Genomic DNA, 226,717 nt, shown 5'->3' on the forward strand with positions numbered 1-226,717 from the left:
TGCCAGAGACATTTCAGGTCCTTATATGAGGACCAGGTAAGGACGTGTTACCTACTCCTTTAAAAGTATTGAAAGTTTTAAAATTAAAATACATATATATATATATATTATTTGAAAGCATTTCAATCCACACTTTCATCAGCTTTGGAAGGTGTCATGTTTTCTTCTAGATGGCAGTGATGGACAACAAATATGTTGTTTCCAGTAGGTGTGAAGGTGAGTTCAGGGTTAACAAGAGTGAGATCTGACAATTGCATGGGAAGTGGAAATAGTGGGCTGGCTCCTTGGCATCACAGGCATTTACATTTATGCAAGTGAGGGCACAGCAGAGGTAGAAAATGTTTTCAACTCAGAAGAGCACATAGTATGTTCCATCTGCCCAAATGTAAACCATGCACCATGTGCACAGTATGAAAAAGTGAAGTTTTTCAAGGAATATATCCTACCCACATAGGCAGTATTTCAAAGGAACCCATATCAGCAAGAAAGTTTGATGATTGGAGGAATCTACTTGTTTATTTTTTTTCTCTTGTTTTTATTTAAGATTATTTCCTTTGCCAGTCTTTTGTCTGTTTGTTTTAAGACGAATTAAAACGCCTTTTCAGTTCAGCCCAGAGTCAGTGAGGATTCTGGAAGGTGCGTCTTCCTCTGCTGGATTTCTAATTCTGACCTGTAGCATCATTACAGGCGCCAACATACAGTATAATAGTTTGTCATTAAAATGAACATTTTCTTCAGATGCTTTCTTCAAATGGTGTTCATGTGTCTGTCAACATCAGCTAGAGCGGTGTGTACGAGCACATCTGAGATCCTAAGTCTCATTCTGAGTGCACCAGGAAAATAGGATGTGACACCCAGCGCTATGGGATATTCAATCATTTCTGACCTGCTTGCACATTTGCCTCATCAAGATCACATGACTCGGTTCTCAACCAGCTTCTAACATCTCTGCAAACAGTACTTGGAGAGGGAGTTTGTTTTTTCCCCTTAGACTTTAGAGTGTAGGTTTAAGATGAAGCTGAGGAAAATGCTCCATAAGCACATGCATTAGAGCTGGCCAAATAGGTTCAGTAAGCTTGCTTGTGTACATACACACACGCACGCACGCACATGCAAACATACATAAATGCACACAGAAAAATATTCTGAAGGCCTAATTCCCATCCTGCTCTTGTCCGTCTTTCTTGTAACGTTGCTATGCTCGTCTCATTTTCCTGCGGGAATAACGGGTGAGTTGTGTGCATAGGTATTTGAAATAGCTACAGGAGTGGTATCAAAAAAATCACTGTTCATGAAAATAAATAATAGTAGCACTTCCACTCTCCCCATGAATGTACAAGGGGACACATTGTGAAACATGTCAAACCGTTTACTAGTTCTTGTCTCAGTTCTCGCTGTAAGTCCCCACTACTTCCTACTGAATACTAGTCCTTTTGAACAGTTAAACATTTTTTGGTACAGTGGCATTCCAGAAAGCACAAGCCATGCTCAGACCCCTCTTCTAGTGCAGTTAACATCTTTCTTCATCTCTCTGAGCAATGGTGTTTTACTGCAGGCTCATAGAAAAGAGAAGCCCAGCACCTCCAGCAGGGCGACAAGTAGACCTTCAGAGACTTAGGCCCACCCCTTCCTACCACTGCTGTGGGTGGCCTTTGAGCTTAAAAATGCTTTTCTTTCACTGCATTTGTTTTAAGGCGGATATTTAAGCTACATATTTGCAAAGAAGAATGTTCTAATATTGTCCTAGCACCCAGCATGAGGAAATTTTAGTGTGCACAATGCTATGGAAATAGTCTCTGCTCTGTTTCAGCCACTTGCTGACACTGTGCACAGAGCTGCAGGGGACAGCTCAACAGCTGGCTAGTTACAGCCACAAGGAAACCAGGGAAGCACCTCAAGGGGAAGAAATATGGACTTTCCTCTTTTTCCATTGTTAAAAAAAAAAAAAAAAAAAAAAAAAAAAAAAAAAAAAAAAAAAAACTTTAAAAAGGCAAAGACTTGTATTTCACTTTCTCTCAGTCACATATACGGTCAAAGTCCTTTCAGCAGCAGTAACTCAATTTTAAGTTTACAAATGCCCCCTCCCCTTACCTGTGCATACAGGCATGCCGTAAGGTATTTTCCAAGTCCCTCCTGCTCCATTTGGTTTAAAATCAATGCAGAGACAAGCAGCAGAACGCAAGCTACGGTCACTGTCCACATTAGCAGCTTAGCAGCTTCTGCTTGAAGACAGAATTAGCAGAAAGGCACTGGCAAACTCAAGGGAGGTAAAAAAAATCACAGTTGTTATCTTCCCTGAGATAGAGAAGTGCCTGTTCATATCACCTTTATTTCAATTGATTTATTTGAAAGATCTCTCACTTCAGCCAATACAGATCCCCAGAAGAAATCAAATTCAGTCTATAGTAACATAGAATCAGTGAGTCCACTTGTATCACAGCTTAGTCTTGCCCAGCGTTCTCTTTTTTCTTTTTCTTTTTCATTCTCCTTTATGGGCACTTATGGATTATTTCCCATATTTCTAGTTAGATAAACTTGTCCTGTAAATATTTTCAGAGGTGTGTCTTCTGCCATGACAATAATATAAGAAAAAAGAAATGCAGGACTGTCATGCTAGAAACATTAAGTCTCACAAGAACTTGTTTTGCTGTGGTTAATTTGTGTCAACATTCAGGGTCCATGTTATGCAAGGAGTGAATAGAAATTTGCCTAACAGCAGACTGCCTTTGTCAACAACATATGATCTGGCAAATTTTAAATTTAACCGTTGCAAAGCAAAAGTAAACATCTGAAAGACCACGTTAGGAAATGAAGCTCTTACTGGAGGCTGCCTAGCAGGTTCATTGTGCTGCTAACTCTCATCCTTCTCAGAAGATTTTAACTTGACTCTTCGTAATTATTTGTCATTCTTCATCCAACAATTCACTCACAAACCTGAATTTAGAAATTTGTAAAAATCTTGGGCTTTATTTTGTAGTGTTTTGGGTTTGGATTCTTTTTTTGCTTTTTATGATAAAAACCTTTGTGACTAGAGACCCTTGTGACAGACAGCAGTGAACAGCCTAGAAATAAATGTCAACTATAAACAAAAGTGCAGGTATTGAGTAAGTCCCAAAAGCCATTGGCCTTTGTAATAATGTATTTCCTGCAGAAGCTGTGTAACAGAAAGTAAACTAACCCACCAGTGGCTGTCCCAACCACAGCCATAACCCCACGGCTGCCTCTGTCATTCAGGCCCATTCTACTCATTGCACTAAGTCTCTTCTCGATACACTTTGGCTAAAATAATGCAATTAAGAAGGAGGTGAATGGGGTACAAAAAGTCTTTTGTATTTACCCGCTCTTTTATATTAGAGCTATTCAACGTTGTTGCAGAGCACAAGGCAGAAGGAGAAGCCCAAAGTTCAGACTAAATATTTCCTTTTAAACTCTTTGTGAAACAAGTCATGAAAGGAGCACAAGAGAGAAAAACATACTCATCACTCAGGTTAGCTTAAAAATGAAAGGATACATTCAGTGTCCCTTTCCTACAGTTTCCTACATCACCTCTTCCCTTGAGGTGATGCTTACTTCTAATGCAGTCAGAGAAAAGGGACCTCATTCACTACCTCCTCCCATCTCATGCAGGTACCACTGTCTGTGAAAAGCCCATCAGGCCAGGACGACAACATGCAGTGCAGATAACCACCCAAGGCGCCAGGCACTACAGTACTAGAGCAGAGGGAGAGATTCTCAGATGAGCTACATTCGAGTAATTAGTAAATTCTATTTCTTGCAAGTTGTTCTTGCAAACCTTGGCCAGCACCTGCCAAGGATTTGTGGACAATGCTTTTGCCCTCCAAGGTAAAAGGATTTAGGATATATATTAAAAAAAAAAAAAAAAAAAAAAAGTAAAACAAACCATTTTACTGTTGCCTGAAGGCCAGTGGGCTCTGACTGGATTCCGGCAAAATAAGTCCAACAAGCTAGCGCAGAGAACAAGTTCAGGATTATAATATATTGAAATGCTGATTTAGGTACTGTATCAGTAGATTATACTGTCATCTAGTGGCAACTACATAACTTGCATGACAAAATGCTTGGAGCCAGTCTACACGCTGCAGAAATGTACCAAGGAATTTTCTCTTGACCAGTTTTTAAACTAACAGGATGGTCAAGGATACTTTCAAGGGATATCACTACATTAATGGAAGAGACAAACATGCATTATGGATTTGATCCCCTTGAATACCTTAAAAATAAATTTAAAAAAAAGGACTAACTGGTGATATTTTATTCTTTTTTGTAGGTGTGTTTACTGGGACGTCACTGCCCAGACTGCATAAAGCTAAATCTTAAGCTAGGAACAGACTTAGCAATAAAGTCAAATGTTTGACTCTCCAAATGTTCAGAAACTAGAAATTAATGTAAGGGAAAGGACAAATTAATCACTAGATGAATATGAAAAGTAGTTTAACAGTAATTAAGAACCCACAGGCCTATTTAAGAGTCACAGCCTTACAAGTTCATCTCTTTCTAACAGAAAAATACCCATAAGATATTTAGTTAAGGGACTGTTAGAGTCCAACCATTACTGATACAGTCAGCCAGATTGGAGCTCAACAGTCCAGAAAAGTTTATCAAGCTAAAGTACTGATCAGACTGCTAAAGAAAAGACCAAATTTAAACATCAAAGCATGCAATTCTTACCCCACCTCTCAAAAGAAAATCTGGATTGGATTTAAGATCACTGTAAGAAAATGCTGAATTCCTTTAAAGAAGCAGGTAGAAGAAACAGTGGCTTTCAGCCTTCTCATATCACCAATCAAAGCACACAGGCTGAAGGATTTTGCTGTCTCCTATTTTTCTGAAGGTCTGCGTAGGAATGAAGGAGAGCCAGGAAAGAAATCCAAGAATACTGAGAAGGAAAGCAGCAAAAAAGCAGTAGGTTTAGCCTGAAAAAACACCAAACGATGGACCCAAGAAAAATACAGACAAGACCTACTGGGCCAGTTGCAGATTGAGAGAGGAGGTGTCTTGCTCTTCAGTTCCTTACAGTGTCCAGCAAAATGGATGGGTATGATTTGGGGCAAGGGAGGATTCACAGCCCTGTGGCTGTGATCATGTCCTGCAGCAGAGACCCCTGCCTCATTCTACTGTGGATATAGCTCTGCCTACCCAGGAAAACAGGCCTTGTACCTGCAGATTTGCACCCAAAAAGCAGCTGTTCCTAGGACCACCCTAAATGGAACCACAGATTTAACCAGCCTTTTTGGATCAAAAAAAGACCTTGAGCCTTACAGCCAAATTCTGCCTGCAGTAGTTTGTGAGTATAACTTACCTGTAAGGAGTCTGTGTAAGAGAATGTAGGAACAAAAAAGTTCTTTCAAACCTCCTGCAAGAAGGCAGTCTTTCAGAACATTGCTGTTAATTTTTAATAAAGCACATAGATAATTACACTATTTTCTCTGAATTATTTTATATTCCATTTCTTATACATCTTGATATTTTGTTTGCTTTAAGGGTTCCTGTGAGAAAGATACCAACATTTGTTCATTTGCTGGCTCATGTTGGACCTGTGTAGATGTCCTGATTGTGAAATCCTGCATAGTCCATTATGCATTATCCATCTCCCAAGCCATCTAGTTCTCCAGTGAATTCCCTTTCTAAGGCTGTACCAAGTAAATTTTTTGGCTTTTACTACTCATGAGGAAACACCCTGTTCTCTAATTTATTTATACTTATATTTTTGTAATTTGCACAAATGAAATGATCTACAGGAAAGAACTCTCTGTAGTATAAATGTGTTATCACAAGAACACATTTGTAACAGCGTTAAAGAAACTTCAAAACTAAAAAGCATTTTGATTGCAGCAGGCCATTTAATATGCATACTCCTCACTAAAATTAAGCTACATTAGCTAATCATTGAAGAAATAAGAGAAGCATTGCCTCGGTGTGAATTAACAATACTGTGAATTACAAGAAAGAGACCAAAATACTTGGAATTAGCACATGTTCTGAAGTCTGACAGTACTTCCATTTAAAGAAATCACCTGGTCTTTTATGGAGAAAGTCATCACCAAAAATAAACACCAAGGGATAAAAATATATTTATTTAACTGCAGTAATAGTTTAGGTTTAAAGAAAAGGATGAAGGCAAAAGAAGAGACGATTGTTTTGCCCTGTTGTTTTTGTATCTGTATTACCGTATGACTATTCTTATGAGTACTTACTGCCACAAGGTGCTGCAGCCTTGAACTAGAGACCCTTGTCCTAGGCACTGCCCAGAAAGAGACAGGTCTTCCTTAGCTGCTGTTCATGAGACAACAGATGGATGGAGACAAACCATAAGGACGTAATGAGCAGGCATGAGAGACTGCAGTCCCACAATTGGCAGCTCACTGCAGACAATTATTTTATACTTTCTAGGTATTTCTCCACGCTTTGAAAATATTCCTTAATTGAGGATCCTAAAATCCTTCACATCATGATAATTAGATGGATTGTCTCCACTCTACAGGTGGTAAGAAAATCTCAGCCAAAATATTGTCATGGATGACATTTTGGATTACAAACGATGGTGACAACACTACTTAAGGGGACCTGGGCTGGGGAAGCCCATGGTGTCTCACTGTCCAGAAGCAATGCTCAGAAACCAAAACCTCTTCAACGTGAGCAGTCACTCGTGTACACAAGGCTCTCTTCCACGTACTGCACTCTGTCAAGCTTGCGACAGAGGAGAGGATTAACACAGGTCTGCTCATTCGGTCCCTTGCTTTAACTGGTAAACACACTAGCTCTGCAACATATTACTGTGGTATAAGCTTATAACATAAGACCCACCACTAGATAGATTCCAATTTTAACTATTGTAACAGTATGAGCACTATATTTCTATGGACTAACCTGATATTCATTTTATACAAATAATCTTGTATTGATTACACATTGCAGTTTTTCATTATTTTTCATATAATGAAGTCTTGATTATCAAGGGCAATAGGGGAGGCTGGAGAGAGAATAACCCAGATAAAGCAAAAACACAGGTAATACAAAGCAGATGTAAATTAGGCTATAAGTAAATATATTTAACTTTGAAAAACAAAGTTAAAATGAAAAATGAGGTAGTAAACATAATGAAAATAAGGTGGAAGTGGTTAATCCACAACTCAAATAATCTTCACACAGCTAATCAAAAGTCGACTGTCCATGTTTACACCTGCAGTAAGCCCAGCTGTTCTGGCCAAAATTCCAGACTCAGGGTTATATAGGCCAGGGATTGTAGAAGCTAGGAGGAAAAAAAAGAAAGAAAGAAAGAAAGAAAGAAAGAAATCTGATCTGTCTCAGTCAGGGAAATCCAGTCTCTCATGGATATAGAGGTTCTCAAATTGTAATTAGTGAAGGTGGAAATCGTAAGACTGGTACCTAATGCTTTGCAGACCATAGACTTTAGCAGACCACAGATCTCTCTCTGGAGGTAGAAACTAATGGAAAGCAGCTCCTGTGCTCCACACACACGCTGCACTTTCTTCAAAACATCCTCACTGATTGCTGAACTGAGTCAAATACCAGCCTGGCTAAGCAGCCATTTCTGATGAACTTGTACAAAAATTAAGATGTGTTTCAATCCCTCAGAATTAAAAAAAAAATACTTAAAAAAAACTTTAGTTCTCCTGTTGTGAATCTCAACATTAGTGACTTGCCATCATTCAATGACTTGGCTGTTTTCAAGTCAAATTAAGTTAGAAAGCCCATTTAGAGACATGTGCTTGTAAGGGTCACAATGACGACAACCTAACCCCTTCAGGATTATATCTTCTGCTAGTTTTCTCCCTGCTCTCCTCCTGCCTTTTTAGTGCTTTTTTGCACCTGACACGAGATTCTTTCTCTCCTTCTGTTCTGTTTGGATTAGAGCTTCCCTTTTCCTGCCTTGTGCAAAAGATGCTTGCAGTCATCTGTTTTTCAGCCTCTGCTCTCCTGGGTCTTTACAATACTTATGCAACAAAATAAGCTTTTTCAGATTGTTTGTATCATGGTGGCAGTGATGATCCATAGCTGAAAAGTCAGGAGTCATGCTCTAGTGTCAGTGTTCAGTGTTTGATACACACACTGAACAACTAGACTTGACACAGACAACTGAGAAGTGAGACCAGGGCAAGCGAACGCCATCCACATGCCACACCAAGCAAGAACTTTGCCCCACCTCTTCACACTGCATATATCAGTTCCTTTGTCTTACTGATGCACTCACAGATAAGTTTGTGTGGCTTGTTTGCTTTAATTATGAAGTAAGAGCAAGAAAATCAGAAAAGATGTCATTTTAAAAGCTGCTTTGAAAATCTCACATGCTAAAAAGACACCATCTCCCATCCATATGCTGGTCCCCAGCGCCCTCCCCAGAAAACAAGACCAAAGAACAAACAACTGAAGAATACAGAGCTTGTTTTCAGTACTGATTGAGAAGGGCAGGGAAAATGTGCCATGGGACCAGTGAATTGGGGAGATGTTAGACTGGGAGGCTCTTGGCCTTCCCTGCTATAAGACAAGAACTTATTTCAAGAGCTCCTTCTGGTTTCTAACAAAACACCTTGCTTACTTCAAGAGGTTTTGATCTTTTATGAAGAAACAGATTTATTTATTTGTACTGCTTCAAAGAGCTTAACAGGGAAACTGGAAATGTAGCTTCATTGTGCCAGGTGCTGGATAAAGTGAATACTGAGTGACAAACACTGTCTCAAAGAATTTTACAGTCAAGAGGAATAGAATAAATGCAGTCCAGCTTCAGAAATGTGGAACTGAACAAATGTGAACTCAAACTACACTGAAAGCCTATCTGTAGCATTTACATTCCTGAACTTTATTTAATGCCTGAGTGGCAAATCTCTTTCTCTTTTAATTGTGCCAGTTTACTTTAAAAGTTATTTCTCATTTACAAAGGTTATGAAAATTGAAAACCAAACATAAAAATCAATGGAGTTTAAAGCATAAAACATGAGAATAAGCAAGGCAATCTTGCACCCAGTCCAGATTCATATAGCCTAACCTTTGTCTAATTCTCCAGCATCAGGATACCTCTCGACTAGTGACATCCTACAGCCAGCCAAAAGAGAGTAAATAGTACTTAGCTGGCTGAATCTGACACAAAGCAGCACAAAACTAATGTGACTGCAACCATGTGCTGATACATCAAGATCTGCCTTTATTTAGACAACCCACTACAAGAATGAATGACCTTGAGCAGAAATCCCTTAGTTACGTGGAAATTACTAATGGCCCAGCTGAAACAGAACCACAATGACATTATTGAAAATATCAGCCATATGTATTTAAAAGAGGCTTCCTCAGTTTATGTGAATACATCATTTGTATCAGAAGTCTCAAAGTGAAGTGTGATCAAGTCTTTTCAAGTTCCAGCACTTTTAGGAAATGCAGAAACAAAAGCCAGTTCACCTAGCAAATTATGCACATCAAACTATTTCTTGGCTTCTCCTCCTCTTTTCACCTGAGTCTACACTAGCATTAATTGCATCTAGATCAGAAGGCTATATCTAAAAAGAACTGTCATCATTTCAGTGCCAAATGTTACACAGCCAGTTCAGGAATCATCTGAGCTACAAGCTGCTGGAATCTGGGAGATGAAATATCCCAGTACACTCATGCCACTCTTAAGCTTCTCCGTAAGGATCTGCTACTGTCAGAGATAGCATACAGACTAACATACAGCACAAACCGTATAGGTTCAGGCCAAGGGATTGACTGAGCTGCCTTTTTTCAACAGTGACCAGCAAACCCTCAGAGGAGGGTAAGAGCAGGTCAGATACATGCAATACTTCCTCTCAAATTCTTCTAAGTGTTTTCAGTTCAGGGACCTCTTCAGCTTGATGCCATTTGTCAGTTTAGTAATCCCCAACAGATTTCTCTTCTGAGTACTTATCCAGGCTCCTCTGGAACTCATGCAGATTTTTTGTCTCCACTAGGTCTACTGACCATTGTATGAAAAAAAACTCTTCTGTTTCTTTTGAACTTGGCTTTGGAGTTAGATGGACCTGCAATCTGACCCGGTGTAGCTGTTCTTATATTCTTACACAGACACTTGGTTTGTGAGATAAAATTTCCAGCTCATACCTAATTTTACCATGGAATGCATGGAAAACAGCTAGTGGCTTCCAAAAGGATTCTCAGCAGCCATCTGTCCCACAGTGTTACCTAAGCTAATGGAAAGGAAATGATAGAAGAAAGGGTGTTGAATAAAAACCTTGGCTTTTCAGGCTAAGGTAGCTCCAGGGAAATACTAGTGTCAGATAAGGTCTTCTAGCCCTTACACTTCTGCTTTCTCACCACCTCTGTCATTCCTCTCCAAGCTTGAATGAATACTTTTGTCTATTACAGTATAGAGGAAGAGCAATTCTGGGACTAGGATTTAGGATACTAGTCCGGGAAGAAGAAACATTCAAATTCTTCTTTAATCTTTCACATTTCTTGACTTCAGGATAGTGCTCTAGCCTCCTGGCAGTAGATAATTTTGATGGGGAAGCCCTCTCAGGCACCATGCTGAAAGGAAATCTCAAAAACTATTGCCTGATAACTTAATTTCTCTCCTGAGGGAAGGGGAATCAGCAGTGTAGTCCCCTTTCCAAATGCTGCTTCTGTACTTCATACGGAGCAACCTGGGTGAATGCTCTTATCGGTAGCTATTGTGATGGCTGCACCCTTATCACTTATTAATAAAAGCGGCTGTAGACTTCGTGGATTGTGAGGGCTTGCATCTATCACATGTGGTTTTGGTCCTTGGCATTCACAGGAGGAGAAGTTCAGGTGTTCACTTGCACACCCATAAATATCTGGTGCCCCTTGAGATGTCCCAGGGCATCTGGCTTAGCCTCCAGCTCCCCCTCCAGAGACTGCAGATCTTCCACAGGACCTGAGATACATTGCCACCCTTAGGCAGATCTTTCAGTTATCCGCAGGTGTTTCAACTGGTACTAGATGCCTAAGTGTTGGCAACTGAACTGAGTCCTCCAATCCCTGAGCCTTCCTACATGTCAGGGGAACATCACAGTGAATACTGAACACCTGTAGAATTAGGAAGAGAATTTGAGGCCTGCAGATTACTTAAGGATATGAATTCTCCTTAGAACTCTCTTTAGGAAGACCTTGTTGGCTGTCACATCTCACACTGACAGTTTAAGGTAAGTGTCTTGCATTGTTGCTGGACTTCCCCTTTCTCTGCTGTGTATTGTCACTGTACTAGTGAAAAGAAATACAGTAAGCATTTTCTCCCTGAGGTGGCATATTATATTTAGGAATCAAACTAGTATGGCCAGGAATCTCATCATATTACTTGCATTTTTTTTCATTACTCGGATTGCAAGAAACTTCCTATTATTCTAATAAGCTCTATATCTTTAAAGTGAAAGCTTGGAGTACATTTAGCTCATATCTTCTAATAGCTGGTGCTCAGCAGAAGATCACTGTTTTTCTCTAGTGGACAGATCCACCACATGGAGATAAAAGTGATTTCCTCCTTGAAGTTATGTTCTAATAAATTTTAGGACTTTAGCTAACCTTATATTAAAGGCTGGGTCTCAACAGTTTGTTACTAACTAGAGGTGGATTCTGCCTGTAAAGTTTCTTATCTTTGCTGCGGTCCTGGTGCATTATGAATTTTAATTTGCTGTTCAAGATCTTTAAAGGGATTTGCCCGTATTTCAGAGCTTACCACTTGACCTTGTATTTCTGAGCAAGGGGAAGGTTTTGAGCCAGGCACATCAAGTCAGCTAACGTGTTCCACAGCTCTATTCTTCTAAAAGCCACAAAAAAGTTGTTTTCTCCTGCAGAATAGATGACTTGAGATTTTCATTATATGTAAAGCATCTGAAACATTAAGCATATTTCCTTGATTATGAACCAGTCCTGACTCTTACTGATGTTATCATTCTTTACAAGCATGTTATAAAGAGCTTGGACACATAGGAGGTGGTTTGCTTTGATCATTTACTTTGAATATCTGACATTTGTAATTTTGATAAAATTTAAAGAGAGAAAAAATCCTACAGATAGAAAATACAGAATAACAACTGTTTTTCTTTATATTAATATTACACACTAGCCAACCCTATGCCACTGACAAACAACCAACAATATAAAAAAGGCAATCAGACATTGTCAACTGGAAGCTGAGTACACATCTTTACACTGCAGCATCCAGGCAGCTCTAGTCTATGCTACCATGGTGTCTTAAAAAAAAAAAAAAAAAAAAAAAAAAAAAAAAAAAAAATTGTACACACAACTGAGATATTAATAAGCCAAACAGGGCCACAAAATGCTGACTAAGAGCTACTTTTTTTTCTTATTTTCTTACTATTTTCCTCCAACCTAAAAAATACATTAATCTAGTATATTTCTGCAGAAACTTTACTTAAGATTTTCTGTCAGTGCCTTTTTGAATAAGGGCCAAAGACCATAAAGTTAAGCACTCAGGAATACAGAAATCAAAGTAATAAGCTGTTTTGCCTAGGGAGCACATAAGAAACCATCGTATGATCACAATAATAATACATACATATGCATATACGTATATAAGAATACATGTGTGTGCATGTGTGTATATATATTTACAACCTCACTTGCAAAATTGTATTACTCAGTACCTGTTAGTAAAGTATTCATGACAATTATTTCTAGAAGAACATATGACAGAGATCGTACAGAACTTACCAATATAAGTAACTGCCAGTAAAAGTTCCGTGGATCAGTTGTATTCTCTCTCAATTCATGTGCCTCTGACAGCAACTGTTTGCAGGACTGGACACCTAGGGAGGGACAGGTTTTTGGGAGATACCTGTAGGTAAAAAAGCACCATACAAAAGGACCTTCACATTCTTGTAGAGCCAGTAAAAAACCTCCTACAGGGTCAGTCAAAAACCTCCTACAGAACAAGGCATTAGGACTCCCTTTCATTCATAAATGTAAACTTATACATAAAAACTTTTAGGATGCAGGTCTAAGCACCCTGATCCAGGGTCTACTGAAGATAGTGAAACTGTTCTTTGTTTTTAATGACTGTTGCACTGGCTCTAATTTTTTGGCTAAATTCATGCCTTAATCCAAGCCCAGCTCAGCCATTCAATTCTATTATTGCCAATCCTAGCTACAGGAAACTCATGATTCATCTTCTTCCAGAATTTAATTTGACAGTTAAAAATGTGATTCAAATACGTTGACTCTTCAATGATCTTCAGATCTTCAAATAGCCATGATAATCCTAAAACTTAAACAATCATTTTTCTTTTGTTAATGAAAACAGAGACTCTTGCATAGATACTTGCTCCAAGGATGCTGGGCTTTAAGAAAAACACACTTAACGAAAGCAGAAGGGTTAAATTGTGTTGACTTGTGGTTAACTTCTGTTAACTATGCTAAATAAAGCTGAGCCATAAATCTAGGGGAAACAGTATTGCTGAATAGTAAATTTGACAAATAATGATTTTCTAAAGAGTATTTGCCAAGTCAAATCATCTCTTATGGACTGTTTGGCCAAAAAAAAAAAAAGAAGAAGAAATGTCAAAACATTTATTTTCAACATTTTTAAGTGAAATGTTTTACCTCAGAAACATCAACATCTCGTATCCTCATTTACCAAACAAAAACACTAAAGTTTTCTTTTTGTAATGGCACTTTTTGTTTACAAATTGAACCAAGCTTCTGAATGAGGCTTTAGAAAGAATGAAATAACCTGACAATTTAACAAAATGAGTTGCCTCACTTTGTAATTTTGTAAGTTGTCTTAGTAATTTTTTTTTAATAAAATACTTCAAATTTATTGTAAAGTTTTTTGAAGAAACCAATAGCTTCCTAGCTGTGTGGAGTTAGTTTAGTAGTTTGAAATGATTCAGAAGAATTTGTCTTCCTAAATTTGACTGCGAGTTTTGACAATATTTCCTCAATGACAGTGAGTACATCATTCAACTCTTTGCATTTCAGTTTCCTCATCTATCTACTTGATTTTACTAGCATTGTATCGAAATCATCTTGTGTCAAGAATATTCATTTACCACTATGGACTGTCATTTATTTATGAGTTTATCTGTGACAAGGCTGTCCTGTAATGTCATTGCCATCTTATTAACTGGGAAAGTAGAGCTTTAGGTGTATTTTTTATCCTACTATGGATTATAGGAGTTGTTGGTGTGATTACTTCCATCCCACTAAGTAATCAAGTGAATTTTCTTGTCTGTTTGTACGCATTTCTAAACTATTCCAGCTCACATTTGACCCTCAGTAGCATTTCCTCCAAAAATAATTGTATTGAACTGTGGAAAAAAAAACATAAAGAAATTTCTTTGTATTCATGGTGTGGGACATGATTTCTTTCTAATGGGAGAGGTTTTCTTTTGCGACCTACTCCATGTTAATTCTTTTTGTTTTCCTCACAAGAAAATTGGATGAGTTCCACAACCAAGCTTTCAACTACCAGTAAAATATGAGCCCACTAGCAACATAAAACAACTTACGTAGGAGTAGGTATTTGTGCCTAATTTGTGCTATGGGATCTCTTAGAAGATTTGCAATATCAATTGTTCAGACTAAACCATCAGAAAGATGTCTGTGCACAGCAAGTTTCTAACTTTTATTTTGTCTTTCTAGCCCACTAGGTGGCATCTATTACTACATGTGTTATTAGGTGACATGTCATCCCTTCGCTTAGGGCAAACAAATCTCTCTCAGTAACAGGCTGTACAATACTGTACTCTGTGCTCAGCATTACTGTATGGCAGTAGTGGTAACACCATGTAGTATAGTTTCTCAAACTGTGGTGGCACTTGCTAACCAAAACTATCCAGTCTTTCACTAAAAAGCAAGCTTTGAAAATACTGGACTGTTACCGGCTCCCACAAGTTCCTTTTTCTAAAAATGGAAGTGTTCTGCCCCTTAACTATAATAATCCAGACACCTATATTTACCTATATTACACATGCATTGTTTCCACAAGGAAAACTACTTGTAGCCACACTTCTCACATTGTTAAGATAATGAAAACCCTCCAATTTTCCCCTTCCAGATTAAGCCTAAATTCCTAAATAAATCAGAGCAAGGACTGTTCTTTCTCAAATCCCCACCCTTAAACTCTCTTTCTCCCTAAACAGGGTGGCCAAGTCCAAATTGCCTGCTGGGAACAACCCCAGCCACATGCTGTGCTGCTTGGGGGAGCCTGGCTGCCCTGGCCCAAGCCCATGCCCGGCTGTTGGCTACCAGTGTAACAGTGAGAACACCCTCCTATGGCTGTGTTGTCTTGGAAACACTGACGAATTCATCGTAGAAGGAAAGGTAGAATAATGCTGCTACCGCATCAAGGATGGGATGCTGATTTTAGCAAAACAACTAAATTATTTGCCCAAGATTGCAAAGTTGACCGCAAGAGAGCGAGGTAGAGAGCCAGCTCGCTGGCTTCCCACCCAAGTGCTTTTATCTCCCAACTGTCTTCTGAAAATACAGGAGTCTCAGTATGTATCTTACTGTCTCTCTTAGAGCACAAATCATCACAGAAACATGTCAAAAGCAGGAGGGAGTAGATTTCGGCTGGTAGGAATTCAGTTAAGTTGTGGCAATGAGTATCAGAAAAGGGGTTGCCTCCAAGGCTATGACCACACACAGAAGCACATACACTCCAGGAAGAAACCAAGGAAAAATTCTGTCTGTAGAAAGCAGTGTGGCTACTACAGAGTTTTAGTCACCAATTTCGTAGTTCAAGGACAGTTTATTTCACAGTTCTCCAGTTCCTGACAGCTAGCAACAAACAAAAATAACTTCTTCCAAACTTCTTCATAGAAACACTATGACACATATGCCTTTGGGACATTACTTGTTAAATAATATGCAGCTGTGTTTTCCAACAAAACTGCAAGGTCGTGAGTCAAGGTAAAAATCTGAATTTTCTCAGTATCATATATAGGCCTGAGCTCCCAGAATCCAGCATATTCCATTTTGGACTCAGGAACTGTACACTTTGTTTATAAATTTTCTGCAGTTTGGCTGAGGATAATATTATATTTAGCTTCATGTTTCTTATTCAAGTCCAGCAAAGATACCTTACAATCTCTTAACTTTAACAGGACTTCAGTATAGGCTTAACTGTTTTGCTGAACAGGAATGATCATACACACAAAGATAATCAAATGCTTCTTTCCTTGAATTCTCTCTGGGAAAGATGTCAGAAGCAGCATGAATTTCCTTCTCAATCCTAATCTATATTTCTATTTTATTCATTTTGCTATTACTACTAGTTCCAGATTTTTTTGTTCCTTACTGAAATGTGCAGACTACATCTTCTGCTATACCATTGTCTTACAGAAATAAAACATATATTTAACTCCATAACAGATGTGCTTAGTATAAAAATCCAAATGTTTGGCTAATAGTAGTTACATTTGTTAACATACTTTTAACGCAGTGACCTGTTTCTGGAACAGGGAGCACACTCAGGTTTCCAAACTAGTAATAAATATTTTTAATAGAGAATTGTATTTTTTATAAGAGCTTTGTTTTCTGAGATTATACCCTCTGCAATAGTCATACAAGCTTAGTTTTTAAGCTTTGAATTCTTTCCAGCTAAAATCTACAGGAAAGTTCCAGCTGAATTTTCTGCTAAATGCTCAGAACCATCTTCCTTTCACTATATACCAACATGGCCAACTTTTCATTAAAATATTTAAACTGTGGTAGTTTGTGTTTTTTTGAAGATACTACAGAAGACCAAGAATTTATTTGATGTAACTTTTTTGTATCCCTGTAGCTGCGTATTGGGTATTTGCATATTTCAATTTTGTCCCTACCAGATACTAGGAAGTCTATCAAGTTCATGTGTATGCTTGCTGGTTTCCCTCTGTTATGGCAATTTCCATGTGTTTTTTCAACATAAGAAAGACTTCAACTAGATTACAAGAAAGCATTTTGATCAAAAGGTAGTTTTGTATAGTACTTCCAAAGAAGTAGATACAGACAGAGTTTGCTCATTTGAAATGTGGAGTAGCCCTTATCCTCAGATCCATTTCTTATCAAGGCACATCTCCCCGAATCAAATCTTTCATCATTATTTATGGTCTGTGCTAGGTCAAACCCCCTCCCCCAAATCAACAGAAGCTTATTTTCATTGATTCTAAGGTTTGTCCTCTACTGACTTGATGATGCAGATGACTGAACTATCAGAGATGTCTAAGGAACAACCCCTTACAGCTGCTGCTGCGAAATGTCAAAAGCAAGAGATATTAACACCTACACTGCTGCTATCATACACTATACAATTCAACAGAGAAAATTTTTAAGCAAAAGAGGGTTTTTTATGTTTTATTTGCCTCAGGCTGGATTATAGAACATTGTACATACATATTTTTTTAAAAAAAAAATGCTCAAATGGTCATTATCAGAGCACTCTCTCTCAAAAAAAAAAAAAAGCGGTAAGAAAAAAAGGACATTTGAAAATCTTTTATTTAGAAGTTCTGTGTTCTGCACTAGCGTGTTCATTTCCTTATTGGCCTTGAGGAAGCATTGCTACATCCATACTGGCTGGTTAGCAAAACCAAGCAAAAAATGACTGTCAGGTATTTGAAATGCTTGTGCACCTTTTCCATTACACTAAAATGAACAGAGCTCTCTACCATAAATGCAGGGTCTGATCCTATGCCCATTAAAGTTAAAGGCAAAATTCCAATTGAATTTAACAGTGCAACACAGGATCTTTACAAAACAGAGAGGGCACCTTTGTATTTCTTACTGAATATAAAAAAGAAAAAGCTGAGTCTTTGATCAAAAAGAAAACATCTCTTAAGGGAGTTTAATAACTTTTTTTCCAATAAGAAGAGTAAGGTTGGTCTGAAATTATTATACCTGTTTGAACCAAAAGCGTATTTTCTTCCTAGCTAGGCATTATATCATTCAATCTCTGAACACAGAGATGTAATATAAAGTAATAAAGAGGAAATACAACCTAAGTGAGATTTGGACAGATTAAATTGCTTAATGAAAACACAAGAGAAAAAGAATGCGTAGGAAATACGGTTTGCCTTATTGAGAAAATTTTCTTTTCAAATGCTTAATCAATAATAAAGTTCATATTTCCTGACTTGAAACATTTTACACATTTTTTGAGAAAATTATTAAATATCTTTAATGAATATAGATTGTCATTTTTCTGCAACATGGCCTGACAGCATCCTGGATAGATTATTCTCTGCTTAATCTGTTTCCCTTCTGCAATTGACTGTTCCAAGCAGTATGTCTGATAATTTCATTTCATGATCAATCTTGTCACTGAATTATACCCATTAAATGTAAATATACATTTACAAATGTACCTGGGAAAAAGGAAATTCTATAGGATCATGCTGCCAGTAATTTGGAGATGAGTTAAACTAATATGGAACATTTCTTACCATTTAACAAAGTATTTAATATCCTTGTACTATGTGAGTAGATTCAGGCATACAAGGATTGAAGTCAAATCGCCATTATTCTTCCAGTTTTCGTATTCCTTGAGCTTAATTCACTTCCTACAGATTATTAAATATCCATAGTCCAGTGACCGGGACATAAGAATGTGGGACCTCCACTAGTGTAATAGACTTTACATTTATCTGCTCCACTAACTTTTGCCTCAGTATCAAAAGTACAAAAAGCTTCTGAACCTTCTTAAACCGTGGGATTTTATACTTTCTTCTCATCAACAGGTTGCCCAGAGAGGTTGTGGAGCCTCCTTCTCTGGAGATCTTCAAGGCCCGCCTGGCTGCAACCCTGTCTAACACGTTCTAGGTGACCCTGCTTGAGCAGGGGTCAAGCATGATCTCCAGAGGTCCCTTCCAACCTTACTGATTCTATGATTCTATGATCTTTCTCCCAGCATGGGGCTGCCATCACCCAGTACCAGCAAAGCATGTAACTGGCAAGACCCACACCACTGCATGCAGTTCTCAAAGCGGGGTTGAAAGTGGGGGCAAGGCCCAGCAAATCTGTGAGATGGTTTGGAGCCTTCCCAGTGCTTCAAGGTGCTGGTAATCTTCTAGGATACATATTCTGCAGCACAGGGACCTACACACGTCATGGACAGGGAGCAGAAAATTCCCATTGCCTAGGGAAGCTGGGATGGGAGTGGAGAGAGAAGGGCGTCTGCAGGGGGCCTTCAGTCCAGATGGTGCAGGGCAAAAGGAAGGCTTCAGGAGTTCTAAGCGATAGGTATGTAAACAGGAATGGGCAGTTGCAGGACATCCTACAGACAGAGCAGCAGAGATAAGAATTAGGCCATGCAAGCAAAAAAAAAAAAAAAAAAGAGAAAAATACAGGACTCATGGGGTGCAGGGTGGCAAGTGCAGGCAGGGAACAGGGACAGGGGTGTCCGTTATGGGGTGCAATGCAAAGCAGCAGTCAAGTGTGCTGGGAGATAAGTACCAGCAGAAGCACCCTCTGGGGCAAAAATAGTGGGGACAGAGGGGGAAAAGATGCAGGGGGCTCTCAGCCATATTAAGATTTTAGTGTATGGCTTTTAATATCAAGAAGTCTGATCACTCCTGGGTTAGATCATTTCTTCTCTATTTGCTCTGCGATCTGACAGCAAGAAAGCAACTCAGAACCTACACATATGTGAGCAATGATGTTCTGGACAACAAAATATCCAAAATAAGTGCCTAGAGCTGGCAGACATAACAGAGAACCTATGGATACCTAAGTCCTCCTGCAGCAGCGCTTGGTTGCCAGCTGAGAGGCTGCTAGGCTTCCAGTATGGAACCAGTGTTCAAGTTATACTTACTCTTTGGTAACTGGTCCCCCCTACAACTGCTCTTTGACTTTCTGGAGATGCTTTGGATGGTCTGTACAGGGAAGAGGGAAGCCACAGAAGGTCAGGTAGATAGAAAGTAAGAAAGAGGTGACAAATTAGGCAGAGTGGTTGTCCTTGCAAAAGATGACAAGTTGCTTACATATTATTAAGCTTCATAGTGAATATTGTAGTGCATTCAGACAACCTTATTTACATATCTGAGTTAAATTTGGCTCATTTCTAAGGAGTATCACTATAGGCAGTACACATATATGAACTGGAACACTGTCTTCTCTATTACAAACCCATAATAAAGGTTTATAAATAAAAGCATGGTCAAGCTAGAAATACGCTGTCACACAAAATGTTGGCATCGCTCAAAACCAAGTCTGACATATTTTTTTCTCTTATTAAAAATATTGTATTTATTTTTCAGAGGAAGCAGAAGTCATAAGAAAAATCAACATTATGTGACCTAATCTTTCTCATTTTAATTTTTAATTTCCCCAGCAAGGGGTTGGAATAGCTCTCAATTCCTTTACACAGAGTGTCATGACAACCAACAGATCCATCAGGTATCTGCATAGCCATTCTGCTAGCTACCTGAGGAAAAATGTAAATATCAAATACTCAAATTTCTTTTTAAACCTATTAAATATAAATAACTAATAGGATTTGACCTAGATAACTGAACGTATCATAACATGCCAATATAAAAAAAAATAAGTGCACAAGCATTTATATGTTTTATGGAGACTATAAAAAGCCAATACAGCAAGGTTTATCAGTTGTATTATCTTTTAAGAGAATCACTCCTTAAACAAAATGCTTTCAAAAGTGAGAAATGTGAGTCAGGTATTCAAGACTTCAGGTACCACTTGTAGGCTGTAAATATAAATCTACATGAACGGTGCAGTTAAAGCATCTGGGACATATGTATTTTTATAAATAAGACACATCTCAAATCTACATAATTACTATCCCCAAAGATAAATTTATTTTAAATTGCCCTTACAGCTCTGGCTTTTGCATATTATTGAAACCTAGACTGCACGGACAAAATACCGTATCTCTAAACATTACTAATTACTGTATGAAACAAACTGTAGTTATGCACATTCAACCCTGCCCAGTTTGCCTCTTGCATTTGATGTAAAAACACCAACAATATATCCAGCTTTACTCCTTGTCTTTATAAATTATGCTATCAGTTTCATATAATGTATTTACATGTTCTAATGTTTTCCCTAAGAAGCACCATCTTTCTGGCAGATGGCTTTTGTGGAAGAACATAAGATTTTCATTTAAAAATGACAAAGAGATGGAAATCCAAGCATCACACTGTTAGAGTGGCTCAAGGCTTTCATTTAATTAGCACATCTTTATCTCAACCAAATTTAAATGAATATATTTTTTGGTAATACAGACAACAAAAAGGTCTAGTATTTGGACCTTATGACCTAGGTAAAGATATTGCTTTAAGGATGAAGGGTTTGGATTTCTCTGATTGATTTCAGCTTTATTCAGTTTAATTCTCCAATCCTCTAATCAGTATTACCCCTTCTATTCTCTTCCAATGTATCTGCAACTTCCTCTTTAAATACCTCTCCATTCTTCTCTCCTCATACTGCTGAATTCCCAAAGCTTTTATTCTGTTTCATTTTATTTTCTTCCTTTAAATGTCTCTCCAAACACTTAACTGCTTTTCCAGTTTCCCAGATAGCATCAAGAGATGTTTAAACATTAATGACTTTGCTTCCAGCTACTGATCAGCCATATAAATCTGTTCACACACCACAGCTCTTTTTCTGAAAATTGGGTTCAACTCTGTCCTAAACTTCAATACAAAATCTGTTTGAAATCAATTGACTTAAACCAGTGTGCCACTGAAAACACAGTTGCTGATGCAAAACCAGCACCTGCATGACCCTAATGTTCTGAGGCATTTGAATCTGGTCAGGAAGTCCAAAACAAATGAATTTCATTTGCAGCTGTGAGACAAATAAAATTCATTTGGGTGGAGGTTTCACTGTAAACTAATCACATTAGATTCACCACTGCCTTTCATCTTGTACCACATTCATTCATGTCTTGCTCAGGAACAGGAAGAGGAAGCTTCTTCCTCCTAACACAGCAGTCTCTGCAATCCCTGATTCAGACCATATGGACTCCAGTGAAGATGCATAAGTTTGCCTTGAGGCAAAAATTTGGCCCATGGAAGCTGGTGAAATCACTTTTTTCTCTGCTTGGAAGATGAGACCAAGGTATACTCACAGAAATGCAGCAGTAAAGACCGTTCAAAGACATAACTAAACTGCATGTACATTTTGTCCTCTGAGGAATGTTTTATAATCTATTAAATTTTTATTTCTTTGCTTCATGACAGTCTAAGTGAAGAAAAAAAAAAGAAAGAAAGGAACATTTAACCAACATTTGAGAATACATCTCAACGATCCTACTTCTCAAGGTTGCCCCCATTATTTATTATTGGGACTTTTTTTTTTTGTTTGTTTTGCAGCTGTTGCAAGGGAATCCCTTTCACTGAAAGGCTGCAATTTTCAACAGAAAGTCCATTAACTGGAACTGAGTATCAATACTATCAGGTATGCATAGCTGCACTGTAGAAGTGTACATTACCTGGTCACGTCTTCTATGATATTCCATTTCTTTAAAGTTCAAATAAGTGCTTGAGAGAGGAACCTAGGTGTATAAGATTAAGAGGAAAAATATGTAAAGAAGTATCAAAAAATGCCCTGCTAGAGACTTTTCTCAAAAGAAGGAACTAAGAAAATGAAACGCCCAAATATGACCCAATATGGCCAAATATGAAATACATGTACAATTCTGTTAGGAGAAACAACTCGGAAATGTGTTTTCAGCAAATTGGGAAGATGGACTAAACAATGCACAAGCATTTCCCTTGGAGAACAGACCACTGTTCATAATAGAATAAGTAGATAAACAGGATAGAAAATGTAAATGCCAAATGAATAACACGATTACAGCCTGAAATTGTGGGAATAAGCTGGGAATAATGAACAAAAGCAAACAAGTGACTGCTGCTTTGGGGGACTACCTAGGCACTATTTTTGCTGAACATATCAGAAGCCTGATATCTGAGTGTATCAGCTCCAGAATGGTGTTCTCCTTAGAGACTGGTTATATTGCTGAAAATGCAGTGCTGGCAACATCAATGGAAAAACTGACATCTTGGTGATGTAGGCAGTGCCCTTTCTGCCAGTCAGCTACCTGCAGCCAAATTATTTCCCGTCCATATAGTTTCAGCCCTACATATAATAGCAATTGTGGTATCTCTATAACAAATCACTTTGGTTCTTAGGTACCCAGATCTTGTTAAAATATTTGCTTCCCATTCATGCACACGATGCTAAAATTACAAACAAAAGTTATTTCATTTGTTCAATAGATTATCCACTTTCCTACAGGATTGCACTGGATTGTCCTAAGCTTGAGGTCAGCTCTGCATTTCCCAACTTCTGAGCCATTAGAGTTACACCAGTATCTGAATGCTGTTTTACACTTGCTCCTTTAGATCAGACAAACATGTAGGGATCACCTGAAAAGAATCACATGAGAAGCTCTTGACTCTCCCTCAGATATATCATGTGGTGTTCACGGCCAGAATCTTGCTCACACAAAATTGTACTTTTGATCAGAATGGTTCTAATCAACAGGACAACTCATGGACCACTTTGATCAGAGTAAGGCTCTTGGGAGCATGAAACTGGATAGAAGTGCCAGGCAAACCTTCTTCAGCTTTCAGTTCAGGGTAGTCATCATAACAATCCAGTGCAGTGTTGTATCATGTTTGCACTTTAGACACTGATCAGAGGGCTGGAGCACCTGCCCTATGAGGGCCAGCTGCAAGAACTGGGCCTATTTAGCCTGGAGAAGAGAAGATTGAGGGGGGATCTGATCAATGTGTATAAGTACCTGAAGGGAGGGTGTCAAGGGGACGGTACAAACTCCTTTCAATTGCCCCGTGTGACAGGACAAGAGGCAATGGGCAGAAATTGAAGCATGGGAAGTTCTGCCTGAACGTGAGGGGGAATTTTTTCACTGTGAGAGTGACAGAGCACTGGACCAGGTTGCCCAGAGAGGTTGTGGAGTCGCCTTCCCTGGAGATATTCAAGGCCCACCTGGATGCAACCCTGTCTAACATGCTCTAGGTGACCCTGCTGAGCAAGGAGGTTGGACTAGATGATCTCCAGAGGTCCCTTCCAACCTTACTGATTCTATGACATATATCACAGTCCCTTTGCCAGCAAATGCAGCCTACAAGAAACCAAGACATTCAATGAGTTGTTTTCTTACATCACTGCATGCCAATGCCTTCACCTCTCTGTCTCTTACCTTCAGCAGAACCCTTAGTCTACTAGTGTAACCATGTAGCCCTGTAATATAATATTGTCATTGCTAGTACCTGGGCCTAAGTTTTGCACTGAGTTCAAAAGTTCACTGCTCTGTCTGAAATTTTCTTGACCTGTATGTAGCTTTTTTTTCACTTGGTTTAACTGTGGTTTCTAATTGACAAGGTGTCTGTGGCTTTTTTTTTTCTTTTTTTACTTTTGTTTATTTTTGTGGGGCACAACCATTTTTATAGATAGCAGTAACAAGTAGTTATTCTAGGTACAGTGAGATACCTATAACTGTAACACAATGACATAATGTAGAGAAATACAGGCCTGGTACAATAGCAGAGGCCTTGAGAAGCAGAGACGCAGGGTGAGTACAGGTGAGCAGAGACACGGGGAGAAAAGAGAAGGGGCTCAGGCTGTCACTGGAGACCCCATAGCTACAAAAAGCTTACTAATGGTCAGTTTTAAAAATAGACCTGGAGCTGAACAAAACTGACTTAGGAGTAATAAAGAGAACAAAGAAATAGTATTTGACATACATAAAGGGCACCATATATAGTAAATTTTGCTGGAACTGCAGATCAAGAAAGAGAAAGGCATAAATACGTGCCACCAAACATATAAAAATGACCCAGGTGGGGTAATTCCTAGGGAGGAAGAAGAAAACATCAAAATAAACACTGTATTCCTCCCAGTGAAGACTCCTGATGCTGACAACTTGCCATAACATCCCTGCCCACCACCAACACTATAGTGAAACTACCAACTATAAGGCATAAAGATTCAGCGAAGGATGAGTACAATACCAGGAAAAGGAGTCAAAAGAAGTGGTGTTACAATTTCAGCTGTATTATTACTTTTCCTGTGACCTTTTCTTATATAAAGTACTCTAACTGCATTATTATTCTTTCTTTTTCTGTAATAATTAGATCTAGACTAATGCTGGTTCTTGAATTAGACTGTTCAGATTTCCATTATACTAACAATAAACTCCAGGATTTACTTACATGTGTATATAGAGTGTTTCCTCTTTGGCCACAAACAAGATTTTGAGTGCAAACTAGTCAGAATCTTCATTTGGGCTTCAAATGAGGAAAAGAAGGAGGCTTGACAAAATATTTCCCTTGTACAAAGTGTGTGTGGGGAAAAAAAAAACAAAAAAACAAAAAAACACAAGTATAAATTTCTGCTACCTATAAGGATACAGACTTTGGCATCAAAATTTTACTCCTCCCTCTATCAGTCCAGTGCTGTTTTAAAACAAATTATGTTCTAGCTCTCTTCATTTTCAGTGAACTATTTCTCTGTCTTTTTTTATTGTAAAAGAATCAATAGACAGTGATAGCATTATATAGGTGGGGCTGTTAGGTTTGCAATAACTTCTGGAGACGCAGGCATATGGTTTATTAATAAAACTCTGACTGGTTCTTTTCCCCTTTGCCCTTTAATGTACCTCCCAGGGACTCATGCTAAGATTGCACAGCTCTGAGATGCTATAATGCACATCCTTGTTTTGCTTAGATTGAATGGTCAGGAAATAGTAGTCTTCTTTTCCTGCAAATACAGAATTACCGTTGCTAAATATTACACTAACTTGTACAAGGTCTAGGAATGACAAGAGTTGATCCCTGGCTTGTGAATTGTTGTATATGTAATAAGATACCTGCTCAAAAATTCAACATCTGAAAACCCATTGGCAATAGAGTTTTGCAACAGTGAAAATGGAAGATTTCTGTTTTTCCAGTGAGTAACAGTTCTTTCTCCTAGCCCTCAAAGAACCCAATACAAATGCTGAGAAACTATATGGGGTCACATTTACAGTTTTTGATTCTGTCTTACAGCACAGTACAGTGAAGCAAAGTGGATGGCTGTATTACCTTCTTCCATGATGAAACACATCGACTGAGAAGGCAAAAACCAAACATACATTACTTACATTTCACATATTACTATTTCACTAGGAACAGTTTTAGGAATGGCAGTTCAGAAGTACGGATGTGCTTCTGTTCCTACCACAAATGCCAGTATAGGTGAAGCCAACTTACGTTAGGCCCTTTCAACCACTGTCCAAGAACACCCACTACTCATAACAACTGCCTGTTGTACACATTGTTCACAGACTTATTTCATAAACTGTATTTATTTTTGTTTGTCATGAAACTCATTAACAGTATCAAGATCATTTTTCCCAGATGTGCACTAACACCCAGACAACTGAAACATCATTTTTAAGATGTATTAAATAAAACACTCTTTCAGCTTCAGCTGCCTTCATTTGGCCAAAGCAAAGATACATTTTCTAGATATGCATTGACTCTAAAGGTAGAGGATCAGTCAGACTCATCAGTATTGCTGAACAGTGAGAACAGATGCAGTATACTTCCAAGCTGCCACCAGCAACAATAAACTACAGAGAATGACAATGATCCTTCCATACAAATATTGATTTTATTTTTGCTGAAATCTAGGCTTCTTGTGTCTTGGTATTTTTATAGACTACACTTTGTGTGGATTATATTATGGAAAGCAGTCATGATGCAAGAGTATTTTTACACTCTCTTTTATAGTTCTATTATGAAATGGTACAAAATGAAAGGAAAACTGCACATCAGGAGACAAAAAGTAGTACAGACTCTACTTGAGTTTGTAACATTCAAAGATCTTTCCTCTGTACAGTCTTGGTTTTCATTGAGATATTCAGGAGAAGGTATATTCCACTGTAAATGACATAGATATCCTTTTGGAAAAAAAAAAGGTCTTTTATGAGTGCTTGTACAAGACAGCTTTATGTCACTCTGACACATCATTTAGCTGATTTACCATAAATACATTGCTTCTTCAGCTACCTCCAAAACAACAGTAAAAACTAAAGGCATTGTCAGCCATAAGAGCACATGTATGTTATGACCTCATGAGGAGCTGAATGGCTGAAGTTTCTATTATTAGAAGAAATGAAGAACGCAATAGATTGAAATAGCTAATTTTATCTTTGCTCAACTCCTCTGAAATGATAGAAAATCATCTCATGATTTGGAAATTACGAGAGATTATGATAAAGTGACAAAGCATTACAGGGAGACAGAGAAGTACATGACTTCTTATATGATAGATTAGGAGAGTATTTATGTCATGTTTGTTTTTGAGAGAGAAATAAAAATCCATCCAATTTATTGCTTTTGATAGCAAAGCAATGATAGCAATGATTCTTCCTTCATTGAATAGCTAACATGGATTTACACACAACCCAACAGGAGGATTCTGAAGACACTTTAGCTGCAGTAATAATGAGATTCTTTACATTTTTCTTTACTTAGACAAACATTTCAGAAGAGTTCTTTTGCAAAAGAGCTCAGGGTGGTCAGCGAGGTTAATACAGGTTTCTACCTGCATTAAGAAGCCAAGGGTGACAAGAAAGTTTCTTCTGAAATAAAATTCATCAAGAAGGTTTGTATCTAGATAAGGGTTAGTGTTTTACTCTCTTATTATGGCTAGAAGTATCCTATCTTGTTTCTACAGCCCTAAGAGGAATGGGTATAATGTAACATCCTTTATATCCTTTTTATCTTACTTATCTAGAACAGATTAATTAGAAGCTTACTCATTCATCCTCAGAGGAGTTGCCTAAAGAGTTCCATATTCACAGTTATGTATTTTTAGCAAAATACTTAAGATGATATAAGTAGTATACTGATAAGCTGGTACTTATGGGTGTTTTATGCCCTGTATATAACAGCCCACTCAGCTAACTTTGTTTCAGCCTTTGGGGGCTGTAGGAAGTGAGGCTTTAGTCGATGAACTGTATAAAGTTACCACTAAGGAATCCCTGCATACATACTCTAAGCAATACAATTTTCATGTTCTTTCTTCAGCAGACAATGCCAGTGGGCAGCATGGCCTCCAGAGACTATAATAGAAAGTTTCCAAGAGGCTTAATACGCTTCTCTTTTCTACTGCTGTCAATAACTTGTCCACAGTAAGACTTTGTACTTGACTGTGGACCCACCTGTATTGGTTTGGTCTACTTAGTTTAGGCTTTTTACTTTTTCAGATTGGCTGTACTGAGAGTCCTGAGAGGATGCTATAAATGTCCTATCTATCTTGTACAATATCATCAGGAGTTCAAAACTCAGAGTTTTCAACCGGTACTTTATTTTTTGCCTTCACTCTCTCCAACGAAAAATCTCCCTTCCAGTTAGGCAAAGCTGGCAAGGCTATCATCACGCAAGTTGTACAGATTTTCAGTTGAATTGTGTCTCTGGAAATTACACTGGCAATACATAAATATATAAATAAAATTGTGTGTGTGCATATATATATGTATATATATATAGGTAAATAAAGGGTATAGTATAACGAAGGGTTCTTCTTGGTTCTGATCTGTCTGTGAGGCAAAGAAGAAGGAAGGGTATCTTCTCTTCGTTAGACCCAGGTACCAAAAGAAATAATTAAACAAAAAAATTCTGTATCTACTAATTTATCTTTTTTCCTAAGGAAAAATATTCTGGAATAAACTCACATAATCCTATTAAAACTCATGTAAACCAATTATATAATTGCATTTATCCTTTTACATGCACTTTAGTCTTCCAGATTGCAAGCTATCCTTTGCCCTCTGTAACGCATGCAAATCAACCTTTTGGACAAATCTTGCTTGAGAAACAGCTGGAGAATATTACCAAATACTTATTAAAACATAAATGACTGAGTGTTTTAGTAAGTGCATTATCCAATAGATAATGAAGAAAACAGGAAAAGCTTAGCTGGATCTAGGCTCTCTCTGGGCTTGTCAGCTGTCTGTTTCTGTATGTAAAGTGATTAACACATTTGTAAAGGGGAATATATGTATACATGGAGAAAAACAAGTTCAAGATTTAACTATCAATATATGCATTCTGCATTAGGCCATTTGTTGCTAATAAAACAGCTAATAAACATGGCTTTGTGAGTTTACTTTTCATTAGAAAAGTTCAATAAATACAAATGTTTACTATTCCTAATCTGCTCTCACCAAACAATCTCAACATTAACTTATTCTACCCCTGAAAATTGACACTGGTTATTGGTTTAAAATTGATTGCTCATTTCTTGTTTACTGTTGTAATAAGGGACTCTGCTGTTGAAAGGGAAAAAAATGGCTTTATCCTTATAAGTAGGAACATAATCATATTAATGTTGTTCCCCTCTTAGTTTATTATAGAGTTATAAAAATGGAGAAGGAAATTGTTGGGGGAGGGGGCTGCCGCTCTGCAAATTTCTATGAAATGGAAGAAAAAAAATCCATGGACTATGGTTACACAGTTCTGGTTGTTTCCATCTGCTTTTATTCCATTTGCATTTTACTGAATAAAACTGTCTTTACTACACCTGCATCTCTGTCTGTTCTATTAGAGCAGCATGCTGCTAGACACAACATTAAGTCTTGCGGAGTTTTCTGAAAGCTCTAGGTATTCAACATCTTACTTAGATTTTGATTCAAAATACGCTGAGATAATAGAGCTATTTCTTCCTACTAAAGTAGGTTTTACATCTGAGTTCACTGGGCAGGCCCTTTTTCACTAAATAGTCTGTTAAACATGACAACATTTGCACAATGTTCTGTTCAGAAATCATGTCGTTGACATGTTGGAGGAAAGTCCCTTATACCTAAGGTGTACACAATTGCACTGTTAGCTTCAGTTTGTGTTCTCTTAAAATCAGAGAGGACTCCTCCAGCAGCAGCAATGGCAGTTGGAATGGATCCTCAGATCAGCATGAGTGTTTGTAAGTTGCAAAAGTTGAAAAATTCAGAGTTAGAAAAGATACGTACTGCTTGTGCTGGCACTGCCACAAACACTTGTCACCTCCTCAGACAAATTCCCTCCAGGTTTCTATCTCCAGAAATAACTCTTCTGCTCATGGACTTTTATAAATATTTTGGCAAAATGGCAGCAAATTTTAAAAAAGCATTCGAAAGACTAGGCCCATAATGTTAAAGATTTGATGCTCGTTTGCCATGAGTTCAGCAGGGGGTCACATAAGGAACAGTGACTCTTTTTTGGTGCTTTTTTTCCCCTTCTACTGCTTTAGGCACAGCACAACCACGCAGGAATAAAACGGGAGTTGGAACAGCTCTACGGAGCCTGGCTTATCCCCTCGGCTGCCATCCATGATGCAGAGTGGCAAAAAGTGCACTGTCCCTTCATCAGCTTAGTAGTCTAGTTGCAATTTGGCTCTAAAGTGCCATCCCAAGGGCTAGGACACATGCTATTCCACATGGCCAGTATGCTCTAGCAAAGCACGTTGTCTCCTGCTCCACCTGTGTAACATTTTCTCCACAGTGAAATACAGTAGGGTTGAGCTTACTACCTTACCTATTGGGAACTCCTGACTTCCAAATACTTGATCTCACAATCCTAATACTGTGTGGAAATGGGTTTTGATATTTTAACAGACTCTCCCAAAATAGTCAATTAAGTAGCTCAGTCTCTTACCTAGATATATTTCTTTTCCTTTACTACAGAACAGCCATTAGGCTGCACTTTCAAGCATTGCTTTATCATTAAAGTGATTTTCCTGCATTAAGCTAACATATCCATACGCCTTTCAATTGTTTACCTCTGGCCTTCTGTGTTGTTGGCTATGTCTTGGAAGTGCGAGCTCATACCTGGCCTCAGCTCCCATTGATCTCCTTTTAGCTGACAGTCTTCAGCATCTCAAGATGTCAAGAGACACACACAACAAATAATCTTTAGGCTTTTCATATTACACATTTTTTTGTTTGTTACATACACTTTCTAGCTTCTCTGTTCCTAAATGATACCTCTGCAGTGAATATTCCCTGTTAAATCTTGATATATTTCCAGTGTACATGTATTTCTACTTGATGCTTGCCTCTCCCCTGCACTAGCTATCCTCTACTATTGCTCTACTGCGCAACCAGTTCTGTTGCATTTTCCAGTAGTTAACAGCTCATCCATTCCTTTACAAAGTTAGATAAGAAACTGAAGTTCCTCCCTACAATGCAAGTAGTCTACATTTTTTTTAATTCCCTTTCCCAGGTCTTAGGATTTAATGACCAAATTTTTACAGAAGAGCTGCTCCATAGAACTTTACTTCCAAACACTGAGGCTTAGTTTGCTATGAAACATGAAATACATTTATTTTACATTTATTTTGTTATTTTGTTTTGGTATTACTTATTTTAATAATCATTTGGTTTTATTTTTCTGCACTGTATATATTTTCTTTTTTCCCATCACCGAAGCAGTTGTTCAATGGTTAGCTATAAATTTGCCTCTGTCTGATCTCAGGTGTCTTTCTGCCTAAAGAATTAATGGTGCTTTTGATAATATGTACTCCAAAGGTATATTGTTTTGAACAACTCTTTTGACCTACTCGTTTTGATAATGTTTGAGGTTTCTGTCAATGTGATTACTCCTTATCATTTTTATTCTGTTCCCTTTACCAGAGGATGATTTTCTTCTAAAACCTCTTTCTTTTCTATTTAGTAAAACTCCCTTTATTTTTTAATTTTCTTAGGTTACTAAAGTCCTCAGATTCCAAAAACATTAATTTTATATTCTGTTAAATTGAAGAAAGTTCAGTAGATTCAAATAGAACTAGACTGAATAATCTTACCTATGTAATGTCATTTTGCCTTCGCTTTGAAAAATTCAGCCACTGTGGATGAAATTCTTGTTCCTGTGATAGGTTAAAAAAAGAAAAATTGAAGTAAGTCTTACCTTATTAGATCTGGAATATAAAGCTCTTTTTCACTTTTTTGGGGAAAAAAAAAAGTTTTATTCGAATCTCTATGCAGGTAACATGCAGACACTCCTGATCTATCTAATAGGAATTTTATTTTACAAAGACCCTAACCTTGCAATTCAGTCTGAACAGAAGAGCTCTTTCACTTCAACTGCAAGCCAATGAATCTGTTAGGGATTAGGTATACAAAGGCATTTTGGCACTTAAAATATATGGACAAGTACATGGTAATGTCCTCAAAAATGCATACAGAGCAGATTTCCACTGAAATACTTCACTCTATCTCAGTTCAGTGTCTAGAACACAACACATTATAGTTCAAATGAAGTAAGTAAACAAAGTTGAAATATACGAAATATATGAAAAAAATCCAAGAAACGGAATCTTTGTTGCACAGAATAAGAAAAGGCTGCTTTGGGAAAGGCTCAGTCCATAAGTCCTAAAGGACCCGTGAATTTCTGGAAAAATTATTCATCTATACAAACGTTCCCTTTCCTCTGCCTTTCACTCACTCAGAAATCTCCTGACTCACCACATCATTTTGTTTCTCCTTCCTGATAATACAGAGTGCATTTTCTCATAAAGTGGCAAAAGATCTAATTTCACATCTGCACATCCAACACTTGCATCAAAGCCCCTTGGTCTAGAAAAATGAAGGTTCAGTTTTAGTGCTAGTTTCAGAGACTATTTTGATGACAGAAAGAATAATTTCAGATTCCATATAACACACATTTAATAATGATACAGTATCACAAATGTATAAATAAGGTAACGTTTAAATTCAAATTATTATACTAAGATAAAGAATAAAGATTTTTTTCCAGGTTATATTACAGACATGATTGTATTTGACTTCAATTGCAACAACATGTTCAAATTACTCTTTACAGAATATGAGAGAAGTTTCACCAAGGCCTAACTGATATCAGATCCAACCCAAACTCAGAACTGATATTTGAAATATGAATCCAGGCTCCTTAAGACTAAAATATATTTGAAAGCTTAATTTTATGTAGTACTACCTATCTTAACTAGACAGACTATAAACAATTATGAAATATTAAACTATTAAAAATTAAAATTTACCAAATACAGAAAGGTATCTGTGAATACCACAGTTATTTCATATTGGAAAGAATAAATGATTCATGAATGAACACAAATAAAATGAAAAGTATAGATGCAGAATAAGAAATCCTGAGCTATCCAAAGCCAGATTTGACGATCAATGTGTAACTTACATGGTAAGTTTAGGAAGTTGCTAAATTAGCATTCCAGGCTCTCATTTGGAAATCCATTTTCCTGTTTAAAAAAAAAAAAAAAAAAGAAAAAAGGGAAATTTAGGTACCCTGACAAGAATGGCATTATTAATATGATTAGAACTAAGCAAGTACAGAAACTCTTTGCTAAATCAGAGTCTGTATTTGTAAATGCTAACATTTCTCAGGTAGCCACAGTAGAAAAGGTCTATCTTACAAGTCCTTGGTATCTACATTAAAATAAATAAAAACATTCATTTTTATGGCATAACATTAACATGCTTCTATGATTATTTTTAACATTACTCATTTCACATTATAAGCTAGAGAGGGAAAGCTGCAGAAATTATTATTGTAAACTGTCTTAGAGGAGAAACTAATTACAAAACTTTTGAGTTTTTTCTAACGAGACAATTTTACATGTATAAATCATTAGCCTTTCCTAATCATAACCTCTCCTGCACCACTGACTAACCATCTAAAACTAAAACAGGTAAGGCTATGAAGAACTGGATTCTCTATGTTCACACGGACTTTTACGATCTCTTTATAACTGATTGAGAATATTTTCTGATTTGTGTTTTAAAAAAGTTTAAACTGCTTGACAAATATTTCATTGTCCTTATACAGCTCACTGCTGCCACTTGTTTGGAAAAATGAAAGTTAAGTTGAAAAATGCACCTTTTCCATTTTCATCTCTAATTGAATTCTCTCTTGACCCCCTTATTCCCCATGGCTGTATTTCAGGTTTTGATGATAAGAAAAAGAATTTTGTATTTGGATAATACAATTTTCTCACTTGCCTTCAGCGACCTTCAGCTCAATTTCCTCTCCCCAGAGACACTGTATATTATAGAATTGAATCAAATTCCTTATTCATAGAAAAAAAGTTCCAATTTAATCTGAATATTCAGCATTTTACACTGGTCAGGGTGATGGATGGCATATTGAAATGCTTTTGGTTCAGGTAATCAAATGGTAGAATTCAAACTTGTATAGAAAAAATAATGAAGTCTATTCAATATTCTCATAAGGTGCAAAAATGCACATTACACAGTAGAACTGGGGCTTTTTCTTATTACCTAACCAATAACATCTCCCCTGCAAAAAGTATAGTAAAACATTAAGAATTTATGTAGGTTAGATCATGTGAAAAGCAGCCTCTCTTGAAGGAAAAAGTAGGCATCTTCTTGAGAATGCTCAAATGAGCAAGTACCAGAACTGGGGAAAAAAAACAGATCTATGTAACTGAAATGTTCAAGACTCGCTTACTGAAGCTGTATAATATATACTTTAAATGCCTTTAGAAAAAGAAATATATCCTTTTGAAATGCTTCAAGTCATTCAAAAGCCTAAATTATTATAATGCTTTATTTACATCCCCAAAACTTTTGCCAAATAAAAGTATCGGGTATCTCATTATTCCTAAAGAGCTACTGGTCTCATTTAGAAAAACTGTCATGCTGCTTTTGAAATACAAACCCAAAAGACCAGTTAGTTAGAACAACCTCAGCCTGGCACCGCCCCACTGATGTAGGATGCTTGGCCCTGGACAAAAATGTTTCCAGGCAAACAACAGGATAATAGGGCTGGATAAATATGGTTTGATTTTAAAAACTGTATCAACAGTTCCTTTCATTCCTAGAGATGCATGGAATTTCTCTGTTTTATTTTTAAATACTGAATTAATGTTATTTATTTTGTATCTATTTGGAGTATTTAAATCACAAGGTTTAAATGCTTAACTATAGGCACTACTAGCATCTAATTTCAATTGTAATGAAATGACTTAAATGTTAAGGCTCTCCATTAAAATGAAGTACAAGGTTGTCTGTATTAGCAACTACATCGTAGCTTGTGCAAAACGGGAAGGCTCCACGTTCACTCTCACCTTAATGCAGTCCTGTTGTACAGTTGTTACCCAGAGAAGGAATAGGAGATGAACCTCCCCTTCAGAGCAACCCCCCTACACCTGAGAGATGTGAGGCAGCTTTCACAACTCGGTGGAGAACATCTTTCCTCCCTCCACATCATTAGCAGCTCACAGAGACAGGGCTCATGCTCAAGCCTCCTATGAATATAGAGCTCTGCCATGATGCTGGGCATTCTCATTTGGCATTTATTTTCCCTAAGTACCCTTTACATGGAATTTACCTTAAATGCTTGTGTAATTTCAAAGCCACAGGGTAAAAATGGAGTGTGAAGCACACGGACAAAGCGTGCGCATAAGCACTCTCAAGAACAGTGTTAGCGTTCGTACCATCAGTGATAACGGCCGTATCAGAAACGCTCACAAACAGAAGCCCTTAATGCTGAACTATCTCTTCAGAATTAGGAAACATTGGCAGCAAATGGCGAATGTTAAGAAGAACTCGTGATTCCACCAGCGCAGTAATGGGACAGGAGCAGAACCTGGAGAGATACACAAATATATTCATTTCAGTCAAGTCTCAGATAAAAAAGGATTGCGTTTTCCAGCTTCATCTTGCAAGATCAGTCTAGGAACCAAACTTTATATGGCATCCTGTAGTGGTATAAGGAAGGTTTTGCAATGAAAGCCACTAACAGTTCCACTCCTGAATGAGAGATCAGAATCTAACTACTGTTCCCAGTTATGTTACCTTTTTGGGACTAGCAGGAATAGAAGTCATTAAAATGCAAACTCTTATAAGCTAAAGTGAACAGATACCAGATACACACCTGAAGGAAGTAAGTGCTGGGTGTTTTATACAATCAGAAGCACAAAAATGAACTTAGGGAGTATCCTTGTCATAGATTAGGATTTAAGCATGTGATTATAAAGTAATTTAAGTACAAGTGGCACTGTGCCCTGAATAGAATGGGAAATAAGCACATACTATTTTCTGCCTAACCTATTAGTTACATTTCTGGGTTCAAAACATCAAAGTCTTTTGCTGCATGTCCTTACTTCTATAGACATTTATTGGGAATTGCTTTTTTTAATTCACATTTCAGTGTGACTATAAAAAGTACAAAAAGGATGCATGTGTGAAAGGTGCTTGTACAATACAGTACAAAAAAGGAATTAGAAAAATGTTTTAATTTTCTTTGAAAGTTGCATTCAAATTTTGACTGCTCTAGTAAAGTTCTCAGTACCCTCCCCCTGTAGTAGTGTTCAGCACCCAGTCAGGACAGTAAGGCTGTGTGAGAAGGACCTAAAAGTCAGGAAATGCCAGCATTAAAATAAAAATACATCTTGTGTTAATTCTGTTCTCCTGTGCATGTGTGTGTATATGTACACACTCAATATATTTATATACATACACACACACATATGTATGTAACAACATAATCCATTTTTATGTTACCGTATGGCGTATCCCCAAAGACCAATTTTAGCTTGAGGACTCTCCAAGGGAGAGCAACAAGCTCCTCTGGAGAGCAGCTTGGATGAGGAACCCAGCTCACGCCCAGGGAAGTCTGTGTCACCCAGCTGAATTTAGCCCCTGTGAATGCTCCCTATACATTCAAAGGATACTCTTCAGCCTAAATTATTTTCCCTAGCAGCACGTGGTACATTATAGCAGCTTTGTCTTCTTTTTGCTCGCACTTTTCCCATTTCCATAACATTCTAGTACTCTTCTAATGGCCCAGATCTTTTATCAGTTCACAGTATCAGCTCCATACTTTGGCTGTTCCTGTCTGCTGCGACATTAGCTTCTCTTTTTGGCTGATAATTGCTGATAATATTAAAAACTAAACATTAATGACAGGGAATATTTCTCTACGTCTCTGGGACAGAATATTTAGTTAGGGACAGCATGGTCAGTCACAGCTGCAGTCTGTTGGACAAGCGCTTCTTAAAAGCCAGACTTCTCGCTGGCAGAGTACTCTGCATCACTGATGACTGGAGGACTTGGGGGCGGGGGGCAGCGTGAGGCTCTCAAAAGGAATAATTTGGCTCAAGGTAGCCATTTGCTACTGTGCCTCAAGTGCCTTCTTCTGAAAGATGTACAAACAACTTGGTAACAGTGTACAAAATACTCTGGCCCAGAATTCAAAGAGCTTTTGTTCATCCCCTGTACGCTAACTCCGGTAAATGTGGATGGGAGCACAGGCTCCTACATTAGCTGGCACACCACATATTAGTTGCTGATATGCCCTGTCTTGTTCACTATGAATATAAGCCAGTTTGGGTAGCAATTTAATAAAGCAGCTGAAGTTAATGCCATTTTTTGGCACCACATAACAGAATTTGTTGTAGGGTCACATATATGCATATAAGGGGTCATGTACCAGCAAATTTTCAGGAAATAGTAGACATGCCCATTATTAGACTGAATTGCTGTCTGGCTCCAATATCTGAAATACGTAACCAGCTCTTAACCCTAAGTCTCAGTGCTCTGAAGCATTTAAATCACAAAAACATGTAGGTTTTTTTGTCTTAAACTAAGCTCCTACAGTAGGAAAAGAACTATAAAAAGCGTAGCAGCAGGTCCTATACAGAAATACTTGAAGAGCCATAGCGCTGATAACATTTAGCTTAATAAACACTTTTCAAAATCTGAGATTGCTTCAATAATCTTGATTTAAAAATGACTAATCTGGGGCTCTTATAATTTTTATAATTAGAATTTTTGAGCTATTAATTTTTTTGAGATTTTCTTTGCAATTACAAGGGCTCTTTTTAACATACACATTTAACAGCAGATAATATTATTTCATAATCATGGGACTCCTGAGCTGGAGCTTTGTAAGAAAAACACTAAATTTTATGAAACTTGTAATAAAATTATTGGTGTTGGCAACCTTGCAGACATATGCCTTGAGCTACAGAGTGCTTTCCTCCTCTAACTACTGTAACTAAAAAGACTTTAATGAGAGCAAAAGAATGTGGCTCTGTCTGCCCAGAATCTTTTGGAATTTTGACTTTTCCCTAATGAAAATGAAAACAAATACTTTTTTTTCCCCCCCTGTAAGCTTTTATGGACATCTGAACTGACTTTTGTAATGAAGAAGGATTAAGTAAACTCCCTTCTAAAATCAAGGAAATGATAAATGTGGTTTGTATTAGTGTACTAATTAGCTCATAAATTTAGAAATAGTTAATCTCTTAGTTTTGCTGGATGAAAATAGTGACTGAAGCACATATCAGATCTTGGAACTGCAGTAATGCAGTGGTGAATTAAAACCCTCTGAGCATAAGTGTCTGATCCCATAGCATTATGAAAACTAGAGATTTTGCTACTGGCTTTGAAGAGCAAAAGATGAAGTTAACAGAAGTTGTAAAATACTGCCAAGCAAACAGTTACCTAATAGATAGCAATAAAAAAGTGTGATTTATTAGCAGAGTGCTTTTCATTGTGTGGTAATCCAACAATTAACTACATTAATTATATTTAGTTCAATATGTGAATTAGAACACTGGTAGCCAGCATAATCCTATGCCTTACTGCAGTTTTCACTTAATGCACTTATATACAGAGGTTTTCAAAGACCATCCCCCAGAAATATGTTATTTCAGAAACAGTTCTGGGTGCTAAGTGATAAAAATGTACTTGCCTGTCACATGATACACATTTATTTAAAACTGACAAGGCAGAAAATGAGATGAAGACTATTCTGATGAAACACAGAGAAATGCATATTCTATTCCAAACCAGGAAGTTCAGTTCTCAGTTCTCTGAGCTGGGTCCTAGCCAGGTGGCGGAGATGCAAGGATCCAGCACCCTGACGTGGTTTACAGTGCAGTAGCAAATAAGTAGTTGGCTGACATCGCTGGCTGCTGAATACAATAGCTCGGAGTCTCCTTTCACCTCTAATGGTTGCATCAAGACGAGTTTAGAAGAGAAGTGGGCTCAGTAACACTCAACATGGAGAATGATCCCGTTCTCACACCCCATAAACATCCTCCTGTACACCTGGTTAAACACCACCCTAGAGACTGCATTTCAAGCAGTTTTCCATAAACTCCATGTAACCTTCATACGGTGTTGAATAAAACCATCAGATAAAGTACAGCATTAGAAATATGAGAACCCAAGGTTAGAAGATCAGGGTGACTTAATGAGGAACCTATCTTCACAACTGGACTGCTGTAAACATTATTCAAGCTAAGTCCTCTGAGGAAAAGCCAGCACTGATTCAGTAAAATGTACAAGGAATGCTCACTGCTAGCCCTATAGAGTGATATGCAGTGGAATTAATCTAAAGCCATGACAGCAAACAACTGCTGAATCAATTTTCCTCCTTGGCTTATAGTGCACCTGCTCCTACAGTATTTATTTTTTAAAACGTCTCTTTCCCTGCAGAACTGCAATCAGCTACTTATGTAAAGAGATAGGCAGTGATAAGGTGTTCTTCTGACTACACAGTGCTATAAAGAGGATATAAAATGTGTTTACAAATACAATAATGCCTGTACATACAATACAATCTGACAGGTTACAAAGTAATTTGCAATTATACTTCTGCCTTGCACTTAAGGAGTTGCTGATCAGCAAGCAATTAACCAGATTCTGTACTTCTGCTGTATTCTACCTCAAAGTGGAAGAAGAAAGGCCAAATTTAAGCCTTAAATCTCAGTGTCATGCTTTTCTCAGAGTCTATTTGGCTGCAGAACATGCACATCAAGTCAGCATTGCTGACATTTTTGTCTGCATATGATGCTACTTCTGGAGGCCATATGATCTGTAGCTCACCATCCTAGCTCTATTTTTGGTCAGCAGCTGCAAGAAAGGATGAAGTGGCATGGTTAGCTGGTATGGGTGGGTAGCTTAAGGGATTCCCAGTTATTAACATTTTCTTAGCCTTTCCCTTCAGCCTAAGTGAGGCTGCATAAAGCCCCCCAAATTCTCTCCATTCTCAACAAAAAATGGTACCAGAACTAGCAACTTCTGTCTGAATGACAGCATGCTAGATTTTACTTAGTGGAAGGCAACATTTATAATCTTCTGAAGTCTCTTGACTGCGTAACATGAGCAGGTTTTACAAGGAACATCACCTTGACAGCACAACCTCAAGGAGCACCTATGGCCAAAATTTTCAATTATGAGGATTTACATAAAAATGACCTCATCAGAGATGCTCAGCACACTCCCTTCGAACTAAGTTAACACTGGGAAATCAGGACACAGTTATTTTGGTGCTTATATATAGGTTAGAACCCAACTTCAGATGCCTAAATTTGAAAAATGTGAACTGTGTCAGCAAAAGCACTGTAAGAAGCCTGATCAAAATTCAATATTCTTTTTAAAGCAACATCCTAAGAAGGTGCTGTAGTTCTCTTCCCCATTTAGCATGCATATTGAAAGCTCTAGAATAAGGTCTCATAAAGATTCTGCAGAGTGAACTGCATTTTGATCTAGAGCATGGTTTTCATCTCACTCTTACCTGCTCTGTGGAATGATGACAACTACTGTCTGGACAGAATAAAAGTACTCCTAACAAAACCCAATGCAACCAGGTAAACTTACTACTGTGAACACATTTATCCTATTTATCTTTAGATTTCTGTAATGTAGTCATGTACACTTCAGATAATAATCTAGATTTCTATTAATTGGAAAAGTGGAGGAAAAACGAGCACTTTCACTCATGATTCAGCAGACCTAGGTTAGATGTCTATCTTAGGATAAAATTAGTAAGGCCTTAGAAATATCTCTTTACTTCCACCAAAATCAAAGAGACAACTCACATGCAGATGTCTATGCATTGTATATGCGAGGTTGTATGGGAAGAAACCCATGCTGTATATTTGAAATGCTGACAGATAATGGGAGTATTTCCAATGAATGCAGCTCTCTTGTGTCACCAAAAAAGCAACAAACAAGGGCATACAAGGATTTTGATATTCAACACTTAATGTCTATTGGCAGCACTGCTAAAACCAGTTTGTGCATCAAGACTGGAAAAGGGCAGCTTATAGTCAGAAATATTATACCGCAGAGCCCACCGGAGCTGGAAGCTGTGGTTTCTTGGTTTCTGTATCTGAGCTAGTACCTCCATGCACTACACGGAAGGAGGTACTGCATTACATGGACATACCAGTTAAGGTGTACTAAAACAGATTTCTGCTTGCCACATACTGTGACCACCACAGAAGGGCTTCTGTACTTATTGTGATAGCAAGAATGTGTTAACAGTGGTCAAAAGGGAATTTCAAGTGTCAACTATCAGTGGAAGATCTGAACAAACAGGTTTGTTTTAAGTATTTTTCTCCTTTTTGGCCAAGTTTAGTTTTCTGTATCTCTACAAAGACACCTCCCTAGTGGAAGACATACTGCTGAAGGGCCCTGATCCATCCAGTGGCACATTCAGAATATTCCCATCCACTGTAAGTATCTGTACTACTTGATGATCACTTTTCTGTTCACTCCCAAAGCACTTTCTGTTTAACAGAAGACATGTGGAACTGATTCCTCTCTCATAACAACGCTGATCATGACAAATTGTAATAAAGTCAGAATTAGAATAGCTTGGAATTTACATTAGCATACACAAAAGAAGACTGTGACTCTCTGTATATTTTTCAGAGTTTTTTTAATCTTTTCTTTTTCTTTTGGGAGATCTCACTGCCAGCTTCAACAAAGGGCATCATCTCTATGCAGACAATATCCAACTCTACAGCTCTTGTCAACTCGCTCTCTGATCCCCCTTCTTGCCAGCTGTCTTCAATATATCAATCAACAGATGGCTACACCACCACTAAGGAATGCTTCAAAGGCATTCATAATGTTTTAAAAGTCCTCTTTGTTCCATGTCTGTGGTTCTGCTATTACTCTTCTTAATTCAGACCCTCAGTTCTAGGCCAAAAGTCTTGCTGCTATCCATAATAACACACAGTTCTCATCTTTTCTCCTGCATTAAAACTACTTCTGCAGTATTTACAGATTTATTCTTACTTTGACATCTGCTTCCTCTGCTTTATGTTGAATGCTTTACTCCTGTTTAGAATAATGCAATTTTTTCCATTTTGGTCTTCTAAAAAACCTGCTCTCTGAACTTCATAAATCAATGGGAAGAATAAAGTACTACTACGCTTCAAAAAGTGGAGTCTTCCTCAACTACTTTGAAAGTAGTTTTAAGTTTAATCTCATTTTAAGACATCTATAAAAATATTCCGTGCCTACAGCAGTAGTAGGTCAAAGCCTTCCAATGTACCTACAATAGCACCATTGTTTTTGCCTGAAGACTGCAGTATTTTGAATATGCATAGTATTTTGAATTGCTGTGCTGGTATGCATGAGATCTCTCTCATGGACTACTTTACTACTCCTTAGTCCTTTCTTATATCTGTATCCTCTTTAAAGGTCACTTAACCTATTTTAATCTTGTCTGCATCCCTAAAGCTTCCTTTCACTGAAATACATCTCTTCTTAGCTGATGCTTCTTGTAAATGGTGTCCTCTCCGGTATAGCCTCAGTTGCACAATACTAGCATTCCAAGAACTCATTGATTTATCAAAAATCTTTGGAACATCTCTCACTGTAAAGGCACTGAAAGTATGTAAAAGGAAATAAACAAAAAGAAAGAATAGCCACATACAAAAAACAGAGAAGTGAAAGAATCTGGAGTTAAAACACTAGTGACTTGCTGAGGTACAAAATACCAGTAAGAAAACTGTATGGAGCAAGGATGTACTTCGTAAGGAACCATCGCCAAGCCTACCTAAAGAGCCTCACAGATGTTTCTGTAAAGGCTAGCACCAAGTTTCCCCTATATGTTTTCTAGTGCTGAAAGGGCCTCCAATAGATGCGCGTGTATTGTTCTCTTAATGAGGGATGTACCTGTCTGTTCATTTGCTACTACCCCTTTTCAACACCATCCTCTATCCTGTAACAGTAGTGGCAACTACAACAATTATTCACATAAAAGGTGATACTAGTCAGTAGGAGGTAGACCGTGAGCCAAAAGCTAGGCACTAGCTCAGTTGGTTAGAGCGTGGTGCTGCTAATGCCAAGGTTGCGGATTCAATCCCCGTATGGGCTACGCTGAGGGCTGGACTAGACGATCTCCAGAGGTCTCTTCCAACCTTACCATTCTATGATGGTTCTATGAACGTCTTAACATTGCGACCATGTAAACGCAGTACGTGTGAGTGCAATGGGAAGGTCCTGGGATCATGACAACATGGGTAGAGTGCCATGACCTTGCACTGTGACTAGACAGACACAACCCAACCAGCCATGTGCATCCTAACCATGGCAAGGAGCACCCTTGTAATACATCTCATTACAAAACCTGGCCCTTGTGAGGGGAGGTATCAATCACGAGCACGTCGCTCTCTCTCTCCCTCCCCAGCCGACGGGCGACTTTGCTCTTAGCGGCCTCTGGCGCCAGAGGGGCTCCTCAGCGGCAGGCCAGGCCGCGCAGGCCAGCCCAGCACCTGCCCGCAGCAGCGGGGCCAGGCGGCTCCCAAGCGGCGCGGGGAGCCGCTCTCCCGGTCCCCGCGCCAGCACCGAGACAGGGCATCCCACATCCGCCTCCAACGCCACTGCGGCTGCCGCCCGCCACGGGCACGGGCACGGGCACGGGCACCGGCACCGGCACCGGCACCGGCACGCCCGCGCTCCGCCCCCCTCCGCAAGGACTGCCGGGAAACTACGAAAGCCGCCAAGCTCTCCCGCGATGACGTCAGGACGCACGCAGAGAACGGCGCCGCTTGGCCCCGCCCCGCCCCCAGCGTCTCCTCCTCGCCCCGCCCCTCGTTACCACAGTAACTGCCCGACGCGTCTCGGAGGGGGCGGGGGCGGCTCTCGCGAGATCTCCGCGGGGCGGGAAGGGCGGGAGGTGTTTACATAGCCCGCGCGGCGCGCGGGGCGGGCCGGAAGCAGGTGCGGATTTGAAGGTAGCGGCGGGAGGAGCTGGCGTGTGCGCGGGCGCGACAGGTGAGCGTCGCCGCCGCCGCCGTCCCCTCAGGTCGCTGCCCTGCGCCCTCGCCCATTCCCCCTTGCGCCACTCGCGCGCCGCGGAGCCACGTCACCCCCAGCGGGCTGGGGCCGGCGGTGCCCGCGCGCCCGCCAACGGTCGCCGCGCGCGGGGCGGGGCGGCGGGGAGCAGGTGCCGGGCACTCCCCGCCCCGCCCCCAGGACAACGGCTGCCTCCTTCCTGCCTGGCGCCGCCGGCTTTGTCGCGCCGCTCGCCCGGGGCGCGGTGCTGCTGTGTCGGGCTTTCTCCCAGGGCTGTCCTCTGCCCTGGCGTCGGGGGTGGGGGGCGAGGGGGCTCTCGTGACTCGTTGCCTGTCACGGACCTTGCCGCAGGCGAGGTGGTGGCTCCTGTCCATCCCCCAGCCGCACTGCAGCTCGGTTTCCTGTACTTTTTAAATAATCGCCGGTATGTTTGTACCCAAAATGCAGCGTTTTTTGAAAGTTAAAGACTTTCGCCACAAGCAGCGTGACAAGATTTGGGTTTACTAGATCTGCTAGCTGGACTAGTCCAAGACTTAAGAAAGTGCCTGTTTCATGCTATACAGCATCACTTTCTTTCCAGCACAGATAAATGATACTTTCACTTTGCTGACAGAGCAATGAACACTAAAAAATATTGATTTAAAAACTAGCAAAATAACTGGACAGTAAATTTCAGTACTGCATGTCCTACTGAATCTGTGGGGGGAAAATGTACCTAATGAAACTGAATAACTTAACCTTTATTAGTTAAGCATGAAGGTATAAAAAATCCCAGATGATGCAGTGTCATAAAAAATTACAGGTTTGATGAAGACTCAGTTTTGATTTTAATATGATATTTAAGTGCTGTGTTACTTCATATAAGGCTTCTTCAGCAAAATATTTTGCACATCTTCACTGCCTCCTAAATAAGGATCAAATACTTATAAACGTGAAGGCTTCTGAGAAGCTTAAAAAAAGATGGGGGAAGCACAGGCTTTATTTAAGCTGTACCAAATCACTAAGTAATTTTACTGCAGAGCTGACAATAATAACTTGGATTCTGTCCTCTGTGCTTAGCTCTGGTCCTCTTACTTTAAAGGAAAAAAAATCCTCAGAAGTGAGCAATTGAACCTAAAATCATACTGTCCCAGTTCTTGAGTCAAGTTTTATTTCAATTGGCTTTAAAAGCTGTAAAAGTAAATATCAAAATAGGTTGGTCCTTAAAATATCAAATGACTTTGTGGTACCAAGTAAGCAGACAAATCAAATGCTGAAGAGGGAACTATGGGAATTTGACTAGACATAACAGTGCAAGCTTCAGAATGTAAATTGAACTTTCAACATTAGCTCTAAATCTCTTGACTGAAAGGCTTGCTAATTTGCTTTTTGCGTAGACTTTTTATTTATAGATATTTAGTCTTTAGCAGGTTCAGTTATAAGTCTTCTCAAGGCTATTTCTCATAATAAATGTGTATATTAATACATGTTCCTGGAAAACGATTGTTAGACATAGCTCTCTTTGAGGAAGCTTAAGTGCAACTTTTTTTCTCTCCAATTTCCATTCTTTACACAGTATGCTTTAAAGTCATGTTGACTTGACTTTGATTAATAGCTTATACTTACAAAATGGCCATATGTCAGTGTTGTTGCATGATACCATGTACTTCATCACGTCTGTTCACATCTTGTGGGAATAAATATTGACACTTTGTTCAAACTGTATGATAAAACATGACTATTTTTCTTAACAGGAACCGTGACTTCTGTGACAACTCAAAAGGCAAAAGGAATAATTAGATGATTTTCAAACCTTTATTTTGAATTCGATCTGACAAAAAGGTAAACTTTGGAAAATGCCAGCTGGGAAAGTTCTGCAACCTGTACTGAAAATGAAGGTGGATGAACTCTTTTTGTGTTGGCTAAGTCAACCTGCAACTCAGCTGGCACTAAAGGACTGCTTGAGAAGTGTCAAGAATGAGGAGAAAACTGAGATTGCTAATGGAGAGTCAGGAAACAGTAAAAATGAGAGATTCTCTACTAAAAATTCCAACCCCAAGCAAAGCATCTTAGGAGATACCAGGTTACCTTTGATGTCTTTCAATCCTCCTCATCTTTCTACAGCTCTTCCATTGGCAACTTCAACCAGTCCAAGGAATATCTCTCACATTAGAGGAATACGTAGATCTTCAGGGACTAGAGTTGTAAGTTTGTCTCTTACTTGTTAGACGTATCTGTTTTAAATAGAAATGAATTTGTAGCACTGGTGAGTTATGCAAGTAATTAGTCTCATCACAGGGGGAGGGGGATGAGTGGAATGGTTCTGTGGTATCTGAAATGTCAAATTTTGTATTGCTAGCACTTAGTGACAAAGTGGTCTGAACTTCCAAGAGACCGTCTTGGCCTATTTCAGCTTTGTTGCTCTTTGTTAGCCATCTGTGTCTGACACAAAATGAAGAATCAAGGTTCTTTTTTTCCAATAATTTTTCTGTCCAGAGCAGTTACCTTGATAGTGCTATGTCTCTCTAAAACTGCAGAAGGAAAAACATCTGAAATTCCTTATCTGGAATAGCTGATTAGCTTTGGTATAGCTACCCTACTTTTGAGGTATAATTTCAAACATCATGCTATAATATCTATGTTGCAGCACGGGATTTATGTTATGCCTCCTTCATTGGATGCTGCATAGATAAGGAAAGATCAAACAAGTGATACTACATTCTGAAGAGCTGTCTCTCCTGTCTGATAGGGTTAAGCCTAGTATCTGTATTCTGCATTTCTTAACAGGCATGAACAATGCAGAAGTAGTGGAGAAACTAGAATAGCCATATAATGGCTAAAAAAATGGTTTTCCATAATGTGCTTGTCTCCACCTAGTGTCCAGCGTGTGGGACTACCTATACTTAGAGGCTGAAAAAGAAATGATTTTAAAAGCTCAAAACTGGATGATTAAGTAATCATGGCTAACCAGGTTTCATTCATGTAATACAAAGAACATTGTATATTAAATAAAAATCTAGCTTTCCCTCAGTCATGGTAGCTTAAAATGGCTCTCGAGTTGAACAGTCCAGTTCCTGGCTATCTTTGGTCTAACTTACTTTTGCCAGAGGTAACCCACAGCAGTGCTGATGCTTCAAATGCCATCTGTGGCAATAACAAGCCCTTCCAATATTAAATGTAATCTAATTGTGGATAAAAGTAAGTCTCTATAGGCAGTATTTTTGTAAAATACTATCTTCACTGCAAATATTCCTTTGTTGAATGATACCAGGGGCTATTGTTAGTACAAAACTCAAACTTGGCTCTGTTGAAACTGCATATTAACAAAGTAATTGTTTTGGCATTGCATGGTATGCTCAATGCATCCTTTCAGAGATCTTGAGTTATAATAGACAATGCTCTCTATGCAAGACTATAAACAAAATGCATCCCTGCTCCCCTGCTGCTAGCTGAGACTCCTTTTTAAAAAAAACTTGAAGTTTACATCTAACTTCTACTCCTCTTAAACTGTAAAAGCAAAACCGGATGTAAAATTACATGGTCACTGATGAACTGATTTTTATATATTGGATCTGCTTTACTACAAAGGTGTGCTGTTTCTACTGCAGTACTAGAAATTCATATCACTTTTCATTACCGTTTAATGCTGGTAACTTAAGTGGTTACTTAATTCCCAATCACTCACGATGCTTTGGTGGCTAACTCAGTCCACTAACCAAACCACCTGGTATTCCAATTTTTCTCAGCTTTCTCAGTGGTACTTACACAAATTGCTATTGCAGAAAATGTGGAAAATGATGTTGTGGAACTGACTTGAAGCCAAAATCACTGTTTACATTTTTAAATGTGAGGTTTTTGTATGAAAATATAGACAAAAAATGGAATAGGAGTCTACTTAGGTTGATAACAGTAAAGTATTACAGCTGAAGATGATTAAGAAGAGTATCAGTTAATTCCTGTGTCTCATACACTTCGTGCAAATGGAGTATGTTCCTGTATTCTGACTCCCAGGAGTAACAACATGACTATTGTTTCACATTAAAGCATTTGATCTGAAGCATTGACTTGATTTTATGTAGATATAAACTGCTCAAACCTGGAGTCTTCAGCTCTTAGTTTTGAGACATCACATTTCCAATCTGAAGTTAAAGTTGCCTTTAAAACTATGCGGACTTGTATTTTATGCATAATTACTTAACAGCAAGTTGATTAGCAAAACACGATTGATTTGTTTCCTTTATGTTCATAGATACATTTCCTAACTTAATGAAATTTAGGAAACTTGCAGATGCTCAGTTTATTCTTACTTCAGGGAAAACCAAGCAAATGGAGAGTCTTCATTAGAAGCCTGTCTTACTTGGTTTACTTGATCACTAACTCGTGTATTATAATTTTATTAGTGAATCCTGGTTGTTTTAAGTAGATCACTTGGGGAAGAGCTAGAAAAGACTTATAAACAGTAATATCCTTCACGTAACTGGAACTGTTTGCATAGTGCTGAGAAATAACCTAGAGGCTTGAGTTATTTTTCCAATGAGCTGGGCGGGGGAGGGTTCCAAGTGAATAACTTATTCATGGCTTTATTCAGCTGAATTGAAGCTTCATCCAAAAGATTCTAAATCTTCAAGGAAGTGAAAATTGTATTTGTAGCCGGCATCAGCTCTTGAAATACTACCCAGAGTTGCATAATTGCATGTTCTGGCATGACGGTGAACTTTTTCTTAGATAGCAAAATGTGCCACTTTTCTTTCTTGTACATCTATAAACCACTTACTGCAGTGTCAAACATAATGTTTCTGCTTTTGTGCACTTAATCATGGTCACAAATTGAGCTACAATGGTTTTACCCACTTCATTTGAGTTTAAGTAAGTTTAAGGTCATGGTCATGTTTCTAGGAATGGACGAAAGTGTTTCAAACGGCTTTTTAAGAAGGTTTGTACTATAGCTCCAGTAATCCAGGTTTAAAGAGAAAAGATCTTAAAAATTAATATGCTTAGGACTGTGTGCCTGAGGGTGATATGAGGAAAGGACTTCTGCATCCAATCATAAACAGCTGGTGAATGAGCTCCTTTAGGATTATATAAGTCAACTTAGGTATCTTATTAAAGCTTTTCTTACTGTATACAGGAATTCTTGTAATGCAAAGTAAAGCAGTAAATTCATTTCAGCAGCATACCCCCCCCCAACATCATTGGGCTGAATCACTAAGTTTGATTACTAGTAAAGTTGCTGTACGCACTTTCCTGTCTGTTGAAATGCTTGGCCTGAAGCTTTTCTGAAGAGCATCAGACAGTAGATAAATATAGATACTAGATAGGTAAACACAAACATATAGGAAACGTAACTTTCATGCTATGATTTTCTGTACTCGATACAAAAGCAAGTCTTGCGGAATGGGAAGCATTCTTGGAACACGAGTCTCAAAACCAGTCAGATATTTAAGCTTTAACACCTTAATTAGTAGTGTGTGAGCAAACTAAAAACAAAGTTGATGGTTTACTGGCAACTGTTAATTAATATTAAAGTACAGTGTTTGGCAACTGTATTCAGGGAGATTTTCTTTTCTCTCTACTAGAGGTTAGCTTTCAACTGAAATTTGAGGGTTATCCTTTTAGCCAAATTCAGAAGTTTTCAGGTGTTTTTGTTGAAGCACCAATGCTTTAGCAGAGGAATTTGCTATCTTTCAAATCAGTTGAAGCCCTCTGCTGATTACCGACTCCCAAATACTTTCTTGGATAATGAAAGAGCCGATACTATCTTTATGTTGAAGATGAGCAAGAAGAGTAAAGTCCTTGAAATGGGATGTTTTCGGCTGGACTGGGCACTTAAAGCTATGTTCTGGAAAAAATATTAGTTCATAGTGGAGTATTGGTTTAATACATTTTGGATTCCTGACAGCACTGAACTAGGAAAATTCATCTTACAATGTATTTTGTTTAAGAGTTTCTTTTTTTGTTTTGTTTTTTTTCTTTAGGGGTAGTATTTTCCATTTGCTTGTATGGTGTTGCTCATGGGTGAGGTCAGTGTCTCACTCTATCCACTGCGCAAACACAGTAATTGCAAAGTTCTGGGGATCTTGGTTATGTAATATAAAGTGCTTGCTAGCACTAACAGTATTTTGTAAATACACTCATGACTTGTATATGCTAAATGTGTTAAAGCAAATTAGAGACAAATCTTAGAGTGACTTTTTATAAGACTACATTGTTGTAAAGAAAGGAAATTCTGGAGATTTAACTTTTTTCAAACTTGAGGAATAGTTGTGTCATAGCTTTCTTCTAACCCTTATCACTCCTTTATGTGGATTTAATGGCGTATCTGGCACTCTAGATTATCTTAAACACATGGAGAGTACACAATTGTACACTGTTCATCACACTGTCAAAAATGCCAAGCCTTCAAGCCTCAAAGATGCTGCAGGCAAAATGTTTAATCCTAACCAACTGTTGTGCAGGGTATCTAGGGAAACTATTCACAGAATTCCGTATGGGCATTTTGGGGAGGGTGTAGAGAATGTGATATGATCTGAAGAGGTTTGCAGAATTATTTTCCATTTTCTGCTGCGGCAACCTTTGGTATAAAGGTACTTCTTGGGTTGATTTCCATGTATCTTTTACCCGATAACTATACTAGTCCTGTCTGTTATCCTGTAGTGATTAGTAACGCTCACCAAAACACACTGCCCCGTTCTGGTACTTTTTACTGCTTTTTTTATCGCTATGTTTCTTGCCAAATTTCTGTTACAAGTCAGTTGATTCAAATTGAGTGGTATTACTAGAATCCCTCTTAGTTTAAAGTGAAACTGAAGTACAACCTTTTAACATTAAGACAAAGGTTTGGGTATAGTAGCACTAACAAATGAACTCTTCTCATGGCTTGAGGTAAAGGATAGCAAGGTTTAGATCTGCAGCCTTAGACCAGTGGTGGGTGGGCTGTCTCCATGGTCTGCAGGTGTGCTGTAAGGTTTAGGGGATGGGAGGGGGGGAAGGAAGGAAGAGAGAAACTCTTCTAGGGAGAGAAACTGCTCTCATAAAACATCAGGAAAGAACAAGAGGAATGACAGTGTTTAAATCCTGCAAGCTTTCACTTCAGTGGTCATTAAACTTTGATGTCAGTCTTGACACTCCAAGTGTGTAGTCTGTACATTGTCTCATCTGAATTGCTATCTATTGTACTTTTAATACTAGAAGCAATGTTAACTACAAAGTCTGGATTACATTACATTACATTACATTAGCTGTATTAGCATTGCACCACACACCAAATCATGCTGAACAGAATTGAGTGTGGTCTAGTACATATGCTCCCTAACTCAGTATTAAGCAAAGCTAGCGTTAATAGCGCTGTCTCCCATCACTAAGTAGGGAGAGGTGATGGACTTGGCTTGCAACTCAAGCCTGTGACTTAAAGGCAGACTGTAAATAACCTGGTATCAAACTGATGTACTTTTAGGATGATAAGAGGGAACGATGACAGATGTCAGTGCTAACATGTTCACAATAAAGGTCGTTCTATGGTGCCAACAAGGGAAGGACAGTCCGAAGTTCGTATTAAGGTCTGGAAGAATGCAACTATAAAGATATTCTTAAAGTGTTTGGTCTCGGCTGTGGTGAAATAATAGTCAACAGAAGCAGTACCAGTAGTGTGTTGTGTTATTTTTCTTAAGCTTTGCTGTGCTGAATAGCTTGGAACAGAAGAATCATTTTTCTGATTAGAAAAGCAACTATTCATTTTATATATAAATGAGAAACTGAAATTATTCACTGTTACAGCCTCTTGGTATGGTGTTTTTGATTCTTACTGCACATAAGGCCCTGGGACATAAATATTGCATTAGTTTTAGGAGTAATATTAATTCTGTTTGTATGTTGTGCTTTGTTAGATGTAATAATAATGTCTTGTAGTTCTCTTTCAAAGTGGCAATTGCACTTGAAAGAGATGATAACTTTATTCTATTGGAAATGCATAAATAGTTCTCATATGTTCCTTCCAGTCTTGGAGAATTTTTAAAATTTCTAGTGCTGGAAAAAAATGGAATTCAGAATTACACTTGACTTTCTTCAAATTTAAAATTCACCTAAATTGTGACATAGGACAAATTCAAAGGTTTGGATGAAATTGATTAACCGTGGGCACTCTTTCTTTTGAGTAACTATCATTTAAAAGTAAACAAAACAAAAAGCTCATAGTCTTTTGAGATTATTACATTCAAAAATACTTCCATTTACTCCTCAATGTGCAGTTCTTATTCAAAACTCTTGAGCTTATGTATAGTCTTACATCAATCATAGAAACAGTTAATTGTTCTAAGAGATGGTCAGTCCTGGAAGAAATTAGGTATTGAAATAAAGAATCTCCTTCCTCTTTTTTGTCTTCCCACCTCTCCCCCCATCTCCAAAAGATGTAACAGCAGCAGCAGCTCTTCACAGCAGGAAAATCCCTCATTGTCTTTGAGAGTATTTCCATGTGCCCAATGCTTAATCCATCTGTGAGAAATGAGTTTAAGGTTAAAAGAATGTATGGGCTTAGTTGAACATAAAACAATTAATGTAGTTCCTCTGGTGAACTAGTCTGTAGGTGGATGGATGTAGTCAATAATTGCACAGAATTTTTCAGTGAGCTGTCTTGTGACAAAATCTACAAAATACCATCCAGTCATATCACACAGTTCAGCCTTTCAAAATTAGAAACTTTGCACACACAGCTGTCTTGAACTCAATGAAGATTATGCAATTTAAGTAGTTGCACTGGTATTTTTCTTAAATCAGTTAAGCTCTTTCTGTTTTCTGCAGCCCACAAAAAATGGATAGAATTTATTCTAACTGTGGCATAATATGTAAATAACTTCTGTGCTGGGTTAGGTTGTTATGTTCCTTTTGTATTTAAGCTAATCAGAAGGTTTGAAGGTTAGGTTAGTTTGTATTCTGCTAACAGAGACAATGTACAATTACTCCATAGCAAGGTAACCAGCAATCACAAGATGTTTTTACAAGTGACTGCTGATACTTCATTGTATTAGACGTGCCTCTCTCCCTTGTCACTTGCTATTCGGTTTATAAAGTAGTTGGAAACTTTGGAGCCACATGTACACACCATTATTTGACTGCAGGTACTTGCAGTGATGTTGGGTTCTTAAGACTGTTGGGTGTGTGGTTAAATAACACCGTGCACACTGTTTAGTCTGATTTCACACAGAAACAAGCCTTACATATTTGTTTTAAGCATATCTTTCTAGAAATTTTGGCAGAAATCAACCAACGAATCAGACAAAAGTTGGAAGACTACAAAACAATTTTCACTACACTTACAGAAACAGATACCCAGGAAAAATGCAGGGAAGGACCATACTGGGTGACTGATGGAAATGTTACAAAACCATCAACAAAAGGAAGCCAAGCTGTAACTATGCCAATAATGAACAAGCTTCAACTAGACTTTCCTATGTTGATGCTAGCTTGACAAAAAAAGAAAAGGCTTGTGGAGTTTATCAGACTGCTTCACTCAATCTGTTTTAAAATTTTACAAAACTAGGATAATATTTTTTAAACAGTTTTATTCTTTTAGACGCTCAATCTGTATTGATAAACAGCTAATATTCTTGATATTGGTAAACATTGTTACCAAATATGATCATCACTAATATATACTGAATAACACTTTTGATATACTTTATTGTCTAAGAAATCAAGCAAACTACTTGAAATTGAATACTACTGAAGGCAGTTAATGGGCTAGATTTTTCTTACTTCGGTATGGTAATAGCCTCATTGAATTTACAGCAAATACTTTAAAGTCTTCTAATTATGACTTAAGTTTTTAAACAGATCCCTGACTTTATGGTCTGACTTGCTGTTTAATACTATATAATAGCACATAAAATACAAATTAGCTGCTTTTTTATCAAGCAACAACTGAAGTTTAAGCTTAGGATTTTAGAAAGATCTTCTGGAATATCTGGAAGATACTGAGACTTCATATCAAAACCTCCATTGATGAAGAATCAAGCAAGTTGCTAGTCAAGAATACTGTTGCTGTTCTGGCAGTGTTTTAGCATTGGTATACCTCTTTAAGTTGCCTTATTACTTAAGTCATCTTTTTTTAATCTGTATGTAATTTTTACCCTTGAGGTTGTTGTCGTGGATGCTAAAGTTCAGCTGGTTAAAACTGACCCCTTTTTTGGCTTGCCTTTTTTCTTTCCTGTGTCCATTTCCTGCTTGCAGTTTGTAAGTGACCTTTCACTTAGCTCTGTTTAGTTTTTTAAAAAACAAATCAAAAAAACAAAACAAAAAACATTACCTCTCCTGTAGGAGGAGTCCATATCGTATGCTATCTTGGCTTGTTTTTGGAGTCTGGAGCAAAAGCATATGCAGGAAGATGATGTGCAGCTGTAACTAACCCCAAATTATTGTCCTGTGATTTTAGGGACTAAATTACATGTGGTGTTAGTCTATGGTGCTTTAATTAAAGTATCATTTAACTAAACTTCTTTCATATACCAATCATCATAGTTCTGAAAAAGGTGAAATTCAAGGATAGAAATGTGTTCTTGAAAGGATTAGCTGAAAATTCAATTAATGTCAAAACGATGAAGTGCTGAACAGCTGGTGCTATGTTTAAAGTAGTTCTTGGTGGACAGTTAAAGTACATGAATGGCAACACTTTATACACTAGATTACTATGTCAGCTTCTAAATTAAGGTGATGCAAGGTAAATAATACCAAACTAGAAACAATTAAAAATCAAAAATGATCTCTGTAAAGTTGCATAATACTAGACTGATTATAAATATCCATATCTTCTGTAGGAAGAATCTCAGAATGGCATTCTGCATTAGGCTAGACTGACTTGTCATTTCATGCTATTCTATTATTCTGAGACTTATCTTGATAAAATTACAAATGCACCTTTTGTGGACTGTAACCTATTCTGTAGACAGTCTCTGTAGCATGACAGTTCATGTAACTTTTCTTATTTAAAAAAAGCATTCTAGTGGAGCAAGTGTAATTTTGTTTGAGCCATACTAGATACTTTGAATATCTGCTTAATAGCCACCTCAGTAGTGTCATTTCAGGTGTTCCTGATTTTCATATCAATTTTTCTGAAGATGTTAATGATCATCTGAAGATTGTGAATAGTTAAGTAGGTTCCAAGTGTAGAGCATCATTCCAACAACGTATTGCCATTAAAGCTCTGCTATGTACAAGTAAATAAAATGTAAACTGATAATGTTTTTCTAAGGTGGCAAAGAATGAGAATAGTTTTGAAAGAGATAAACTATCCATTAATAGTCAGGCTTCAGTTTTATAGTGGCTAGTGTTGACACTTGCTGAAGTTAGTCTGCCAGATGCAGTTAGCAATCTAAAAAGGCCCATACTGCTTCCTTGGAGTCCAGGCAGTGTAGTCATAGCAAGTTGACATATATCTTATCTTGCTTATAATCAGATAACAACCCATGGCGTGGTGTACATACCTGATGCTGTTTTGGTAATGCAGAGAACATGATCAGCCCATCCTTCCTGGGCTACCAGCATGACTATGTCTCATATCTAAATGGTGTTTTCTAACTCACCATCTTACCTCCTTAAAATTCTCCAGGCAACTGTGGGAAGAACTTCTATGTACAGCTCTGTCTGTAAGTATTGGAAAATTAAAATAGTGATTATTTTTTAAAAAAGGCATGCCTATGCAAGAATTCTGTATTCCTTAATTCTCTGCATGTCCTATAGGGAAGGCATTACATCTTCCAAGAAAAAAAATGCATCCAGATCCAGGTTCACATGGATGAACTTCCTTCTAAGGCCCAAACTGTTAGGATCAGTTTCTTCCTTGAATGTAGCTATCTTAACTACACAGTGACAACATCTTGCAGCTCAATGATATAGTACACTATACTAAAAATGCTATTAAAGCAATCAGCCTAGCTAGCTGGAAGCTATTTTCTTTGCATTGTTATGAGCATCATAACATGATTCCTTCTATGGTATAGACATGCTGGACTCTGACTCACTTGGGTTTTGTCAAGGGACTGCTGGGCAAACTGTTTGGGCTCTGAGCCATGAAGTAGTGATGCTTTTATCCAAAGTAGAATTAGTAAAAGTAATAACTTGCCATTCTATTCAGCTCCCAAGTATATTGTCCTCTTCACATGTAGAGCATCTTGAAATGGGAAGACATTACCAAAAGGAAGTTAGATAAGTATCTAAAGAACTGGGAAAATGGCTTATTTGGAATTCCATTAAATTCCTTCCCTTAATCCTCAGTATGAGGTTATATACTGAGCCATAAGGGTAGACCAGTTTGTCTTGTGTGTCCTTACTTCAGGATAAGAGCTATGGGGTTGAGGTAATGAATAGAAAAATCAATATTTGTAAAATCCAATATTGAAAAACCAATATCAATGTGTTTTGCTTGAGTGGGTCAACTTGTTGATAGGTACTAATGTTCTTGGTTGCTTAGACTGTTAGCTGGATAAAATAGCAGTTTTTATCTTTACTGCTTTCAATTTATTCTTGTATTTTTTCCATTCTCTAATAATTTCATGTTTTACAGTACCTGTGCTACTGAAATTCAAGGTCAGTAAATCTTACTACATGCTGCAGTCTCCTGAGAAAGGAATGTTTTGTTTATTGCTCATATAAAATAACACTCTTGAATGACTGATGCTTTAGGAAAGCTCCTTTCCTATAAAGAGGTGGTTTCTTCTGCAATGGCCTTTTTAAAGACCTTGAGGGGAAGTTTGAGAATTATTTCCAAAGTAAATCAAGAATGACAGTGCTGCTTTTGTTTTGACTATATCAGCACTGGAAGTTGCTATATATAGTCCTAAGTAGAGGGGTACTGCAGATGCTACCAGGCAAGTTTAAGTTGTTCTTCTTACTTTGTAGATCATAAACTCAAATCTGACTGAAACAGACATTGAGAAGCCTTCTGATCTTTCCTCTTGCTTTTAATCTATGCTTTGGGAACTCCTGGTATAATAGTAGCCCATAGCCTACTGTTCCACAGAATTAAAGATCTTCAGGCTAATGTAAATGGTGCAACTACCCAGCTAGCATTGTTTATTGGGTTAGAATTCTGTTAGAAATTTGGATCGGTCTGAGGAGTTGGACATAGCTAATTATCCCTCAGATATCTAATACTGATCTAAATAATCATGTGTATCTTACAGCTTCCTTATATAAATGTATTACACTTGAGTTAGATAAAAAAAAAAAGCTATCCATCTCTTGCCAGTGAGACCCGGTTCTTGTCTCTCATTAGTTGGTAGTGGAAGATTTAGACTTTCAGAGATGTGATTTTCGTCTTGAAGACAAAGTCTAGGCATAACTTCAGTCTCTTTTTATTTTAAATTGGCTAACACATCTACTCTTTCCATAGCCACTTAATAGTTTTTATTTGTCTTTCTCTACTGTGGAAGCTACAGCTGTCCTATTAGTTGTATGCTTCAGTAGCATGTCATAGCTGAGTGTAGAATCATAGCTGAGTTTAAGGCATTCACACAAGATACAGAGGATCATTCTCAAAGGTACTATGAATACCATTCAAATGTAATGTGTGTACATTAAAATGTGTGTAATTAATGTATGTGTGTACAATAAAAGTACAACAGTTAGAAGCACAAGAGATGCTTGTTTTTAGTATTATAGCACTCAGTTCTAGTTTTGCTAATTATTTCCAACTTTGTAAAGAGTGACTGGACTTCAGTGAAGTTCAGCATACTAATTTTGGTTTTGGAGTGTGCTTAACAGATTATTCTGAACTGTAACACTTCAGGAAAAAAATTGGCCCAGTTCTTCAACATGCAGTGCAACACAAATATATCTGTTAAGTTTTCTACATTGATATTAAAAATAGAATAGTGCTGAAGACAGACTATACTTGAGAACCTTCTGTCATGTCTCATCTTTTAGTACACTTAATCTGTTGCCACTTGACAGGCTTCTTCTAGTTTGTATGTTATGCTTTCCTGGCAGACTATGTTGAAAACTCTTACTCTAGACCTAGGTATCTTGTATTTGTTGTTTGCTTTGTCCATTGGTTCAGTTACCCTGGTAATGGGATTAGAATGGTTTGTTTTGATCCCGGTAAAGCTGGTGGCTTATTTTCACTTTGACAGTAGTTCTCTCTGATCTGGAGATAAAGGAATTCCGTAAATGAGGTCATAAGTAATACCCTTCTTTGAAGCTTGTGATCAGATTTGAATTCAGGTCCAGTGAAAGGAGTTCCATGCTAATCAAGTGACAGGAAATAGCTTGTGAATGATTGGTTTTGGTTATTAGAACAGGTTGTTCAATAACTAGTCCCAGCATCTTTCATTATATCAAAGACGAGGCATAGACTGTCTGGTCTAGAAATAACTCTTGGTAATATTAAGTAATGGCGATAGCCTGGTCTGATCACAGTCTTTTCTCAAGACTGAGCAAAAAGAAGAAAACAACATTTCAGTTTTTCCTGTATTGTTTGTTTGTCTTCCTGATATAGTAAAGAATTGTTCCTTTTGTTTGTCTTCTAGTATATTTATGTAATTTTGTCTCTTTCCTGTTTCATACTGGTTGGATTTTACTTAAACCTCTTTAGCTGCTTGAGTTCCTTTTTATCTGTGTTGTTGAACTATTTGCTGGTACTAGTAGTCCCTTTTTTCCCCACTTCAGGCATCTGAAATATCTATAGTAATAAGTTGTACTATTTCATCTTTTTTTCAGTATCGAGAAAGATGTTACACTGCCTTAGTTACCTTCTCTTAACTTCTTTTCTTCCCCTTATTAATTAATTACTTTCTGAAAGGCAGAAAGTTATGCAACTAGCATAACCCTTCATGTTCACTGTTGTGGAGATATGAAAGTTCTTTCCACAATTAACTGAGGATCTACTCTCATTTCTGCAATATTGCAGGCTGAGGGATTCCGTTAGGTTATATGCTGTTGCTATTATGCCTGTTCAGTCAGGCTCACTAAAACAGTTGTCTCCAAAGGCTGAACAGGCTTCCATCGTATCCATTCACATGTTATTGGACTGAAATCTAGGCCCCAGCAACTAAAGGTTTTGTATGCAGTAAATGAGTGCATCTTGTTCCATATTTAATTTCCTATTTTCTCGGAAATTTTCAGTAATCTGTTTCCTTAAGACTTAAGGTCAGTTCCCTATAAGCTCCTAAGACTTTAGATCTAATATTAGTATATCCCTCTGACAACAAATTGCAATTTTTAGACAAATATTTAGACAGATACATTGCAGTTTTCCAATTCTTCCACATTAACCAAAACATTAATGATTCTCATCTCTGCCCAACTTGTATGCTTTTGTGTTATAACCACACAGATATTGCACTGCTATTGTGCATGTTCAGATATCTGTGCAAGTGTGGGTATTTGTTAAAGTGGTAAACTCTTTAACCATAGTCCCTTGAGTGAGATCCATTCATAGTGCGTATCTAGCTTTGGAAGGAAGCTTTAAGCAGGCATCTTCCCCTCTGTTTATCTAGCTAATAATAAGCTGCCACGATACTTGCATAGCTTTATGGCTGGCATCTAGCCCTTCTCCCAGGAAAGTATTCTGCCTTGGCTTTCTTTCACTGGGGAGAATTCTGATTTAAGACTAATGGAATATTATACTGGTTCAGGCTGGATAGAAATGTATTTTCCCCTTCCCCTGTGATGAATTTAAAACTAAAAAAGTTAAAACTGATCTTATGGGACTCTTGACTGTTTTGCTTTACAAAAGCTCCCAGCTCCTTAAGTGTGGCAAGACAAAAGGTGTTTCTATCCAGATGGTAAAAGGGAGGTAGTTAATAGCTGTCAGAGTACTTACCTTTCACTAAATGCTTCCTCACATGTGAATATTTCATATACTGAAAACTGTATACTTTTGAAAGCAGTACTGTGTACACGTATATAAATGCCTATTGCATTTGAAACCAGACTACTTACAATAGTTAATATAGTATTAGGTACCAGTAGGATTGGTGTAACATCTACCTTGGCCAGTGAAATGATACTATGGTAATGAAATATAGAATATTTAGAATATTGAATATAATAACTAACAAGTCATGACAAACTCCAAGCTCCTTTTACATAAAGGAAAGAAGTCCACAAGTCTATTCTTAAAAGTTAGTTCTGAACATCTGTTTCTTACTGAGGTTCCTTCATGAGATTCAGGTGAACTGCTGCTTCAGCCTTGCAGCTTAGCTTTCCATGTGACAGTCAGTTAATGACATACTACAGCCACTTCAAACAAGACCATAGCTTAGTAGTGAACTGGAGCACATTGTGCTATGATAAGGGATGAAAATAGTAAGCAACCTAGGTGAGAAGGTATCTTTGTTTACACATTTTGTTCTGTAAAGTAAGGCCTATTTGGTCTAACCTGAAATGCAATCTGCCTTGCCTGTGTGCAGTACAACCTTCCTGACCTTTCCCAGACATCATAGATTGGACCTGGGATTCTTTTCCTACTCTAACATCTCTGCTTTTCATCTTGAGTTCCAGACGTGCTCCTGTTGTGTGCTGTAGTCTTGGCTCCCCTCTGGCTTCTATTTGGCCAGCCGGGTTATCCTAAATTACTCAATTTAATCTTCCTAAAAGACAGTGAGTGATGGCCAGTTTTGCTCTGTGTAGTTTGACAGTCTGGGTCATGCCAACCACAACATGTCCGACTCTTGCCTAGTCAGTTCCTTTCTTAGTTTTGTATTTCCAAAAGAGATGAATATCTTCATAACAAGATTTATTTTATGTCATTTATTTCCTAATAGCTTGTGATTTAAACTAAAAGGGATCCAATTAAAACAAACAATGCTTCACTGGTACCTTTTCATAATTCCCTTTTTTGTAAACCTCACAAGGGATTGTGGTGTTTTAATATATTGTTAAATGATAGGCTATGAATAGATGAATGGGGCTAAAGATTAGAGTTGTGCACAGTGCTGGGGTAAAATAATGCAGTCCAGTAATGGAAATCTGGAGCTCAGTGGTGAAATAGTTGCTTTAGTGTTTCTTGGGTTGTGTACAGCTTTATGTAATCAAAATAGTGTTCTTATCTAAAGGATGAGGGATCAAAACAGAGTAAGACTAGCCACATCTCTCTTCATTTATGTGTATTAGTGACTGCATTCATGCATGACAAGGTACAGATACTAAGCAGGCATCATATCAACATCTTAGAGAAGCCAGGGGTGCTGAAAGTGTCCACAGCTTGAGGTGAATACTAAGTGTTGCCATCCTTGTGTAACTCTAATGCTGGTATTTGAAATAACTTCATCAAAATGGTAGCAATTCTTAAAGGCTGCTATGGTAAAAGTACACCTATTAAAAATATCAAAAGCTCACCATTTGCAATTTAATGTCACTAAAACGGTCAAAGAGGAAGGGCAGAATGTCACCTTTAAATGCAGCAGAAAACTAATCAGGCTTCTGTTTCTGGGAAGAAGATTGCTGTGGACTAAAACTTAGCCTCACTCCCCCACAAAGTATTTGAGGTTCAATAAACTGAAAATAGAGCAGAATGGATAGTGTTACTGAAATGTGATAGGTATGCAATCTAATATTTGTATGTTAATGTTTATGAAATTCCAATTTAAGCAAGAAAAATATGTCCTAACAGGTTTTCTTTCTTTTCCCGTAGGTTTTATTGTTAAATTGTTGATATTTTTAGCATAGCTTTTCTGCAAAACATGATTAAAATAGTATTTTCCGTTGTGGTAACACTTGCCTCTTATTTCTGTTAACACTTTCTGCCTTAATATTTGAATTAGAATCTTGCAATACAGTAACTTACATTTAGATGAATGTAAAAAAAACTTCTACTTCATGAAACAATGAGAACCATGCCCTGAAAGTTTGTCTACAGTTTATTCTGCTGTTGCCTTCATTTTCCTAATGTAATAGGGATCCTGCTAAAGGGTTGAAGAGCTTAAAAGGAATTTAATTACTCTATAATAAGCCTTATCCTTTGGTGAGGTACTTCACTGAAGCTAGACAGTGAGTGTTTTGTGACAGAAGGAAAAGCTGGGTGGAAGGGGGGAGGAGGAAACTACAAAATGACCACGGCTGGCCTCTTTGCATTCCTCCAAGGCTTGCTTTTTTTAAAATTGGAAGCTGCTTTTATAGATGCTCCTCCAAGCAGGTTTGCTTTTTTCCATACTATCTCATTTGGTCTTTGGAATGCATGTACAAAAGGGCAGGCCCCCAAAGTGACTTTCCAGTCTGTTTTTGCAATTCCAGCCAAGTTCCCTTTAATGTATGGAGCAGGAGAAGTTGAGCTGACTCTCTTAGAGTATCACAGAACTCAGGCGCAGCTGCTGCTTTAAGTGGCACTGTGTGATAATAGAACAGCTCTGCTATTTAGTGGGACTCAAGTGCCTGGACTGGCACACAGAGACATTATATGAAATCCGAAAGCATGAGGATAAAAGAGATTTCCTTGCGGCAGGATCCTGATCTAAGGAAGGAGTTGGCATTGTTAGCTCGAGGATGTGATTTTGTTTTACCTTCTAGATTCAAGAAGAGACTGAAAGCTTTTCAGCAGGTCCAGGTTTGTCTTTCAGTTTTTATATAATTAAGTTGTTGTTGTCAGTTGTATGTTCATAAGAACTCAAACTTAAGGAAATACATGGAAGTTCTTCCTCACTGAGCAGTATTTCAATAGTCTGTTCCATATATGGTATCTTCTGTGTTTTAGAAGACTGAGCAGGTTGCTCTGCAAACCATTAAGAAAACGAGGAAAGCATTTTGAACCATGTAGCATAGAAAAAAGTATGATGTTTGCACAGGGGCATATGAAAGATCTGGTACACTTAATGCAATTAGATTGTTAAAGGCTATTTTCTTTAGTCTGCATACTCATAATCTGCATGCATTTCTCCAAAGTGTTTAGTTTAATCAAACTGAGCATATAAAATCCAAGTAGGCTGTAATTTGACTAGCTCAATCAGAATATATTAAGAGATACATTCATACTCACCTAATGATCCTGAATTCCTTTATGTTGTGTTTTAGACTTTGTGTTTGGATAAGTTGTTGCATGGTTCTCCTATCTGCCTCTTTGCTGTTTTGCAACAGTGAGTTAAATCCACCATTTTAAAGCAAGCTCATAATTGAAAATAGAAGCATTTTAAATGCAAAATTAACAGGAAAGCTACTCATAGAGAAAATGTTCCCAAGAGATCATCTTTGAGTGTGTGTGGGGGGGGGGGGTACCTACAGCTGTTTTATAGGAGAAACTAAAACTCAGTAATTCCTCAACAAACCTAACATTTCCTGTTTGGAGGTACGCAATTGCATTCGTTCTGTCCTTATCTCACCCTCACCACTAATCTATGCACTAAAGCTGTATCAGATAGTGATGACATTCTGATATTATGTATGACATCTTTACTCTTTTTAAATTAAGGAGAGTTTGGCAACTGGATACAAATTACCTTGTCTTAGGATTTCTGGCTTTTAAAATCATTCTAAATAAAGCCTACCACTTAATTTTAATTTCAGTGTGCTAGTGTCTTTTTCAAGTGACCTTTTTGAAGTCAAGTGGCTTCAAAATGCCACTTGAGCCCTATGACAATAAAAATGTGTTAGCCTTCTACCTATTACATGAATATTTCAAATTTGGTTCAGCTAAGCCATATAAGGAATGTTTGTTCCTCTGTGCAAAGCAGATTTCAAGAACTGGCTGTCTGATTTAGTCCCTTTGGCATAAACTTGTGAATAAAGGGTTTTACAGCTCTAATTTTTTATGTTCAACACTGGAGACAGAGAGTAACACTTGTTACTGGAGGCAGCCAGAAGAAATGGAAATGTTACCTCAATTACCCAGAAGTAGCAGTATCAGTTGATACTTAGGCATGTCTACGCATGAGGAAAGGCTAATCTAGTCATGGCACTCTGTTGTAAACAAACACACTGTTACCTTTTCTCATACCTTACTGTCTTTCATCGAATGATAGTTGGATGTTTCACTTTTACAAGGCTTCTCTGTGTTGAGCTAGAAAAGATCTCTGTGGTGTGATCATGCATATGTACGAGCAGCTACATACTTTGGAAAGCAGTTTGTCTAATCTGTAGAGTTTTTTTTCCTGTTCTAGCATGTTACTAGCTGCAAGCTTACAGTAGAGATAATGAACAAACATATTTCACTTTTAACTAGACTTGCATTTTTGGGGTAAATGACAGTTGTTGATTAACATATGTTAGAACACTTTTAGTGTTTTATAGATGGAATTCCGTGGGCAGGACAGACTTAAAGGCAGTGAAAAAAATAAACCTGGTATCTATCTTTGCTCAATTTGATATAAAATGCTTGAGCTTTCTTTTTAAATGGTGCTTTGATTCTACTTCATGACTTTAAGATCTTTTAGAAAGTATATTAAAAAGCAAAATATCAGTGCTACTAACTCTTGATCTTGAAAGAAGTTGGATATTCTTTACCTGACAGTTTATGCTAATGTTAATCTCAAATTGTGTGCCATGGGTTAGATGCATTTCAAAGAGTGGTAGTCATGTTTAATTTCAACATGAGATTTCTTCAAGGACTGCATAGAGATTTTGTAGAAAAAAATGATTTTTTTTTCTCATCACAATTGCTGGACTTCACTGACACTAGAGTGCATATTCCCCTAGAATACTGCCTTACAGACAGAACAGTTCATAAATCTGATGTAAACTAGAATACTAGAAAAAAGCAAAAATGGAAACCAGTCTGTCTTGTCTTAATCTTAGAAATTTTTATATGAATGCAATTTCTGCATCTTGTTGAACAAATGCCTGTTTCTCCTTAGGAGGTTTAGTGCTGTTACACATAAACTCTTAAAATAAAAACAAGTAACAGTGATCTATGGCAGTATAACATGGCTAAACATCTACTTTGCAGCTGTTTGGAGCGACTGGGTCTTGCACAGCTTCTAGGAGTTCTAAGTCAGTGGCCTTTTATTTAGAACTAGGCTTCCTAGGGTAGACCATTGTGTTTCAAAAAAGCATTCATTGAGTCTATCAAATGAAGTTTTTATGAAAATATTTTAATAGACTGAAATAGGACTGTTGGCAAGGTGGGTAGCTCTGTGAAGTAGTGGTAAACTGGCTGTTTTTATCTATGAAAATTGGTAAAACTGAGGAAAATGGGGCTGTTTGGAAAGATCATCAGTCAAAATGAAGATAAAATAATACTCAACTTTTGAAAATATTCTCTATTACTTTTAGGTATTGAAAAAATTTTAGTAGGTACTTCTGAGCAGAACTTTACTGTTCTTATAAATAATGTAAGGAGACCTTTTTCAGGTAATTTAACATCTGCAGAATATAGTGAACTGGAGATGTAATACTTGAAGAGGCATTGTATACATCATGTTCATCAATTTCTCTGAAACTTTGGAGTGAGAATCACCACGTCAACTATGCTGGTAACTAAAAGATGTGAACTGAAAGGCTTGTTACCTGGTGATAGCTGAGTGAGAATGTTTTGCCGAAGAATTGGTGAAATCTCTGCCTATTAGAGCTGGAATATAAGCAGCATCATTACCCAGACTATGCGCAGAAAATATATCTGGATTTGGAAACAAAAGTATAACCGAATAAATTACGTCTGTGTGCAATGTGACCTTTATACCCATGTAGCTTGGTATTTGCCAAACTAGGAAAGTAGGTATTTTTGCTAATTAAAGGCTGGCATCACTTTGTAAAACAGTTCAGTTTGAACTTTGAAACAAGACTTTTTTTTTTTTTTTTTAAGCCAAATCAATTTGTGCTGAGTAGTTTTAACAAGATGATTTTTTCAAAAAAAGGGCAAAACTTTGAACTAATCCTCAGAATTTCAGGGCCAAACCTAAGTGCTGGCCTTTTTTATAATATCTTAACAGTAGCAGATTTTTATCTGCTGTTACTAGTTGATGATCCCTGTAGTTGTATGCGTCACACCTCAGTGTGGAAATGGAGAACTACCAGTTTGGTGACCACCTGTTACTGATACTAAATGCTGCTTACACAAGCTATTTATGTCAGCTGTATGTGAAATATTTCTTCAACTTCTGCACAGTGTCTCAAAAGATTAGCTTTCCTTCTCAGTCAAGTAAGCTGCCTAGCTTAAGTGCCTCTTTATTTTCCCACTCTTCTGTTATTAAAATGCTTTTTTTTTTGCTGTATATTTAAGGCAGCAATGAATAATGAGCCTGTAGGTATTGATGTGTATTGGGCCAATATGCAGTTGTGCTGTAGTTTCTGGATCTTCAAGGGTTGATAACATTCTCATTTCTGAGGTAAAATGAATTTTGAAAAGTTTAATTGAGGTAGTTTTTCATATGTATAGTCACAGAAGCAAGTTGCAAAACAATTAGTGATTATTGGCAAGCTAGCGTTCCTAATAGGGTATATTTTCAAATGTAGCATCATATGGAGATCCTTTTACAACACAAGAGGAGAACCTGACAGCCATTTATAAATAAAAGCTTTTTCCTTATATACATACATATATATTTTTTTTAAAGAAAAGTATTTGCTGGAAAAAGATGAAAGTGTCTCTCAGACACTTTATAACAGTAAAAAGCTAACATCATGCCCATCATCTGAAGCAGTGTCATATTGTCTGAAATGTTGAAACTTCTGAACTACCTGCTGGGACTAGTGAAGATGAGAGATTTTTTTCCATAAATGGTCTCTTGCTAATGGATTGTCAGGCCTCTTAGAGGAAGGTTGCAAGCAAACTGGTATTTTTCTACCACTTCTGCAATAGAGACTACTGATACAAACTTAAAATGTATTGACTACGCTGTGGCAGCAGTGTACCTGCTCATAACTGATAATAAATATATGCAAATATGTACTCTTTTTGTAGAACTACTAATGTGCAAGCTTATAGTACAGCCTAGTTGATTTACTGATTTAAGAGTCTAGGTTGGTGTTCTCTGCAGTTAAGTTCTTGGCCCAAAGAATTTAGACATTCAAGAGTTCTACTGGTGGCTTTGTTTTTTGGAATAAAAGCTTCACTGGCCTTTCTCTATTGTAACATACTTCTAGCTTTATGGTCAACTCACTATTGATAGTAGATGGTCTGTGTTTCAACTGTACTATTTTGTATACTAGAAAGCCTGAAACAGTTGGGCACATCTTCATATAAAATATCCTTTGATTTTTACAGGTAAATAGTGGGATGTGAGTGTGGTTTTTGGGTGTTCTTGAGGTTTTTTTGTTTTCTCCCTTCACAACTGTCCCAGTCAGAATTTGTTGGGGGAGGTACCAGATAAGAAGTTGACAGAATACTTATTGCAGCTGTTGACCGTGCGGCTCAGTAACAGGGCTGAGCTTGCTGTTGTTCCTCTTGTTTGAGTATTTTTTCCAAGCTCAATTGAATCTAGTGACCAAAACCTGTTTTGCTGTAAACATGGAAAGATGAGAAGCAATTTCAGAGTCTAAGAAAAAGTGGATATCTTAGCCCCTTTTTACTTCTGATGTTTAAGTGATGGTGTGTCCTGACAAAGAACCATTTTATGTAGACAAACTTTCAGATTATATGAGGTAACTGACTGTCAGGTTTTCCCTATTAAATTGATCTGTTCAGACAGTTAATGCTCCCTTGCAAATAATGAGTTCCAGTATGGTCCAGTGGCTGTGTACAATCAAAATGGTTACATCCAAAGACAAACTTAAAAGCTAGTTTCCTGAAAACAGCTGGAACAATAGATTAAATCAGTATTCCTATTCTCTGTCAGTATATCCTACCATCAGAGTATTTGCTGAGGAGACTGCAACTATATGAAACCCTGGTATATTAGACACTTGGATACTTGATTTGACATAATTCATAAGAGGAAAGCTATTTGAGAAAATCTCACAGCCTATGATTAATATTTTTGCACTGCTTCCACCTTACTACAGCAAGATGTTGTGGAAGTTGCCTTTTGCAAGATGTCTACTGGGTGGATTTTTTCCTGAAGAACTTTGTATTTTTTCCATGTTGTCTGTACTGTTTTTCTTTCAGGAATTAGCAAAGCAGGCAGAGGAGGCAAAAAGCATTCTTGCTGGTCATTCATAGTGAACTGTTAAAGGATCTCACCTCTAAAAGCTGTAATGAAAGTTCTGTCAATGAAGTTAGTTATTGATGGACATGCTTGTACGATGCAAACTTCTTTCTCATGTTCATAGTTCTGGGGGCAGATAGTTACCTCTTCATCTCTCCCCTTCACCAAGGGGAGATGATAGATGGAACTCTTTCTGACTGCATAGTTGGGACTTTTTTGATGCTAAAGCTCTACCTAACTTTGAAGAAAACCTAAAACATACTCAGCCACATTTGGAAGTGTTTCTACAGTAATAATGCATTTGCAACAGAGTATTCCAGTTTTCAGCAAGACTGCATTACTTGTCTAGGTCAGCTATTTCTAGCTGCAGCTCAGGAGAATCTTGGTATTTCTGAAATGATAAAACTGTAGAATTCAAGTCAGAAATCTCACTGTTAGTGCAGCATGTATATTGCTGAAAGTGGTGAGATTGGCAAGTCCGTTTTACAATGATGAGATGTCATGCAAAAAAAGATGCAAGATAAGATGCAAACGTACCTCTGATGGAGTGTTTAGTCTTCACTGATCTAGTGAAAACCATCTTTTGACTATTTGAAAGCTTCCCTTGTGCATGCTTATTTATTGCACACTCCTTTTGTATGTGTGCATGTAATTTGAGTTGTCAGAGAAATATTTGCACATCCTTGGATGTATTTTTAATGTGCAAGATGGTGTGCATGGAATGCATTTCACAGTAGGCAGATGGATTTAGCAAAAGGTTCTCCTTAAAACTTTCTCCTTCTACATGAGAATTAATACACAATCCTGTTGTGTATTGGTTGTGTAAATGGTCCAGACCTTGCATGCTCTGCTGAGATACTTAGACTTGAATATAGAATTTCCTTCAGTGGCTTTCTTCTGGATCTAACTTAGATTATTTAAATGAGGCTTGGTTAAACTAAATGGAGGCACGGAGTTGCTGATAGTTGGGCCACTATTAACAATTTTTGAAAGAATGCTTTAAGCTGTAGTAAACCTTTTAAAGCTTCTAAGAGAGCCAATGATGACTAGTGCCACAGCAGTTTCACAGAAACTTTTGGGACACTTGTTTCCCTGGCTGTCATGTAGTTGAGAGTAACTAGCTGAACTCTGTTGCTCTGCTGTCTTGAGTGAAAATAAGAGGGAGAAAAACTACTTAGAGTAATAGTGTCTGTACCATGAACTTCTGAACTGTGACCTAATGAATGCATTGCAGTTGGTATAGTTACACCAATCATCATGTGAAAGGTTAGCAATCCTTACAGCTGTTCTTACATGCTTATAGCAAATAAGAAATTCATCATAATTCTAGGTCATGAAACTCTATTTCTAATTGCATCCTCTTCCTCTGAGTACTTCTGCAAGTTATATTTCAAGTCTAGAGTCTTCCTCGGGGTTCTCTTATTTATTTAAATAATTGTTGTAACTTGCAAAAGGATTCTGGACTTCTACTCTACACCTCACTGAGTCACTTTGGTTTACTCATGGAACTGCTACTCGCTGGAACTTATCAGGTCCTGAAACTCCAGGACACTTTAATTTTATGAAATGGGACAGAGCAGTGTATGGCTTTGTCTCTTGATCCATCTGGGTTAAAGCTAATGGCAAAAATAAGCTAGCGTAAAATTGTATCAGGGTTAAAACTAATAGATGTTTCTTCCATACTGTGGAGAGGGAAGAAGAACATGTATGGTAGAATTAGTTTCTACAGAACATCCAGAACATCTGCCAGAGAATAACTGTAATTCAGGATAGGAAGAAGCAGCTGGGACTGAACCACTTGTTGCTAGCGGAGAGACTTATATGCATATGTCCCTGATGCCTGTTTCTAACATAGATTCATTCTCTGAAGGTGTTTCTCTGAGCTTGACCATTCACTTGCATTAACTTTTTGATTGCAAAAGGTAGGCAAGATGAATCCTGATCTTAGTATGTTTTTAAGTTTCATTTAGGCTTATATCAAGTAATATTGCCACAATGTTCATCTGAACTTCCTTATTGTCACCAGAACCAGGTTGCTGCTGAGTGGAATCAACTGTGTGAGATTAAGTGAGAACAAATAAGGGTGTGTGTTTTTTTAATAAGAAAAAAAAAAAAACTTTGCTTAAACAAACTGACAGCTCAGTAGCTTGAGGCAATTCACCATCCTGCTGCACTATCATTAATACTGACAAAGATCAGTAAAAACTGTATTTTGGAGTAGGGGAAAGATGCAAGTGTACAGTGATTTAGCTTGGCTTATGCCATGAAACTTTGTTATTAAGCTTTCAGTCTTACTGTTTTCAGACTTTTTTCTAGTGCAAAAGCTAGATTTTAGCTGCCTGGAAAAGCTGATTTTGAAAGCTTTAAGTTGTCAGAGGATCCTCTTTTGCTGAGGAAAATACTTTTAAGTGTGCCAGCCTAAATGGGCTAGTGAACACAGAGCAAACTCTTGTAATAATAAATCTTCCTTCCTAATTTAGCTGGAAGATAATTAACATACGGAGAAAAAGTCCCTTTTTTTTTTTTTTTTTTTTTTTTTAAGTGTGATAAGTGGAAATCCAAACATCTGCCACAAAGTCAAGAAAACTAGTGTTTTAGAAGATGCGTTTTAGTAGGCTTGTTCTAACTTCTGGTAGTAAACTTACCTATCCTGAAATAGGTTTTTCTGAACCAACTTTAACCTGCCAAAATATTTGGAATGTTGGAACAGATTTTCTAAATTAAATGTCTCTTCCTTGCAAATAAATCTGAATCCTTCATCAAGACATCAAGAATGAGATTTTAAAGAGCAGTATCACTCTTGCCTAGAATCTGGAGTTTCCAAGATTTAAGTTTGTTAAAACTTACTGATTCTATCACTTACTTATCTGGAGGGAAACATTGTATTTCATTGTACAGTCAAATCCTCAGGAAGGAAGCAGAATCATTCTTGGGACTTTATTGATCAGACTTGAACTACTGCTGTATAAGATTGTGGAGGCAAGAAGGCGGATCGCTTTGAGCCTGCTTACAGATAAAATTTTATTCACAATTATCATTTATTTTTGAGAGACATTCTGTGAGAATTTACTGTGTTTAATAAATGAGAGACTTTTCAATAAAAAAGTGTAGAGTAAGGACTTCTAAGTTTGTGTGCTAAATAGCATTTATGTCTCTTCACTGCCACCCTATTGCCCTTTTGGACTAGATATATGTAACCTAGTCCCCAGTGTTGTCTTTTATTTTCTCTTCCAATCAATATTTATCAGTCACAGAAAGGAGCTTTATCCAGTATCTCGTTTTCTTGTTCTGTGGCTCATAAGCTCTGTAAGTGGATAATTGCAGGGATATTAGGTTTTAAAAGGTTAAATATTGTATCTTTGCAGAAAATCTGCTTAGCTTATTATGCACCCTGGCAACACTTGCATGAAATGTGATATACAAAAACAGAAGAACTAGCCTGTTGAACTCAATTTAAGCAAGCCTGATATACAATGCGTTGTATATATGTTGTTGATATACAACACTTTTTGGTAACTTCACTGTGTAAAGATGCTAAAGACTTGAACAGAACTGTTACCTACCAAATAGGTAAAAATCCTTTAGCATTTTTGGTATGTAGTGCTATTTTTTACTTCAGATCAGTGTACTACTTCTTAGTACCAATTTAAATGTAAAGTTGGGCATAAATTTGTGGTAGATTTTTTTGATCTTACTGATTTAACCCTGTTGTATTCCTTTGCATTTTGGTTCTAATATGAACATCCTTATGGAAATTTGCATCAGATTATACGATGAGAGTGGACTCTTGTTGTGCCTGTGTTCTGTTTAAAAAAATAAAAAAAAATGTCCCTGTCTGTCACATACTAGGAAGCATAAGTACCTCTATATGAAGATAAGGTGGCCCTCCCTTCTGTAATCACATCAAAACATTGCAAGTAGCAAATTGGTTTAATGAACTGGTGTCTTAAATATATTTAGATAGTGAGCTGATTAAGTTCACCAACTTTTACCTTGTCTGTATTTAAGTGATATTTGGGGTTTCATATTCTGTTCCTTTGTGGGGCTCTGTATTTCTTTGTGTTAGATTGTATTTAGATTTAGACTTGACTGAGTGCGCAGTCTTAAAATGAGCAGGAACAAACACCTCCTCCGACATGTTTCAGAAATGCATCCTGTCCTCTAAGGACTGCATCATAGTGTCAACTCTTCCTTTCAGGTAGGAGGGAGATGAAAGAGGACACCCCACTTTAAAAGCCCTGCTGTCTTCATTTTTGGTTAGAACCAAGTTTACTGCTCAGTCTGAGTCGTCTGTTGGTAGATATATGAAGGTAGACAGAATGATTAGACTTGCCTTTTTGGGGTGAAGTATATCTATGTTCTCTGATCCATTTACTAATATACTACTATATAGTAGTTTTATTTACCATTTGCTGACAATGGCTCGAAACGGATCTGGAGAGTAGCAAAATAATTTAGGAAATTTGCCCTTTAAGTAATTACCTTATGGGATATAAATTTCCATATAAATTTCCAGTTCCTTACTGATAAAAGTCAAGACAAATATATGTTTGGTTAAGTGTGGAAACTCCTCGTGATTGTATATGTCAGGAATGAAAACCAGTTATGTATTAAAGGTTTTCTTGAATTCTCTTTATGGGCAAATCTTACAGAAGTGTTTTTAGGGAGGTCTTTGTGTTTTATTAAATTACTGTAAATGAGAATTTTTTGGGAAGCTCTCACTTTTCAGCTTTAGCGTAAAACGTAAACTTAAGTGGTAACTTTAAAATAAGTTACTGATTCTGGACTTACTAACCTTTGAAATAAGTATATATTATGTCATTCAGTCCCAATACTGTATCATATCTACTTGGCTGAATTATTTACAAGCTTTGTGTTAAGGAAAATAACTTTTTAAAAAGTATGGTTTTTTTTTGTGTGTGTATCTTTGCAAGTTACTGTAGAATTCTTCACTTACCAAACCAGTGCCCTTTGGCAGTTTATCTTACTGCTGCTAGTGTTAAAGGTTTTAACTTACAACTAGAAGAAAATGCAGGTCTCTTTCTAAACATTAAATTTACCATTAGAAAAAGAATAAGTAGTTAACTGTTGCTGCAGATTTTCAATTCAAACATTTGCCATTCAGACATCTAGCAATTCTTGTTAATGAAGAAATTCTGTGGTCAAAAAGATTATAATTTTTATAATTGCTTAATCTAATAGAATTGGTGGGGTTTAATTGCTCTGGAATTATAGAATTGACTCATCTATACAATATGGACAGCTACAGAACTGCCTAGATGAAATTATAGAAAGCAGTGGAATTTTGAACTCTTTGGTACTTCGCGTTCCTTCTTGAGACTACAGTAGAACTATCTCAGTTGTACTCAGAGCTTTTTGATTATCACATAGGAGTTCAGATAGGGAAGAGAAGAAACCCTGGCCGTTCTTGGGAAGGTGGGGAAAAAGAGATGTGATGCTAACTTCATAGTGCATTAGCCAGAGCTGATAGTCCTGGATGACTTGTTTCTTTCTCTGTTGCAGACAGCTCTCCCTGTGTTGACCAGCACTACCATTTAGTTGTCCTTGTGCAAGTTGCTATTGGCATTTAAGAAGCTTTAGTTTGTTCAGAACGTCCACCCAGCTGTTACAATGTGAGAGCTGTGCTCCAAGTTGGCTGCTGGATGCCACATAGAATATCCTTGGCATTTCATACTATGCCCTAGATAGTCTTGTCACTAGATGCCTATGTGTAGGCAACCAAACTAAGCCCTGGGGTCAGAAAACTGTTTTGGTACTAAGAATTATGGTCTAGGAATTTTTATCCTTCCTTTGTGGTGTTCACCAGTGGTTCTAGTACATCTCTGACCTTTGAGGAAACGCTTTGAGGAATACCTCCTTGCTTTGAAGGAAATAAAATACTGAGCCTAAAAAATAACTACTGAAGGGAAACAAGTTACAAATTCTTTGAAAGAGCACCAAAAATGGGAAGCTTCCAAAGTCATCAGCACAAAGTTAAAGAATGAAAAGAGCTGCACAATGTTTCCAAAACTTCAGCATATTCTTCTCATCCGAAGTGAGAGAACCAAAGGATCCAGACCTGCTGGCTCTGCCTCTACCTCTTTGCTGCTTGTTTATCTGCCAGAAATACTGATCTGACCTTTTCTAATGCAAATAAAGCACCTTTGTAGTTTATCTTTTTCACCTATTCTTGAGAAAGCATTATGCAGTAATAGGCAACATCTTTCAGTGAAGGGAGAATTTTTGTCTTGTAGCAAGAGATTTGCATTCTGTACTTGCTTTTAGAATGGAGTAAATATCTAATGTTTAATTTGTAAAACAGTATATTTTTGCACTAAACAAATGCTGAATTCAAAATCTGGCTTGAATGTAACTTTTTTTCTTATTTGAGAACCATTTTTCTTCCTGTGTAAATCTCTTTCTGCAGTTCTGAAACTATTGCTTAGTTTCTTCCTCATAATTGCTCTCTGGAACATGTTTAGAATAGGCTAAAAGATGAACAAATATGTAAAAGAAGAAGAAAATTCTTCTGTTATATAAGCCTTTTAAATAGCATCCGTGGAAGTTCTGTGTGCTAGAATAGCTGTTACCATAAATCCTGAATTGAGATTTTCACAGGCACTGTAAATTGGTTATTGTTCAGTGTGCCTTCTGAAGTAAAAGATTAGTTTATGAAAGAATATAAAGTTGTCAGTGAGTGAGCAGCTCTGTCACTAGATTTTTTTTTTCTTTTAGAAGCTTTTTCCATCCATTCTTCTTTGTCTCAACCTTTTCTTTTTGAAAAAAGCAGTTTATTAACCTGAGACTTAATTTTCTCACCTGGATTTTAAGTAGCTTGTCTGTACTGGGCTTGCTTGAAATATTAATTTCCTTTGATTTTACCTGAAACATTAAGGACATGCTCGTAGTTTATAACTGACATTTTTCCTTTTCTCAGTTTAAACCTAGGGCAAATCTGAAGAACTTGCCGCTCCTGTGGCAATTTGAGCAGCTCACATGAGTGTTGCAATCCAGGCAGACATTGTAAATAGGGTAAAGGGTAAATTAAATAATAAAATAAAGCAACCCTTCCCCTTCACCTCTGGCTCTTTGGAACAAATAGAAGAGTTTGATTCTGTTCAGTAAAAGATGATTTGATCACTAGTGCTGAAAAGCATGCTAGCTATGTGACTCTGGTACCCGTCCAACTTAACATTCCTTTCTAGCATAGGATAACTGTAAGGGCCCTATTAAAAGGCTGATGTGTAGAGTTCAGTTTCTAGAACTAAACAAGAAATTAATGTGATTACAGACATTATTTGTAGTGCTGATGGTAATGTCACTTTGAGGATAAAATGCTGGTATTTGTAGTCTTTCCAAAAGTTTGGCAGTCTGGAATTAAAAGGGTTTTTTGATACCCTGTGGCACTTTTGTTGGTTCTAGTTTTAGTGGTTCAGCTGATGAGACTTCAGCTAATGACTAAGTGTCAAAAGTTTTAATTAACAGGATTGTTAGAAAATTGCAAGTATTGATTCTAGGCGTCAGATTCAAGGTAACTTCTGTGAAATAAATTTTAACTCAATTGAGGGAGCTCGGCAACTGTGAACATGATCACTGTCTCAAATGCCAGGGTGGAGGGGACACAGTTAATTCAGACTTTATGCTGGGTGTTCCAGTAAAGGCTCCTAGTTTGGAACCCTGAAAGTAAAAACTTGCTGACTGCAGAATGCTTGCTTTAAACTATATCAAAGCACTCAGGTCTTTCACTGACTTACGGATTTTGGTTGTAGTAGGGAGGTAGGTATCTTTACAGGCATTTTGATGAAGATAGTAAGGAACAAAATACAGCCTTGGTTGGAAATTGGAGAAACGGAATTCAGGATCTTGGGCATACTTAACATTAGGATAAGCCATCATATAGCATTAGCTGTTGTTGTTACATTCAAATAGTGGCCGTGGGATGAAAAACTTCATGTTTAACGTCAAATTCTGAGTTGCCTACTAACTCTGTTCTTACTTTGCTTGCTATCTTTGTTACTTTGCCTTATTCACCTTTCTTTTTGAGACTTAAGTAAAAGATGAATTCTTCTTTACTGAAGCTAAATACATTTAAGTAGATAATTATCTCATTACTGTTTTATTTAGCATAGTAGATCACAATTATGACATTAGGAAACTGTTTCACTAGAATGTATGTAATGTAAAAAACAAACAAACAAAAAAAAAAAAAACTCTGAAGGAATTCCTTCTTTCCTTTCAGAAAATCAACAATCTTTCAATCTTTTAGGATTGAAAAAGAAGCCATGCATCATGATCAAAAATTAGACAAGCTGGTAGTTTGTTACGAAGTTGTCATGCTTATTTCACAGAATGGGTAAGGTTGGAAGGGACCTCTGGAGATCATCTAGTCCAAGCCCGCTGCTCAGCAGGTCACCTAGAGCGTGTTAGGGCTGCATCCAAGAGGGCCTTGAAGATCTCCAGAGAAGGAGACTCCACAACCTCTCTGGGCAACCTGGTCCAGGGCTCTGTCACTCTCACAGGGAAGAAATTCCCCCTCACGTTCACGCGGAACTTCCAGTGGTTCAATTTCTGACCATTGCCTCTAGCTCTTTCACGTGAGACAACTGAAAAGAGTTTGTGCCCATCCCCTTGACATCCTCCCTTCAGGTACTTGTACACATTGATCAGATCCCCCCTCAGTCTTCTCTTCCCCAGGCTGAAGAGGCCCAGCTCTCGCAGCTGTTTCTCATAGGGCAGACGCTTTAGAAATATTTTAAAAGCAAATTCCCTCATGACCTGTCTGTTAAGCTAGAAGTTCAGTGTTGGGTTTGTTTGTTTGTTTGTTTTCTGAAATTAGAAGTGGTAAAACAGTATTTCGGGTGTCTCCAGGAAGTGTTTAGTGTATTAATCTCAAAACTTAATATGAAGTAAAAGACTAAAGTTGTTTTTACTAAATTTTTAACATCCTAGAAATTTAAGTGAAAATTTTTGAAAATGCTCATGAATTTTCCAGTGTACTTGTTCTTAGACAGCTTACTCCAATCTATCATAAATCTTTTGAAGGTATGTTGCAGCAATGCTAAAGAGAATGACATCTTTCAGTCCTCATCCAAGGATGACTATTATAAGTGTTTTCATTGTACTTGACTGTCAAATATGTGTTTATCCATTTAGGTTCAGACAAAGAAGGAAGAACCTTTGCCACCATCACTTAGTCAAACCATTCCAGCTTTCTATTTCCCTCGAGGTTGCCCTAAGGAAAAAGTGAATATAGATGCTGTGATCACCAAAATTGAGAGAACTTTCTCTCAGTTTCCAAATGAGAGGGCAACTTTAGAAGATATGGGGAAAGTTGCAAAGGTAAGAATTTGCTGGCTTTCTACTTTCTGTACTCTAAACTTATGGAAAGGAAATACATGTTCTGTGTCTTTGTTTTCTAGTATTATGTGTTTACACCTCTTACAAGGTAATACCAGTAAGGCTTCATATTTAGCATAAGTGATAGCACAGTTATGTGACAAAATCTTTGCATTAACTGTCCCAAATTGCCCTACATCGTGCGTACCAAAAGGAACAAGGCAGAAACCAAAACTGAACCAACTTCTTAGTTGCTTAAACAACTAAATACTGAATATGTTCTGTATTTGCTATTGATGACCAGCCTTCAGACAAAGCACTGTTAATACACATTTTGTTTCAGGTCTTCAGAGTATTAGTGGTTGATGAAAATGTCCATGTAATTGATACAAAAATTTGCAAATTGTGTTTTCTCGTTGAAGTGTCCTGAACCTCCATTGTAAAACACTGAAATCCAAAATGGTCTGGGAACTTGGAATTATTGCTCTTTAGTGGTTATTGATGCACTGGAGTTACCGTAGAGTGACAAAATACTGGAATTAGAAAGCAGTAAAGTTGGAGAAGCAGTTTTGGATGGAAGAGGGGTTTGTTTGTTTTTACTTCTGTTTAACGCATAATAAACTAGTTTAATACAACTTTAAATTTACATTTTATTATATCAAATCAACTGTTGAAATACTATCACTGGAAGTCATGACCTTGGTTGAGTCTTGGGTTTTCATTCCTGTTCTCATCACTTTGCACAGGAAGTCCAGGATCCAGAAAACAGAAATAAAGATCTTCTCAAGAGCATGATTAGGATTTCAGAAACTCCTGACTTGTCCCAGCAGAGGTGTTTAACTACTAAGCTGGGTGATAGGATTCTCTCCTTCCACAGTTTCTTTCTGCATAGAGAGGTGGAGGGTGCCACTCATCTATAATTCAGTGGAAAAGACACATCCAGAAAAAAAGAGGAACAGTCTGAAGTATCTGAGTGAAGAGAATATCTTGTCAAATCCACATTTCTTTGTGGGTTTTTTTGTTTTGTTTTGTTTTTTTGTTTTAAGCAATGGTAAAACTATTGTATGAAAAGTAACTGTGCTTTTCCTCCAGGGACTTAATACATTATGTAACGTTCTGATCTTGTATCATATCCTCAGCCACAGACATATCAGCATCTACCCGAGTCAGTTTTAGACAGGAGATGGGTATTTTGTTGTTAAGATTGTTGTTAAGATTGGGGAAGTTTGGAACAGACAAACAGCATTGAGGTGAATGGGAACTTTGAAGCTTTGAAGGTGCAACTGCTAAGTGTCCTGAAGCAAGCAGCCTTAGGGCAGGCTGGCCCACTACTGAAAACTAGATAGAAGATAAACATGCATATGCAAGGAAGCAGACAGGTTGAGCCATTCTGTGAACCAAGCAAATGTAAACTTGCTGCAGTTCAGAAGCTGCATAGCAGTTTGCTGTCTTGAGCCCAGCTTAAGCATATCAAGCCCCTTTAGCAGTGCTTATTGGCTTGGACTTTGCTCAGCTGCTTGAAGCTTAGACAGAGCAGATATGTGACTGTGTTCATCTATCAAGCGTGCTGAAAATTGCCTTGTTTTGCTTTCCTCTTTTGGATTTACACCTAAAGCAGTTGCTTGAATTTAACTATTTTGGATGGTACAGTTGGTTTCAGGAGCTGTTTTAAAAACTTGTGCTCATTGTAGTTTCAGAAATGTTTCTAATCTTCTGTGCATATGTGCAGTCATACAAATGTTTCTCCTGTGATGTTTAATGCTTGCAAAATTTAATTTTTGAAAGGTTTATAAGTGAGGGAATAAGCCTCAGATAAGAAATCGATGAACTGACTTCATGTACGCTTTAATTCTAGGCTTGTGAATGCCCGCTTTACTGGAAAGGTCCATTGTTTTATTGTGCTGGAGGTGAACGAACAGGATATGTGTCAGTTCATAAATTCGTTGCAATGTGGCGGAAGTAAGTGGTCACATTTTTAGAGGTACTGTATTTCTTGATTTAAATGTGATATTTTAAGCTCTGAAAGAGATCAAGCCCATAAAGGGAAGAAAACATTTTCCTACAGTCGAGCGTTGACAGTAAATTTGTACCTAGGGAAATGTAAATACTTCATCCCTTTCAAAATAGATAAATCTTTATTTACTATGCTTATAGATTTTTAAATGTTTGTGGTAAATGACTGCTGTTGTTTATGGAGAAATTGAAAACTACAGTTCTAACTTGCAGAAGTCAGTTCTGGGAAAAAAAAAGTATTCTCTTCTGTCTAGTTCTACTTCCATTTCTAACTCACTCTTTGCCATATAGTCAATCTGATTGTGTGCCCACCTCCTTTAATGTAAATGTAGGTGACTGTGTATTTGTCTAAAATTGTGTAAAAATGCTAGATGGCAAAGAAAGCTTGAGAGATGCCTACCTGTTCCGTTTGGGTAGCTTCATTGTGAGTACACCTTGACACTTGAAATTCCTTTTTGAATTAAATGTGGTTGCAGTTTCATAAACTGTGCATGAGTAATTTTCAATGCAGAAAATTAAATGCTTATATTTACATTTCAGAATACTTCAGACCTGCTATGATGATGCTGCAAAATTTGTTCATCTTTTAATGAACCCTGGATGTAACTACTTGGTGCAGGAAGACTTCATTCCTTTTTTACAAGTAAATTACAACTAGAACTAGTGCTGGAAATCACAACAAAATGACCTGGCAGAGCAAAAAAAAAAAAAAAAAAAAAAAAAAAAAATTGGAGTTAAACATGATACTTCATGGTTTTAATTTAAAATGCTCATTGAAAATATTTCATGTAACTACATTGCATGATCAGCTAGGTTGCTAGTGAGTGAATTCACTTATTGTTAGCTATAGTTAACTACTGTTTTATGTAAAGTGAGGAGGTTTTCTTTAAGCTACAGTGAGATGTATGGATTTAAAATTGCTTTCAGGAACAGCTCACATGTCAGAAAATCTTTAGGGTTTAGAAAGGAGTTGAAGCTATTTAAATTAAGGAGGTCCTTTGAAAGGCAAGGGAAAAGTGACAGATTAATTCAAGACCTAATAGTTTCTCCCCAAGCAGCAAATAATAATGAATGAATAAAACCTAATTGTTTTTCAATGGATTATAGTCAGACACAGAAGTACACTACTAACGGTTGTGGCAGCTTGTTACTTATGTCCATCTGGTTAACGTTCTTCTAAAATATATTCTGTTTTAGCTTTTAAAAGATATTTTTTAAAAAAAGAAATCATCTGTGATATTTACATGAAGTACTCTGTAAATGAAGTTATCATTAATAATAGTATTCAGATGTGGTGTGTTTTGGTTAAGGAAGCAGATGTGTTGTTTTGTGCTAATGATTCTATAGAGACACTAATGAATATTGTTTGAGATACTGTTCTTCCTTTCTGTTTAGGATGTGGTGAATAGTCATCCTGGCTTATCATTTTTGAAAGAAGCATCTGAATTTCATTCTCGGTACATTACCACAGTAAGTGATTTTTATTTGGAAAAGTTACTTTTTGTTAGCTAAGTATGAAAAGCAAAATGTTTAAATTGGTCACTATATATAAACATCTTCGTCATACTTGTCTTCAGAAAAAGTCAAGTACGCTGTCGGTTGTCTTTTTGACATGACTAGAAAGCTTGTGAAGAAAGACTTGATTTCTTAATAATCATAGTTTTTCTTAACACTTGAGAAATGTGCTGAATTTAATATTTTTGAAACTGAATTGAAGTAGTGTAGAATAAGCTAATGAGCATTAAACGAAGAACAGACTGTTCTTATCTTAAATTCCTGATTGTGGCCATAGATTGTACTCATTAGAATCCTGGCCCTACTCTGGAATTGATTAAATGGAATTTTGAATTAAAGGTCTATATTAAAGTGATTATTTCAGTATTAAGTAAATTAATGGTAATATTGAAGCTGCTTACTACTTTCCTCTCCATAGATTTTCTTTCTAAGCAGATTTTATACATGGAAACTTCCATTTCTCTTTTCTTAGAGTTATATGACTGAAATAATCATTCTGTACACAAGAAAAGAATCAATGACATTAGATTTTCTCAACCGTGGACTAGATAGCCAGTTTCACTGAAGTCAAAAGATTAAAAATTATCCAAAAGGACATTCAGTTCACTTTCTTTGTGCATGTCAAAATTAGCCTAGCAAATACTCTCTAACAAAAAACATGCTGATAATTGGTCATATTTTACTTAAATTATAGTCAGACCTAGCCCTAAACTGTGGAAGCTTTTGTTTTAAAATCGAAACTTGAGTTCTGCACACTCTAATTCCGTTTGAAAGTGTTTGGTTCTGGTTCCTCGTATTATTCCTATAGAGACTGCCAGCCTAACAAGTATAGCCTGCCATAGTAGGTTTTGCCTCTTATTATTGTGGTAACATGAGTTTCTAGAACTTTCCTGTCAGATATGATTCTTCCAATGAGTAGTGTTTAATGGATTAATGGAATAAGTCTGCTCTACCTGAAATTGTGAAAACTGGCTGCTTGTCCTGAAGGACAGTAGGAGGGAAGAGGTCCTGCCACTTCCAGTTGCTTTTCTTCAGAGGAACGGGTTATTTGAGTAGGTCTGAGTATAGGAATATCAGACAAATTAGCACTAGCAGTATTTTACTAAGAAAATTTAGTCTGATCTTCAACAGAAATTCATGTTTAATCAAAAAATTTAGTATTATGAATATGATATTATTTGAAATATCTGTCTGCAGAACAAGAAATGGCGAGAGGACTGTCTGCCTCTTCTTGTCTTATTTTAGGATAGAGTAACTGACCAATGCAGACTTCTAAAATTATGTCCTCCAAGTTATTACTAAAATAATTATAGATGATTTTTCTGTTAAGGTGAAGCATGGCATTTTATACCTGTATTCAAGGTAATAGTTAAACTTGTAGAAGCCTTTATGTTGCTGTATGAAGGTATATCTAAAGAACTTTGTAAGCATTGCAGTTGGAGACTTAATGTCTGTTAATGCTAACTTGCAGTTAACACGCGCACACACACACACACACACACACAAATATGTATATGTATAAATCTTTCATGAAGCAGGTGTCTTGTAAGTGTTCAATCATAAAAGCAATTGGTTCCACCTGCTATGCAATGGTATAGGTTAGTTAGTCGCAATGTAGTGAGGTAAGGTTAGGTATATCAGTTCAGGATTAGGCTGTGTAAAAAGTTTGTCTTGGCAAATTAATAATACATTTAATCTGTAAATAAGTGAAGTGTATATCTTAACTATGAATTCTTGAAATTATAATCTATATATTGCACAACTTCTTCCTTCTGACAAAACATTGTGCAGTATAGTAAAGAGGACAATTTCAGACAATTTGCTTATACTCTGATTGGATTCTCTGAACCAGTTTTTGTTCCCTGTTGTTTCTAGCAAACATTCAATTTTGTTTTTATTTTTAGAGCAGTTAAATGTATAACAGATGAGATAATGACATACAGATGGATTAAGTTGCAAAGCTAAGGCAAAAACCTTTATAGAAAAAGATTGCTTTGTAGTATAAGCCAAAAATGGGCCTTTCCCAAACTCACAATTAGAGTGCTAATTAAGTTTCAAAAGTAGGCTAGTTTATTCTCTTCTCTTAGTTTATTGAACCAGCTGTTCTTGTTCAAAGTAAGAGCTACAGAGCTTACTGTGTACTACAGCTTAAGCTTTATTTTAAAACTTTTTAAATAATTACACTTTTTATAATATAGAAATGGTGGATTGGTTTAAACTATTGATTTGCTGCAGTTCATCAGAAGTGATAAATAGCAAAGTCTTTAGTTTGGAAGAGATTTCATTTGGGGAGAGAAATATTCCAAGACTGCTTCTTTTTGGTGTATTGCTAATAATATAAGTGCGCTATTTGGTGCTTTGATAATCAGCTGTATATAATCATTTCTAATTAAGCAATTACAGCTTGTACTGTGTTTAGGTGTTTGTCTACGTTTTAATGATAAATGACTTATTTGAAATGTATATCTGCCCGACAAGTCAAAATAGAGATGACTACTGAACTCAGTTGAAGAAATGGTTTTAAAGTAGTTAACTAAAGTTAAGCAAATTATGCTGAATGCATAAGTCTACTGAAATATTTTAAATGTAAAATTGATTTAAGCAGAAGTATTAGAAACAAATTAATTCAATTGTGTATCCAGTTCTCATTTCCTGCATAGCATAAGACTAGTCATCTTATTTTCTAACTGAAAAACATTTATGTAAAAAATTTTACATGTTTAATACTACTGTCAGTTTTTTCAACTAGCTTCAAAAAGAATAAAATTAAATGGAAAAATATATTCTCCATCTACTCACAGGAAGTATTTTTTCCATCAAATGTTGGTTTGTTGCCTTTGGGAACTTCAGAAGTAATGGCATCCCCCAGTTCTCTAGTTTGATCTTTCTTAGATAGTCCCCTTTCTATCTGTGCTTCATTTGTGAAGTAAATTTTTTTTATAATAAACATTAGGTCTTTAAATTTGAAGTCATGAGATATATTACTAGGTTTATTAGATGATATCCTGCAGTTCTAGAAGATTGGAAGGTAATGGAATTGTCAGTAGATGTATTCTGGATAGCTACAGGTATTCTACAGCTTTACAGTATGAGACATAAGTAATGCAGCACTGGAAAAAAAATGTATCCAGATGAGTTTAAAAGCAGATTTAGAAATAGTTTGGTAGTATGACCTAAGAGAAGCATCAGCTTGCTGAGTAACAAGAAGAATGGAGTTGTGAACCCTTCAATAGAGGGGAGAGATGGACTCCTAAAATGCAGATGAACTAAAATTTATCTTTGATCACAAAGATTTTGGGAGGCTGTTCAGTTAAGATAGTTAAGATCGCTTTTCACAGATCAATTTTCTGTTTCTTGCAGGTTATACAGAGAATATTTTATACAGTAAATAGGTCCTGGTCTGGGAAAATAACATGTAACGAGCTCAGGAAAAGCAACTTTTTGCAGGTACAGAACATGTAATGTTTTGTAAGATAGGTGTTTTTACAAGTTTAAAAACTGCTTTGACTAAATGTTTAAGGGAGTAACATAAGTAGCATTTCTACCTTTTCCAAAAACTGGTGAAGGCTAAATTCCATTAATTCTCATATACTGGAATATGTTTCACTTTGTGTCATCTTTTATTTAGAGTTGTATATATACATAGTTAATTATCATTATCAACATAATTATCAGAAGTCTGGCTGATTTCCTCTTACTTCTCTGCATACATTGCATTTCCACCTTGTATATTAAATGTTTGCTGTCATACTATGTGGTGCTTACTGTCTCTGACAATAAAGTAGTTTCACTGGAAGACTTTTAGACAACACTTATATTAACTTGGTTATGAAAACTCAGATCCCAACAGCTATTTTACAAATTCTTTAATGTGTTCTGTTTATCCTTCTGTTAATAGAATGTGGCATTGTTAGAAGAGGAAGCTGATATTAACCAGCTGACAGACTACTTCTCATATGAACATTTCTACGTAATCTATTGCAAATTTTGGGAGCTGGATACAGATCATGACCTCTTTATTGATCGTAAGGATTTAGCTCGGCACAATGATCATGGTATGACAAATGAAGCACCTCTGTGGGCTAAATGAACTGCAAAATTAAACTGAGGAAGCAGTTAATTGCCAAGGCCAATGTTCATGAATCTGTTAGAATAGTTGATTCTGACTCAGGGGAATAAAAGAGTCATCTGTGACACTGCTTTGTGTCTAATGATAACAAATTTGAAGAAAATTCTGGATTTGAACCCTGATCTTGGCAAAGAAGTAGAAGAAGAAAAGCACTTATAAATATTTAGGCTTGATTTAAAACATGATATAAGTCTTGGTATATTATAAGTGGCTTCATTTGAAGGTTTTGGGTTGTTATCTTTGGAAACGATCCATTTTACTGATATCATTCAAGTAGCATAGCTTTTATGGAAAAGAATATGGAAAGAGTAGAAAAGTAAGACAAATATTTGGATACTTTGTTTATCAGAAGTTTTTGTTGACTCAACTACAGTATATTTTAAGTTGTTTTAATGCCATTTAGTTGCTTTGTTTTCTGCATTCATAAGCTGCAATGATACTGAGATTCTACAATCTTGCATGCTTGTACCTAGTTTAGATATTCTTGCAGCTTGTATCAAACTTATTTTCCAGATGCTTTGTGTCCATTGTCATCTTAAAATTATTTCTTTCAGGACTGGGAAGTTTACTTAAACACAAAGTGACTATGGGATATTATCCCTGACCAAAAAGAATAAACAGAATTCTCGTTGCTTCTGAAAGTTTGCCTACTGAAGTCTGACACGTTAGGACGCTGTGGAAAGAAGGCTTTTGTTTGAGTGGTTGCTCTACTGAGCTAGTACACAGCAGGAAATAAGCAGAAATGAAATCAGGCCACAGTCAGTTTAGATCTGCACATTTTTGCATTCTTTAAACTACAGAATATTGGACTAAGTTCTAAGGCCTGCTGCCTGATGAGAACTAACCTAAATATGAACCTAAAATGGATAAAATTACCTGTTTTTACACATAGGTCTTAAACTTCTATTTGTTGTATGTCAAAATTAGGTAATTTCAATTCATCAGTCCTCTTCCTTTCTTACTGTGGTTGGCCTAAAATTAGGCTATATCAAACACTTCTATGCATAGTAATAAAAAACATTAAAGTTTGTAGGTATTGAGAAGAATGAACTACTTTCTCAGTATTTTAAAAGTGGAGACATGGAAGGAAGCAGCACGTGGTATTTCTGAAACAAACTGGCTATCCTACAGTTCTGGGAATAACTGTTAAGTAGAATCTACTGTTCCAATTAACGTAGTATGGTATAACATCATCAAATGCCTTATATACATTAACTGTTTTAATGGTTAACCACTGGGCTGATTATCAGTATTCCTGCAATGTCTTAAAAATTTTTTTGTTATCAGATAGAATAATCATAAGTAATTCTGCTTCTGTGAGAATAGTATCTTGTGTGGCTTTGAATATCATTCACAAATTCTTCAGGATATATCATCCTGAATACAACGTTCTGCTGCAATATCCTTTACAGAAAGCAGTATTCATTTAAGACATCTCTAACATCCCTGAAGCGATCTCACAATAAATCATGGATCAGAACCATATTGGAAGTAGACCCAAGTCAGAACCAGTTAGGTATGCTCATCATGTATTAACCTGCCAATTCTACTTTGTTTTTTTGCCAAAAGCTAAGTCACGTAGTCTGGAATGTCACTTGAAAACATGATTTACTGGTAAATGCTTTCTTAGTAATCTGCCAATTTTGTTGTGTTTATTACATTACTATTGTTGTATCGAGCCTGAATTCAAAGGTGGTTGGTTCTAGCATTGTTTTGGAGACTGTCTGTTAAATGATCCTCTCCAGTGGGACTCAAAAGAATTGGAGAGCTACACTTGATCTTTCTCACAGATGTGTATGTATAAGAGGTTTCCAATAAACTCTTCAACTAGACAGTATAAAACAAAGATCACTTGGATAAAATATGACGTCAGTTATGTACCTTTCTTTCACAGCAATATCAAATAGGATGATAGAGAGGATCTTCTCAGGAGCAGTAACAAGGTAATTACATTGTATGCTGATTTATATCGACATTTCCTTGTTAAATTGAGCATGGCATTTTCAGAATAGATGACTTCCCCTAGAATTTCTATTCCAGTGAATTTCAGGGCTTAATATTGTAGTTCAAATACCACAATATTCTTGGAATCTTTGGCTCCAAGATCTTTACTCGTCTTTCATTACCTGTATTAACACTAGCCATTGAATATTGTACAGCTCAGCAGGGATGGAAATGAGAAAGGAAGGATGTTTTCTATCCATCAAACCTGAAGAATTCTCAAAGGGAATTGCACTTTTCAGTAGTGCTTGTAAAATGAATGCTTATTGCATAAATAAATTGGGAAAAATACCTCTAATTGGGGTACTTTGTGCTTTTGACACACATCCTTTATGTGCTACTTAAACTGACTTTGTCTTGAGTAGATGTGATATTTCACTCGGTTTTGAAACATTTTGCTAGCATTCATGCTATATCTGCAGCTAGAAAGTGACTGATAACTTTTGTCATGCCATTTCTGTTTGAAATGACACTTGGCACACACATGTTTAGAGTTTACTTCTTTCTATGCAAGTGATTTGGGCAAGAAAACACACACCATATTTTTGTAAATACTGTGAGGATAAGAGTAAAAAGGGAATTTTGTGAATGAATATTCCTGGGAAAAGCTACCTATCTCTACAAAGTTTGACATCACTTCAGAAAGTATTTGAATGCTATGTTCCATGGTATAGGAGTAGAAACAGACAATTAATTTCTTGTCACATACATTTACTTCCTGAATATCTTCACTTTATTCTTATTTTCATATTTCCATCCTAGCACTTCTACTGAATAGATACTCTAAAAAGCACATGTGCTTGTATAAATTAAAATAACTTGTCTGTTTGTAACTAAGGAACTGTCTTGCTGTCCAAGAAGTAAATCTGTAGGTTCCTCTGCACAGTACTAGCCACTTGTTACCCTTCTCTTTAAATACCCAATGTAGTAGAAGCAGAACACAGCACATGAAGCTAGCTCTCTTACCCTCAATGATCAAAGCAGTCTCCAACAAGCCACCTCTCAAACACTGTCTTTTAGCAAAATATATTAAGAGTTAATAGCAATGAGGAAAGTAATCCTTAATTTTTTTAGCAGAACTTAAGCATTTTTTTAAAAAAATCTATCTTTTCTTTTTCCCCTGCATTGGCCTTCAAGAGGTAGAAAAGCACAAAAAGATGGAAAAATTAGCTACGCTGATTTTGTCTGGTTTTTGATATCTGAAGAGGACAAAAAGACTCCGACGAGGTAAGACTTGACTTGTTTTAACAGAACTAAAAATTGGCTTTACTGGCTTTCTGATCCTTGAATGGGAACCACTGACGCTCAGTTAGAACTCTGGCAGAAGCTAAACTCTGAAAACATGAATGGAAAACTGGCTGCAATTCACTGCATGGTTCTTATTTCTCAGTTGCTTCTAGTGTTACCACTGTAAAGGCCTATTTTAATGAACTATTAAGAGGCTATTAAATGTTACTGTTCCATATGTTGAGTGTAGCCTACTAATGGACAGTCATAGATAGAGGAGAATGTAGTTTCATGATGCTGGAGATTCTTGGGAACTACACAGCTAGCAATTAGCTGTAGGATATTTAAAAGAAACTTACTGCTTGAAGTATTATTGGCTGCTTCAATATGAAAAGAGATCTTGGATCTTGATGGCACAATTTCATTTCTTCATTGATGCCCTTGAGTTCTCATATAACGCCACATACGTATTTTATCTCCTCCATCATTCCCTCACAAGTGTTTTCAAATACAAACAATGTTATATGGCATGGAGAACACCAGAAACTCTTATCACAATGGATGTTTCTTGTTTAATGACTTCCTATGGCATTATGGAATGTAGGCATAAGTCCAGTTTTGCGTCTGTAAGCAATGCAGCCTTTAAAACAGGCAACATAAATTCTTAGCTTCTTAATAAGCTTGTATAAACTGGGTTTTTTTTTTTTTACTATTAATTACTGAATTTCAGCATTGAATACTGGTTTCGCTGCATGGATCTTGATGGGGATGGTGCTTTGTCTATGTATGAACTGGAGTATTTTTATGAAGAACAATGTCAAAAATTAGATAACATGGCCATAGAACCTTTGCCATTTGAGGACTGTTTGTGCCAGATGCTGGATCTTGTGAAGCCACAAAATGAAGGTAATGAAATCTTTTTCCATTATGTAATTTCTGCTCCTATGGATTAGGAGCTAGTGTTCCACTTAAAACATTCTGTTGGCTAAACTGAGAATATGCAGTTGTGTGGTCTCTCTAAAGCCTGTTAGAGCTTATTAATTGAATGATTGTCTGAGGAGAGGCAGGTATTCATTTTCATGCTAAAAGATAATATGCTGTTTTAAAATTCCTCTATGGCATTTATTTTGGGCTTATAGCCATTTTTAGTCTCAAATGAAATCCTGTCACTGTCTGGTTAAGGTGATGCTCTCAAGAGAAGCTCTTGAATGTTTTGTTTCTCTTATTGCCTACCTGTTCTTAGATCCCTACAGAGGGAACAGTGTCTAAGTGGTGCTTGTCTCTAGATCAGTAATGAAATGACTTTAAGAGCCTAAAATTCTACAAAGAAATTCATACCAATATGATAAAAATAGCTGGATTTTAAACTCTCCTTAGTTTTTGGCCATTTTCCATATTTTGAAGTTGATTAAACTGTCATAGACCTGCTGCTTTCTACCCTCCTTTATTTGACATGTGTAATCTTTAGCTGGTGAAATTTGAGTTTACAGGTTATGTCTTAATATGTTTATATCCTTATAATGCTTCATGATGCTCACTTTGTATTTGCTGTTCTGTCCAAAATATTTTGAATGTCTTCTGAACATGTTACTGTGAAGTCGAAGAGCAGTATTCTGCATGTTCGCTGCCTCTATCTCTGCGCTGTTTTGACACTTGTCTCACCTGTTTAATAAAACTGTTGTAACTGTCATGTGAGGGCTTCAGGGATTTCTTGAACTCAACACAACTGAAGTCAAACTATCTAAATGTGATACCTGAATACTTACATATAGTTAGCACTGATAATCCTTATTATGGCTATACTTTTTTTAATGTCAGCTTTGATGTGTAAAGGGACTTGGCATACAATCTATTTGCTGTTATTGTACAGACTCTGCATTGCAATAAATTTAGATCTGTCGTATTTGCTTTTAGTATTTGATAGGAGTATTATCTGATACTTGATAGTACTTGATATTCTGCATGCTAAGGAAATTGAAACAGCTCAAATTTGATTTTATAGAACAGAAGCTTCACGTTCTTATCTAAAACTGAGTTAATATGGATTGTGAGGTGAAAACCCACTGCTAGAAGCAGATTAAAAAATGAAGAAGGAATATAAAGTATGTTTAGACTGGAAGCTCATTCCTAGATCTTATGAATGAAGTTCCTAGACAAAGCTTCCAATGCATAATGCATTGGTGGGGGGATTTACAATGAAGTGAATTAAGCTCTCAGTAAAATTTGTTACATGATTCCTTATGATAGCCTTCTGAATTTAGGAACACTATACTCTTGAAAGGCAGACATTTTCAGTAATGTTGCTGTTCTGCATTTGGAATGAAAGATGTGTACTGATGTGATACTGATGTGTATCTCTTTTGTATCATGAAGAGGATAAAAGGAGGCTGTGAAACAACCAAGCAAATTTTGGGGTGGAACAATGAAGATGAAAGCAAATTCTGAAAGATTAATAAGGTTTTTCATAAAAACTGTGTGACGTGGATAAGGTGGATTAAGGAAAAATCCTTCATAGTTTTTCTAACACAAACTAGTAGCACCAAATGAAATTTCAACTTGTAGATTTTAAACAAAAAAAGGTACTTGCACGTAGCTAAACTGTGATGCACTCTGCTACAGGATGCTCTGTGTACCACAGACAAATTCTTGAATTTGTAGAAACCTAAATTCAGTTATCTCAGTTCTGTTCTCTTTTTAACCGTCTCTTGAGAGACAGTGTAGGAGTCTGCATGAGCCTTATGTCTTTAAGCTTCCATTGCAGTCCACAGAAACTGGAGAGCATATCAACTAACCAAATGTATGTGCCTAAATAGGGAGATTTATATTATTTAGACTCAAATCATTTGCTTGGTTTTGGGAGGCTCCTGCCACTTGAGATGGCCTGATACATCAGACATCTGTGTGGATTTCTCAGGTGTAACACAGGTGCCATTCATGTTGTTCTGTAGCATCAGCTCTAAGCTGGGTGCTTCAGATGGCACTAGGCACTTACTTGTGTGGCAACGATTTCCCAGTGGGATTCAGATTCAAAGACCTCTCATGTCCTTGAGTTATACGTTCTTATAGGCTGGATAGTATGTTGAAGAAATACTGTTTTAAGTTTAGCTGTTCTTACGCTCTTCTGTAACATCTATAGTTAACCTCTCTCTGACAATAGAAGACTGGTTGTATCTAAGATGAATTTATAGAGTTGTAAGGACTGACGCCTGTCTTTCTCTTAATGTGTGGTATTTTTCAGTCATTCTACCAGGTTACGTTTCTGAGCAATCTGACAAATAGTTGTAATGCTTAACAAATCCATTGCTTTGAATCTTTAAAGTATCACTTAAAAAAGAAATTCGAACTTTTAGAATTCTGAAGCAGTGAAGATTGAGCATGCTGGACAAGTGCAAGGAAACTAGTCTTTATGAAAGTGTCATTTGTATAACACACACACACACACACATATGTACGTACGTATGAACTAAAAGCCACATTTTGAGGGGCCCATAAAAATTACTTCACAGGTTGAAGGAGCTCAGTGAAATGAATTACCCTCACTTGTCATGCAAAATAGTTTATGTAAAAAGAGCAGAGGAATCCCTCTCATACATGTATCAGTGGGGCCACTGTCAGAGAAGATTCTTCCCTGCTACCCAAACACTACTTGGGATAGAATGACTAGCTTGTTGAGGGGGCTTGCATCCCTTGAGGATACCTGGACAGTTAGCTTAAATGACTTTTAATAGCTACGTAAGGTAGACTGCATCTCATTTCAACATGTTGAAGGACAGTAGGAGGGCAGCTAAAGCAAGTAACAAATCTGAAATATTTTAAAAAGTTTTTTCCACTTTGAAGGACTCTTCTGTAGGTATTTAATTTATTCATTTTTTTTCCTATTGCACTGAGCCCTAGTGCCAAAGGTTCTTGAGTAAATTGTTGACTTGACTTTTGAATAACATTTATCTTTTGGAGGAAGGATAAATATCTTAATCTTCTTTACAGGAAAAATTACTCTGCATGATTTAAAGAAGTGTAAGTTGACAAATGTGTTTTTTGATACTTTTTTCAACATTGAAAAATATCTCGACCATGAACAGAAGGATCAATTTTCTGTGTTGCGGGTGAGTATGAAGCTTTAAAAATTTTTCTAGCTACATGCTTAATGCCCAATACACTTTTGTATAACTTGCAGTGTGTTTATTTAGGATGGTGAAGGTGAAAGCCAAGAGATCTCTGACTGGGAGAAGTATGCTGCTGAAGAGTACGATATCTTGGTAGCAGAAGAGGCAGCAAGTGACCAGTGGAATGATGGGTAAGAATGTAGCAGGAGAGTTGGTCTGAGTCCTCTCTGCTGATGTAGAGCCTCACCATCAGTGTCATCCTTAATGTTATTTTTTGTAGAACTTTGTCTTGTTTCGTCACATGCCAGGAAGGAAAAAGTTTGCTTATACCTAGAACAAAAATATTCCTTGACAATTTATGATCGCATCGTTTTTGACAAAGACTAGGTCCTACTTCAAATTTTGGGAGGAAAAAAGATTTTAAACAGTTTCAAACCAAACAAAATATGATATTTAAATCTGGAACTTGTTTTTAAGTGAACTAAGAGCCTGTTTTGAGAAACAAGTCTTCTGAACTCATCTGGAAAGCAACATTGCAGAAAGGACCTGGGGGTGTTGGTGTACAAGTTGGACATGAGCCAGCAGCATGCCCTTATTGACAGTGGTTGTCAATGGTATTTTGGGCTGCATTTAGGAAGAGCATTGCCAGGAGGTTGAGGGAGATAATCCTTCCCTGATACTCCACAGTGATGAGGCCACACCTGGATTGCTCAGTCCAGGTCTGGGCTGCTTAGTACAAAAGAGTCATGTACATACTGCAACAAGTCCAGCAAATAGCTACTAAGATGATTAAGGGACTGGAGTATCTCTCACATGAGGAGAGGATGAGAGACTGGGACCATTTAGCCTGGAGAAGAGAGAGCTGAGGGGGATCTTATTGATGTGTGATAAATATCTGAAGGGAAGGTAAGAAAAAAGATGGAGCCAGAGCTTTCTCAGTGGTGCTCAGTGACAGGATGAGACACAGTGGGCACAAACTGAAACTCTGGGAGTATCACCTGAATATAAGAAAAAAAACTTTGCTGTGGGGGTGACTGAGCACTGGACCAGGTTGCCCAGAGAGGCTGTGGAGTCTCCTTCTCTGGAGATACTCAAAACCTTGCTGAACAGGGTGTCCTGGACAGCCTGCTCTAGATGAGCCTATTTGGACAGAGAGGCTGGATCTCCAAAAGTCCTTTTCAACTTTAACTATTCTGTGATTCCTTGCAGTTCTATAAGAATAAATAAATGTTACTGTTTCTAAATCATTCCTTTATTTTTTGCTGCCTAGCTTCCAGAACCTCTTGCAGTCTTACTGTAGTTGGTATCAGGTTTTCAAATCTTGTTTCCAGTTGGCAGCAGTGAAGTTCATGTCAAGCTTTCAAAGTCTTGGATTTGCTATTTGTCATTTTTGTTATTAAAAATAAGCAAAAGTACAAATTTAATTTGTTTTTGGCTTGAAGTTGATGGACCTGTCTAGCAAAAACATGCCTGCATTTCCTGCATCAGATGAACATTAACATTTTTTCAAGCCAGGCAACAGTATTTTAACATGCTTATGACTCTTGCCCAATCATTTGGAGAAGTACTGTCTATAGATATTCACGATTACTCTAAAACCTGAGTTTGATCTGAAAAGGGAGCTTCTTTTCTAATGCTGAAGCTGAAAGAAATGCAAGACCACTAAAAGTAGTTTGCTTGCTGCTACTGGAATAGAACAGTTTCACAAACAAGTGTATTAACAAATGACTGTTTTAGGTTACTGCATTGTACAAAAACTTGTTTTGATTCTGTGACTTTACTTAGTGGCTTGTTTTACCTTGTCTTAACAGAAGTGATTGTTTGACAATCCAGCACAAAGTTGATTTAATTAACTGTAGTATTTTTTTTCCTAGCATTCCTATCAAATCAGTTAACTTGAAACCTAGGAATAGTATGCAGAATTCTAGAAATAAGCTGATTTCTTTAGCTTTGCATGAGCCATAAAATTGCAAAGAAAGAAAGGACCTTTATAGAGCTGTTGTAGCTGTATGTTTAGATTTTTGTAAAACATCTCTGCTGGTAAATAGGAGTAGTCTAATACGTTCTAATACGGTGAGAAGCAGCTCAAATAAAAGTGCCTGGATGTGTGTTACTTGGAGAGTGTTTATAAAATTTCCTTGATTTGAACATCTTGAAAAGGAGTAAAAGTTATAGTCAGTCCATGAGGACACCAGAGCTTTGGAAGAGAATAGGATTTTCATTTTGGCCCAGTACAGTTTGAATAAGAATCCTTTAAGTTATAGGATAGATGGAATCTACAAAGAGCATCTGCAGTGTTCTCATGCTGTCGCTTTTCTTGACTGAAAAAGTTCCTGTCATCTCTCTGTAACACACCTTTTGCATTTGTCATGTAGTGATATAGAAGAGAAAATCTGTCAAAAAGATGGAATTAATAGTATCATTAATCCTTTAGTGAAGAACACTACAGGAAACGAAGTTTGGGGCCTATATCTGACAGGACATATTTCAGTGTCTAAACAAGCTTGTTCTTTGCTTTGTCTTGAGGAGACAAAATGCCCAAGTGCTAAGATGAGATTCAGTAGCATTTGGGAAGATGTGTGTGACCCTAAGTCAACCTAGTCCACAAAATGGTCAGTTTAACGTGACATCCTAAATCTCTGCTGAGACTAGGGTTTGTTCAAGTTAATTGATGAATGAAAAAAGTTATGGGTCATCTCCACCTAAATATGGATTTGCTGAAGCAAATCTTTTTAAATATCAGCCTTCACTGGCATGAGTTAGTTAAACATTACATTTCATTACCTATCATTATCTATCCATTTATTTTAATGGTCACCAGCTGGTTAACAGTATTTCTCATTAAACAACTGACTCTTGCTTTCTAGCATCTGCTTAAATATACAGGTGGTTACTATCACTTCCTTGTGCTCATGGCCATTTGAATAATTCATTATTTTCTGCTTTGCATCTGCTTAAGGTATATTCTGTTCTCCCTAATTCAACTTAATTCAAACTTCTTTGAAAATGTGAAGGATTTCTGTCAAATATTTACATCTTGCATTTGACCTTTCAAACTTAAGAATAGCTCACTAAAGCACAATGTGCCTTGAATCCTTTCAGTATGGCTCTATATATCTCAAGTAAGTCTTACATGATAAGGGAGTCACTAGCTTTTGTTTGTATGAAAATGGTGCAGAAACTGAGTGCTGCATTTGGTTATGTGTTTCTTTAACCTACGCTAAATATAAAATATTGAAAACTGTTCTTCCTATAGAGTATCTCCTTAGGGTTGTAATCCTTAGGTACTTCCTATCATATCTAAGTTTTGGGGTTTTTTTGTTGTCCATTTCTAGCTATGAAGCAGACCTGAATCCTGTAGACCATCAGAAGGCCAATGTTCTAAAGTGTCAAATGGAAAAAAGACCATTTTTTGAAATGCCTTCCCATCTGGCTGATGTAGACTTGGATGAATATGACTATGAAGAGGACTTTGAGTAGTGATTATAGTCAACACTTGCAGAAGAAAAGGGAAAGTCTGCAGCAGGTCTGCTAAACACCTATATGTTTCAATGGGTTGTTTCCAGGAAGTCAGCCAAGTTTTCTGCTGAAAATATTTAATCACTAGACTACCTTTTAAAGAAAGTAAGTGCATTTGTATGGAATGATGAAACTTTTTGTATTTATTCAATAGTCTATAGTTTGTAAAAAAAAAAAAATAAAATAAAAATAAATAAATAAAAATAAGTAAAATAAATAAATAAAAATAAATAAATAAAGTATTTATTTATAGATGTTGCATAATTTCTTGGAAGAATAACAATATTTGACTGTAGAGAAATGTACTGTTTTTAAGAGATGACTGCATAACTCTAAGTTGATGTGTGGTGCACTGACCATCTTCATCCCAAATGTAAATAGATGTCCCTGCCCTGGTATGGGAAACAAGGAGACGATTTATACATGACCTGCAATGCTTATGCTTGTGACAGTTTCTAGGGGTGTGTTTTGCCTTGACAAGGAAGAGAGATTACTGTGAGTGCATGACTCGGCTCTTATTTACGAACACCGTTTCATTTGACAAGCTGAGTGTATTAGTGCACATGAAAAACTAATGGCTGAAAAAAGTTGCTCCTCTTTTCTGTGTAGTCCTTGTTTGCCCTACTTTTAACTTTGCTTGCTCTTTTAAACTTAAGTCTTTTCATTGATGTTCATTATAAAAAGATTATTTAATAATGAAGTCTGTTTTAGTGTTCATACTTGATCCAAAATGAGTGTTTTAATTCATGTAGAAGGAACCAATTTTTTTTTAAGTAAGTCCTTTGTATAAATGTTACTTGATCAGTGATGTGCACTAACTTGTTGTGGGCATTCAGCGCTTTTGTCTGTCCCCTGCCTTCAGTTGTTTGCTATTGACACATTCCATGGATATTCAAACAGTGTCACAGCAGCTTGAAATTGTTGCCTCACTTTACTGTTAAACAGATTTTGTTGAAAAATGTATAAAAAGATGTAAGTTATTTTTGGTTGCAGTGTAGATCTCAAATGTTTAAAAATCATGTTTGTATTTTCAAATAAAGATTTTCATACATGTAACTTACTGATTCTAATTTCTATGGTATGTACTACATACAATTAATTTCTTGCTATTAAAGATCGGTTTAAAATAATATGGGTTCATATTGCATGCGGTCTGGTTAGGTAATTGCATCAAGCTGCATACTCAGAAAAATCAAGCTCTAGCAGGTTTTTCTTCTAAAAGCCAGTGTTTCTAAACAGCTGGAAGTGGTACAGAAAAACATCACAAGATTTTACATAAAAAAACTTACCTTTTTTCATGAATGTAGTGAAATTAATCACTAACATGTGTTAGTAAATTTTAGCAAGGAAAACTCAAGTTAGAATAGGATTATAAGAAGTTTATTAAAAAAAAAAAGAAGCAGACACCTTTCCCTCCTCCTTGTCCTTTAAATTATGTATGTATGTATGTATGTGGCATACAGGACACTTATTTTGAACTCTGTTCTCTGAGGTACCAGGCAGAAGGATGACTTAAGTTGCTCTCTAGGATATGATCTTAAATTTCTTCCAATGTTCAAGTGGTTGTAGTCTGCTGCTTTTCCTCTACCTAAAGCCCTTCATCTGGAAATCAGCTTAAAATCAGTTGTAAATGGAAATACACAGCAAAGGAATCTCTCATCACACAATGACACCTCTATTAAACACAGAGGTAAGGTACAAGGTAGAGTTTCTTTACAGAACCAATAAGCAGTGTTGCTGCTTTGTATTTTATGAATAGCCTGTTAAATCCTGCTCTCAATTATACTTTGATAGCCCTGTCCCTTTTTCCTAAACGACTTGCACAGGTTTAATAAAGTAAAATACAGTGTTACTGTGGAAATGACTTTTCTTCCAATACATTAAGTAGAAAGACGAGTGCACTTTCCCCTAGAAGGGTAATTTATATCCTTATTACTTATGTTACAAGACTAACTTAAGCAGTAGCTTAAATCATCTGTATGGTTGCTGTGGTCAGAGGTATAACAGCTGTATTCTATCTATCTGCCACGTAAGTGTGTGTTTAGACTAGATCCACACTTGTGGATGATGGCAGCACCACAGTGCTGAACGCTAATTTTTGAATGCCTACCCACTGTGTATTTCTAGGGACACGGGTCAGGTAGGGGAGTACACAGTGAGTCACAGGGGATCAAAAAACAAACTGATCTGAGTAAGAATCTGTATTATTTACTAGTGAATAAAAATACTGAAGACTAGAGCAGCCTTAACTTTCACCTGAGATTTAAGAATCTAGAACATACTGTACTTTCTTCTATTACACTTTCCCTCTGAGTTGGCGCGAGGGCTAAGGAAGGAAGCTCCAGCCTGCTAACTCCCTCCCTCCCTCATTCCTTGCACTAGCTTTCTAAATACTTTAAACAGTTCAACAGTTTCATTATTGCCCCTTCAGGATACCTGATAGCTTGTTACCTGGGGACAATCGTGGCTTTCAGCTCTCAAGAACATGAATGTGAATTCTCTGTATATTTAATAAAAGGGGCAAACTAGAAGATCATTATCACTACTGCTGTTTTTTCTTCAGACTCTGTAGGAATATCACTTGCACTGTCCAGCACTAATAGACAGCAGTGGTTATGTATGTGGTTTATTTTGTACAGTTACAATCCAAAACAGAATAAAAAAATAAAACTGATGCTAGAATTAATGCAGCATACAATTCTAGTTAGCAGTAACAAAGGGTCAGCAGTCAGTAAAAGCAGCCAGAATCTGACCAGCCTACTGACTCTCTCTCTCTCGCTTTTTTTTTTTTTTTTTTTTTTTTTTTTTTTTTACAATCTATTTACATAATATTTTCAAGCTTTGTTTTCCAATGCATTATCACTTTGTGAAGGATTTCTGCCAGAGAAAAATACCTAGCTGGTCTTTTCTTTTTTTCATTTTTTTTAACTACAAGTCACAATGCAAGTTTCCCTGGAGTATACCCTGATTCCCAGTATAGAACTACAACTCTATAAGCATCAAGGATCAGAAATATTTTAAGATTTGATCCAGCTTTTCCATTTAACAAGCAGGAAACAGTACAGCTGAGTCAATTCACATCACCCAGCAAGTGATGTGGTCACCCAGTGGTCACATCTAGGCAAGGCCCTTTCCTTCCCCATGACCAGGTACAAAGAAGTACATATGCACCTTGGTTATCTCAAATGGCAAAGAGTGCATCCAGCAGAACAGTGGCCCAGGTCTGATAGGAGCAAGTCTCTCTCATCTAGTTTACAGACTCTTTGAGCTAGGATTTCTGAACTACCCTGCTTCCAGTTCTTAGTTCAGGCCTTTTTCCAAGACAGTACAGAGCACTAGGATGACACAGTTTAGTTAGTAATATGTCCAGAACTTCCACAACCTTGGAAGCACACCACCAGTCAAACCAATGAACAGCAATGTGGAGAAGTCAACCACAGTGCTAATAACTAGTTCTGGGTGGGTGCCCACACAGGGCAATTTGACTTAATATCTATCTGCTACTTGCTGGCTAGGCTTTAGATACCAAAAGAGAACTGTCTCACTCCCTTGGTTGATGCTGTCACAACCAAGTTTTCAGTTAAACAGTTTCCAGAAAGAAGCGATACCACGTTCTTAACTTCCATTTCTCCTGTCGCCTTCTTCTCAGCTGTCCTATACCAGAAGAAAAGAAGAATATTCAAGTCAGTCATACTGTCAAGAAAACATCAGACAGGTGCACACAGGGAATTAGAATAAAGGTGTGGCCTCTCTCCACTTAGCAACCTGGCCACAGCTGGCCACTGGAAAGCACTATGCTTAGCTTCCACAACAGGAAAGAGGCATCTCTATACCACAAGCAGCCCAGAAAAGACAGTGTACATACTGTTCATACAGTTAGTGGATTTTAGTGCATTTCTTGCATGGCTTCTATCTTGGTCCACTGATTTAATTACTTTTATTATCTTCTATTGACTGTTGCAATCACATTGTCCAAACAAACCAGTATCTACATTTTAACAGGCATATGACTAGAATAAAAGGTAGGGAAAGTCTACCTTTTCTTCTTCTTTTTTCTTTTTAAGGACTAAGTACGGTCCTTTTAAAGGACCACTCAAGTATGACAAGAGATCATTTGCTCAACTTTACAGGAACACCTCATTTAAGAACTCAAGAAACAGAAAATGTCCTCTAATGTGGCTATAGATCTCAGATAACCAGGAGACACTAGAAATCAAGGGGCCGCCTGAATCTAACTGGGTGACACAGCACTCTGAACTTCCTGTTAGAGGAAGGAAGGGGAATAATAGCTGGTGGACATGGCCACATTTTTCCTGTTTCAATATAATCACTGCTTCAAGACTCAAGATTTACAAAGCCTATTTGTGACCTCGTACTTCCCTGTCCCAAAGGGCTAGAAGACCTTTCCTGCTGCAAGTATTCATTCCTGAGCTGAGACCCAGGCAGACAGCTGCAGCTTTGGCTACACTAACATCTGATCCTCAAGGCAACCAATGCCCAAAAGGTAGACCCCAGGCTATGCCAGCTGCCTGCTCTAAACTGCCTGCCTCCAAGCCCACAACCATCACACACTTCCCTTCAAATCTCCAGCTAGTTTGGAGAGGCAAGTTCATCTCCCAGACAGGTTCTCATGGAAAAGGACAAGAAACAAGGGACGCTTCACAGAGATCCCTGGGCTGACCACTGGTCGGTCTTTCCATCTAAAGAGCACAATGTAAACACCATCTCTGCAGTTGACAGTCTCTACAGGCCATGCAGCAATACCATCTCTGCAATGTGTCAGTAATAATAGCCATTTGCTTTAACTGCTTCATAATTAAGGAGTTTCACAGTATGGGAAAAGGAAACTGGATCCTCCTCATAATGGATTTCAGTGTGCCTTAGATGCTACAGTAAGAATTATAGGAGAAACACAGATAAACAACTTGAACAAGGAGACCTCAGCCAGGGCTGGAAAGAGGGGAAATGAAAATCCCTTTTCTCGGGTTGAATGGGGTGGCAAATGAGCATGCTAGCTAAATGGGTTTTAATGTGGTTCTGAACTCACATTCACCCACCTCAAGTACAGCTGTCCAGAGAGCTGGAAAACCCAAGCCTAAATTACCATTACCTGGTCCGCACCAACCACATCAATATCAACATCTTCACTTGTGTCTTCTGCTTGATCCTTTACTGAGACATCTTCTGTCTTGATCTCATCTTGGCTGAAACAAAAAGCCAAGTCTTGAGAAGCTGTTCACAACAGAGGTTCTACACCGTACAACTTTGTTTAAGGCACAGCACTTCACACATTAAGATCTGTTTTTGAGATACCCACCGAAGGGTAACCCAAAGTTTCTGGCCCAGTATTTCCCAAACACAGAAGAGCTTTTGCTTTGAGCAATTTCTATTAAAGTTCAGAAACAAAACATCCGTCTAAACAGAGGCTGGATCTGCAACTACCTACATGTTTAATTATTTTTTTTCTTATTTCATTCATATTTAACACACCCTTATGAACAGGGGTCCCACGACCTGGAAAAATGTGCATCTTTCTGGGATTTGTTTCATCTTTTAACTATCAACATAGGAAAACAGCATGTAACACTGAAGTGTGTATGAACATAAATGAGTGTACTATGGAAAAAGATTTCCCAGTTGAGCACTCCAAGTGTGTTAAAAGCTCTAGAGTGCAGACTCACTATTTCTGCAACACAGCCAGTTCTGCAGGTTTTCACTCATGTGCATGCACACACTGCACACAGATATTTACTGGTACTTCCTAAAAGTCACCAGTCACACAATAGTTAGTAGCAGATCTGCAGAGACAAAAATCCTTTCATTCTCAGATAGGGAAGCAGAAAGCACTCGTCTTCAAGCTGCAGCAAACAGCCAGGGAGTAACTGAAATCACAGGCCTCTGATCAGGACCGGAGACAAGAGAAGTGGTGTAGGAAGTTATCTTTCTTGTCTTTTTCTCCCCCGACTTGATATTACTCCGGGGAACAACAGAAGTCATGGGACAGCGGGCAACAATCAGGCTGAAGCAGCAAATGTAGATATTGGTCTGAGGAAACCAAAACCACAACCTGTCCTTGGGACACAGCTTTTAAGACAGACAACAGGCACACAGAGTCTGACCCACTGCACAGGGAAGTGTTATATAAAACAGTAGCAGAGGAAGGTGGAGAGATCCCAACTATCAATACCAGGACAATGAAGGAGCTTGTAAAGCATAACACTCTCACCTGTATCTTCTCTGCAATCCTGGTGGACAAAGGAATGGCAAATGTTCCTGCAAGTGCATCTCTCGAGATTTCAGCTTCTTTCTGCTTTTCCCTGCTGCAGAGGCAAGCTGGGAAGCATGCTGGAAGTCTGAATTTTTCCTTGCTGCTCCAGTGTGGCTGGTTTCAGGCAAAGACCCTGGAAGAGACAGTAAACAGACCCTGTTCTTCAGCCTAACCCTCAGACATCATGAGATGGCCATTTCCAACAGCAGCATTCCATAATATGGGGAAGCAATGGAGGCCAAGCTCAAAGAGAGACTTGGAACAAAGCATTCATTTGTTGAAGGACCCAGCTAAAAGTCACACAAGAGAAAATCAAATTAATTTACCCACTGCTCACTTGTACAATTTAGATTTATGATACTGTTCCCAGTCCATGTTATCAGCACTGCTGAGTCTACATAAACTTCAAGAAAGGAGTGCCTTTGGGATACAAAGGAACAAGCTGTTTGAAGGCAGGTCACTGAAAAGAAAAACACTGAGAAGGAATGAGAGAGAACTCTGGAAAAAAAATACCCTTTCCTTCCCAAGCTGTATGTGTCCATAACACATAGCATTTTTACTGGCAACTGTTTTCATCGTGGCTTTACTACATTTAACTAATCCTTACATACTGGTGGGGCAAATACTTCATTACAGATTGGAAAGCCATGAGAGCTGCTAAAACCTGGATTTAGCCCAAATGACTGTAACCCCTGAAGTTAAGAGCACAGTCCATAGGTCCTTAGAGATTCAATGGAGAAAAAGACTCCAGAGGATAATTCAGCCCAGGTGTCTGAATAGTCTTCTGGAAATACCTCTCCTCTCTTGATTATCTATAAGAGCCTAGAGCAACAATGCTCGTAACTTAACAAGTGGAAGTAATGAAGCCAGCCCCAAAGGCAGAGACAAACGCCAGAGCGCAGAGATGAATACAAGATAACCTGAATATGCAGGGTTGAAAGACCAACCTTCCTCCTAGCAAGTTTGAAAAGGCCTTTAACAACAACAAGGCTGAAGGCAAAAACCAGAATTCAAATTGGAAAGTCTGCAGCATCCAAACTGTGGTACTGCTAATGCAAAGCATGAAGAAGTGTGTTTCTGCTGGGACACGGCAAACCCAGCCAATCCGGAACAGCAAAGTTTTCATACCATTAGACAATTTCCTTTTAAAAGAAGATGTCTTAGATGTGCCCACGGGGGACCACTCTCCTAAACTGCTGAGGACAGAGCTCTCCTCATCTTCATTTGCCAATAAAGAGTTCCTGTACCAAACCAAAGGCTGCCATTCGTCTCCTCTGCAAGACAGTGGTTCTGCTACATACCTCTGTAAGTAAGTGTACCTGGAGAAAACCAAAAGCAAGCATAAGAAAACTCAGTATCTTTTCCCTCAATATCTGGGGAAGGTATTCCTAGAAAGGCATTTTTCTTTAAGTCTACAAAGAACTCAGGCAGAACTGTCTATCAAGAAAAGGAAAGGGCATCCCACTTCCTGGAAATCAAAGTCAACGTAAATGCCTTCAAAGCTAAGAGACTGCCTGAACTTTAGCATTAGAAACAACACTTGATTCCTAGGAACTACAGAGCCACATCAGCCTCTAAAAAGAATTCCTTATGCAGGGAAAGTCACTGCCAATTGCTCTTGCCAGGAAGCAATGCCTGGAACACAGCAGTACTCGGAGAGGATGCACCCCTTTTCCTGGTGGCCTTTTTCTGCCTCATTGATTGCAATGCAAAGGAGAACATAAGTGAGTGATACTCCTTGTGATGCAGTAGTATAGTCAGTCAGGAAATGGGAGATTTGGGCCAGGAAGTGCCTGTTTTATCCAAATTTTAAAAATGAACACTTTTTTTATACTGCCATAACAACCCCAATCCAATTCTCCCAGGTTCATAATAAAATTTCAAGTGTCTGCAAAAAGCAGTTAGCAGCTCTGCAGATATAACAACAGAGGGGATGTAGGAAATATTGGTTCAAATCCCTTCTCTGTCAGATTCAAACCAGAAACTTGACACTGGGCCTCCCTAAATTCTAGGTGAATTATTTAATCATCAAGCTATCACCTTTTCTGGAGCAAGGAGGTCTCCTTCAGACATTCGTTTTGGAAAATAAAGATATTTCTGACAAAAGTTGTGCTCACCCGCTTCTATTCCACAACTAATAAGAAATGAAAAGCAGTCTGACTCAGGATTGGAAACTGGCTATTCACTAAATTTCAGCTACAGCTCATCACTTTAAAATTAAGTCCAGTGTTATTAAAACAAACCCCCCGTTAGCAAATACTAGAAGTGACAGTTTTAACACCAGCCTGTACAGTGTATTATTCTTTCTTCAATTAGGAGTGTGGCCTGGAAAATATCAGACATTTCAGTCGCTTTGTAAAACAAGAAAACTAGTGCTGGGAGGCGGTTAGGGTAAGCTTTGACTCTGAAACAATTAGAGTCATGAAACCCTGGGGGCCCCAGGGATCAAGAAGCCTTGGTAATGGAATTTGCTGGTTTCAAACAAGCATGTATTGTAACTACTGTTTTAAGGTCTAATCCAACTGCTATCAATGTCAACGGAAAGACTCCTACTGATTCAGGAATCAGGCCCTTCATGCTGCTTGCTATTCAATAACTCGTTTCTTGTGCGTATTTTGTGGCACAGACCAATTGACAAGTCAGATATTTTATTGCTATAATCTGAGCAATTACAGGAAGAGGAGGTTAAAATCTATATACTCAGACAGTGTTGAAATATACTGCTTTCTAACAAATGCCCATATTCTGTATCTCATCTGTTATAGGTATATTCACATATGCTAATATACAGACCTGGACATCAATCCTATGATTAATAATAAAAATGAAAATAACCAGATGTTTATTTCCAAAAGTTCATGTTGACTTAAAACATTCCATCCAGTAATTTATGATGCAGCTAAACCTAAATATTTCTACGAGGAAATATAATCTCCAGCCCCTGCAAGGCATTTTAAGCCTCCCAGAACAGAAACTCTAGAAACATACTCTGAATATAGTTGTGGATAAAACTGCAATTTCCCCCCTTATGAATTTTATTGTTTTACATTTGTTTCCCACAGCCACAGGTTGGTCCAAGGCAGTAGAAATTAAAGGAGCATTCCCTTCTAAGTTTTGTATTTCTCACAAAAGTTTTCAATGAATAAACCTGCCTGAATGTATATAATACTGCTTTCCTGGAATACACCCATAGGTCAGGAGAAAAATCATCAGGATATAGCCTTAAACCTGCCCACATCAATGATGAAATATTTCCCTCTTGCTTAATTAAAAATACTCCCTGGAAGTAAATGAGATTTTGAAGATTTTTAAGGATAGATTAACAGAGGAGTACTTATTGCAGAAATGTCACATTGATGATAACAGCAGTTTAAAATCCAGGCCACAAGGGCCAAGTTGCACAGAAATTGTACAAAACCAGTTCTAGTGGTGTATGCCAAAGATTCTGTCTGAGAAAAATGCAAGAACAGACACGGAACTTACCACTACCTATAGATAAACCACTTTAGACTCCCAGGTTTCTAGTCGGTCTATGTCAAATATTTCTTTTCTATATTTTGCATTTTTGGTTTTAATTCATTTTTTGATATACAGTCTGCACAGCTGACAATCAGTAATGCACTTTATTTGCTATAAAAAGTAACAGGAAATTATACATTTTACTGCTCTTGACCTTTGCTATTTAAAACCTGGTTGATGATACCCATGGAAGCTAACCTCCAATTTAAGTTAAAAGTGACACAAGGAAGAAACAAGTTGCATGGGGCTCCTGTGTTTGGGTTTGTTGTTTTTTTCTTCTCACTGTTGGCTTCTTATACAAAGTGGAACCTTTCCTCTCAGGTACTAGAGTACTTTGCTTAGAAATTCAAAAAGAGAAACATGTCTTAACGTTTCATCTTACATTCCCAAGTCTTCAAATATGCTCTCAGGAAAAGGGAATACCTGCTATATACTTTGAAATAATTTTCACAGTGCCTATAAATTTCTATTTATCTCAAGACCGAAGTGCAAAAATCCAAAAGCAGTAGCACTGACCAGGGAAGTAATGTAAAAGGTCAAGTATAAGGGAGGGTATTATTTCTTTCCTAAAAATGAGCTGAGGCAGGTGAAGAAGGCAATAACAGACATAATCATCCATCTCTTTGTTAAGGATGCATAATGTCCAATGATGCCAGAATAAAGATACTATTCTTGTATTATTAAATTTAAATATTTAAACCACTGTAAAACACAGAGGCTTTGAAATAGACCAGGCCCCATTTTCCTGTAAACAGCAAATTCTTAAATATCCCTATTATGAATAGTGACATGTATATCTTTCTATTCCAAGCATATTACACGGAACTTGCCATTAAATGGAAAAGAGATCAAACAAGTGACCCTCCAGCCAACAGCTGATTGATTTTAAAAGTTCTCTGAAAAATCATTGAGTAATTTTTCCAATATTGCATAGCAAGCATCCTATTTACAGGGATACACAGAACACAAATTGTGTATGGTAGTCCACAAGAACTTAACTTACACTAGCTTTTTGTCAGGCTTTAGCAGCTTGTTGGAAAATTCACTGATGATTAACAGAAAGCTTAATTTAGGAGGCAGGCATTTTCCATCCATTCCAGTAGCTCCTTGAAAGGCAAATTCAATTCCTTCCCTATAGGGAGGGAAAAAAAAATAAGAGAACAAAGTAACATAATAAACAACTAAGAAAATCGATGTCTAAGGTCAAAGTGACATTATGTGGCACTTACTTGTGTATCATGGCTACAGATTCTCTACATTTCACCTGGTCCCAGCCAAATGTTAGTGAAAAACGACGAGCAAGTTCTTTCATATTTGTGAAGGAAGCAGAGGACAAGTCCATACCACTGCTGTTGTCATGGCTTTCTACATGTGTCTGAAACAGCTGCAACAAAAGGCACAAATAACAGTTTATAAACCTAAAGGAAAGTATCATGAGGACATACAGAGACACAAAGCAAGCAACAGATTGTTTGCACAGACAAAAGAACCAGTAACTCACGTACTTCAGAAGTACACATCACTGGAACACACATGAGGAAACTAACACAAGGACACTGCTGTGCTTAACAGACAGACAGAAATTTTAAAAAATGTGTATACACAGAGACTCAGTCCTTGAAGGTGATGACCCCTCTGACCCCGTCTCCTGTTGGGACCCCTGTATCAAGCCCAAGGACCAAAATTTGCCTGGGAGATTTTTCAGAAAATCAGAACACAGCTACAGAGCAGCAAGTCTGGCCACAGTGTGGTCCAATTGCTGTGAGTGAGACAGGGTCAACAGAGGATCTCAAGCCCAACTGCTATCATTTTTTTCCCCCCTTAAACAGAACATGGAGGTAGCTTGTTCCCTGCAACTTGCAAACTCTCAAGGTCAAACAAAGGCCAAACAGTGCCTGTTGTCCATGTGATACATAAACACAAAGTCCTGACTATGTCAGCAGAATACATGTAGCCAAATGCTGCTTACCATCATCTGTGCTCAGATTTCAGGGGTTGGTTCACAGATTTAAGCCCCCGGTGATGCGTGTGAAATGAGCAAAGCTCATGTATCAGTACCCCCTGGGAGGAGCCTGTTCTGTGGTTTACAGAGCAACTCCAAGCTAGAAGCAGCACTGGTCAGGAGCAGAGCTGGCAAAAGCAGCTGCTAAAATAGCTGACTGGTCTCACCAGTCAGCAGCTGCAAGCCCATGCAAGTTAGACCCTTCAGAAGAGCTGCGCCCCTCTTTCTTCCACAAAAAATACTCTGAAATAACAGGGGCTTCGGTCCAGCTGGGCACAGATACATTTGTGGTTTCTCAAATCTAGTAGGAATTAAGGATGGTTAGTAAAACACAGAAGAATAATATTAACCTCTGTTTAACCCAGACACCGCTACCACATCCCAAGAAATACTCTTTAATCTCAAAGTTTACACCAATCCTAAAACTATGCCTCTGATGATTTAAAAGAAAAAAAAATGTGGAAAAAATTTATTTTAAAACAGAGGTAATGATCTGAAAGGAGTTCTAATTATAAAATGCTAGAATAATAGAATAGAATAATAGAATGCATAACAAATAAAATCAAGGAATTTCTTCCATTATGTTTTTTAATGAGTTTGAATGATTATGGCAAAGTAGGTAAAAGACTCTAATACCAATATAGCTGTCGTAAGAGCTCCTAATCTCCTGCTTCAATCATAATCTTACCTGCTGCAGACAGAGAATCAGTGTCTTGGCACTCTGAATTTTGTTATTATGCCTCGTCCTGCTTAGTGTTTCTCTAATTATATCTCCAAAATCATTGTAGGTCTATTAATAGCACAAAAACAAATGCAAATTATCATTCCCCTTCTGCAGTGCTGGGAATATGCAGAACATTCAGGTTACAAAAAAAGTTCATAAAACACAATCTCTGGCAAAACTAAGTTAGACTTTTTATATTATTTTATACATAAAAGAATAGTATGCTCCTTTATGAGCAATGTAAGGTTTAAAGTTACACTGAAATTACTAAATATTTATTATGACAAAAAAAATCAAGTGTCTTCAGTAAAGGAATACAGAGGTTTTTGTATTTGGCCTATCACTTGCCTGGAGTCCCATAATATGAAGATCAAGATCCACATCAAGTATTTCCAATGTCCTGTTAGTTGGCACAAGATAACTGCCCACCTGGTGCAGTACTCAGCCCTCCAGACACATACGTCAGAGAGGCTGAAGTTCTACCAATTGACTAGGCATGGGGACAACGAGAAATCTAGGCCTTCTGAGTACGGACTGTGTAAGCTGTATGAAATGAGTTGATCATTTTGATGTAAGAATTTAAAGAACTGTCCCACCAATAAGCTGCATTTCTGCAATGGCCTCTTCCAAGAAGCCAAGGGGCAGATGTTCAGACAGAATATATCCTCCCCTCAACTTGCAGTTCCCTTGTCTGCAGTAAGGAATCTTTGCAGAGCAGTAAGGAGAGATTTGTGCCATTCCTGCTTGATTTTACAGATTTTTTATGATTGAAAGGATTACGATTCATAAGACTATTAACCCTACACCTTTTATAAATACTAGAGTCACTTTTGATGACTGAAATGCACTGATAAGCAAAACAACCATATCTAAAACCTTACCTTCATATAATGCTTATATATCTCAGCAGCTGCAGTCATCTCCACCACATTATACACTATCAGCTTGCAATATGCTGCAAGAAGACTCCGCTTTTTGTGCAAGTCATTTAGTTTGCAGTTTTCATCCTTTCTCTCCTCCTCTTCTGTCAGGTCTAGGGGAAACAAAAATACTGAAGCCTTGTTCTGCTACTTTATTCAAGGTATCTCAATCTTAATGACCAACTTTCATCCAAATTGTACAGATTCAGCTGTTCAGTCAACTCTCTAAGCAACAGATGTTAGCTCACTTGTGCTTATTTCTGTGTGTATCTGAAGATATAGATATATTTCCATTTCAAAGCTACCAGCTGATGACAGTGAAAGTAACTTATTTACATAGTCTTCTCTGATCTTCACAGAGATTTCTCACTTCTGCTAGTCAGAATCTCCTTGTACAACACTGCTTACAATTACAGAACAAAATCAGAGTGCAGAATAAAAAGCACAAACATACTGAATGGAAGTGACAGACAAACTGTAACCACATTTTTCTCCTTAGAATAACACAAATGCTAAGACTAGCACTTAACTCATCAGCAACCCTACAAAAGCTCCCCTACACAGTCAACAAGAGTAGAGTTCAGGTGAAACTCCCCAAGTGGTTATCAACAAGAGTGAAACAAAAAAGGCATTTTCACATCATTATGAATATAATAAGTCTTTTGAAAATGGGTTAATTCCCAGTTGGGTAACTTGTGAAAAACAAATATTCTTAACAGTCGTCTTAGACGGCTATGAAGGTACTTGAAGCAGGATAGCTGAGATGCACTCTTTCCTGCTGTGAATGTAATTGGCCAATTGCCATTCTTTGACCTATAATTTTGACATCCTCTGTTTCTGCTTTTACCACCACTAAGGCCCAGGAAACAAAAGGCAATTGAACGATTAGAAGAATCTGCAAGTCAGAGTTAAAACTGAAATGAATTAGGTGCCAGCTGTACACACAGATAGACAACACCACAGCAGGCGATAAAATCACTCTTTCAGGAAGGAGCCTGCAGTGGGTAGTAGAGATCTTATGTGAGTAAGACTGAGAAATTGAACACATCATACAAAATAGGTTTGAAAGAGATCTCAAAAAACCATTTAGCCTCAAGCATGATGAACTACATCAGTTTCAGATATATAACACACATAACCTAAAACATAACCTGTTCCAAAGACTCCTGTGACTGGGATACTATAACCTCTTTGGGCAATGTTTTCTATGGCATCTCTACCTTTACCATTAAAGAGCTTCTCCTAGTATCTCCCTCCCTGCAATATAGGCTCACCACTTTTTGTGTTATACCCAAAACTGAGCACAGAACTCCATCTGAACACAGCAGAAGGGTAGAGTGTGTTTTGGTTTTTTTTTTGTTGTTGTTGTTTTTTTTTTCTTTTTTACAGGCATACACAAATTATGTGAAGCACACATTTAACTTCAGTCTCAAAATCACAATGAACCACAAATCTCTTTTCATAACAATCCTCAAAGAAGCCAGCTTTCATAACAACATCCTCTATTTGGCATCTGAATCTGACAATGGCAACAGAGCAAAAAGTAGCATAATACTTCCTGCAAAATCCATCCTCCTTTAAACAAAATTCACCAGTCCTTTACTCTGATGGCTTTGAAACTTTCCATGCATCAACAGTCACACTGTAACACTGCAAGGCTTTTCAGGAAGGTGGTTAACACAATTATCTCTCCCACCAAAGTCAGTCTGTCAAGTACTTTTACATTCTCATACACCCCTTTGTTACTTCATTGGCAATATTCCTATGGTTGACCCACAGTGCATATAAATCAGCAAATAAAAAAGTAAGTCATTTTGTTTGTAAAGTCGCCAAAAAGTAGACCAGCCCCTTTTCTTGGTGTGCTCAGTGCAGAGGACAAATGTCAGCAAAAAATGGTACATTATTTCTTCAGTGATGAAAATGCCTAACCTTTGCTTTCCTCTTCCTCCTCCATGAAAACATGTTCCTGGATAAACAAAAGCAGTTTTTCCTGAAGCGATGTACTGGGAAGATAATCTAGAAGTCCTGCTGCTTCATTATTATTTGATTCTCGGTGACTCAAAATCAGCAACCAGTCACAGAGTATCATGAAGGCCTGTATCAAGCAAGCATAGCCAAAGAAGGATTTAGAAATCATGTTGCTTTCCATACCAGCTCCACTTTTCATCTCCATCACATACAACAAATCATGACCTTGTTTCTACTCTACTTCTTCCTCTCACGCTAAAGATTTCTATTTGCTCTGACCTCAGGGGTAAAATGCCACTGCTAAGTCCTTCCAAAACTCATACTTTAGGATATAGCATATACAGTATATACTTGAAGATTTTCTAATTTTCATGGGAAGGAAGCTGAGCTGTACTATGCCACAGATCTGCCTTTTAATCACTGCAGAATTTCTCCCAATTTTTCATTTTTGAAATGATATTCATAGTAAGGCCATAATGCCTTTGTCAGGCATTAATAAAAATATGATAACAATAAATACACTGATGCCAGTCTAATCTAAAAATACAGTGATTATCAACCAGCAAATTCAGTTATTCAGATTCAGACTTCGACTCTCTAAATGGATCCATGCAGATATATACCTATACTTGATTAAAACACTCACTTTTGTAGCATTTTAATGTACATAAGTTTCATTTTCCTTTAAAATAAATAGTTGAGGGTTTTTTAGAGGTACTTCTCTGCTAAAAGACAAAAATGTTGTAAAAATCAGTAGAAGGAAATACTAGAACGAAAAGCATTTGAAAGGAGGAGTGAGTACGAGTGCCAATCAAGTGACACACCAGCACTGACCTTTTCTCTTACATCTTTTTCCTTATGGTGGAGAAAGGACATGCAAATCTGACAGAAACGCCTCAGCTCTCTTCTTAATGCCAGAAGAGTCTCCTAGAAACATATTTAGGAAAAGCAATAGGCCTAAGATGTTAGGGACTACTATTCAATGGAGAATTATAGAGCAGTTATAGAGCGGTTAACAGTTGCATCTTTTTTCCACAGATACTTCTAATTTCAGATCGCACAGCTGATGGCATTATGAAAGAGACTGACATCTCACAATAACAATAACAATAACAGCAGTTTACCAGCTACGAACAACTTAAAAAAATATGTTTTGCTTTCAGGAACCATAGCTGGGGTAGAAAGGCCAACCTATAAAAACATATAGCTTTTTCCTCCACTCTGATGCAGAAAGGTGACAAATACTGGAAGGACACATTCATTTGTGACATACGCTCAGGCTAGTAGTGTTCAGCATGTCACAAATTCCTTGTTTCTCTATCTGTAGGATGGGCAGGTCTGATGATATTTCCATGGTCCTCTAACCATCCAAAAATTTGCAAAATTCACTTCAGCTTGTCCTTTTAAAGCAGTGATACTAATTTCTGATTTAGAGATGGGAGTAGAGTATAAAAACCCTGGTCCATCCCACCTAATTTTCAGCACCCAACAGGTGAATTGCCCTCTGAACTTGCCCTTCTCTCTATTTACAGAGGTATTGACAGACGTAACCCAAGTTAACTACACTACTAACTTTGGCACACCTAAACATAGACACCTCTATTAGGATAAACCCAGCAAGAGAGAAGTCTTGATTTGCCAACAGCCACCTAAAAGACCTCCTGATCCTTTGCTAGGTCCAGCTGTTACACTGCATTGAGCTCTCAGCAGTCAATAGAAGTGGAATGCCATTATAGGCGTGCTGGATTTTCTGCAATGCAACTGTATCTTTATAAGAAAGAGGATCTATCCCAGGGCACACTGGGAAGACGGGGAGGGGGAGGCAAAACATTGCCTTAACAGCACTAGGGGAGAGGGAAGAAGAAATAGCCCTAGAGCTGCTGTCCAGGAAACGTTCTTTTTTGCTCTTGGAACTTCTCTCTGACAGTATCCAGATTTGGTCCTGCAGAGTGGGCCGCAACATCTTGCTTCCAATCAAAATCTGTTCCTGTATGAAAGGCCAAATTCAAAAATGTGCTGCCCCATTATCAGTCGAGTTAACTGTGTCTGGTTTGAAAGGCAGAGCATATTAGACCAGAGAGATGCAGACACCCACTCAGGAATGGAATGGGACGGGAATAGATAGTGAATCAGTCACCAAAAGGGTAACCTCCCAGCTAGCATTTCTCACACAAAACAAATGCCCATGTCAGTGTCCTGTTCTGTATACACAGGAGAACCAGAGGAAGGAGATGGAATGACAGAAGCAGCAACATTTGGTGTAGTCAGAAATCTCCATAAAGAGAAACTGCACAGGTACAAATTTGTTTGTGAATCAGAGTTTTACTCTCTAGAGTTTAAAACTAGGATGTCTTCTGACATATCTGGCAGAGCTTGAGAACCACATAAAACCAATTAACTAAGTAAGTAGTCAGCTGATAAGCATATTACTAAACACTTTCAATAACTTTCTGCATACATCACACAATATATAAATAAAACACGAAAATAAGAACAAAATAAAGCAACATGACTTCCTGGAGTTTTCACTGAATATTCTGTGTTGCTTAAAACAAGAAAATAACAAAATTGTTTGGCACTAGAACAAGCTCCTTATCGCCATTAAGCACTGGGAATTTGTAGCACATGTTTTGCAGTAAAAATAGAGGTGAACCATTGTTCAGTTATTCTCTTGCAGATTGAAGAAGCATAAACAAACAAAAAAGGGGAGGAGGAGGGGCAAGGGGGAGACAGAGGGAAGAGAGAGATGGGGGAGAAAGGAGGGAAAGAGGGGGCAGAGAGGGGAAGGAAGACAAAATGCCTCAACTAATCTTGTTTTCCTCAAGAAAATACACGAATTATCATCTTGAGAAAGCTTGTATTTTCTGGCCATCTGAGATTAGAAAAGCAATTTCAACTTCTAGAAGTACAGCTCTGGGTTTCAAAATGATATGGAATGGCCAACCTTGGGAGAATTTTCCACAACTGCAGCTAGTTGCCACAGGAGAGAAAAGTATGTGCACTGGAGAGCTGGCAGGATCATCTGCAAATAAAAACACAAATCCTTTATTTACATGAAAGGCTTCACAGCAAAAAGCTCAGGACTAAACAAAGCATTTAAGCCAGACACTCTGCACACTGCTTGCACTATCATTTCTGCCCCATAAGGTATTTAGACCTCCAAAGTAAACTTAATATGTTCACATACAACTAAATGTTGCCTCCTGAGAAAGTTAATTATTGACTAAGGTCCTGTTTCTGCAGAACCCTGACATCTATGAATCCAACTGACTGTATAGGAGTGCTCACAGAATCTAACTGTAGGTTAGCTTCTTAGGATCTCTCTGCAGTGTTTGGATAAAGCAGACTTCTCCAGAGGCAATTCAGAGCAAACCTTGGTGCTCCAATGCTCTATCTAAAGGAGTATGCCACTGCCCACTGGCTACAGACTCTCAGCTCTCTTCCATCTGAATTTTACCCCTGTCTGAATAACCCCATATTCTCTGCTGCAAACAGTGCCTGATTAACATTAATGACTGCTGGAGCATATCAACTTGTAAGGCCAGGGAAATACCTCCATCTTGGTACAAACAATATTTGAGGTGAGGTTACCACACAATCAAAGGACTGCAGTTTAGGCAACCAGTAATTACAAACCATCTTCACCAAAAGGCAATTAGCAAGCAACAAGCCTAAGAATACTGATTTCTGGTTATCTGCAAACCATAAGGGGCTTCTCACTGTCCAGCAGTTTCTTATCTACTTATAGTAAGATCATACAATCAAGGTGAAATACTGAGCATGAGAAAGGACTAATACAGATTTCAAATGATCACAGATGTCCAAATAAATGAATCCATGGCATGGCATCTACTCATTCCAATAACATTATACCAAAGGCAGCCTTAGTTTCCTAAGCTGAGAAATGGAAACAATACCTTCCTGCATCACAGGACACTGGTATATCCAGATTGTTTAATATGTGCTATTTTTCCTAAATTCAACAAGAAAAATCTCTTTCACTGTTACGTTTATCAACAACTCACCTGAACAGACAAACCCCCTTGTTCCATTTCAAACACCAGCAACCTTAAAATCTTGTCATATAGATTCCACCTGGTGAGATCATGGGCACTGCAAGTAGAAAAGAAACAACATACTAAGCAAAAAATGGAATCTCACCTCACCAAAAGGTTAAATTTATACCATTTTTTGCCTGTGTCTAATGTGCAGCAATAACTTTAAACAAAATCTAAGTCAAACCATGCCACAAAAGACTAATCTAGTTTTCTGGGTATTAAACCCCTCACTATGATCCTGACATTAAAACAGGTGACCACCTACTTGCAGAGAACTCACATGACCAAATAAAACACACCAACCTTCCAAATCTTCTAACAATATGCTAAAGCTGGTCATTACCTTTCCTCCTTAGCAATGAAACATATGAAATCTTCTACTATTAAGAAATAGTAATTAAAGGGGGGGGGGGGAAAGGAAATTAAGTTTCTGCATGGCCTCATGTTGGCTGTAAGCTTTAGTCCATAGCTTCACAGTCTACATTCCTACTACAAAACAGCAGTGTCCATGAAGACAGTAAAAAGAAAACCAACCTCTGTACCTTTTCCTACATGTTATATCCACACTCTCAAAGTGCCCCAAAAAGTTCTAAAGAATACTATTTTCTTCTCTTTAAAAGAGTGTTTTTAATACTCTTGAGTGTTTACAAGCTGCCCAATGTTAGACTTCTCTCTAGAGAAATAAAGCAACCTCAGCATGCAGGATAGGCAAGATGCACTGAGCCCAAAGCCCAATTATCTCCCCCTTTCTTGCATATTAATTTACTTGGTGAACATTCCCAGGAAAAACAAGTTTCTGAGAGACCTTTGTTTTAACAAAAGATGTTAAAATAAGACAAACAAAGCAGATTACATCCAAGAGAAAAAAAGATTGCACTACTATCCTCTCTTCAGACTGACTGCCTGCATTGAGAATAAGACAGTGCAAGAGCTGAGAGGGACCGTAACAACCCAGTTGAGAGGATCCCTGAGTCCACTCTGACATCCCAACTCCATAACACACACTTCTTAGCCTCATTAGGGCTGATGTCCCAACAAGTCTAAAAAGAATTCCATACCCAAGTGTACAGAATTTCAGGAAATCCTAAACATTGCAACATGTCTCATAGGGACTATGTTCATTTTCCTGTGAGAATCTTGCTAAACCCACCAAGCAAGGGCAATTCAGGCTCTGCAGCTGTTTAGTTAAGTTTACACTTAAGTATATAAAGTAATTTATGGAAAGCAGATTATGGAAAGTAAATAAGCACTGTGTAAACAAACATCTCACTTATGAAAAGCCGCTATTCTTCTCAAAGCAGAGTGTATCCAGGAAATTTCTCCTGCATCCACACCAAAACCTTCTTCCTAAATTGTGCAAGTTTGGGAAAGAGAAAAGAATTAGCTAGTGTGGGGTAAGGTAACTGCTATGTCCTCTTCCCAACCCACAGATTTGAATTACTCTCCTCCAGCCCTCTCCAGTGCTTTCATCTTCAGTCTTGCTAATCATACCTTCCCCTACAGTGAAAAGCCAACAATGTACTTTGATGGCACAGAAACTATGTATAAGGAAGTGCCCCATCATTGCCAAATCCACAGCAATCTTCCAACACTGGTATTGCTAGCACAGCTTAAAACCAAGGTATTAGGGTGACATGGAAGTCCTAAAACTCAGACCCACAGGCCATTCATGGTCCCTCAGAGAGTTGCTAAGGATCTATGGAAAGCTAACTGTTCACATGGTGCTGGCTCTTCTTGCTTCCAGCTGCCAGATCACATTCAAAGATAGCTAAAAATACATTAAATACTTTCCCATAGATGCAATTGCTGTAGCTTCCACAAGGATACTACGTGATTATGGGAGATGGTCTGTATAACCAGGAATTAGAAGGGAGGGGTCCTAGGAGAAAATCTCTTTATTTAGATGTGGATTACACTATGAAGGAGTTGAAGAATCCCTAGTCTAACACTTATCTTGTTTCTCATAAATACACATTCTCCCACATTGACACAGATGTCTATTTAAGACCAACAAAATAAACTCAATATAAGGTTAGGGGATTTTTTGGCATGACACATTTTACAATATCTCAGCGTCCAATAAAAACCTGCCAGTGTGAACTCCCATACTATGGCATGACACCTGTTCATGACGGCACAGTTGATCAGATCAGCTGCAGGCTTCTGTTGTTCAGTTCAGCCAGCAAGCTATTCATATCACTACCAGCTGTTTCTGCTTTTTAGAACTAATGAAAAACTTTGAGGGGACTCTGCAGTTCTCCTTCAAGAGGAAAGCCATCATTTCAAAGCCCCCATAGCTATTTAATCTCTATTACAGACTGCAGACTGTAAGTTTTCTTTCTTCTAGCAGTATCTCTACAGTCAAAATACAGCTACAAAGGTCATCTTGTGTACAATCAAATATGTAAAAGTACTGAAATATACCTTTTGGGGAGAAGTCTCATCATTTATAGATCCACAGCACTTCTTAACTGATGCTACATGTAGTATCTCTGGCACAGTAATACTTGAATTTGTAGCACTGTAGTATACAATTGTAGTATACTTACTATATAGTAATACTACATAGCCCAGGTCCACTTCATTAAACAGTCAATCTTTTTAGAGTAAGACTCACCTTTGAAAGCTCTGCTCCCATCAAGCAGAAAAACAGATACAAAGGGTGATTCCATATCCCCTTTAATCTTATCTTTTTTTTTTTTTTTTTTTTTTTTTTTTTTTTTTTTTTTGATGGGGAAACAGCTTGTTTATCTCCACAATGAGTCACACTCACCTTTTGCCAGAAGCTGTTTAGTAGCTGGTTAAGGTGCTCCACCAACTCATCTATCAGTTGAGTTCGGGCACAATCCACTTGGCTGTAGATAGCAATTTCTTCACTGCAGAGAATGTAATAAGTCCTGGAGGAGGCCTCAAGGACAGACATATCAGAGTGTTTGGCCACAATGTCTTTTACCTCTCTTAGCAAAGCATCCAAATGCTATAAGTAATAAAAGCGGTATGTCAATTAAATCATAGTTAAGTCCACTTATATTTCAGATATCTTTCACCTGGCCAGTATATCACTGGTCATATAACCAACATGAAATGAATGCCAGTCTGAGAAGGAGAAAGGCAGGATTATGCAACACAGCGTTTTTCTGTGTTTATAGCCCCTTTTAATTATTTTGTTTCTGGAACTCCCTAAAAACAAAATAACTGTTTTAAGCTCTACTTCAGCAATACGCTTTTGGCATTACATAGAAATAATTACAATGGTAGCAAAGAAGCAGTGTCTTTTCCTCCAAATAATGGAAGTTATCTTCCTCAGCAGCTGAGGACGAAGCAGGTTTCAGATCACCCCAGCAACTGGAGTCTTTGTTCTTAATGAGAGGAAGGAGCTTCATTTCTGTCATTTTTCTCTTCCTGTTAACTTTCCATCCTGAAAGTAAAACCTAGAAGTGTTTGCACAACATCATCTCCCTGTAAACATCCTTGATTAAGACTACGTTAAGCTATTCTAAGGATTTCATCTATCCATTTTTGACCATCCCTTTCCCATCAGCAGATATATTATCCCCATTCTTATCTTTCAATTACTATCATCCTCCAGCAGCTGGGAGACAGTCTTCAAGGAGGAAGGGGAGAAGGAGAAGTAGGAAAACGCATTTTGTAGTAAATCTCGGAAATGCCAACTCAGACACATGGCACAACCCACCCTCTCTCCACCCAACAATGAAGAACCCAGTTTATTCCCAAGGGCAGGCTTATCATACGAAACTACAGATCATTACCCACCGGGACATCAGGCCAGTCACAGCATATCAAAACTGACAAGCAGTAAAGCTTTTCTTGGTAGTCCCAAACCAAAATGTAAAAAGCCTGAATAAGATCACTTTCCTTGAGGTATGAGAATATTCCTCTGTATCTCAACAATTTCTTCCAAGTCACACTAACCTTGTACATTGTCACATAAATCTAGTATATTCTACATGCACCCAACTATCCCAATTCCTATTCACCTTCTCTAGATGACCTGTACTGTAAACATCTAAATCATAATACTGAGGAATCTGCAGAAGATTTGTCACTTTTTCTGCATCTGCTGAATACTGCAGAGAAAAAAAAACAAAACAGGATATGAGAGCATTGCAGGAATTTTAATGAAATATTTAACATGCATTCACAGAGCAGCTGTTAGTTACCTTTGCCAATAGCTGAGGAAGCACCATAATAAAGTGTTCAGTAATTTTAGTACAATCTTCCAATTGTACTTTCTTTTCTTTTACTGACAGAATCTGCAGACAAAGCATTTTGTTTCAATTATAAAATCTCTTAGATCTGAGTGGAATTTTACATTTAACCCAAGATTAACTCACATGCCTCTACCTAAAATAAATCAAGTCAAGACAAAGATACTTTTCTCTGGAGTCAACCAGATTGTTTTGGTTTTGACTACATCAAATTAGATTAGATGTAAATCACTGAACAACTATATGTCATGGATAAAATGCTCACTCATTGATAAAATGGTATTTTATCAATAACATGCTTCCACTAGCTTTCCTTTAATGCTCATACCCTTCAACATCCACTGCTAATAAGACTTAGAGGTCAAAAAACAGCGTGTCATTTCATACAAAGTAAACTATTTGATTTCTGAAGATGTACCAACCACTAAGAATATGCTGTTTGACAAAGTACAAAGAAAATGTGATTACAGTACGATAAATCAGAATAAAATATACTAACTTTTTTGGCTGCACCTCTGCCCACTGGAGGATGACCTTCAGCTGCTTCTCTAACAGTTGCAAGGATAATTTCAATGAGAGCACTTTCATGGGCATCACTCAATGCTGTAAGAAAATCAGTCTCCTTTTAGCACAGCACAAAGGAAAAATGAAGACACAGCAATAGATAATGAAAAACCTATCGTTTATCTGAGCAACTGTGGAAGGACGCCATATAAAGAAAGATGCAGTATTGCTAAAGAAATATCTAGAGAGTATTAGATTTAATTTGAAGAAAAAAATCCATATTTACTAAACACAAAAGCAATTATTTCTCTCATGGCCAACCTTTTTAGGACACTTCGGCTCCCAAAAACATAGGCAGCTTCAACCAGGTCTATCTCTATTGACTACCACCTCACTCAGGACAACCTACTTCTTTGAATTATAAAATGCTTTAACTGTCTAGGTCCATAAGCTTTGATTTTGACCATGCAACCACCTCCACATCTACGGCAACAACTACTACCAAGTTCACTTTAAAATATTTTTACATAAAACTAATCCTCTGGAGTGTTGGTTGCCAACAGATGCAACACAGTATTTTTTCCTTTTCAGGCATGAACAATAGCCTGGCAATACTATACTTCAATCAATCAATACTTTTAGATTCTTAAGTTTTGGACAAACACATTAAGTCAGAGTTATTTAAGCATTATGGCTTAATTACAAAAGTATTCTTGCAAAGTTTCTATATTAAGATTACATAAATATAGAAAAATATAAGCAAGTATGTTGATACAAATATCACAGTAGCGATACCTGCTTTGTGACCCTTGAGGACCACATTCTGAGATCAAAGGGCACTGCAAAGTAGAATTATCCTAAGTTGTCTGAAGGCAAAGTTCAAAAAACAACAAGAGACTCATACAGACAAAGCTAAGCTCTGTGCTGACCCACCTTCTCCATCTTCTTCCGTATTTTTTAATAGAAGAGTAGTCATGCACTCCCAGTCCTTCAGGAATTTGCCTGCCCAGTCCCACAAGCTATCTACGAGGTATGCGACATGTTTGTGTAGCTAGAGAATAAAAACAAAAGCTTAGAGAAGCAAATCTTTCATTACAAAGAAATAGTTTCATATGTTCTTCTCCCATTTTCCAAGCTTTGTCATCCATCCATACATGCATACATGCAGTCCTCCAACATAGGACTTAGTTTGAGGCTAGTCAATGTTAAAACATCACTTCTTCAATCTGACACAAAAGGAGCCATAAAAGCAGGAGAAATGCTTTTCTTTCCTCTTTTTAGGATCTTTCTCCTGTAATTTAAGTAATCTCTTTAAAACTAACTTCTGCATTGCTTCTATGCTGCTGATCATAACAACTAAAAATCCAATATTGGGGATAGAAATTAGTTAGCATTTTAGATGACACTGATGAAATTCTCTGCAACTAGATTAAAAACTGCTGTGCCTGAGACAATTTGGCCGGATACAGGTCTAGACTACAACAAAAGCTAAGCAGATAAAATACAGCCCTTAAGCTGATAAACTCTCAGGAAGGCCTGTTAGCATAGGCAAAACTACATGGTTCTTAGCCAGCCAGCATAGAGCAAGGGCACAGCAAGCTCTCATCTGCCTGCAGAAAGACACAGACACATACTAATTTTTCTCACTCATTGGTATTGGTCTTTTGGGTTATTTTCAGAAGCTGTTTCAGCACTGGTTCTCTCCACCAGTATAGCTGTAAATTACTTTTGATACAACAGAACAGAAATGTTAAATTCTGTCTCTATTAAAAGTCAGAGAGTCAGAATGTCCCAAAGACAAAACAGTTCTAAGTAGACAATATTGTCTAAGTAGACAATAATTGATAGAACACGCATCACCGGGTGTAAAAAACTTACTGCATGGGATATTCTCCTCACCTCGCTCTCCAGAAAAAAACGTATTAATGTTTTCAACTGGTCAGCACTCGCCCCAAACTTCTCTTCTCTTCTGAGCAGAGCTTCATTTCCCTCATGACTAAGCAGCCTGTCAACAGAAAAGAAGTCAATCCAGTTCTCCCACATACTCCCCAAGTTCATTTGCCAGTGTAACGCTAATTTTGTCAAGACTTCAAGGACCATATGTCTTCTAAATATCTACTTATTTATTCCAAATCAAATTAGATTTTTTTATCAGATGAAAGGAAAAGATATCAGATTGTTTTCCACTTTCAGAGATCTGTTATCCTTATGAACACAGATATTCTCTCCAACAGTTTCACAGGTACCCTGCCAACTTTCTGGACAACAGATGCAGATTCCAGTGTTGAACATATAATGAGGTAGGCATTTGCTCATGCATGAAAAGGTACTTGTTCTAGAACGAAAAATATTACTACCTGACTATTTTTCACATTACAGTACATCTTGGTACTGAAGCTCCTTAAAAAAGTGTAGTATCTTGTATTTATGAGAGGCAATTTATTCAGCTTCAGGTATACTGGAAGAATTGTTCTTCTTCTGCGTAAAGTATGAAGCATATTATACTTCATTCCAATTTCCACTTCCCCCTTATCCAAAATGAGTGTGACTGCACTGCTCATGAAAAATGTTAATCCTCAAGATACATACAGGAAGGCCATCCCCATAGATTAACGTAAGGCCTGAAGTGCTTACAGATTTAAAGTAGGGCTACACTATTTAGTGTTGGCATAAGCTTATACTTCAAAAAAGCGCATCTACTAGTATAATTTATCCCAGCTCAGTAAGTAATCTAAGTTAAAAATGCAGACATTGAGAAGATTTCTCTCTCTCACACACACACACAGCATTTATACTGAAACTTTTATCTGTGCAACGGAGAGGATGAGTGCCACTAACATCTCCATCACATCAGAATCAACACTTAAATACTGGTCCAAGTATGAAAGAGAAGAACTGGACAAAAAAGAACAAGAGTGAAGTTTACAGAGTCAAAGCATCCATACTGCACTAGGAGGTGGTATAAAAAGTAATCAAGGCAATCATTTCAGTGGCAAAAAGCATCAGTGTATTGAGAGGAAAAACAACTGGTTTATGATAGAATATTGAGACCCACAAAAAGATGAAGTAAGGCTAGTAGATGCCATAGAAGATTCATCAAAATGAGAATTTATCTTTATTTGTCTTTTTGTCGGACTTGGCTCCACAAACCCCAGAATTTCAGCAATTCACCTGGACAGGAACAGATAGCTAGGAGGAGATTCTACATGTGTGAGAAAGACAAATCATTATTATTTCTGAATTTTTCCCTACAAAAGCCTTGACAAAGTATTTTTACTTTCATTCCCCTTTGTAAGGCAAAATTACGTCTCTTAGCTGTAGAGACAGAACATTTCTTCTCTTTTTAGCATGCCAACTCCATTCACTTCATGCAACCATTGTTATAAGAAGCCCATTTATAAGAATTACTCCTGGGGAAGATAAACCCTATACTTCATTAACCTGACAGAAAAATGGGAGGCTTTTTAATCTGCTGCATCTCTCATTATTCAAAGCCTTTACAATGTATAAAGCAACTTCCAAAGGGAGAAGAAGAGGCCATTTTTGTGATTAAACACTAAAGCTACGAAAATCCAGCAGGTGCCAGATGATGAATTAGCTTATAAGAAGCAAGGCAACAGGAAAAGAAAGGAAAAGGAAAGGTGGTATACTCTCAACCTGGCATAGCACCTGTGGATCTGACAGTTGTTTCATATTCTCTAGCCTCGCACTTTTCACGTGCCTAATGTGTCAGGGCTGTGCAGGGAACAAATGATTACCCCCAAACAGCATTTCTCTTCCAATTCAGCTGAAAAAAGCACAGCACATCTACTATCCTCATGGTACTTACTTCCAGCAAAAAAATACATGCTTAATATCCCTCTTAAATAAACCTAGTTTTACTCTGAAACAAATAAGAACATGCAAAAAGTAGGCAGGCAGGCAGAGATACCTTTTATAAAGGAATTCCCCAGCTGCTACTGCAAGCGGACGGTGTGTGGTATAAACAAACTGGTATAAGGTTTCACAGTCTTCAGCTGATAACACATCCTCACAGTTTCTAGGCAAAAATAACAACAGAAGTTAAAGTTCAGGTTTATCTGCAAAGAATATTATGAATGCTATGTCCAGCTTTTACTAGATCTGATTCTCCATAGCATTGCAACCTGTTTACACACTTAAAATTTTAGATGTGTCCTACAAATTTTAGATGTGTGGGACACACCTAAAAATGCTCGCAGATGAAACTGAAAGCATTTTTATACTCACTTTGTAGAGAAACAGAGGTCTGTAAAAGCCATGAGGAATCAAGACCACTGCATGGACATCAATTTAAAGCATAACTAAGGTTGATTAGTGCTCATTGTATTAAAATAAAACCCAACAACAACAAGAACAAACAAGAAAAACATGCCTCTACTTTATGCCTTAGAATTTGTCATAGAAGATAATAAATGAGATGATATAATTTTGCAATAAAAATGATTTTTAAATTATTTAGTATGGTATTTTAAAATCTATACTCTATTTACACTAAGTTTATACAGTCATGTTTAAAAAGAAATTAAATCACATCAAATCACAAAGGATGCTTGTGACTGTGACCTTTCTGCCCAAACATACAGTCACAGTTTTGCTCAGAGCCATTCAGCTATGCATCCTGAGAACAGCACTTGCCAACTAATGGACCTCTGTGGGAAGCAGAAATGGTACTAACGTCAGCTTTTTACAAAAAGGAAACTAAAACATCAAAGTTGAATGACCCACAAAAAAGATACTAGAGGAGGAAAGCGCAAAGCACAGACTGTAATTACAAAATGCTTGCTTTCTACTGCCTCAGTAATGTCACTGGACTAAGCTACTTCAGAGAATTAAACAACATCTGAGACCCTTCCACTTTCTACAGCTAGGCAAGGGGAAAGGGAGATCCATGCTCTGAATTTGCTGGTACTGACATCATACAAAAATTAGCACCCAGTCCTGTGCTTGTCCATTTGTCACCAGTCCCATCTCATCCCTTAGCATCCTGACAAGTCACTAAGCCCCAAACAATCCTCAAACCTTACTGCAGGGAAGTGAACTAACAGTAGGCGAGAGCATCACCAGAATGTTTGTTGCAAATAGCTTTTAGCCCTGGTTGCAATTTAAAATCAGTAGAAAAAAAAGACAGCACTCTTACTTCTTGAAGTCAACAGCCTCTATTTTATGGATGTGAAGACCTCATGAATGTTACCTTTTCAGTGTGTTTACTTATGTATCACTTGCATTTCTTTCCCCCAGTTTTCCTCTGTTTGTTTATAATGGTCACTAACACAGTAAACAAGTCTTAAATGGAAGCACCAATGACGTGCTTCCAGAAGTGATGGGTCCGTCTTGCAAGATAATGCTTACCCCCAACCAGACTTAATATCTGACTTACATACTTCAGGCATTTTTTGGTGGCCTCTTTTAGCATGCAATTCCCTTGAGTATTTATATGTTGTAATAGGTCAAATGGAAAGCGCTCTGAGTATACATCATGTAATTGTAAATGTAACCAGCATAAAGAAAAATATTTACATGATTAATTCAACCACCTATAGAACTAAGAAAGTAGTGTAGAATGTGTTTATGTTAAACAGTAACTAATTGAAAAAGGTAACATCATGCAGTAGAGTACATGAATAAGCACTGTAAAGTCATGAATGAAATATCAATTATTAACCTTTGAGAAGTTCTCAGTTGAGATAATCTGGTCTTTAACTTGCATTTTGCAGTCAAGACAAGTGACAGTAACATGAACAGCAACAACAAGTAACACAGGAGTAAGGATAACATGGCAAGTATTTATATTAAAAAGTTATGGAGAATTTACTGATATAAAGTAGGAGTTTGACACAGTTGCTTTCATTCTTTTTAATGTCAAGCTATTAGTTAGTAATTTTAAAACATTTAGTTTCCATGAAGTTGCCCTCCTCATTTTCTCTATACACATGTATTTTTTAAAAGCTGGAGGCAGCTCAGAAAATGGGAAAGTTCTATGCAAACATACTGGGATCCAGAATGGGCCAACACACCATCAGAGGATCACAGAACAGTTGAGGCTGGAAGACATCTCTTGAGATCTTCTGGTCCAACTCTATCCTGCTAGTTAGGTTTTGAATATCTCCAAGCACAGAGACTCCATAACTTCTCCAGCAACCTGTTCTATTGCTTGACTACCCTCACAGTAAAAAAAAAAAAAAAAAAAAAATCTTACATTTAAATTGCTTTTCTTGTATGAACACACCAGGCAAGTGTGCACATTTGCATTTACTTGTCTTCATACTGAATTTTTTGGATAGCTGGAAGTGCTCAGTAACACGGCTGCAATTGTAGACAAACTTCTCTCAGTAGAAAGTAAAGACTTTGCCTATCCAGCACAAACAAAATGCCAGCCTCCATGATTTTGGCTTTGTCTTCAAAGAGGCTAGAAATCTGCCCCAGTTACATTAATCTACAACCATGTTATTCCTCGCATCCTCAATACAAGAGTAAGTCAGAAGCAAAAGCTCTGGCTACATATGAAACACTCATTAGCAGCAGTGTAGCAGAGAAGGGGAAAACCACCCACTTCTTCACAACACCGCTGACAGACACTGATGACATCTCTTGAGCCTCAGGTCTTTCTTGAATGAGAAGGAATACCTGCATGTACTTCCCCTCCTTTTCACATGCTGCTCAGCCACTATTCTTTGTGAAACAAATTCCCACTCAAACAAGTGTTCAGGGGGTTTACATGCCTCTGGATGTAGCAACACTTAACTACACCTTAACTACACCTGCTATCACTACCACCACTGCTACTGCAGTAGATGGCTGTCTTTCTTTTTTTAACATACATAGGGCAAGAATCACACATTGAAAGAATACTTTAAATAGAGCAATACTATTGCTGCAAATTTACAGCCCTCAGAATGCCAAGTAAAGATAAAGGTTAAGCCAGAAGTTCCTGCCAGTGTTTAGGTGTCTAAAAATAAACTGGCATGCTTTCCACATACCAATGTCATGACATATTATTTTCTCTGCACTTCTGTGTGAACATGCCATGGAGAAGAAGATGGGATATTCTCTGGATAGATCATAGGCCCATTTTATTATATTATGGCAGCAGTTGAAAGATCTCATGTTTGTTCCATTTGACTTTATCTAAGAGACATGACCATATACAGCTGCTGAAATCACCCCGCTTGCTGTCCTATTGCTTATACTAAGAATAATAACAAAAAACACAATAGTAAAATAAATAGTTTTAACTTAATTAAAATAAATATTTCTAATAAAAATAAACAGTAAAATACATTTTATGCACTTTTTAAAGTTTTGCTACCTTGTTGTTTTTCCTTTCTAACGGCTATGCAGGGAAAGATCAGACATACATCATGGGGACATTGTTAACCTAAAGTATAGCATCTCAATCAAAAGAATCTGTTTATTTTTCATTTAAGAGAAATCCAGGTCATGGAAATTTGCAAAGACATCACACAAACAAAACTACTGTTGCCCTGATCATTACCATCCAAAAAACAGAAGTATTCTAATGATTGAGACAACAGAACATGATTACCTGATTTTTATAATTATTTTATTTACATCTTTCTACTCTGCTGTCAACTGCAGGTACTTCAAGATGAGATTTTGGTGATCAGAAAGAGAGATGACAGTGTGGTCATCACAGCATAACAAAAGTCCTTCCCCACTCACATTAAAATAGGATTAGCGTGTTGTAATACATCGTGTCCTCCGATTACGCTGTGACAGAACACCAGAAGATGCACATTAGACAGATGCTGTGTAAGTAACTATGTATTTATTTTGCTTAAGAAACACTGGGCCTGTTTAGCCTGGGGAAGAGAAGACTGAGGGGGGGATCTCATCCATGTGTACAGCTACCTGAAGGGAGGGTGTCAAGGGGACGGGGACAAACTCCTTTCAGTTGTCCCAGGTGACAGGACAAGATGCAATGGGCAATGGGCAGAAATTGAACGACAGGAAGTTCCACCTGACCGTGAAGGGGAATTTCTTCACTGTGAGAGTGACAGAGCACTGGATCAGGTTGCCCAGAGAGGTTGTGGAGTCTCCTTCTCTGGAGATCTTCAAGGCCCACCTGGATGCAGCCCTGTCTAACATGCTCTAGGTGACCCTGCTGAACAGGGTGGTTGGAGTAGATGATCTCTGGAGGTCCCTTCCAACCTTACTGATTCTATGATAATCCAGGGAAACAAATAATCCATATTTTTTCTTGTTAACTCTTCAGATAAGAAAGATATTAAGATTTCTGAATAGCTATTAAGGATTCTGAACAGAAGTACATGATGGCACAAATGGTTGAAGAGAACTTCAAAGGAACATTAAAAAAAGAGAAGACAGAGGAGAAAGCACAAGCATTCTTCCAGTTTTGGTCTTACACTTTTGCTTTGTTTGGAATAGGCTTGACTGTTCTAAATCACAAAGCACTATCATAACTCTGCCTGGATAACAGTATGGACCTAAAGAGACCATGGAGGAGGTGCACTTCAATGTCACTTCCTTTTACTACTATACAATCTGCTACAACAGTGACTCATGCAAGTAATCAGATCTGTGCTGTCTAATTTGCTCCCCTGAAGAGAGCCCTTCACACTGCTACTTCTGTCACTTTCAACATTTCCTAATTTCTGCTAAAGGCCACTAAACAAGACAAAGGTAGATAGTTTCCTTATTTGTATGCAAAGTGTGTCTCTCTCTTCAGCTTATTTTTTTTAAAATCACACAAAAGCATCTTTTACAATAGCATTTAAGCTTTCAATGCAACTTAATGTTTTTCTGCGCAATGAGTTGTCTAAAGGACCTTATTAGAAGCAATGTGTTTGCCTATCAAATGCCACTTTCTCCTCAAAGTCCATGAATCAGCCATAGAGAATCGCTTAGTTCAACCCTCTGCTGAATTATTTGTCATTTGACATCTACAAAGTGTAGTAACACGTACTATATTATTAGCCACAGTATATTTTGCCAAATCCAGTTTTTAAGATTCTCATACGGCACAGCCCTTCTCACTTCAAATTAAGAGCTCTTTCCCAGTCTAGGTGAGAATCAGAAGGGATAGTGAAGTTTTTAAAGTGCAAGAGTGAAGTACCTTTACCTGACTTTTGGCTCTTGCACTGAGCAGAACACAGGGCACTTACAAGCCTCATTTTCCTGACCTTTAAGCTGGAATAACTCTACTTACCACTATCAAAGCACTGCAGCAAGAACTAATGTATTTATCAGCTCCAATGAATAGTTTAAACATGAAGTCCTCAATGAGCACAATAGACTCAGTTTTCACTGATTGGCAGCTCTTCCAAATTTGGTAGTTTGTGCTTAAAACTCAGTTTAATTTCTAGTTACTTTTAACTGATGTGATACAAAGTAATTTTCTCCTTCCTTGCTGTTTATATATTCAAGCCATTTGTAGATTCATGCCCCTGCATGCATCACTTCTAACCTTCCTTATCCACCTAGCAGAGTCACCTAATTTGCTTTTGCTGCTCTTTTCCAAACTCCCTCAACTCTTTCAGGTAGTTAAGCATATAGAAACAAACAGAATTGATTGGGACTAGTCTCACTAAAATAATTTGCCTTCTCAAAAAGCAGTATTTCCTGTAAGTTTCCTTGGTTTCTGTACTTCTCTCTTTCAGTACATATTTATCACTCATTTTTTTCCACCTATATTTCCTTCCTATTCCCTCTCAGATGCTTTGCAACATTAATGCTAACAATTATGCATAATTCAGTAGCATTAATAATTTCTATTATGCTAAGTCACACAGGCTCATTTCAGTTTCAAGATCCCATTGGGCTGTGTAAAAATAAAAATGCACTAGCCCAAAAATCTTTGCATTCAGTTGAGACAACATGCAACAAATAAGAAGAAAATAGCTCAGCTCACAGGGTGAAAACACAAATATGGATTTGAACAGACCAGGTATATGCACAGCAAGAGGGTTTTGAGTGAGCACTGAATCTTCTTTTTAAATAATGTAACATTTAGTGAATTGAAAAGGTCAGTGTTCTTCATTGCCTGTATGGCTAGCAAGAGCCATAAAGGCCAGCACAGCAGCTTCACATGCCAGTAGTGTACAGAATAACCATTGTAAATTCCACAATACTGGAATGCAGTGATGGTTAAGAGATGGTCAAAAAGTGTTGCTATAACACAAGGAGCACAGAAGTTCCACTGCAAGGGAAGAGTTTCTGCAACTGTCAGACATCACAAAAAGCAGGAGGAGGTCTTGCTAATATACTCATCCAAGCAGACAATTATGGAAGCCAGAAGAAGAGTTGCTGATATAGTGAATCTTCCCCAAAAGAGTCACAGAGCACATAACGGACTCATTTAAAAAAATATATAAATGTTACTCTTGGCCTTGCTTCTGACCAGTGCATGCCATTAAATAACAAGAGATTTATTCCAAGGTAAGAGACATGTCCTAGAGGTCAGTGCCTGACTATTTAAGATTATTTTCTTGGTCAGAAGAAAAAAAAAGACCCCAAAAAACAACAACAAAAAAAAACAAAAATAAAAAAAAACAAAAAAAAAAAGAAAAAAAAAAAAAGAATTGCTGTTAGCTGTCTCCATGATTCCAAACAAATATATGGGGCTTATGAGATATACATCCTTACCAGTAGCTCTAAAAATGAAAAGCTAGATTGGAAAGATCTTTCATGTCTCAGTAAGAGTGTACTTCGAGCAACTAGAATTTAGTTACCAAATTCACAAATAACAAAAGTGAGCCACCCAGAGAAAACAGTATGACTGAAAGCTGCAAAAAAATTGATTATGTCTGTACAAACAAGTGGAGGAGTGTTATATGAGCACAAACAGAGGAGTCACTGTCCACAACCCCATTTCATGCTGATGCACAAAGTAGCATAACTGCCTAATATCCTGATACCATTTATGAGCCATAAAATGCACCAATTTCAGACACATGAAAACCGAAATTTCTTTGCTTCTGGAATGCCAGCGTTGACTCCCTTCTGACATATTTAGGTACAGGGGCAAAAGCTTCTCCCCTAGTGGAAAAGCATCTTGATGTAAACTCTTAAGAAGTCTGTATTACAGACTGTCTATACTGTCTACATTATAGGTTTTATAGACTGATCAGTACTAGTTTTATCAAAGAGAAGATTTGTAGTTCAATTTCTTCATTAAGTCCCCGATTTCCACTTTTATCATTCCAGTAATTAATCCAAATCATCTGGGCTCAAATCAATTGGGGGAGGAAAGGGGCACTATGCAGCAGATGAGCAAAAACAAAGAAAAGCATGTGTTTGCTAAGCCTCCACACAGCCTAATTACAAACAATTTTAAAAATTTATTCATTTTACTCCTGAAAACTATATTTTATTATGGACAAGTGTTATTTAGAAAACTTTAGAAAGCACTTATTCATGTTGGAAACCTGATTGCATCTAAGAAAAATTAGGAAAAAAGAAACATTGATCAAACTTTTATAGCTGTAGCTTGCATTAATGAGAATATGATCTCACATAATAAAGCCAGAGATGCTAAACAGCTGCAGTGCCAATACAGCACTTGTTAGTTAGGTACAGAGCAAGGGCAGCCGTAACTGGTCTACAGCATCTTTGTACGCCAACAATGGTGTACTACTCCTCCCAGCACAAGGACACATTATACACATAGACACAGCATTGTAGTTTGTTCCACTAGCTACACAACACAGAGAACCAAGTGCTGTACAAATGGACATTGTAAACACAGGAACAATACAACCCTGTCTATTCTGGTGAGATCCAAACAGTGGTACTTCCTTCAGAAAAGCATGTTACGTCCGCAGCAGTCATATGCTGTTCTGATGTATACGCTGGAGCAAGCCTAGAGAAACGCCACTCAAGTCAATGGAGTGTGAAGTGAAATAGAAACCAGTCCTTCTTCCAGACTGTAAAGCAGCACTTCAGTATACAAAGGTACTTAAGATTTAAAGTAAATAGCAGCATTAAAAAAAAAAAAATCCATCCAAGTTGAACTCTTTTTACCTCAGCAACCCAGAGTAACCTAGACAACGAGCAGTAGCATATCCTTTGTCTGTTCCCATGAATAAGTAGGCACTACTCCTGAAGAGTCTGTTAGCACAGACATTTCAAAAAGTTACGGATACAAACACATTTTAAGAATAGAGGAATGTCAACACTGGCTTATTTTGCAGCTAGGTCCAACACTGCCTAACCACTGGGATGATGCAGGAGAAATTAAAAAAGCCATTTATATCTCCCAATGGAGATAGATGCAACACAACATCCATCACGTTCTAGGATGCTTTTTAGCACTCACGTGGAGAGGCGTTTGTTCTATGGAAAAAAGCAAGAGCAACCTAAGTAGTGCATCAGAAGGTGGATAAAAATGGGAAAGGATGATAGGAAAAGCAGGTTTGATACAACTTGTCTATGTTTGGATACTAACCAAAGCTATTCCTGTTTTTTCTGGAACAATTTCCTGCCTGAACACTTGCAGCTTGTTTATACAAGACCCTCAAGGAAAATCCATATGAACGCATTCAGTCATATTGAACTGCAGTGTGCACTCTCAGAATTATTAAGTCCTAACTCAGTGAAAGTTAATTCACCTTCAAAATGATCAAATTCACCTTAAAAACATTTTATCCTCAACAGGAACATCAACTCAGAGGTTTCGTGCAGTTCATGTGTTAAGTTGCCTCATGTATACATGCTTATTTTAAAGCAAGAGCACACTTACAGAAGCTTATCTTGAAATAACTCCTGGAAAATTATTTAGAAGTAAATTTAGAAGTAATGTGTTAACTGTCACTTTACAAATTTCATTAGTAAGTCTTCCCATAGTTTTCAGAGTTCTATATACATAGCTCAATATTTATTCTGCATTATTTGGGTTGACTAAGCTCTACAACCTTTTCTAGCAGTGGATAATACTTTTAGATTACTTCTGAATACTGGATGCAAAATCTGTATTATGACTTCTGAAATACTTCTGAATATTGCAACAGAAAAGCAAGTCACATAACGCTATGGACAATGCACCACACTGTACATGGAGGTATCTGCTTCAGCAGAAGTCAATCTAAACACTGAATCAAAAGGGCACTTATGGAGTCCTAATCCTCCATTAAAAAAGGAGGGACAGAGAATTTACTTGTCCCTTATTTTGCAAAAAATAAAAAATAAAAAAAATAAACATACTGCTCAAGAATGTATCAGAATAGCATTCATACAGTTCTGTAATGTTGATCTAGTTTCTTCCCAAACTTCCAGTTTGCCATTATCCTACTGAATCTATGGCTGATGGGCAACAAACAAAACAACTTTTCTGTTGTTAGCCTTCTATTTCAGCAAAAACAAGATGTCACATACTTGCTTATTTCCTGTTAGTCTGTTGTGGGCTCAATAGCTCCCAGATTCTCTGCGAAGTCCAAATTCTATCGACAACCTCAAAGCTCAAGGCTTCCTGCATCACTTGGGGAAACCAGAACAATGGCAGAGTTCACTGAGTTCCCAGTCAAGACCTGAAACACTGGGATAGAAAATTCTGTGGTGGGGGATTTCTCCAGAGATAGAGATGCTCTATTCGAGAAAAGCCAGACTGAAAATGCTTTGGAATTTCCTTTCAGGGGAAGTATAAAGATATAACAATGTACTTTTCATACCAAATCTGAGCACAATGGTTTTCATAATGTTGGTGTTTCCCACAGAAAGAAAATGTCATTTTTTAAGCAGCTTTAACTGTAACTCATATCCTGCTGGGATCAATTGTTTCTCACCATGTAATTGATTACAGGAAGATTCATCAGGATTGTATCTGGATCTTGTCACCATTAAACAATGCAGTAAATTAAAAAAAGAAATTATTTACTGTGACACAAGCATCAAGAGTTTCATGGCTTGAACTGCTACTTCATGGTCCTTGTCCAGAGGCATGGACACAATTCGATCCTAATGGATATAAAATGACAATAAAAAGATGTAACATGCATTGTTCTCAACAAACATATTTTTCCTACAGCTAGACCATCTACACTAGTAGAGCAGAGATTTATTTTTATTTCAGCAGCTATTTCCTGGGAGACATAAGGCAACTTGATTACTACCAAGTAGTTCCCCAGCCCCTGAAAATTAACAGCATGTTAATTTTTAACAGAATTAATCATGCAGTAATATGATATTTTTTATAGATGTAATGTATGCGTTCACAAGAAATCAACTACAGTCTACAAATTAAAAGTGACTGACAACTTGTTTCTAAGATGTTACTATGAGCACTCCAGTATGTTAAAGGAAGGTAAGGCTCAAATTACAAGCATTACGTAATCAGTTTCTCCCATCAGCAATAAAGTGTATATACATACACACATATTACAGAAGCCAGTGTCTTGCTGGAAAAATAATTAGGGCTTGGGTCATAAAGTACTATCAGCAATAAGCAATATTCCTGACCTCTAGGACTCACACTACTGTAACTTGGTACAAATACAAAACATCTCAAATGATGCAAATTTTCTTCTCTTGTGCACCCAAGAACTCACACAGTCCCCAGGACAGCCTACATTTTTAAGGCACATTAACCCTTAAGGCTTACTTGTTTGGGGACTAACAACTTTCTCACTTAACATATCATTTCCAAATCTCTATATTCATTTTACTTTGCACCCTCCTTCTCCTCACAACTGAGCTGCAAGGTGTGGAAGACCACGAATCCTGAGTTTGGCAACCTCAAGGGTAACAAAAGGAGAGTGTGAAATCAAGTGTGTGGGAAATGGATTACTGGTTACGTATTTCCATTTACCGTCACTGAGAAAGTGTGATTTTAACTTTAAGATTCCAAACCATTTTCAGGGTAGTTGCTTATATTTCTTTAGGTTTGGGGAGGGAGGTGCTATAATCTATTTATATAACATCTTCTACACAGAGAAAAATATCAGTATGAACAGACTGTAGCTATTTCATCAGTCTCTGAATAACAATCCTGCAGTTGCATGAGCAGCGTACAACAGCATACAACAACCCTCCTCTAACAGGACTGCTTTAAAATGTTTAAAATAGGGGTTCATTTTAGATAGTCAAGTTTCAGTTTGAATAATTTATTCTTAAGACTTCGACATCGATCTATTTCTTGTTCTTTAAGAAAGCCATAGCATTTTTTTTTAATTACTGACAACTGCTTTGACAAACGGGTAAGCACTGCACCTTTGACAAAAAGGGTATGAATTACCACAGCATGCAGGCATTAATTATATACTGATTCAGAGGGGCTGAGATATCAATCCCTCCTTTTACAGCTTTCTAAGCTTTCTTATCCAAATACTGAAAAGGCTCAGCCCCACTTAGATAAGAACAGCTGATGAAATTATCACTAAGGGCTGTATTGAAAAAGAAAAAGGCTGAGTTCTTAAATTAGTCAGGATGTTGAAATATGATAAAGGTAGTATATAAGGCCACTGTGGTCACAGAACAAGTTCTCAAAATTACAGTCTATCATTTGACTTGTCATGACAGGAATCAGGGATCCTTCTTCAAGATTCATATTGACATAGTGGATCAATAAGGAGTCATGCATTCCCATATCAGAGTAATACATATTGGATTGGCTGATCATGTATCTGGCAAACCCATTATTGGGAACAGTTTAAAAAAAAAAGGAGGGGGGGGGAACCTTTGGAATATCAAATTCTTTCTCATCTCATTCTTTCTCAGTCAAAGATCCCTTAAAAAAAAAAAAAAAAAAACGGCCATTCTGGTTAAGATGAATGACTAAAGATCAGGCTAACACCACTCTGTGCATAAGTCAAACAGAAATTCCATATAAACAGAGGGAAATCTCTTTGCAAACCCCCTTCATCTACACAGTCAAGTAGACTGTCTCTGCAGTACTCTAAATTTTCGTCAGTCAAGAAAAGGGGGAGATCAGCTCTGATTAAAATATCAGACCCAGATTTTAAAAATAGAAAATATAATTCATTTACCTTGAATCTGCTAGTAAAGAGATCCATCCTGGAAACAAGTTCTTTTCTGCTATAAATTCCCTGTAGTCCCAGAAGACACTTCAACCGTACTTCAGCTTGCTACAAGACAAAGAGGAATCTGCTAACAGTAACAAATATACATCTTTGGTTTTATTTATTATTGACTGGCATTTATATTAAGAAAATAAGTAATCTACAGATATGCCTACAACAGGCTAGTCAAATACTGCCTTATCTTCTTTAACATCTAGCATCTAGTACTGTTATGTGTATGTGCGCACATACACCCAGGAAGCCAGTTGTGAGCCAAACTTCAAGTCTTTAAAGTCTGTGTTAGGCTCCCCTAAGAGTCAAAAAAACCCTCAAATATCTCACAACTGATAAAAGACATAATTTTAAAATGGAGGAATTGTGCAATTCACCTGTCAAAGATATACAAAGGCAAGAGTACAAGTGACCTATATAACACAATCAGTACTCCTTCCATACATCAAATTTTGCTTGTTTCAAGACTTGACTCAGACAGAAGTGAAACATGGATAAGAACTTCAAAAAAATTCCAGTCAAGAAAAAACTCCGAGAATAAGAGGTGCACCTTAGAAATGCACTAGCTTATCATTGTGGGTCCCTATGGACATAGCATTAGATGTTACGCCTTCTTCCTCCCACTTCTGCTTTACAGTGGAATATTACTCTGTATTTTAAGGATTCTAAGAGGGGAAGATTTGCTTTGATTTTAGCCTAAGTAGTTACTTAATTTAGGCCAAATATACTTCTCCCTGCAAGGAATTACTTCATGCTATTAGCACTGACACTTCACAAACACCTCAAAAGACAGCACTTTTCCTTATCCAATTTCTAACTATCTCAGGTGTACTGCTATAACCTTCAAATGACAAAAGCTTTAATGTCATTAAGAGAGTCATTCTGAGGATCTAGCAGAAAAAAAAAATCACTCTGTTCGGTGAACTTACAAAGAAAAGTGTATCAGTAGAAACACTTCAGTGATCTGTAGGCTTTGATAAAGCCTCTCATATTTCTTCCTTAATTCTTCCTGCTAATAATAGCAGTAAGGAAAATCAAGAAAACCCAGGATGGGAGACCACCTACATATAGGCTGTCCATTTCTAAAAGTTTCTGTTCTCTTGCTTATAATGGAAAACAAAGGACAACATCCAGCAAGAGGCTTTGACTAACAAGTTTGCATAAGGCAGCAGTTAACAGAAATACAAAAAGAAAGATCAACAGGCAACGATGAATACTGCTCTCTAATTTGTGGCACACGTGCAGTACACGTTCCAAGTTGTGCTCATCTCTTTAAAATTAAAGGCCTTGTACAAGAAAAACTTTTGTCCCCAACTGCTGCTTCTTACAGGCATTCTGCAACACGGAATTCCGTTCAGGAATGGTCTAAAGTTGCTACTCATCGCCGTCTGCTGCCACGAATGCCATGAACAACAGCAAACTTATATGAACTCAGTTTAGCTAATGTACCGCAATCCTGACTTGAGCTGCCTTCAGTATTTTATTATTCATGAATAGGGACTGCATTTGTGCTTTAAAAAAAAAAAATTGTTTGACTGTTTTAGTTTGTTAGATGGTCATACAGCCCTCGGAACACAGCTAAGGATGGATGTCATTTGCACTTGGCATTCAGGTGGCATTCAAGCATGGGTCTGCAGATATGAAGTTTAACACATTAAACTACCCCACCTTCTTCTAACATACTCACTTCTCACCTAAAAGCTCTCAGCTATAAAGAATTGTACAGATACAGGGTTGTGTGTTGAGAAAGTTCTCTAGCAACTAAAAATTAATAATTACTTCTGCTATGACTATTTCTGCTATCTTCCTATAGCTCATCTGCATTGTCTCTTTCTCAAATGCCCATTCCTCTTCTAGATTCATCACACTTTGTAGCTTCTTCATTATTCAAAAGTACTTCACATTCTTCTAAAACCAATTCATTCACTTACTTTCATCTCCTTTTGACAGCAATGCAAGCAAATACAAATACCCCGCCTTCTGTTCCTCTCACCAAAACTACCATTCCGATCTTCACAAAATATGTGCCCATTTGGTCTTTCAAAGCTGTCATCAAAGCTGTCCTGATAAGCATCATCAGGATGCTCTGAACACATATTGTCCCTCAGCTATATCATAGTATGTTTTAACCCTGACCTACAAATAGACTGACATGGAAAATCAGGAAGTTAGTGAACAGTTCTAGTGACAACAAAGAGCTTTACATGGTCTTCAGCACTTAGACACATTCAGTTATGAGATTTCAGTCTCACCCCCAACTCTGTGAAAGAGAAGTGAGACTACAGATGAGACCTGGATGAATCAGTGAGGTTGGGCTGGGTCACTTTTATTCCTCCTCAACACATGCGCCCTTAGAATAAACTGGGAAAACCAGGTCTTCATTTGAAATACTCCTGATTTGCAAAGACAATTCAGCTTACCTGTCCTGTTGAGCTAAAATGTAATAAAAGATATTGCCCTCACAAAAAATGTCAGTATGTGCACAGAGAAATGATCTTTGGAGCAGAACATCTGTATTTTAACATGAACAGCTGAAGAAAGTATTCAGAAATTGTGGTAACAGCGAGATCAGTTTCTATGGCCATGTTGAATGGAAGACATAACTGAAAACCCTTTCAATCAGCTGAAATTTGCCAGGAGGATCACATGGTCAGGACACAAAAGTTCATTTCAACAGAAAGTTCCTGCTTCCCACAGGACTTCTTTGGGATGTTTTTTTTTTTTTACAGCCTAATGAGAAACATTCAACAACTCGCCCTGAGGTCCCAGACAAAGCTAGCCTAATGACCTGCGATGTTCCAAGCGTCTGTGTGCATCTCTGTTTCCATCGCTTCTGCTTTCTTGTCTGCTGCTTCTGCCTTCCACTTTTCCCATTCTTACTCTTGATCATCTCTATTTTTCTGCTCTTCAACTTGATTTCTCCACAGTATTCCTCTTCAACACCTACTGCCCAGGTCAGTACTGACTTGATTGGATCCGAGTGCTGATTAGTAGTTAGGTATCCCCTTGGAGCACCAGTTAGGTGCCTGGGTTTCACAAATGCACTGACAGGTGACTTGGCTTATACATAGCATTGTTTAATTGCATACCACTGTTAGATTCAGTATTAAGTATTGTCTGTCATTAAAAAATAATGTTAAATTATTTGCAGTAGATGAACATAAAACACTTAAAAATACTATCAGCAAAAAATATTCTCTTTATATCACTGCACCAAAACTTTTACTGGGCCAAAGAGAGATTTTCACATAAAATTTTAAGCATATTACCACTGAATTTGCACGTAGGAAATACCATTTTTTTCATATACTTTATCCCAATATTAAACATTTTATGTTTTTATGAAAGGTTATCTCGAGGACAAGAAGAAATAATTACATTCAAATAAATCTTTGAAGACAAAAATGTTAATTTTATACTTTTTCTTCTCTAAATCTTCCCAAATGACTGAACATAATCTCTGTTTACAATGTTGTAGATGATCCTGCCCAGATTTTCCCTACAGTTAGAATGCTTTTATGGTTGTTCAACTCTGGGGCCTAAATTATGTGGCAAACATCTCTAGTTTGTATTCTAAAAGAAAATTGTCTCTGCAAGCGATCAGTTTCTTGCTGCCTACTCCCATCATCATGGAATGGAAATCCTTATTAAGGAGGAGTAGTGAAAAATAACAGTCAGATGTATATAAAAGCACTGCTGTCCCTGCCATTGCCAAAATTTTGTCATTGCCAAAAATGCCCTGCTCTCATTTTGGACTCTGGCAACAAGTTACAAAGCTCAGCCAGGACTGTAACCATCAATAACAGCACACCACCAGGGCTCAGCCAGACCTGGAATACAGAAGACTTCTGACCTTATCTCACTCTGCTGGCATCTGCATTGCTTCCACACAGCTTAAAAAAAAAAAATCCTTTTCATTTCCCAATAAATGACACTGGATGAGCTGCATGTATTTACTAGAGATACCAGCTGTTACTGTCACCATATTGCAATGGGAACAAAGAAACATCATCTTCAAAAATGACTTTTTATTTTCATAGTTTGAGAACTGAAACTAAAAAGCTGTTATGCTCTGATTATATCCTATTTCTGCAGGAAAACACAACAGTTCCTGATAGATTTGTTGCTTCTAAAATAAAATCTAAATGCTACCTTTACAATAAGAGTGAAAAACAGGAAAATAAGAGGCTTTGTGCTCCACCTTCTGGCTATGTTGTAAACTGCCATTCTATTCACAGCACACAGACGTTACCTAATGAAAGTAAAGATGTTTAAGAATTTATATGGGAGCCAGACAACATTTTAAAAGGCAGCTTGCAAAAGTATAGCCCTGAAGATTCCAGGAACTAGCCATTGATGATAAATATTTCTCTCTCCCTAAAAATCTATCATGTATTTTAAAAGCACAAGAAACAGCATTATTTCTGAGTTAATTTTTCTGAAGAGTGCATCTCTACTCAAAAATAAAAACACAGTTACTAAAAAGAAGAGAGAAAATCCTTTGGCAAATGACTGAAATTAGAATAATGTTTCAAAGAAATAAGAATAATTAAGGGAAAAACTCAACTATACCAAGGTGAGATTTTAAAAAATTTTCTGCAAAAATTTCTATATCCATTTAATTCCAAATGAGAAATACGATATTGCAGAGTATTTTACTATTGATAAGATATATCTATCATCTTCATAAAATAGAATTTTAAATATAATCACCAAGACAAAGCAGAGTTGCAGTCAACTTTTAACATCGCAGGTACTCAAAAGGATATAGCCCACGTTACAATTTAGTAAGAATAGTTTCCAATTCAAACCATTTGATAACACATGAAAAAACTGCACATACTCATATGAGACACATACTCAGCACATCACCACAGAAGTGGGAAAAAAAAAGTGTTCTCTGTTATTTAGTGGTAAGAGGGCCTGAAAATTAAAATTGAAATGGGGCAGAAAGGAAATTCTTTTGGTACCATCACAATTTTAAACACATACTCTTAAGAATCCTAAAATTAAAATTCTTAAAGAGTTTTCTTCCTACTGCCCCATAAAGGGGTAAGAAAAATTAAAACTTTACCTTATCATACAGCATCCAGCCAATATATTTTAAGTAACTATCATTTAAAAAGGCATCTGGGTATGTTTTCATCCAGCTGCCAATTTCTTCAATGCAAGTAGCCCGGATCTCAGGGATCACATCACTGAAATTATAAAACTGTATATTAGCACATTAAAATACCTAATTAATATTTATTAGTTGCAATATTTTTATCTTCTGGAATTGCCAAAGTACATACAATCCCAAATATTAAAAATATCTTCATATTAATACTTTAAACTAGTCTTTAATAAACAATTAATCCACTTTTAGCTACAAATATTTCAGACTATTTATTTTGAAGTTCTGGACATTTTCTAGCAATACCAAGCAGAAAGAACTTAAAAGAAATGCACTTAACAGAGATATCTTTCTAACCCTAAATTGTCTAAAAAACTTCAACTGCAACATGTTTTCCTCGACATTCTCGATGTCTCTAAGATGTTTAATTTCATTCTGGTATCTGGGTAATCTGAGCAAGACTTGCTTTGGAAGCAGATACATATCACAGCTTTAATTTTAATTCTTACCGGTAACGGTTTAGAAATGTCCCTTTGAAAATAGCATTCATCATGTTCTGTATCTCCAGAAGCTTCTGCTCATACTGAAATACAAAGATAACTTAATGTTTACACTATTCCCACAAATTTGCTTCACATGAGAAGGCTGCATCAGTGCTTTCACCAGGCTACTGCAGTGCAAATCTCACCAAAAAATGGTACCAGCACAAAATGAACGATCTGTAGCTACATTAGGAATTGGCCTTTTTGTAGCTATGTCCTGATGAAAGATTGTCAGATACCAACTACAAATCTGGATAATCAGGCACAGCACATAGCCTGTTTGATGGAGTCTTGTCAATACACAGAAAGATACAGCAAAACTACTGAGTGATCCTCACATATAGGTTCAAGTTCTCTTTTTACACGCCGTAAGAGAAATGTAAGGCAGGCAGGCAAAGGAATTCTCAAAATTAACCTATAGCATGCTACTAGCATATGTTTTAACCAAGCCCTGAAAACCTAGTTTTGAACTTCTGGAAACATAAGTCACTTAAAAACATTTCTTCACGTATGGTATCAAGTGACAAGTTTGTTCCTCCATATGCATTTACTGATTTTCCTGTAAAATCAGAAACACAGTGACACTAACAACCTCTGTCTAACCCTAACAGTTCTTCCCATGAAAAACGAGATATTTTTCCGATTAAAAAAAAAAAAACACACACACACAGAGGCATCCAAAGCTCAAAAGAGAGATAACAGATTCTAAGCTCAGCAGAGCAGGGACTATGCCTGTTATATATATATATTTATACATACATACATATATATATACACATACATACATATACACACACACACACACACACACACATATATATATATATATATAAAATGGGTGAAGTATCTGGGAAGAGCGAGGATCCAGGACCAGGTACTGGATGGACTGCACATCCAATAACAGCTACCTGGGGATCCATAGCATATATCTGTGTCTGTCTGTGTGTGCATGTGTGAGTGAGGGGTCTGCATCAGCAACTGGAATAGGGCTGCTCGCATATCTAGATAGCAGCAGTCAGAAAGAACATGGATCCAGGAATCAGCTAATCATCCTGATCAATCAGAAAACGGAACAGGATGAGGTCATTGGTGCTCTTTTAAGGGCTGAGTGTTTCTCTCTGTGTTGATCTGTGTGACTGGCCATGTATATGTATCTGTTTTATACATATATTTGTAGGTGTGCCTACTTGGAATACATGCTTATTCTTTCTATTGATTAGACCTGGTGGCACAGAGCTGTGGCAGTCTCACTTCTATTGAGCTACCAAAGTTGGCATTCCCCTGACCTGCCTAACCTCTTTTCTTCTTCTCTGCAGTTGGTCAAGTCTGTAACTGGTCCTTTTGCCACTTATCCTGTTCTTCTCCACCTCATATAATCTTTGAGCGTTATGCTTGTTGACATCAAGGTTCAGATGTACGCTTACAACTGCTGTCAGAAGCTTCATTGCTGAAAAGGAAAGAAAACCAACTTTTTTTTAGCTTAGCTCAGAGATAAATACTCATAAATATTCACCACTTTACCACAAAGGATATGGTTACCCAAACCCAATTTATTATTTGGGATGCAAATACCACTAGATTACAGTAATTTGATTTTAAATATTTATTTTAAAGGCAGAGGGTGATCAAAAGGGTAAATTTATTCATATTACTGGTGGTTTAGAGTTTTTGGCCAGAGTAAGAGAAGTAAATTACCACACAACTCTCTTCTTAGTTTATGTAATTTAGACTTTTCTACAGAAGAATCTAGAGCTGTGGATCAGGTGAGTTTCAGTAACAAAAACAAAAGAAAGGAGAGAAATTGGCTCATCTTTTATTTGAATTGACAGAAATTAATGCTCCTCTAAAGATCACCATGTTGGTTCACATAGATTTCCAGAGCTTTTTGTAAAAAGTCTTTAAAGTAAATAGTGTGCTTTAGCACTGTTCACGTGGCAGCAAAGGCACTTACTGCCTTAAAAAAAAAAGAAAAAAAGAAAGAAAAAGATGTGACTAATATCATCATGCTGCATCAAATAAAAACATGCTACAAACAATGTTCTTTTTAGCACAAGTATCAGAAGAATATCAGCTCTCCAAAGGAAGCTTTCATAAGTGAAATGTTTGATGTAACCTCTTTGTACTAGGTATGGGAGGAGAGAAACAAAAATAGAAAACAAACTGTAAAAAAAAAAAAAAAAAAAAAGAAAGAAAAGAAAACAGCTGGTGCTAAAACATCAGAACATAACCTAATTCTAAAAGTAATTATCTCAGACATTAAAGATCTCTCTAAATATCAAAATAATACAAGCAACTGCATTTGAACTTTTCACAGAAGTCTGATGTACTGAGCTCCTCAAAAACTTCAAACATCCCCTTTTACATTAGCCATTGGCCTAGATCTACCAGGTCTAGATCTACCATATCTAAGTCTTCCAAATTCCATTCAGATACACGTGGAAACAAACTATTACAGTTGCATACATTAGGAGCAAAGCACAGTCAACGTATATGAAAAGAACAATTGTTTCAGTAAAGAGACCTTTTCAATTTTGAGAATTTTTGTCAGCATGCAGCTCAACAAAACTTGTGGTCTATGGCACTTCTGTGAGTTCTTTTACCTGCCAAAGTGCTTGTGTGCCTAAATGCTCTGACCATGGAGTCTGCTAAGCCTGTAAGCAGCGAGATGATGGTATCCATCAAGTAGCTATCATACAGGATGCTGCACTGGCACTGCTGGACAAGCACTGCAATGAATTCACAGAAATTGGCTTTGAACTTTTTCCAGTAGGGTCCTGTTCTGATGAGTGGGTAGTCTTCATTGTCCTACACAAGAAAAAAAAAAAAAAGAAAAAAGAAAGAGAAAATACATTAGTCAATTCTGTTTGCATATACCATTTACATCTCTCCTAGTTAATTCCAGAGAGAGTTTTGCTGACAGACAGTTTCATCTCAGCTCGCCATTAACTTTTTCCATAGTTATTATTCCAAGGAAGGGACACGCAACAAAGTTACAGGCAAACATGGATATGAACTAGCCTGGTTAGAGCTACACTGTCATGACAGCTCCCAAGAAAGAGCAACAGATGTGAGGTAGATGTGAATGGACACATGGCAGAAGGCTTTTGTGAGGCCACAGAACCATAAATACCTTTCACTGGCATGAATTACCAGCATTCCTGGCTCCTCTGCTTCCTCACATGTAGTAACTGTTTCCCCACTGCCCCTTCCTTCCTGTTCCTACAGCAGTAAAAATTAATCTGGAGCAGATATGATTCCAAAAGAAGTGTTACTTTGCCAAATTGTTTTTCAGTTGAATCAACTCCCTGAGCTGGTTCAGCATGTGACTACACAAATGTCCCCTACCCAAGAGGGCAGAGAGTAGGAAGTAAAAACAAAACTGGCATGGGGCAGGATGGGATTGTTTTCCCAGCAGTGCTGCCAGCTTAGAGAGTTCATCAGGCTACAGCTTAACAATAAATAACTGTGTTGCTCACCTATACCACCAACACTTCAGTCTCTGGAAACCTCCACACAAACAGTAAGCAGGTTTTATATTATGCAGAAGGCAAGTTACAATGAAACCACCAGAGTGCTCACAGTATATTTGGTATTGCCAGGAAGAGAGCAGAAAGATGGGAGTTCAAATTACTCCCCATACAAAATGGTAAGCCTCTTGTGAGGAATACTCTGCAAAGACTTTATAGATTCCAACCTCAGATCACATGAATATTTCATTTGTACCTCGCAAACACTAGAGCTAATGAAAGATAACTCATCGGAATTAATCCCAGTAATGACTGAATATTCTTTGCATCCTGATAGTTTCCAGGTATTAATGAAGCCAGGGAATTCCAAAAGACCACTCGCTATGGAAAACGGTATCCTAAAGGCAGGACATTACTCAACTGGTCCTTTGCTATTCAGCCAAACACCTTTTCAGAGGAATTCTAAAGGGCAGCTGCACACCCAGAATAAGCTCAAGCACATCTTTAGCGCACTTTATGCTTTTTGTTGTAACCTTGTTTCCAGAGTACAAGGCATACTGCTTTCTTGAAAAATAAACACAAATGTGTTACAGACAGATCTCTGGGATGTGTGCAACCCAAAGCACATTAGGAATTTTGCAACTGGGATGCATTCCTGATCAGATTGCAAGAATCATTTCACGGCCTAATAGTAGTTAAGTGCCAAGTAAGAAGGGGAAGCCCACTAGCAGGCCTCATTGATCAAGAGACAGCAGAGAGAACTTGCAGCATCAGGAAATACCTACCTTATCACAGTAGCTTACTCCTCAATTTAAAAAGCAACATAAATGTAGGAAGACATCCTACTCTTGCAAAGCATTCTTCTTATCCACACGCATCATATTGGGATACTGTATAACGTACAGGCGTATTCCAAATATACCAACAGCATCATGGGACACACAGCCTAAGTTTCAGCACTTGATCTGGGATTGCCTTAGAATCTCTCAATAGCCAGTAGAGAGAAGCTGCTATACTTTCAGAAACCATGTCAGATTAGGAGCTTAACATGAGTTCTTCCACAGAACCATTCAAATCACCTAAGTGAGGCTCCTGCTCTGAGTCATGCTGGAAATGTTCATTTCTTCCATAGTCTAAAGAGACAGGAAAGCCAGACTGAAATGCCAACAAGAATTTGAGATGAATACTCCACAGCACTACAGGTGATATATGGAAAGAGATATTGCAGACAAGCAGTTTTTGTTCTTAAAATAATCTTCCAATCAAACATTTTTGTTTGCAAAAGAATATTTTGACACAACAAGCTTTTGAACAAATCTGTCTGCCAAAAGCTGTGTATGCATGTGTGCGCATATATACCTGTGTGCACACATATGCATGCGGAGCTTGCTGGAAGGGGAGTGAAATCCTCTTGAATACCACTGCAACTTGACACACACTATTCTGTCTATTGTTTAAAACACTAATAATAATTCATTTCACCCAGTTAAGCAGGTCATCTTCTCACTTTCCTTAAAATCAATAACAAGGAACACGCACTTCCAAAGCGTTAACAAGTTTATTCCAAACCAGAGGTCTAAAACTGACCAGACAAAATAGACCTCAGAAGTGACTGGTTACCTCCATTCACTACCTAGGAGTTTAAGGTGACTAGTTCTAACACATACACCTACATCGCAGACAATTAGCTGTAGAAAACTCTACACTATAGTCACAGAGAACTGCAAGAGCGCTTTTTACCATGTCCACTGGCCAAGTAACTGTCAAAATCCAAGGATAAGCCATGAATTTCTTGTACTGCAACCCAGTTTCCTGTAACACATGAAAGAAAGTTGTAAAAGCTTTTTGATGAAACTGCACATTTGATTCATAAACACAAAAATAGCAGAAATCACACATTGCATTTAAAAGTATTAAAACTTAAAACTTAGGACAATTTATATTACATACGCCTCACGCAATCCAACACATTAAGCAAAACCTAATCCCTTTTCATCTAGTTTTTATTTACAACAAGTAAGTATATCAGTAGATAAAAAATGCACTTTTATGTAAAACCTGAGTTCTCTTGATAAAACTAAGAGACAACTTGTGTTTAAAATTTATAAGCAAAAACACATGCAAAGTATAATTCTCATAATTAATTCTAAGATATGCCTCCCAAGAAGTCTGAGAATTCCTCTCTAATGATTCTTAAGTAGGTACTTTTAAACCATTGAACTCCAAAAGACTATTTTGAGCATTTCAAATTATAGAGAAATATTTTCAGAACAACTTCTTGACTCAATAAAGAGAAGTTTCCTCAAATCTGCAATCACTCCAAGACAAAAAGGCATGAAATCTGCAATTCTTTGTTAGTCTTAGTAAAGCGCTGCAAGTATTTCTATTCCCATCTGACTGTACAGTTGCACCTTAAACTTCTCTCTTCTATTGCTAAACATTTCAGCAAGAGAATGAGAGAGGAAATGAAACCTACAAAAGAACAAAGAATGGCTGCAAGAAGTAAAATGCCACACACAGGAAGGAATGCAGAAGAGAGAAACAAGAGACGAAGAAAGAGGGAAAACAAAAAGAAGTGGCTCCAAAGGTAAGCCTACTTCTCCACTCAGATGCATTTATTTCCTCTTTGTGGGCCATGATGCAGCTGAATGACGATATTAAGATCATCTGCTGCTGCTGATGCCAGTATATATTTTCTCGTTAACATCAGTGAAAATTTCATGAGGATGCATAGGTAAACTAGTAACAAGTTCAGAAACAAGTAATGTAAATCAAAATGGAAGATCAGATAACAAAGCAGATATCTGGTAATGTTCTCTATTTTCATTTGTACTTTTACTACTATTATCATTTGTTTTCAAAAAATATTGCAGCAATCATGGTAGTCCTGCATGGTAATACTTGTCAAATAACTTTCACTAAGTCATGCTTCCATTATATTTATGAAAGATGACAAGAACTGTATGAGAAAAGAAATGCAAACAAAAAGAGGAAACAATTCATTTTAAAAACAACAAACTACTCTGATCTTTCTTCTACTACTAAAAAGGTTAAACCTGTATTTCATGAAGACTAGTTTCAGTGAGCATTCTACCTCCACAAGCAGTGCAGAATCAGGCTCAGTGTTTAGAGTTCAACCTTTTTCACATGAAAAAAATCTCACTCTTAAACAAAACTACTATAGGTTTGCAAACGCATTCTATGCAACTACAACATGCTTGTAAGAGCCACAGCACCATCATTTGCTACTCCTCCCTCTACCTTTATCTTCAAGACTTACCTGCTACTTGTCTCATTGTAGACTTGAGCCCACAAAACTTGATGGTATGAATAAAATCCCTACTATCACAGTTCAGTTTTAACAGAAATCAACCTAATACTCAAGCATTTTTTCAACCACCTAGTAACTGTAGTAACATAAAAATGTTTGCTTCAAAAACAGTTCCTTACGTATTAATACTGGCTTTATACTAATCTTAGTATCTGCCAGCTTGTTTATTTACCATTGATATATTATCTTTAAAAAACATTTCACTCTACATAAATCATTTTTTGAGATTTTTAATGTTAGTCTATTTAAAAACCATCACAAAGAATTTCAGAATTTACCAGATTCAGGATTTAAATAATAATAATAATTTGTCTCTATGCATTCAGAACAATGCTAAAAATAATTCCATTTTGTAACTGAAAGCTTTTATATATCTCACACTGCTGAGCAGTACCTTCGCACGCTGAAGGCAATTGAGATGAGTGTTTCATCAGACCTTGTCAGGTATTTGCCTATGTCATTACACTTCAACGGTTCGATGAAGTAAGATTCAAAAATAATATTTTCTCCATGACAATGGGAATGCCCAAAACAGTCAGGTTAAGCATGCCTACGCAGGTCTTCAGGACTAGTTTTCACTAAGTGTTTTTAAAACAGACATACAAATCCTAGAACAACAAGAAATTCTCAAAACAAAGGATAAAGGAATTACAGTTTTCAGTTTCCTGCTTTTACAGATAAAAGGGTACAAGTTTTGAGAAATATCAAGTGCAGGGATTATCACTTAGTACTTTTCATAAGTAGAATGTTTCATTAGAGTAGCAGGTCAAAACAGTGCCTCAAAAACAAAGCTGCTTTGTTTTTATAGGATGTAGAATACAGCTTCTAAGCTGTAGAACTCTTTTCCCCACCATGACAGCAAAAAAAACATTCCAGAGCTGTAACACATGGAGGGTGATAACAATAATTACTTCTCCGTATCTTCATGAGTGCCTACCCTACCACAGGTGCTACTCAGGACTAATGTAGTTGTGAGACAATACCAGATTATTAATTCATGTGGCCAGGCACATATCGGATCATTTCTGTCAAAAATTAGCCCAACTGCTACTACAGTTCTAAAATGAAAAAAAAAAAAAAAAAAAAAAAAAAAAAAAAAAAAAAAACATGTTGGCAAATTCATCCTCTGTGGGAATTTCTGCAGCAGCTGGTCTTTGAGAAAAGCTCAATTAAAGCAAGGCTGATGGCTGTAGCTTGACAAATCAATTCAGAAGTGGCAAATACAGGAAAAAAGCACAGAAGCAACTGTGAGAGAGCTGCAGAAAAATCTGATGTTAGCATAATCAGCCAAGGATCAGTCAAACAGAGAAAAGGTATTGTAAAGGTATGCATTCTTCTTAACAAACCTCAAGAAATGAGATACTCACTATTGTTTTGACAACGTTCCAAAATCACAAATGCATTTTTCTTCTTTCATGTGACAAAATATAGTCAAAAAAATTCATATTGTCAGTAAAATGGGAGAAAATGATTCAATAAAAATATCAGCAAAAAATTATCTTTAAAACAGCTCATCAATAATCCACATAACATTTTTAAAACCACCTATCCACCAGATACCAAAGGAGTTGGTTACCTGCTGCCAGGCCAGGTTATATTTACATCTGTAAAGCTGCTATCAAAAGAGCTCCTAAGCAAATGCCAGATTCAGAAAGACTACAGTTAAACAGCCCCAATAAAACTCTGAAAATAAAAGTGACTTACAAAAATTATTCTGCTGATGCTAACGTGGGTCATTAAAACATCAAATTTCTCTTGGGGAAAACAGGATTATTTTCCTGAAGGAAGGAAGTGGGACATAGCTCCTGACAACCAGCAAAGACTCTGCCAAGTTGGCTATTAAGGTAGAGCATCTCATTTATATAAAACATCACACAAAGTCAAAGCTGCACCTACCTCATCAAAAGTCTCTGTCATTCTTCTCATGACATCCTTCTTGTGTAAGTTTTGAAACATCTCTGCTGTTACCATGCCTAGAAAAGTCATATTGTAAATAGAAGAATTATTGGCAATCATATTACATTAATCAAGTCCAAACTGTAGTTAAGTAGTTTATTTTAAATTCCAAAATATCAAGAAAGGGGGGCTCATGCTGTTTTATCCATGTTTGCAGTAATACAGGGTGACATAAATATTTATAGCAGAAAATACTGATGACCCAAAACTGAAATTCTTATTAGAGAAATTTGCCCCATGTTGTCTAGCACTTCTATTGTCTCTGACCATTCATTTACTTTAAGGATTTAAGAATTTAATCCACTGCAAGTCCAAGACCCTCACTTTCCATATGAGAGGGCATATTAATCAAAGTTCTGGATGAAATTTTTGACATGTAAAAGGTACAGTCTAGCTGCTTAAATACAGTCAGAAGTTGCAAGTAAGTTGTCTTGAATATTCATTTTCCATCCTGAAGCTTTTAGCTAGCAAACTAGCCCCAGAAGTCACTGTATCTCAGTGTTTGTTATGACATGATTAGACAAGATTCATAACCCTTTGGCTACTCTTCTTAGCACAGCACTTAATTTGTTAGTTGTTTATTTTCAAACAAAGATACTAGAAAAAAAAACAAAAGATACAAAACAAATGGCAACTGACATACAGAATTTTAATTAGAACTTTTAATTAAATTAAATTAGAATTCGCTACGTGGGGATTCTACAAAAGGATGTAATACGCCACTTCAGAAACTTGACCTTGGAAACCATTTTCAAAGACAGCTCTCAGAGCTGGTATGCTGCATACACAGAGTTGAAGAATTTGAATGGTAACATTCTTTGCTATTAGTCCCGATCCATTTGGAGTTTCTCTTAAACAAACAGTCCAAATTTTAAGTACATAGTTTATTGGGGGGGGGGGAATCAGTTTTAGAAAGTATACTTCAGATGACTCTAACCTGCTCCACAAGCAAAGCAAAAAACTATTAAGCAGGTGAATTACCTTGACAGCCTGAGCACTGAATAAAGAAGTTGATCAGATCTAGAAGTGCCACATTCCGGTCTTGTTTATAAGCTTCAACCCAGTCATCTACTACAGACTAGAACAGATTAAAGAAACTTATTAGTTAAAAGCTGACCACAGCATGCCACACTCCACTGAGGGATCCATAATGCAGATATACTCTAACACTGTTCTGTCTTCATTCAATTATAAAAATGAGAGCAAGTTCCACATCATTTTGTTCCATCTCTAATAGTGTATGTAAAAGACTCCTTCTGGGGCAAAATGAAGTTTTGAACTGCTCATTCACAAATTCTGCTCTAGGCAATGTTACCTTTCAGAAATGTTTTGCTCCCTATGAACATGGGGGGGGGGGGCGGGGAACAGCTTTAGGAAGTTTAATATATAAAATACAAAACGTCCTCTTCCTGATTTCTTGCCAACACTGAAGTAGTATATTCACTGGGTCTTTTGTCAGCATTTAAACTCTGCACAGTCTTATGATTAATACTAACAATGGCCTCTGGAAGTTCTTTTGTTCTTCTTTACTGCCTCATTTGTGTAGAAGGCTGAAATAGTTCGCATATGGCAAGTCTTAAATTAGAAAACTCCAAATTTCATTTCTAGGGCAGTCCAGCTTACAGCCTGCACAAGACACAGGGCCTGCTGGGACAAGTCATACAGCCTGCAGCCTATTTTTGCTTCCATACAGGTCTGAGAAATTCGAGCAGAAGCAGATTGGTCTCAGCTACTGCCTTTCTGAGCCTTTCACACCATGCCTCACACAGCAGAATCTGGGCCCTTCCAGGAGCCCTGCTGAAGTTAACACAGCTGTAGCATAGCAAAAGTCCATCCACACAACAACCTTGAAAGACTTGGGCCTTAGCATCCAAAACATAAATATGCTTTCCGTATGCACAGACATACTTCACATATGACACTACACACTGGAAGCATATGGATAACACTGTATAAAAATATTTGAGCTCCAGTTTTTAACCTTTCACACAAACATAACATATACATATGCATGTACACACAAACATAACATATACATATGCATGTACACACAGAGTATGTGGTGGTAGGTTTCATCACACTGAAGAAAATTAATAACTAGATAGAGAATCTTACTATTATACAAAGTACATTCAAATTGCATTAGAATGAGGATAAAGAAAAAATGCCAAAAGGATGCTTAAAGGCAGGTTTTTAAACGGCCTTATTTTCTGAATCCTGAACAACCAATATTTTCTACTAATCAACATTTTCTTTATTTTTTAAATAACTCTTTTTGTACATTCAGATATTGCTTTAAGAAAACTAGTTAGGCACATATTTGCTTTCTCTTTCTATATACCTGACAGCTACTTTTTCACCCATTTCTTGAAGCTGTATTATTTTCAAGGACAATGCTCATTTTCCAATCCAATATGTTTTTCCTACTTATGTTTAAAAAAAATAATTTAAATGACCACAGTTTATCCATCTTCCCTCCCACAAACTCCTCTCAGAATTTAGAGGTGGAAATACCTGCATGGCGCGTTTCCCCATGCTAACCACTTCAAACAATGTAACTGCCTCAACCACTTCTCCATTCCGCAGACGGCTCACTCTTCTGCTATTGGAGGAATTTCTCCTTATATTTTCACACTGTTCTCGGACCCTTCGTTTCTCTCTCTGAAATAAGTGAAAGAAGCATGTGAGAACATGAAACACTGGTACAGGAATTATCCCTATATAACACATTTATGTTACTCATTTTAATGATTCCCCAGAATGCTAACTATTCAGCCTCACTGACACTGACAAAGCCATATCAAATATGACTGTATCAGAAGATAAGAGTTAAAAGAGTTTACCAGTGTAAAATTTTCTCTACAAGGATGTGTAAACATAGGATATTATAAACGGAAAGAAGTTGTTGAGGAGTTGTGTGCTACCTGGAAGGCATTTTTCAATGGCAGATATAATTTCTGAAAAGCAGACAGCAAACACAGCTCTTTTACATCTGTTAACTCACGGGGTAAGAACACAGCCTGCAAATTAGCATCAGCTGCACAAAACTGGCAACTAAGTAAAAACACACACTGAAATGAACTCACTGTTGAGATTTTGATGCCAACAGAATTTGGCGGTCAAGCTGTAGCCAGTGATTAGGTTTTAGATGCACTGTATTGTCATTATTTTATGCAAGACTCAATTTACTAACAACTGAATGAGACAGAAAATAAATTCTATTATAAAAACTTAACTTACTGGTGTTTTCAGGTTGCCATTTCTCAAACAGCTGCCATTCTGCACAGCAGACTGAGGCACAGTCTCATCATGGACAGCATTCTCTCTGAAGCATAACAAACAGATGTTGAGTGGGACAGCTGTGACAACACAAAACTAAATATATACAGAAAATAGAAGAACATGTGAATTTTAATATTCTTATTTATATGTAATAGTTTAGGAAAGGTTTTTTGTTGCTAAAAAACTAAATAACAAACTTAAAAACAATTGCGATCTGGAGCCTTTCTCAAACTATTTTCTCTCTTAAAAGATTTCTCAGATAATTAGAAAACTAGTGAAACTCTATCAAAGACATCAATCAAGTAGAAGGCAATGAAACAGAAAGCTGATGTTGACTTAAGGTAGCCTGTAGCAGCTTTGCACCATCAATAGATAATACAGCTCTACGTTAGCTTTGTGGATCTTCTGCACAGAATGTAAAAAAAACATTTGATGGGCCTATGACTCAAAAGAGGAGGAAGAAATTGCTTTACTTTCCCTTTAAATCATGTTATGAGATAAAAGATACATAAGATATTTAATTCACAGGTTGTCTCTAATACAATGGTGAAATTGTTTTTACAAAGATGTACCTTTTGGGAGAGCTGAAACCACACATTTATCTGCAACGAAATCATGCCATTTTTCAGTATTTCCCAGTGCTAACAATATGCTTTGCCTAAAGTAGTGTTTGAATAGATGAGTTATATCCCACTTGTACAGCAGGTCCAGTACTGGCAGGTGGCTACTATGGCCTTCTTATAAACTACAGTGGCCAGGCTATGAAGCCAGCTGGCTTGTTCTATAAGAAAGCACAAAGTAAATATAGGAGCATACAATTACTTATATGTTCATGCTACTGCTAGGAAAAAGGGTGTATTAAGTCAAGGTGTATTAAGTCAAGTGATCACTTTATGAAGACAAAACAATGTATCCCACTGTCAGATACAGTCAGCTCTCCAAAATCCCATGTTGGTTAAAAAGATAGAGAACTAACTGTGCTGAGTGCAGAGCCAACATGAGTCCAGGTAGGTTTATCAATGCCAGAAAAATACTATTCTTCTTCCCAAGCAGCTTCAGTGAGACACTGCCTCTGCAAAGTAAATCCTGAGCCTGCATAGCAAAAACTGCATGACCAAGGTCCTGATGTAATTTCATAAGTGAGAGTAGATAAATGTTTTTACATAAAAGACATTTACATTTACATTTTGAATCCAGTGGGACACTCACCATACATGAGTGATGTAGAATTAGGTTTCCAAAGAGTCCTGCTGCCATACAGTTTCTACAAAAATGTCAGATTGCTAAATAAGATGATGCTAATGCTTAAATTTCTTCCACAGAAAAGTTCCATTAAACTTAAACTTCTGTCAAAGAAGATTTCAAAGGATACTATAATGTTTGATGGATAGAAGCTAAGGAAACAAATCAAAATGAACCAATCCTTAATTTGTTGCATGGACTTGTACATGTGATGGAGAAGAGGGGATGAACTGCAGCTCACAACCAAGTCAGAATGCTGTAAGCAACTGTTTGCTTAAATTTTCAAAATATTTTCTTTGATTTCTGATTGTGAGCCACAGAGATCAGTCAAGCACTACCAGAAACTTCTTAGTTCAAAAGAACAGGTAATAAATATAAATATATATATATAGGAATAAATATTGCCTTTCTGATGCAGTCTCTTTCCAGGTTCTTCTAAACAAAGAGAATTCAAAAGTGTTTTCCAAGGAGCTGCTTCTCTTATGCAAATAAGTCCTTTCACTCTAGACTTCAAAGGAGAATGCAACATTATGAGCCTAACAGATTCCTACCTGTGCTGTTTTACTGAAACTGCCGCTCAGAAGCCAGCCAGTATTTCACTGTTTCCTGTTTTTGCATTATACCTTACTGCTCAATATACTCTCACACAATCTTCCTGAATTGCTTCTATGTACTACATAGCAACTTGCTACATGTCATAATCACTCAAATCAATCAAAACTCACATGCATTTCATTGCAGCAACCATAATTGGGTCTAAGTTGAATTAAAATATTTAAATGATGAAAAAAATCAAAACTGCTGTAAGACAGTTCAGTCAAACACTTGTCTGAACACGCAGTGCTTTTAAAGCTACGTCTAGAATATTCTTTGTTGAAGCTTCACCTCATGCAGCTCTTTCCTAAGAAAATCCTGGACGTGTTAAAGCTGATGTGCAAGCAAGATGGACGTGGGAAAACACTTTGAATAAATGGTACTACAGATGTCATGTACTGACTCCATGCTACTTATTTTGTCAACACATGCCAGATAAAAGGTGCCTATAGCAAAAGGGGCGTAACAAAGTAAGTGAATGTATGTTGTATGGAACAGCATGCTTACCTAACCTGTGTGAACCCGCAATAATGAGGAAGAAACTGGTGACCTACAAATTCTGCTCATTAGTCTAACAATGCCAAGTAAAATGATACACCTTACACAGAGATGCCAGCTTGGACTAACTTTCACAAGCGTATTAAACATTTCTGCTAAACACACAACAAAAGTAAGTAGGCACTAAGCAAATATTAAAAAGGCATTTAGTCACTTTAGTTATCAGTGCACCACTGCACATAGCAATTGCCACAGGAAGCACTATGCTCCAACAGTCTATATGCACCAAACACCACACCAAAGACAACATAACTAAGCACATTTAGGCCTCTAGCTGTTAAAAAATTATTTTAAAAGATCCCTCATCATGACCTTGTAACAAATAAATTGCATGCAGAGAAAAAAAAACTATCACGTGCCATCACAGTTTGACACCACCTTAATAAAGTGAAAATGCTTCCTCATGAACTTAATAGTTCTTCCAGACCAGCAAGATTTTCTACATTTTAGGTATTCTTTAGTTCCCTAATTTTAGGCTTATTTTGCATTCCTTAAAAAGCCACTAGAACTTGGAACTTGTTTGCTCTTACTTAGTTTCTTTATAGAGAGCACAGTTAAATATATATATATATATATGTATGTATATACACACACACACACACACACTGAATCTGGAAATATTTTATTTAGTTTTGGTGGAGTTTTTTAAAGACACATAATATGAATACTCAAGTTTTTTTTTTTTTTTTTTTAACTCTCTTTTTTTAAATAATAATCTTTCCAGTAAGGCTATTCATAAGGCAGATGCTTAACCATTTGCAAGAGCTAGACCGGAGCCTAGAAATTGGACCTCATGGAGCCACTTAGAATTCAATTTTCATGGGATTTTTATCTGCACAGCTGAGATTCTGCTGAAGTAATTGTAAAAAGAATCAAGACATCCTTTCATCTCTTATCTTCTTGAGCAAAATAAGAACTAGTAAACCCAAGGATGACACATGGTTACTACTGCACTGATCCTTACGCATAACTCTATTTAACAACCTTTCAAGGATATCAGTGCAACAGTGGGTGCGACACATTTTGAAGTATTCAGCTACCTTTTTTTTTTCCTGTTAGCCTGTACCATATTGAGCATGTTGGCTCATCTAAATTCATTGCCTAGTACACTGTTAAGAAATAATTTTCAGTCATTTACCTTCTTTCCATCAGGAAGCAATAAGGATGCATGGCAGAATTTCTTTCCTATCTCATAACAATTTTGACCTTTAGACCATGCTACATGTGGCTCACATGCTTTTTACCTTGTATTTCTGCCACAGTGCAGTCCTTTCATTAGCACTTGAAGTATACTTACAAAACACTTGAAGCAGGAAAGGGCAAAACTTTTCTTCTAGTGCCAAAACAATACTCTTTTCAGCATTTCTGAGTTTATTTGGAGCAGATTTGGCAACTCAGATTTGAAAAGAAAGCTACTTATTTAACATAACGGGAGACAACGTAATCCCTCAGTCATGTAAAAGGGACAATTAATCTATGTTACTGGAAGAATCCTACTTACAGATTCTTAAATTAGAAATTCCAATACAACTGCTTCACCTTTTAGAAGCAACCTAAAAAACTCAGCTAAGCAATTCCTAGGTACCTTCCTGGCACTTCTGAAAATAAAAGGTTGGCTTCAGATGAAACACACTGGAAAAGACATTTGTGAAGCTACGTTAATTGTCACCATGGAATAAGAGGAATATATCTCATAGCTTTTGTAGAGCTTAATGAAGTGACAGACTTGGAGCAGACTTGCTCAGAAGGCGACAATATCAGCAAGGACTAGGACGCAAGGAGTCCAATAATGGACACCTCAGAAGCTTTGCTTTTTTATTTTAGACAAACTGTATCTAATGTATTAACCATTTAACTTACTTATACCTGCTATTTCTAATTACAAGTACATTCTGTAAACAACGATATGAATCTCTCTGGTTTATAAATCATCTCAACTAATGACTGAAAACATACATTATATCCCTGATCACAGCTGTTTAAAAGAAGCACATATATAGAATATAGAAGATATACAGAAGCACATTCTCTCTCCTCTGATGTAACAAGGGATATGCCAACAGGGAGACTACAGATTAGTTGGCACTTTTCTCCCTCAGTACCATAAATTTGCCACTGAACGGTACTCTCAAAGATAGCTCATTTGTACTGTGCTGAATAATGCACGGAACAGCTTGCACGATCAGGGTCCTTGTGTATCAGGATAAAACACATTAAGGAGATGCTAAACTATACTCAAGGGACAATAAAATACAGACATTAGTATCAACATGTAGTACATAGCAAATCTTCTTTTTCTCCTCCCACAACACAGTGTAGACCCTCCCCGTATCTACAGGACACAAACTGCAAAGGGATAGTGCCCCACTTTACCAACACATTTCACAGGACACTGTGCCTGCGCCTTTCTTACTTTTGATTGGGAAGATTGCTGTTTGGGTTGGGCTCGGCTATCATTTCCACTACATTATTTCAGCGCCGCAGACAGCAAGCTAATGTTTCCTTTTGAGGAAACTTCACCAAGAACATGATTAATAATGAGGACGCAACTTCGCTGCCTTGGCTCTTCTGGGTGAAACGGCAGCAGAACACTGACAAGAAAATAAAGTGAAAAGAGTTAATTCTAGTCATCTCTTAAAAAAAGGGGGGGGAGAAGAAAAAATAAAAATAAAGAAAAGGAAAAAAATCCTGTAAGAAAATAAAAAAAAAAAGAAAAAGAAAGAAAAGAAAAATGAATGCAGAGAGGGAAATCTGGACCACAGCTAGACGGCGCAAAGATGCCCGCTCTCAGAGACGGGGACCGCGAACCGGGCGCAGGGACTACGCCCCGCCGCCGACCTCCCCTCCCCTCGGCCGGGACCCCGCTCCCCGGCCTGCCCTGCCCTGCCCTCGGCCGAGGCCCCACCCGTGCTTCGCTGCGCCCCCGCCCACCCGCCGCAGGTGCCGGCGCACCAGCCCAGGCCCCCCGCACACCTGTACGTCCGCGTAACGCCCCGCGCCCAGCCGTGCGCAGGCGGCGGCGGCGGCGGCAGCAGCAGCAGGTCGGAGCAGCGGGGCGCGAGGGCGGCGCGGGGCAGGGCGCGGGGACGGGGGCGGCGCGGGGCGCGCGCGCGCGCACCTCCCCCCTGCCGCCCTCCCGCAGCGGCTGCCGCAGAGGCCCCCGGCCCGGCGGAGCGTCAATCACGGGCGCCGCGGGACGCCGCCCGGCCTATCAGAGGCCCGGCTTGCAGTCACGTGCCCTGCGAGCGCCGGGCGGGCGGGGCGGTAGGTGCCGGCGCGGGGCGAGTCGGCGGGCGGAACGCGGCGGCTCGCGGAGCTCGGTTTCCTCGGGGCCGCTCGGGCGGCGGGCGCGCGCGCGCGCGCGGCCGGAAGGGCGTGTCCCGTAACGGTCTCTCCTAGCCGTTTCCGCCGCGGGGCGTCGCTGGCGGCGGGGCGATGAGATCCGCGCTCCTCTCGTCCTCGCTCCTGCTGCGCTGTCGCGGGGCGGTGGCTGCCGCCGCCGCCGCTGCTGCTGCTGCTCTCAGCGCGCCCGCGGCCTGTTGCCGCCCTCTGCCCGCTCGGCCGCTCGGCGCGGCGGCTTCCGCCCGCCTGTGGGCTCCTGTGCGGCCCCCGGGCGGGCAGGAGCCCCCGCGGGCGGGCGGCGGCGGCGAGCCGTGGGAGGGGGTGGCGAGCGCTGGCCAGGAGGAGGAGGAGGAAGAAGAGGATGAAGACGAAGCGGAGCTGGAGGAGTTGCTCGGCCCGTCTCCGCTCGCCGTGGGTCCCGGCGCGCAGCGTGTGGCCGTGGTGCACCCGGCCGTCAAGTGGGGCCCGAAGAAGCCGCAGCTCACAACGGGTGTGTGGGGGCGGGGGGGGGGAGGCGCAGGGCTGCGCTGCCGCGGCGGGCGCCGGCTCCTGGCCGCGGCTCGAGGTGGGCAGCGCCGCCTTGCTCGCTGCGGCGCGGGTAGCCTTAGCGCGGTCCCGCTGGGCAGGATGCCTCTCTACCTCTTCTTGCCCGTGTCACTCGCTCTTTAGTTTCCTATACGGGTTATAAACCCGTAAGGTCCGCAGGAATAAACTTAAGGAATGTCCGCAGGGTGCGTCTGTAATCATCTTGCAAAATGTAGACTCAGAACAGGTGGAGGTCTGGATCGGTGGGCTCTTTGTAAAAGAGAATGAGTTCACATCTGTTTGCAGATCTGTTCTTTGACTTGTAAATTGCACTAACCTTGAGTTTTAAACTGCAAAACAACTTGATGCACATAGTGCTTAGCTTGTATCAGGAAATAGACAGCTTTCTCCCTTATTAATTTAATGTTAGTCACCGTCAGTTCTCAACCATGCTGCCTGTCAGATAGGCAGGGGCCTTTTAGCCTTAAGATATGCCTTGAAGGTGGCTTAAGAGCACTGAAAACAGTGCTGTGAAAGCATATTCACTAATTCATAATTCCTTTATCAGGATTTTATTTAGCAATGTTATTCTTAGATTTGTAGCTAGCTAGCAGATACATAGGCATTTTCCTGCATGTTTAAGATTTATGAGGAGCTTGTCTCTGATGATGCCTCTCTGAACACTTCTCTGATGCAAAGCTCTATCAGAAGGATTTAAATATCCTGTAATTTACATGTATGTATATTTATACATGTATATCTCAGTTCGTATATGACAAATCTTCTCATACTTGCTTGTATTCAAGTTTATTATGCTATAAACCTAAATTTCATTCTGTTTTGTTAGTACTGTGAACTGTAACAAATTGTTGCTATGCAGAGTAAAATCTGTAACCTTTTCAGTATTCAATGCTAAAATAAAACACACTGAACAGGCTTTTTCAAATACTTTGATACTATGTTCCCATTTTACAACTGGAGCAAAAAAAATTATGGAGCCACCTTTCTGTCCAGAAATACAGAACAATAGCAGTGACCCCTTTCCATTTATTTAGGCCCTCCAGATGAAGAGCCTGAAGTCTGAACAAATGTTTTGGAATGATTCTTGAAACCCCTCAGGTACAAAAGAAAATGAGTGCTTTTTAAAAGGAACACTGACAAAGTGAGGAGAAAGAGTCATGGTTACTTTAATAATATATTACCTTTTGGACCAAGGTAATCTATTTAATACATCAAATGTATTGTGCTATCTAGAGGAACATGATTAAACTGCTATGAAAAGAGGATCTTATCCTGGCTTGGCAAAACCAGCTCGATCTAGTGATCTGATTTGTCCTACTAGCCCTTCTAAAGTCCCCTTAAATCAGTGCTATGCAATATAAATTTAAAAATATGTATATTGGAATTTTCTATGTTTTTACCAAGTCAGAATTCAGTGTAGGTGCTTTATGAATAAGCAGCAGTGAAATTCACAGCAAGGTACACAGTATTAGGAATTCTTTAAATACTGTTGCAAAACACTAATGAATTATTCACATGGGACAATACTCATTAAAACAATAGAGTATGCCTTTTCAGTTATTTACTTCTTTAATTTTTTTGAGAATGAAATAGTGTGTTGAAGCAAAAAGCTAGGTAATTCCTATGTTGACTATGCAATTCAAACTTCTGCCAAATCAACGTCCCTAGAAATAATTTATACTGGCAAAAAGATGCTTTGTGTGGTAAAATTGCATCAAACTAGGAGTTTAATTACTGTAATTAGAGATAAAACACTTCCTGCCCTGTACTACTAGTTAAAGGAAATACACTATTAGAATTTCAGTGTACTTCAGGCCTTTCCCTGTTCTACAAGGACATGTACAGTTATTGGGAATCTATATAGAGAGTTATGATACATTATAATCTGTCTTTTTTTCTAATCCTGAAGCTGAATTACAGATTGCTGAAGCTGTTGCTCTTGTAAATACCCTTCAGAACTGGACAATTTTAGATAAAATAATTATTCCTACAAAAAATCCTGATAAGAAGTTCATTTTTGGCAAAGGAAATTTTCAGGTTTTGACAGGTAAGGATCATGATTTTTCAGCAGTGCATTATTCTAAATGTTAAAACTTCTGTAAGTGAACTAAACAAAGATCAGTACAAAAGCTGAAGAGGAGTACAAATTTGTTTATCCATTAGGCAGGTTTACAGACTTCAATGATACTTGTTTAAAGACTACAAAAAGTACACAGAGTCGAAATAACCCATAACTGCTTAAAAAGTGTAGGCAATTTAGTACCTGCATTTGAGTGGTTGGCTTGAATGAAACCGGCAGCTGTTTTTGACATTGTACTGGATCAATACAAATATGTCTGTGAACAAAGAATGTGATAGCATTTGATATTTTACTACCACTGTTTTCAGTGGAAAGTGGTTTTATATTCCATATATTTTAGAAAGAGATTTGATATTTAACACTCTATCTTGTAATGGTTATCCATCTTTTAGAAAAGATTAAAAAATTGCCCCATCTGACAGCTGTCTTCTTGAATGTGGAAAGAATATCTTCATTAACAAAGGTAATTAAATATAATATCAAATTATATTCTTTACACTGATACTGTTTGAAAAAATATTGATGTTATGAAAAGGAAGGTCAGTTATGACTCTTAATTTACAAATGGTAATATTTAAAGCCAGCTGGACTGAGTTTTATTGTGTTGAAATGAAACATAGTTCTAATTAAATTTGTTTTGTTTTATATTCAGCTATAGTGCATGCAATTTTATAGCTGCCTGATAGCCATTTAATATAGATTCTATTGCCACCTTTGCCACTGGCTTCATGTAAAATTTTGGAAAAGTAGCATATGGTCTTTCTTACAAAATGAAGATAACAACAGCTTCTACTGTGAAAAATGTCGAGATTTTGGATTAGATATAGGCACGTGCTTTCGATAGCTATAATGACAGTATTTATTTTCTGTAGCTATATAGATGCTGTACTGCATTTTGAATATCAATTATAATTTCAAAGCAAGCCTGTATTTGAATTTTTGAAATTATTACACTTTCATTCATCATCCTTAAAAAGAAAATGTATTTTAAATAGACAGATAAATTGAGGTCAGGGGGAGCATGCTTCACTTTTTTTTTCAAAGTGTATGTGGCATTAAGACAGTCAATGCATGAACTTTATATGCTTTTTGAAATACTTAGACAAGCACTAAAAAATACATTTTAGTTCTGCATGGTTCATCATGCACGGTGTGAAATGCAAACACTACAAGCAAACATTAATTCTTTTCAGGTAGTTTTGAATGCTTTTAATGACTTATAAAATGAATAGAGGTAGTAAACTATTTTGAACACTTCAAATTATTGATGAATTTATTGATGGAATGGAATTTGAAAATCTGTACATTAAATGTTCTAGTTTTTCTTTCCTACTTTATAGTATGAGTTGTTAAGAACTCAGATCTTAAGTACAGCTTACCAGGATCTTAATTCAAGAAAGTTTGATAAGACATTTTTAAAACATAGCATTTTGGATTGTAAGGATAAGGAAAGGGAACTACTTGTATACTTTTAAGTGTTTCTTTGATTTTTTTTAATGTATTTCCTTGAGGGGCTGGTTATGAAATAATTTTCCTGCTTTCCTCTCTTTCCTATTTTTTTATTGCAGTAGTCTCTTCCTTTGTTGTCCCTATCCTTTTCTATACAAGCATTTCATGTTTATTTTTTTGTAAAGATTTAACCATTGAGATTCTTGATTCTTCTGATGCTATGAGTTTTGCTGTAAAAGTTGTTATGAGAATCTATTAAAGACAATAGCGGGATTTCCACTGAAATACCTCAGGATGAAAATTTAGCTTTTAAACTCACCTTTCACCTTTTTTCTTCCTGGCCAACCAGAATTTTGCTTCTGGTCATTACTAGTGCATTGAAAAGGAATCCTGAGATTCCCCGAGCTGAAGTCTCCATCAGCTAACTATAACTACAAATACAATGCTGTATACAATTTGATCAGCTTATATTATTGGAGGAAGAAAACATTTCGATTATTTTGTCTTACATGGCTAAAGAAAGAACTAGAAGATGCCTGGGGCGTGAAAGTTTTTGACAGATACACTGTTGTACTTCATATTTTTCGTTGCAATGCCCGTACTAAGGAAGCAAAACTTCAGATAGCATTGGCTGAAATTCCACTTCTCAGGTACCTGTAGCTGTGCAATCACATACTGATATTTCCGTATTTTAATATCCATTTCTTTACAGAAACAAGAATGGTAATGCTGTGCTGTAAAGAGAAAGGCTGCTGTTTTGGTGTTTTTATTATGTGCTCAGTGATTAATTAGAACATAGAAATATTTGCTTTAATGTCATTGCTTTAAGCTCCAGCAATACTGACAGGCAAAATCCCATACTGTTCAGTAGATAATCTTACAAAATACATATCTATAGAAAAAGGTACTGATTCTTTCTAATCTGGAAGATGGGTTACAAGAATGTGTAGGAATTGGATTAAGATTTGTAGGTAATTTTGTGTATTTCATACACAATATTGATAGGTTTAATACGGAAAAATAGGGACAAAGAGCATTAGAGGCCTTTATTTATATCTGTATTTTCCACATTTCTTTATGACATGGTATAGATCCTTAACACTTGTACATGGAAATAGGTGGGAATTGCATGGTTGTAACTAATGTATCTTTAGCTCCCTGAAATTTCAGGGCCACTATTATAATTTGCTGAGAGAGTTATATAATTTGACAAATTTCATTTGGGGAGACAGGAAAATCTGGATTTTTCACCAATCTTGTAGCTTTGGCCAAGTTTTATTTACACTTCTGTCTTGTAGCGTTTTCATATATCCTAAAAGATCATCACTACTGTTTCAGATTTGTTGGGTGTTTTACAATAGATTGATTAAAGAATATTGCTTCTAACTAAATATTACTCCACTGTCAGGTCAAATCTGAAAAATGAAGTATCTCAGTTAGATCAACAGAGAGGTGGATCGAGATACATCATGGGCTCAGGTAAAATCTAAATACATTGTCATGAATTATAGGATTTTTCTCTGCGGACCTTGAAGAGGGAGAGGCCAGGAGGAATTATGTGCTGTATCTTACTGAGTGAGAGTATATCGGAAAGTAACTTAAATTATGACTATAATAAAGTTCTGATTTATACTAACTCAGTGAGTTAGTCACGGATAGAGAAGAAATTTATGATAGTTCTATGTTAAATATTTACTGCCACAGCAGTAAATGTGCAGTATGTGCACATGATTATTCTAGAGCACTTAGCATATCTTTTTAAAATTATTTATCAATCTGAATCTGTTTTAGGTAAGAATATGTAGTTTTAGTTGCATATTTATAACTTCATATTCCATACCATTAACTTAATTTCCAAATAGTTACACAACATCACTTGATTTACTGCATCTCTTGTAGATTATTCTGCCAATTATCAGTTTGTATTTTTCAGGTGAGACGTTCATGGAGACACAGAACCGTCTCTTGAAAGAAAAAGAACTTAAAATTAGGAATGCCCTGGAGAAGCTAAGGAGAAAAAGGTCTATACTTAGAAATCAACGTAAAAGACGCGAGTTTCCGATTATCTCAGTGATGGGCTATACTAATTGTGGTGAGCAAAGACTCATGAAAATTATTACACAAAAAAGCTTGCATTATCTAGTTTTTAATTAGAAACTTTTGCCATAATCTTATTTCAGTGTGAATAGCCTGTGTATTTTAATTAGTTTTTAGACTGTGTAATGAGTATATGTAAATGAGGACCTTGTTAGGAAAGCAAATGATGCTTGTTGTTCTAGTAAGTAACTGCTGGGCTCCTATTGTGTCAAAAGAATTCTACACATAGTGAAGAAAAGGGTTGTATCCCTTAATACGAGTTTTTATTATTTGCTCAGAATAAGTAGAGAAAAGTACATGGGTTTTTAGATCACTGGAAAGGGTTGAGGCACTTGAAGAAAACCAAGGAGAGCTGCAGTTGCTCTCAGAAGTGTGCTCAAGAAGCACTGTAGTTTTTCATTGACTAACATATATTGTTTTGAGAAGTGGGTTAGATGAGTGGACTGTGAGGTGGATTGAGAACTGACTGAATGTCAGAGCCCAGAGGGTCGTCATCAGTGCTGTGGGGTCTAGTTGGAGGCCTGTGGCTAGTGGAGTCCCCCAGGGCTCAGTTCTGGGTCCCATCCTGTTCGACTTCTTCATCAATGACCTGGATGAAGGGACAGAGTGCCTCCTCAGCAAGTTTGCTGATGATCCCAAGCTGGGAGGAGTGGCTGATGCACCTGAGGGCTGTGCTGCCATTCAGAGAGACCTGGACAGGCTGGAGAGCTGGGTGGAGAGGAACCTCGTGAGGTTGAACAGGATGGGACCCAGTACTGAGCCCTGGGGGACGCCACTAGCCACAGGCCTCCAACTAGACCCCACACCACTGATGACGACCCTCTGGACTCTGCCTTTCTGCCAATTCTCAATCCACTTCACTGTCCACTCGTCTAACCCACACTTCCAGAGCTTCTCTAGGAGGATGTTATGGGAGACAGTGTCAAAAGCCTTGCTGAAGTCAAGGTCCACTGCTCTCCCCTCATCTACCCAGCCAGTCATTCCATCATAGAAGGCTATCAGATTGGTTAAGCAGGATTTCCCCTTGGTGAATCCATGCTGGCTGGTGTTGCACTGCAGACAACATACAGATGACAGAATAATCACAGACTGGCAGAGAAATCCCTGTTGTGTAAGTGTCTGTAACAATATAAATAAAAACCTGAAGTTATTTTTCTGTTTATTTCTTGTAGATTACACAGTGAATTTTTTCAACCAGACTCTTCCTCTAGTTACATTATTTTAAAACCATTTCATTTTACTGTTCAACATCTTTATAAAAAAAACTTACCTTGCACTAATTTTATTATTAGTCGTATACTCGTAGATTTTGAGTTCCACTTTATTGTTTTCTTAGCTATCACACTTCTATGCTTTTAAAACTGAAGATTCAAATATATTGTAGTTTTGCACATGTAACTGAATTACTTTAACTAGAATATATACTGAGCCACTTTAGTTTAATAACTCTGAGTTGTGTGAAATACTCATAAACAGTTAAATCTCCTTAGTATTATATTGATGATGAACCACCTAATAAAAGCATAAAACGTCTAAAGTAAATGTAGTTAGTGCTTCTGATTTTTGTTGGATTTAGCTAGTAAAGTTTAATATGATTTATTTGAGAACAGATGCATTAAGAAGTGCATCATTGTAAGCTTCCTAAGCTGTCATGACAGTGTTCTTCAGTCAGTCTTAGATATGAGACATGTAGACAGGTCATTTTCCATGTCAGTTCAGTCTTTGATCATTGTATGATTTAGCAGCATAGCTTCCAGACATAACCTTAAATCAAATTCTAAGTCACAAAAACCGTACTTGTCTTCTAACTTTATAACATCATGTAGAAGACTAAACACAGGCTAGATTTAAATCAGTGAACTAGAGATGTATCATACACATACCTGAGCCTTACAAATTAAAATTTCACTTGAAACAAAGCATTAACTTTTTTTTTTTTTTTTTTTTTTTTTTTTGGTATAGGAAAAACCACCTTGATCAAAGCCTTGACTGGGGAAGTGGGCCTTCAACCTAAAGATCAGCTGTTTGCCACTCTTGATATTACAGCCCATGCTGGCTATCTGCCGTCACATATGCCAGTTATTTATGTTGACACTATTGGGTTTCTGTCTGATCTTCCCCATAATCTGGTTGAGTCTTTTTCAGCTACGTTAGAAGAAGTTGCTTACTCAGTAAGTAGTTGATTTCAAAAATTGAGAACACATACATATTCTTTCGGAATATATAATATTCTTTCCCTTCAGAAAAGGGGAAGTTAATTGGAATATCTGGCTGACTGTAATAGTCTTCTAAGGTATTTAATAATATTAGGTAAATATCTTACTATAAACTGCTTTTCTGACACTTGAAGTAATGCAGAATGTATAAATATGAAAAGATTTTAGAAGTGCTTATTTAGAGTTTGTATATCCTTTTCCATATTTCCAAAATAAGATTCCAATGATTAAATGTATGAAAACCTAGAGAGTGCATTGGAATAAGTTTAGTCTAGCATTCTTGAGGAAAATAAATAAAGCCTCTGTAAGAGTATATATTTTACATAGGTTTCATACAGCACTAAAAGTGAATGATGGTGATGTGATGCAGTCAGCATGTAATAACTGTTAATGTGCTTTTCCTATCATTTACTCACAGAAGTGCACAAGGCAAAGTATAAAGCTGCCTGGCACATAGCCATTTAAACAGCAAAGCCATATTCTCAGAGGTAATGAAATCAGTGGTAGCTGGATGTCTGAATTCTTCTGAGGATTGGATTTTAACCATACAATGAAAGGACTTTCAAAAGCTGACTGCAACTATCCCTTTTGTCTTTTATTCTGAAGTGTCAAATTAAAGGCAAGAAATTCCCTTTTCACTACAGTTTTCAGATGTTTGCAGCAATACCTAAAGCAAGGATGCTGAAACATCTTGAATATAAATGCTGAGCCTGATTGCCTTTTTTTTTTTTAATCATGGCAGACTTTCTATTTACATTTGGCTTAGGTTTGCCACATCTTTGATCATATTTGTACTTGAAACTGGTAACTCTTGTATGAAGCTTTTCTAAGTGAAGCACCAGTAGTAGTATAGATCTCAGGAGCTAAGAATAAGGATAAGGAGAAATAATCCTCTGTATTTTGAATGTAGAATTATAAACTGAATGTATTTTCTCATTATTTCTGCAAGTTTTTTTCAGCCTATCCTCCTATAAAAGCTTTCTAAAGTGTAGATTATTTTTCCTCTCCAGTATTTTTGAAGCACTATTGTTGCACAACTTGGCTTGGAAAGATTATTATTTGAAATAAGTGAATTATGTAATTAGCTTGATAAAGAGGATTTGTTTCAGGATCACTGGAGGCACTTTACACTCACTGTGGATTGAAAGACTAAGCCACCTACGAGTAGCATAATGATTATAAAAACTGGTACTGGTTAATACTATTTTGTTAGTTCATTTGACAATGTCAGTCTGACAGTATTATCTAATGGATAGAAATCTATCATCTTGTATGAAATAGCAATGCAATCATAAAATCCACAAAACTTGATAACTGGAATGTTTCATTAGCTGACTGTCTTGTATATTGATGCTTGCTAGGATCTGATAGTTCATGTGAGAGATATTACTCATCCAGAAACTATCCTCCAGAAAGCAAGTGTTCTGTCAGTTCTGAAGAATCTTAATCTTCCCAGCCACTTATTGGAGTCAATGGTAGAAGTTCATAACAAAGTGGATTTGATAGACAGGTAAGCAGGAAGTGCTAAGTATACTTAACATTTCTTATGTTCTGAAAACTCTTTAATTCTTAGTCTGGAAAATAACTTGCACACTTCTGCATATACTTAGTAGTGTTTCTCAATCTTTTATGTATGCAAATAAAAAGAACCTCATCATCTTTTAAAAGGAATCACTTGAGTAACAGAAGTGGTCGCCATAGGAAAGCACTAGCATAAAATAAACAGGTAGTCTGTGTTTGGAATATTAAAAGATTCTCATCCTTAGAGTTATGAGCAAGTCTGCTGGCAATTTTTGCCTTTCAGGTATAAACCCACTGAAGAAAATTCTCTAGCCATTTCTGCTTTATGTGGGCATGGTTTAGAACAACTGAAAGAAGAAATAGAGAAAAGAATTTTGAAAGCAACTGGGAAGAAGATTCTGACAGTTAAGGTCAGCTTAGATGGACCTCAACTAAGGTAAATAATTTGAAATCTTTAGTCTTGCATGTCTTAAAATTACCAAATTATATCATACTTATTTTGATCTATGGCAAGAATTACAGAGATAATTTTCAAAGCTTTTTAACATACTAAGAAGAAATGTTGACCTGTGGACACTATAGAGCCTGCTTCTGAAAGTGTCCTTCAGAGTCCTGGTGTTACTGCACTAAAATAAACTTCCTAAAAGACCATTTCACTGGTCATAGAGCCATATTTCTGATAAAAACACAAATCTGAACGATTGATGAAAACATTAGGCCTTATTTCAGAACAACGAATAGCAAATTAAAAGTTAGCTGAATCATAGAATCATGGAGTCGGTAAGGTTGGAAGGGACCTCCGGAGATCATCTAGTCCAACCCCCCTGCTCAGCAGGGTCACTTAGAGCGTGGCAGACAGGGTTGCATCCAGGTGGGCTTTGAAGATCTCCAGAGAAGGAGACTCCACAACCTCTCTGGGCAACCTGGTCCAGTGCTCTGTCACTCTCACAGGGAAGAAATTCCCCCTCACATTCAGGCGGAACTTCCTGTGCTTCAGTTTCTGCCCATTGCCTCTTGTCCTGTCACATGGGACAACTGAAAAGAGTTTGTCCTTGTCCCGTTGACACCCTCCCTTCAGGTAGTTGTACACATTGATAAAATCCGCCCTCAGTCTTCTCTTCCCCAGGCTAAACAGGCCCAGTTCTCGCAACTGTTCATCATCGGGCAGATGCTCCAGCCCTCTGATCATCTTTGTAGCCCTACACTGGACTCTCTGCAGTAGCTCCATGTCTCTGTTGTCCTGGGGAGCCCAGAACTGCACACAGTACTCGAGATGAGGCCTCCCCAGGGCTGAGGAGAGGGGCAGGATCACCTCCCTCCACCTGCTGGCAACACTCTTCCTAATGCACCCCAGGAGACCATTTGCCTTCTTGGCCACAAGGGCACATTGCTGGCTCATGGTCAACCTGTCATCCACCAGCACTCCCAGGTCCTTCTCTGCGGAGCTGCTCTCCAGAAGGTCAACCCCTAGCTTGTACTGGTAAAATGTCATCTTTCAAAGTATGAAATTATCTATGTTATAATGTATACAAAAAATGTCATCTTTCAAAGTATGAAATTATCTATGTTATAATGTATACAAATATCCTCTAGTAGGCATAAAACAAAGACCACATTTTATGAAATACGGAATACCTTGAAGATGCTGATGAGCTTTTATTTTTACAGTTGGCTATATAAACAAGCAACAGTTCAGGAAGTAGAAGTCACACCTGAAGATGGCACAGCTGATGTGAAGGTGATAATCAGTAATTCTGCCTTTGGTAGATACAAAAAACTCTTTCCCAACAGTAAGTTATTTATCTCATGAAACTGCATCCTTTTCTGGAAAAGGAAACTGAATTCATTAAGAGCATTTGAAATTAACTTAAGGACTTGATAGCCCAAATGTTGTAAAGAGTGTATTTCTTATTGACTTGAGGCTTTTGATATACTGACATTGTCCCATTTTTCAGAATAAAATAATATTTATTACCTCCAACATGTCTCAGTAGCTGGTTGGGAAAAGAAAATTAACAAAGAGAACATTACTGGCCATTTTTAAATAATCATATAGATTCACGCATTTTGGCTGAACACATACTCAGTTAAAACAGCTGCCATATCTAACTACACTGAAGCAGGAAACAGATTTGTATAGTTAAAGCAAAAAATAAAGTTATCTCTGAACATTTTTCACTCCTACAGTATTCTCAGATACAGTAATTTATTTGCAACACCTATTACTGTAGCAGTTCTTAAGGATAAAAGATTTAAAGTACAGTGAGGCATGGATTTTTGGTAAAAGTGGTATTTCACAAAAGAAAATACCAAACCTGATCCATTACCTGAGTTATGAATTACTGGGATTGGGACCCAATAAAACAACGAGTACCACAGAAATGAGAAACAAAACTGTATTTCAGTCTGTGTTACACAAATAGATCAAACTTTATTAGGTAAAGTAAGAAGACACTTTAGGTACAGACGATATACAGAAATACATTCTGAGTATATGTAACATAGCACTGCATGCAGGTGGTGACTCATAAAAAAGTCAAATTGAATGACTGCTCTACATAAAGTAAACAGAGGTGAGAACAAGGATAAAAAGCACTGTAAAAAAAGGCATTTTAAAAGCCATTATTCTAAATGGAATATTTGGTTTTCACTCCCACGTAGCCATTAACTGTGGGAGCTTGCATGAGGAGGTAGCATCTTAGCCTTTCGTTTCAAGAAGCCTAAGGTAAGTTTAATTATTTAACGTCAAGTAACAGTTCATTTCAAATTTGTGCAAATATCTACTGCAAATGTGAACATCTTGCCAGAAATCTGAACTCAGATTTTGCATATAAAGTGCATATAAAAAGTGAGGTATATTGATGAAGGTGCACATTGAACTTTTATACAGCACCTGCTTCATTTTATTCCTGACACTTGCCAGTTCGCGTACCTTCATGATCATCTATTATTGCACAGTTCATTAAAAAATGAGAGAAATAGAATTAATGTGCGGTGGAAAGCAGCATAAAGCACTTAGTTTTTACATAAGCATAAAACATTCATTGGGATGTAAAATAACTTTAGAGCTATTAAAATAGATAGATAAAGGAAAATCAGTTATAAAATGCAAATGAGCATGACAAAAGCCAAGACTTTTTAGAGCAGGCCCTGTGTACATTAGGCACTAGTTTGGTGTGTGTTTGTTTTCTGTGTAAAGGGTCCTTAGCAGCTCCTAAAACAATGGGCAAAACTGTCTGGGGGCCTACTTCTAGTATCTTGAGATCAACAGTAGTACTGGCATTAATGTATAAAAAGTGTAACAATAGTTTTCAAATATATGCATCTTTTATAAATCATGAAGAATATTTTGACTACCCTTTAGTAAAGTGGTTCACAGCTGACACTCAGCACACAATAGTACTGCCTTTTCTAGACCTCCAATGCTAATGATGTATTGATGTACATAAAAATCATGTCATATAGGATTGCTGATGAACTATCTTTGATACATCAAAAATATTTTAAAACTATATATTTAAGACAAACGATGAAAGCAGACAAGTCAGTTTCATGCTGATATAAAATACTGAGAAACAGATCTTGTGAGTTTGTGCAGAATATCTTTGAAGTTATTTGAAGTTATAAGAAAAATAAAATCTGATCACTGAATAATTCATACATATAGTGACATTATATTTATCCTTCTTGCTCAAATGTAAAATAAATCAAAACAAGATTAACTTGTTGGGACTGTCAATATTAGCAATTGTGCAGAAACTAAGCACCTCCAAATAAATTATACCTATGTTGTAGTTCTCTAGAAACTTCAGCAAGGTCTCTACAATTTTCTTTGAAAAGACTTAAATCCTGATGATACTGAGTTCCCTTATTGAGTCTTAAAAATATCCCTAGTTTTAAGTTAATTGGTCTTTTGTGTAGTCTAGGATGTTTAAAGCAGGAAACATTAAATGCAAAGTTTTTCAAAGGTGAAGACAGAATGAAACAGTATTTCCTCCAGCCCCTTTGCTGTGACAATATAATGGAGGATTAATTTTTGTGTTAAGTTTTATCACATCTTTCACAAAATCATCATTTCCTATGAAGTCTCCAGCAATGATGTTAATACATTCTTTTTTTGGTCCTGGATACTGTTGCTTTACCCAGATTTTCAGGTATGGAAGATTCTGGAGTGTCATTTTCTTCAATGATCCAAATGGGTGTGCAAGAATATATGCTAAATTTTCAGTAAGATTAATCCCTGCTACAAAGAATCTTTCTGAAACAAAAATCAGAAGGTGACATATTAAATATTCCTTTGGCAAGACTGTAAACTGCTTGGCATTGCATTAACTCCAGACCTAGTTCCTCTGGAAATCACTAAAATACTAACTTTAGGATCTTCCTGTATCGATTCACTGTATTTAAAAGTATTTCAGTAGATTGTCTTCCTTTGTTGCAGCTGTATGCCATACTAAATAGTTATTAAAACACAGCTCATGCACTGAGGCATTCCAGTTTGAGCTATATCTAAATTATTCATTGCAGACTAAACATTCTCTGTTAACTAGTCTTCCTTTGTAAAATATGTTTTATAAAGGTTGCTTCCAGGTGACTAGCTTTCAGGAACACAAGGTGCGTCTACATTAGCATTTTTCTTTGGATCACAGGAGTATGCTTTTGAAGCAGTTCTGCCCTCCCTCACCCCTTGTGTTCACATCACAGAGCAGCATCAGAGGTTATGAACTCAATTCCTTTCAGCTTAGACTACACCAGCATCTTAATGAGGTTTTCAGTCCACCAGCTGGGACTGGACAGGTTAATAGTCCAAACTGAACTCTTCCCAAAATGACAACAGCAGGTCCAACAGACCGGACTGTTTCACTGTACAGACCAACTCTTACTGAGCTCCACCATTTGCTAATGTAGCTACAGTCTTCATGTGCCATTCTTTTAGCAATTTATTTTCACAAAAATGATAGCATAATACACTTCCCTCATAATAAGAGCTGTTTCAACAGGTATAAAACTAGCAACCACTAGTATTGGGAAGCGGTCTCTATTCAGTGTTAATGGCATGAGAGTTCCAGCTGTTTTGTGTTGAGGGGGCCCTTTTCCCTGTGATTACTACGTGAAGTAGCTGCCACAAGTTACATAGTCTGTGTATGCACATATGCTTGTGCACATACTTACATCATGAGAGAAGACAAAATACATGTTGCGCTCACCTGTGGGTGAGTAGACCACTTACTAACATAGCAACATCTGGTGCACATGGCATTTAAAAAGCAGCTATTACATTGCTTAATGTGGCGAGCTCCCAGCTCCTTACTTCTAATTGTTTTGCAGTATTGTATGCGCCCCTAGTTTCCTTGGAGAGAATCACCATACGTACCTGGACGGCCTATCTGCTTCATACGTTCTAAATACTGGATAAGCGCACGAGTGGCAGTTTTGTTTCCCCACCAGTACGGAATTGCAGGCCACAGTTCACAGTGCTCCTTCACGAGGGTCTCCTCTTCGTACGAGACTATCACCTGATAGCCACACTGCCACATGGTCCGTAGTGTCGGCACCACCTGAAAGAAATTGCATCCATGCTGAAGTCAGCTGGGACCTGCAGGATAACTCTACAGCATTTTTCCCAAAGCTCAAATGTGACGTATAGTAAGACAAGCTAATAAGACACTGGTCAGTTCAAATAATGCTGTTAAACTTGTAGCCAGAGAGGCTGTTGGCTGCATTACAAGCTGCTTAATGCCAGCCAGGTTCTTAATGGCAATAGGAGCTTGAGAACTTCAGTGGTATGTGGAAAACTCCTTTACTTAAACAATTCAACTAAGATAAAGTACATATTTCACATTTGTACACCTGTTTGATAGGAAACCATCCCTGTGTTCGCACTCATGCACATACCATCTCGAATAAATTTGGCAGACAAAAACAGACATTCTGTAAACGGAGGCAGGAGGAGGGTGAATCTGCACACCCTCCGCTATAGGAATATAGATGCAGAGAACCAGAAATAATTTTGGCAGCTGTTACATAAGTGATTCAACTGTTTCATAATTGGACATTCATGAAAATTGAACTGTTTAGACTATATAACATGAAATTTTTTTTTTAATCACAATGCACTTTTTCATTAAAGGCAAAATGGTACATGGAGATGTGTTAATTCTGATTTCTGTAAGGGGAAGGTGTCTAAAATTGATAATTGAGTCACAAACCCAAGAAAAACAGACATTCTGGTAAAAGTCTGTAATTAAAATATTTAAATGTGTAATAAAATTGTCCAGTCCTCAGAAGTTGCCACCAAACAGAACTGTGGCCCTCTGATTATATTATTTGCACTATGTATGTGTGTATATATATATATATGTATATACACACACACGCACACATATTAAAATAATAAACATTTTTAAGAATTTTGATGGTGAAAAGGAAATTGCTTGTGAAAAGGAAATGGTGGTTTTATTACAGTCCAATTAAATTATTAAATAAAATAAAAGCCAATGTTTCAAATTTTTCATTTAATTTTAATAGAGCCAGGGATTTAATGAACATAGGAATTCCTCTACCTTCATCCAAGAAAGAGAGCATGCGAGTCCAATTAGGTCAGAAAATGCTGCACGAATTAAGGCACAAGTTACTCACAAGCTACAAAAATCTGTGGTTGACAGAAGCCTTTGCTTTACTATAGCTGTCATCTTGGAACCTTTTTGAGGGCAAAAGTAAGGTAAGAAAGAGCCCCTTCCCAGCCACAAACCCCCGCAAAAAAAAAAATAAAATAAAAAAAAAAAAAAGGAAAGAAAAAAAAGCTACCAGAAATGTATACATGACCACTGGTGCTTACTTAACTTGCAAAAAAACCAGAAATGAAACTGTAGATGCCTGACAAGGGATTTTTAAACCCTAATAATCCAAATCAAAGGACTTGAACAGTGAAGGCAAATAAAATTTTAAACACAATGTAATATTGTCACACTGTGGCCTGTCCTAGTACTGCATATTGAGGTTTGCTTATAACATTGCTTCATAGGTACTTTGACACTTACTTTTGCACAACACTAGAGCTGTGGTCTTGAAATCCAACAGATTGTTAAAAAAAAAAATGGACAAGTACGTGGTATTCAATGAAGGATAGATGAAATTTTTGTGATTTTGAAAAGCCCAGCCGCTGCCTAACATGCAAAAGTTAACACTTAGAAATACAGCAAGATCTGTTGTGCTGGTCACAGACCCCCCTACAAATACAGTCTTCAAGCATTAGGGAAACACTTCTCTTTGCAGTGCGCTTCCTCCCTCCCTTTGGACACCACTCAGAAACAGTCTCCTTTCCAGGTCAGGTCATTTCAAACCATGTGTTATCACCTTTGTTCAACAAACTCAGCAACAGCTTGCCCCTCTTACAGGTAGTAACTTTCAGAACTAACCATGTGTCTAAATGCAAATTTAAATTAGAATCCTCTAATTTTGCTGAGAATTGTTCTAGTTTAATTGTACAATTTTGCTGTACAAAATGCTTTGAAATGGTAATGCTCAGCCCGTTAGTGATGTACTAACTTCAAAGGCTTAATTCGAATCGCAACCAGGGTCATCATTATCCTGTACCCTTCGTGTCTTCAGAGAAAACTCTCTGTTCCTGTACATCTTTGAAATGTTAATTGTTTAACTGCTAAAAGCTCCCACATATAGTATATAGAGGAAGATGATTAAGTTCCTAGAATTTAACAAATAATTTTTGACTATTTATATTAAGGTTTTGCCTCAGGTTTCAGCAAATGAAAGCACATTAGGCTGGTTGGAAGGTCAACTCCAGCTGAAGTCCAGTCAGTCAACGCCACCAATGCAGTTGTTGTGTGACAACAGCACTTGTTGTCAGCCCATTCTCAAGTAGTGAACACGTGTACGGCGCATAAACCTTGGTACCAATTAGTACCTTGCTAGCAGCTGTAGCAGTGAGAGCCTGATTCAGAAAGCAGAGACTGACCCTGTCGTTTATCTGCTGCCTCTTCTGGCTTACAGGTGGCACAAACTGACAAAGCAGCATGCAGAAAAATCTGCTATAGCTTATGGTGTACACTAACTCCAAAGCTAAACAAACAAAAAAAAGCACTAGACAGCCGCATTGTAGGGTTGGCACAAGCATTAGAAACAAAAAAATGCACTGGAATGGCTGCTATTTAGAGGGACCTCAACAGGCTGGAGAAATGGGCTAACTGGGACCTCACAAAGTTCAACAAAAGCCAGGTCCTGCACCTAGGATGGAATAACCCCCTGCACCAGGGCAGGTGGGGGTCAAGTGGCTAGAAAGCAGCTCTGCAGAAAAGGACACAGAGTTCCTTTTGGACAACATGTCAAACACTGGGCAGCAATGCATCCTTGTGAAAAAGGCCAACTTCTGACTCTGCTATATTAGTAAGGACACACACAACAGGTCAAGAGAACTAATTCTTCCCTTCTATGCAGCACTTGAGTTAGTGTCTCTCGAGGACTGTGTATTGTTTGGGCTTTCCCAGAGCAAAAAAGTCATTGACATACTGGAGCAAGTCCAATGGCAGGCAGCCAAGGTGACTGGGGGTTAGAGCACAACATCTGAGGATGGGCTAAGAGAAACGGATCTGTTCAGCCTGGAGAAGACTATGGATGGACCTCATTGCTGTCTGCGAATATTTAATGGATGGATGTAGAGAAGACAGAGCAAGACTCTCCTCAGACATGCATAGCAAAAGGGTAAAAGGCAGCAGATAGATACAAGCTGAAGCAAGATAAATTCTGATTAGAAGTAAGAAAGCAGTCACTTCACTGAGAAAGTGGTCAAACTGCACCAGGCTGCGCAGAGAGGTTGTAGAATCGCCACCCTTGGAGTTGTTCAAGGTTGGACCAGACAGGGCCCTGAGTAACCTGCTCTAACTTTGAAGCTGGTCCTGTATTGCATGGTGGGGTTGGATCAGATGACCTCTAGAGATCACTTCCAACCTAGGTTATTCTAAAAAGCTAAATTCCATTGCAGTTAACTCACAATTATTGCTGTAAAAAGGCAGAACAGGGATTGCTTTGAATCCTATCAACAGGACAAAGAAGTAAATTCCAGCTGGGACTGAATACCCTTTCCATAGTTTGGACTTTATAACAATAGTTTTTTTTTCCCCCTCCTCCTTCTTCTTTTTTTTTTCTTTTTTGCAAAACTCAGACAGAACAGCGGATGGCAGCTGTGTCCCTTTTTTGTCCCACAAGTCAGTAGTTCCCTCCTCCACACCATGGTATGTGGGTTTGTTTCATCTCCTACTTTGAGTGAGTGAAACCCCAGTCATCTAGGGAAGGACACTTATTAAAAAAAGACCTTATCTCTGATCCAGCAAGTAACACTTGCTGGAGGCAAAGGTAGAAACTATATAAAAAGCCTGAATCAGTTAAATATCTCTTCATAATGTATTATATCATCCTTTAAAGAAAAAGGAGGAAAAAAAGATCTCATACTTACATTTCTGGGACACAGTTTGCACTGGAAAATCTCTTTTATACAGGCAATGAGATGACAGTGAAGCTTCTTGGTTAATCCATCAAAATTCCTGCAGGCTAAGATAACAACTTCCTGAGGATGAGTTTCCAACCACTTTAAGACTTCACACAGAATATCCTACAAAAGAGAATTACGGCAACTTAGAAAATATTCTGTAATATGCAATGGAAAGGAAGTGAAACAAACGGAGCATTCATGACAGGGCAGAATCACAGTAATAAAAAAAAAATCAGTGTAGGGTTTTGGAGAACGGCTGTCTGGCAGTCCACAAGATGTCCCACAGAGATACATGCCAGGACAAATCGCTTTCGGCAGAGCAGTGCTGATTTGCTCTGGGCATGAGTCCAGCCTGGTATATTTAGTGGCTTTGCATTTTTATAATATCCATAAATCTTCTACTTCAGCGGGGCAGGTTAGCAGTAAACTCATCTTCCCAATCTTTTTTAAGGACAAAGAATGTGTTAGTGGCAAACTCAGAAACTAGGAAAAGATTTATGCTTGCTCAGTCACAAGAGGACCTGGTTCCCCATTTGTTCCAGGAAAGGAGATCTTCTTGTAGAACACATGCAATTAGTCATACAAATGCAAATACATGCTGTGTAGTCAGAGTTTATAGGAACATGCCAATCAGCATGAAATGTTAAGATGCAAAGGGCTCAGACTCAAATTGGCTGTACAGATCCCAGCATATTCAAAGAAAATGTAACCTAGTCCTCAGTGAGAGAGCACATGCAGAAGAGCGACACAGTAATTTCTAATGGCAGATCATGGAGTGAAGACTTGTCTCTGCCTTTCAGTGAAATACTTTTTCCTTAATTTTTTTTTCTGTGATTTTTATTAGGCATTTAACATCTTTTTAATAACCTTTCTCCTTACTAGAGAAACAGGATTGTCCCTGGACAGCACTGGAAACATCAGCTGCTTGATAAATGGCTGGTGGCAGAGAGCAAGGCACAGCAATGATCAGGATGATCGTGACTGAGGATGAGAAATTGTCTGGTGCTGAAATGTTACTGGCAAGTGTTGAAACTAAATTCTAGTCCAACAACCAGCCCTGCAGATATTTTCTAGTTTGAAGTCCTCACATTAGGAAAATAAATAACCTACCTTGGGCCAGCATACTCAGAGTGAGATGGTTCTGTTTTAAATAAAATAAGCAGCACTATCTTTATATATCTTTTATATATATATATATATATATATATATATGTATGTATGTATGTATATGTTTTATTCCAAAGGTAAGGACAATACCTGAACCGTAACAGTTGTGTAAAGCATATGCACGAAGTACAAATCCGAAGACAGATCATTAGCCTTGTGGGCAATTCTAAAATCCAAGTACCTAACTCCGGCCTCGAGTTGCTCTGTCACACTCAGTTCCTGAATGGTTAAACAGAAAACAAAGATCCTGAGAGTTTGGAAGGAATATGTTCCTTTATTTCAGAAACTGAAAGAAGGAGGTGAAGTTGGCCCTGTGACATTTTTCCTAGGTCTTTCATCTTTAAAATGACACCATATGGCACCAAGTCGCAACTTTGACTTCTCATACTATTCGACATGAGGGATTCTAATAGCCCTGCGGAATATGCCCCAGGTAAAGATCAGACTCATTTCAGACCTCTGCCTTTGCTGCGTTCTGCAAGTTTAAGATCCATTAACCTGTGCATAAGCACACACTCACTGTTCACAAAACTATTCATATCGTCAGAAACTGCAGGATCAGCATCTTAGAAATGCTGTATTTATTTTATTAGATCAAAGATGCTATAGTGGTTGTCTCTGTGGAGCTCACAGATCCTCAACTGAAGAAAAAATAAAAATGGGGAAAAAGAAGTATTGGTTATCATTCTTTTTTAGGATAAAGTCTATCAAAAAGTTTGAATTATCTGGTAGCAGTCCTGTAGAACAGAAGTCCTATACTATTTTAACTTTGCCTTAGACCTGTCCTCCTTGCTTTGAGGGCTGAATAGAACAGATGATATAGCCGAGCTTCCAGGACAAAAAGTCCCAAATTATGTCTCTTTTATTTGCACAATAAAATAGGATCAGTTTAAATATGTTTAAAAACTCATTTGTCTCAGTTCAACCTCCTTGTATGAACAACACTTTAAGAAAGAACATTGTACTGTTTTAAGTCAGTAGGTATTCCACTAAAGCTAAATGAATACAAGACATTGAGCCTGAATAACTACATTGTTAGCTTTAGTGCCACAACAGTGCTTAGGTACACTGCAGGATGTTCACCCTGCCTAACTTTAACCAAACGTACTTTCTAACTTTCCATTCTTAGGCTTTGGGGAGTTTAATCTCCCTAGGTGGTGTCTGAGCTGCAGAGCCAGGGTGCAGCCCCATGCACCCTGGAGCGCAGCTGCTGCAAGTGCTAAGACCAGCAGCCCTGCGGGAGCTAGCAGCAGCTCCCTTCCCTGCCTGCAGGCCCTGCTCTGGCTCCTTCAGGGTGCAAAAGTTGCAGGAGTGGTGCATGCTGAGCCCACAATTGCTCGCAGTGCACTGGAGCTCTCTGTGTATGACTAGGTCATATATAACCTTTGTAGCCATGAGAGAAAGAGACCTATACAGAGAGAGCAAGGAGAGCGTCCAGTGTAGGGCTACAAAGATGATTAGAGGACCAGAGATATGAGAAACGGCTGCGAGAGCCTGTTTAGCCTGGAGAAGAGAAGACTGAGGGGGGATCTTATCAATGTGCATAAATACCTTATAGGAGGGTGTCAAGAAGATGGGGCTGGACTCTTTTCAGTGGTGCCAACAGATAGGACAAGAGGCAAGGAGCATGAACTGAAATACAGGAAGTTCTGCCTGAATATGAGAAAGAACTTCTTTCCTGAGAGAGTGACAGAGCACTGGACCAGGCTGCCCAGAGAGGCTGTGGAGTCTCCTTCTCTGGAGATATTCAAAACCCTCCTGGATACAATCCTGCGCAATGTGGTCTAGGTGATGCTGCTTGAGCAGGGGGGTTGGACTAGGTGATCTGCAGAGGTCCCTTCCAACCTCAACCATTCTGTGAGGGCTTCTCTACAAAGCAATCTGAGCACCAGACTAATTAGCTGCTCTGAATTGCACTTTGGACAAATTTCTTTCTTTTTGTTGACTTAATGGAAAAAAAACAGAGAGGTTAGACTCCTTAAATGATCACCTGAATTTAGATAGTAAATTGAATAGTGTGAATATCCCCCCTAGAGACAAATTTAAGAAAAGGCCTTAGGTGGTGATGCTGCTTAGTGCTATAATCTCATGTTAGACATCTAGGGCAAGAGTGGAAGCTACAAAGCTGCCTTGAGTATCTTCATATCATAGCCATTGTACAGAAACGATGTGCACTTCTGGACTGGCACGACAGCCAGAACTGTAGTTAGACATCACCTAGAAATTGGGACATCCAGGAATATGTGGGTCCTACCACGAGTAGGGTTTCTTGATCTGTAGTCTGGATAGCAGTGTGTGGAGTCACCTCCTTGCAAACATGACCTGAGCACTGAAACACTAAGGAGGGGCAGGATTGCAGCCATGCCTTTCTCCAATTAGTGCTGGGCTGTTTCCAGCTCAGCAAGTTGGGTTCAGAGCAGAAAAGGACTACAATGATACAAGGAGCTTATTTGTCTCCATCAAGGTCACTCCATCAGCCAGCAACCTACAAGTCAGTAGGTATCTAAATCTTTCAGTAGCTTAAAAGTCATAAAGCAAAAAGCAATTCAAGGAAAGACACTGTGATAAAAGAGTGCCATTCCATATCAGTTGATTATTTCTCTTACGTATTTGACATGTCATAGCATCTAAGACCCCAGTTTGCCAGGGATGCTCAAACACAACACAAGAAGGCTAGGCATAATTATTGCCATTTATCAATTATTCAGTTTTGATTCACTAATAATGAACTATTTCTTCAATAAGAACAAAAGTGAATAGGTTTTTGATAGCTCTTTGATGCCCTGAAAGTCTGTTCTTTAGAAAAATCTTCAAAAGCATCTAGTTCTTTAGAAATATCTTCAAAAGCTCTAGTTTAATTTGTGATTCCCCAATTCTGTCTTTAACAATACACTTGTGAGGAACAGGAAGAGATAATTACTAACTTTAAATGTAGTAATTTTAAAAAATGAATTAAGACTTATGTGGGGTTCCACATGATCGTTCTCTTAATCCATAAGGGGGGGGGGGGAAGATCTTAAAAAAGAATTTTGTCACTGCTGCTGACTGCACAACAAAGCAGGGGAAAACAACTGACTTCTTACACAATAGTAACAGCAAAAATGACAAGTATTACCTTGCAGGTATTACCCAGCAAAAAAAAAAAAAAAAAAAGAGAGAGAGAGAGAAATCCTTTTTCTCTAACATCTTTTGAATACAGCAGTATTATATGTTATCTATAGTGATAATAAACGTGACAGAAACATGAGTTTCTATGTACAAGTGGCCAATTTTAAATAACATCTTCATTTATGTCCTTACAAAAGAAGATCGGGTATGTATTGCATGCTTGTTTATATATATATATGTATTTTTAACCAGTGGTACTTAACATAAACCCCCAAAACAGTATTTCCTAGTATTTCTTAGTGACACATTTCTAGGCAGCAATGTATTCTTTCATCGGCATATGGGAGAACATGACCACTGTCATCACTGCAACACAAACTTCAAATTTGTTCAAGCTTGAGAATGCTGGACAATAATTACCTGTGTTGTGGACCACTTCATAATAATAGGATGCACAATGCAGGGCATACATTTATTTAAAAAATTCACCAGCTTTGATTCATTGTCACTAACAGTAGAGTTTTTATCCAAGCAGTAAGTCATAGTGTCATGACTCCCTGTAAAATGCAAAAATAAATGTGAAGTGAATGTCATCTCCTAACTCCTCAAATAGTACGATACACAGTCACATTGCATGCACACAGCTGACATTCTACCTCATTACCAAAATATGCAGGTATATTGCCTAATAGCCTATCTAGTTGTGGTGAAAAGGTAGGCTTTTCTACAGAGGTCAGTCACTTGACATTGATAGCTTAGTGTGAAATCCTGGTGAAGGAAAGGCACTGAGGCTTTTCAATTTTTCTTGATAAGGTAGTTCCCATCCAAACTATACACCATTGCTGAGATTTGCCTCAACAAGCTACCATTTTTGACTAGCATCTTCCACTGAAACAATTATCTTGATGTGAAAACTCATTTTTTTGCAGGGAACAAACAGCAGGTTTAGCTCAGTTGGTTAGAGTCTGGTGCTGCTAATGCCAAGGTCATGGGTTCAATCCCCATACGGGGCTATGCTGAGGGTTGGACTAGATGACCTCCAGAAGTCCCTTCCAACCTTACCATTTTATGAACAGCTCTATGAGCTGAAGATTGAATCTATCTGGAATTTGCCCAGATTTCAAAGTTGTTCAAATGCAGGATTTCCTACTCCAAGCCCATCATCTTTGCACAGGAAAATACATAGAACCAAGACTGAAGGGTGAAATTCATCTTCTTACACCTTTAATGGGGCCAACTCCATCTAACTTGGCACTCTAAGCTTTGTATTTTACATATGTAGCAAAAATGCCCTCCTGGAGCAAACACCCCTACACAGACAATGGAGAGACGTAGATGCTTGAAGGTTTCAGACACAATCCCCGGTCTAAGTTTACATGTGACAGATGGTCACGATCTATCTTTTGGTAGACTTTAGAATTACCTGACTCTTTCCAGCACAGGGAACTGAAGAACATTGCTTCATCACATGCCCAAAACACAGGGGCAGGTTAAGTATCACAGTCAAGCAGAGTATAGCCTGTGCAAACCTTTGACTTCAAAAAAAAGTCTGAATAAATTTCATGTATCTCTTATATCATCTTTAACTGAATCTCTGCTGCAAATTACAATTTCTTCAGGACAGGCAGCCGGTGATTTTGCTGGTATTTTATTCCATTATTTCTTCAGTTTTTGTAAAGCATAGGTAAGAACAGCTAACAACTCCATGAAGTGACTTACTGGAATTATTATGGAGTATCTGTAGAGAATTTGCATATCATTTTGGTTTTTAAGCCTTCTGACAAACAAGTTGTTCACTGATGCTGAAACTGCCTTATTGAAAGGTCAGTCTTACTGGTGCCAAAGGCAATACCTCAAGTGGCCATCAAAGGAAAAGAGCAAGACTGTATCTGAAATAAAGAAAACTCTTTGAAGCAGTTAATAATAGTTTAATGGCTTACTCTGTTTTTTTTTTCACTTTTTAAAAGCTGGTTTTTTCCTAATTTCCTGCTTAAAAGCCCAAACTGAGGTTATTGCAGATCAAAGATCTATAATAACAGAATTAAAACAAAGAAGTTTGTTTTAAAAGTTGCAAGGGTCGAATCATTAAATACCAATGGACCAAATCCAAGTCTGAGGGAAGTTAACACGATTTGCATCAAGGTGTTGTGTCTACTGATGCCAGTCAGCCTATGGATAGTTAACTTTAATTTAGGAGTCTGGTTTTCGCGATGTCAGCGAGTTGCAGTGATAAAAGGAAGATGGATATATCCACAGCATCACACAATACGAGGCAGACAGAATGAGCTAGCACCAAACCAGGCAGCTTCAGAAAACGATATTGCCTTGGCAGCGCAGGGCTGGACCTGATGCAACACAGCATTAATGACGGGGAATTGCCTCTGTCTTCCTATCGCGTTTTCTGAATGTGTTTTCTCAAGTTTCTTGCAGGCCCTGGTGTCTTCTCTGTTCTGACCCATGGAGCCTGGTGTTTCTTCTGGGACGCACCCCGGGACATGATGCTTTCTCATTCCCCGCGGACAAGAAGGGCAGGCTTGGCTTCTGCAGGGACGTGAGTAACCTCCATTTCTAAGTGGGGCTTCCCACAGTCATTGCTCCCTCTGAAAACCTGCTGGAGCTGTCTGGATCTGGTTGGTCTTGATCTGGTTCGTTCCAACTCAGGCCAAACCAGTTTTAGGTCAACTGGAGAGGCAGCAAATCTTCCAAGTTAGATAGCCTGCAATGCTGTGTAAGAGTCCTCTGAACTATTGGCTTGCCTTCAACTATTCTTTTCCTTCCTGCCTATTCTCTCTGCAACCTCCTGCAGCTTTAAACAAGCCTAATTCAGAAAGTATCACAAGAACTAGAACAACGTATACAACTTACAAATTAAGCAGCAATCCCATCTCAAAATTAGCAAATGTGCAAAACAAATGTTCATGAGAAAGAGGTCACTGTTATAAAAAGAGCCAGGAAATCAGCCAGAGGTACACATCAGCAGGCTCTCAGTTTTCTACAACATTCAGGAAACAACATCTTGAAAGCTAGTCTAAAAGCTCGTTAGAAATAATATGGTTCGTTTTCCATCACAAAAACACTAAGCACACTACTAATTTTTAAAGTTTTTTTGTAAGAGGAATAGAAAAAAAAAAAAGAGGAGAACTGGACCTTTGTTTTTCTGTCACATATAGAGATAGGTATCTATTTTCTGCTCTTGTTGGTTAAATAAGAAATCTAGATTCTCTTTATCCTATCTGTACTCGAGTACTTTTACATAGGTTTTACTCAAAACTAACACTCATCCCCACTGAGCTGAATAGTTGTGGGTCAAGCCATCTTGTTCCCTTTTGCTGTAATTCCAACAAATGGAATTATATCATCTCAAACTCCTGAAACTTCAGCAACTGAAAGGTCCACTTGCTTTGCTGTTTAACATCGATTTAAATTAAGCATCTGAAAAAATACTGTGAAATAAGATTCTGTTTTTCAGTGTTAGTTACCCTCCATTAGTCCATGGAGAGCAGAAAAGCGGTCCTTTAAAAGTACATTTCTCAGGTCCTCCCTGGAGACCCACTGAAGACAAGAATTGATTCTCCCAGCATCTCTAAACATATGTCTTTGCTGAAGTTAATCTAGGATCTTGCCTCTAACTTCACAACCAGCCACCTCCATAGAACTCCCATCTACATGCTGTGCTGCTTTCCACTCAAACTACCTACATCTCATCTAAAAGTGTAAGAGAAAATGTGGGCTAGACGTTTTATTAAGCATCATTGTGAAGGCAAAGTGAATCACTCGAGAGCTAACATTTCTCCAGTGCCTTCCCAAATGCCACTGGTTCTCTTGTAATTTCTTCACACTGAATGAAAAACAAATTCAGTTCAAGGTAACAGAAAGAACCAATAGTATAACCAAAGAAAGGTTAGTGGTGCATAAATCTGAGAGTAGTACCAATGAGGTCACCAGCTATGATACAACTGTATTTACTCGTACTAGGATAAATCTATTTTTCAGAAACAGTTGCCAGTGACGATGCAATGAAGTCAGACTTTATATTAATAAAAACATACATTAATTAAAAGCCACATCTTGCCCTTTTCATACCTTCCCAGCCTATTTTAAACTCTATAAAGAAACAAGTAAGGTAAAATTCTCTCCTTTTTGAACCATTTTAGTATGTATCAAATAGCAGCCACATAACAGAAAAATCTCACCAAGCCCAGACAGACAAATGCTCGGATTATTACCTTTGGTCTCACAAGATGATGCACAATGACTTTTGAAAGAAGTCCCCTCTTTTTTCCATTCCCTCAAAAAAATCCTTTTTCACCTCCCCATCAAAAAAAACCCCAACCCTTGCAGACTGAAACACTCACATACACACTGGTGCATCACACAAACACTCCCCCAGATGCTTTTCCCACACACTGACCCAAATGATAAATAGAGTCATCCTGAAATGGAACAAACAAGATGTTTCAATGCTTAAACGACATGTTAATAGAACAGCAGCAGAGAACAAAAGTTAATCTTTACCTGGAAGAGATAAGTTATAGAGAGGAATATCCCAGAGATTTTGTGGTAATTGTGACATCCACTGACCATTTTCGTGGCACAGATGCATGGACGTTTGCAAAGGGCCTTCCATTAGTACTTCTCTTAAGACTTTATAAGATGTTCTGTGGGAAAAAGAAGAAAAAGAAGAATTAAAATATTCCATGTATTTCAGTTGAATTTACACCTTTTTTCATGTACAGAATGTATTTATACATTATATAAAGGTCAATCCTTTGCTCAAGCTGTTGCAGTAAAATGTCAAGAGTTTCTCAGCTACAAAACACGCTGCTTTTGAAAACACTGTCTTCTGACACAATGCCAAAGCCACGTTCCAGTTTTCAGCCTGTAAAATGGCCATCTGAAAGAAAAATACAGTCAAGACAAGTATGTGCAGCTTAGCTGATGTGGAGAAGTCACTATCTACATCGGCTACTGCAACATCTTACCGAGTAGTCTCTTCCCAGTGTGAAAGAAGATCCATTCTTAGATTCTCTACAGCTCCCGGAAGCGTGGTAGTGGGACTGATGGCAAGACCAGGGTAGGGGCCATGTCTGCACCCCTCCAGGCCCCAAGCTCACACCAGATCCTTTGTTTCGGCTGCTACAACAATACCCCTATGAAAAGTCTTGACAACTTCTACAGGACACTGGATTTCCAGAGAGTGCTGGCTCCTTGGGTCAAAGAGGAAAACATCAGTCTTCTTATTCTCTTGAAGCAGCAAAGTTTGTTTTGAGAAAAATTTCTTGATGCCTATCCTAAACACCCCTACTGGTCCATCATCACGGGTACTTTAGTTTGGTCAGATCTTCCAGAAAACTACTCTGCAACCGCTCCTTCTTGAATATGAATCTCTCTGGGATCTTCTGCAAAACTTGTAGCTATGACCTAGGAGTCCCAGTAAGTGAAACCTGACTGAGAAGTCATGGACTTCACCAGGGTCTGCTAGACCATGATGCTCATTTTTCACTTTATGTTCTCCTGAACAACACATAATGAAGACAAGCTCTCCATGCTATCTTTTTCTTCCTAGGATGTTGTTGAAGTTCCAGCAGTGTTTTTGAGGGTGAGGATCTTCTACTTTTTCAGTGATTTCAAGGCTTTCTCTGCTTTCTCACAACTGGCACAGCAATTACTTGTAATAATATCACACCCTCCTTTTTATTCCTTTTTTAAAAGTTATCACTGAGAATGTTTTGTGTTTGTTTGTTTCAGAGACAGCAGTCAGTCATGTATCATGTGGCTTTCATGCTGACCAAACTTCCTAAGAGGTCCCTGTGTCCTTTTGCTGCATCTTGACTCATTCATTCCTAAGATTGCTTCTTTCCAAAATTTTCTTTGGGCTGCTTTTGGGGTACTATTGGTTATTTCTGGATTAGAAATGGGCCATACTGCTTAGATGAACAATCTGTGGTTTTCTTAAAGGCAGCATAATAGATTTTTCTGGTAATCACATCATATAATCTGAAAGGCAACTTTATAAATTGCTTTGCTAAATTTTATGTGCATATCACACATAACGGATGCCATCTGCTTTTATATCTGCCAGTGTGTGTAGCTTCACCAACTCAACCTGCCTTGCTGTGCCTCTGGTCTCTCTAAGTATGGCTGCCCTAGTTAAGATAAGAATGGGATCATGTAGACTGAGGGAAATGTCCAGCCATCCTACTTACAGATTAAGGGTCTTTTCCTGAAGGTGAAGAGACCTGGCTGTACTAGGCAGAATGAAAAACTGTGACCTATGAAGAAAAAGGCATTTACTGAGAGAATCACAACTTGGAAGATTTGTGTCACAGTGATCCCAAATCACTACAGCTACCAGTGATGGTGGTAGCAAGTTGTTGCAATGGCAACAGAGGATTTTAAAAGGGCCGAAAAATCTTTTTACCTAGGTCACAACGACCACCCAGCACTATCTCCTGGAATACTTCCTTCATGCATATGATAACATTAGCTGAGCCTCAAGGAATCCCCACACGAGCAAAGAGAATCTGACATTGATTAGTGCAAGAAATTGAAATTGAAACTGTTTGATCAAAAATTCCTAACAGCATGCTTCTGTTTACCTGTCTTCAACCTCAACTAGGGCATATCACCTATTGGAGGAGTCAGTGCTCAGGGCAAAGCTAGAGTGGCTGGAAGCCACCTTTGAGCAGATGAATGTAGCACCTTATTGAAGTCAGTTGGAAGCTCCAGGGCAGAAACTATTGCCTGAATATCCTGATGCGCTTGTGCTTACCATCCTATATGAAAGTACCTCCAACATATTGGACAGCAAGGCACCATATATGCTACATGCAATGCTGTTCAAGAACATACAGCCTTCTGCTCTGATATCAGCTTGCAGGAGCAGTCTCTAGACCACAGTGCATGTCTCCTTCTTACGAGTCCTTCTGGAGACAACGACTAGCACAGCTCTGTCATCTCTACTAAGCCAGATGAGTAGCCACAAGTTCTAGTATCTTCTGGAGACATTTCAATAAATGCTGCTGTGCCACAGTCTGCCATGGCCAGAGTGACCATGCCTGGGATATCAGGACAGTCCTTCATGCATCCCTTGTGCCATGACACAGGCTGCATGTGTCCTGGGTGTAACTGAGGGCTTCCTTTTGTTAAACCACAGCTAGCTCAGAGGTTATCCATATGCACAAGATCACTGCATAGGCAAGAAAGAAATTTAAATCATGTCTCACTAAAGAGCAGATATGTGATAGGCCTACTGTAGAGCCCAGTGGAAAAAAAAATCATGGATTTATTAAAAAAAATCAAATTCCTTTATCCTGCATAAGCGAATGATCTTTACATATCATATCTGATGTTTACCCTTACTCTTCTTGGAAACAAAGGTTCAAATCCCAGGTAGATCAACTCAGCCTTCTTCTAACTCTGCAATTTAACATCAGGTTTCTGCCTTCTGAAGACCCCATGTTCGACAACAGAAGACTGCAACTAATCTTGTCCCCTTTTCCTATGTTTTGTGCTTTCTGACTGCACATCACTCCTCTCCCAGGACCACTCTCCTCTAATCTATGTACCAGGTAGTATTAGTGCAGATAGGGGCTGTAGAAGCTTAAAACAACATAGTAATCTATTCAGCAATTGCAGAAGTCAGACAGTCTTTCTACTTCCCCAGCTATAAAGCCAGCAGGAAATGTAAGGATGCAATATTCCAGCATATGAAAGCATTTCTGTAGGTGTTGTACACTGATTAGAAGCCTAATTACAAGCACTGGGTGGGGTTTTTTTGTTTTTTTTTTTGTTTTTTGTTTTTTGTTTTGTTTTGGTTTGGTTTGGTTTGGTTTAGTTTGTTTTTTTTCAGTTCTCCTCTTGGGACCAATAGCTCCTTTTCTGGATGCTTTGAAGCTGCCCAATTCCTGTTCCCCAAACCACCAAAGTACCCCAAAGCAGGTATGCAGCTTCCCAGTGGGTTCCCCAGTAAGTCCTGCTGACCAAGCACATTGGGCACAGCCCTCAGCCTGTCACAAGCCACTTTGTAGAGGTAAAGCTCTAAGGACACCTTTACGAAACATCACTTTGCTCTTCCTCCTTTCGTTGAGCATTGGTTTCCCATTGATCCTCCAGATCAAAGAGGCTTAATTGACAGAGCTACCCCTACAGAAAGAAAAGAAAAAGAAAAAGAGAAAGAAAAAAAGAGAAAGAAAAAAAGAAAAAGAAAAAAAGAAAAAGAAAAAAGAAAAAAAGAAAAAGAAAAAAGAAAAAGAAAAAAAGAAAAAGAAAAAAAGAAAAAGAAAAAGAAAAAGAAAAAGAAAAAGAAAAAGAAAAAGAAAAAGAAAAAGAAAAAGAAAAAGAAAAAGAAAAAGAAAAAGAAAAAGAAAAAGAAAAAGAAAAAAAGAAAAAGAAAAAAAGAAAAAGAAAAAGAAAAAGAAAAAGAAAAAGAAAAAGAAAAAGAGAAAAAGAAAAAGAAAAAGAAAAAGAAAAGGTTTTCTGCCATTTTAGTCCCTCAAACTATTTCACCACTCAGTTAGGAAAGCCCTGGCACTGGCCCATACTGGGGGTGACTCTTGGCAGCAGGGAGAGAGCCTTTTTGGGAGCAGTGAGCCATGAGATTAACTTTGCCAGGTGGTAAAACTGATCCTTCAGCGTTAGCAGGCCAAAACCCAGAGGAAGCAAGGTCTCAGCTGGTGTGAGCTGCTGTTGCTGCCCTGACCTCTAGGGAACCAGGACACCTTATGCATCAGCCCTTAACTGAGAAACATGAGGAGCATCTTGCCAAGCCTGAGAGAACCAGCACAAAGCACAAATAGTGAGAGTTTTCTGTGAGACCAAACCTGCAAATACAGAAATGCAAGAGCTTCAGTTCTCTTCCTCTTTCCATCTTCCTTCCAAGCATGCTGGGGCCATGTGATGTACTGGAGGAGCAGCGAGGGCACAGGGCTGTTGCTTATTGAGTCTATGCAGAACCAACCCAATCAGATTTTGGTCCGATCCCTTGTGTAACACAAGCCCCAGCTCCTCACCTCACCATTTCCAAACTGAGCTACTACCTTGCATTTCAGATGTAGCATATCTTGCAGAGAGAAACTAAGGCTTGCCTGGAGGGATGAAATTACGGTTGTAAGTTAGCCCTTTTTTTGAGTTCATCTCAAACTCTGCTAAGGAGAACGGTGTCTTTATTGCCATCTTCCAGACCAGGAAACAGAGGAATTCCACCATATACTACTCCCACCCCTACAGTGCTGCTTTCTAACCTGGTCCCAGTGGTCTAAGTGCAGACACTAAACAAGCTGTGAGGATGCTACTGGGGCACAAAAAATAAACAAGCACTAACATATGCAAACTTACACATAAACTAAAGGTCTTTGACATAGAGCCCCATCCTCTAACTTTAGGAAGCCAAGAACTTTGGGCAGGATCTCTCCCCGGCGAGGGTTATGCCCAAAGCACACCTTGCACACGCAGGTCCCATCCAGACACTTTCAAGTGCCTTAGGCGCTGGGTGATAGCCAAATGCCACACAATTCCAGGAGGAAAACACGATTAATGAATGTTTGATGATGTAATTAAAACATTTTCTGCAGCCTACCTAGCAACTAACTAATGCCACAGCAATTACAGGAAATATTTTGATGTGAATTAAACAAACTGTCACAATGAAGAGTAAATTGCCAGTCTCACCAAACATAAAGGTAAAAGCACTCACTAACTGGAAACAATTTCAGTATTGTAGATCCAACTAGCAAGCTTGCATTTCTGCGTATGAAAAAGGACTGCAGCATTTCTGATCTACATTATAACTTGTTATTCTGTTCTTAAGGGGGAAAAGTTGCTCTCTCCCCTTTTTATCATTCTACTTACTCGGATGAATGATTTAGTTTCCATTTCAGCTCTCCAGCTCTTCAGAGAGACTTCCACACCTCTAGATCTGCCTGGGTTCCTGTAAAAAGAGGGCACTTCACACACCGAAGCAGGAAATAAATGCAAACAAGCACTGCACACTACCTGCCATTGGCCAGGGTCTGCAACGCCCAGCTCAGCTCGAGTAATAGCAGATTTTGTGAAGGTGAAGGAGGAGCGAGGGAAATGAGAAAGAAGAACAGATGTAATCCTGGTTAATTGGGGCTGCGTAAAATGCACAGATGAGACACTTAGCGGCCTGAAGACGTATTGCTTCAGGAATGACGTGCAGGCAGGGAACAGAAAAAGAAACACCAGTGCAACGCTATGTAGAGACAAATGTTCAGCTCTCCAGTGAATTTTTGCAAGCAGAGTGTCTTCTCAGCCTCCCTGGGAGCTCTGTGACGTGGGGAAAGAAATATGAAACTGAAATTAAAAGAATCAATGAAGGAATGAAAAGAGAAAATGACCACCTCTCCCCCTTCCCGGGGCATTCCCAAAGGGCCGCCTGCAGGGGAACTAGGCACGTGTGGGGCTCCAGGATCTCATCGCTGCCAGGACCAGCAAAACTCGGGTTACTGCAGCGCCGTGCTCCTCAGTGCATAAATGTAATTCCCAGCCACTCCTTTTTCACCATCTCATTTCGCTTCAGGCAGACCAGGAGGAACGGCAGCGCTCTTGCGCAGTGCCGACATTGCCGGCAGGAGCGTTCACTACAGTGAAGTGACAGTATCTGCTGAACTTGCACAGAAACAACTCTTGCAGGTCTCATCACAGTGGAAATACTCAGAAAATCTCTAGCCATCTCTCATCTGTAGCCTTTCTAGTCTGAGTTTGGGGCTCAGTCCTTCATCTGCAATGGAATTACCACAGATGTCAAGAGAGTTATTCCTGATGTAGTCCTGAGGTCACAAACTCTCCAGAGGGATTTAGGAAGCCAGTAAAAGGAGGAAAGACAGGAAATTAATCAGCAAGAAATTAAGCCCTGAATAAGTATGTCTCCCAAGGCAGGGTCAAGGCAAGGATAAATTTTGCCAACATTTGCAGAAATAATGATAAGCAGATTTCAAGATGAAGAAGCTAGGGGAAGGAAAAAGCCGAAGATTTCTGACCATGGTTGCAAAATAAACGTCTACATTAAAAAGACTGGTAGTAGAGTTCAAAAACATTGGAGAAAGAAGAATTTCTAGCCCTGAAGGAGTTTTTCAGATTTTGAAGCATTCAGCAATAAGAAGATTTGAAGCTGGCAGCATCTGAGAGAGTCGAAACATGCAGATACAGAAGCTTCAGCATGTGCGTTGATGGAAATACAGGTCTGATGTATAGCTATGGATCTAAGTGAAATATTTCTCACTTGTTAATTAGAAGGACGCTAAGCATAGTGCTAAAGGGAGGGTTGAGCTGAGATTCACGCTTTAACAAATCTGACTGCTTTGTTATGCCTGAAATACACTACATTCGCTCTGTGCAAGATCGGCAGATTTTTCAAGGGACTTAGGGGTTTAAGAGGTTTTTTTGAAAGGTTAAGATACACGGGATGTTGCATGAGCCTTTTTTCCTCCATTCCCAATTCTTCGGTTTCAGACATCGCACGCCTGCTCGAAACAGAGCTGCACGCTCTCCCACTGTTGTGCATACAATAAGTGCTTAAACATTTTTTTTTCCCCCAAGACTGATGCTCCTTACTCCATGCAGTAACACACAGAAATGCTGCTGTTAAGCACTTAAACAACCTTAACTGAATCCCCTGGGCTTAGAGTGTTTGCTCTGGGGACACTTGCAACACGCTGGCCATGTGCGTGTTTGTTTCTGCTCTGACTTACTGATAAGCCCTCTCAACCCTCACCTAATTTTGGTCTTTCTCTGGGAAACGAACGGACAGCGCAATATTTCTGAGAGGACGTGGCAGCTAGTGGCAGCGGCCACGATGGCTCTGAGAAGGGGGGAAGTGGCAACACCAGGGAGGGAGGCAGAGCTGGAGGGATCTGCTGGCCACACAGTGGGCTTGTCCCATTGCAGTAGGCCATCAAATATGAGCCTTTGTAGCATTTATAGACTGAAGACCTCCAGGTACCTCCCTCTAGAGCCTTACAAAATCTCCTAATAGAAAGAAAAAAAAACCAACATCACACCAAGAATCCTGACTGCGCTCATGGAGGCAGCCTGGAGGGTCCCGGTGCCTCCAGCCAGACTCTCTGGGCAATCAGAAGAATTGGAAAGGGCTTCAGCACAGCAGCTACACAGCAGCCCTATGTCCCAAGGACAAAATGTAGCCTAGAGAATCTGACTGGGGTTCCCCCTATTTATTTCTGATGTTACCAGACCACTATGGCTAACCCAAATGGATAGTGTTGCAAGTGGGGACCATGATGAGCGCTTGGGTGGCCACAGTTAGGAGCCCTCATTTCCACTCAAGTCCCTGTTCTTGGTACTGCCTTTTCACAAGGTGCCTTTGGTGACCTAGAACAGGCCAGCAGGAAAGCTTAGGCACAAGTGTCTTGCGGGATTTAATTTGCCCGAATGCATCCCAGCATCTCAATGGTGCTGTGAAGAAATGCTCCTGGCTTTATTCACAGCAGGTAACCCAACATGCTGGCTGATAAAAATACTTCTGTGTTAGTTACACACCAAATACAATATTGGTCCCTTGACATGACGAATTCCCAGGAATCAGGGCTATGTGAGGTAAGGTTTTTCTTCCTCCTTCTATTATCAAAAACAGAGTTTTGCAAGAGGAAGGATTATTTCTGGCTTATTTTAAAATAACAGAAACAAGAAGGAAAATTGGGTTGAACATTGTTAACAAAATTTTTAACTGAAATTCTTGAAAAAGAAAAAAAACAATTGAAACAAAATAAAATTCCTCCACATTTGATCCAGTCCCACCAATATTGAATGCTAATTCAGTGGGTTTGGAGCAAGGTCTAAGCAAATAATTTTCCCATCAAATAGAAGAAATTTTAATTTCAAATTAACTGTACAAGTCCTAGTGAGAAGGGTTAAAAAAAACCCTAAAAAACATTTACTAAAGCCATTCTTACTCCAGTTACACCTGAAAGGGAAGGTGTTTTTCCTCAAATAAGCAAAAATTCTACTTTAGCTCTGGTGCCACTAGTATTTTAAACAAGACACTTCAAAACCCACTTTATCATTGACATCTAAGAAGACTTGAGCTCCAGAGATGCATGTACTGTGAGGAGGAAAAGGACTGAAGAAGTGAAATAGGCTTCCTAACTACATGGGAGAAAGACTCTTGCAATCTTCTTGTTGTAATAGCACTTCCTTGTGGCGCATCTTGTCCAAGGACGAGTCCTTCACACTCATTCCTTTTCTTGATATCCCACTGATAGGTGATAAGCAAATGTCCATTTTGCCATTTGCATTTTTAGAGCTGAGAGACCGTGGGCAAGGACGATGAAAGTAAGAAGCAAAAGGACACAACTTGCAGATCCCAGGCTGCTCTGCCCCACAAACACACTGCCTGAATGAATTTGCTGCCCTTGAGATCAAGATTTGAAGCAGTAACACATATCTGGCAGGGATAAAAGATCTGGCACTTTAGGGAAAAAGATGAAGAAAGTCTTGCAACAAACTATTTGTTCATAGCCAAATTCAGCGACAGGGGTCGATTTGCAGTGTCAGCCATAATTTGCCATGGAGCAAGAGCTTGTAAGGGCTGCACTTCAGCACAGGCTTGATTCATCTATCAAAAACAAAGATACAGGTCAGATAAATTAGGTCCTCAGTGCAGAACCAGCCCTGCTCTATGCCCTACAAAGCCACATCTGATCCTGTTACGTAGACCTAGGGCTCACACTTGGTATTGGCATGTATGCCATACATATCTGGGTCATGAGAAAAGCATACCAGAAGGGAGGTCTCAGGTAGTGCAAGCACAGTCTGAGGCAACCCACCACAGAGGTTTGTTCTCCAACAGGACGTCGCACTGCGAACAGTACAAGCCATCCGTGGCAGAGGCTACAGCTGCAGGGCTGGCTACAGTTGAGCTCAGCATGTCAGTTTAGGTCAAACATTGCTAGTATTAAAGGCTAAGGTCTAGAACAGAAAAAAAAAGTCACATTAAGCAGTTTCCAAAGGGGCAGACAACTTTACAAGGTACTTTATCCTCCAGAGCTTTTCCCCCTTCACCTATTATGTCATTTACACTGGAAGAGATCAACTGTTGTAACAGAGTAATAAAACTCCCACACTACCAAAAGGCAGTAATTTATAGTACAGTCACTTGTAAACCACTGAATATATATTAGCGAGACTTTTTTTCCCTATCATCATGGCCTAAATCCAGCCACTCTTTGGTGAGTTGTTTTCCACGGCTACCCAAAATGGAGATTTCAATTGCTGGTACTGGCTGAAAGCTTGTATCAGGAATGTGGAACTGAAAAGTTGCACAAGAGCCCAACATATACAAGAACTGCAGCTACTGAGGTCATTCCAGTCTTGCATACTCAGGAAGTATATGTATCTTGCATATGTATATATCTTGCATACTGGAGGTGTATGTAAAAACAATCCAGTCAGTATTTCCTATTCACAGTCCAATTTTGTGTTATATTTTATTTTGTGTGAACTTATTCATCAGTATCTAGATATACACTCAGCATGACCCATCTTCTCCAAGGTTTCTAAGAATGGTATAACAAATATCCCTTGAGTTATTACGTTGCATTCTTGTTAAAGGGGCCATTACTAGCGCTGCTGTGCACAACACACAGAATACAATGTTATCTGACCACAAAAGCGGATTTACCTCACCTTGAAATATAACACGAACAAACCACTTTCTCTTAAAAGCAGTGGTAAACAGCCACCCCAATGCGCTGGGAGCTCAGCAGCTGTTCAAATGCCACTGTTTGTCTTTGATGAACACAAGGAGGGGCAGAAGCGCTCAAGCAGCGAGCAAACCCTACCTGGCTGTTTAAGAAAATCAGCTCGTGGGAGGAAATAAATGACAGTTTTCTTTCAGCTGGACTTAAGAGACTTTTCAAACCATGCCACGCTGTGTAGGACTTAGTACACCCCTCTCCCAGAAGAAAAGATCACTGTCTCATAACAACAAAACAGACCATGCACAAGAGCTAACTCTAACGACTGTTTTGTTCATTTATTGAATTTTTATTGATTAGGATGTTCCTGACTGCCAGGTTTTGCTGTAAAATAAATAAGTATTTTTTTTTCTTAAATTGCCAATACCTCTACATTTCCTCCACCTGTAGTGGTCATGGCAATGGTAACTAAGCACAAGCTTTTCAGGAAATAACACTTATTTATAAGAGCCTAGGAGCTCATTTATTACAGTACATGTGTTAGAAGCTGCAGAGAGTGAGCACATTTGTGACAAGTTGAAATACAAGTATTTCCTGTTCCCAGGCCACAAGCAGAGAACATTATGGTGCACCCAATGTACACTGTTACAAACTTTCTCTAAATGGATGGTTGCATTATCGGAACAAGAGAAGCTCATTCAATTTGTGGCTGTGATCAGAACCATCAACTACAAATTCAGTCATTGCTGTAAATATACTCGATGCACTTCTGGTCCTTCAGTTCTTACAGGGACCCCTGATGTTGAAAAAAAAAAAACTTTATATCAGAGTTAGATCCTTATTTTCAATCTCCTGTCTGTACAGAAACAAAGCTCACAAAAGGCAAATGAAATGAGTTAAGTAACCCTGGCACCAGATGAGGAAGCCAGGACTCTACTAATGGGGAATTGAAAACAGATTAACACAAAGCTAAGCAATTGGCAGCTTATGGAAAATAGAACTTGCCAACTAGCTTTTTTTTTTTTTTTTTTTTTTTTTTTTTTTTTTTTTTTTTTGAGGAAATAAGATTTATGCATTCACATTATCTTACATCTCTTTCTTCCCATCTTCCTTCTCCCAGTACTTTTTAAACCACAAGCCGAGTTCAACCAAAATGGTATCAGCTATAATATGTACTTCTTGCAAAACGCCCTTCTTTAATCTTTTAATAATTTGATTAACAGACCCTTTCACTTTGTGCCAGATCCAAAGGACTGGACATTGCTGCATCCCACAGAGGTTACACCAGGAGCACAGAAAGCTCCAGAAAATTCATTTTGGGTTTTTTTCCCCTTGGCCATAGCAAGGATTACCTTGCAGACAAGTATACACCATAGGACATCAACAGGACACAGTCCTGAGCACTCTGGTCAGACCCCAAAGCTGGTCCTGCTCTAGGCAGCAGGTTGGAGTAGAGACCTTCCCATGTCCCTTCCTGCCTTAGTTAATCTGTGAGCCTACGGCCTTGGTTGCTGCTGGCCAGGAAACTGGAACTGGACCAATAGAAAATTATGATGTTGCTAATACAGTTAAAGCCAAACAGTTATAGCCTTATGAGAGATTGGGTCAGCCAGACTAGGTCGATTTTTAGACTGGGTTTCTTTTTAGCAAGTGAGGTATAATTCAGTCACACTGTCTCATATCCATCTCTCTTCGTGTCATGTCTTCTCTTCCCTCCCCCAGTTTCTGAATGCAAACCAACTTCCTCCTAAATCAACAGAGAGATAAGGGTGCCCGCATGTAACCAGCTTCAGGTTGGCTCAGAGACATACTCCTACCAGAGTTTTCTAGATGGGTTCCAACCCCCAAAAGTCCTCCCTTAGGGCACTGCAGCAGTCCTTACATTTCCTTACATCACCACATTCTCCAGCCTCATGTGTCTTCCCACCGATTGTCTCTTTCATTTTCACTGCTGATATCTCAGCTCAGTGAGGAAAGCTCAGTCATCTTTCGAAATATCTGCTTTCTTTAGTGCAATCTGCCTCATACATGTAAGCTCACTCCTTCACAAGCTTCCTTTCTCCCACCTGATCTGCAGGGACTATGTCTACACCTTTGGACACACGAATATTTCTCAGCTCCGAGGTCAGGGAGCACTGCAGGGCTCCATCTCAAACCTACGTCAAGGTGATGCACCAAGCGTACTAGCCTCTGTGCTCCTCATTTCCATACAAGGCAAACCTCAGCAGGTCCCCTAATCTGGGTAATCAAGAGAGCAGAGCCTGAACTTCAGGACAGAGATGGTCAAAGACACTGAAAGCTGAGAGTTTTTGCCTATGATGGGAGTTACGACAAGTTTTAAGCACTCACTGTGGCACTGTAGGAGGGTAGGGAAGCAAATAAGCAAGATATCACCATGTTAGGTTGGAAGAAAAAAGAGAAGCAGCATGCAGGGAGCAAGCAGATTGCTACAACTGAAATACAGTTCTCATGTCTGTGTGTGACCCACCAAGCAGACTACTTGGAAGCGAAAGTGCTGCCCTGTCCCTACTACTGATGCTTGACAGCAGATTGTGAGATCACTACTTAGAGCTGTCATTTCACTGTGGGGCTCGGGAGAAGAGGAAAATAATGGTCCTAGAAGGATGAAATTTGTTCCAAAAAATATAAAAAATGAGAAACATACCTCTCGTTACCCAGTAGTCCTGAGCCTCCTTATTTTAAAATGAAGGTGAACATGAAATCCCCTAAATGATTTCACACTTGTAGCTGTTAGCATTAGATGAGAAACGTCCTGTCCTAATTTCTGTCTGTAAGAGCACAAGGACGAGCATTTCTCGATGGGAATGCTGGATAACACCTAAATAAGTGCATTTAGGCAGCAGAGAGTGCTTCCTTTTGTTGTCGTGCTCACCCGAGTGACTGCTTCTTAGCGATCCAGAGTGAGTGGCACAGAAACGCTTGTGTGCAACAGGATAACCGCAAATTTCCAGCAGTGTCTTTTCTCAAGTGTTAGTTATGGGCTCTATATACTATGAGCCCATATGAAGGTTCACCCTGAGGTCAAGAATTAATGGTCAGGATGTGTGCTTTTTTCCTCAGTTCCTCCCAGGTGTTTTCAAAGAAGCAATCAAGAGTGGTGCAAATAAACAGACAGGCAGAGCTGCTGTCTTAATATGATGCATTAGTGGAACCATAATAGTAGAAGTCTCCAGCTTGTGCAAGGCCTTGGCATGACACCATGGCTTAGCAGAAGCATTTGCACAATCTCCAGTTATTATTTAATCCAGTGCCTAGGGCTAAATGAAAGACTGTTTTCTTGCAGCTGTGCAGAGCGATGTCAAAGCCATAGAATTTCTTACACAAGCTTTCTCAATTCAGGCCAAGAACACAAATAAAAACATGACGCTTGTACTCTGACAGAGCAGCAGACTTCTAGCTTCCACTTCCAGCAGAACATGAGCAGGCACATCCCCGCATATTACAGTCCTTCTTGCATTGATTAAGCAGATTTCCTTCCAAAACAAAAAAACTAACAACTTTGTTCACTATACAACCAAAGAAGGAAGCAGAGCCCATTTCCTACTTTAGTCTTCTTTAAAAGAAATCTCCAGGGCAGCAGGCACAGCTTTTTCTAAAAAAAAAGCACACAAACTGTCAGAAGTCCAAATGACAGTAGTAATTTTTTTCTACCAGTTACTCAAGCAGCCTAAAAGTCTCTGGGGAGTTTCTTAAATCCACAGAATATTCCTCAGGTTGCGGGTGCAGGTGCCCACAGAGGGAAGAAGAGGAATACAGTCATCTCCTAAGCAGAAAATGCCATATAGGCCCATTGCAAAGGAAGGCTCCTAGTAGAGGGGCAGCCAAAGTTCACACAGTCATCTCCTACTATCATCCCTCCTTACACACAGTCTTCAATTTCCTGAGGATACCGGGCTCTTTAGCATCATTTTGACTACTTCACCCATCAGATCTTGGCATCAGCTGGAGCTTCAACCAAAGTCAAGTTTAACATGCATCTGGAAGTCACTCCCACTGGAGGTTGGCAGCCATATGGTGTTGCAGCAGCTGCTGCTCAGCTCCAAAGGGAGAAAATTCATCTGACACCCCCACTGGAGCCATCTGTGTAGCACTTCCAGAGACCAATTTGTCCTATCCTCAACTAAATCAGACAAACTGCAGCCTAGAAATGCCTATTTCTCTCCATCGGGATCTCTTATTGTTAAAGGCAATTATCTCCTGTGACAAGTTCCCTCTGGAAGAGATCAAACTTCCATTATAAGGGAGATATTGGTCCAAGTTGCTTTAGGGTATTGCTCAGAAAAAGTTTATTCAAAGTAGGCAGATACTGCATGATCAGGCATGACTAATCCTTACACAGAATGGTTGAGGCTGGAAGGAACCACTGGAGATCATCTAGTCCAACCACCCTGCTCAAGTAGGATGACTGATAGCACATTGCCAGGACCCAGTCTAGATGACTTCTCTCCAGTACTCTTCTAGATGACTTCCAGTACTCTTCTAGATGACTTCTCTCCACTACAAGAGAGACATGGAGCTGCTGGAGAGAGTCCAGCATAGGGCTACAAGGATGATCAGAGGGCTGCAGCATCTGCCCGATGAGGAACGGCTGTGAGAAATGGGTCTCTTCAGCCTGGGGAAGAGAAGACTTAGAGGAGAGGCTTATCAATGTGTACAAGGACCTGAAGGGAGGGTGTCAAGTGGATGGGGCCAAACTCTTTTCAGTTGTCCCATGCGACAGGACAAGAGGCAGTGGGCAAAAACTGAAGCACAGGAAGTTCCGCCTAAGCATGAGGGGGAATTTCTTCGCTATGAGAGTGATGGAGCACTGGACCAGGTTGCCCAGAGAGGTTGTGGAGTCTCCTTCTCCAGAGATCTTCAAGGCCCACCTGGATGCAACCCTGTCTGACATGCTCTAGGTGACCCTACTGAGCAGGGAGGTTGGACTAGATGATCTCCGGAGGTCCCTTCCAACCTTACGGATTCTATGACTTTTGAATATCTCCAAGGAAGGAGGCTCCACAAGCTCCCTGGGCAACCTGTTCCAGTGCTCTCAACCTTTCCTCATAAGAGAGATGCTCCAGTCTTCTGATCATCTTCATAGTCCTACACTTGACTCTCTCCAGTAGTTTCACCTCTCTCTTGTATTGAGGAGCCCAGAACTGGATGCAGTATTCCAGATGTGGCCTCATCAAGGATAATTTTGGTTCAACATACCACAAGATCGTATAGCAATGCAAAAGTGCTTGGAGGCCACAATTGGCACGCAGTCATCATAAGCCAGAGCATCTGATATAGATTTTGCGCATATTTTATGCTTTTAGACTGGTCATATGCCCTCTGCAGGAAGACAGGCAATACCTGGTCCATCATAAAGCCTAGTAAGACAAAAGAAACTCAGTAGCTTTTCTAGCGTATTTAAACGATGTGTTAGATTTACTCTGGCATCAGAAAATGGCTTCATCATTAACATTGTATCTCAGGTCTCATCTCAAATATATCAACCACTTTCAAGACGCCACCATTAACATTTAAAAGCATCTTCAGTAAGAAGGGATGACAACAACAGAAGTCAGTATATCACCAGAACTCACTCTCTCCTAATCTTACCTGGTAAAAATTGTTCAGCTCATTGATAGTGATTTTTTGAATGGGGGTAGGGACTAAAAGGAGATTTGTGAGTGACAGCTTTTAAGGGGAATTGTCCTAGTCATTAGCTCATCCCCAAAATTACAATAGAAAAAGAGCAACCAACAAACCCCCACTGTTTTTGTATTCCTTTTATGGAAAGATCTTTTGTGAACATAGCAGTTTTTGATGTTCTTCCTCCTCTCCCCCCCCCCCCACCCACACACGAGCTTTTAAAGCAAATACTTAAAATAAATGAGAAGCTTATAAAAATACCCTATTTGGTTTAATTATTAGAAAAGTTATTAGCATGATAGGAAATATACCTTACAAACTATTGCTCACCTTAGGACATTCCCTTTGCATCAACAAGGAACCATACATAGAGTCTTGAAACAAATAAAGCCATTTGTTAAGGTAAACAGAAGGTTTGTTTTCTGCACTGTTGAAAAATCTCTAATAACAAATTACAGAAAATAACAACTCTTTCTCAGCAATGTCCCTCTTAATGAATCAAGGGAAAATTCCTAGGATACTGACCTCAGAACTGCCCCTACCAACTACTGATGCAGAGAACAGAGATCACCTGGACTGGATAAGTGATAAGGACACACTCAGAGCTGACTCAAGTTACTCCCACTGACGCTTGTGAAAGCAGGTGCAGAAAGGTCTCATTCGCATTTGGAGTGAGTGGGAGGAGGATGGAGCAACAGCATAAACCAGAGGAGGAAAGATGGGGTTTGCAGGGATTGTTATCTGTTTTCCTGAGCACTAATGTTTTTGCATTCCTTTTTCTCAGCAGTTACTCCCACAAGTTTCCATCACTAATCCATACCGTAGTTCCCATGTCACCAAAACTCACCATATGTTAGCAAGCTGAGGGCTCTGCTGGGGCTTTCTAACTCTGCTAAAGATTTCTTAAGCGATCCTGTCTGCGCTTCAGTTACCCAAGAGTGGAGATGATAGTGCTGATCTCTTTCTAGCTCCTCCAGGCAGATGGACTTTGCATATTCATACCATGCTCTGCCTAGCCAGGTATCAGCTGCCCTCAAAGCTCTTTAAAAAGTCCTTTATTCTATTATAATGCATGCAGTGTAAGGAACATCACATGCTTGCAGAGAGGGGTGCTAATCAAGAGAAAATAAAGTTTACATCAAATCAAGTTGAACAATGACAAGGTCCAGTCTTTCTTCACTAAGAGGACTTCCAAGCCAACCTACAGGTCTTCTCTGGAGAACAGAGCTTAGAGAAAGCCACTAAGCACCAGGGAGGCAAAAGTTAAAACTGGCACTACTTAGCATTACTATCCAAAGGCACAAGCCTATGCAACTACTCAGTGACCTCCCAGGTAAAATTTTAGCCCTTTGGTCAATGGCATGTACGTTTGAGAAAGGGGGGAAGGTCACCAAAACGTTGAGGTAAGCTTTGGTTCACCCAGCTCCCCAGATACCTGCTGTGTAGATGCATATGGAAGCCTGTGCTACCCAGCTTAGTCTCCCTCTGCAGTCAAAGGGAGTAAATAATTAAATGGTACAATTCATCAGCCTCAAGTAGACATCTAAAATCAGATCAGTTACACCCTAGAGCTGCCTGCTTCTCTCCACCACACAGTGAAGAAATTGTTGATTTCAGAGCAATAATCTTTCATCAAAGAGCACAAACAGGAGGTAGCTGGAGAAGAGTGGGAAGAGGAGGGAGCCCTGGCCCAGGCGTAGTCTGCCAGAGAGAACAAGAGCACCTAGGTGTAGCTAGTCATCTCAGGAGCGTTGCCTGCAAAGTATTTAGCATTCTTACACTGGAAGACACAATTCCCGATTCCAAACTACTCCAGGCTAGTGAAGGCAGCACTTTTCCCTAGCCAAGGGAGCACAATCAAGCTTGTCCATAGCGTTCTAGATTTACGGACAGAAGGAGTAATTTATGCTGAATCATTCAAAAAATAAACAAACAAACAAACAAAAACCACACTGCCCCTGAAATCTTTAATGAAGCAGTATCACCTCAAGCTAATACTCATGTTTCTTCTGCTCCTGTTCCCCACAGCCACATCCCAGCTCATCTGGAGCTTGCATCTCTGCTTTATATCTCCTAAGCGAAAACAAGCAGCTCCTTGAGTCTTTCTGTCTATGCACTGGAAAGATCATTGCATACCAGATTTCCAGTGTTTGTGGCTCTCTTCAACTCCCCTCACATGACCAAGTCCAAGTTGCTACAAAGGAGTGTGGGCGAGTGATGGGCCAGGAGAGAGTAGAAAGAGGGCTGAAGGGGGATTCAGGTGTGGGCAGGAAGCACAGCATAAGGCAGCACTGGCCAGAGTTAGTCTGCCCTTTCCCTGCCACATCTGGCAAGACACTCAGGAGTTGGCTGTGTACCTCAAACCCACACACAGGCCTCTACAGAAGGAGAAGAACAGGAGTAGGAAGGCCACAGAGCAGGTTTTCTAGCAGGAGTTAGTAGCACCAGTAAAAGAGAGTTTCTTGGTCCATACACAGCCTTGTTTTCTTAGAGCAAAATTAAGCACTTTCAGACTAGAGAACCCATGATGTCCAGCACCCCAATATTGCCAAATGCCCATATTCCGCCTTCCCTAATTGTATCCAGGCGCTGTGAAACACAGAGTTGGTTTTTTTTTCTCCAAGAAGACAGGAGCTGAGTAAGAAAGAGGGCCTTAAACCATCTCAAGACTTATTACCACTTATGTTTAAAGCTCACATAAGCCTTATTTTGGTGCAGGAGGAGAGCCATGCTTCAACACCAACTGTTTCTTTGGTGGGCAGCAGCTGCAACATGCAGCACAAACAAACCCAGTACGTCTTGTTTTTAAGCAACTCAAATGATCTACCATTCTGGACAAAATCAGTTCATCTACAGCTATTCCTCCCCTCAGCCATTTTTATAGGACACCCACTTACTTTCCATTTGCCTGCCCAAGGAGATGCCTCTCACTGCTGCAGCTGTTTTCCCCACGAGGCCCATCTGCTGACCAAAGTCATCCTGCAGGTCATCTGATAATGTTGTTAATAGTTCATCAGAGCAATGACTTCTCATTTTCCAAGAGTATTTTCATGTGAATAGAGGATCAAAGTTCAATGGCTCATCTTTGTGTATTACCCTCTGAAATCTTGACCCACATTGACACGGAGAGATAGCAACAAGAAGACAGCAAGGATCTGTATTCAAAGTTATATTTGTAAGAAGTCTGACACTAAGATGAATCTGTAGCATGATAGTGTCAAGGTAAAATAAACAAATTCTCCAAACCCTCCTCATCTCACCAGGGCAGCTATCTCTTTGCTCTGCCAGGGACCTGTTTACTCACAGTATGTAGCTCTAAGTGAACATTTGATTCCATAATTTTGTAATTTCATCCCCTCTCTCATTAGCAAAAAGACCACCTTTAGAAAATGAACTCTTTGAGATGAGGTAGACAATTTAACAATTAATAGATAAAAAAAAAAAAAAAAAAAAAAGATTGTTAGGAAAACGATGATGTTTCCTAACCCAGAGTGAAGAAATTGTTTTACACTGCCTTAAGTCCAAAGCACAACAGTAAAAAACAGAGGAGCAAATCCTACATCTCTATCCTTGCCAGTTCCAGGCCTGTGATAGCACATGGATGTAGCAGCAATGCCAGCACAACTATGATGTTTTAACAGCTTCATTCACCTCCTAGCTGCATTTATGAGTATTTGGAAACCCTCAGTTTGGACTAAAGAGATTTTAACAAAGAAGACAAGAAAGGGCACTACAGTTGTCTCACAAGAGCTAGGAAATACAGGGACCAAAATGTTCCCAAGTGAAGGCCTATTCCCAACATTCACAAAAGCATGTAAGAGAAAAAGAGCGTGTCCAGCCCAGTATGCATTAAGGATGATAAACACTTAGAAAAGGCAGGGTATATAGAGCCATCCCTCACAAGTCAAACCAGCTTCCTGCAGCCGCTACTACTGCTGTCGATGAGCTCTTTTGTGCTCTTCTCTCACCCCACGCTGGGGAGACACCCCATCAGCAGGTGAGCCCTGAGCAGGCAGCAGCCTCCCTGTCACCTATCTCATGGCCTGGGGCTGACCCACACCAGCCCACATACTCGGTCACCCAGTAACAATCTCGGAGTTTATCCTCACTGAGGACTATAGGTACTATTTTGTTCCCAAAATACACAAAGGCAAAAAAAAAAAAAAAAAAAAAACTGTCTTGTACCCACTTCTTCTGTGCCATCCTTCCGCACAAAGTAAAGGGCCTTTGCCTTACATGGACTAATGAGGCTAGGGAACAGCCTCACCATGATTTTTGATAAACACTACTTTTCAGGAAGCAAAGCTATAAAACAGTTCTGAAATCTGAAGAGAAGTGAACAAGCAGACTTTTGGATAAGAGAGCAAAATTCACCTTTGAACCTGTCTTTATCTTGTGAAGCCCTGCTATGATGATGGAGATCCCAGAGCACTGAAACGTTGGAGTTTGCATGTGGCAAATAAAGTATCTCTCTTTAGAGACGGGGGAGAGGAGTAGACTTACATGCCAGTGAGCCTAGCTTGCACACCTGGGGAAGCTGTAGAAAACATGTGTGAGGAACCAGAGGGCAATAAGGATTTTTCAAAAACAAATTGTTTCAAAACAATCTACTTTCCTTTTCTGACAGGCCTAGTGGATAGGCAATTTTGTAAATAATTGATTATTTTTTATTAAATGAAATGCCTACAATCACTTCCTTCTATTTTTTTAATTAAAGGTTAGGACACTTGACTTGCCTCCAAACATCCTGCTTCACATTCCTGTCCACACTGGGTAAACAGGAAATCTTGCATAATTGTCAGTTCTTTGTAGCAGTTTGGCATTGACATGGTGCCACAGGACATTTAACTCCATGGCTCTTAAGACCTGCCAGCAGCTTAATTACCACTGGAATTATGACTAAGGAAAAAAACAGCAGCCTAGTTGTTGAGCAAACATTAGAATGAGCTGAATGTTTTATTTCTTAATCAAGCTGGCTTTGCGCGGCTGTATGAACTCACCTGCCTTCCAGGGCAAGGTAGGAATGAAGCAGATTAATGGGCCAAGAGCTTTTATCCTGTTTTATCAATTATCAGGTCAAGTAGCACCGGAGCAAAGTGCTTGTTAATGACCTAAATCAATATCTAGAACAAGAACTGGAAAAGTACCTAAAGCAGGTTTTACAGTGGACTTTTAAATATGTACCCTGGAAAACCCTATTAAGTGACCAGGCATATTCACTAGTGCCTCCTGAATGAAGTTGCCTTCTTGGACCCTTAGACCTCAAATTTTTTCCTGGACTTTTCACCCAGAGGGCTCAAACATACCACTAACTCAAGGCTCTGAAGAGGGGAATTTGGAAGGGCCAGATTCCTCAGAGAGAGACCCTGAAATATCTAATCTGGTAAATGATGAATATCATTGGCCTCTTTGTAACATCACAAAACATCAGCATTAAGGATCTGAAAACGTATTGTGTTGTCTGTCTTTCTAGGTGATAAAAAGACACCAATTCAATGCAAAGGCTAGATTTCACTGGAAATCTACATGTCTTAATAGTGAAAGCAAGCCTTTTCCTAGAAAATAACTGGAGAAATACAAATGAAAAGACAGATTAAAAAGGAAATGATTTAATACAGAGTTGTTGCATGTGTACTAGGTTTTCCTGAAAAAAGCTTCTGGAGCTTCTCCTGCGGTTAGGCAGATCCACTAAGATTTAGACCCTCCAGTGGGGCAGAGCCTGCTGCCCTAGCTCGGCCTGGAAGAATTTGAATGGTTCAATGGATCCAGCATTATTTAAATAGCTTTAAAAAATACATTTGACTGTGTGTTTTCTGTGCCTCTGAGGTACAACTAGCTCCTAGTCACAAGGAAATGAGCTGAAAGTCATGGAGTTGTAGGAGTCAAAGATAGTCTTGTTTGGGTGCAAGTTTGCATAAAGCCATCTGGTGTCAGGAAGCATCAAGAGACCCCACCATGGCACTGGCTGTTTTTACACAGGCTCATCCACCAGCATTATCCAAAGTGCGTTTCACCTCCTCCTGTGCAAGATGCTATTGCTGGCCTGCTGTGGCTCTACCAGTGCTTCCCTTGCAATAACTGAGGAAATGAATGGACGTGGGGACATTCAGCAGTACGAGCCACAGAGATCCTGTGACGTTCATGGAAGGGTTGTGAAATGAGTTCACGAAATAAAAACAAAAAATAATTGTAAAAAACATTCTAAAATGCTTAATGGCTACCCAGCCACATGCTTTCTTAGTGATCACCTTGTTGACACGTTAGCACTGCCAGAACTGAGGCTGTGTTTCTAGGAGTGCACAGAGAGAGATGGCTGACAGTCTGTGACCAGGAGTGGCTGCAACATGACACTCGGGAATAGAAGTGGAATAAGAAATAAGACCAAATTGCTAATTATGTGCCGTTCATCTAGGCCCAGCTCAGGACTGTCTTCATAAATGGCATGGGCTGCACCCTCATTCCTCTTTCACTCCCCCCGGCAGACCATGCAGTAGAAACAGAGGCAAAAGGCAAGCGACTTCACTTCCATCACTTATCTCCTCGGTCTTGACAGGGTTTGGACTGGATCCAGCTCACTGCAGATATGCTGAGGCCTTTTAAAAAAGCCCATACTGAAGAGTCCCCTCAACAGTCCCCTGGCTCCTGGCAGATGCTGTTAGAATAGGAATCAAGAGCCGAATACCAAAGAAAAAATATCTGACAAATATTGGCGGATGCAGTCTGACTCCCAAGACTCCTGATGCCACCTTTTGCACTCTATCACCTTCCACTGTGGGACAGGATCAATAACACCAGGTTTACTTCAGAAAAAAGACTCCAAAATCTGCCCCTGAACAATTTCTGCTTTAATTTTAAGATATTTATTTTTTAAGAATAAACCCCTTTTAAATCATGACGACCTATATTAATATTTTGGATGGCTGTTAGGATTTACTGTAGTTGTTTAAGTAACTTCAGGGGAAACAATAGCCAAGCAGTATCTGTTTCTGACTGAAGTCTTAAAAAAGTCAGCCTACCAAATTGCCAGAAGTCACTAGGTAAGCACCTGGACTTAGAGTTTGTGAAAGTGCCCCAGTCAGCTTTTGGCTTCATCAAACTGACATCATCTTCATCTCTTCATGAAGTTGGAATTTTCTTCATTTCAGTTTGTCTAGATTGGCTTTGGTTGACTGAACAAGAAGTCAATGGAGAATTCAGCCTCCAGCAGGAAACTAGTCCAAACTAGGTGAAAAGTCTGCAGTCTTCTAGTTGAAAAATTTGGAAGGAAGACTATCCGTAATTCTGCCTCTGTTTGATAAACCATTTTTTAAATGCAAAATTTGCTTTTCCCTTGTGTATATAGCATATCTAACAGTTTTATTTAATTCTTAATCCTTTCAAATGCTGCATTCTTCTGCATTTTTTAGTGTAATCCTAATTTCCATCTAAGAAGCACGGTTACGATGAGCAAATTCTGAGAGGACAGTCTTAGCTTTGGTGTAGACAGTAGCACGTACAGTTTGGCAAAGAGCAAAAAAGGCAAGAAACCAAAGCAGCCATCTCAGAGAGGAAAGATGAGGTGAGGGTAATGCAGCAAGAAACCTGAGCAGATACATGCAGCACTGAAGGCAGGGACAAGGACTTTAAACTTGCTACTGAGTGATATGGACCACAAAGAAGATGATTGACAAAAAGTGAGATTACTTTATACTGGACAGAGAAACTTAGGGAGAAAAGCACAGAAGAGAAAGGCAGCAAAAAGAAAACATAAATGGGAAAAGTGAAAAGGAGGAAAAGACTTAACTAGAGAGGAAGAGAGAAGCCACATGTGCAATTAGAAGGTACGGAAACCAAAAGAAAGTACAGGCATCTGTGTGCAAATATGTCCTCTGACAGGAAGACTGTATGGAGCATCAGGTTTCAGTATCAAAGGACATCCTGGTAGCTCATAGACTGTTTGTGCTCTGAGTGTATGTGGTTATTCAGTATTTTCATGGAAATATCTGGATGTAAAAAAAATACTTATAAACACATTTTAAATATGGTTGCATAATTTATTTTCAACTGCATAAGCGAAGTCCTAAAGACAAGGCAGAAGAATTCAAGACAAAGCAAATGGAAACAGGCTATAAAGGGTCTAAAAATTAAGTCTGAATACTACAAAGAAGTCTGATCCATAGTAAAGGAGCAGTCTAGTTCAAGTCATCACTCTGAAACTGTTTATTAAAATCTGGCATACTGTTGCTGTTCCATCACTGCAACATGAAAAAACAAAGCAAGAGTCAAACTCCGCTTCTGGAACCACAGAGATATGAAAATGCAGAGCTGGTCATCAGCACAACAAACTAAGCTGGAGTTTAAGGAGATTTGGATAAATTCACAACAGATGTCAGGAGGTAACACATAAGCTTTGCCTCTCTAGCCCATCGTATCATACCACAGACCCAAAGAAGAAATATCTTCAATTCCAAACATGCAAGTTCTCAGATGATACAGATTTAACAATCCTCATGCAGATAAATTCTGTAATTCATTGGACTTTCCCTTGTCATAATTACTCCAACAAGACACAAGCATTTCTTGTTTGTCATTTAGCGTCAATATTCAAGCAGCATAGAAATTCTGTGGAATCCCTTTCACACCCAGGCCTGTTATCTGTTTAAAGAATAAAAGAAAGGAAGAAGATAAATTTCTGACTGGTTAAATGGAAACATCCATCCATCCATACATCCATGGAAACAACAAACATCATAGCATCCAACCCCTACATCTGCTTCAAGAAAAGCCCCCAACGAATCATTACCTGACATACTTCAGAGCAAAGAGTACTCAGATGTTATAGTGACTGGCAACAACACAAAGCACTAAGGTTAATCTTTAAGATCATCAAACATCAGTCAACAATTTTGCTAATTCACCCACTTTCTGTGGCCCTTACATATGGTTCTTATCTCCGTATTAGCAAGACAAGTCATGTTAACCTTTAATGTACTTTGCCCATGCAATACAAATGTGAGTTTTGAAAATAGCAGCTCCCTTTTATAACAGGAGAATTGAGGAACAGAAGTAAAAAAGGCAAGATTCCTAATGACGTTCTTGCATTAGGAAGATTGTTGCCAGTAGATCAAGGGAGGTGATCCTGCCCCTCTACTCAGCCCTGGGGAGGCCTCATCTCGAGTACTGTGTCCAGTTCTGGGCTCCCCAGGACAACAGAGACATGGAGCTACCGGGGAGAGTCCAGCGTAGGGCTACGAAGATGGTCAGAGGGCTGGAGCATCTGCCTTATGAGGAACAGCTGCGAGAGCTGGGCCTGTTCAGCCTGGGGCAGAGAAGACTGAGGGGGGATCTGATCAATGTGTACAAGTACCTGAAGGGAGGGTGTCAAGGAGACGGGGACAAACTCTTTTCAGTTGTCCCAGGTGACAGGACAAGAGGCAATGGGCAGAAACTGAAGCACAGGAAGTTCCGCCTGAATGTGAGGGGGGGGGGTTTCTTCCCCGTGAGAGTGATGGAGCCCTGGACCAGGTTGCCCAGAGAGGTTGTGGAGTCTCCTTCTCTGGAGATATTCAAAGCCTGCCTGGATGCAACCCTGTATGACATGCCCTAGGTGACAGTGTTTGTGCAGGGAGGTTGGACTAGATGATCTCCAGAGGTCCCTTCCAACCTTACCCATTCTGCGATTCTGTGATTCTGGTATTTAATTCTCATGTGAGCTCCTAAATTCTGCTGATTCAAGAATCTATTGGTTCTTGGCTACAGGAAATCTGTTCCAAGCACTGCTTTGGATTAGAAAGTCCCAGTTCCCAAATTAGATCCTCAGGTGCCTGCTGGATCATGCCTTTATCCTATTTCCAAACTAATATTAATGTTTTTGGTTTTTTCCTTTTCCCCTCATTTACAACCTTTCCCTTTCACGGTATGGTCACCTCTGAGGGACTGCTACTAATTATCTTTTCAGAACTCCTGGTGTGCCTTTCACTAATGCACTAGAAGAGAAAATCAAATAACCAAGGAAGAAGCACATTTCGAATTCAAGAGCCTTAGACAAAAATGTGATTAGTAATTACTTAAAATATATCATCCACTTTTAATAGTAGATTTTAACTTTTTAAAAAAAATCCAAGCAAGAAATTCCTTGCAAAGTTTCACCCTGGTGAACTTAAATATCTGATTTTTAGAAAAGACAGTCTCTGCTGTAAACCCTTAGATATTCTGGCACAATTAAGAAATGAAAATCAAGGGAGTGAAATTTCCAAAACTGATAAAAGCATACTAAGAAACAGGAAATTTTTTAGATGTATTAAGGAATACATCAGGAAGGGCATGGCGGATGCAGAACCACCAGTCGCATGCCTCGCTCTCAGAGTGCGAAGCTTGGCAGATCTGATCTGTAGAAAGAAAGAAGATCTGGTCACCTTGAAAATCTCTCCTGCCTGAGGTTCTTTTGCTAAAGCCATCTCGTCCAGCCCATCATATGCAGAAGTCACATACATTTCTGAATAGTCTTTTCCACCAAAGCAGCAAGAGGTGATCCTGGAGGTAGGCAGCGTCACAGTTTGAATTCTTTGTCCTGGGAAAAATATATAATTGTTTCATAATTTCTATTTTCTAGGAAGCATATAAATATTAATTCACTATTAATGAATGCGGTACAGGTGTGACATTTACACAGAGCACGAAGAAGGTATTTTCCTTTCGGACAGGGGCTATATCCAAAAGGTCAGCTTAAGGGGAAGTGAAAAACTTCCATTTGCTTCATGCCTAATTATTTTTCAGCCCCTCTCCCATAACCAGGAGGCCTGGCGATAGAAGACGCCTGCTTATCTTACCCTCACGGGCAGCCCTCCTGGCGGCCTCCCCTGCACCCTGCTGCTCCGCGACACCTAACTTAAACCAAACCACTGGTGCTCTCCTCGCGCATCACCCCCGAGGCGGGCACGGCCCACGTGCCCAGCGCGGCTGCGGAGGCCGTTTCTTGGGGAAACGCAGTCCCCGAGCACCACTAACGTTCCTCTCGAGCAGGTAGGGTAAAACCCTCGACTCTCCTGCTTCGTTTTGCCGACTCGCGGTTTGCACGATGCAAACCGAAAACGTTTCAAAACCGGCAACCGAACAGGCTCGCCGCCAGCAGGACGAGCGCGCCCGGCCGGCGGAGGCCTTACCCGTGCCTGGGTCTAGGCGGATCACCCTCCCGCCGTCAATGCAGGCCACCCAGAGCTTCCCCTCCGCGTCAACGCACATCCCGTCAGGCATGCGCTCCTCCTCCTCCAGCCGGTACACAAGCTTCGGGCAGGCTGCAGGGAGAATCGCGAAGCCGGGGTTACGCGAGCCAGCAGCGCTTCTCTACCAGATCCCAGGCTAACGTCTTCCACGCGCGTGCAAGCGGCCGCGTTCGTTTGCTACGAAGAAGACGCGCCGCAAGATGTGTGTTACGAGCGCGCTTGGCGGATAACTGCTAAAAGCATAATTTAGGCTGGCAGGCACAAGCCCCCAGTGGAGCCGTTGTGGTTTGAGATCGTACTGAATTAGGACACTTATTATTTTATCAAGGGGAGAGAACAAAATGCCTCTGTCCCTGTCCTTAACCTGCGAGCTGCATGCCATACCATGACTGCCACGAGCCCAATAACTTTTGCTAGGCTCAAGGCAGCCTGGATGTCTCCTTATGAGCAATAAATCACAGAAATAATGAGTCCAATTTAAATGATGGCAATAAATAATCTCTCCCGGGTGAGGATCAAGAACTTTATTTATTTTAATGGCCAATATAGCTACTGGTTTTAATTAGGCCTGGACACGAGCAGTTAGAAGTCTAATTGCGATGCAGAAAATAGTTCTTTCGAGGCTGGTGGGTCCACATGTATGCAGCCCACGGAGCTGTGCCCGTGGGCACACTGCTGCCTGCTCAGGCCTCAGTGCAATATTGTCAATATACCATTCTAAAACAAATACTCACCAGCATAAAACCAAGCCTGGGAAAACTCAAGCTCGTTGTAGTATTTATTTGGGAGAAAAGGAAATTACCTTCAATCTTCTTTATAAATCTTATGTCTTAAAAATCTATAGAAATAGACCGCAGAGGAAACGGAATTCTAACTGAGTAATTGTAATTAATTTGTGTGATTTTCACTTATGATCACACAAACTTAACACTGAGTGGAATACTAAGGGAGTGAGTTCAGTCATTTAAATGCCCATGAATGTGATATTTGTCTCAGATGAATTTTTGCCTTCAAGACAGATGGATATCACAGAAAAAAAATCTCATGGAGTTTTGAAATAAACTTACATTCGTTTTGTTTACACTTCTATTTCCTTTTTGCAAATGCTATAATTATTCTTTCTTTTTCCCCCAGAAAGTGAATTTAAGTGAAAACTGCCAAATAGCTGCAGACGATTTAACTTCAGAGTTGAGAAAACTCAGTCACAGTGGTAACTTGATTTTTTAATATACTTCTGCGACATACTTGCATATGCCTTCTGTATCAGTATATATGCAGCTGGTAGAGTCAAAGTGCTCCAGTAGATGGCACTCGAGAATAAACAGCACCTTGTAAGCTAATGTTCTGGTTCTGCAGTACCAAGGGCTTCCTTCCTGTAACTCCTTAGACAGGTCCTCACCTCTCTTCGGGTGTAAGTGCTTGCATTTTATATTTTCACACTACAAAATGCGAAAAGATTGTTCGCCAAGCGCATCTGCATTATAGCTAAATTTGAGAAAAATCACAATCAGCCTGCTAGTAAACTGTAGATAGAAGAAAACATGAAATCTATCAATCAAATGAATCAATCATGAGCCCTTACACAACCAGGTCTTCTGCAGCAAGAGAAATAGTATTGCTTATCACAAAATTTTGAAAAGCATTTGTACCAATCTTGCCAGTGTGCACATCATAGCTGAAGGCGTGCACGGCGTATGTCAGGCTGTCAATGTGAAAGAAGGTCCTGTGATCCAGGGACCAGTCTAGACCGTTGGAGATGTCCACCTGGTCCAACTGTTTCACCACAGAGTAGTCAGGGTAAAGGGTGTAGAGAGCCCCTTGCCTCCTCGCTCGCACCCCGGGTGCTGTCTCCTCAGCCATCGTACCTGAAACAAAAAGGGGAGCATTGGTCAGAAAGGAGAAGCTTGTTCCTTGTGCTTGATCCAAAACCTCCTCTAAGTTTGAGCAAAAAGTCCTAACACATTTTAAGCTTTTTATTACTCATTCAACATTGAACACCCTCAGCATACATTGCCTGGGCTGCCTAAAAAAGGGGGAATGACAGCTCCATCCCAAAGTACTGCGCAGTGATGAGAGGGCTGTCACAACGACGGAGAGGTGGTAGAAACGGGTCCTGAGAGGTCCTGAATACCGAAGGATAGCAAAGGCCCCATGGGAAAGAGCAGGAAGGTGGAAGAGGAGAAAAATCCCCTTGATGGTGAGGAAGGGGTGAGGTGCTGTCAGAGTGATCACATGAAAAAAAAGGGAGAAAGTCAGGAGGAGCTATCTTCTGCAGGAGTCATCCTGGCCCCAAAAGGCTGAGTTTCTGCATTTTGGTGAGGTTTCAGTTACAGATGCCAACGACAACACACCAAGGATGGCGGTTTTACTCATAGCCCCCAACAAGACAAAGCAGCGATGCAGGCACATGCCAAACGCTCCGTCTTTTTGCCACTTTTATATTTTACTGTTTAAATGGGCTGAGGCCTTAAAACGCAGGTTCTGTAAGTAAGTCACACAGTTATCTCAGAGCCAAGTAAAGAATAACCGAAGAGAGAGATTTTTTTGAATTAATTTGTGCCTCTCTGTTATGTTCTTTATTTAATTTTTGATTCTCTCTGCTCTGAAAATGACAGAGCTCTGCAATGACGTGTTTACATTTTCCTTCAACAGTGAGGAACTGTTTCTGTTGGCCTCTCTTTTTAGAAGAGCTCCTGAGCTTGCTTTACCTCATTTGGCCAAAACTGCGGTCCAGGTTGTTCATTCGTTATGCACAGCTAGAAACAAGCGTGCAAAACAGTTTTTCTCCAACTTCTCCCTTACTCTTCCTCTTAACTCTAGCAACACATCTAGCATAACCATGAGTCAAATAGTTTTGGCAAACTTGAAATCAGAGGAAAAGGTTGGCTGGCAGGACATATAAAGATCCAACTCTGGAGCCATCTTCACTCACGTCAGTTGCTTTCTGCTTCACGTGCAGATTGCTGTGCTTGGGTCGTAATTTTATGGGAGAAAAGATAGCAGATGGGGGGAGGTCCTGGCTGCATTGAAATTGATGGAAAACGTCCCACTTGCCTTCAAGAGGCCAAGGCTTTCTCCCAGCACCTGTTTCCCACAGCCCGATGAGCAGGGCTGCATGGGAATCAGGCAAGCCACCGGGTGAATTCTCCTCCGGAAGCTACGTCCTCCTCTGCACCTCCAGAAACCTTCCCACCTGTGTGCTCCCTTCACTGGCTTTCGTGTCCCACATAGGTAAACTTCTGAAAAACAAGGTCAGTCCAGTAACAGCAGAGCCCTCTTGTCAGACAGCCACGACTGACAGCCTCTGTCCTCATTTAGATCAAAGGATTAAGGACTACTTCTCCTCCTCCATCAGGTGATCAGGGACTTCAGCAGTAATTGCAAAGAGAATTAATTCACAAGGCTGCTCACGTCGCTGCAGTGGCTGTCACGGGGAACCCGACAGAGGAGCTGAGAGTCAGGAATAAAACACACCATGATTAGTTCTTCTTTTCTTCAGGAGAAATTTCTGCCAGGAACTTACCAGCAAAAAACCTCCCCTTTGGATCCACTTTCCCATCATTGAATCTGTTGTTGGGTTTATCCTGCTCAAGCTCAAGGAGAGTGGTGACTGACTGGGTGTCCCAGTCCAGAAAGGCGAACCTGGTTCCCAGGGCCATGATGTAGCCCCCGTGCCGGCGCAGCGCCACCGAGCCCACACGAGCATCTGCAGGCAAGAGAGAGTGGGAAATGGCAGGGAATTACAGGGCCATCGGTCAGCCGTACCCTCCCCACAGCACCGAGTGTATCAGAGCTTGATCAGGGGATGCCTGACCCAGGAACAGCTGATGTGATGCTAAGAGAGCAAAGGTAACATTTTTCAAAACTGTCACCTCTGTAGCATCCCCCTCCACCGAGGTCATCAGCACATCTATATGCTCTTCACGCCTTCCCAGCTCCCAGACAGACACACCTATAAGGACCGTAGCTTTTCCCCCGCAAACGGCAGGAGAACAACACGCCTCCCTGTTGGGCTTAGCAAAAGCCATGTACACATGTACCTCCACGCTTGCCCACAGTCCTTCTCCAGTCGGTCAGCTTGGGCCACGCCGTACTCAGCAATACGTTGCGGGAGGACAGGGCATGTGGCTCAGCGGAAAGTAAAGGAAACTGCGATGTTCTCATAGCAGGAGAGGCAGACCAGGAAGGATGCAGGGAAGGGTCCCGAGGTAAAGCAGTGAATGTGTTTACAGACTTGGTAGTGGACTCGCTTACCCACGGAGACGCTCTGCACTTCGTTGGTGGCAGCGTTCCAGCGGCAAACTTTCTGCGAGTGAATATCTACATACACGAGTGCATTTTCCCGTTCTTCCCAGACCGGGCACTCTCCCATCCTGTTCTTCTCCTTCACAACAGATTCAATTTTAATGGAGGAGGACATGGTCTGAAGGGAAAAGAGTAAATAATTTATCTAATATAAGCCTCTTGTATGGATTTTCGTAGCTACAATGCTTAGAAGTGGAATCTAAAAACAGCAAAGCCCCCCCAGATCCCACACAACACAGTAACTCAGCAGGTTCCTCTGATTTTTCCAAGGCTTCTGGTTTTGTCTTATCTGAGCACTTCTCAGCCTGGAACTGAGCTTGAAGAACTGAGTCTTCTATTTAGAAAATCATCCCTGGATGAGAAACACAAGTAAAAGCTCAAGAGAAAATAATAAAATTTATAGCTCACATTTTTTTTCCAAGTACTTTTCTGATGTTTACTCAATTTCCCTCCCTCAGCATCAGTGTTTCTGTGAAGTTGCCGTGCTTTCTCTTTAACAGGCCGCCTAGCGATGCAGTCACACTTGTATTTGCTTATATATATATTTATATTTGGACCTTGTTTTGTGTTTTTTTGCCCTGCTGTCTAAAAATACCGTGCGTGTTGTGGAACACGGGTGTCCAGGTATTCCAGCTGCTGGGGGCTTATGTGAGAGATTCATTCCTGAGCAGGTCAGCATCAGCGAGAACTGCAGGGAAGCTGCTTCCTTCTGTGATGGGTGTCCAAGAGCTGAGCCAAGAGGCACCGCAATGGGGGACTAGGGAAAACGCTGGGGCGAAAGGCATGGCAGGAGGCAAGCCGCTTCCCATCAGTGGGGTCAGTCCCAAGATTGCCGAGCTGGGCATGGGGCACCCACCTGCAGGCAAGGTGACCCAGCCTGGAGTTGTGACTGAACCAGCAGCTGGGGAACGATTCCCTAGGAAAAAGACCAGCTTTCTTCCAAACTGGGAGGAGGCACCAGTGGGCAGAAGCTGGTCTTAGATGGGTTGAAAGTCTTGTTGCAGAAAAACAAGATTCTGCCTTGTTTACATATATTTATTAACTTACCCCGGAAGAAAGCACATACGCCCAGGTAATACCGACTGCAATTTGTCGGTACCAAAGAGCCATCTAAGCCGCTGCAAACCAAATATTTGTTCCCACATCAAGTCGATGTAAATACGCAAATGCCAGGGAATAGGCCTGCCTTTGAAACCCGGCGCTTTGTTTCCACTCCAAGCTTTTCATGTCCGTCGGCCCCAGCCAATTTCTGCGGCAATGGCTGGAGCAGTCTAGTGAATTTTACTGGGTGCCGTGCAGGAGGCTGTAATTACATGATCGGCTGGCTTCGGGGGCAAAGCTGCTCCTGCGTTTCCCATGCTGGGCACCTGCTCCCACCTGGCTGCCTTCGTGGTGGCCCTGCTCACCCACAGCCCGGGCAGCAGTGGGCCCCATGAAGAGGACGTTGGCTCCATACACCTGCAGACAGGACCTGCTTCCACCAGCCCCGGTGCCCAAGCACTGTGTAAATACCTCTTCGGACTTCTTCCCTGGTGGTACCACTCAAAATAGTGCCTGGCATGGCCAGGTCTCCCTGAGGTACAAGTTTGCTGGAGAACCATTTTTGGCAGCTCCCTGAGCCCCGACTAGAGCAAATAGCCAGCTTTCAGTCCCGTCGGCTATTCCAATTCAAACGAAGAGCCAGTGCTGCTTTCTTCTACAAAAAGCATATGCAAACACCCTATTCCTGTGCTCTAACTCCCATCCCTCGGACGCAAGAAGACTCAGATCAGAGGCAGGTTCCCTGGTGGCATTTCAAGGCTGCTTTCCAAACAGCACTTGAGCCAAAGAAAAAAATAAAAGAAAGAAAAAAAAAAACACTCTTGCCATCTCTCTGGCACATATCACCAGGTTGTTTTCTTGGCATTCAGCTGCTGTCTGACTTGCGCCCCCCCCCCCCAGCACCTCCTCACGCAGTACCCGACCCTACATGTTTGCAGCCTGTAACAATATCCCTCCAGTTTACTCTTTTAATATGGGCATCGTTCCTTAGGGGGTGAGCTGGGGATAAGGTTTACCTCACGGACGATTAACTGGCACGAATATGCTTCGATGTAAGTGGGAAGAGTCAATAATCGAGGTGAGGGAGAAAGGCAGCACTCAGGGACCGGGTATCCTTCTCACTTTCTGGGTCCCAGGGCACGCGTAACAAGGAGTCACCCAGTTGAGGGGAGGTCCAAACAACTGGTTTACCAATTATACCCCTTCCCACCAAATAAACGATGTCAAAGGAACATTGCTGAGGATGCAAAGTCAAGCATTCTGGCTAAGAAATGATTTTATACACTGGCATTTTTTTGCATGATTGCCCCTTTGACTGCATTACAGTAGCAAATAAACAAGGCACTGTTTGCACTGGCCCGGGATTGTCCATGTAGTTATTTTTTCGGTGTGTTTTTCTGATCTGGTCTGTAGGCACGTGCCAGGTCACGCTCTCCCCAGTGATACTGGGGCCGGGAACGGGATACGGCGAGATCTCCAGCAGCAGAGTTTGGGCTTTACTAACATAAATGCAGCCATTTATATGCCCCCCTCCAGCCACGAGAGCTCAGCACACCTCTACATCAGCGTGGTTGTACTCAGCTCAGCTCTGGTGGCAGCTGTCACTTGGCTGCGAGACGCCAGGCAGCGACCTGCTGCTGCACAAGATAACGCAGGCAGGCAGCACCAGGCCCAGGCTAAATAAGGGTATATGGACCCAGAAAAATTAACCTCTTAAAATCTGTTGAGCAGAACTTGAGCTGCAAGAATGAGTTTTTATCTTTTGCGTCATATAGCTGCAGTATCTGTGACCGGATGCTCGGAGCTCAATGCTGACTTCATTGCACTGTTGAACCATGAGCTGGAAAACACTGAGCCACTCGTGCACCTCTAAGAAGACTGATTTCAGCAATGAGATCAGCACTAACTCCTACTCCAGCAGAGGCAGAAAGTTGCCAAATCTCCATGAGCCAGAGCGTAATTGTTTCATTGACCGTTTTATTGCTTCATTTGGTTCATATTAAACCTTTCTGTTCCCACCATCTCCCGTTTCATTTACTGCCCATTCTTCAGCTTCTGTAAGAACAAGGCGAAGGCTCTGCAGATAAGTGGCTACAAAACACTGATTCACAGAGCCATCCTGTGCACAGAGGAATATGCACTCAAGTAATTAACAACTGTTTTATAATGCGCTGGCAGGAGAGGAACGAACCTGGGTTGCACCCACTGCCATTTTTACTCCTTTCTGGAGCTGGGCTGCTTGAATACCCTTTTAAAGGACTTTTAGCTTTGCCTTCTTAAAGACATACTGGAAAAAACATGCAAATCTCAAAAACACGCCATCTCCTCCCCGAGACACAGAGGTATAGGTTGAAGCTCTCCATGGACAGAAGTGCCGCACTGTCCTGAGTGCTGCTGCCGCTGCACCAGGATGCCCCAACACGGGTACTGCTGCCCAAGGCAAGTGCTCCTGCGGAGGCCCTAGGGCCAGGCCCTTGGTGATGCATGATGCCGAGGGCCACAGTGCAGATCTATGGGATCCCTGACCCCAATAAATTGTAACAGGAGTTTCATCAAACTGCTAAATGCTTCAGGCTGCACCCTTCACAGATGACTGATGCGACCTAATAGCTCATTGCCTTTGTGAGGCCTCCTACTCCCCCTTTTTCTCCCTTCTGCTCTGGTCCAGGGTGACCTCTCTGGGCCAGGTGCTGGCATTTCCCCAAAGAGCCCTGTACCAATTCAACTCACTGATCTGGCAATTTTTTCTCCCCTCTGGGGAGACAGATACTTGCTGATGCCTTCAAGGGGTGAGGAGAGGGGCCCCATTCCCAGCCCACCCTTCCCTCATACCCAGGCTCATGTACACCATCTTTGCACCAGTGCGGTTGTCCCGTTGGGGTTAACACTCCTCCCCATACAAACGCTCCCCTTCAGTGCCATCACTGTCAAGACAGTAGCTCCTCCTGCCTCCCATCCCTGTATCATCTCTGGTCGCCAGCACCCCTGGTCCAGCTCCTCACCCCGGCTGCCTCTGTGCTTCCTTCTCATTGCCTCCTGGGCTCAGGCCATCTCCCAGCAACACAGGACCCGACCCAGGTCCCCCATGAGCCCCCCACACCATGGATGACTGCCATGTCCCGCAGAGCCTCAGTGTTCACCTTTCCCAGCTGCATGCCCGACTTTACTCCCCCCACCAAAATAGTTCCCATATTTTTCCTCTAGCTGCATTCCTTTTTTTTTTTTTTCTTTTTTCTTTTTCTTCTTTTTTTTTAAGGCACTGAATGTTTGGCCTCAAAATTCCTTCCTGTTCTTCAGAGAAGAGCAACCAAAATGGGAGGCTTGTGCCTTTGTGGCTGGGTTTTCACTATTTTCTACAAGCATCCGAAAAGTGACTCTTAACAGGAAGGGTCACGCAACCTTAACAGGCATCTACCCATCACAGCACTTGTGGCCCACTGACTTGTGGCACAGAAAAGCCAGTGAGTGCCCAGAAAGCATCTCCAGGGTGCAGCCCCACTGCCCCAGCACCTGCTTCCAGCCCCCTGCTCCCTCCACCCCCTTCATCCTCACCATCCCTGCCAGCACCACGCTCCTCCCCAAAGCTGCCAAGGGCAGGTCTGAAGAAGACAACATCTCATTGGGAAAGGATAAACTGCCCCCAGAATTTTTGCTCAGGACATCCAGGGTTCACCCCTTCCAAAGCATCCTTCTGTCTGGCATCTTTCTGTACAGCACCTTGTGCTCTGCTTGCCATGGCACTAACGGACCAGAGATAAATGTGCAGGGGAAAAAGGTAGCAATTCCAAGCAGAAAGCAGCAACTACTGCCATATTCTCCCTAAGTGAAACACACCAGGATAAAAATATCATGCTCACCTTGCGTACATCCTCACTACAAAATTATGTTGATATTTTTGTCTCCTGGAACCAGGCTTAAATCCCTTGCAGAGAATATGTGGCTAAGAGGTATCACCACAATGTTTTCCAAGATAAACAGCTTAAAGTCATCAGAATTCTGAGACTGGAAGAAATATTTCCTATTAGGAATGAAAGTCTAATGGAAACTCTCTCTCTCTTTTAGGAATGAAAGTCTAATGGAAACTCTCTCTCTCTCTTTTTTTTTTTTTAAGAAAGTCTTTCTGGTAGTTATTTGACAACAGCCTTTCTAGTCTTTAATATAGATTGCTTTTTAAAATGATCTTAGCAAAAACTGATAATTCCAGTACTCATAAGACACAGGTAAAATTGCCCTTAGTGTTTCTTTACTGTTGCTCTCTCCCATGCAAGCACACATTATTTTATTTTTAATTTCAAGCCGAAGCTTTGAATAAGGCAAGCAGTTAGCGCTTTAAAGTGTGTTCAGTGAAGCAAGTCTCTCTAAACCAAGGAATTTTAAGAACAATTTTACCTCAGTCCAATTGATTAATATTTATATCAAGCTGTAGGGCACCCGTGCAAAACCCTGCAGTTAATCACAACAACACACCTGCTGAAAAAAATATTGCAAGACCTGGGCTGATGTCTCTTTTCCACTGCTGGTCCGATGAAACTGGCTGCAGTTTTCAGCGATGATTAAAATGTGCAATAGCTGATGTTATCTGCACTGAGCAGGTAACCTTTCACGTTTTCTATTCAGTCAGCAGTCACATGAAGGATGAGGCATGAACCAAACCCCTTCTAAATGGTCTGCTTTGTAGTGCCAGCAGCAGAACATGTGATATGGAAAAATCCTTGCTCAGTATTTTTCTCATGTCATAAGAGCAGAAGAGACCTGAGACATTGCACCACTCATTTGCCCCAAGGGCTAGCCCAAACTTCTCAAATTTAGGAGCAAATGAACATCTAGGATGACATAAACGTTGAAGGAGGTTAATAAAAAACGACGGGAGGGGGGTTGCGCAGGACAAGTCATTTTGAATGATAAGGAAAAATATTCATGCGATTAAGACGCATTACCATCGTTAAGACTTGGCTTCTATTGCTCCGCGTGGCACAGCCTTCTGGTGCTCAGCCACCTGCTCTGCTCGCCTCTGCTCTGCAAAGCCCGCTCCCGGCCGGGCGAGAGCGGCGAGGCTGCGCCGAGCGGCTGCAGAGCGTGCAGGCATCTGCGGGGATGTTTTGGACTGCAAAATAGTTATGGTTTTGTTGGCTTTTGAGACTTTTTTTTTTTTTTTTTGCCTCTCTAGTGTGTTTTTTTTTTTCTTTTGTCCATGGGAGGTGAAGGTGGAAGACGCCAACTGCCCTCTCCACTCGTCCTCACCCAGCTGCTAAGGTAGGTGACGGGGGACTCCCAGCCCCAGCCGCCGGCCGCCCTACCCGGGCGCCATGGGGAATCGCACAAGGGAGGATGAGCCTTGTGCCTGCCGCGGGGGCAGAGTCCGAGCGAGGTGGTACGCCAGGGCCCCGACGGCTTCCCTGCAGCAGGGAACCTCTCCAGCTCGTCCCCGCGCAGACCGGAGGCATATTCCTGCCCGCGTCAAGTCACCCCACTACATTCAGTGAGGACAGAAGAGGTCTCAAACCAGCAAGCAAGAGAAATGCGTTTCTTTGCTCCTGTAAACATTCAATGCATGTTGGTACTCAACATGATTCATGGGATAAACATTTTTCCTAGATAAGTGAATAACAGGGGTGGAACGAGTATTAGCCCACTGAAGTCATCATAGATCCAAATTCAGAGACTCGAAAATTACACTTCCAAGCTGGAGACAAATTCAAACATTTCTAGGTAATAAATAAATAAATAAAAAGTAATGTTTCAATCTCAAATTCCTGCCAAGATTATTGCGTTATGAGCAAAGCAATTGTGCACAGGTTAAGGACCTTTCTTAAACTTCACGTCTCAACCCAAACTATAGTCTCAGTTTTAACTTCAGCTCTAACTCTGTTTCTGTCAATGTTTTTCCTACTCCTACTTTCTTTCCTTTAATCTAAATAATAACTTTGAAGTGAGTTTCATGTAGACATGGATGAAAATTTTTTCACAGCTCTCCTTCCTATGAAATGCTTTTTCACCCAGTAGAAATATTTGAAAGGAAAATTCTGCTTTAAGATCATTTTAATTTAATTTAATTTAAAAACAAAAAATGCACAAAAAACAAGCAGTTGTTTTTCTACTAAACATTTTCCAAAGCATTTTTTCCTAGAGAAAGATTTAATGGCAAAAACCATATTTCCCATTCAACTCTCTGGTGACTTGACTAGCTCCACCATCATAAACTGCAGCAAAGTAAAATCAAGTCACACCAAGGGATGGAGCATTAACCTCAATATGATTTTAAAAAAACCCATACGCTGCTTTACTGGAGAGTAGCTCAAATGAAATATAGTTGGTCATACTATGCATACCTAAGAGGTGTGGAAACAGTATTGGAGGACGTCCTTCTGATTTACTCAGATGGCTACAAACGCCCTGCAGATACACAAGTGGACTGTGGCCACCTCTGCGCCTTGCACCACCTCTCAGCCTCGCTGCTATTCCCACCTTGCGGGCTCCTAGGTCCCCAGTGCTTCCAGCACCCTGCCTCTCTCCCGCCCTTGGCAAGTCCTTGAGACCTCCTCCAGCTCTGCCTCCTCAGAGGTCAGTCACTGTCGGAGGAGACACATCTCAAAGGCTTTGTGGACTTCGCTTGCCAAGGGGTGCAAATCTGCAACAATAGGTTGATGCATTCGTTTCTAGGCA

The 226,717-nt window shown here is 38.8% G+C and overlaps 5 protein-coding genes across 14 annotated transcripts; 2 read left to right on the forward strand and 3 right to left on the reverse strand.

The window, feature by feature from the left end:
• The first annotated feature begins 43,938 nt into the window (after positions 1-43,938).
• PPP2R3B (protein phosphatase 2 regulatory subunit B''beta) lies at positions 43,939-96,914 on the forward strand. Of its 2 annotated transcripts, XM_062574870.1 has the most exons (14): positions 43,939-44,020; positions 45,775-46,224; positions 77,170-77,355; positions 79,208-79,311; positions 79,906-80,008; positions 80,761-80,835; positions 84,241-84,327; positions 84,779-84,935; positions 86,904-86,952; positions 88,148-88,237; positions 88,968-89,143; positions 92,222-92,340; positions 92,425-92,531; positions 95,676-96,914. In XM_062574870.1, the coding sequence occupies exons 2-14, from the start codon at positions 45,877-45,879 to the stop codon at positions 95,818-95,820; spliced, it is 1,746 nt and encodes a 581-aa protein (XP_062430854.1). In that variant the 5' UTR covers positions 43,939-44,020; positions 45,775-45,876; the 3' UTR covers positions 95,821-96,914. The 2 variants fall into 2 exon arrangements, with proteins under 2 accessions (XP_062430854.1, XP_062430862.1); XM_062574878.1 differs by lacking the exons at positions 43,939-44,020; positions 45,775-46,224 and adding an exon at positions 62,408-62,549 and having other exon boundaries at positions 95,676-96,912.
• Positions 96,915-98,469: 1,555 nt separating this feature from the next.
• On the reverse strand, positions 98,470-159,219 carry LOC134154856 (cohesin subunit SA-2-like). 4 transcript variants are annotated; one of them, XM_062601501.1, is made up of 33 exons: positions 159,135-159,219; positions 158,575-158,752; positions 153,726-153,810; positions 153,000-153,146; positions 151,467-151,563; positions 150,426-150,502; positions 146,939-147,010; positions 144,332-144,536; positions 143,027-143,178; positions 141,699-141,772; positions 141,148-141,271; positions 136,029-136,127; positions 133,922-134,001; positions 123,983-124,090; positions 121,951-122,056; positions 120,985-121,102; positions 120,047-120,150; positions 119,500-119,592; positions 119,317-119,406; positions 118,092-118,295; positions 116,589-116,665; positions 115,286-115,373; positions 114,205-114,282; positions 112,095-112,187; positions 111,222-111,387; positions 109,254-109,405; positions 108,337-108,438; positions 106,876-107,030; positions 106,650-106,778; positions 103,256-103,446; positions 102,086-102,260; positions 100,970-101,063; positions 98,470-99,513 (listed from the first exon to the last, which is right to left on the reverse strand). In XM_062601501.1, exons 2-33 carry the CDS (start codon positions 158,616-158,618, stop codon positions 99,505-99,507), a joined length of 3,588 nt encoding a protein of 1,195 aa, XP_062457485.1. In that variant the 5' UTR covers positions 158,619-158,752; positions 159,135-159,219; the 3' UTR covers positions 98,470-99,504. The 4 variants fall into 4 exon arrangements, with proteins under 4 accessions (XP_062457485.1, XP_062457482.1, XP_062457496.1 ...); XM_062601498.1 differs by having other exon boundaries at positions 143,018-143,178; XM_062601507.1 differs by lacking the exons at positions 98,470-99,513; positions 100,970-101,063; positions 103,256-103,446 and having other exon boundaries at positions 102,168-102,260; positions 143,018-143,178.
• A 334-nt stretch (positions 159,220-159,553) lies between these two features.
• Positions 159,554-180,042, forward strand: GTPBP6 (GTP binding protein 6 (putative)). Of its 6 annotated transcripts, none has more exons than XM_062601527.1 (12): positions 159,554-159,993; positions 161,959-162,096; positions 162,522-162,592; positions 164,098-164,228; positions 164,987-165,057; positions 165,512-165,670; positions 167,638-167,846; positions 169,253-169,401; positions 169,696-169,848; positions 171,081-171,150; positions 172,074-172,137; positions 179,800-180,042. In XM_062601527.1, exons 1-11 carry the CDS (start codon positions 159,597-159,599, stop codon positions 172,104-172,106), a joined length of 1,581 nt encoding a protein of 526 aa, XP_062457511.1. In that variant the 5' UTR covers positions 159,554-159,596; the 3' UTR covers positions 172,107-172,137; positions 179,800-180,042. The 6 variants fall into 6 exon arrangements, with proteins under 6 accessions (XP_062457511.1, XP_062457518.1, XP_062457520.1 ...); XM_062601534.1 differs by lacking the exon at positions 179,800-180,042 and adding an exon at positions 174,741-175,852; XM_062601536.1 differs by lacking the exon at positions 179,800-180,042 and adding an exon at positions 173,559-173,677.
• Positions 173,375-187,819, reverse strand: PLCXD1 (phosphatidylinositol specific phospholipase C X domain containing 1). Its single transcript, XM_062577951.1, has 6 exons — positions 187,708-187,819; positions 183,613-183,749; positions 180,175-180,303; positions 178,882-179,037; positions 174,787-174,970; positions 173,375-173,670 (listed from the first exon to the last, which is right to left on the reverse strand). The coding sequence occupies exons 1-6, from the start codon at positions 187,817-187,819 to the stop codon at positions 173,375-173,377; spliced, it is 1,014 nt and encodes a 337-aa protein (XP_062433935.1).
• Positions 187,820-212,090: 24,271 nt separating this feature from the next.
• Positions 212,091-219,128, reverse strand: LOC134140047 (regucalcin-like). The gene is made up of 6 exons (XM_062574892.1): positions 218,963-219,128; positions 218,232-218,414; positions 216,358-216,573; positions 214,649-214,780; positions 213,902-214,056; positions 212,091-212,141 (listed from the first exon to the last, which is right to left on the reverse strand). Exons 1-6 carry the CDS (start codon positions 219,126-219,128, stop codon positions 212,091-212,093), a joined length of 903 nt encoding a protein of 300 aa, XP_062430876.1.
• Between the last annotated feature and the right edge of the window lie 7,589 nt (positions 219,129-226,717).

The sequence above is a fragment of the Rhea pennata genome, chromosome 1, assembly GCF_028389875.1.
Source record: "Rhea pennata isolate bPtePen1 chromosome 1, bPtePen1.pri, whole genome shotgun sequence".
Taxonomy (NCBI): Eukaryota; Metazoa; Chordata; class Aves; order Rheiformes; family Rheidae; genus Rhea; species Rhea pennata.

Coding starts and splice junctions, on each gene's coding strand:
- PPP2R3B (XM_062574870.1), top strand. CDS start 45,877: ATGCCAGCTGGGAAAGTTCTGCAACCTGTACTGAAAATGAAGGTGGAT. Junction 46,225..77,169: donor GATCTTCAGGGACTAGAGTT/GTAAGTTTGTCT, acceptor TTATCCATTTAG/GTTCAGACAAAGAAGGAAGA. Junction 89,144..92,221: donor TGTGAAGCCACAAAATGAAG/GTAATGAAATCT, acceptor TCTTCTTTACAG/GAAAAATTACTCTGCATGAT.
- LOC134154856 (XM_062601498.1), bottom strand. CDS start 158,618: ATGATAGCCGAGCCCAACCCAAACAGCAATCTTCCCAATCAAAA. Junction 115,374..116,588: donor AGAATAGCGGCTTTTCATAA/GTGAGATGTTTG, acceptor TTCTACTTGCAG/TGCCCATGATCTCACCAGGT. Junction 114,283..115,285: donor AAGGGGGTTTGTCTGTTCAG/GTGAGTTGTTGA, acceptor TTTTATTTGCAG/ATGATCCTGCCAGCTCTCCA.
- PLCXD1 (XM_062577951.1), bottom strand. CDS start 187,819: ATGGAAGGCCCTTTGCAAACGTCCATGCATCTGTGCCACGAAAATGGT. Junction 183,750..187,707: donor CTATAACTTATCTCTTCCAG/GTAAAGATTAAC, acceptor TGCATTTTACAG/GGAGTCATGACACTATGACT. Junction 174,971..178,881: donor GCAAACTGTGTCCCAGAAAT/GTAAGTATGAGA, acceptor AATTTCTTTCAG/GTGGTGCCGACACTACGGAC.
- LOC134140047 (XM_062574892.1), bottom strand. CDS start 219,128: ATGTCCTCCTCCATTAAAATTGAATCTGTTGTGAAGGAGAAGAACAGG. Junction 214,781..216,357: donor TGTGCACACTGGCAAGATTG/GTACAAATGCTT, acceptor TTCTCCCTGCAG/CCTGCCCGAAGCTTGTGTAC. Junction 212,142..213,901: donor AGGCAGGAGAGATTTTCAAG/GTGACCAGATCT, acceptor TTCTTTAAACAG/ATAACAGGCCTGGGTGTGAA.
- GTPBP6 (XM_062601522.1), top strand. CDS start 159,597: ATGAGATCCGCGCTCCTCTCGTCCTCGCTCCTGCTGCGCTGTCGCGGG. Junction 164,229..164,986: donor GCTGAAATTCCACTTCTCAG/GTACCTGTAGCT, acceptor CTCCACTGTCAG/GTCAAATCTGAAAAATGAAG. Junction 167,847..169,252: donor TAGAAGAAGTTGCTTACTCA/GTAAGTAGTTGA, acceptor GATGCTTGCTAG/GATCTGATAGTTCATGTGAG.